The sequence below is a fragment of the Cervus canadensis genome, chromosome 24 (assembly GCF_019320065.1).
Source record: "Cervus canadensis isolate Bull #8, Minnesota chromosome 24, ASM1932006v1, whole genome shotgun sequence".
Classification (NCBI taxonomy): domain Eukaryota; kingdom Metazoa; phylum Chordata; class Mammalia; order Artiodactyla; family Cervidae; genus Cervus; species Cervus canadensis.
In genome coordinates this window covers 35,779,102-36,067,459 of record NC_057409.1, presented here as the reverse complement: position 1 = coordinate 36,067,459, position 288,358 = coordinate 35,779,102, and the positions used below count along the sequence as shown (strand labels likewise).

The window sequence follows — 288,358 nt, the reverse complement described above, 5'->3', positions numbered from 1 at the left end:
CCTCTTAATTTTCCTGGAAGCCATATTTCAGAGAGTGACAAGACCAGCTACTTCATTGCTCAAACCTGAAATGTGGTTGGTAGCATCTTACACTACTCTCTCACACCCTCATCCTATCAATCTACAAATCCTGCATTCTCCACCTCTTAATACCATTGAATCTATCTTATTTTCTTATTTTAAGTGCCTTTCAGTTCAAGATTTTGTCCTTTCCTTCTTGTATTATTGCCTTTTGTTCTCCTCTTTGACAACTTACCTACGTATCCTTCTCTTTGGTTTAGCGACTTTTTAAAAAGTGCATATCTGATCATGTTGCTTCTTTGCTTAAACTCCTTCAGCAATTCCATAGAACTTTCAGGATAAAGTGAGCTCTGCCTGAGTGCATGAAGCCCTTGCAGCTTTGAACCCTGGCCCCCTCTCTGCCTGCACACCCGCACCTCACCCTTGCATGCTGTTTGCTATGGCATGTCTGTCTTCACACAATTTCCCTCTATAAACTCCTACTTGTCCCTCAAAACTCAGCTCATGCCTCCCCCTCCAGAGAACCTTTAGACGATAGAACTCATCTGTACAATTAAGACTTCAATTTTTCTTTGTCTCTCCAATATTTTTCATTCCTTCCTTTATCATTTCCTTGGTGTCAGACTTTTCTTCCTCTTTATCAGTTATTTATTAAAATATTATTTTCCTTTTATGCTACTATTCTTTTAAAAATTATTTTATTATTTTTACTGTTTATTTCTTTATTTTTTGACTGTGCTGCATGACATGTGGGATCATAGTTCCCCAACCAGGGATCAAACACACACCCTCTGCATTGAAAGCACAGTCTTAACTACAGGGTCACCAGGGAAGCCCTTCTACTATTCTTTTTTTAATCTCTCTCTTCCTTACCTTTGTGCATAGATTAATATTTACTAAGTTTTGGTCTACTCTTTTCTATATCCTTTCTTTATTTCTATATGTATTTGCCCTATACTCTTTTGTGGAAAAGTAACTATTTTATAAAGAAATTTTAAGTCCTGCTTGATCATTGATCTTAACCTAAGGAAAATCCAGGAATAGACACATTGAACTTTTCTACCTAATTCCTTTAAATTAGTCTTCTTACTGTAATAATACTGTTCTCAGCAGTTAAAGGTTTGTCTGTATCAAAGGTTAATACAGTTTATTGGTGCATAATCTTCAAAGAGAGTCTTAAGGTCTACAAACCACAGAACCAGCATGGGGATGGGTCAGAAGTTCAGGGTGCAGTCACATGTGTGACTTATGACAAGGTAAGGTTTCTATTTGTCAGTGATAAGATGGGTAGGCGAAGAGCAGCCCCATTCATAAATTTGGTCTGGGTCAAATCCAATTCATAGATATTCAACCAACAGAAGTGTGAGTTGCAATTGTTCATGGCCTTGAACTGCTCCACATTGGATCCTGGGAAATCAATGTGGCTTTGTTCAGCACTGCCTGCCTGAGAGGACCATAAATCAGGAGCTTCCATACACACCTTTTATTGTCAAGGTAATGGCAAAGAAAAAGGATCGCAGTTATTACTCTTACACAGTTTAGCCTTTTTCCTTTCTCATTGATGTTTCTTCCAATTTTCTTTCCTTTCTTTTTATAATCTGACTGATAGGAGCATATCGCTCTTGAATTTTTTCTAGAGGACTTTGTTATTCCAAACAGTGCATGGTTCTTAGAGGGATATCTTAAATAATTTTATTTGTTGAAACACATTCTGGGTATGCTACATTTTGAACTAGTCCACCAAGTGATTATCCAAAATGGGAGTTTTTCATTTTTGATGGCTGCAAGCCATCTTCTATAATTTCTATATATCATAATTATATATCAGACTCAGAATATTATATATTCTATTCATGTGATTGGGATTTGCAACCTCATATGGTTGTGCTGTGATAGTCTAACCACCATTGATGAGGTTGTGTGTATTCATGACAAGCTGATACGTTGTGATCTGTTGTGTCTTACAAGTAATTGGTCACTAACAATTAAGACACCCAAGAATATGAAAGATTTTGTTTTACAGTTAGATTGGATTCACAGTAATTCTTTTGATGATGTTGTTACTGCCACTTTCTTTAGGGGAAGAAATAGTAGTGCTGAAGTCATTTTTCCTAGGTTTTTATGCTAAATGCTAATTATTACCCAATATCTGGTCACTTCCTTTTAACTAAAAAAACCATGATTTTTAGCTGAGCACATGCATGATTAGAATAAAGGCCATATAAAAAATTAAAGAAAAAAAGGATAAAGACCATATTTCCCAGATGTTCTTGTAGATAGGTGTAGCCATTGACTAAATTCTGGCCAATGGGATGAAAGTGGAAGTGGTATGTGCAATTTATAGGAAATGTTTTTAAAGGGAGAGAGTGTGCTCCTTTGTCATCTTTCCCTTTTTCTGTTGATTGGAGTATGGATATGATGGCTGCATCTCCAGCAATCTCTTTGGGCCATGAGATAACTCTGGGAAAAGAAGTCACTTAAGAACTGGAACTGGCTCCTTGAGTCTGTGGAGTCTTCCACCAACCCAACTTCTGGATTTAATGAATGTGAAAGAGAACCATGTTTCTAATTTGTTAAACTTCCACTACTATTTTTCTGAACCTAATTCTCATTATAATGAAATCCAAGCAAAAGAAATGTTGAGAATTGAAAGTAATGAGTCCAAGATTCCTAGAACTCAGACCAAAACTTCTGATTTCTGAACCTTTCCATGTAGATGATCCAAATTTAACTCATTAGCTGCTTGTCCAAATTTGCTCCTATTATGTTCTTCTTTATCTCTGTTAATTCTAAACTAAACCTCGAAAGCATCTTTAGTTCTTTTCCTTCTCATGCCATTAGGAGAGAATTTACTATAGTCAAGAAGATTTTTCTCCCTGAATTGGTCTTGAAAAAATCAGAATACATTCTTGACTGAGTTTCTTGATCAGTTTCTATAGAAAAGTAAATGTATTTACCAAGGTCTGCTGAGCTGTTACTAGTAATTTGTATACCTACTCCAGTTTTTTTCCTGCATCATAAGTTAATTCTACCTAACGAGGCAGAGTTGCTATTTAATATCGAATTCAGTGTTTTGAGACCCGATTGCATTTTGCCCAAGGTGTGACCATAGCTTTCTGAAATTACAAATAAGTTATGTGAAAATTCACATGCAAAACAAGCATGTGCTTAGTGGAAGCTAAAAGTCAGCTGTACACAGGATTATGAAGTAAATGAAGTTGCATTCTGCAGTGGTTGTTACTATTTGTATGTTCCCTGAAGTTTTGATATAAGAAATTTAGTGATACTGAGATGTAAAGAACATATGCATCTAAATTTCTCTAATATACTTCATATTTTTGATGCAATTCTGAAAGTAAAACTGTTTAGTACATCTCTTTGGCATCACTTATAAGTATTAAATGAAGAAAAATATTATATCTAAAGCTTGAAGTATGGAAATTTACAAAATTTTCTTTTCTAGAAAGTTATGTTTAAGGAAATGTTAGTAGTCTGGCTTAGGTCTAATCTGCATAACAATTGTAGTGGACATCTATCATTATTTATAGCTGCCGATTAGTTTCTAAACTACTTTTCTGTCCATGGAAAAGCTAATTTATCAGAAGTATGCCTCACTTTGGACTTCCCCGGTGGCTCAGACAGTAAAGCGTCTGCCTATAATGCTGGATACCTGGGTTCGATCCCTGGGTTGGGAAGATCCGCTGGAGAAGGAAATGGCAACCCAGTCTAGTACTCTTGCCTGGAAAATCCCATGGATGGAGGATCCTGGTAGGCTACAGTCCATGGGGTCGCAAAGAGTCGGACATGACTGAGCGACTTCACTCATTCACTCATGTCTTATTTTAGTTGGATTTTGAGCTCATATTCTCAGCTTTTGCATGTAGCTGAGTACCAGACATATGACCCAAGCCTTACCATCAGGTAAGCCTGAGAAAGACTTCAGTTCAGAAGTGGGCAGTATGAAGCATCCGTGGAGTTGGCACTTTTCTGATATAAGAATTGACAAAGATATTTGGCTTTAGGAAAGGGCAGTTGGTTTTGGAAAAGTTCCTTATGAAAAAGTGTCATTGGTTTTGGTGGTTGTAGTGATATTGTCAGAGACGAGTTTCAGAGAGAACGATGACAGCCGTGGTTACCTCACTGGTTCAAGTTTCTACCATGTTCCTGGAAGCACATCCTTATGTTTATTTTTTCATATGCTTATATATATTTTTTCATATGTTTATTTTTATATCCTTCAAACCAGTTCTGAGAACTACAAATTATTATTTACTATTGATATTTTATCAGTTGTTAAATTTATTCTTGTATCCTAGTTCACGCTAAGATGGTGATATATGCTTTGGTATTGATTTTGGCTAAATTTATAAGATTTAAAAATATATACATATAAAACAGATACATTTATTTATTTAACAGGTTTATTGAGTTATGACTGCTATCTGATACTGTCACTACGATCAAGATAATGAATATATCCATCACCCCCAAAGTTTCCTTATGCCCTTTTGTAACTTCTCCTTTTATGTAGCTTTTTGGATCCATGGATCTTATCATATTTTTAGGTAATTAGAAAGAAAGAGTATATCATTTGATGAGACCTCAAATGGAAAAATAGCATGCCAATTTAAAACCTCTTCTAACCTATGGTTCTTGTGAGAAGCTTGTGCCCCATTTTATTGGGTAAAATTTGGATTGAGAAAAGCATTTCTGAGAGATTGAGGGGAATAATTAAATCAAATGTAAAAATACTATTTAATAAACAATCAAGGTATTTAGTCTCTTACTTTTTATTGTAAACAAATTAAAGCCATCATGGCATCTCAATATCTGAGTGAGCTTCAGTGAAGTAAGATGAGAATTTCTTTAGGAGATGGGAGACCCAAGTTCAAGACTTCATCCCAAGTCTAAATAACTTTGAGATATTGAACAGCTCACTTTTCTTATCCAAGATTCTGATCTGTTGTCTTCAGCATGGACTAGATATTGCAGAGTTTCTTGGGCTTGAATCTGTCTATACATAATTATCTGGAGACATTTTCTTTTTTAACCTCAAACCAGCAGTCTTTATTTTAAGACAGAGTAATCTGAAGTTTTTCCACTTTAGATCCTAGAGTACAAGAAAGTTCCTGAAAAGGTGAGCTGACTAAATTCTGCATACATTTAAGGAAAGAATGCTCATGTAGACATGTATGTAAAGTGGTATTATTTCCTGCAGGGGGTATGCTTGAGAGTGGGGGCAAAGTAGGGCTGGAAAATTGTTTTTTTTTCTGATCTGTGATGTTGATCCTTTGCTGTTTATCAGAGCCAAGGGCCCCACTGTGCAAAACAAGCATGTGCTTAGTGGAAGCTAAATGTCAGCTGTACACAGGATTATGAAGTAAATGAAGTTGCATTCTGCAGTGGTTGTTACTATTTGTATGTTCCATGAAGTTTTGATATAAGAAATTTAGTGATACTCATAAGTAAACATTCCTGCCACAACAATTGTCAGAAAGTAGGCAGTCAATGAATATTACTTTCTTACCTTCATTTTTTTCTATGTCTTGCCCCACAACATGTACTATGCTATTTATCTTTCATAAATATTGTTCTCTCTTCATCCATACTTCTCAGTTAAAATCTGCCTCTGGCTCTGGTTCTTTTTTAAACTTTTGCTTTTACCCAAAATTTACCTGCTGTGTATATTTTTCCTTCTTGGACACATTAGGTAACTAGCTAATAGAACCAAAGGGCAGTTTATTTAGAGATAAGGTATTAATTTAGCACATACTTATTGACTGCTTACTATGCTAGGTAATATTCTAGTGAGGAGGATACCTTTGGGAACAGTGCAAATAACAGTTTCTGTCTCCATGGAGCTTACATTCTAAATGGTGAAAGGTACGGATATGAATCAGTAATAGATATGTCACTTTTACTGTCCCCAAATCCATTTATTTATCTTCTTATTCCATGGTAGCTGTACCCCCAATATTTCTATGGCAAACTTGTCATCTTCCTTTGACTAAAGTCTTAGTGGAACTGGCCCCCAAGCTACTCTAATCTTCTTCAGCCATTTGGGACACATGGCCATGCTGGACCAATCAAGTGCTTCATCAAATTGCATAATGAACTGAAAATTATTGGAATGAATTCAACTCAAAGATGGCACTCTTACAAAGGCCACTGATTCCTATAACCTAGAACCTCAGAGCTTAACTAATTTCCTATTAATTCTGAAGGCTTTATTCTTTGACTGCTCCTTCTGTGCAATTTTCCTTCAATATTTCTTGTTTAAGTTATTGAGTTTTGTGTTGCCTGGAACCCAGTAATCCTAACTATACTAAATTGGTTAAGTAAGAGTATCACATTTCTTTACCTTTCGTTGTTAACTTAAATTCAACTGAATCTTACCCACTGTATTGAGTGAGTGAGTGAGTGAAAGTCGCTCAGCCAGGTCCGACTCTTTGCAATCACATGGACTATACAGTCCATGGAATTCTCCAGGCCAGAATACTGGAGTGGGTAGTCTTTGCCTTCTCCAGGGGATCTTCCCAACCCAGGGATGAAACCCAGGTCTCCCGCATTGCAGGCAGATTCTTTACCAGCTGAGCCACAAGGGAAGCTCAAGAATACTGGAGTGGGTAGCCTATCCCTTCTCCAGGGTATCTTCCCAACCCAGCAATCGAACCAGGGTCTCCTGTATTATAGGCGGATTCTTTACCAACTGAGCTATGAGGGAAGCCCACCCATTGTTTTGGCAGGAAATTAATTTTTAGTAGCAAGTCCTCCTTCCTTTTAGCTTAAAAACTCAGGAGGTTCCCATTGTCTTCAGCCACTTGTATGCATGGGTCATTGTTGAAATATCCACTACCCCAGCATCTGTGCCATTCCAGGGATAAGGAAATCTTTGGTGTGGCTGGACATGCTGAGTTAGGGTTCAGCTTCTACAGACACACCATGTAAAACTTAGTATATATAAATATATATAATTTCTCTGAAACTTTGTACTCTCCAGGTAATTATTCTGCTGCAAAACCTCCCTCAGACAGTTAACTTATCTGAGAGGCTATGCAATCTTCTAAGAACAAAGGGCAAACTATCATGTTCATTCTGTCTTGTTCTCTCACCTGTCTTCTCTAAATGATCCTGGGTTTGTGTAGAGAACTAGGGAACAATTCAGTTATTTACTCACTTAACATGCATTTATTAAGTTTCTGCTCTGTTGCAGGCCCTGTATGAGGCTCTGGAATTACAAAGAAAAATTTATCACAGTTTCTGCTTGACTGTGACTCATAGTCAAGGGGAGGGAAGTTGGGTAGCACAACGTGGTGGCTAAATAATCAAATAACTATGGCAGTGATAAGTGCCGCAATAGGCATATGAAAATAAGCAAGATGGGAACAAGAAGGAAGCTCTCGAATCTGTTTGGAGATGTCCAAGGATGGTGTGTAGAAAGAGAGGATAGCTGAGCTGAGTCATAGGGAACAAATAGAAGCTTAATTAAGATACAGGTAGAGTAAGAATAGGTCTTCCTTGGTGGCTCAGCTGTGAAGAATCTGTCTGCCAATGCAGGAGACACGGGTTTGATCACTAGATCAGGAAGATCCCCTGGAGGAGGAAACGGCAACCCACTCCAGTATTCTTGCCTAGAAAATTCCACTGACTGAGGAACCAGGCAGGCTATAGTCCACAGGGTCTCAAAAGAATTAGACATGACTTAGTGATTGAGAATGCAGAGTAAGAGTAGCATACATTCCAAACAAAGTAAAAGACAGAGAAAAGTCATGCATACAAGGGAGAGAGGGAGACCTGAGAAGGTGATGGAGGAAGAGGAGGAGGAGGGAAGGGGAGATGAGAGGACAGCAGAAGTGGCCTGTGCTAGAAAACGCAGATAGTCCAAGATGATTGGTGTGGTGGGGGAGAAGAATTCACTGGGGGGACTGTGGGAAATGAGCCTGGAAAGGTAGGCAGAGGACAAAGCATAGTGGGTAAAGGATGACTTTTATAATTAAATTGTCCTATGTGAAAATTCAAGTTCTGCCCCTTTGATGCTGCCAAATCAATAAAGACACTTAACCCAACGTCCTTATCTATAAAGAAAAAAAGGTAGCTGTACCTCCTTTTTAACATTATTGCAAGGATTACATGGATTCATGAATGTAAAGTACTTAGAATGGTGCCTGCCACATAGCAGAATCCAAGAAATGTTTCTCTCCCCCCTACCCCCCACACACCCTGGAATTTATCACAAAAGCCATAAAAGCTGAAGGTTGCTGATAAAAAGTGCTTGGTGGATGCATTTGGGGAGTAGTGAAAAATTGATTGAAGAGAGAGGATGAAGCTGGCTTAAAGAGAGCCTTTGAAGCTGGGTAGAAGTCTTTGTGAGTTAAAGTCACAAGCTTAAACATTATTTAATTGAAAGCATAGTATTAAAAATGAAAACGGGAATCGATGATACAAATTGCAACAATCTTGTTAGCTAACCAATCAATACTGTCGTCTATCCCTGACGTTTCTATTAGGTAAAGACCAAAATATCTACTATTTTCAACTTTTACAGTTTTGCAGGATTAGTATAGATAGAATATTTACATTTGAAGTTTCACTTAAAATTAAGCCATGATATTTTTTTCAGTTACTTGACAGCCATTTTTTTTTTTTCAGTTACTTGACAGCCATTTTTTTTTTTCTATATTTTTTCCTATTTACTTTCTTCCCCTTAGGAAATCATTGTTAACAACTTGATGTGTTTCTCTCCCATATATTTCTTTATATTCATAAAACTGTATACAAACAGAACCACCTATACTAAATTGTCTTTGTTCATTTTCCCAAAAATAGAATAACCATGTATGTTTCTTTGTAACTTACTTCTATTATACAAAAATCCATCAAGGACACCAGCTAATCATAGGACTCCCATAATATCGAATGCTATGCACATGTTGAAAAATAATTATAGAATCTTTAGATCTATAACAGACCTTAGAGATTACCTAGCTTAGCAACTCCCAAAGATATGTCTCCCCAGTTTAATTATTTTCCTAGTGGGCAGAGATTTTTAACATAAGAGAAGTGTTGAAAGCTCTATTAGAGATTCCTCTGGCAGTGGTGAGGAATTCAAAACCATCTTTCAAGACTCAACTCTAATCTTATTTCCCTTGGGGAAGCATTCCCTAATACTCCTGACTGGGATAAGTTATCCTCTTATGTCCAAATACAGTTTCTATTTGTTATTTGTTACATTCACTGGCATGATATAAATAATTAGTTATTAATAAACTGCTTATTGTCCATCTTTTCTGCCCATTATATATTCATTACCTAATATAATGCTTGGCAGATTAAAAAAGACTCAAAAATGAATGCATGAGCAGAGGAATTTTTGCAGGGGGTTGATTATACAGATGTTGAAATTTAATGCAGCCGAGTGGAAGTGAAGGATGAGTCAGTAACAAGAAGGTTGCATCAAGGACTCAGAGACTGATATTTTCTTTGTGAGTTCATGCAGTTAAAGTTATATTCCTTAATATTTTAGGGACATATGCTAAAATTTTCAGGGCGTCCCAGGTGGCACCAGTGGTAAAGAACCCAGCTGCCAATGCAGATGATGGAAGAGGTGTGGGTTCAATCCCCTGGAGGAGGACACAGCAACCCACTCCAATATTCTTGCCTGGAGAATCCCATGGACACAGGAGCCTGGCGGACTACAGTCCATGAGATCACAAAGAGTCAGACATGGTTGAGAGACTGACCACACACACACAGTGATTAACTGAATATGAGTTAGGAAAGAAAAGAATGAATTTTTAAAAAGTGCTAGCTTTTACAGCCTGGGGTGATTGGGAAAATAGTAGTGCCAGGAGAGAAGTTAAAATGTAGAGGGCTATTTATGGGAAGAGGAGAGAGGAAATTATTTTATGTTTGGCTTTATGCATATTTAAACTTATCATGATGATGAGATGTCCAAGTTAAGGTTTCTCAAAGGAGTTAATGTGCAAGCAGGACTGGAAACATAAAGTCAGTTGTTCATGTAGCCATGAGAACAGAACACTCCACTTCCTGGGATAAAGTCTGTGCATCTCTGACTCTTGTAGTTTCCTTGTACATAGGAACCATGCCTTATCCACCTTTCAGATTCCTAAGGCTTAGCACTTAGTAGGTGCAAGAGAAGTCATTCTGACAATAAATGGAATCGAAGTTTAGCGAGAAACGAGTAGAGTGCTAAGAAAGTCCCACTTTTCCCTGGAACTGGTTCAAAATTTCATCTTCATTTTTTAAGGCTCTGCCAGCATAAACCTATTTTAGAGGCTACCTCTTTCCATAACCAGAGAGCTCAGCACTTATTTCCTTCTGTCAGGTTTATATGACTAGGGAAGGGTTGTTTTCATTTGCCCTCCCTTTGTTGTTGGGTTTATTGCATTACTTAAGTCCTAACTATTGGCATCTTGAAAAAAAACAATGAGAAACATCTAAGTCTGCATTTCCCTTTGATTCTGAAAAAAAAAAAAAAAAGAAAAGAAAACAAGAAAAACTCTGGAAAGATAGTATTCCAGAATATTTTTGCTTACTCTTCACTACTTAATCAATACATTCACCAGCAGCCAGAGGTAGAATATTTTCCTTCACAGTGAGAGTAGAAACTAGGTTAGACACCCTGATAATAAGTGACAGTGTTGTGGAGATGGATGGGGAGGGATAGACTACAGATTTTATTTGGTTTCATCTTAACGACATTTATTCTGTCTCCATTTTATTGCCCATTCATTGCTCCATGTCAGTTCAATTCTATTCTATTTCAGCTTGAGATATACACACAATATAATGCTAGGCATTTTCACTCAAAAGCATTTTCAGATCTTGTCACCAGCTAAATTCTCTTCTTATGGATTTCAAGTTTCCTGTAATGAATTTTAAGGATTTTAAGCTCCTACTTTTTAAACTTGTAGACTTTAAGCATTTTATTAAAAATGCATCACTATAATATCTGGGTAAGGATTGTCTGTCTGTCTGTGTGCTCGGTTGCCCAGTACTGTCTTGCTCTTTGCGGCCCTGTGGACTGTAGCCCACCAGGTTCCTCTGTCCAGGGATTTCCCAGGCAAAAACACTGGAGCGGGTTGTTTCCTTCTTCAAGCGATCTTCCCGACCCAGGGATCGAACCAGTCTCCTGCATCTCCTGCACTGGCAAGTGGATTCTTTACCACTAGCACCCACTGGGTTACCACTTTATAATTATTCCATGATAGTTGATAGTAAAGGCAATTTAGGACTTTCATAAAAGATGAGGTCATGAATCTAAAAGTTGTGCAAAATTATCAAACTTCTATACAGAACAGCTTGTTTATACTATTGAGTGCATACAATTTTTGATGTGTGGATTACTAAACTCTACATGAGTTTGAATCATGCTTGTGGAAAATGACAATTTGCTTTCCTAAATGCCACTGATTCTTAATAAGGTAATTTGACTCATCTTTTCTTCTGTCTTCACCTATAAAATTATTCCCTCTTCTCCACCAAATTCCCTCTCATATGTCACAATAGTAGCAAAATGATTGAGCATTGACTAGAACCCTGCTAATCATTTTACATAAGGTAGGTACTCATTATGCTGATTTTACAGAGGAAGAAATCAAGGCACATAAATGCTCGTTGATTTGCTCAAATAAATGGTGGCATTAATATTCAAATTATTCAACTCCAGAATCAGCATTTTTGACCACTATTGCCTCCCATTTCCCAGATAGTTGTCTTTGGTATACATATGAAAGACATGATGAGGGTCACAGTTACCGAAGTAAAGATTTGTTTTTTTGTTTTTTTTTTTGTGAAGGGTGTTTAATTTGATTGAGAGTAGCTATCTTTTATTGAGTGTTTTCAATACTGTAAAGCTAACTTCACAACAGTGCTGTGGGGTAGGTAATAGTGTTTTTAATTTCTCAGATGAGGAAACTGAGCTTAAGGAGTTTACATAGCTTAACCTCAAGAAGTAGTTGTGACTGGTGATGGTAAAGTCTGTAGGTAAGCCAAGTTCCAAAATTTCCCTTTAGGATCCCAAATGTGCTTAGTTGCTCAGTCTGACTCTTTGTGTCTGACTGTTTGTGATCCTTTGGACTGTAGCCCACCAGGCTCCTCTGTTCATGAGATATTTTAGGCAAGAGTACTGGAGTGGGTTTCATTCTCCAGGTATCTTCCTGACCCAGGGATTGAACCTGCGTCTCCTGCTTTGCAATTGGATTCTTTACCCACCGAACCGTCAGGGAAGCCAGCATCACACATAGAGGCTCTATTTGCTTTAACCTTGACTGCCATTCACACTCTAGTTCTGAAGCGTGTGTAGCTGACGACCACCTACTTCAGAATCAACTGCTATGCTCAGGCGCTTAGTCATGTCTAACTCTTTGCAGCCCCATGGACTGTAGCCTGCCACGCTCTTCTGCCCATGGGATTTTCCAGGCAAGGACAGTGGAGTGATTGCCATTTCCTACTCTAGGGGATCTTCCCAACTCAGGGATAGAACCTACATCTCTTGAGTCTCTTGCATTAGTAGCCAGATTCAACTGGAATGCTGGTTAAAAATGCAGCTCCCAGTTCCAACCGTAGCCATTCAAATTCAGTAGGTCCTGAGAGTGGCTCAAGACTTTGTATTTTAAACTATTATTCCTTGCCTTTTTTATGCACAGTAAGCTTGGAAAACAGCTGCCTTATTTAATATCAGGAAAATGTTCATGAGAAAGGTAATGACTTTTTAATCTTGACTCTTATACGTATTACATATGCATGTTGAAAAATAAATGGTAATATTGTACTAAAAATTCTACCATGTCACCAGTTGAATAAAACTACAAGACTTGAAAGCTCTTTAAGACCTGACTTAAAATTTCTGGTTTCTGATATAGGAAAAATGATGACAGGAAGAGGAACTTGTATGCCAGTTGAAAGATCATGGCCTTGGGGCTGAAAGCCATGGGGAATTAATTTTAGCCAGAGTGGGCAAAGACAGGGAAAAAAAAGTGTGAACTCTGCAGAACAGATAATTCTATGTTCAGTTTGAATTTTGAACAGAACCCTTCTGCCAGTCCTTAGTTCCTATGGGTTCTATTTAGCATTGTGTAATGGTCTCTCAATTGTCCAGTGATTTACCAGTTATTTTAGGATTTCTATTTCTTTGGTACACACCATCCCTGCCTGCTGAAAAAGTGAACAATAAAAGTAATCAATTGGGAACATTTTAATGAGGCAATCCAACCCGAAGCTTTGCATTCAAGTATTTATACAAATTTGAGGAGGTTATGCCTCCAGCTCTGTTTCACTTGGCCTAATGAATGAGAAAAGATTATAAAAAAAAGATTAGAGAATTTTTGGTAACTTGAGTAGCAAAAAACATCATTTAAGAGAAGTGGTTTATAGTAGAATATTCTTTGAACAGATGGTTTGTTTAAATTGTTTACAATACACTACCAAAGAGGATGTGGGAACAAGATTAAAATTTGGTCTTGATTTGAGGTAAGACTAGCCATGTTTTTGGATGACCTGAAGGTTAAGAATTAAGCACAAATAGATGATTATAAGCCTATTTTTCTGTTCCTCTGTGTGGTACTCTAGGCTGCATTCTTGTGAGGTGGAGACTCTGACTATAATTTTCCCTGTTTAATTGTTGGAAAAATCTATTTTTGTGCATTAGGTTATCAGTTTCTGGTCCCTAAGGCAGTGAAAAGAGAAGGGTTTACTGATTGGCCCACATGATGCTCTCTTCCTAGGGTACAGAGTTTTGTTAACTCTGAACACAGTTCTCTGGTAATCTTATTTAGTTAGGAGATCAAACCAGTCAATCCTAAAGGAAACCAACCCTGATTATTTGCTGGAAGGACTGTTGCTGAAGCTGAAGCTCCAATACTTTGGAAACCTGATGCAATGAGCTGACTCATTGGAAAAGACCCTCATGCTGAGAAAGATTGAAGTCAAAAGGAGAAGGGAGCTGGCAGAGGATGAGATGATTAGGCAGCATCGCCAACTCAATGGACATGAATTTGAGCAAACTCCAGGAAACAGTGAAGGACATAGGAGCCCGATGTATTACAGTTCATGGGGTTGCAGAGAGTCTCAACAACAACAATTGGTTAACACTAGATTTTTATGTCATGGTGTTTGTTTAGGGCCTTTGGGTTGGAAGCTTAAGCATGACATTTGTGTCAACTAGATCACAAAGAACTAGGAGAATTTTAAAGAATGTGTAATTAATTTTGTAGAGCTTTCTTGGTGGCTCAGACGGTAAAGAATCTGCTTGCAATGCAGGATACCTGGGTTTAATCCCTGGGTTGGGAAGATCCCCTGGAGGAGGGCATGGCAACCCATTCTGGTATTCTTGCCTGGAGAATCCCCATGGACAGAGGTGCCTGGTGGGCTACAGTCCATGGAGTCACAAAGAGTCGAACACTGCTGAGTGACTAAGCAGCAGCAGCAAACCTATCAAATATATAACACCTTGATGAACTCTAATATAAACAATAGAAATGGGCTTCCCTGGTGGCTCAGATAGTAAAGATCCAATTGCAATGCAGGAGACTTGGGTTCGATCACTGGGTCAGGAAGATACCCTGAAGGGAATGGCAACCCACTCCAGTATTCTTGCCTGGAAAATCCCATGGACAGAGGAGCCTGGCAGGCTACAGTCCATGGGGTCACAAAGAGTCAGACACAACAGAGCGACTAACACTTTCAATTAATTTTGGAAGGTTATATGACAACTCCAAACTTCAAAACAAAATAGCAAAGACTGTAACATTGCCAAGTTTAAAGAGAAAATAGTCATTAGTATAAAACCTTAAGGTCTTTTGGAAGGGGCCATGTCACTTGGAAAGTAGAAGACTAAAAATTATTTGAAGAATGGAGAGAGAACCTGAGAAAATGTTCAATGAATGGCTTTCAATGTAGCAGTCCTAAATAACTCTCTTGTTTTGAAATAGTGTTACAAGAAACTGAAGTAGATGTAGATTTTTCTTCCTTTCCAGCTTCCTGTTATTATTATTATTATTGATTGCCTTGAGTGGCATGTGGGACCTTAGTTCCTTGACCAGGATTTGAACCTGTGCTTCCTGCATTGGAAGTGTGAAATCTTAACCACTGGACCTCCAGAGAAGTCCCCTCCCTCCCATCTTTCTGTTAAAACTAGGGTGGTGACTAGAAATGGATACTTGTGCACAAGCAATAGCTAATAGTTGTGTCTTGCCTTTTAATTTGGAGTTTCTTAAATCAAGAAAGGTAGATATTTAGATTTTCTAGTAGTGGTATGTATTCTGATGCTCATAATTCTGAGTTCTATTCAAGTTCTATTCAATTCAATTAAATAGTTTATGGTTACTTTGAAGTTATTTATTTAAAACTTTGGTTTAAGAGATAGCTATTTCTAAATAAAAATATATGTTTACCTGCAAAAATCATTCCTGTACATGGTATCTTATTCCAGCTCTATGAGTTTGAAAACAGGTTTGACTCACAGTTCAATTGGGAAGAATTTTTTTAATGATACAATATTCAGCCTTGACATTCAAAAAACTAAGACCATGGCATCTGGTCCTATCACTTCATGGCAAATAGATGGGGAAACAATGGAAACAGTGACAAATTTTATTTTTTTTTTTTCGGTTCTAAAATCACTGTAGATGGTGACTGCTACCTTGAAATTAAAAGATGCTTGCTCCTTGGAAGAAAAGCTATGACCAATTTAGAAGTATATTAAAAAGCAGAGACATCACTTTGCTGACAAAAGTCTGTAATAGTCAAAGCAATGGTTTTTCTAGTAGTCATGTACAGATGTGAGAGTTGGACCATAAAGAAGGCTGAGTGCTGAAGAATTGATGTTTTCAAATTGCATTGCTGGAAAAGACTCTTTAGAGTCCCTTGGACAGCAAGGAGATCAAACCAGTCAATCCTAAAGGAAATCAACCCTGAATATTCATTGGAAGGACTGATGGCTGAAGTTGAAGCTCCAATACTTTGGCCACCCGATATGAACAGCTAACTCCTTGGAAAAGACCCTGATGCTGGAAAAGATTGAAGACAGAAGAAGGGGTGGCAGAGAATGAGATGGCTAGATAACATCACTTACTCAATGGACATGAGTTTGAAAAAACTCTGGGAGATAGTGAAGGATAGGGAAGCCTGGCGAGCTGCAGTCCATGGGTCACAAAGAATTGGACATGACTTATCGACTGAACAACAATTCAGCCTGAAGATCACACTCTTTTACCGTGATTGCCTGAGACTTCTAGGTTAAACAGGTCTTCATGAAAATGATCCTGCAAGACTTAATCTCAGTTATTATCAAGCTCAAGTGGCAACCCTATGAGAGTCAGTGACCAATGAAGTTGTGAGGGGTAGGGGAGAGCAGTACAAAGAAGGGAAGTGACTTTGGGTGAAACATTTTCTTCAGTTCAGTTCAGTTCAGTCACTCAGATTTTCTTGGAAAGTGGCATAACCACAAAGAACAAGAAATTCACATCAGCAGGCCTGTCGTCATCATCCTTGTACTCTCAAATGAATGGAATCTTATGGACTCAAAGAAGACAAGGATGAAAAGGGTTTCCAATATTCTTAAAGGGTTAAATTTAGGTCAGAGATTTAGAACCAGCAACTTCTCATAAGTAGGCTGTCTTGAGATTGCAAAAATAACAATAATGACAATGATAAATAAATTAACATGTCTATGACACTTATTTTATGTTGGATACTGTTGTAAGCATTCCATCTATGATGCATGGCTTCCCTGGTGGCTTAAATAGTAAAAAAATCTGCCTGCAACACAGAAGACCCTGGTTCAACCCCTGGGTTGGGAAGATCCCCTGGAGAGAGAATGGCCAACCACTCCAATATCTTGCCTGGAGAATCCTTTGACAGAGAAGCCTGGTGGGCTACAGACCTGTGAGGTCTCTAAGAGTCAGGCATGACTGAGTGACTAACTCTTTCACTTTTTTTTTTTCCCTATAATGCATACATGCTCATTCACTCAGTTGTGTCCAACTCTTTGTGACTCTGGACTGTAGCCCCCCAGGGTCCTCTGTCCGTGAACTTTTTCAGGCAAGAATACTGGAGTGGGTTGCCATTACTTCCTCCAGGGGGGCTTCCTGACACAGATATTGAGCCTGTGTCTCCTGCATTGGCCAGCAGACTCTTTACCACTGAGCCACCTGGGAAGCCCTTCCATCTACAAATCACTCATTTAATTCTCACTATGATCCTGTTGGGTAAGTGATGTCTTTTTTTTTAAGTTGGAGTATTGTTGATTTACAATGTTGTGTTAGTTTCAGCTGTACCACAAAGTTATTCATTTATACATATTCTTATATTAATTATTTTTTAGTTTCTCTTCTCATATAGTTTATCAGGGTATTGAGTACAGTTCCCTGTGTATAGAGTACATTCTTGCTGGTTATCTCTCTTATAGATAATAGTGGATAAGTAATGTCTTCATTCTGACTATTCTGATGAGAAACTGAGGCAGAGAGAAGGCAAGTAGGCAATTTTCTGGAGTTCACACATTTAGTAAGTGATGGAGTTAGGTACTGAACCAGTCAGCCAGACTCCTAAGTTCGTGTTCCCTGTTACAAAACTGCACAAAGAACAGGATTCCTAAGACATATCACCACCAAGTGAAGCTGTGCATGTCTAGATTCATAGGGCTGGAAGCAGTGGGAACATGCTATATATCTGGCTTTCCAAAGCAATAAAAAGTCATCTGTTTTCTGGAAAGGAATCATTTTGGGTTATTTCCTAGCTTTTCAATCCAGGGGCATCTCAATATCTATTTCTGGAAGGCACCATGGTACATGAGGGATCATGTACCAGCTGCCAGTGGCCAAGGGGGAAATCAATCAAATGATCATTAATAAACACCATGGGAACAGGTTCATTTCAGAGTTATCAAAAATGATCTTTGTTCTTCTTTCTCTTCAAAGGAAAGCCGTTGGGGGAAGAGGGAAACTAACTGCTAGAACTCTCTCTGTCCGGTCTAATCAGATAGTGAAACATTGAATCAAGCCGGTGTCCTTAACTGCCCTTTCTTAGCTATTCCTTGATTAGGAGTACTGTGAGTGAGGAAGCCACGTTGGATGTTCATGCCACATATTCTGATGAGCTAGCACTCGACCGCTCCTTCTTAAAAGGAGCATTAGGACATCCTGTGGGGAAATGAGCAATGTGTCAAGTGCAAAAAGGCTGCTTGAGAAGGGGCTGCCCGCAGTGGCACACACTTGCTGAGGTGTACAGCCAGCCCTGCAGTGACGAATGGATACGCCTTTCTCTTCATCTGTACTGGGAAAAGGATGAAGGGCACCTTTGAAGGAGGAGGGACCATGTATAATTACATTGTGTTTCTTTTGTTTAAAGCCAATGCATTCTGGAAAGAAAAACGACTGTCCGCTCTTGTAGCAATGACCAAAATCCACTAATATACATTGCTGTGGGTCAGATCTGTACACTTCTAGGATTATTCTGTGGGGACAAATTTCTTGGCATCGATTACATGCTTTTGTGAACTTGAAAGTGTCTTAGCAGAAATAGGCAGAGAGTCTCCAGGAGTTCTCAGGGTATGTGCTTTACATGGAAATACATAGTTGATAAGATACAGTATAGTTGAAACTTACAGTCATAACTCAAATGTACAGAAATGATTGTTTATCTCTCTATTGTTATTGGTCAGTCTCTCAGTCATATGCTACTCTTTGTGACCCCGTGAACTGCAGCACACTGGGCTTCCCTGTCCTTCACTGACTTCTGGAGCTTGCTCAAACTCATATCCACTGAGTCAGTGATGCCATTCAGCCATCTCATCCTCTGTTGCCACCTTCTTCTCTCTCCTGCCCTCATTCTTTCCCAGCATCAGGGTCTTTTCCAAGGAGTTGGCTCTTCGCATCAGGTGGCCAGAGTAGTGGAGCTTCGGCTTCAAAATCAGTCCTTCCAATGAATATTTAGGGTTGATTTCCTCTAGGATTGACTGTTTGGATCTCTTTGCTGTCCAAGGGACTCTCAAGAGTCTTCTCCAGCACCACAATTCAATCCCCTACTCACTCCACTGTTTGAAAACTGTTACTTTTGCCATTGTAGCTTCAGTTACTTCCTATGTATTCAGTCAAATTCTAAGGTTATCTTTCTAAGGTTAACTTTGATTGTCTCTAGACATGATCTCAGTTGCTGTGTGGCTTATAAGTAATCCTGCTATTGGGAGAGGAGTGTCTTGGACTTTGCTGGTTTCCACTGAGGTGGAGCGGGTCTTTCTAGCCCTTGGGCCTCATGTGCAGCATGTGGTGCTGAAGTAATTGGCCTGGCTGTCTTAGGACACAGGGCCTCTGAGCACTTCTGTTTTCCTTGGAGGATGCTCAAGAATTCATGGCTTTTTGTGCAAAAGATAGACTTTGGGGCACTCTAGGAGGCTTCCTCTGTCTCAGCTGTATTGCCTTCCCCAGCCGTTGTGATGGCCCTTGCGCCATGTTGCTTTGGTGCCAGGCTGAATTTCCCTAAGAACTGGTGGTGGTCCCTGGCTATGTTTTGAGAAACAAAACATTTGAATTCCTGCTGTGGGTATCTTAATTCCTCTTCAATTCTGGATTCTTAAACATAATGGGGTGGGTGGGTAGGAAGATTATGTATCCACCCATGTCAGTGTGCTATAATACGCCCAATCTCTGTAAGCCCGTCAAGGGGCTCATCTCCTTCTCTTCCCCACCAACCTCCCATTAAAGGCTTTATCCACCTTTTAGTGTTGGAAAAACCACATGTTTTATCACTATTCTAAGTTTTATATTACAAATACTATGCTGAGTCACTTAAACTCTGGTGTATGGGAACCCACAAGTTTGTTTTCTCACAATAATACCTGAAATCCTTTTTTTTCAGACTATTGTCTCAGCTACTGACTTTTTAAAATGAGTATTATTATAATTATTTTGATTGTTAATATCTTTTTCACTGTTTATTTTTCTGTTTATAAATATTAATAAAGTTGTATTCTGAGTGTAAGCATGTCCTCATACCCAAATTTATTGTCTGAGTGAGCAGGTTCTTTGTATTTTTTAACATTTATTTTTAACTGGAAGATAATTGGCTTACGTATGGTGTGGACTTCTGTCTGCCACACAGCAGTGTGAGTCAGCTGCAAATGCATATGTCTTCTCTCTCCTGAGCGTCCCTGCCCCACCTCATCCTGCCTTTCTCAGTCGTCACAGAGCCCTGGGTTGAGCTCCCTGTGTCCATACAGCGGCTTCCCATTGGCCATGTTACCCCTGGGAGGGTAGATATGTCAGTGCTACGCTCAGCTCATCCCACCCTTTCCTTCCCCTGCAGAGTCCAGTCTGTCCTGTGTGTCTGCATCTCTGTTCCTGCCCTGCAAATAGGTTCATCAGTACCATTTCTCTAGATTCCATTCATATGTGTTAATATATGAAATGTGTTTCTCTTTCTGACTTACTTCACTGTGCATTAGAGGCGCTAGGTTCATTCACCTCACTAGAACTAACTCAAATGCAGTCCTTTTCATGGCTGAGTGATTCTCATTTTATATATGTACCACAACTTCTTTCTTTTTTTTAACTTACATTTCTGTTTATTTTGAATTTTAGTACAATGCATAGTCATCACATGGTCATGACACAGAACGGTTTCATTGTTCCCCAAAGCTCCCCTGTGCTCTCCTTTTGTGATGAAAAACTCCCCTGTTCCTGAGCTGTGCGGTGCTTGGTCGACTGCTCAGTTGGGTCTGACTTTTTGCGACCCCAAGGACTGTAGCCCACCAGGCTCCTCTGTCTATGGGGATTCTCCAGGCAAGAATACTGGAGTGGGTTGCCATGCTCTCCTCCAAGGGATCTTCCCAACCCAGGGATCAAACCCAGATTTCTCGCGTTGCAGGCAGATTCTTTATTGACTAAGCCACCAGGGAAGTATTTACTCCATGAATACTGGAGTCGGTAGCCCATCCCTTCTCCTGACCCAGGAAATGAACCAGGGTCTCCTGCAATGCAGGCGGATTCTTTTTATTTTTTTTTAATTTATTTATTTTAATTGGAGGCTAATTACTTTACAATATTGTGGTGATTTTTGCCATACATTGACATGAATCAGCCATGGATGTACCTGTGTCCCCCTCATCCTGAACTGCCCTCCCACCTCCCTCCCAGCCCCATCCTTCTGGGTTGTCCCAGAACACGAGCTTTGAGTGCCCTGCTTCATGCATTGAACTTGCACTGACCATCTATTTTAAATATGGTAATATACATGTTTTAATGCTATTCTCTCAAATCATCCCACCCCCGCCTTCTCCCACAGAGTCCGAAAGCCTGTTCTTTACTCTGTCTCTTTTGCTCTCTTGCATATAGGATCATCGCTACCGTCTTTCTAAATTCCATAGAAATGCATTAATATACTGTATTGGTGTTTTTCTTTCTGACTTACTTCACTCTGTATAATAGGCTCTGATTTCATCTACCTCATTAGAACTGACTCAAATGTGGTTTTTTTCCCTTTTGTTCTCATTTATATTTATTTTCAATCAATACGTAGTCGTTTTTCACATATTTTTTTTCCATTTCAACACAGGTAGTCTCCAACTAACAAATTTACAATGTTTTGACCTGAACAAAGAGTATGAAAAATAAATGACTTCCATTTCTTTATAGAAGTCATTTTCAAATTGTCCTCTAAGGAGTTCCATGGGGGTCCTGAAGAGATTCCGTGGGAGATGGGAGGGCTCGAGACTCTTTGACTGATTTCAGCTTTACTGAGGCATAATCAACAAATAAAATTGTAAAATATTTAATGTGTGCATTGTGTTGATTTGATATTTGTATGCATCATGTGAAAAGCGTCCCACCACCTACTTGATTAACATGTCCATCACTTTGAATATTTATCTTTCTTTTCTTCTCTTTTCTTTTCTGTCAGTCTTTTTTCTTCTTTTTTTGAGAAAATTTAAATTCTACCCTTATCAAATTTAAATACACACTACTCCCTTTTTTCAAATTTATTCAGGTGACTCATGTAGGTGCCAACCCTATAGAAAGAATAAAATATTGCTCTGAGGTTGCAGATAAATAAATTGCTGTTGCTGTTCAGTCAGTCTGGTGTCTGACTCTTTGTGACCCCATGGACTGCAGCACGCAGGGTTCCCTGTCCTTCACTATCTCCTGGAGTTTGCTCAAACTCATGTCCATTGAGTCAATGATGCCATCCAAAAATAGGAATGCTAAGTAGTTAAAATGGTTTAGAATCTATTGGACTCTGCAACCAGAAGATAATGCCATAGTATGTCTTTGAACTCCAAATCTCTTCAACATGGGGCATGGTAGGAAGAGGAAGGACTATAAACATTGGGTTTGGTTTTTATTTTTGCTTTGTTTTTATTTTTTTATTTTATTTTTTAAAGATTAATTAATTTATTTTAGTTGGAGGCTAATTACTTTACAATATTGTGGTGGTTTTTGCCATACATTGACATGAATAAGCCATGGTATACATGTGTTACCCCCATCCCGAACCCCCCTCCCACCTCCCTCCCCATCCCATCCCTCAGGGTTGTCCCAGTGCACTGGCTTTGAGTGCCCTGTTTCATGCATCGAACTTGGACTGGTCATCTATATCACATATGGTAATATACATGTTTCAATGCTATTCTCTCAAATCATCCCACCCTCACCTTCTCCCACAGAGTCCAAAAATCTTTTCTTTATATCTGTGTCTCTTTTGCTGTCTCGCATATAGGGTCATCATTACCATCTTTCTAAATTCCATATATATGCGTTAATATACTGTATTGGTGTTTTTCTTTCTGACTTACTTCACTCTGTATAGTAGGCTCCAGTTTCATCCACCTCATTAGAACTGATTCAAATGCATTCTTTTTAATGGCCGAGTAATATTCCATGGTATATATGTACCACAGCTTTCTTAACCATTCATTTGCTGGTGGACACCTAGGTTGCTTCCATGTCCTGGCTATTGTAAACAGTGCTGTAATGAACATTGGGGTACACGTGTCTCTTTCAATTCTGGTTTCCTTGGTGTGTATGCCCAACAGTGGGATTGCTGGGTCACATGGCAACTCTATTTCCAATTTTTTAAAGAATCTCCACACTGTTCTCCATGTGGTTGTACTAGTTTTCATTCCCATCAACAGTGTAAGAGGGTTCCCTTTACTCTGCACCCTCTCCAGCATTTATGGTTTGTAGACTTTTTGATGGCAGCTATTCTGACTGGTGTACAACTTATTTATCCATTCATCTGCTGATGGATATCTAGGTTGCTTCCATGTCCTGCCTACTGTATTAATAAATAGTGGTGCAATGAACACTGGAGTACATGTGTCTTTTTCAGTTACGGTTTTCTCAGGGTATATGCCCAGTAGTGGGAACATAAATTGATACAGCCACTATGGAGAACAGTATGGGATATCCTTAAAAAACTAGGAATAAAACTCCCATATGGTCCAGCACTGCCACTACTGGGCGTATACCCAGCTACTGAATTTCAAAAGGCAGTTTTGAATATCAAAGTTGAGGAATGACATTGTGCTTCTCTGCTGTTTTCATCCTCTCCTGGAAGAAAAAATGCAGTCGTTTGATTCAGTGGGTAGAGTAAGAAATGTTAGAGACTACTGGGGAAGAACATGCATCAGTTACTATTTCAAAAATATTCTAGCTATGATACTTTTTTTTTTTTTAACTTCATACACTTAAAATTTTTCTCTCCTCCTTTATTTTCCTTCTCCTTTCTTTAATGACATTGAAACTTCCACATTTCTGGGTGGAGTTCTAAGCAACTGCAGCTTAACCTCTACTCCCCCAAATCCGATTGCTGCCCATCTGTAGGCTATTTAAAATGAATGCTGCCTATGTGAGAGGCACTATTATGAGTTTTCATTTTCAGATGAGAAAACAGATTTCAACAGATTATGTCCAGTTTCACTCAGCTAGGAAGTGACAAAGCTGAAATTCAAACCCAGGTCTGTAACTTCCTCTCCAAAATTTCTAAAGATGACATTATACTGCCATTTCCAATTCTAGTCAATTTAAACTTACTACACAGACATTAAGCTAAATCCATCCTGAATATACTACAAGGAATTTCCTATAAAAGGACTTTGCATGTATACAATTAAGAAATTACACATAATTTTTAAATTTGAAAGAAAATCAGCTCTTTAGTTTCTAATAATCTCAAAGTTTTTTTCTCGAAAGCTAAAATATCATTCTGATTAAACAGTACTTAGGTAACTCTTTAGATATGAGCTCCATTGACTGGCGTATGATACACCTCTGGAGCTTATCAGCATGTCAAAGTACAAGAGTCTTTAAAATTCCTGTTAAGAAGACCCAGAGGAATCGGGTGGAGAGGGAGGTGGGAGGGGGGATCGGGATGGGGAATACGTGTAACTCTATGGCTGATTCATATCAATGTATGACAAAACCCACTGAAATGTTGTGAAGTAATTAGCCTCCAACTAATAAAAAAAAAAGAAAAAGAAAAAAAAAATTCCTGTTAAAATGCATCTGGTATCATTAAGAAAGGGAGTGGGTTTTAAAATGGGTCCATATGCCTTCAAAGAACACTGGAATTACAAATACCAACTGTATGGATTTCCATCATAACACCTTTTTAGAGAATTTAATTTGCCTGAAAGAGCTCATATCCATTAAGAAGGAAATGAGAGTAAGAGAGAAAGAACATAAGAATAAATTATTGGATAGAAAACTTGAATAATTTTTAGATCACTTCTAAAAAATTATATAGCACAAGATAAATAAATGTGAATAGGAAAAAAGTTTGTGTAGTATTAATAGGTGATTTCACTGTTTCAAGTAGTAGAAATGTCAGCAGTTGAAATCTGTGATAAATTTATGTCATATTTATGAACATACCAGAAACCCACTCCCTTTCTTAATGATACCAGATGCATTTTAACAGGAATTTTTAAGACTCTTGTACTTTGACATGCTGATAAGCTCCAGAGGTGTATCATACATTATCTAAAAATGAATTATCAGGTTTGGATTTCTATTTCCTCAAGTCACCACCAAGTTCAGTTACAGCACATTGTTAAGGGGTTAATTTTCAAACCAATGAGTGGGGAGAAGGGCTACTGATAAGAGAATGAGACAAAAGCAATTATAATTGGTAAAATTCTTTCCATGTGGATATTTTTCTCTTTTGTAATTGCTGTGTGTTCCAGAAAGAACAATTCCCTAATTTAGTTTGGTTGGAGTAACAGGCATGCGCAGTGGGTGCTGTGCTTAGTCGCTGAATTGTGTCCATTTGCGACGCCATGGACTGTTGCTCGCCAGACTCCTCTGTCCATGGGGATTCTCCAGGCAAGAATACTGGAGTGGGTTGCCATGCCTTCCTGCAGGGAATCTTCCTAACCCAGGGATCAAACCCAGATCTCCCGCGTTGCAGGCGGATTCTTTACCAGCTGAGCCACCGGAGAAGCCCAAGAGTCCTGGAGTGGGTAGCCTATCCCTTCTCCAGGGGATCTTCCTGACCCAGGAATCGAAACAGGGTCTCCTGCATTGCAGGCGGATTCTTTACCAGCTGAGGTACCAGGGAAGCCCCAGCAGGCATGGGGTTTTAGTAAAGACTCTGTGTACAGGACAGCAAGTTTGTTCTAGCATGGAAATGCCTCCTCTTCCAGTGATAGGCTTGCCACATGTAAATAAAAAACATTACGCCTGCCAAAACAGCCGCCTGAAATACTGAGTACTGACATACCCCAGTGTTCTCTACACGGTGCAGCAACAATATTCGACTCTGTCTTTTTAAAAAATTTTAAAAATATCTTTATTGAATTTATTGGAATGTTGTTTTTTTTTCTGGCTGCAATGCATGTGGGACTGTTAGTTCCCTAACCAGGGATCCAACCTGCACCCCCTGCACTGGAAGGTGAGGTCTTAACCACTGGACCGGCAGCGAAATCCCAAATCACAGTTTTAATCAAATATGATACCCTGATTTCAAGGTGAATGTCTCATACCATCTATTATTTGTAGTAAGTTACAACATTTCCTTAAATGGCATGTCATTTTATGTGAAAACTCTAAGACAGCAGTGATTCTTTTTCTTTTTTTTTTTTAGCAGTGATTCTTTTAGGATAACCAGATGTGAATATCGAGCACTGTTGACAGATGATGTGCTTTCTGGCCTTGCACAGAGGCTACAGCAGTCTGTTATCCTACAAAATGCATGCCATTTCCTCTTCCACACTACTCTCCAGTACTACTAACCTTTGCAGGCTGAGAGAACAATAGTGTAGAAATGGATTGTCTTCCCATAGAATACGGGTGCTTTGATCCTCCTGGCCTAGGGGAAGGCAACATAATTTCAATCCTTTCAAAATATCCTCTTGCATGATCCATTTTTATTTGTGGAAGGATCTGAAATAACAATAGAGATTGTATACTTATATAATGAAATTATCTTCCAAATTAAGAAGGTGCTATTTTCAGATTTTGTAGCTTGTCTCAAGACACTATTCAAGTTCTAAAGGTCATTATAAATTTTACAGGAGCCTGGATTTTATATTTTAATAATAACCCTATATCCTTAATTCCTTCCATATTTATGTATATATGTACATAATTATGCCTCACTTGAAATGCTCAATTTTTGTATATTAAAAATTATATGATATAGCCCAAGGGTGAAGGTTCATTTGATCTTTGAAAAAAATTTTAAAAACATAATTTTGTAGCGTGTAAACTAATTCATTATATTAAAATGAGATGTCTTTATGCATTTAAATAAAGATATACATTTTAATTTCAATAATTTACTTCACTTTCTTCTATTTTTTAATAGAAATGATCTTGTCTCAAGGAACTATTTTTGTTTGTGTTAGTGTTCTTGAGAGAATGCTATTGATCCCTATTTAATTGCTGTTGCATGATTAAAAATCAGTCTAATGACATCTGGTGGGGATGGTAGGATGAATGTTGTGCAATTTATTAACTTTCGACATTACCCAATACATATGTTTGCCTTTTCTTATAATTTCCTGTAATATAAGAATACTGCAGATAAAGTAGAAGATAAAAAGTTATATATCATCATACTCTCACACCACCATTTTTTTTAGTCACATATATTTTTATCAACTTAGCCACACAAAGAATACATTGCTGTAGTCTCAATATGAAAAATTAAGGCATATGGATAAAGGTAAAATCCTTGACAGCACTCCTCTCTATACAAAAGCTCTTTCAGTTTCTGAGGAGAATATTACCAATCTGATGTATCTTTTCATGTCTTTTCCCAGTGTTTTACAGACAAAAATCAGAGGGTGTTGGTTTTTGCCTCTGTGTATTTTCTTAATGTTATGCAGTAGGCATTGCTCTATAAATTGCCTCTCACTCACCAGTAGGTCTCAGAAATCCTTCTGTCTAGATGTCAGCACTAATTAGTAGGGGACTCTTGAGAAGACAATGTAATTTTTGTCTCAGTTTCCCCACACATAGCATGAGAGTAAGAACGGAATCAGTGTGATGTGCTTGTTGAAGGAAGAAGAGGGTTAACACGTGTGAAGCGCTGAAATGGAGCCAATTCACGGAACAAACGCTGTGTCAGTGTTTGCTCTTACTGTTTGTGCGTAAAGATCCGCTTTAATCTTTTAACCTGATGCCAAATAGTCCACAAAATTGACATACTGTGTCATAGCTCCATCGGATATTTTGAAGTAAGGTTTGAAATTACCCATAGAAGCCTCAACTTTGCAAAGAAAATGTAGCTTATGTTTTTTAGTTTTTTTTTAATGATTAACCTGATCTATGTTACCTGCTAAAAATTAAACTTTAATCTGGTAAACGTGGTCTAGAGTCCAACACTGCAATTCAAACACTCCTTTTAGGTAACTCTGTCCCTGCTTGGTTGACCTATGAAGATGCTCAGTTTTTCCATATCCCATCGGCTCACTTGATTTCATGAGGGCATCTATCTGTTAGGCTTCTGTGATTTGGTGCTGGAGAAAGGCAGAGGGTCTGGATTGATGTAGTGTCTATGGACCCTTGTTGATATCTACAGAGGGACTGAGCTGGTCCACTCTCTGTGCTATCTATATATCATTTGGTTCATGCTTTGGTATCTCTTGATGTATGTGTGTGTGCTCAGTCGTGTACGACTTTGCAACCCTGTAAACTGTAGCCCACTAGGCCTCTCTGTCCATGGGATTTCCCAGGCAAGAATACTGGAGTGAGTTGTCATTTCTTAATCCAGGGGACTTTCCCCACCCAGGGATCGAACACACGTCTCTTGAGTCTCCTGCATTGGCAGGTGGGTTCTTTACCACTCTGTCACCTGGGAAGCCACTCTTTAAGTTACATGCGGAGAACTGTAACTGCCATAGAGTATGCACAATTTACAGTATATATTTTACTATATAATGACAAACTCTGTTACAGAGTGACTACCCTGATTTACACTCATACTATGAATGACTGAGAGGATCCTTTACCACCAGTGTCAGACCTTTTAAATAACTTATTCCACTTACATTCTCTCAACAATCCTCCACAGGAGGGATTCTATTCACATTTTATATATGGAAATCCTGAGATTCAAAAAGTAAAAGCAACCTGTTCAAGGTCACACAGACAGTTAGAGGCTAATTTGGAAACCTTTTAAAGCAAAGCATAAGACACCTACTACTTAATCCCTCCATTCCAGACATTTGTCTTTATTTGGAGTTAAGCTTTATGATATTGATTACCACTGTTTTCTCATGTCCTGGTTAATAATCTATGATAAAATGGTAAATGATGTGCAAGTCATGGACAAATGGTGCTATTTTCTTAGTTAGCTCAAACAGTTATTTACTGGTCAAGGGTAAATAGTTTCCCTCACATTTTTATGACTCACAGTCATTAGTGATATAGGAGAAGAAGGACACAGCTCAGCTGAATGAAGGGCTGGCTCTGCAAGTAGCTTTAGGACTAGAAATTTTGAGGCCTGAGGCACAGCCCCAAGACTAATCATCAGGGGTGCATGGTGCAGAAGGACACACACCTTCAATGTTTGTGTCACCTGCTATTACAAACATCTTTATTGAGACTGACAGAGCGAATTCCTCAGGTCAGAAAACAGAAGAACTCTTTCAGCTGAATCGTGATATTTAAAAACCTCTCTTCTGATCTCTTGCCTGGCCAATCAAACTGTCCTTGCAGAACAAACTGATGGATAATGAAACATAGATACTGTAGCTGAAAAGTGCTGTCCTATTTACAGCACCCGCTTCAACCCGAGGCACATCTCTGGCTGCTCCATTTCTATCTATAAGTTAAAGCAATGGCCTCAGCAAGCAGTACACTCTGTACGGCAGCTGCAACTCGTTATCGGCTTTGTCCAGAATAACAAACAGAACAAACACATTTTGCAAGGGCTTTCCCCCCCTCTTATGTAGAGAAGGAGGATTAAGCAATCAGTGAAACGCTGATTGATCAGTTGTGCTGACTTGGAGAAGTTCAAGGCCGCATTAGTACAATTAACCCCTGAAAAACAGAACAAAAAACTTTTTAGAACTTTCTTTGAACCCATATTTTTGAGCTGAGAAATTGTAACTGTCCTCAGAGGGGGAAAATTGGAAAATACTTGTGCCTCACTGAGCACAATTTACTCATCGAGATTGCTTTGCAATGTCATGATGGTTAATTATTTTTGTAAAGAGGGAATTCATGTTTTCTGACAGGTGTTGGTTGACCACAGAGTACTGGAGTTGTGTGAACTGAAGGATATTATAAAAATCAGTTTTAGCAAACCAACTCACTCCTATGCCTTAACATTGACTCCAGCCACCAAATCCTGTGGCCACATTTAGACCTGTCTTTACTAGAAATTGAACCACTTCCATAATTCAAACATCCCTCTTTCCACATGCCCCTTCCTTATTCTTTGACCCCATGAACTCAAGTATTCCCACTCTTAATAATTTTTTGAGCACCTTGTCTTATGTAACTTAGAGGCTAAGGCCTACCATTATAATCATTCCTTTCTAGATATTCTTAACTTCCCTATCCCTGTTTCTCTCTAGCTGAAATGGCAAAACTCAGATCTTTGGTGAACAATCTTCTATGTCCATCAGTCAGTTCAGTTGCTCAGTCATGTCTGACTCTGCGACCCCATGGACTGCAGCACGCCAGGCCTCCCTGTCCATCACCAACTCCCTGAGCTTGCTTGAATCATGTCCATCGAGTCGGTGATTCCATCCAAACATCTCATCCTCTGTCATCTCCTTCTCCTCTTGCCTTCAATCTTTCCCAGCATCAGGGTCTTTTCCAATGGGTTGGTTCTTGCATCAGGTGGCCAAAGTATTGGAGTTTTAGCTTCAGCATCGGTCCTTCCAATGAATATTTAGGACTGATTTCCTTTGGGATTGACTGGTTGGATCTCCTTGCAGTCCAAGGGACTCTCAAGAGTCTTTTCCAACACCACAGTTCAAAAGCATCAATACTTCAGCACTCAGCCTTCTTTATGGTCCAAATCTCACATCCATACATGACTACTGGAGAAACCATAACTTTGACTAGATGGACCTTTGTTGGCAAAGTAATCTCTCTGCCTTTTGATATGCTGTCTAGGTTGATCATAGCTTTTCTTCCAAGGAGCAAGCTTCTTTTAATTTCATGGCTACAGTCACCACCTGCAGTGATTTTGGAGCCCAAAATAACAAAGTCTGTCACTGTTTCCATCATTTCCCCATCTATTTGCCATGAAGTGATGGGACCGGATGCCATGATCTTAATTTTTTTAATGTTGAGTTTTAAGCTAGCTTTATGACTCTCCTCTTTCACTTTCATCAAGAGGCTCTTCAGTTCCCCTTCACTTTCTGCCAGAAGGGTGAATTGATCTGCATATCTGAGGTTATTGATATTTCTCCCGGCAATCTTGGTTCTAGCTTGTACTTCATCCAGCCCAGCATTTTGCATGATGTACGCTGCATGTAAGTTAAGTTAGCAGGGTGGCAATATACAGCCTTGACATACTCCTTTCCCAATTTGGAAACAGTTCATTGTTCCATGTCCAGTTCTAACTGTTGCTTCTTGACCTGCATACAGATTTCTCAGGAGGCAGGTCAAGTGGTCTGGTATTTCCATTTCTTTAAGAATTTTCCATAGTGCCTGTATTCATATATTGAACATAGCTGGAGAAAACCACATACATGAACATTCTAATGTCACTGTAAAGTCATGATCGCCAACCTCCAATGGGAATCTAATATACTGGATCTCCTGTGGTGGTTCTTTAATGAGACCATGATCTAATTCTTCACAGGAATTATTTTAGACCTTTCCATCCTCAGTTAAAAACCATGCATTCTACTTCATTGTAAACTAGAACCACAAAGTGGCCATGCTCACATCTTTATACCACCAAGTCTACCAACCTTCAGCTAGAGAAAGGATGTTTCATACATATACTCCTAGGGCCTTCCTGTTACAATGGCAGAAATGTCCCTCCTTCTATGAATCCTTCTCCATGGTCTCTAGATTTCATCTTAACTCTCCCAAAGCCTTTGGCTTTTGCTTATACTCTCATGCAGATTTATACTTCCCTTTCAGATAGAATAGTCTCATCAACTGCAAATATACCTTGATCACTTTTCATTTAAGCACACAGATGTACAGAAAACAAAGTCTTACTGGCTTCACAGTTTCATCCAGTTTCTATTATTTTACTTAACTGCTTTTCTTCCCATGCTGTCTTCACTTTGTTATGTCCCATTCACTGTATGCACTTCAATCTGGCTTCTCCCATCAACACTTCAATAAAATTAAACATGTGGTCTCAGATAAATTCTAGCCTTAGTCTGATCCATAGGAGAGTGCTCTGGAGCACAAATCACATAGCAACATTGTCCCCTTTGGAGTGAAAAGAGTTTGGTCTTTCATGATCTATGGTGGAGCAAGGCAATGCTCATCAAGCAGGGAAATTCTCTGGAAAAGGTATCAGATGTAACTGAGCAGCAGCCAGTCCTCACAGTGGCAGTGGGATGGATCTGCTGGCCTGGTAGAAAGTCTTTGGGCAGGGCGCACAGTCAGGTCTGCCACAGCTAGCTTTTTGCATGGACTCACCTCACATGTGATGCATTCTCTCTAAAGCAATTAGATTCATCCCTTTATAGCATAAATAATTTAACTTTCTTTGTGCTACAGACTGAATTTTTATGTTCTCTTGCCTCCATTCCAGCCCCCTCCCCCCACCCCCCTCCCCCCACACACAAATCCTGCCAAGTTCATGTGTTGACACTCTAATTCTCAATACCATGGTATTTGGAGATGTGACCCTTTGGGAAGTAATTATTTCATGAGGGTGGATCTCTCCTGATGGAATCAGTACCCTTATAAGAAGAGAAACAAGAGAGCTTGCTTCCTCTTTCTCTCTGCATTGTGAGAAAACTAGAAAGGGTCTCACCAGAACCTGAATGTGCTAGAAACTTGGTCTTTAAACATCTAGCCTCTGAAACTGTGAGAAATCAATGTGTGTTGATAAGCCACTCAGTTCATAGTATTTATTTTAGCAGCCTGAGCAGACTGGCCCCATATTAAAGTTCTTTAGTGACAGCCTATTGTACTATGAATGATAAATTTAGGACATCTTAACATGTCCTACAAACTACTATGCCCTCCATGAATCTCAGCCTCATCATGGAGAAGGGGATTGCAAAACTCAATGAAGCTCTGAGACATGTCATTCAGGGCCACCCAAGATGGATGGGTCATAGTGGAGAGATCTGACAAAACATGATCCACTGGAGGACGGAATGGCAAACCACTGTATATTCTTGTCACAAGAACCCCATGAACAGTATGAAAAGATAAAAAGATGATATCTAGAGACAAGCCCCCCTGGTTGGAAGGTATCCATGCTACTGGGGAAGAGCAGGGGGCAATTACTAATAACTCCAGTAAGAATGAAGTGGCTGGACCAAAGCAGAAACAAAGCTCAGTTGTGGACGTGTCTGGTGGTGAAAGTAAAGTCTAATGCTGCAAACAACAATATTGCATAGGAACCTGGAATGTTAGCTACATGAATCAAGGTAGATTGGACATGGTCAAGCAGGGGATGGCAAGAGTGAACGTTGACATCCCAGGAGTCAAGTTAACTAAAATGGACAGGAAGGGGCAATTTTAATTCAGATGGCTATTATATCTACTACGGTGGGCAAGAATCCATTAGAAGAAATGGAATAGCCCTCATGGTCAACAAAAGAGTCCAAAATTCAGCACTTGGGTGCAACCTCAAAAATGACAGAAGGATCTTGGTTCGTTTCCAAGGCAAACCATTCAACACCACAATAATCCAAATCTATGCCCCAACTGCGAATGCCAAAGAAGCTGAAGTTGATCAGTTCTATGAAGACCTACAGGACCTTCTAGGACCAACAACAAAAAAAAAGATGTCCTTTTCATCATAGGGGATTGGAATACAAAAGTAGGAAATCAAGAGGTACCTGGAGTAACAGGGAAGTTTGACCTTGTAGTACAAAATGAAGTGGGACAAAGGCTAACAGAGTTTTGCCAAGAGAACACACTAGTCAGAGTAAACACCATCTTCTAACAACACAAGAGACAACTCTATACGTGGATAACACCACATGGTCAATTCCAAAATGACATTGATTATATTCTTTTCAGCTGAAGATGGAGAAGCTCTACATTGCTGTTTCTGTTCAATCACTCTATCATGTCAGACTCTTAGAGATCCCATGAACTACAGCACATCAGGCTTCCCTGTCCTTCACTAACTCCCAGAGTTTGCTCAAACTTATGTTTATTGTGTCAGTGATGCCATCCAACCATCTCATCCTCTGTCTTCCCCTTCTCCTCCTGCCCTCAATCATTCCCAGAATCAGGGTCTTTTCCAATGAATTGGCTGTTCCCACCAGGTGGCCAAAATATAGGAGCTTCAGTTTCAGCATCAGTCCTTCTAATGAATATTTAGAGCTGATTTCCTTTCAGATTGACTGGTTTGATCTCCTTGCTGCCCAAGAGACTCTCAGGAGTCTTCTTCAATGTCACAATTCAAAAGCATCAGTTCTTCAGTGCTCAGCCTTCTTTATGGTCCATACATGACTACTGGAAAAACCATAGCTTTGACTATATGGATTTTTGTCAGCAAAGTGATGTCTCTTTTTAATATGCTGTCTAGGTTTGTCATAGCTTTTCTTCTAAGGAGCATGCATCTTTTAATTTCATGGCTGCAGTCACTGTCTCTAGTGATTTTGGAGCCCAAGAAAATTCTGTCTGTCACTGTTTCCAATTTCTCCCCATCTACTTTCCAATAGTCATGTATGGATGTGAGATTTGGACTATAAAGAAAGCTCAGTGTCAAAGAATTGATGCTTTTGAACTGTCATGTTGGAGAAGACTCTTGAGAGTCCCTTGGACTGCAAGGAGATCCAACCAGTCAATCCTAAAGGAAATCAGTCCTGACTATTCATTGGAAGGAGCAATGCTGAAGCTGAAACTCCAATACTTTGGCCACCTGATGCAAAGAACTGACTCATTGGAAATGACCCTGATGCTGGGAAAGATTGAAGTCAGGAGAAGGGGACAACAGATGATGAGATGGTTGGATGGCATCACCAACTCAATGGACATGAATTTGAGCAAGATCCAGGATTTGGTGATGGACAGGGAAGCCTGGTGTGCTGCAGTCCATGGGGTCTCAAAGAGTCAAATACAACTGAGTAACTGACCTGAACTTGCCATGAAGTGATGGAACCAGATGCCATGATCTTAGTTTTTTTGAATGTTAAGTTTTAAGCCAGCTTTTTCACGCTTCTCTTTCAGCTTCATCAAGAGGCTCTTTAGTTTCTCTTTGATTTTTACCATTAGGGTGGTGTCATCTTTAAGGTTATTGATATTTAAGGTTATTGATATTTCTCCTGCCAATCTTGATTCCCACTGGAGCTTTTCACATGATGTACTCTGCATATGGGCTTCCCTTGTGGCTCAGTGGTGAAGAATCCACCTGCAATGGCAGGAGTTGCAGGACATGCAGGTTCAGTCCCTGTGTTGGGAAGATCCCCAGGAGGAAGGCATGGCAACCAACTCCAGTCTTGTTGCCTGGAGAATCCCTTGGACAGAGGAGCCTGATGGGCTACAGTCCATAGAGTCACAAACAGTCAAACACGACTGAAGTGACTTAGCACACACTCATGCACTCTGCATATGAGTTAAATAAGCAGGGTGACAATATACAGCCTTGATGTACTCCTTCCCCAATTTTGTACCAAGCCAATGTTCCATGTCTGGTTATGGCTGTTGTTCCTTGACCTGCATACAGGTTTCTTTATTGCCTTCCAGGCTCCTCTGTCCATGGGATTCTCCAGGCAACAATTCTGGAGTGGGTTGCCATGCCCTTCTCCAACAGGTTTCTCAGGAGACAGGTAAGGTGGTCTGATATTCTCATCTGTTTAAGAATTTTCCAGTTTGTTGTGATCCACACAGTCAAAAACTTTAGCATAGCCAACGAAGCAGAAGATATTTTTCGGAATTCTCTTGCTTTCTCTATGATCCAGCAAATGTTGGCAATTTGATCTCTGGTTCCCCTTGCCTTTTCTAAATCCAGTTTGTGCCTTTTGAAGTTCTCAGTTCACTACTGCTGAAGGATGAGATGGCTGGATAGCAACACCGACTCAATGTGCATGAGGCTGAGCAAACCCCCAGAGAAAGCAAAGGACAGGGAAGCCCGGTGTACTGCACGCCATTAGGTCACAGAGTCAGACAGGACTCAGCGAGTGAACAATATCAAAACAACCAACTCCTATAGGATCTGGAGTCTGACTATATCTCTCAGATCTCTTCATGTCATACTCCTCTCTTATTCAGGATCCTTTTATCCCACCAATCCATCCCTGGAAGGTAGCATCAATTCTCAAAGCAAAGTCTTCATGCATGGTGTTCCCTCTGGCTAGAATACTTTTCCTCTTTTACTACCCATTTCATTAATATGTATCATTCCATCTCAGCTTGAATATCACTTCCTCAGACTGTCCCTAACCATCAAATCTAAATTTTGCTCCCTGCTATTATTTTCTAGCTAAATACCCTGCTTTTCTCATATAAAGTTGTAATTATACATTGTAACATAATTTGTGATTATATGTTGTGTGATTGATTACTAAACTGTCTTAATACACTGAACATCCTGATTCATTCATATTTGTTAAACATCTCCTATGAGGTATCATGAGATTGGTGCCATGTCAATTCACTTCACCATTGCCTAATAGAGTATCAGGTATGTGGTAAAATGTACTCAACTTGTTGAATGAATAGATGAATGAATGGATAATGATGACTACATTAGACATACAAAACCAGAGGATCAAGAAACACTCTCGTGGTCTCTGGCTATCCCTTAATAATTCTACTAAGGCTATTAATATAAGGTAATTTGATATTTAATCAAATTTGTGTCCTTTGCTGCTCTCTTCTGAGATCACAGCACTTGAAAGATATTCTCTCATTAAATTTTATACATTTCTTCATTTGTTGACTTGCCCAGTTTTTAGAGAAACTGCGATATCTAACTGTTCCATCAGTTCAGTTCAGTCGCTCAGTCCTATCTGACTCTTTGTGACCCCATGGACTGAAGCATGCCAGGCTTCCCTGTTCATCACCACTCCTGGAGCTTGCTTAAATTCATGTCCATTGAGTCAGTGATGCCATCCAACCATTTCATCCTCTATCATCCCCTTCTTCTCCTGCCTTTAATCTTTTCCAGCATCAGGGTCTTTTCCAATGAGTCAGTTCTTTGCATCAGGTGGCCAAAGAGTTGGAGTTTCAGCTTCAGCATCAGTCCTTCCAGTGAATAGTCAGGCTGGTTTCCTTTAGGATGGACTGGTTGGATCTCCTTGCAGTCCAAGGGACTCTCAAGAGTCTTCTCCAACACCACAGTTCAAAAGCATCAATTCTTTGACGCTCAGCTTTCTTTATAGTCCAAATGTCACATCCATACATGACTACTGGAATAACCATAGCTTTGACTAGATGGACCTTTGTTGACTAAGTAATGACTCTGCTTTTTAACATGCTTTCTAGGTTGGTCATAACTTTTCTTCCAAAGAGTAAGCTTCTTTTAATTTCATGGCTGCAGTCACCACATGCAGTGATTTTGGAGCCCCAAATAATAAAGTTTGTCACTGTTTCCATCATTTCCCTGTCTATTTGCCACGAAGTGATGGGACCAGATGCCATGATCTTAGTTTTTTTAATGTTGAGTTTTAAGCCAACTTTTTCACTCTTCTCTTTCACTTTCATCAAGAGGCTCTTTAGTTCTACTTTGCTTTCAGCCATAAGAGTGGTGTCATCTGCATACTGGAGGTTATTGATATTTCTCCTGGCAATCTTGAATCTAGCTTCTGTTTCACCCAGTCCAGCATTTCTCATGATGTGCTCTGCACATAAGTTAAATAAGTAGGGTAACAATATATAGCCTTGACATACTCCTTTCCCAATTTGGAACCAGTCTGTTGTTCCATGTCCACTTCTAACTGTTGCTTCCTGACCTGCATACAGGTTTCTCAAGAGGCAGATCAGGTGATCTGGCATTCCCATCTCTTTCAGAATTTTCCACAGTTTGTTGTGATCCACACAGTCAAAGGTTTTGGCATAGGCAATAAAGCAGAAGTAGATGTTTTTCTGGAACTCTCTTGCTTTTAGATGATCCAACGGATGTTGGCAATTTGACCTCTGGTTCCTCTGCCTTTTCTACATCTAGCTTGAACATCTGGAAGTTCACTGTTCATGTACTGTTGAAGCCTGACTTGGAGAATTTTGAGCATTACTTTGCTAGAATATGAGATGAGTGCAATTGTGCAGTAGTTTGAGCACTCCTTGACATTACCTTTCTTTGGGATTGGAATGAAAACTGACCTTTTCCAGTCCTGGGGCCACTGCTGAGTTTTCCAAATTTGCTGGCATACTGAGTGCAGCACTTTCACAGCATCATTTTTTAGAATTTGAAATAGCTCAACTGGAATTCCATCACCTCCACTAGCTTTGTTCATAGTGATGCTTCCTAAGGCCCATTTAACTTCACACTCCAGGATGTCTGGCTCTAGGTGAGTGATCACACCATCATGGTTATCTGGGTCATGAAGGTCTTTTTTGTATAGTTCTTCTGTGTATTCTTGTCACCTCTTCTTAATATCTTCTGCTTTTGTTAGGTCCATACCATTTCTGTCCTTTATTGTGCCCATCTTTGCATGAAATGTTCCCTTGGTATCTCTAATTTTCTTGAAGAGATCTCTATTTCCCATTCTATTGTTTTCCTCTATTTCTTTGCATTCATCACTGAGGAAGGCTTTCTTATCTCTCCTTGCTATTCTTTGGAACTCTGCATTCAAATGGATATATCTTTCCTTTTCTCCTTTGCCTTTAGCTTCTCTTCTTTTCTCAGCTATTTGTAAGGCTTCCTCAGACAAGAGTTTTAAAAATGCAACAATTTTGCATTTCTTTTTCTTGGGGATGGTCTTGATCACGGCCTCCTGTACAAAGTCACGGACCTCTGTCCATAGTTCTTCAGGCACCCTGTCTATCAGATCTAAACACTTGAAGCTATTTGTCACTTCCACTGTATAATCATAAGGGATTTGAGTTAGATCAAATCTGAATGGTCTAGTGGTTTTCCTTACTTTCTTTAATTTAAGTCTGAATTTGCCAATAAGTAGTTCATGATCTGAGCCACAGTCAGCTCCTGGTCTTGTTTTTGCTGACTGTATAGAGCTTCTCCATCTTTGGCTGCAAAGAATATAATCAATCAAAACTCAACATTCATTGGCCATCTGGTGATATCCATGTGTAGTCTTCTCTTGTGTTGTTGGAAGAGGGTGTTTGCTATGACCAGTGCATTCTCTTGCAAAGCTCTATTAGCCTTTGCCCTGCTTCATTCTATACTCCAAGGCCAAATTTGCCTGTTATCCCTGGTATTTCTTGACTTCCTACTTTTGCATTCCAGTCCCCTATAATGAAAAGGACATCTTTTTTGGGTGTTCACTCTAGAAGGTCTTATAGGTCTTCATAGAACTGTTCAACTTCAGCTTCTTCAGCATTACTGGTCAGGGCATAGATCTGGATTGCTGTGATATTGAATGGGTTGCCTTGGAAATGAACAGAGATCATTCTGCCATTTTTGAGATTGTATCCAATAACTGCATTTCGGACTCTTTTGTTGACTATGATGGCTACTCCATTTCTTCTAAGGGATTCTTGCCTACAATAGTAGATATAATGGTCATATGAGTTAAATTCACCCATTCCAGTCCATTTTAGTTCACTGAGTCCTAAAATGTCAATGTCCACTCTTGCCATCTCCTGTTTGACCACTTCCAATTTGTCTTGATTCGTGGACCTAACAGTCCATGTTCTTATCCAATATTGCTTTTTACAACATCAGACCTTGCTTCCATTACCAGTCCCATCCACCACTGGGTGTTTTTGCTTTGGCTTCGTCTCTTCATTCTCTGTGGAGTTAATTCTCCACTGATCTCCAGTAGCATAGTGGGCACCTACTGACCTGGGAAGTTCTTCTTTCAGTGTCCTATGTTTTTGCCTTTTCATACTGTTCATGGGGTTCTCAAGGCAAGAATACTGAAGTAGTTTGCCATTCCCTTCTCCAGTGGACCACGTGTTGTCAGAACTCTCCACCGTGACCCATCCATGTCGAGTGGCCCTACACAGCTTGTCTTAGAGTTTCATTGAATTAGACAAGGCTAACATAAGCCTCGGAGAAGGCAATGGCACCCCACTCCAGTACTCTTGCCTGGAAAATCCTATGGACAGAGGAGCCTGGTAGGCTGCAGTCCATGGGGTCGCTAAGAGTCGGACACAACTGAGCGACTTCATTTTTGCTTTTAACTTTCATGCACTGGAGAAGGAAATGGCAACCCACTCCAGTGCTCTTGCCTGGGGAATCCCAGGGACGGGGGAGCCTGGTGGGCTGCTGTCTATGGGGTCGCACAGAGTCGGACACGACTGAAGCGACTTAGCAGCAGCAGCAGCAGCAACATAAGTCTCTTATACTTCTTCAACAGAGGGCAGACAGAATGAAAACCACAATCACAGAAAACTAACCAATCTGATCACATGGACCACAGCCTTATCTAACTCAATGGAACTATGAGTCATGCAGGAATATCTAAGTGTTAGCCTAAGGATAGAACAAGATTACAACAGAGCCAGTGATAGAATTTGTCTCTACTTTTAAACTAGTTTAGTATTTTTCACACTTGTTAGGGGTTAAAGAAAATATATCGGGGATTTATCCACATCAGTAGGTTTGTAAAACTGAAAACTTCCTTCTTAAATGTAGTACTATAAATACTCCTGTGCACATAGCATATTTGATGAGATACACCTTAAGGTCAAGAACTCTTTTTTCATGGTCATTTTTCTTTCTTAATTTCCTTGTGAGAAAATGATAAGGACAACAGTTAAATAACTCAGTCACTGTGGTGAATGAATTCATGTGAAAGCTTCATTCTGGGGTTTTGAGTTGACTTGTGTAAACACACAGCTATGTTTTTCATCCTCATTTGAAGAATGGTTTATACACTTTATAAAAAATCCCAATTATGCCATTGCTAAGACTTTAACATATGAAGCAGCTTCCCAGGGGCACAGTGGCAAAGAATCCACCTGGCAATGTAGGAAACACAAGAGGTGTGGGTTCTCAGAGACACGACTGAGCACACACACAAACACACACACACACACACACACACACACACACACAAATGAAACAGAGATTAATAGGATCCAGGATGCTTTGAGTCTGGCTAGGGAAACATTTTCTGTAAGCTTCTACTCAATTTTTTTCTGTATCATTCATACATGTGCTGTTCTGTTCTTAGTTGCTCAGTTATGTCTAACTCTTTGTGACCCCATGGACTTTGTGACCCCATGGACTGTAGCCTGCCAAACTCCTCTGTCCATGGAGTTTTCCATGCAAGAACACTGGAGTGGGTTGCCATTTCCTTCTCCAGGGGATCTTCCCAACCAGGGATTGAACCCACATCTCTTGCGCTTCCTGTACTTCTGCTGGTTATGTCAAGTATGGTATGACATTTTGAAGTATAATGTACTAACTATGTCAAAGAATGGTTGTCAAATTTCATATTGATGAGACAAGTGCTCTGGCCTGGTGCACTGGGAAGACCCAGAGGAATCGGGTGGAGAGGGAGGTGGGAGGGGGGATCGGGATGGGGAATACATGTAACTCCATGGCTGATTCGTGTCGATGTATGACAAAACCCACTGAAATGCTGTGAAGTAATTAGCCTCCAACTAATAAAGAAAAAAAGAAAAAAAAAAAAAAAGAAATTCATCAAAATATAGGGGTATATCTTCTAAGGAAATATGCTAATTTGAAGAGGTTTTTTTTTTTTTAATTGAATTAAAGTATCTAGTACTTTTTTTTTTTTTCAACCTATACTAATCCTGTCAGGTGATCTGGCAAGACCTCTAATTCTATTGGTGTTAGAATATAATCTGTCTCCTGGACTTTGAAGCCATGTTTTTTCTTCAGAGGAGATAAGAAAAAGTCTCTTATCTTAGGTCTGGAAGAAACACGGAATCCAGGATCAAGGTAGTGGTGTAGTTATTTTCCCAGACATAGCACAAGATTTTCAAGCCTGAAGAAAAAGATTAATCTCCTTAAAAAAGGACTTTGCTAACTTGGGCCTGGACATGGCAATCCTGTTTCCAGCCATCCTGTATATAAGCTTTAGCAGTCAGAAGTTTGTTTGCTTTAATTTTGATGTGGCTCATCTTTTCTTAGCTGCTCATATTCAAGATTTGGAAAAGAAGGAAGAGTGGTGAGCTGAGCGATTCATTGGATTCTCATGAGGAACTCCTGAGAAATTTTATTGTTCCTGAGTTTTAAACACTTGTGACTTTAATATAAATTTTGTATGAATCTTGACTTTTTTTTCTCTGCCTTTTAGTAATTATATTTTGGTATTCCTATTGAGTGTGATAGTAGGTATACATTTATAATTTATGGGTGTTTGGGATTTTGTTTGTTTTAAAATTCACTACCTTTTTAATATGATGCCTTAAGTGTTTGTAATTCAGTATTAAACTAAACTTATTTTAAAATGTACTTTATCATAAATATCTCTGTTTTTCATGTGTTTTTCAGAAAGCATTTGGTTTCTTAAAGCCATTAATGTGGGAGTTCAGGATTTAGTTCTTTGTAGTCACACGTGGTATGGATATTTACAGTTTTCTCTAGTTAATTTGTTCACTCTCGATCACTATGCCCTTTAGCCAAAATTGGCTGGTGAGGAAGTGTTAATCTTTTTGTTCTCTTAAGAGGTTGTTGGATCTGAAGTAGCTTCTAAGGTGTAGATCAACTCATCTGGGAAATGAAAGATGATATGAGGATTTTTTACTTTGTAAAGTGCCTTTAACAGGTGATCACATTTCATCCTAGGAGTGCTGCTGGAGAGGAATATATTGATTTGGCTTTTGTTATCCTTGGGTCTTCCAGGTCTTGAGTTTCTTAGATCTTCGGTTCTTTTTGTTATTATTTATTGTTCAATTTGAGAGTAGAAAATAGATATCATGTCTCTTCTTAAGAATAAACCTGAAAGGCTTTTCAAGAGTGAGCTGTTTGGGGGGCAAGTTTGTGTTCCCAGTCTTATTTCTATTCTAGGATTCAGCATTGTCCTTGGGATGTAAACAGACTTCAATAAATATTGAAGGGAAGAGTCAGAGAATTAACTAGCACTTATGGCTTATGAGAGGTCACAGTTACTACTATTTCCAATTCATTGATATGAAACAGAGACAATAAAGAAACCACTTAGGATCGATCACACAATGTGAATGACACAGAAAAGATCTTTAAGTGGTAGGAAAGAGTATATGTTGCATTTTTAGTTTTGTACTGTAGTCAAGAAGCAACGAGGAGCTATTTAATGATTTTAAACAAGAAAGTATCAGTGTGTAAACTAAGAGTATGTAAATAGCAACTATATGGTATAACAAGATGTAGATTTTTTGGTGAAGTTTGTAAAGTAGGATTTCACATAGCTTTGAAGAATTGACAGGATGTAGACTAGTTGAAAAAATTAATCCAACAAATGTACAGTCCTAAATTTTGTCATCAGATTCTACCATCTTATGTTGGCTAAATGATTCACAATTTGTTTTGTTAATTATTCCTCATCGTTGTCTTTATCAACTGCATTTTATAATGAGACAAGTTCAATATAAAGAAGTTGTGTGGTCTTTGACACCATTGGCAGTGTGCCAAGACACTGAGAGATAGATTTACAAATTTTAAATGTACAGTCTGAAAATCTGAAAATCACATATTTCTCCTTTGACTTCTCTTTTTTCTTATTCCTTGTAGTCATTCTATCATGTCCTAAGAATTTTCTCTGATGAAATTTGCATGCAAGATGAGGAAAAGAAGAGAAAAAAGTAGTCAGAGGTGGGGAGTACTAAGATGCCTTGCGTTCTAGCTGGTGGCCATAGCTGAAGGCAGTGAATGAACATCAATAGTGTCTCTAGTGTCTGACAGGAGTCAGTCTTGGTCTTCAGTGTTAATTTTTTTTTTTTTTTTTGCATAGGACTTTGCCTTGATTCCTTATAGTATTCTTATGAAATAGCTGTATGTCCCACCTTGAGCGTTTAAGAATCATCTGGGCATTTTACTGCCCCCACATCCTTGTATTTGCCCAGAAACTGAGCTGAAGACTCTGCTTATAAACTGCAAGGATTGAAAATAACAGCTAAAAAAGTGATGGTGCTTCATAGATATATTTAGTGATTTTTGGGGTCAGTAATCATAATAAGCAACTTTTATTTAAATGTAAACAAGATTTTTTTTTTTTTTTTTATAAAAAGCACTTTCTCTTTAAAAGACTGGTTTTCACTGAAACTCATTCTAGCTTTTAAGCAGAGAGTTAGAGACAAAGACAATTTGCAAAATATGCAGCCAATTCAGGAGTTTAATTTTAAGTTTAATTTTAAACATTTTAAAATTTGTTTTCAGATTACAGTTCACTGTGATATTTCAATTGCTTTTAAGTATTACAAAGATACATATTAGGATAACTTTACAATAAAGAAATTTCTAATTTTTCTTATTCTGTACATTAAAAATGAAAGTAAATGAGAGTTATGTAGTCCTGTGGATAGCAATTCTTTTCATGTAATGTTCATAGTATGGTCATTAGATCACAGGTTCTCTGATTTGCATGTGAATGGGGAAATTAAATAACACTCCTGAAAGACCTTTGTTTGAAGGTTTTAGTAATTTTCATTAGGGGTCAAGTCTTCAAAATTTATATGAATAGAAAAATAAGGAAATAATCGTGTACTAATAAAAAGGCCTGTGTTTTTATTTAAAGACAACACACAGTCAGTTTTTCCAGAGGATGTATAATTTTACTATTAGTAAATTTGGAGAACTAGACATATTTTTGAGAGAATCTTTGGTTTATGTTGGGAGTAGCAATAATTTATAGCTAATATGTGTCCCTGAAGACTCTATCATTGTTTTGCTATTTAAAAAGTATTGATTGATTGACTTATTAGTTATTAATTAATCCAGTTAGTTAATGGTAGAAAACCAGTCATTTATGGAAAGTGACTTTATTAAGTCAGAATTTTTAATAATTTGAGGAATGTAGTCACCAATTTTAGAAAAAATATTATTCTAACTCAATAATCCTTTCTTTTCCAAAGTTATGTATTGGTGTACCATCCAGAGCAACTAATACAGTGCTGATACTTCTTTCTTTATACAACTTTCTTTCTTTCATTTGTCTTTCTTTCTACAAAATGTCTAATCATTTCTTTTGTAAGGTTTTTATTATTACACATTGACTTCAACTTCTATTCCCAGACCATTAGCTTTTAAAAACAAATTTTTGAAACTTTGAAACTGTCAACTTTTAACAATCAATACTTTGTTTTTCCAGTCCACAAAGCATTCAAGAATATTCTTTTGAAATAATCAATCCCTTAATTTGAGTTCAATTTGCAACAACATTATGTATTTCCCTCTTCGTGTCAGCTGGGGATGATCTTGAACAAGTGAAGAAGAGGTTTAAAATAAATGATATCAAATAACCAATACCAGAATAAAACAATTAACTCTTCAACACCCCAGGGAATGTCAGGAGTTAACATCCAAATAGGCATTTTTAACTGTTAGCAGTTTGTAGAATTTAAGTAACAGGATATTTTTTCCTCCTCTTATTTCTTCCCTTCTCTGTTTCCTTTTGCTTTTTCTCCTCTAGAACATTACTTTTCTCCAATATTTTTTTAACCTTGATAAAAGAAAAAAGGCACCCTGTCTTTCAGTGACTCAACTTAGACAACTCTGCTCTGTGTTATGTGGCAGCCTGGACGGGAGGAGAGTTTGGGGGAGGATGGCTGCACATAGGGCATCCATGCACGTAGGGCATCCACGCATGTAGGGCATCCACGCACGTAGGGCATCCATGCATGTAGGGCTGAGCCCCTGCTGTTCACCTGAAACTATCCCAACATTGTTAACCAGCTATATTCCAATACAAAATAAAAAGTTTAGAAAAAAAGGAGAAACTTCCAAATCTGGAAGAAGCGATAGGTGTGTGTCCATTCATGGGAATTCGTAATAACAATTTAAGAAGAGGGAACTTTACTGTTTGTGAGAGTGGTGGTCTGATCATTAGGAGGTCAGAGTACATCTTCCTGGACCAAGTTCTCTTGAAAACAAGAAGTCATGAAGGAAATCAGATTTAATGTAGCAAATGTACTATACGATGGGGTAGAGTAGAAATGTGTATTGGTGACCTGTTTTAGTTTAAAAAAAAAAGTCTTCTACGTCATTACCATGTAACTTGCCACCCCTTTAGGAGGTTGGTAGTTTCAAGACACATTGCACAACTTGCTTCTTTGTGATCCCCAAATATGTTTAATTTAAAGAGGGTCCAATATTCTCCCAGCCCATGACCTAGATTACCATTGGTAACCCCTCCTCATGGCTAGGGTTGCTCTTTAGAGCCTTGCAAAATCTTTTCTATTTACTTTGGGCAGAAGTTAAGAATTAACAAGCCCATCAGAGCTGTTCATTCTGTTTCGCACATTAAAAGATGGTTTAGTTGCAGTGATAATCATTGTGCAAAAAAGGCTGATGATGAATTAAATTAAAAATTTTTCCTTAGAAATATTTTACTCTTTAGAATGACGATTGCCTAAGGATTTAACCATTTTATTTTATGACGTTTATGCTGTAGGCAAGTTTAGGCCAAAATTTAAGGAAATGTTTAGGCTAAAATTAAGTTTGATTTATGTAATTATTAGTTTCTTTCACTAACTGTTTCATCATTTACAAAATTATTTCTATTTGAAATGTAGTAATTGTTAGGAACTTATGTTTCTACAATGATTTCTACTAAAAACTTTAGATTTGGTGTTTAACTCAAAAATTATGAGGTGACTATTCATTTAGGTATCTATTGCCTATATCTATAAAAACAGAGCAATTGGAAAAGATGATTTTAAAAATAACTTTCAGCTATATAAAACTATCTATCACAAAATTATGTTCTTTGATTGATGAGAATTTAGGCAATACTTTTAAAAAGAAATTAATTTCCTACAAAGGATCTTTTAGTTGGAAACAATCCTGCTTTCTGTTATACAGTGTTTTTAAATAGAAAGCACTCAATAAATAGTCCCTAAATTATTTTCTAAAACCAGGTTTTTTTTTTTTAAGCAATTCTAGACTTTATAAGCAATCATGAAAATTCAATGGCATTAAATTATTCAGATTCTGAAGTAACTTAAAAGAATAGGATCTAACATAGAAAAATATAAAATTTCCTTTGCTATTTCAGGTAAGTTGGGCTGAATCAGTTAGCCAACTAGAAGTATGACTCTCAGACCAATTATTTTCACTAGATAGATCACTAGAAATATTTTATAGTTTTATTTCTATATTACCTTCTTCATGTTTATATTATTTTATTTTTATTTTATTTTATCTTATTTTTTTTAAAAATTTTAAACATGATAATAAATCAGAGAAGCATGGATACTTTCTTCTCATTATTTGATTTTTACCGAACTTACATTTTATCCGTTTCCAGGTCATGTCATAGTATTTCTAGCATTGCAACCTCCACAATCATGTATTCTTCCTGTGAAATTCATCTTAACCAGCCCACTCTTTCTAAGTCATTTTGTGTTGTTGCCTCTGTTTTTCCCAGATATAGTTGACATGCTGGAAAGAGGATGAACATTGGCTAAGAGCTGAGTTCTCATCTTGGCTTTGGAACTTATTAGCTGTGTGATCATGGGCAAGCTACTTAATTCCCTGGGACCTACTCAACATCTTCATCTGTAAAACAGGGATATAATTAATTACAAGTTAGCACAGAGATTGCTTTTAAGATTAGCAAAAATGGTATTCCAAGTGCCTTGCCCAAGATATGGCACTTAGTAGGTGATCAAAAAATGGCAAATACTTCAACTATCAAGCAGTATCATATTTATCATCATTGGACTCATTAAAATTGATTTATTTAAGTACTTATTTGCACTTACTGGCATAATAGTGAGTAGTGTATATATCTCATAGATGTAAATATATGTTATTATATTGTGGTTACAAATTCCAATGTTTTAAATTCTATTGTAGGATCTTAAAAATTTAATACCCAAGAATTTCCTCTTTAAAATATTTTTTTAAAGACTTTTAGGAAGACTGAAAATTTTTGGTTAGGAATCCTACATGACCAGTTTTAAATCTAGATATCTCATGGTCAGCATTTTATTTTTTGTGTGTTACAGGTTATTCAATATTTAACTTCCTAGTGAACCTTGAATTTTCTTTCTTAAATTTGACCTTAAATTCTGCCTTCTATGTATGATTTATGATTTAATGATTTATAGCTTTAATGATTATAGCTCACCATGATTAACTTTGGGTAGCTGCTATATTTTATAACTACTATATATGCTTTTTGGCTTATTTCTATCTAATCCTCTACAATTTTGTGTTTGTAACTTGCTTTTCTTCCTCTTTTTGGACTGACTTACATTTGACCTCACTTTGTTGTACTTTCATCTGTTTGTGCTTGACTATGTCTCCAGTTTGCCAAGGTCACTGTGAATTCTGAATCAACTTTCTAAGGCATTGCCCACTATGTTCTTCTCATCCCACAAATAGAAAGCTTGTTTTGCTCACTGTGTAATTCAGTGTTTCCTCCTACATTTATATGCATTCTCCAGTAAATACATATGTACATAATAATGCCCTAGAATGTATATTCAATGCACTTGAAGTAGATTATGTCTAACATTTCTACAGAGTCTAGTAAAGTCTCTTTTAAAGGCAGAAATTAGTATGACAATATTTATTCTTTACAAACACATGCTGCTTGTTCCAACTAACTTGTTCTCTTTTTTTTTTTTCAGTCTTAAAAATGATTTCTTTTTTATTGTCCTAGAATATAATCACATGCACCTAGAATTTTAATCTGTGAAATCATTTTGACAAGGTCTCTTTTCCAGCTTCATTTTTTCTCTTCCTTTGAATCACTTCAACTTTTATGCTATCAAATGTCAGATTGATAAGCACATTCATGAAAATTGGTTCTTCACCTTCTATTCCTCAAAATGCCCATTGAATCTTAATGAATGTGTCTTAATGATTGGATTTTCAAAGACATCTGGTTATTTAAAAATCTCCTCATCTAACAGCCTAACATCTATTGTCATTATTGACAAATCTTCTCCCTGGTCAAACTTTGAGGAATCCTTCTACTAGCTTATCCTAGTTTCTATGATGAGAGAAAGTACTCCTTTTTATGTGAGTACAAACCTGCACTGCTTTTCTTCATAGAGTAGCCCTTTTTTGGTCCATATTCTCATTTGTGACAGTGTTTCTTATTATATTAGGCTAATAAAAATCAAAATTGAGTCATATGGCAGTTCTAATTCCAGTTTTTTAAGGAATCTCCACCCTCTTCTCCATAGTGGCTGTACTAGTTTGCATTCCCAGGATGGGGAACACATGTAAATCTATGGCTGATTCACGTCAATGTATGGCAAAAACCACTACAATATTGTAAAGTAATTAGCCTCCAACTAATAAAAATAAATGGAAAAAAAATCAGAATTGAACCCTAAAAATCACTTCTACCTTTTCTATTCTATTTTCCTGCATCTGTGCTCAAATGCTAAATAGAACTCTTTTTTGGAGGTGGTGGTCCTTTACCTTCTTTTACTCTGAATTGTTTGTTCTCCAGACATACCTTGCTTCTTGCTTTAAGTTTATCTCTTCAAAATAGCCTTTTGTAAAATTCTTAATTGACAGCTTTCTTTTCCTATTCCTAAATATCTTTATTTCCTCTTATGTTCATCTGACATAATTTTACCTGCTTCTGCTTAAATAAGCATCATTGATCAGGCAGGAACTCAATATCCAGGAATCCATTCATTCATTCAATCATTTTTTGAACACACCTCTTGCATGCCTGTTATATTAGAGACTTTTTGAAAGATGTGTCACTATCTTAGAGTGTTTCTGATTCACTACTTAGCAAGATACACTTCAAGAAGGCTGTTGGCAGATTTTGTGCTTTTTAAAAAGAATTGCTAATGCTATATTTTCTCTTTATTCTAAAACCTAAAGCCTTTATTATCCAGGATGAGCTGGTTTCATTTTTTCCAGCTGGTACCAGGTCTCCCTTACTTATACCAGTGGATCATCCAAAAGAAGGAATTAGTACACTTGAAATTAGTGCAAATATAGGCTGTCAACCAGTGTTGCTTTGTATTTCTTTTTAAGAGGTTTTCTTGATCATTAGTGTTAATGGATTAATGGGAGCAAAAAAGATGCAAGAAAATAAGAACAAATAGCACTAAACAAAGGCATATGGAAGTGTTTGACTTCACAAGTAATTTAAAATTCAAATGAAAACAAATATAATTTCCTGTGCTCAAATAAGCAAATAAGAAATAATACCTAAAGTTGACAAGTGTGCATTAAAAGAGACATTTACATATTGTGATTGGTATGTTTTAGGTACATTCTCTTTGAGGAGAGATTTGGCATTGTTTATAAACTATGGCAATATTGATATACATCATAGCAATAATAGAAGCAATAAAAATGAAAGATTTTGTAGCCATTTCAGTTAAGGTTTGATAAGAACATGTAATAACATTGAACATACCTTAAATATAGTATTACCCTACAAAAGCATAATGCAAGTTGATCACTGTTTTCAAAACTATGACTTGTATATAGAAATAAATGATAGAGGAAGATATGCTAAAACAAGAATAGAGGTTATGTTTGCGTGGTAGGCCATTATGTATTTTTCAGTATTATCCACATTTCTTTAAATAATAGATGAAACTAAATACCATTTAGTGATGGACACAGTAACATTTTCAATAACAGATATCCTAATGACAAATTCTTAAATTAAATCTCCTCAGGGATTTGGAAGACAGAATGTTTCTATTTCTCTTAAGAAATGATAAATAATTATGTTAAGGGTACATTACTTGCTCTCTCTCTATAAATATGTATATGTTTTAATCTCCTTATATACATATATATATACATATTTATTCATACAAATATTTAAGGTATTTTCCAATTTATGGAAGAAATAAAAAGCCTTATCAGCACTAGATTAAGAAGTAGCAGAATGTATTACATTTAGAATGGATAAACAACAAAGTCTTAATGTATAACAAAGGAAAATATATGGTGATAAGCCGTAGTGTAAAAGAATGCAAGAAAAAGAATGTATATGTGTGTATAGTTGAGTCACTTTGTAGTACAACAGAGAGATTGTCACAACACTGAAAATCAGCTATACTTTGATTAAAAAATGTAAAAAAGTAATAGAGCATCACCATCAAAATTGAGAAATATTTAGCTTAATAATTCTTAATTTTCCATATGGCATTGTACGAAACAGTAGCCTAGTACTGTAAACAGTGGTAACTATGATAAATGTACCCGCAGAAGAGAGGGAGTAAATTCATAAGCAATATTTCACTGTTTTGAGTGAGTGACTTATATGATTAGAGGACTCTGAATGACATGGGTCATCCAAAATACATTTCAAATACAGATTCCCTCAACCTTCTGTGTGTACACGTGTGCATGCCATTCCCTGCTTAGTTGTATGCAGACAGCTTATGTGAGAGGAGGACCATGTAAATGTGACCAGAGGGAAAAAATCATTCCAGTCTGAAAAATACTTTCTTTTAAAATATGTTGAAAATTCTTTCACAAAAATGTAATATTTCTACTAATATTTTTATCTCTTTCATATTGACTACTAATCAGCTCTTGTCACCCTACTCCCTTGATTGGCTGTTTAGTCACTCAGCTGTGTTTGACTCTTCGTGACCCCATGGACTGTAGCCCACCAGGCTAGAATACTGGAGTGGGATGCCGTTTCCTTCTCCAGAGGATATTTCTGACCCTGGGATTGAACCCGCGTCTCCTGTTATTCTAATGTAAACTCCCTCACTGATGTAATTTTCTTTTTCAGTTGGTTGTAGATTTCAGTTCATTTTGGTCACTTAAATCTGAATCTACCCACCATTTAATTTATTGGTCTTTCCAATTCCTAAGATGTTGGTAGAATCATAATGCATGAATTTTCAGAATATTTAACCAAACTCTCCAAATCTTCTGCCCCTTCTCCTTTCATTATGATAACCAGAAACATGGACCATATCCTACATCCAACATGTTTTACTGAAAAAAATGAAAGCCCATTACAACTCTCAGGCTTATAGTTTTAGTTAGATTCTAGAGTCAAGGAATTATATCCTAAAGTTGTTGATACCTTTTTGGAAAACCATGTTCAGTTTACCATGGTTTTTGGCCAACTGTTAGAAGTGATTATGAAGTCAGTTACTAATGTCTTTTCCTTGTTCAAACTCTGGACTCCTCAGTATCCCAACTGTCATATTTAATCAAAGTGCAGAGTATAAAGGGGAAAACATGCCAGAGTGTTCACTGCATGGGTACCTCTGGGTAATGGGACTATGACTTTCAATTTACTCTGCAACTTAAAGACTTTCATGATAAGTACATGTCATCTTTCTGATGCTTTCAAACTGTGGTGCTGGAGAAGAATCTTGAGTCCTTTGGACAGCTAGGAGATCAAACCAGTCAATCCTAAAGGAAATCAACCCTGACTATTTATTGGAAAGATTGAAGCTGAAGCTCCAATACTTTGCCCACCTAATGCAACAAGCTGACTCACTGGAAAAGACCCTGATGCCAGGGAAGATTGAGGGTAGGAGGAGAAGGGGGTGACAGAGGATGAGATGGTTGGATGACATCACTGACTCAATGGACATGAGTTGAAAAAACTCCAGGAGATAGTGAAGGACAGGGAAGCCCAGTGTGCTGCAGTCCATGGGGTCGCAAAGAGTCATACACAATTTAACAACTGAAAAACAACAATTTTTCTAATTAGGGAAAAACAAGCCTCCTTTTCTCTATGTAAACATGTGAAAGTGAAAGTCACTATACAGTCCATGGAATTCTCCAGGCCAGAATCCTGGAGTGGGTAGCCTTTCTCTTCTCCAGGGAGTCTTCCCAAACAAGGGATCGAACCCAGGTCTCCCACATTGCAGGCGGGTTCTTTACCAGCTGAGCCACAAGGGAAGCCCAAGAATACTAGAGTGGATAGCCTATCCCTTCTCCAGCAGATCTTCCCAACCCAGGAATCGAACCGGGGTCTCCTGCATTGCAGGCGGATTCTACCAACTGAGTTATGAGGAAAGCCCCTATATAAACATATATATGTATATGTAGACAGGACAAGTTCAAGGCCTATTGTACTTACTGATCTAAACTATTAAGTATTGATTCTTAGTTCTCTAAGTTGAGCGTTTTTCTTCTGCTAGTTTCACCCTCATTCATTTTCCATAATCTTTCTTTCACACAGATTTCACCTTTGTTCAAAACATTTCCATGACTACCATGAATGCTCTTTATGGATTAAGACCAACCATTGTAAAGCACACAAAGTCTTCCATGTAATGGCTCCTTTTCATTTCCCCAAACTGCACTGTGCATCTAGGCTTTAGCAGATTGTTTTCACTTTCTATTTTAATATGTCATATGATTTCATGTGTCTGTGCTGTTGTTGCTCATGCTGTCCCTCTAGCTACAGTTTTTACTCTGCATCCTTCGAGATAATATGGTTCAATGTGATCACTTATTTAAATTTTACTGGACATACACAGGGAGCTGGTCTTTTCCTTCCTTCTTCTTTCTTTCTTCCTTCCTCCCCTCCTTCTTTATTTCTCTCCCCTCCTTGTCTCCTGCTTCTTCCCACCTTCTTTCCCTCTCCTCTTCTTTCTTTCTGCATTGTATTTGGACACACTACCATAGCATTGCTTATTTTATTAATTATATACACAAGGCTGAGCCTTTTTTTTCACTTTTCTATCACCAGGTAATATGAAGTAATTTGGCTTCAGAGAATGTTTGTACATGAATATATTAAGTAAGATAGAAAAAGACTGAGTTTAAACTTTGTTCTTTAAACAAAAATCTTATCATAACCCTCTCCCAGTTCTAGCACTCATCCTACGTCAGTGAAGTTTACAATCTTTATGCCATTCTGTCATCTTTTCCATTATGAAAAGCTCTAGAAGGAAGTCTTTATTTCTTGTCCTCCTTTACAAGAATATCAAAATATAGTACTGCAGTGCTTCCTAATGTATATAAACACATGACTTAAGTGAGACCTTCCTTAAGCCAATGAGACCTTTTGGTTGCCTGATTAAATGTGGGATTGAGGGCTAAGTGAATTGATGTCAACTCAGATTGAAACACAAATATTCTCATTTTGGGAATCTTATATCAAACAGTTTAAAAGCTAAAAATAAGTCAACTTAGGAATGAGCATTCATTAAAACCAATGTTTACCACTGTCACATATACTTTTTACATATTGAAAAAGTAAGAGAGATAAAAATAGACTGCTTTTCTTTGGTTGTGTTTTAGTTAATATTAATGATTGCTTTAAAATTTGAAACAAAAAACAATGCAATAGTAAGAATGTAATACACTATTAAACTAAAAAACATGTAGAAAGGTTTATTCTATATTTGTGAATAAAAGCTTGTTCTGATCTCCTTTTTCCTATATGTGGTGTCCATTGTCTTTTCCAAGCAGAAAATGGCAAGTCTTGAGTTTCTTTGGGAGTTCAAAATGTCTTTTAAGGCAAATTAGACATTACATCTAACACAAGCAAAAATCTTTGACCCTTAGCATTATTAGGAATTTGCTACTCTTTAGGGTAAGTGATATTCCTAAGGTTGTCCACAGTGTCTAGGTCATTCTGTTCAGCTGCATAAGCAATTCCTTTGACCGATACTGGTTTTCCACAGCACTAGCACTATTTCAGCAGGAGAAGGTAGTGTTTGATGTGTTGCAATTTGTATTACATGTCCACGGAACATCTCTGGACATTACCTTGGGAGGAGGGCTTAAGAGAAGGAGGAGCTGTGGCTGAAGACATTTAATGACAGAATGAATGGAAATCCAAAGATCACTGTGCAGTCAGCCTTAACACGACTGCACATCCCCAGCTTTCTTCACATTGATGAAAAAACCTTATAACAAAATTCTCATAAAATACACGTAATTTTATTTGATTTTAGTCACAAATCGTCTTCAAAATGACAAGGATTTTGACAGCTTGCAAAGTGGTGAAGACCCTGAAGACAAGCTTTGGCTTAACCAATGTGACGGCACACCATCAATGGAAATTTGCAAGACCTGGCATCAGACTCCTTTCTGTCAAGGTAATCTTCCTATATTCATTGTTTCAAAAAAAAATTGTGTGGGTGTAGTTTAGTGTGAAGCAAAAGTGTCACTAACAAAAGAAAACCATAGTTCTGAGCTGCCTACTTATTAATATTTGCTTTGCTAGAGGACCTACAGATTTTGCAAATAATCATTATCTGCTCTGATAATTATGCTATGAAAATTAAGAGTTTTCACTCAGTGTAAAGAAGAATCACATGTCCTGTGACTATGTAAAATATAAGTGTTCTGTTTAGAAAACAATTGTCTAAAACGGCTATCAGGGCTCTGTGCCCAGACACCATTGCTCACAGTTTGGGTTCACACATGGAGGTGCATGTATGTGCATGAGCCAGAGGCCAGTAGGTCGTGTGTCCAGCCTCTACTCTCTGTGGGCTCACTGGTAAAGTATTCTGGGAAAAGATTTTGGAAGGAAAATATATACATAATTTTGATATCTACAGATCATCATGTAGACACTGCTTTTGTTTTTTGCTTTTTTGCTTTTTCCTCTTAATCCCTTTTTAAGAAGGATAAATTTATTACTTTTATTTTGAAGATTAAGATATTAAGGCAATTAGCAACTGATGAGTCTGTCTCTCCCAGTGTACATAACTGAGGAGCAGGTCCAGGAAGAGGACATTAGATGTTCTTCTCCACCCCACCATTGAGTTATGAAATTCCAATAGGAGCTTCTGTTCCTTCCTATACCTTTATGAAGACATTTATTACCAGAGAAGTCTGAAATTACTACAAGGAAACTTTGCCAATAAAAATCATCTTTAGTGAATATAAAATTTAAGTAATCAAAGAAGCTTTAAATATATTGCTTCTTAGCAGTAAGAGTTGTAAAAGGGAAGTAGGAAGAAAATCCCAAACAACCCCTACCTGTTGATGTAAAAAGAGATTGTAATATTTTGAGTGTTCTGTTTCTACTTTGCTTAGTAGGTTGACTAAAAGTCCTCCAAATATTTTCCCAGCTTCAAGTGCTTAGGTTGCTGAAATGAGTGCAGCATGACCTTAGCCCTGAATGATATCTTCAGGGCTAAGCAATGCCCACAGATTTCTGTGACCTCCACTGATAGGAGTGGGAGAGAAAGAGGAGTGAAATAAACAGAAGAAAGAGGGAGACAGAAAGAGAAAGGAGGTGTGAAGGAAAAGTTATGGTGGTGGGAGAGAGAGAAAGAAAAGAGAGAATGAGAAAGCTCAAGATCTCAGGAGAAATATAAAAACCTATCATTTTAAGGACTTCCCTGCTGGTCCAGTGGTTAAGACTCCATGCTTTCACTGCAAGGGGCATGGGTTTGATCCCTGCCTGGGAAACTAAGATCCCACATGCCATGTAGCATGGCTAAAAAGATAAAGTAAAAATTTAAAAAAGAAACTACCATTTTAAATTAAGAAACCCAGGAACAACCATTTTCTTGGATTTGGTTAATTTGTAACTAGAGAGCCAGAAGGAGATGTGTTCTAAACCACCATCAAAGATAGAGTGACAACATACAAGTTATGAGAGTGAACATTTGTGTTAGTAATGTCTCAAGGGTACTCATATCACTTCAGAGAGAATAAACAGTGATGAATAGAATTACCGACAGTTAGATGTGCCTTTTAAGACTTCAAAGTTGTGTGCCTTGGAATAGCTTTTCCTTTTTACAAAAACAGGTAGCTAGAGTTAGGTGTATCTCCATCATATGAAACAGAGACATTCAGTGACCACATAAAATGGCATAGATGTGACTGATACGAGAAACCAATTCTCTACTGTCATAATAAGTGCTCTATACAACCACAACTACAGTAAAATGGTTTAATTATGAGGATGGTCCACTGTGAAAGTAGTTTTAGCTCATGGTGGCAGATCTGTTTTAAGGGTCTGCCAAAGTTCACAGCGAAGAATGACAAATCTGTAGGAGGAATAAGCCATCATTTAGTGTAAAAGCCATTACTCACACTCAATCATTTCTGGCCAAAGTTTTGGAGGAATGCCAGGCATGAAAAATAGAAGTTCTTAAACTTCACAATAGTGAATTAAAATTCTATACAGCAGTCCAAGGGAACTTGTGCTATTATTCACTTATTTTGAAACAGTCCTCTACCTACTTTTCTTTATACCTTCACTTCTAAAACTCAATTCTCTTGGAAAGATATATTTAAGCTTAAATTCTTTTTATATGAGCATCCTATTTTAAAGACAGTTAAAATCATTAGGATATAGTTACATATGGTTAGTGAAGGGCAATGAGAACAGTCACTAAAGGTTAATAGCTTTATAGCCAGTTATAAATAGTTAAATGGATTGTGGAAGATACTCTGGGATCAGATGTATAAGCACTGCAGTGTAAATTCATTGCCTTTTCAATGTCTTTGGAGGTCACCATCCCTTTGGCAATTGACAAGGAGAGTGACTTAGGTGGCAGCAGTGATGCACTGATACTTTTATGCAGACCTTCCTCATGTATTTGTAACTAATATTTATAGAGTGTACCTTTGTTAATAGACACAGGCTTCCCTGGTGACTCAGATGGTAAAGCATTTGTCTGCAATGCAGGAGACCTGGGTTCGATCCCTGGGTTGGGAAGGGATCCCTGGAGAAGGAAATGGCAGCCCACTCCAATATTCTTGCCTGTAGAATCCCATGGACAGAAGAGCCTGGCGGGCTATAGTCTATGGGTTGCAAAGAGTTGGACATGACTGAACGACTTCCCCTTCACTTTCTTTGTTAATAGACACAGTTGTATTTCATTTATAAGGAAGAAGAAATAATTTCAGGGTGCTCTTTGTTTTAAAGACATTCGATATCAGGAGTACCAAACTACCATAATGTATAAATCTCTAGAGATAGTAATCTTAATGCTCATTATTATATTCAGTCATTTGTATCTGTGCATTGTTAGACACACTGGATAGGAACAAAAGGCCTGAATTCTAACCTTTCTCATACATTTATCAATGCTCTAAACTTAGTCAGGCCACATATTCTCTCTGAATTTAAATTTTGTCATCTTTAGTGTGGAAACAATTCTCGATTAACTCCAAGAATTATATGACCACCAAACATGATCAGTGCTAAAAATCTATAAAATATTTTAGTAAAAACTGTTCAGCAAGGTAGCAGGGTACAGGATTGATATACAGAAATAGGTTGCATTTCTTTACACTAGCAATGACATATTAGAAAGAAATGTAAACAACCCCTTTTAAAATCACATCAAAACAACAACAACAACTTAGGAACAAATCATACCAAGGAAGTGAAAGACTTATGTTGAGAACTAAAAAACATAAATAATGAAAACTGAGCCATCACTCAAAGAAATGGAAAGATATCCCCCATGCTCTTGAATTGGAAGTATTAATATTGTTAAAATGGCCATATTGCCCAAAGCAATTTGCAGATTTAATGCAATATGTATCAAAATATCCATGAGATTTTTCACGGAACTAGAACAGATAAAGTTAAGATTTATGTGGAACCATAAAAGACTCAGAATCTCCAAAGCAGTCCTGGGAAAAAAGAACAAAATAGGAAACAGGACCCTTTCAGATTTCAGACAATCCTGCAAAGCTACAGTAATCAAAACAGTGTGGCACTGGCACAAAGATAGACATATGGATCAACTGAACAGAACAGAGAGCCCAGAAATAAACCCACACACCTATGGACAACTAATATTCAACCAAGGAGGCAAGAATATACAATGAGAAAAGACAGTCTCTTCAGCAAGTGGTGTTTGAAAAGTTGGACAGCCGTATATAAATCATTAAAGCTTAGAACACATCCTCACACCAATATAAGCTCAAAATGGCTTAAAGACTTAAATAAGACAAGGCACCATAACAATTCTAGAAGAGAACACAGGCGAAACATTCTTTGACAAATTGTACCAGTTGTGCAATGTATGTATCGTACCAATCAATGTTTTCTTAGGTCAGTCTCCCAAGGCAATAGAAATAAAAGCAAAAATAAAAAAATGGAATCTAATTAATTTTATAAGCTTTTGCACAGCAAAAGAAATCATAAATAAAAAGACAACCTATGTACTGGGAGAAAATATATGCAAATGATGAAACCAAAAAGGGCTTGATTTTCAAAAAGTAAAAACTGGATACTTAGACAACATTCTATTCTATACATTTTAGTAGAAGGACCTCATAGAGACTTAGATCAGAGTTTCTTAATGTTTTTGTGGACTATAAATTATTACAGTGACATAATATCTGACAAAAATTCTCAAATACTTATGATGATTTTTTTCACCTGTGCCTTAATAGTAAACCTATCACTAGGAAGATATTGCTTATAAGGAATTAGACTCAAGGACTATGAAGCAAATAATTTTTTTCACTATGGTAAATTCAATTCCAAAAGTCAGGATGTACATCTTAATATCCTATGTATTTATTTACTTAGCAAATAAATATGAAACTTGTATCCTGGGAGTATACATGGAGAATAATAAGTGGATAGTCTCTGACTGCAGGAAACATACAAATTAAAATTCTGAGTTTGCAAGTCTTAGAAAGTCACTAAGACTAAATAGTTTTATTTTTACTTGCAAATGAATTTGGAAATCAAAGGCATTAAATTGAAAAGGTTAAGTTCCTTATGAGTAGAAAACGATTCAATAAGTACTATTTCTAACATTAATCTACTCATTTAAAAAAAATGGTGACCTGTGTTATAATTAAGCCAAGAATCTAACAATCTAAGTGTCCTTCTCTCTGATACTTCAGATACAAATAAGCCTTTGGAATCACCATTCCTTTTAAAAGGTTTTCATTTTCTAAGATTCTGATTCCAACATAGAAGTAACTATTTAGTTCAACCTTGAGGAACTATTGTTATTTGCTTAGAAATTGGCAGCTGCAAAAACTCCTACAATTAGAATCATTTAGTTATCTTGCAGTAGTTTTAAAGACATTCTTAGGAAATATAATTCATTATTATATAGGAGTCCTCTTTGTACATATTAGATGTGGTGGTGGGAATAAATTTATTATACACATTTAAGAATAATGATTGTATTAGGCTTTTACTACATATAAATACATTTTAGGGCTGAATTTCTTACATGATAATTCTCTTTTTAAAATAATAAATTGTGTTCCAATCCCAAATGAGATGTTGCAGAATTAGTTTAGATGATTTAGCAACTTTGCATATTTTTGGTGGACAATATTTTATTAGTTGAGAGGGATCCTCTCTTTTGAACATTTTTGTTTATTTACTCTACCTTTTAACCTCCCTAAGGTATGGACTCATCTGTTTGTCATCAACAGTTTCTTCATATTATGAGCTTCTTGCTAAACTACTTGGAGAAGGCAATGGTTACCCACTCCAGGACTCTTGCCTGGAAAATCCCATGGATGGAGGAGCCTGGTAGGCTGCAGTCCATGGGGTCGTGAAGAGTCAGACATGACTGAGCAACTTCACTTTCACTTTTCACTTTCATGCATTGGAGAAGGAAATGGCAACCCACTCCAGTGTTCTTGCCTGGAGAATCCCAGGGACGGCGGAGCCTGGTGGCCTGTCATCTGTGGGGTCGCACAGAGTCAGACACGACTGAAGTGACTTAGCAGCAGCAGCAGCAGCTATGCTACTACTTAATCGCTTCAGTTGTGTCTGACTCTGTGGACTGTAGTCTGCCAGGCTCCTCTATCAGTGGAATTCTCCAGGCAAGAACTGGAGTGGGTTGCCATGTCCTCCTCCAGGGCATCTTCCCAACCCAGGAATTGAACCTAGGTCTCATGCATTGCAGGCAGATTCTTTACCACTGAGCTACCAGGGAAGCCCAAACTTCTTGCCATGAAGCCCTTGAGAAAGCTATAGTTGGACAGGGCTCAGACTAAGGTAGGTGAGTGAGACGTCTAATGTCCAACATTGAAGGAAGTTCTCACTACAAGGCTGACAGAGTGGCCCCTTTGATGTTGTGCCCTCAGCATCTCACTCGCCTCCCCTGGTCCCAGCCCTGGATCAGAAGCTAAGAATACTGGGTGAGGAAATGCCAAAAGAACTGGTGATAGTCTTGGCCTCATGCAGCCCTCTCCTGCTGATGGTGCCTTGAGTTTCTATCTGACCATGCTTACCAGACTTATTGATAGTTTGAACAAGTATAGATTTTACTGCTGTGGAAATAGAGAACATTTCTCTGCTCTTACATCTTCATTAGACTTTCTTCATGTTTCCAAGTAGTACCAAAGGTTAGAGGGTGTAGTAGAGAGTTTCCAGTATCTCTTGGGCAGTGGTCATACCCTGCTTTTGGTCATACTTCAAGGCTTTTGGAATTTGCTATGCAAGACCAAATGTCCTTGATGTGACCAATATTTCCTAGGGTCTTTACACTGACCAAGAGTTCAGGAAATCTACATGGGCCAAGGTCAGGCCTAGTGTTGGACTGCTCATCCCTAGCAATCCCTAGCTTACTCTTGATTTCCTTCATCTGGTCTAAATGAGTTCAACTCATGAAAACATTTTCAAGGCTCTACAATTATTTTTCTTTTTTTTCCCCACCTTAATAAATGCTATGCGTGCATGCTAAGTCACTTCAGCTGTGTCCAACTCTTTGTGAGCCCATGAACTGTAGCCCACCAGGCTCCTCTGCCCATGGGATTCTCCAAGCAAGAACACTGGAGTGTGTTAGCATGCCCTCCTCTAGGGGGTTTACCAGGGACTGAACCCCCGCCTCCTGCAGCTCCTGCATTGCAGGTGGATTCTTTGCTCTTGTCCACCAGGGAGGCCCCAATAAATGCCATATATTGATCTAAATATCATAGGGAGGCTGTTGGCTAATGTGAGGCTCTTACAAATGAATTAATAAAGTTGCTGTATTACTGAGAGTTTTACTGAATATATTTCTTGTATGATGTAGAACTAAATATAAGATCCATAATAATTTATAATCATAAAATAAACAGCTTACAATATGGCTGATCCCTCCCAGATTCAGAATGATTTACCACTTAGCAAATGCCCATTAAGTGCTTGTTAGTAAACCTACACTTTATATATTTTTGTGGTAGAATTTTTCTGAAGGCTATATTTTATTTATAATAAGAAACATAACTAGAATAAAAATTACTTATGAATCTGACTCATTTGTTTATAAATGTCCAGAACAAAGAAATATTCAAGTAAATTTACCTTGTAATTTTACCCCCAACATTGGCTTATGTTTAACCAAAGGAAGATGACTTAATATTAACTTAGGATGTTGTAAGGCTATTAACCTAAGATGTTGTAAGGCTTAATTGATTACTGCTGTTATAGTACTTTGAAATCCTGAAGTATCAGACATTGTAACTGCAGAGAAATCTCAATAAATATTCTAGATGTAGCAAATTTTGCTTTAAATCTGAACTTTAAGTATCTGTATTTTGAAAGTACTAACTCCAAAACAGAAAAATAAGGTTTCACTTACTAATAAACGACACTTGAAGATTTTAATTTTTTACCTGATTATCTATGCAATAGTAAACTAAAATACATTCTGGCTTATGCTTCCTACCTTCCAAAGCTTGGTTCAGATATATTTTATTTCTTAAGAGGATGAGGACTAATGGCAACTAATGTCTAAGAAACCTCAGGTGAGCCAGAAATCAAATGTTTTATACAGCTTTAGGCTTTGGTGAAAATAGAAATAAACAGATGGAGCTTCTATCATTTTTTGATATGCAAATAATTTACATAGACAAATCTTTTAATGGCAATACAATTAAATTCCCAGAGTAAATAATTTTCATTTCTACAACTAGCTTAAGGGGATTATTGTATGGAATAGCTATAATGTTTTATATTCAAATCTTTTATGGAACTTATTGCTAAATTGGCTTGAGACTTTACATCCAGAACATTTTGTTGATGAATTCTCACACCCAGGGGAAGAAACAGTGCCATTATTACTATTTCATAGATGTGTAAGTGTTGTAGTTAATGTAAGGATATGTGGATGTCTGTTTCTGCACACAAAGTGAATATATATGTACGAAATCTGGCTAGAATTTTCACTGGGTTCAAACATTATATGGATCTTTTGAATTTGGCATTTTGTTAGTGTGATTCTATGAATATCTGAAGGCATATTTGTTCTTTAATGTGGCTTCGGAATGATCTAGCTTCCCTTGTTAAATTTTATTTCTTACTTGAGTCCATTTATGTATTCAATACTATATTTTGATACAAAATAAATCAGGTTTTTCTCTTCCTTTCCTACCCTTTTTTCGGTTCCATTTCGAGAACAGGATGTTTAAGTCAAAAAATCAGTGAGGATTCCTGCTTTATATGGCTGTTAGTAATTCTATAAATACAGTATTTTAGGGCAGTGCTACTTTGTTGACATATTTCTTCCATTTCAACCTAAATATTGTCATGTATTTGTAGTGAAACATGCTGCTTTTCAATTTTCAATTTATTTCTTTCTCTTGTAGTCCTGTAAACTCCACATGCACAAAAGTCGAATGTGGTACATGTTCACATAAACAATTTTTGGCTCCTTCTTGGGGCCAAAATAAGTCTTATTTTGACTTATGTGAATGAAAGGACTCAAAGAAAGCTGGCTCACAGTAAATAATTGATATTCTCAAAGTTAGTCCTGCATAATGCTGGGATATGAAATGATAAATGAGCAAGTGGATAATTTTTTAAAAACATAACACCCTGTTATTAGGCAAAGGAAAACCTAACAACAGTAATGCATGCTTGGCTGTTTCAAAATTTTTACACACTTTTATGGGTCATATTATAAATTCTGTATGAATTTGACTGTTCTTTCTTAAGACAAAACTCTCTAAGTCAGTTGAGCATAGGTACTAGGGATGTATTTTCAAAACTTTTGAAGAAAAATTTAGCTGTGTGTCTCCCATTAATTATTTTTGCATTGTTCTTGTCCTGGAAATTGCTTTGGAACATCTAACTTTTTAAACTTGATCTCAGACTGATAGTATTAGAGTGTAAAATTCTGGTCATTTATTTGTGGTCCCATAAAGCTAATTGGGGCTTCCCTGGTGGCTCAGATGGTAAAGAATCTGTGTGCAATACAGGAGACCCAGGTTCAACCGCTGGGTTAGGAAGATCTCCTGGAGAAGGGAATGGCTATCTAGTCCAGTATATTTGCCTGGAGAATTCCATGGACAGAGGAGCCTGGTGGACTATAGTCCATGGAGTCCCAGCGAGTCATACACAACTGAATGACTAACGCTGATACTAAAGCTATTCAATCATCAGGAAATGAAAATAGGCCCTTAAATATTGGTTTGCAATAAATCTTAATTTTAAGGAAAAATGAAAAATCCTAAAGAGGTGAGACTTTTAGAGAAAATGTCGTCTACCTGCAGTGTTACATTCTTTAGAAAAAATTTTCTGGGCACACCATGCATCACGCAGAATCTCACCCAAGACCAGGGATTGAAACTGCTTCCCCTGCAGTGGGAGTGCAGAGTCTTAACCACTCAGGGAGGTTCCAATATCACATTCTTGAAATGTCACATAATAGCAACATCCATGGCAGATAAGCCAACCAGTAAAGAATTTATTGGAATTTCTATTTACATGCAATCTTCCTTACAAAAATGCATTTTAGGAAAAAATCAATTAGAATTTAGCATCCTCAGATTTTACAAGTACTAGAAAGTGCAATATACAAAGATTGCCCAGTTTGTTAAAAATGCCTATTTTTAAAATAATATAAGAATAGGGCCCATATAGTTATGCAATCCAGTTTAATGTAGAGAAAGATAAAATTATGAAATAAAAGATTAAGAATGGAGCAAGTACATGTTGTTCAGTCGCTCAATCGTGTCTGACTCTTTGCAACCCCCTGGGCTGCAGCCCACGGTCCTGTCCTTCACCTTCTCACGGAGTTTGCTCAAACTCATGTTCATTGAGTCAGAGATGCCATCTAACCATCTCATCTCCTGTCATCCCCTTCTCTTCCTACCTTCAATCTTTCCCAGCATCAGGGTCTTTTCCAGACCTTCTTTACATCAGGTGGCCAAAGTATTGGAGCATCAACTTCAATATCAGTCCTTCCAATGAATATTCAGGGTTGATTTCCTTTAGGATTGACTGGTTTGATCTCCTTGCTGTCCAAGGGACTTTCAAGAGTCTTCTCCAGCACCACTGTTTGAAAGCATCAGTTCTTCAGTGCTCAGCCTTTTTTATGGTCCAACTCTTACATCCATACATGACTACTGGAAAAACCATACCTTTGACTATACGGACCTTTTTCAACAAAGTGATGTCACTGCTTCTTAATACACTGTCTAGATTTGTCACAGGTTTTCTTCCAAGGAGCAAGGGTCTTTTATTTTCAAGGCTGTGGTCACCATCTGCATTGATTTTGGAGCCCAAGAATATAAAGTCTGTCATTGTTTCCATTGTTTCCCCATCTATTTGTCATGAAGTGATGGGACGAGATGCCATGATCTTAGTTTTTTGAATGTTGAGTTTTAAGCCAACTTTTTCACTTTCCACTTCCACCTTCAACAAGAAGTTCTTTAGTTCCTCTTTGATTTCTGCCATTAGGGTGTCATTAGGTGTCATCTGCATATCTGAGGTTATTGATATTTCTCCCCACAATCTTGATTCCAGCTTGTGCTTCATCAAGCCCAGTATTTTGCATGATGGACTCTCCATAGAGGTTAAATAAGCAAGGTGACAATAAACAGCCTTGACGTATTCCTTTCCCAATTTTGAAACAGTTTGCTCCATTTCCAGTTCTAACTGCTGTTTCTTGACCTGTATACAAATTTCTCAGGAGGCAGGTCAGGTGATCTGGTATTCCCATCACTTTAAGAATTTTCCACAGTTTGTTGTGATCCACACAGTCAAAGGCTTTAGTGTAGTCAATGAAGCAGAAGTGGATGTTTTTCTTGAATTCCCTTGCTTTTTCGATAATCCAGTGGATATTGGCAATTTGATCTCTGGTTCTTCTACTTTTTCTAAATCCAGCTTGTACATCTGACATTTCTTGCTTCACGTACTGTTGAAGCCTACCTTGAAGGGTTTTCAGCATTACCTTGCTAGCACGTGAAATGAGTGCAATTGTGTGGTAGTTTGAACACTCTTTGGCATTGCCCTTCTTTGGGATTGAAATATGGAAAACTTATCAGTGTCCACAGGACTGGAGCAATTACATATACACAGAGAATTCAGCTTTAAATTTAAATATTTTGTGTGGAAATATTCAGTCTTACCAATGGTCCTCCAATAAATCTGCAGATAAAAGTAACATTTAGTATTAAGATATAGAGAGTACTAATTTCATACTTTAATCTTCAAAACCAAATGAAGTCATTAGGAAACATAATTTTGCCTACTTATTTTATAAGCTGACTCTGAAATTTACAATATAGGTATGCTTTAAATTAAATAAATCAAGCCATGAGTACAAATTAGTTTTAATGTATTTTCCTTATGATTTATATTGTTTATAAACCCTAGGCAAAGTGGGGGATGGATTATGTTTTCCACAAATAACTACATGGAGAGGGGAAAATATAATTCTGAAGAAGTAGAGTTAATTTTATGAATTGCAGATACAATTTAAACACTGACTCAGGTCAATAAACAACTATTTGTAAGATATAGAGAAATGTTCTTTGTGTGTATGTGTGTGTGTCTGTGAATCTTATTAACATAATTGCAAGGTGAACTTGTGCTTAGGGCCCTAACTAAACTAAATGTCTACTCTTGAACATTAAGCAACTTGAGGGTACCATTAGTTTTGGCTAAGGATCTTGACTGACCTATGTGTCAAATTCATTCAAACTGTGCACTAGTTATGTTATAGAGATATTTGAAGAAAGGAGACCATTCACACGTCCTGCACTGTTCTATGTGTCTCTGGTAGCTTCTGAGCTAGAACACTATAAACAGCAGCACTTCCTTTCTTGAGGCTCTCCAAAGCCTTTGGATTCTTATCCAGACTCATTTGGTTTAGCTGTCTGTCATGAGTTAGGTTCTCTGAAAGTAGACACAGAGATGTTGTTTGGAGAGTCAGATATTTACTAGAGATTAATATTAGTGGAGGGACACTTCAAAAGGTATGATTGGGCAAAGATTAAATTATGAATCTGGTTTGACAAAACCTGATGGGAAGTCTTGTCCTTCAGTGTTTCTCATGTTGGGCTCTGCCTGCTGTGGATATGGGCTACTCTAGGAAGGTCATTAAGGGGGACCTGGATTTGACTCTTGGGTTGGGAAGATCCCCTGGAGAAGGGAAAGGCTACCCACTGCAGTATTCTGGCCTAGAGAATCCCATGGACTATACAGTCCATGGGGTCGCAAAGAGTAGAACATGACTGAGTGACTTTCACTTTAGGAAGGATAAGGCAGCCCTCTGCAACTGAGGTAGATCCTGCAAGAAGGTAGACCCTGGTGACCATCCACTGACCTCATTCCTTGCAGCAGGGTAGCAGGTCCTTCCTGGAGGAGGACTGAGAGGAGCATCTCAATGTTTATCATACCAGTGGTCTTAACAGTCTTGAGAGCTTGAGAATTCAAGGGCCTGGAATCAGTGTGAAAAGTTCTTAAAATCTGCTTATTCTTTTCAGATTATAAGATGTAATTAATGACTTGACATTTCACTCTAATGACTTACAGACTTATAGATAGGTAACTCTGGGTTGATCTGGTTATGTTGTGGCTTATCCGTGGCAGTTTTGAATTAAAATTCTTATAAGTAAATTTAATTACAGCTTATGATTGAATTTCTTTTTTATTCTCATTTTATCAGATAAATAAAACTATGCAGTATTTGTCCTTCCATGACTGGCTTATTTCACTTAACATAATATCCTCAAGGGTCATTTGTATTGTCATATATGGCAGAATTTCCTTCCTTTTTAAAGGCTGAGTAATATATCATAGTTCATGTATGTGACATTTTCTTTACCCATTCATCCTGGATAGATGTTTAGGTTGTTTCTATATCTTGACTACTGTGATGAACATTGGAGTGCTGGTATCTTTTTGAGGTCCTGATTTCAATTCTTTGGATAAATATCCCGAAGTTGGATCACTGGATCAAATATTTCCAGTTTTAATTTTTTTAAGGAAACTATGTACTGTTTTCCATAGTGGCTGTACTATTTTGCATTTTCATCACTAGTGGAATTATTTTTAATTAGAACAATGATTATTTAAGTAATTTTATATTCCAGATGTGATTTGAGTTTTATTCACAAGAAATATTAAGAAAAAGATGCCAAAGGGAGAGAAACCGTAACTCTAGTATCTTACTACTACACTTAATGTCTTTGGGTTTGAAAGATTTTAAGACTAACCACTACTAGAAAAATATTGAATTAGAAAACTTGTTTTAGAAAAGAGTTCAACCAAAAATAAACCAATTAAATTTAATTCTAAAATGTGGTTATAAGTAAATATTATACCAAAAATAAAATGAAAAAAATGAATGTTTAATATTTTAAGTATGAAAAGAAATAATAGGGGAGATACACGTAAGTTAAGAGAGTGTATACTTTTACTATTTCATGTTGCAACCTTTCCTCTTTCACTGACTTAACTATTTAATAATTTAGCTGTAGTCTGCTAAATAATTAGTAGCTTTTCTGACTGAAGTAATTTTAGTGTGAATAAAGTTTAATTATGATGTAATGGTTTTATCAAAAGGAATTGCTGTACCCACTTACATCTCTATTGGTAGACTATGGAAGAAAAAATTCTGTTGAAGCAGGTGATCTGTATTCCCTTAACTAGTTTCCCAGGAAATAAATCACATAGAATTAAATATAGCTAAAAATTGCCCATTGCTTCTCACATTTGTGAGTAAAGCCTAAGAGGAATAGTTAAAATACAACTGGAGCATAGCAAAAGTGCAATTTGCAAGCCAGTTATGTCTCAGAGAAACAGAAGTAGAATTATGCAGCATCTTTGCCACCTGATAGCCATTCATGCATTCATACATTCATTCAACCAGTCAGTATTTGCTAGGTATTTACAACAAGTAGGATTCTAGCAGTGATAATTAATCATACCTCCTCCTCAACCTTTAAATTTAGGAGCACTTGAGAAACAAAACAGAGTGTCCAAAGACATAGAGATCTGAATATCAGCTTGATTAATGTTAAAGCTATTTGGAAAACAGGGCCTAGATCTGTAACCAAATGGACTTCTTAGAGCCCCCATTCCCGGAAACAAATGTATTCATTCACAGTTGCAAATTTCTCACATTGATATGCAACTGTAAATAGGTTTCTTTGAAAAAATTATTGAGAAGAGTTGAACCAGTCTTGCTCAATTCCATTTTCCGAAGTCACCAATCACACCTGTTACTCTCCCTTGTGGACCTGGGGTTAAATGATCTTTCAAAAGTCCCTGAAAGTTAACATCACTGGCCACAGTATGAATTCATAGAGGTGCAAAATGGCTTCCCCAGTTACCCACTGTGTGCCATATGCTGTGTTATGTGCCAGTGATATTGTGTTGGACATTTGAAAAGGCAGGGTCTGTCTCCTTGATGTTGTCTGGTGTTGACCATTATCTTATTGGAGAAATTAGTCGTATACTTGGATACAGGGCAATAAAATTTAAGTGCCACATTTTACTTAGCTTGTGTGTGTGCTCAGTCGCTACAGTTGTGTCCGACTCTTTGCGACTTTATGGACTGTAGCCCACCAGGCTCCTCTGTCCACGGGATTCTTTAGGCAAAAATACTGGAGTGGGTTGCCATGCCCTCCTCCAGGGGATCTTCCTAACTCAGGGACTGAACCTGAATCTCCTGCGTATCCTGCTTTGCAGGCAGATTCTTTAACTACTGAGACCTGGGAAGCCCAGTTTTTACTTAACCTTTACTTTAAAAGTGACAAGTCCTTCAAAGCCTGTTTAGTTAATATCCAAAGATGTTTAGCTTTAGTTTCTAGCAGGAGGCAGAATTTGGGTATGTGGAAGGAAGAGAGGATATGTGGCAGGAATGCGGGTAAGTGCCTGGGCATTCAGGAGTCATTATGCCCACTGGTCTTCAAAGCTTGCTTCTCTAACAGTCTCCAAAAGCTCTGCAGAGTTGGCTTTTAGTATGCAACAGTTGATCAAACCAAAACCCCAACTAAGCAAACAAACATACAAACAAAACCCCCAAATGAGTAAAATCCATATTTTAACAGGCAGGGTATGGAAGGGAAGGACAAAGCCAGATAATGGCAGGTGAAAGAGATGATCAAAACTGTTCTCTCCAGCCCAAGCCCATTTATACCCCTTCTTTCCTTACACCAGAGCACAATTTCAAACAGTTCCTAATGGGTAGGGCTGCTTAGGGCAGGAATAATAGTGCTAGGGAACAGGAAGTGATTTAGTCTATGAATTTTATTTTATTTTATTTAAACTTTTTTTTCCCTCATGCATCTGCTCTTCTCACGGCTTTTCTTCAGAAGTATGCCCTCTTTATACTTAAAATAATTCCTCTCTAGTTGGATGAAAAGTTATACTCTACTCTTAAGTGGAAATGTCTTTTCAAGCTGGTTTACAATTTAGATTAGGAGTATGTAAGCAGATTTGGGTAATAGTTATTTAGGTACTAGTAATAGATTATACCACGGAGAAGGCGATGGCACCCTACTCCAGTACTCTCGCCTGGAAAATCCCAGGAATGGGGGAGCCTGGTGGGCTGCAATCCATGCGGCCGCTGAGAGTCGGACACGACTGAGCGACTTCACTTTCCTTTTCATGCATTGGAGAAGGAAATGGTAACCCACTCCAGTATTCTTGCCTGGAGAATCTCAGGGATGGGGGAGCCTGGTGGGTTGCTGTCTATGGGGTCACAGAGTTGGACACGACTGAAGTGACTTAGCAGCAATAGATTATACATATATGTATATATGCCATGTATAATTACTTTATCTCTCAAAATCCATGATCTGAGCATTTGCCAATCACAATGTGCTTGACCTTATTGAAAGGAGATTTTCAGATAGAAGCTTAATGTTTCTGCTGCCCCTTGTTGTAAGGTTCTTATTATTATTTTTAGTGGACTATGAATATTTGGGTTGATAAATAACATTGAGTCAAGGATTGATTTACATTTGATTAACTAAAACAGTTTAAATATCTCTTAACTTCTAAGTTGAAAATGAGTACAAGTTGAACCTGAAACTTCTTTGTTATATTTCAGTATTTTATGTCAAATTGGTTGAGTCAATATGAATAAAAGATAATATTAACGACATCTAACTAGTTCTTTGACTCTGAGGCACTTAGATCTAAAATTAGATAATGAATTAAAAGTTAAATTTTTCTAATTGGCTATGATCTTGAGAGTTGAAGAATATTCTTATAATTTCATATGCACTTAAATGGTGATGAAGAATTAGACTATAATGAAAATGAGTACCCAATTAAAATTAAGCCACTAAGTGGATCCTGTCATAAGTGAAATTTAATTTACAAGAAGGTTTTACTGAGAAAAGTTATTGGAATTTTAGTAAGAGACCCAGAGGAGAAAATGTGAAAGGAAGAGCTGCAGGACATTTTAAAAGAATTGAGGCTGTTTATTCCAAATCAGAGATAAAAGTAAAATGAAGGGGAAAAAACCCCCAAAGTAGTCATCTGATAATAATGTTTATATACATATTCATATTTTGGAAAGAGAAAAGTTGTTCTTTGTGTCTAGTGAAGGCAAACTGAGCAAAATCCTTCTCAATTCCACTGAGAGGGAGTCAGATTAAACTCATCTTAGAATTTATTGTCTGCTTTATTGCCCTGTAGTGATCAACCTAGAGAGAAGCAGCAGACTCAAATTTCAAATTGAACTGGATCAATCTTCAGTTCAATTTAGTCTCTCATTTGTGTCCAACTCTTTGCGAACCCATGAACCGCAGCACGCCAGGCCTCCCTGTCCATCACCAACTCCTGGAGTCCACCCAAACCCATGTCCGTTGAGTCGGTGATGCCATCCAACCATCTCATCCTCTGTTGTCCCCTTCTCCTCCTGCCCTCAAACTTTCCTAGCAACAGGGTCTTATCAAATGAGTCAGCTCTTCGCATCAGGTGGCCAAAGTATTGGATTTTCAGCTTCAACATCAGTCCTTCCAATGAACACCCAGGACTGATCTCCTTTAGGATGGACTGGTTGGATCTCCTTGCAGTCCAAGACACTCTCAAGAGTCTTTTCCAACACCACAGTTCAAAAGCATCAATTCTTCTGCGTTCAGCTTTCTTTATAGTCAACTTTCACATCCATACATGACTACTGGAAAAACCATAGCCTTGACTAGATGGGCCTTTATTGGGAAAGTAATGTCTCTGCTTTTTAATAGGCTATCTAGGTTGGTCATAACCTTCCTTCCAAGAGTTCCTTCCAAGGATCAATCTTCCTTCCAAGGGTCAATCTTAGTCCGTGCTAATTCAACCAATTTTGATGATTAAAAAGTTAATAGATTTCAATGTTCAAAATAACTTTTGATCGCTTTGAATTTGACTTAGACCTTTCACTTGAGTTTGCTATTGCAAAAGTATGTGAGAATAATATGAGAAAGATGTTTCTGCAAAATTCATTTGTATAAGCTATTCTAAACCCAGGTAGAATACAGGATTTTCTTTCCATACTCCTATATTTTAGGATACACTGGGTAAGGATAGCATTCTCATTTTTTTCTATATTTTTAAAGTGAGAAAGGGACTGAAATAGTTTGTCATGTAATTCAAGCACTTCAGCCTATTTCTTGTGAAATTCCTATTAAATTGATGTAAATGATCCTTTTGTTTTATTTTTTTTTTTTAATTTTTTTATTAGTTGGAGGCTAATTACTTCACAACATTTCAGTGGGTTTTGTCATACATTGATATGAATCAGCGATAGATTTACACTTATTCCCCACCTTTTGTTTTAAATTACCATAATATTTAACTCTGCATAAGATGTATTTGAACACTCACATGCAGCATACTCACTCAGTATGCATATCTTGGGATAACTACCCACTAACCTTTCTCCCTCAATGCCAGTCACATCTCTTTCCCACCATAACACCTCCAAGTTGACTACACTTAAGGCGCTGTTGTGAAAAAGCGACTCAAAACAGATGTTTGTATTTTAAAATTTATATCTAGAACAAACTAAAACTGAATGTATAATCATGCTTTTCAGTATTTTTAAGATAATATTGTCTTGAGATAGTCACTTAGTGATGCTTTATTCATCCAACAAAATTTAAATGACTGTCTACACTGTACCAGGCACTGATGTTGGTCCTGGAGGCAGGCACATCAGTGAACAAAGCTAACCAAGCCCTCTGCTCACATGAAGTTCACTTTCTAGTGGGATTAGACAGATATTTTAAAGAAGACACTGGATGATATGTTAGAAGGCAACGAGTGCTGTGAAGAAAGAGTAGGCTAAGGAAATAGAGTGCTGAGGGGCATATTGCTATTTATTTCCACTCTTTTTTAGATTCTATTCCCATACAGGTCATTACAGAGCATTTAGTAGAGTTCCCCGTGCTATACAGCAAGTTCTTACTAGTTATCTATTTTATATCTAATAGTGTGTATGTGTCACTCCCAACCTCTCAGTTTATTCCTCCCCTCCTTAACACTCCTCTGTAAACACAAATTTGTCTTCTACATCTGTGACTCTATTTCTGTTTTGTAAATAGGTTTATTTGTACCACTTTTTTTTAAGATTCCACATATAAGCAATATCATATAATATTCATCTTTATCTGACTTACTTCACTCAGTATGACAATCTTTAGGTCTATCTATGTCACTGTAGATGGCATTATTTTATTCCTTTTTATGACTAATATTCCATTACATATATGTACTTCATCTTCTTTGTCCATTCCTCTATCAGTGGACATTTAGGCATATTGCAATTTTAAATAGGTCTTGCCAAGAAGATGAATGACTTTGAGTAAAGACTTGAAGGAATCTTTAAACTTCAGATTCAAAATTTGATGTTTTCTTCTTAAATTTTTAATTTTTATTACTGAAATCATTGGGCTGCAAAAAAATTAAACCAATCAATCCTAAAGGAAATTAACCTAAAGGAATAATATCCATTGGAAGGACTGATGCTGAAGCTGAAGCTTCAATATTTTGGCCACTTGATGTGAAGAGTCAACACATTGGAAAAGACCCTGATGCTGGGAAACACTGAGGGCAGGAAGAGAAGGGGGCAACAGAGGATGATGGTTGGATGGTATCATTGACACAATGGACATGAGTTTGAACAAACTCTGGGGGATAATGAAGGGCAGGGAAGCCTGGTGTGCTGCAGTCCATGGGATTGCCAAGAGTCATACATTATTTAGAGACTGAACAACAATAACTGAAATCATGAATGGGAAGGAAAGGGTGAATTATTTTATTAAAGAGAAATCTCTGAATGGAAAGGATGTATTTTCATCTTTGTATTTCCAGGTGTTTCAGAGGTATTCTTCTTGAGGTTTCCTCTATTTTACCATCCGAGCACATATCTGGCCTTTTTACTAAACTGAATGGGAGGGGGACTGAAGACATTTATCCATGTATCTTCAGAGCCGAGCATGGTACTTGGCACATGGTAGGAGCTAAATAATGTGACCTGAAAAATCTACTCTTTTATTGGCATATGCATTTTTTAATTAAACAGTTAGGGACCATGCCATGATAGAGGTCATTTATTTTATAGAACTTATATAGTCTTTGGCTACTTTTCCTGACATTCTATGAGTGTATAGACTTTTCTTCATTAAGTCTTCCTTGCACTTTTAGCATTCAAACTACAAAAGTGCTCTGGTAATATGCATTTAAATGATTATAGTCTAAATCCTAGACTATGCACATTTTTCTACTAGGTCTGAGGCAACTAAAATATCCTTCGATGGTAACAGTGATTTCTTTCAGACTTGTTGGAATGAAATAGCATTTGGGGACCTGTTAGCTAGAAAAGGGGATTCCAAATAATAGCTCTTTGTTCAGAGTATCTCCAGCGATTCATAGATAAGTCAATTGGCACCTATCATTTGAAACTCATCAGAGGCCAATGTAGTTAAGTGGAATATAAAGGGTAGTACAGGCAGTAAACAGAAGACTTGTAACAGTATAATGTGCAGTGGAAAAGAGACTGGAAGATCAATAAAAGCTGCAAAAAAGAAGAAAAAATATAATTATAGGGGCAAAAAGACATATTGAACACAATCTCAGGGACTATTTCAGGCAACAATAAATGTCTCCTCAAATATATCTTTAAAAGACAGAATGTAAAGTAGAAAATAGTCCCATGGAGAGAAGAAGAGAAATACCAAGCAGAATTGTAGGAATAAGCTAACAAGAGTCAGATTGCTTATGCTAATTTTTACCTTTTTTAAAAATAATTAGATGGTATCAGGTAGATCAGAGAATTTGAAATTCTTATAGGAGAAGAGGAGCAGTTCAGTTCAGTTGCTCAGTCATGTCCGACTCTGTGACTCCATGGACTGCAGCAGGCCAGGCTTGCCTGTCCATCACCAACTCCCAGAGCCTACTCAAACTCATGTCCATCGAGTTGGTAATGCCACCCAACCATCTCATCATCTGTCGTCCCCTTCACCTCCTGCCTTCAATCTTTCTCAGCAATAGGGTCTTTTCAAATGAGTCAGCTCTTCGCATCAGGTGGCCAAAGTATTGGAGTTTCAGCTTCAGCATCAGTCCTTCCAATGAATATTCAAGACTGATTTCCTTTAGGAAGGATTGGTTGGATCTCCTTGCAGTCCAAGGGACTCTCAAGAGTCTTCTCCAACACCACAGCTCAAAAGCATCAATTCCTTGGTGCTCAGCTTTTTTTATAGTCCAACTTTCATATTCATACATGACTACTGGAAAAACCATAGCTCTGACTAGATGGACCTTTGTTGGCAGATAAGAGGATAAAGAAAAGCAAAGGGAAAAATATAAACAGAGGTATTATGTTAGGCAGGTACGACTGAGTACAGTAGACAAATTGGCATATATGACAACTGAAATTTTCAGTTCATGTGCCAAGTTTTGCCAACTAAGTACAGTTATTTTAGGTTCTAAGAAAGTTAAATATTATTTTAAAAAATATCAGGAGGTAAATGTTTCCTGACTTACCTCCATTTTATGAAAGCATTTGGCTACACATGACTTCCTCAAGAACAGAAAATAATACTTTCAGTAGAAATTATTTTTTGACAGTATTTTTCCATGACTTGAAACGGAGGTTTTCATCTGCTGAAATACATCAGAGATACCGAGGACATTTTCCCAATAAATTTACCCCTATTGAGAACCACCACCTTAGACATTTGATTAACTTGTAGTATTCTTTGGAAATGTACTGAACATGATCACTTTTACTTCCTGAAATCATCAGCCTCTGTCCTGAATTACAAATAAAGAATGGTTGATAAATTAAAATGTAAAATAAGAAAATAATATTATTAGAAGTGACATGCAAAGATGATTTCCCAGATAGAAACAGAATTCAGACTGGGTAACTGTGTGTTAAGCCAGTGTCTGTCAGGGAAGTCTTGTTATCATGCATTAATTACATTAATTAATTACTTACATTAATTACTTATTGTGCTTTCCTCTGTACTAATTCCAAAAACTTTTTAGTTTAGTGGCTGAGAAGGTAAATCATGACTATTTAAAGGTAATGTCAAACTTGAGATCTTGAACACTGGTTCCAAGGTTGTAGATATAAGAAAACTTTGCCTCAAAGATTATTTGATAAGTTAGGTGAAGGATAACATACTTTTGGTTAACTCTGCTCATGGAGACTCATACACACACTGATACAAACACATATAAAATGTGCCAGATAGCACTTTGTCCAACTTTCTGAAAGGAACTTGTGTACTTTGTAACTAAAGGAGGCATTGTATTTCTAAAGAGAAGTTTACAACAGAAAAGTAATGAGGTTTTACCATTTTAACACTTGAAAAGCTGAGTACACTTTGTTAAACTAGAACATAGAAACAGAGGTCTAGAAATCATGTATTGTGTTCCTGTTGTATACCAAGGTTGGTGTGTGTGTGTGTGGTAAGACTGGAGGTGAGTGGTAGGATAGAAAAGGATTCAACACCATAGGATCCAGAGCTAAAAATGTGAGGAAAGGAAAGGAGAGAATTAGTGTATTTCTATCTCTGATGGCTGCATTTCACCCTTGAAGAGAGAATAGCATCGTGATCATCCTTACTTAAGTGATTTCAACTCATGGCCAAATTTGTTTCATTCATATCTCTATTCATTCTCCCAACTTCTGATTATTTGAAGAAACCTCAGATATGATATAAGTCTATCCTAAAGTATTTCAGTATATATCTTAAAAAATGAAAATTCTTAAAAATATAATCATAATGCCATTCTCTGTCTTAAAAATTATACTGAATAGAATAAAATATCAATTTAGTTTCTAATTTCCTCAATTATTGCTGAGATATTTTCCTTTATAGTTTACTTTTAATAAAATCAAAATGTTGGGGGCTTCCCTGTGGCTCAGTGGTAAAGAATCCATCTGCCAATCAGAAGACACGACTTCAATCTCTGGCCTGGGAAGATCCCACATGTTGTGGAGCAACGAAGCCCGTGGGCCACTATTGAGCCTGGTCTCTGGAGCCTGGGAGCTGCAACTTCTGAGCCTGTGTGCTGTAACTCCAAAGCCTGAGTGCCCTAGAGACTGTGCTCCACAACAAGAGAAACCCCCACAGTGAGAGGCCCAGGCACCGCAATGAAGATAGCTCCTGTGGCTAAGTTGTGTCTGAACTCTTTGAGACCCCATGGACTGCAGCCCACCAGGCTCCTCTGCCCATGGGATTCTCCAGGCAAGAATAGTGGAGTGGGTTGCCATTTTTGAACTTGCATCTCCTGCATTGGCAGGCAGAGTCTTTAATACTGAGCTACCAGGGAAGCATCCTGGATATAATTAATTCTACTAGAAAGCAAAATGTGATGTATTTTCAGATGTTCCATAGTGCTTGCTTTTGCATCAGTATTCATAGAACAATAAAGTTTTAGTTTCTTTATGATCCTAAAGCTCAGGGAAGGGGCAGCACTTGAGATAAGTTCATCAAACACAAGGGGTCTGTGGAAAACAGTTTGACAGATAACCTTGAAGATCCCTTCTAGTTCTAAGCCTCAGAATACTGAAGAGCTGTATGATACAATTCACAGTGTTATTTCTCTTAAGTTATACTTGAGCAAAGCTAGGGAATACCAAGAGGGAAAAGACAGATACAGCATTTCAGCTAAATTGAAGTATTTCTGGGTTATCAATAATTCTACAAGTGGACTGAGGATAGACAAAGTATTGATATGCTTCAGTTCCTCTTTCAAGCAAAACAAAACAGCTGCCAGTGAGAAGAGCCATACATTTGAAGAAAAGTGGTCAGTAACAGGATATCAACTTCAAATCTAGAGAGTATGGTTTTTATCAAATATACTGTGCATTTATTTAATACATTTGCATATTGTAATTTTGGATTTTTTTTTCAGCTAGTTGTGCTTTATATTTTGTATTCTACTAAGATTCACACATCTGTTTCTTTAGGCACAGACAGCACATATTGTCCTGGAAGATGGAACTAAGATGAAAGGTTACTCCTTTGGCCATCCATCCTCTGTTGCTGGTGAAGTGGTTTTTAATACTGGCCTGGCAGGGTAAGTAATGCTTCTCTTCCAAGGCTTTCTTTTTCTTTGATATAGAGGAATAGCTGGATGATATGACTCATGGTGGGAAGTTGAAATCATCGCATCATCATTATCACACTACACATTATCCTGAAGTTGCCTTGCGCTTGTACACAGCTTGAACCTTGGACACAAACTCCTCCCTGTGGCTGTAAATGAAAGAGAATATAGACACTGGTGTTCCCCTGGTAAAAAAGAACAAAGTTAATTCTAGAAACTTCGGGTACAAAGACACAAGTTATGTTGATATTACCAAGTAGCTTCTGACAGGCAAGCGATCAGCACCAATCTAGTTTAAGGTGAAAATTGAAGCAAGGAAAAGGGTGCGTAGTGCACTCTAGTGCCACTCCATTAGTGAAGTGAAGAATCAGCTTTGCACTTCTAATATGAACTACTTTAAGGAGCTAAGGGGCTTCTCAGGTGGTGTTAGTGGTAAAGAACGTGCCTGCCAATGCAGGAGACATAAGAGACGCTGGTTCAACCTCTGGGTTGGGAAGACCCCCGTGAGGAGGGCATGGCAACCCACTCCAGTATTCTTGCCTGGAGAATCCCATGGACAGAGGAACCTAGTGGGCTATATTCTATAGGGTCACAGAGAATGGGACATGACTGAAGCAACTTAGCACACACACAAAGAGCTAAGAAAGTCTTTAGCTATTTTGTAATTTTGCACTCTATTAAGAAAGGTGAAATAATAGATATATTTATTATCTTGAGGTAATCCATGGGAGACCTGGTACATAGATCTGATATTTTCAAAATTTATCAAGTGAGACTAAATTTAGTATTTAAGATCTGCTAATATACATACATCACTGAAGGTAAGAGTTGCTACAGAAATTATGCAGCTGCTTTTATCTAGCCAATAAATGTTCATCTGGCAACCAGGAGGCCGAAGTTCTGGTCTCAGTGCTAATGGTAACTGATGATGTGACATTGTGAAAATCACTCAGGCTTTCTAAGTCTTACTTTCCATATGTAAAGAGTGAGGGAATTGGATCAGCTAGTAATTTATAGCTGGGGATTTAAAAATTATATCTTAAAAAATTAGGTGGTTTCAAAAGGTTTCCATTAGAGATTCAAAAGATTAAACTTTAAAATAGCTGATGAATTCTTTAGGGAAATTCAGTTAACCTTACCTTATAAAGACAAGGAGGCATTGGGTTAACTGATATTGAAGATATTGATTGACCAAGCTTCCATTATATCATTAATGTACATTCTTCACTAAACTCTTAGTTCCCTGTTTGAAATAAAGAATATTAGATGATTTTTAAAATAGTTCCACTGGTGAGAACATTAAATTACAGAGTATGAAAACTGTTTGCAAAGTTTTGCTTCACCAGGCAATTATTTAAGCCTTTCGACAGCACTAATTACTAGCTGTGTTAATATACCTGCCAACAAACAACTGTTTAATATAGATCAGAATGATGGAGGGCACTAGAGTTTTCTTCTCTGCGATAGATTACGGGTAATAAATCTTGTCACATCACAAAAGTCAAACAGGACCTGATGGATTAATTTGCTTCCAACACTGCAGTTCTCTAAGACAAGCTGTATTTATTCATTTACTGGAGACAGCATTGTAAGCTTATGTTTAAAGGGAGCAGCCAGTTCTTTTATGGGAAGAAAGAAGAAAGGAAGTAAAATTAAATTAATTAAAGGCTTTTTTTTTTTCATGTAGAAAAAGGCATTCATTAATAAGGTTAGTCCACAGATCCTATTTTCCATTGAGAAATGCTGCTTTCCTTCATTGGTGGCTCACCCAGTAAGGTGCTTGATAAGGGAGTTATTTTGTTTTTCATCAGCAAGATACGCATTTATATTGTGTGTAAGCCTTGGTTTAAAAAATTATTAGTTCCTGACAGGTCAGAGGCATTTGAGAAATTAGCTGATGGGGGTGTGGGTATGTGTAAATATCACAGCACTTTTGTCACCTAAGAGTTTGCTGAGCTGAGAGACAATTCTGTTGACAAGGGAGTTCTGGGAGGAGTTAGTCTGCGTGGGGGTAGAAGAATTCATGTTGACTACTGCTGGAGCTGAACTTCATTGGTTTTGAGGTTGTCATTCTGTCCCCCTCAGCACCTAAATCCACTTTCAATAGTAATCTACAAGAAAGATTAGGTTTAACTCATTCTGTGCGAAGTAAAAATGTAGGAGAGTGGAAAAAAATCTCATTGCAGTGTATTTCAAAATATGGAATAGCTATAGATAGATCCTGAATAATATTTCATATTATTAAGAATAAACATTTTATATATAATTTTATTTATATATAGAACAGAAACAAGAATACATGTATTCTTATTTTTTCCCTCCTTACACTTTAAAATAAAGCCCTCTGTATTTACTCTTAATTCTATATCCTTACTTTAAAATAGTTACTTGGAATCTTTTAATTTAGAAGACAGAAATGCTTTTGATCAATTTTTGTGGCATTCATTTTATTCTATAAAAAAAATCAAACATATACTATCAATAATAACTTGATAATTATCAAACATATACCTCTCTATACCTAAAGTATTTAAAAATAAATGTTATTAATTTTTTTCATAAAAAATAAATTAATATTTTAAATAATCAATAAATTTTAACAAACATATATACCCAGACAGCCACCATTGATGTAATCAGTATGTTCTCCAGTATGCTAAAAGATAAAAAGACTTTTCAACTTTTGACAGTTAATATTTTGGCAAAACTGTCATCCATCAGTAGTAAATATCAGTTTGGACTCACTCATATCTGGTACTTGGGGAATCTTTGGGAATTAAAATACCTGCAAACATTAAATAGAGCAATATTGGGATGGGGGACACATGTGCACCCATGGCTGATTCATGTCAACATATGGCAAAAACCACTACAATGTTATGAATTAATTAGCCTCCAATTAAAATAAATAGATTAACTTAAAAGATTAATACCTTATGAAGAATTTTTCAAGGTATTAAAAATTTAAGAAACTGAGGGAATAGAAAATTAAATAAGAATATGCCACAGTACTTAACAGTCTTTTCATATCAGTAATATCATGGGATACGTTTCCATATTTTACTGTAAAATTTCCCTAAGTTTGGCAAAATCTAGAGACAAGCTTGTAAGATTTTGTTCTCATGTTCTTTAATTTTCAAGGGTCAAATAAATCAGATTATGAATGCAGAATCGGAATAAATTAGATCAAGTATACAAATCAAGAATTTGTTGGTAATTTTTTGGTATCTTTACTCAGGTACCCAGAAGCTCTTACTGACCCTGCTTACAAGGGGCAGATTCTTACCATGGCCAATCCTATTGTTGGGAATGGTGGAGTGCCTGACACTGCTGCACTGGATGAACTGGGACTCAGCAAATATTTGGAATCTGATGGAATTAAGGTAGTACCAGTGATGACTATTTAAAAAGTATAGTTGATTTATTTTAAGAACCTAGGTTGGACAAAGTTTCGGCATCTGTCCTGTAGTAAAAATAATTAAATTTATAGTCTCAATCTCATTCCTAGGTATATGAGAATAAGTTTTAGCATGGAGCTATTCTGAATTTCATTTCTCAGGGCACTTTGTATTCATTCTTAATGCTGTGGATGAAATGTGACTTCATTTGGAAAAATGTTATAAGTTCAGATAACAGCGATGCTACAAGAATTTGTATTGAATCACTTTTTAAAAGGATTTTAAGAATCAACTCTGTATCAGTTATTTATCTTTTAAATCTTACTCTGTATGGGAGATAAATAAAAGATAACTTGTATGCCAGCCTAAAAGTAAAAGTAAATACAATGAAAATTTCCTATTATAATGTAAATTTGATTACTATCATGGGGATATGAACCATATAAACTATTCAAAAATGTATACAGGGTGCTGAGAAGGGAGATCTAGTTTAGCCTCCTGATTTGGCAAACCAGGTAAGACTGTCCCCCACATGAAAACTAAGGTAGTGACTATATATCTTTAAAAAAATTTTTTTTATCATATTTTGTTCTTCAAGTCTCCAAAATTTTAAGCATTTTATTGGTAGGTAATAAAAAATCTGAGCTGACTCAAGTTACAAGAGTTGGATAGCATTTTGTGATCACTTTCAAAAACTGACAGCCTGTCTTTCTAGGTTGCAGGTTTGCTGGTGCTAAATTATAGTGATGACTACCACCACTGGCTGGCTACCAAGAGTCTAGGACAGTGGCTACGGGAAGAAAAGGTGAGAAATATCCAGCAGCCAGCATCACCTAAGGATGATTGGTGGGGTCCTGGAAAGTTGGGAAGGTGTATGTAATTGCAAAGGGCCAAACAAATGAGGCAGATCACACACTTTCGGATCCTTTTGTTTCAGAGTACTTCCTTCTGTTACTACAGGCTGAATGTCCAGAACTCGTTCTTTAAACAGAGGAACTTAATCAGTTCAGTTAGTCAGTCATGTCCAACTCTTTGCAACTCCATGGATTGCGGCACACCAGGCTTGCCTGTCCATCACCAACTCCGAAGCCTAATCAAACTCATGTCCATTGAGTCAGTGATGCCATCCAACTATCTCATCCACTGTTGTCCCCTTCTCCTCCTGCCTTCAATCTTTCCCAGCATCAGAATCTTTTCCAATGAGTCAGTTCTTTGCATCAGGTGGCCAGAGATTTGGAGTTTCAGCTTCAGCATCTGTCCTTCCAATGAATATTCAGGACTGATTTCCTTTAGGGTTGACTGTTTGGATCTCCTTGCAGTCCAAGGGACTCTCAAGAGTTTTCTCCAACACCACAGTTCAAAAGCAACAATTCTTCTGTGCTAAGCTTTCTTTACAGTCCAACTCTCGCATCCATACATGACCACTGGAAAAACCATAGCTTTGAGTAGATGGACCTTGACTAAGTAATGTCCGTTCTTTTTAATATGCTGTCTAGGTTGGTCATAAGTTTTCTTCCAAGAAGCAAGCATCTTTTAATTTCGTGGCTGCAGTCACCATCTGCAGTGATTTTGGAGCCCAAAATAATAAAGTCTCTCACTGTTTCCACTGTTTCCCCATCTATTTGCCATGAAGTGATGGGAACAGATGCCATGATCTTAGTTTTCTGAATGTTGAGTTTTAAGCCAACTTTTTCACTCTCCTCTTTCACTTTCATCAAGAGGCTCTTTAGTTCTTCTTCGCTTTCTGCCATAAGGGTGGTGTCATCTGCATATCTGAGGTTATTGATTCCAGCTTGTGCTTCATCCAGCCCAGCATTTCACATGATGTATTCTGCATATAAGTTATATAAGCAGGGTGACAATATACAGCCTTGACATACTCCTTTCCCTATTTGGAACCATTCTGTTTTTCCATGTCCAGTTCTAACGGTTGCTTCTTGACCTGCATACAGATTTCTCAGGAGGTAGGTCAGGTGGTCTGGTATTTCCATCTCTTTAAGAAGTTTTCCACAGTTTGTTGTGATCCACAATGTCAAAGGCTTTGGTGTAGTAAATAAAGCAGAAGTAGATGTTTTTCTGAAACTCTCTTGCTGTTTTGATGATCCAGCGGATGTTAGCCATTTGATCTCTGGTTGCTCTACCTTTTCTACATCCAGCTTGAACATCTGGAAGTTCACGGTTCACATACTGTTGAAGCCTGGTTTGCAGAATTTTGAGCATTACTTTGCTAGCGTGTGAGATTATATTTTCAGTTTATCCACTAGGTGGCACTCATACATGCTTAGTGAAAATGAAAGTCGCTGAGTCGTGTCCAACTCTGTGCGACCCCCATTGACTATATGGTCCATGGAATTCTCCAGGCCAGAATACTGGAGTGGTTAGCCTTTCCCTTCTCCAGGGGATCTTCCCAACCCAGGGATTGAACCCAGGTCTCCAGCATTGCAGGTGATTCTTTAGCAGCTGAACCACGAGGGAAGCTGAAGAATACTGGAGTGGGTAGCCTATCCCTTCTCCGGGAGATCTTCCTCACCCAGAAATCAAAGTGAGGTCTCCTGCATTGCAGGCGGATTCTTTACCAACTGAGCTACCAGGGAAGCCTTTCTCAATCTGCAAAGGGGTTAGAGAAAATTTTAGAATTCTCTGTAGTCTGGAACAACTTAACTACTCCTTCCCGTTTTAACCAGGATCTAGATATGTAACTTGTGCCATAGATTCTAGTACCAGCTCAGTCATTAACTAGCTGTGTGACCTTGCTCTGGTCATGCAATCATACCATACTTTCTTAATTTTAGTTTTTAATGAGTGTGAACAAACAGATTGCCATCAAGTCTTTTTGGGCTTAAAGGTTATGACTCAATGACATAATTGGATATCATCTCATTTGAAGTAATAAGTGAAAAATGTTACTAACTTTACCTTGCATGCTAAGTCGCTTCAGTCATGTCTGACTCTTTGCAACCCTATGGACTGTAGCCCACCAGGCTCCTCTCTCCATGGGATTCTGCAGGCAAGAATACTAGAGTGGGTTTCCATGTCCTCCTCCAGGGAATCTTCCCCACCCAGGGATCGAACCCACGTCTCTTATGTCTCCTGCATTGGCAGGCAGGTTCTTTACCACTAGTGCCACCTGGGAAACCCTATATCTGCCTTTCTTTGAGTATTATTTTCTAATCAAATAAGAGTATTCTCCTGGGTTGAATGTCAGACATACTTAGAATAATTAGAGTTAATGGACCTGCTATATTATACTTCATTTCTACCATTATAATAGCTGCTTTTTCTTAAGTTGCTATTGGGCCTGTAATTGGTAGAATATTAACCTGAAAAAATTCTGACACTCCGATGAGCATCTACCACATGTGTATGCTTAGATGCTCAGTTGTGTCCGATTCTTTGTGACCCTATGCACTGTAGCCCGCCAGGCTCCTCTGTCCATGGGATTCTCCAGGCAAGAATACTGGAGTGGGGTGCCATTTCTTTCTCCAGGGGGATTTTCCCAACCCAGGGATCGAACCCAGATCTCCTGCATTGCAGGCAGTTTCTTTACCATCTGAGCCACCAGGGAAGCCCAAACATCTACTAACTGGGGCTCAATGTTGCCTCTTCCTAACAAATAAAAAAAATATTGACCTTAGTTTCCTGGATATCATTACTGCTAAATGTTAATAGAGATAATAAAGCATCTTTATGATCTACCAGGTCTTTTCTAGTTTCTTTCAATCATTGTCTGAATTTACCTGTTTGTAGTTGTCATTAATGTTTCCTTCGTGTTATGTCGGCACCTGATACTATAGCTGCTTTGTGTCAGAATTAATAGTTTAAGTATAACCCATGGTTTGTTAGCTTGTTTTAAAAATGTGCCTTGAGTCTTCTTCCATAATCATTGACACATAGAGTAGAACAGGGTCTAAAATTATAGCCAGTTTACCTCCTTCTATGGACGGGTGAGGGAAGACACCTTGCTGATACATCACTCAGATAATTGGCTGAAGAAAAAAGAACTAGAATCTGTTTCCTCATTCTTAACTCTGCTTTTTCCCATTTTACCTATGGGAAATATGTTCTAAGACCCCCTGTGGATGCCTGAAACTGTGGATAGTACCAAATCCTATATATAATAATACGGCAGAAAGTGAAGAAGAACTAAAGAGCCTCTTGATGAAAGTGAAAGAGGAGAGTGAAAAACTTGGCTTAAAACTCAACATTCAGAAAACTAACTTCATGGCAAATAGATAGGGAAACAATGGAAACAGTGAGAGATTTTATTTTGGGGGGCTCCAAAATCACTGCAGATGGTGACTGCAACCATGAAATTAAAAGATGCTTGCTCCTTGGAAGAAAAGCTATGTTCAACCTAGACAGCATATTAAAAAGCAGATTCATTACTTTGCCAACAAAGGTCTGTCTACTCAAAGCTATGGTTTTTTAGTAGTCATGTATGGATGAGAGTTGGACTATAAAGAAAGCTGAGCACCGAAGAATTTATTCTTTTGACTTTGGTGTTGGCAAAGACTCTTGAGAGTCCCTTGGACTGCAAGGAGATTAAACCAGTTAACCATAAAGGAAATCAGTCCTGAATATTCATTGGAAGGACTGATGCTGAAGCTGAAACTCCAATACTTTGGCCACCTGATGCAAAGAACTGATTCATTGGAAAAGACCCTGATGCTGGGAAAGATTGAAGGTGGGAGGAGAAGGGGACAACAGAGGATGAGATGGTTGGATGGCATCACTGACTCGAGGGACATGAGTTTGATTAGGCTCTGGGAGTTGGTGGTGGACAGAGAAGCCTGGCGTGCTGCAGTCCACGGGGTCTCAAAGAGTTGGATATGACTGAGCGACTGAACTGAACAGATATATATGCTAATGCCGTATTTTTTCTTGGATATACATACCTATGACAAAGTTTGATTTATAAATTAGGCACAGTAAAGGAATATCTGAATTTCCAGCATCACTACTCTTGTGCTTTGGAGCTAGTATTAAGTTAAATAGGGCTCTTTGAACTCAGCACTGAGATATTGCGGCCATAAACCTGGTAATTCAGTTGGCTACTAAATGACTCAAGGTGGGATTCGTTGGAGAAAGCGGTGGTTCACATACACTATTCAGAATGGTACACAATTGAAACCTTATGAATTGTTTATTTATGAAATTTTCCATTTAAAAAAATATTTTTAGACTATTGGCAATAGCAGGTAACTGAAACCACAGAAAGCAGAACTGGATACGAGGGATAGATACCACGTCTATCCTTATCTAATCTAGTCAAAGAAACTAAATCAAGTGGAGGTGTTTCTGATTGACTAATAGACTAGGCAAAATTTAACAGAGGTGCTTGTTAAGGAAACTCTGGGGGGTGGTGAAGGACAGGGAAGCCTGATGTTCTGCAGTCCACAGGGTCACAAAGAGTTGGCCACACCTGAGTGGCCGGACAACTAGAACAACCTCCAGGTAAACCCACTGATTGCCTCCTATGTGCCAGAAGCATGGCTTTGCATATAATTTATGTAATTTTGCTTATGAAGTTCACTTCACAAATTCTGTCATTTTAAAATATACATGTATATATAAAATTGTCTTACGTGTTTAATATCCTGGATTAAAAGCAACAAAACTGTAGAAGAAGATTGATGTTCAAAATTTCTCATTTTTCATTCTGAGGAATGGTCTGGGTATTAAGAGTCCTGTGCCCAACAAGAACAGCAATTTACCTTGTTCTCACAACACAGTCACGCTAGATCAGAGGAAAGAAGGAGTAGGGAAATTATTTACTGCTCAAGTAGATAGATGATGTTAAGTTGGCAACTTGAAAACACTAAGCTGGACCTAATTTCCTCCAATTTTACTGTCACTACATTTTTTTTTTTCTCCACAGGTCCCTGCAATTTATGGAGTGGATACAAGAATGCTGACTAAAATAATTAGAGATAAGGTATTGTAGTCATATTTAGCCAAATCTATGTTTATATATATGTTTATGTATACACAGATATATATATATATATGTATACATATATACACATATACATATGTATATATATGCATATATATACACATACATACATATATACACACACATACATATGCATATACACACACATACATATGTATGGTTTTTCTCAGTGCCCAGGGAACCCACTGGTATGTAAAAGAACAAATCCAGCCCATTTCTGTCATTTGGGTCTCTGTCATCCTGTTTTACTTTTTCAAAGTTACTTGAGGTAACTTTCAAGACTGAATACTTGATTGGGATGTTTGTTCATGAGTGGTTTTGAGATTAATTCCCTCAGCAGTAGCTAACTGAGTGCCCACTCTATGCTCACCATCCCAAGTAAAGTCTTGGTGATTCAGCTCATGTGACAGGGCCAGTGAAACAAGTGGAGAAGGTAACTAGATGCATAAGAATGTTGCCTAAATTGAATACCTACCTGCTGAAAAATGCAAACCACGAAGTGTACAGCACTAGGGCTGTTATCTGTTTAGTCTTTTTGAAGGAGTTTGTACAATTTGTGAGTGTATTAAATGAGCCCTCTATGTGCTACCTCGATTAGTCTTTCTTAAAATTGTTCCAGTGACCAAGATGAAGGTAAGTTTGTCTATTGCTTTTCTATCTGCTTGCTGAAATATTTGACCCTTGCTCTGAGAATGTCTCATCACCGTCTGCTTCCTCCTCCTTGTAATAAGAGGTGGACACTTTTTTCTCACATGAAACCTTCATATCCCAGACCAGAAAGAAACTTTATCTCATGAACGTTAACTAAATACCTTAAATGCCATTAGAGGTTTCTCATTATATTCTATATATTTTCTTGAAAAAGAAAGGAAGATACAGTTTCAAAGTGAAAAAGTTTCTCCAAGAAAATCTGTTGTAGATTCCTTATTAGAATACATATGGACTCAGGATCTCTATTAGCAGTAAGAAAGCTTTAAAAATAAGAACATGGCCACATACTTATGACCAGAAGGAAGACAGAGAGAATGTTTGCAATCCTTCACTCTACCTCTGATTTCATTCCCTCCTCCATGATTTTCTTGAGGATAAATGTTCTAGATTATTTATGCAGATTATATATCCCAGGTGGACTTTTGCATTTTCTTAGCCCAATGATGTTGTGGGAGCAGTAAACAATGATAAGAGTGCCAGATGAGAGGGGGAATAAAATTGGGAAATTCAATTCAAGCTGTAGAATTGGCAGATTGGATACATTATAGGCAGGCTTAGTAATTTGGGAAAATATAAGACCATATTATTTTTTCATGTGATTTATTAGTTTAAGGTGAACCTTGCTTTATCAATGGAGTAGAAAATGGCAACTCACTCCAGTATTCTTGTCTGGAAAAATTCCATGATCAGAGGACACTGGTGGACTGCAGTCCCTGGAGTCTCGAAAAGTCGGACATGACTGAGCACTGCTTTTATTAGAGGTAGTTAGGTTTTCAAAATCTGGCTGAATAGATTAGCAGGACAAAATAGTAGTACTGCCTATTATATTTGATTATGAGTAATATGGGCTCATATTAAAAATGTATGTTGTAGCTTTTAGTTCTCTGAGTCTTAGGTTGAAGAGTAAGGGTGTTTTTCATTCAGCATGCTTTAAGTAAAAGGGAATAAGAACTGAAAACCAAATTTCGAAATTAGGGATCCATAAATATAGTCAAGGAATTCTGTGATTTGGACTATAAAAGTAAGTGGAGACCACCATGAAACTTAATAATCCAGTATGGAAGGGAAAGGTGGTTTTCACTGTCTTTCCCAGAGTTTGAGATGGTACTCTGGTTGTAATAATCACACTGAAATAACCATCTGGATGAGCTGCTAGCATCAACTCACTCCCAAGTTACTTCTTCTCCTAAGAAATATGTTTCAGAGGGAAATAAAGACTTTCTTCTCTACCTTCAGTGCAACAATTTCCTTGGAGACAAGCAAATCAGTAAACTATTTTGATCTCCTCCCCCTCTCAATAAAGTCTTCGTTACAAAACATAATATGCCATTTTTTTTATCTTTTCCCCTCTCAATAAAGTCTTCATTACTAAACATAATATACCATGTGTCTAAATAGGTCAAACTAGATTTACTAACAAATAAGCTAATCTCAGGATAGCAAAGAATAATATGAAAACATTTGCCATGTTCTGGCTAGCAAGGCTAATTTGTGAAAACTTTATAGAAGGTTAAGCCTTCTCTAAAGTTCAAGCCCTTATTAGCATATAAAAAAAATGAAACTTTCATCGCCATTTCTCAAAGTTTGTGACTTATACAACATTTCACATTTTTTTTTTCCGTGTGAATTTTACTGTTTAAAAATATTCCCATTCTTTTTCAATTTTCAGCAAGTTTTAGATTTCCTTTCTTTTTCTCAATCTATTATCTTGCCACATCTCCAACGAAATAGTTTTAGGTCATAAGTACACTAAATACTCTGATTTGCACTTCCTGGCAATCCAAAATCTGTTATCCTTTGACTTTGCTTACCCCAGGTGACTCTCTCAGCCCTAAAAGACGTAATTTTACTTCCGAGCATGTTTTCCAAAATGTACCATGCAAACTGCTTCATCTTTTCAAGTTGAGAAGATGAAGATCTGCTGATGGTTATGAGTAGTTATAAAGACATTGAAATATTGGAGCAGCTGTATAAGTTCCTGTGAATTTATCCTGCCAGCGCCTGCATCATCGCCCCCTGCTAACTGTCTAATTTTTTAATTTGATAGGGTACCATGCTTGGGAAGATTGAATTTGAAGGTCAGTCTGTGGATTTTGTGGATCCAAATAAGCAAAATTTGATTGCTGAGGTTTCAACCAAGGTGAGAGCTTTTCCTTCATATTTTGTGGTTTTGTTTTATTCCCTTTAGATCTTCCTATTCTGTAATACCAAAATCTACATTTAAGCAAAAATCATCTTCCACAAGCATCAGAATTGAAGGGAAAATGGTTATAAATTGATATATTGCAAAAGCAGTGCATTTAAAGTTAGCAACTTCTACTTGTAGGGAACTTGCATGGCTTGATTTAGAGTCTGTTTACTATTATTTTAATTTTTCTTATTTCTTTTTGTGGTTCCTTCACTCAAGACTTTAAAATATCAAATATAAGGGCCATTCAACTGCCAGATAGGTACAGTGACAATCAGTAGTCAGAGCTAATGGTCTGCCAGAGAGTTGAGAGCAGTTTATAGAATTCAGACACAATATTGTAATGAGGATCTGAGGTTATTTTGTGCAGGGAAAAGAATTCCTGTGCACACCGAAAATTTAGTGTATTATACCTCACTTCAAAAATTAGTGTTCCTCATGACGGCTGTACCACTCGAAAGTGAGATATGTATATTGCATATTTATAAGAAGGCATAGAATACATCCAACTATTCTACGAAATCAATACCTGTGTTGATATTGATTAAAGTTGTGAGTCTCTTGGGCTATAGTTTCTGTTCTTGGGGACCATAGAGTTTGGTGGGCTATGCAAACAAGCTATCATCATGGAGCAAATATTATAATAAATGCTGTCTTTGGAATGTGCACAAGGCATCATAAGGTCATGTGTGGGGAAACATCCAGTTAAAGAGGTAGATTAGGGGAGTCCCTGCAGAGGATTCAGGCTTGTCCTGAGACATAAAGAATAAGTCAGTAGATGGAGAACTAGGAGAGCTTTGTTTTAGGCAGAGGAAATGGCATGTGTTGAAATGCACAGAAGCGTGAAACAATACGGTGTGTTTGAAAAGTTATGCTTAATTCGGTGTGTCTGACCAACAGGTTCACAAATACAGCTGTTCACATTTGGCTAAAGTTGAGTGGAGATGGACAGGGCTAGAGCTAGAGGGTTTAGTATTATTGACTCAATGAATCAACTGAACTCCAAAATCAGCAACATGTTGGAGCAAAATAAACTGGAATAAAGAGCAAGTAACTAGAAAGTTATTGCAGTTAATTCAGACAAAAGTCATGAAAGCTCAGACTGACCAGCAATAGCAGGAAAAGAAACAGCAAGATGGTTTAGACAAATAGGAGAAAGAAATAGGGGGCTTCCCAGGTGATGCTAGTGGTAAAGAGCCTGCTTGCCAATGCAGGAGACGTAAGAGATGTGGGTTTGATTCCTAGGTCGGGAAGATTCCCTGGGAGGAGAGCATGGCAACCCACTCCAGTATTCTTGCCTAGAGAATTCCGTGGACAGAGAAGCTTGGCAGGCTACAGTCCATAGGGTCGCACAGAGTTGGACACAACTGAAGCGACTTAGCATGCACCTAAACAAATAGGAGATAGAGATTTCAACACACTTCCCTATGAGGACTTCCCTGGTGGCTCAGACTGTAAAGCATCTGCCTACAATGCTGGAGACCCGAGTTCAATTCTTGGGTTGGGAAAATCGCCTGGAGAAGGAAATGGCAACCCACTCCAGTATTCTTGCCTGAAAAATCCCATTGACGGAGGAGCCTACAGTTCATGGGGTTGCAAAGAGTTGGACATGACTGAGGGACTTCACTTCACTTCACTTCCCTATGAAGAGATGAGACACAGCGTGATAGAGTGCTATTTTAGAACTAACTTGGGGTAGCATTTCCTGAATGTGAGAAGCACTGGCCTGGAGAAAGTCACCTTAAAAAAAATTCTATGGTCAAATAAGGTTGAAAAACACTGCATAATGTATTTCTCTCTTGGAGAGTCCTAGCAAATTCATGTATTCCTGTTTCTATGAGGTCTTGCTTACTCGTGTCATTCTGTATAGAGGGTATATGGTGCATTTGTGAAGAGACCAGGTTGCAAATTTCATCTAAAACTTTTAAGAAACTTCGAAATCATCCTAAATTCAGAATGTGTTTGCTGACTCTTGAAGCTGGAACCAGTGAAGGCACCCAACCCTCTAGGCTTTCTCTCTCTCTATTTCTATTATTTCTTCTTTTATGACTTTGGGGAACCGCTTCTTGGGTAAATGCCTGTGAAAATGGATCTGACTCCAAGCAGTGCTTAAAACGTACATAATGACTATGATATGCTCTGGGATCCTTTTATGAAGTCTACCATTTAAATGCAAATGATTGCACAGTAACCTAAAGGGACCAGTGGTCTACACTAGTTTAGCAATTCCTCTGACTCAGACTGATTTTATCCATTAGCCCCACTTCCTAAACCTAATGCACAATAGCTCTACCTCATCCAAACTTCATTGCAAGTTGAGGATCAAGAGGTGTTTAAAGCATGGTATATCTATTATTACATCTGTTAGTGCTGAATCAGGCAATAATACTTGGAAATTCCATTGCTACTGGTTGTTAATGAGGCAAAACATGGAAAAAAATATTTGTTAATTATGGAAGCAACAAATTTCTTAGGGATAATTGTTATTACTGTAATCAACATTTTATACCAAACAGCAAAATACTTTGTTCTCATGAACAAGATAGAATTTGTGGCATTTGCTATGTCTTTCTTACAAACTGATTGTTAACTGCCAGCCATTCCCTAGTAGTTAGCGATCAATCTGTTGCTAAGTGCAGAGCATCCTGAGATATGTTTATGATATTGGCGTGTTGCTCATAGCTGGACCTTCCCCCTGACTCTGGTTTTTAAAACGGCAGGCTGTCAAGGTGTACGGCAAAGGAAATCCCGTGAAAGTGGTAGCTGTAGACTGTGGGATAAAAAACAATGTGATCCGCTTATTAGTAAAGGTAAGTAATTTGTTCCATCTCAAGAACGGGGGTGTGTAATACTGATCATTAGTATTAATCTGATTTTCTCTGTTTCAGAGAAAGCTTGTATACTTTCTCAGAATGTCAGATGATATAGTCTCGCTGCCTTTGGTCTGTGAGATAATACATTTATCCCTGTTAAAACTAGAGATGTAGATTGCTATTAAAAACCTTTGTGGTTAGTGGCAATCAAACTGGACAGCATATACATAGATGCTTCGGTTTCCTTGAAATAAATTTTAACTTTTTCATAAAAAAAAAACCCCAAAAATGCTCAAAGGCTACAACACACAGAAGAAAATGATGACTGTTCTTTTCACTTACTGATTGATATTCTGATACATGGCACAAGCACTGATTAATTTTATTAACAAAAATGCGCATGGACTCTTAAACAGTAGATGCTGTAGATGGCTTAGCCATATGACCCTCTTATTTTATCATTTTAAGTCATTTTGTCCATCTTCCAATTGCAAGTGTCTGCATCTTGTTGCCTGAGGGCTCTCTTGGGTTGGTTGGAGGCTGCTGGCAGGCAGGAAATGATGTAGAATTAATGATCCCTGGAGCAGCCCCAATCAATGACAGTGTCAATTCCCCAGCTCCTTTGCCACACGGGTAGGCTGTTTTTAGGTGAACATTCTATACTGGCTCTCAGAGTTCCCCAGTGAGCCGAAGCTGTATTTGTGCATTGTGGTATCTGATTGATAATGCATACTTCATTAGGGTCTTTCACCATGTTGCTTGCTATTAGTATTTCTTGGAAACTTCTCCAAAGAAACTTCTTTCTCTCAAATTCTTGTCTTGCTAAATGCTTCTAGCAAAACAATCAAAGCCATCTTCCATCCACTTTTGTATAGAAAAGTTCTAATTTTTCTATTAGAATACAGATATGAAAAAACCCAGGAAAGAAGGCAGATTAAAATTTGGTAAGATAAAAAAATGAGGAATTGAAAAAGGTGAGAGGTGGACCAAAATAAATATTGGAGGAAATGGGTTCATCTTCTGTTTTGCCACTCCCTTTCCTGGAGTAAGTGAAGATAACCTGCATTCTTGTGTGCCCAGTCATGAAGCCTTTAGGTTTGCAACCTCCTGAAGTGAGAGGAAGTATGGGAAAGTGCATTATCTATTTTTTCAGAATCAAAACTTAAATGCTATTTTTTCCACATTTTATTGTAGGGTCCCTTTATACCCCACAAAATATGTCACCCTAAAGAATTTATGCTTAGCATTATTTATTTGGATCATGTACTCTGTTTCCCTTCCCTTTAGGGAATAATTAGCGAAGAGAAGGATAAGCACTTTGGCAAAGAAAAATATTATTAAATTGACCATTCTTTTTTAAAAAGTTTTTTCTTTTTCTTTTTTTGATGTGGGCCATTTTTAAATCTTTATTGAATTTGTTACAAAATCGCTCCTGTGGTTTATGTTCTGTTTTTTTGGCCATGAGGATCTTAGCTCCCCAACCAAGGACTGAGCCCATACTCCCTGCATTGGCGGGTGAAGTCTTAACCATTGGACCACCAGGGAAGTCCCCAATTGACCATTCTTGTGTTTCTTCTCCAGCGAGGGGCAGAAGTGCATGTAGTGCCTTGGAATCATGATTTCACCAAGATGGAGTATGATGGGCTTTTAATTGCTGGAGGGCCTGGCAACCCAGCTCTTGCACAACCACTAATTCAGAATGTCAAAAAGGTATAGTGAACCTGGAGAGTGTGTCTGTGTGTGAACTGGAGGGAGTCTGTTCTGTAATGTACTTTATTTATACAAAAATATTTTTAGTACTTCTGTTTGTGACTTTTGAGGTAATGTCAGCACAGATAGTGTATAGGGGGAACTAGCCAGGAGAGAGTTCTACAGGAGAAAGAGCAAAGACCGTCAGGCAGCGTAGCTGGGATTGTGTCCGTGAGTGTTGAGAACTGGAGTTCGATTTCCAAATGTGTTGTCTGAACAACTGTAAAATGGTAACTTGTGTCACTCACCATGACCTTGGGACCTATAAGACTTTCGCGTTTCTAGAGAAATATTAAACTAGATTTAATTTAGTCTGGATGTTGAGTACATTCTATTGAATTTTATTGCTTGCAAATTGTCAATCCTGTCCTTATTCATAATCTAACTTTTTATTCAATTACTATTTTCTTTACCTTGCAAATTAAGGGGGGAAAAGATGCATTATTTTACTTCTTCAGAGGTTGTATTTTTTTTTTGGACCTGATCTTTTGGATTAATAACCTTTTTTTCTTAATTTAGATCTTAGAGAGTGATCGCAAGGAACCATTATTTGGAATCAGTACAGGAAATTTAATAACAGGATTGGCTGCTGGTGCCGAAGTCTACAAGATGTCCATGGCCAACAGGTAAGGGAATTATATTTCTGTTTACATGTCAGACTGGCTCTGAAATACTGTTAGTAACTAAACCAAAAAGGCTTAGAGAACTTACATTCCATTTTCTTCAGAATAAATAGATAACCACACTATTACATGGTTCACAGTTGTCTGACTACCTGATACCATTTTTATCACATTTTGGAAAGGCAGTCTTCTCTAACGATAACTTGGTCACAATTTAAAGTTATTTTCCTTTCCTTGACATAAATTGAAGCTATAATACTCAATCAAATGCTATTCCAAGGGAAATTTTTCGGATTTTAAGCTTGATTTCAGAGCACTGACAATATTATGAAACTAGTATAACTCAAGAACCCAGAAATCTTCAGATCCTATTGGTTTTACTTCCTTACCCTAAATGATGTTAATTTGTTCAACATGGAACTTTCTCTCCCAGTCCACCCTCCACATGAATTATAATTCAAAATGATTCAGGACTGAGGAGTAACCTCTTTATTATCCCCCGAGTACTCTCCTATAGCTTAAAATTACTGTAGCACCCTTGAAAGAAATTGCTTATATTTGTCTGTCTTTAAGCTAGTAAGCATATCTTAACTTTTTGTTATGAGTGCAATTCCCTTTTTATAAAACCGATCATATAAGTTTAATAGACCTGATATTTAGCACACAACAAAGCTTCCTGAATTGATTTTTAAAAAAATTTGCTAAAATTATTGGGATTAACAATCTGTGATTTTTCTCATGGAGTAATTTTTCACTGAGCAACTGAAACTTTTGAATTTTAATAGGCTTTACTTGCTCTCTATTTTACATCTAGAGCATTTATGTTATTTTCTTTGCTTTTCCTTTTCTATATTCTTTTTCACCTCTTCTATCCAGAGGGCAGAATCAACCTGTTTTGAATATCACAAACAGACAGGCTTTCATTACTGCTCAGAATCACGGCTATGCCCTGGACAGCACCCTTCCTGCTGGCTGGAAACCACTTTTTGTGAACGTTAATGATCAAACAAATGAGGTAAGTGAGTGAAGAGAAATTCAGGAGTTTTAGTACTCTGTTTTGAAAATACCTTTCCCTTATTTATGTGGGCTTTTCTAGGGTATGTATGTGGAATAATTCTTGTTATAGATTATTTTCCATAGCCCTCTGCTTTTAAAAAAAGTCATTTCTGTCTTATTCCCTTGCCAGTTGACTCATTAAAGATCCACAATTTGAGTGGTTAATCAATGACTGTCTCACACATTCATTGCTAATGGGTGATTGGTGGAAGGAGATCTGTTTGGGACCAGTCTAGGCAGGTCTTTGCGTCTCAGCACTGAAGTAGCCTTTGAGAAACCTTTGGAGAAGTAATTTAGGAGTTGGAGAAAAGAAGAGGATTTGAGTTGATTCTGATCAGAGCCTAGAGGGGCCTGAAATGTTATAGAACAAGCTAGTTTTTTTTTTTTTTTTTAAATAGGGGAACCACATCAGTTGAGTCTTTATTGGTTTATTTCTATTAGTACTGTTTATTTTTTGAACGTTCTCAAACTTTCAACCTAGTTTTGAAAATTTGAACATCATTGTCCGCTGATTCATACCTATTCCTGGTTGACATTCACTGTTACTGTATGAATTTCTTCCAATTTCTTATTCCTTTAGGGGATTATGCATGAGAGCAAACCCTTCTTTGGTGTGCAGTTCCACCCAGAAGTCGGCCCAGGGCCAACAGACACTGAGGTATGTCAGAAAGATGAGGTCTATTACATAGTAACATTTTTTACAAACAGAAATATATGAAAAATTGAGAAACCAAAATAATTACCTAGGTGGTCTCGCTACAGAACATTCTTAAAAAGAGTGCTCTGATAATGCCTGTGTTGTTTGAAAAATTTCCCCATGATTATCATGGAGGAAACTTCAGTCTTTTTAAAAATTTGAAGTCGAAAAGCCCTTAAGAAACTAATGCAATGTGATTTTTATTTAAATGATTATCATTTTAATATATTTAGTTCTGAAATTTACAATTGTTGCACTATGCAAATGAATTCCCTCTTGCTCTCTGGTTCTCATAACTGAAATGAAATTTTAATCCCCCATCTGTGAGTTCACAAAAATCCCTATGGCAACTGGTTGTGTAGCCATAAAGGGAAAATAAACAGCAACAGGAGCAAGAAGAAGAGCAGGGTTGTGGGGAGTGGGGAAGGTACGCTTTCACACACATATGAGTCAGATCGCTTAAGCAAAGAACCATAAGGAATGCCTAGAGGAGTTTTGTTTTTAATTTAATATTTTTACTTTTTTGTGTGAGTTTTTGGTTCAGTGTTCAAGAACATCTTTCCAAAAAGGGCTTGTGGAGATATTCAGAAAAGTCTGGGAAGTCTGAAGTGACTCTTCCTCTTATACATGCTAGGGCCTGCAGTAGTGATATTGGCAATACTTCCTTGTCAGCAGATGCTCCCAGAAAAGACAGCTGGGCAAAATGAAGAGGAGAATAGGAATTTTCCCTTTGTAGACTCTACTTCCTCATCCCTGAATTGCCCTTTTCAGATATTTATATTTTGTTCTTATTTTAATATTATTAGGAAAGAATGGTTCTTAATAGCCAAAGTCAGTACAATATTACCTACACTCAAAAATAAAATTTAGTTGCATACATATACATCTATTGCCTACTGTGTGCTAAATACTTTTTTAACTTAAAATTTAAATTATTTGCCTATATTAGTACTTCAGATTAGGAACACTGAAATTAAGATATGTGATATCTGGTCTCACTTAGTTCTTTTTTTCTGCCAAATAGTTGCAAAATGAATATATTTGTTGAAATTTGTCATGTCTAATGCAACAGTGGAAATAAATTCATTGTAAAGCTTATGAATCTTAGAAATATTTGTATATGTAACACAATCTTTAGAGATATTTTTAGACCTGATAGACAATTTAAAAATCCAGTTATTTCTCACTGTAGGGTGCATAAGTAATATAGCTTCCTTTTTTCTTTTTTTTTGCATAGCTAGAGTTTTATTTAGAAGAAGAAAATGCTTCATAATTAAGGGGCTGAAAATGACATTCTCAGAAGGCATTATCTGAAATGTTCATTGTCCGCTGAAAATGTTCTTTTAATAGGATTTAACATGAGCAGTTAGAAGTGTTTATTTGATCTAATTCTTATAGCAGTAAATATTTAGTTTTGCTAGCTTTGGCAACCCCCACCCCCAAACAAATATTGCATAAGAATACTTACCCTAAGAAGTTATTTGTTGCTTATCTAAAGTTCAAGTTGAACTGGACATATTATATTTTAAGTGACAATTTTGTGAGTTTTGAAACTTCTAACTAGTTGGCTCTATTTTTTCTAGTACCTGTTTGATTCCTTTTTCTCACTGATAAAGAAGGAGAAAGGAACCACCATTACATCGGTGCTACCGAAGCCAGGCCTAGTAGCATCTCGAGTTGAGGTCAGTATATGTGGGCTTCTTTTTGGTGTACGTATTTTGGATTTTCTCTATTGTGCGATGCCTTTATTAAGTGAATGAAGTAATCTGTTTTGATGTCTATGAAAGACGATTGGTAATATTGCAATCACCCATCACTTTAGCAGCTAACTATTTGGTCTGTTCTACATGAGTCGTTGGATGTTCACTGGAATCTTCATGTTGTGATTTAAAAATCATGTCTTTTAAAATTCATCTCTTCTAGAACATTTTTAATAAAAATAATTTAATAAAGAGTAAGATTTAATTTAATTTCAAATTTGATAGATTGTCCATTACTCAATAAACCAGAGCCCAATGCATGTTTGAGATACAGTTCAGACTATAGTCATTATAGATGGTCACATTTTTTTAACTAGAAGATCTATTATTTAACATCATGAGTGGAATAATATTGTTTTACCTCTAAAGAGCAGATAGATAAGGATTAATATAGCCTAAGACTTGAATCCTTATTTGTTTGAATATGTATGTTAATATGAAAAGGTTTCACTCATTTCTTTCAAAGTTAGGGCACACACAATTCATTATTACATAAAATGTAGAAGGCTATAGGTGTATTTTTAAGTACATATACACATATATATGTGTACATATGTACATACATGTACATATATGCATATATATTTATTATATATGTGTATATATATACACACATGTATACACATATATGTAAAATCCTCTTATCATGAATAAAAATACTTGATTTATATGCTTACATAAAATGATAAGTTGAATTAGATAGTTTGTTTTAAAGATTTCTATGACAGCCTCTTTTACTGAGATGGAAAGATTGGAGGTAATCCAGCCACTCAATGTGGAACCAAACTGTGGGTGCTCCATAGCTAACGAAGCCATCCACCATATAGTGTTTTTCTCATAATATCAACTCATACTTTTCAGATGCCTTCCTTTTTTAAATGGTGAGGTAAAGGGGAACTTGGGATTCTACATTGCATTACACATAGTAGGCACTCCATTAATACAAACTGTTTCCTAAGTCCTTGTCTCTTAGTGACCTAGAACATCTTCCTCTAAATGGCTTGGCAGTTGTGGTTAAAAAAAAGCAGTATTATTACTTACTTGAAGTCATATGTATAACTTGTATGAATTCCAGTATGTAGCTAAAACATGATCTTTTTATTATTGTATTTTCTGTAAATATTTCTGGATTGAACCACAAAGTAAAGGCAAAATGTAAATATAAAGGTGTCCCTGTTTCCCCTTGCCTTCTGGGTTTTCTCTTCATTTGTTAGGAAAGGTTCACAGGCTTGTTTCCGTTTATGCCCATTATTTGTCCAGCAGAAACCCATGGAATAATAATACATTTAGCCAATTAAAATTTAAGGCGATTATCTAAAAATTATATACAAATTATATTTACTATAAACACATATAGATATACATTTCCGTATATATGTAGTTATTTTTAGATATTTATATATGTTTAAATAAAATGTAGACCTCTTCCAAAAATTTTTTGCTTAAGTGAAAAAAGCTTCATGATCTTTGGAAATTTCTTTTCGAGATGTTTACATTGTTGATCTTTTTACTCATGTGTTGTATATTTCAAAACATTGTACTTTAAATCCCCACATAAAGCCAGATAATATAGTTTATATTTACCATACTTAAAAATGACTTATTTCCCCATATTAGTAATAAAAGTGATGTCATTTTTTTATTGCTTACAGGTTTCCAAAGTTCTTATCCTAGGATCAGGAGGTCTGTCCATTGGTCAGGCAGGTGAATTTGATTACTCAGGATCGCAAGCTGTAAAAGCCATGAAGGTGAGAGACCATGATCTTTCCTGGAATTAATATACTCCCTTTAATGAGTCTAATTAGTATTTTATGATTTAGATTTATGACACTACCTCTTCTCAAAGTCATTATAATTAATTTCCTTCACTATTCCTTACACATCTTATATAAAAGGAAGTTTGATCACAGACAAGATTTTTAACTTTCTCAACTGTGCACACCTGCAAATTAAGAAGATTGGATTGATCTACAAATTTATCTAAGATATCCCTATTTAAACTAAAAACATATAAGTCTACACTATAGATATTACTTGTTAAGGCAGTGAGCTTTTAAAGCATATTTGTCTTTTGTGTGAAAGAGAATTTGGGCATACCTGGTGCTGTAAAGTACTTTGAATGTTCTAAGGGATGCTTCAGGCTTCTCTTCGGTTGAAACGGGGAAGATCCAACCAGAGGAGCAAAGGCAACAATGCCTTTTGTCCAAGCTTTAGAAGTTATTGTGGGCTACCTAATTTCACCATCTGTGACTTGGACTGGAGACTACCAGGATGGTATAACTGGATTTTCGAGTGGAATAGAGGGTTTGCTAACTAAGTTGCGAAGAATATCCTCCCTGTTTCTTCAGTCTCTGGAAATCTCCCCCATCTTTATCATAGTAAAATAAACCTGTAGAAAACTCACTGTACATGTATGCTACTTCTGTTGAAGAACTAACTTGGCTTCTCCTTGGTGTCCTTATTTCCAGAATAGTCCACATGTTAGTGTTAATCAGGCCATCCAAAGGCAATGTGCGCTCTCTGAGACCTTGCCCCAGTCTTTGTGGTATCAAGCCACTCTTACAAAGAGACTTGGCTAGGAGAGAGCTACATAGGGAAGGCAGCAAGAGGCCCACCAACATGAAAGATGGCCAAATTTTTCCTTTTTCTCTTTATTTTATTCAGTATTCTATATACAGAGATTTTTCTCCCGACAGATGTCTGTTGAAAATAGACACAGCCCCCTGCCCCAAATACTTTATTTACTCTTCTTTCCATTTGTTTTTATTTTTAATACTCTTCTCCATACACCCATGTGTGTTCACCCACATGCACACATGCTTTTTGTGTACACTTTCAACGTGTGCCTTATTTCACAGTTCAGTTCAGTCCAGTTGCTCAGTCCTGTCCCACTCTTTGTGACTCCATGGACTGCAGCATGCCAGGCTTCCCTGTCCTTCACTATCTTCCAGAGTTTGCTCAAATTCATGTCCACTGAGTTGGTAATGTTATCCAACCATCTCATCCTCTATTTCACTGTATTGAGGTTAAACTTATCTTTAGATAAATAATTAGTGGGTGTCCAATGGTTAAGATTGGTTAGAACACAATTTAAATGTGTTCAGAGTTTAGAACACATTTAACTAGCCTGCAATTTTTTTATCCTATCTGGTAGTTTTATTAAGAACTAATATTTTCATAGGTTGTGTTAATATTTTTTATATGCATTGCATCCAAAAGGTGAAGTTATACATTTTAGATGAAGAATAGGAATTATTAGATATAGTACCATGATTAATTAAGAGGTTAATAGGGATGAATTTATGAACTAAATATTTAAAAACTTAGATTATGCATATATTATAGCTGGAACTATATTAGAAAAAATGATGTAAATTTATTAAGATGGTTTGAAATTATTTCTAAGTTTTAAAATGAATAGAAGCTCATTACATGTATTTATGGGACCTTTTCCTATGTAATTTGATTTATAAAAATAGCTATATTCATTGTACGGCACATTCAGGAAAATACTTAACAAATATACTTTTCTGTTGTTACTTTTCTAGAGCAGTGAGACCTTCTATAACTTCTGTTAATGATGTGTTCTTCATTTGGACTCAATTATTTAAATTCTAACTTATATTTTAAATGCATATGCTTATCTATATGTATCCATTTAATATTTTATTAATAATACTCTTTTTAAAAAACAATTCCTTACATTCTTAGAGAGGACTCATATTGAGGAAAGGACATAGGACTTGAATCCTAAGACTTGGATTACAGTCCTAATTTTGTTTTTTATCACCTATGTGATCTTTGGCAAGTCACTTAATCTTGTTGAATCTCAATTTCTTCATCTGTAAGGTGAAAATTTCTTTCACATTTTTGCTATAAAAATCATGTAAATTAAGTAAAAAGAACATCACAACTTTTAAGGCACTATTTAAATTTAAGGTAGCATGAAATATATCTCATTTTTCATCCAGGCCCTCTCCCTAAGTATATGTAGGGCCTTCAAGGATGATTTCTATACTTTCACTTGAATATTTTGTTGACTTTTTAGAAGAGTTCAAAATTGACATGCTGATGGGTAAAAAATAGAACCATCTGGCCATATTTCATAATAATTATTTTACTAACTGTCACCCTTATCCTGGTTTATAAAGTTATTATCCTTAGTACCCTACATGAAGAATTATTTTAGGGGTCTCTCCAGATGTCAGAAATGAGATAGGGCTGTGAATATCTTCACACACCCAAATACACACAAATTTTTCTTTTTTCTTTTTTTTTTTTTTGCCATATGGTCATTTCCTTTTTATATAATATGTATAAACAGTTGTATAATGCTCTTTGTCAAAGCACTACAGCAAGCATGAAAATCTAAAGAAAATGGAAACCAGCAGAAGGCTCTCAGTGCTTCCAGCTAATGGGAATACATTATCTTGCATTTAAAGCACATGCTCAATGTTATTTTTCAAGAAACGTTAGAAAAGGAAGCAGTTTTGATGTTGTCTTTTTTCCCATTTTATATTTTATTCATTCAGAAAAATTCAGAATATTTTATTCTTTTAGGGCTGAATTGAGCTCTGAATTGAGCTGCAAATTTGCGTAGTATTTGCGGACCTCTGGTCAAATACTATAGAAAACATCTCCAGCTTTGCTTGATACATGTAGTGACAAGGAATTTAGAGTGATTGTCATTAGGTAGCAGCTCTTTTTGGATAGTTTTATTTGCAAGCAATTTTCTTTCTTCCTCTCACCAAATGTTTGTCATCTTTTAACACCATTCACAGTGGTCCTGTTACTGATCTCTGCAGCCCATGGAATAACCTAAAATTTTGTTACCCAATAATACTCTTCATTTGAATTATGACTATTCTCTTTAGATCACATGTTAAGATTCTAGATCCTTTTGTTTCTTTCAGGAAGAAAATGTCAAAACTGTCCTGATGAACCCAAATATTGCATCGGTGCAAACCAATGAAGTGGGCTTAAAGCAAGCAGATACTGTCTACTTTCTTCCCATCACCCCTCAGTTCGTCACAGAGGTCATCAAAGCGGAACGGCCAGATGGGTTAATTCTAGGCATGGGTGGCCAGACAGCTCTGAATTGTGGTGAGTTCTTTTATTTGCAGAGTTTTGGGTTATCTACTTATATATAACAATTTGTTTAAATTTATTTAACAGTTGTGCTCTGTGTGTTCATAAAAGCTTTCCTCTGTGTGAGGAAGCTTAGCAAACAGCCACCTGATAATGTCACATGATGAATATTACCAGTTTATTTCCCAGAACAGCTGGGGGACAAAAGGGAAACCTTTTGCTTTAATGCTTTGTGGTAGTTAAGTAGGTTTTTTGAGTCCCCTCCTCTGTCCCATGCTACTGCTTCTCTCTGCTTCCAGTGAAACTCCAGGAACTATTATGAATGAAAAATGAGAATTAACATTGATTAAGTGCTCTGTGCTCTTATGTGTCACATATATTTTCACGGTCACATAGATGAGTCTCTCTATCATCCCTTCACACAACTGCTGAGTCCAAGCTCTGTCCCATTTGAAATGTTTTAAATCTTTAGAAATAGATCATTATTGAGAATCCTATTGCTAGTTCCAGGAAGCAGTTGGCGATGTAATGTGTACATCAACTGTAAAAAGCAGCCAAAATTAGACATCAAATTAGTGGGAACACAAACAATGTTGATAACTTTTAGCCCAGATAGATACCCACATCAGTGGGATTAGTTAAATAAGAGAAGTTCATTATAGGAATAGACTTTACTTAGAAGGAAAGGAAATATGCTAAAATCTTAAGCCTTACAGTAATCCTATGATTTTTATTAATTAGAATAATGATTTTTATTCTGAGAATAAAAGTGAACATACATGTAATAGTAGCACCAACAAAGTACATGTGTGTGTTAAGTAGCTTCTGTCATGTCCGACTCTTTGCAACCCTATGGACAGTAGTCCTCCAGGCTCCTCTGTCCATGGGATTTTGTGGGCAAGAATACTGGGGTGGGTTGCCAAACCCTCCTCAAAGGGATCTTCCCAACCCAGGGATCGAACCCACATCTCTTAAACCTCCTGCATTGGCAGGTAGGTCCCTTACCAGTAGTGCCACTGAAAAGCCCAGTACCAACAAAAACTTTTTGGAAAAAAAATTCTGAAGATATTTTAGCACCAACAAAATATTTTGCTAAGATGTCTTCAGAATTTTTCTTTCAAAGCTTTTCTCTACCCTAAGTGTAATTCTTTCGTGGCCAGTGGGGGCTTTTTGTAGTTAAGATTTAAAAAAAAAAAAGTTGCATTCAGATATCTGTTATAGAAAACATAAGATATTTAAAAAAACAGATTTATTTTGCTTATTTATTATTGTTATTTATCAGTTTATTTATTTTGTTCTTCTGTAGGAGTGGAATTATTCAGGAGAGGTGTGCTCAAGGAATATGGCGTGAAAGTCCTGGGAACTTCAGTTGAATCCATTATGGCCACAGAAGATAGACAGCTGTTCTCAGACAAACTGAATGAGATTAATGAAAAGATTGCTCCAAGCTTTGCAGTGGAATCGGTAAGAAATCTTTATTCTAGAGAAGCAGGACCGTTATGTGTCTTGCATTTAGAGAGAATGATTTGTCATGCCGATAAATAATAAAGTGTTGTATTTGCATATATTTTCTTCCAGAAATGTGTTAGTACTTCAGAGACACTGTGTATTAATTGCAACATTCAATACTGAAACATTAGGGAGAGATATTAATATTTTATTTTATGAAAAGGGAAGCATACACCCACAGGTGATGTGGTTTATCATTGGCTGAAGTGCCCTGAGTACCAGATCTCCTGAATCAAGAAAAGAACCATATCAACTTGCAACACCAAAGTAATTTTTACCTTCTTCCTGGGATCAGTCACACACTTTGTGAGAATGTCCTGCAAATGGGAAATTATTGATTTTACATTTTTTGTTAGAATGTAATAAACGTTTTACAATAAAATCATCTACAAAAAAGGCATTGGATCTAATCAGTAATATTTATAATTGAGAAACCTGTGGCTTAGTTGTTTAAAGAGGAGAGTTTGTTTTGCATTTCTCTTAATCATGTTCCATTGTGTCCTATACCTATTGATAGGCTTCTACCAGGTGCCAGGAAAGGTCAGACTTTCTGTACATCTGCTTTTGTCTGTGACTTTATTCCTGATTACAGGCATACAGTCAGTGAAATGTGGGTAGTGGAAGCAGTTTCTGATGCAACTTCCCCATTGTAGAAACAGGCAAATCTGGGATAAGGCAGGTACTGCTGGGACAACTAAAAATGGGCTATTGTGTTTTCAGACAAGAGTGTTATCAAGTACATAGCATGTTGCAAAGCTGTCAATCAGGAATAGTCCCAGGATAGCTCTGCTGAACATTTGGAAAGCTCCTGCCATACATTTAGTCTTTCATTGCCCGATTTAATTATGTCCTTGCTTCCTTAGGATGAGAAACAGGCATATGGGAAAGGTGTAATTACACTCCCATTGGTAGAGTAATAATATTCCATGACAGAAAAATATAGCCACCATATGTTGTATTCTGTAAGTTAAAAAAAAAAATTCCAAGCTTTTGGGACTACTCTCTGACTGAACTTGAAAAATGAAAACTCTCGTTCTACATAGCATTCCAGTTAGGTTCTGTAGTAGCAAACCTTGTTTTGTTAGGAGATGAAGACTTTTAAACTGAATTTAAAATTTCAATATGGTCCTCATTCTCTAATTAATGACAATTATTTTGCCTTTGGTCATTGTTTTATTTTTTATATTGCAATATAAAATTTACCCCAAAGAGATTAGAAAAGAGCCTTCACTATACATTAAAAAATCCTAAAATTTAACTTAAAATCCTTAAAATAATACTTTTCAGAAGGTGATGAGGGAATAATCGAACATAGTCTTTTTCTGCAAATAAACTGATGCACTTGAATCACCAGACTCTCTTGGTTGGTCTTTTCTGCTAGTGTGGTCAGCATTTGTAGCCTTGAGCCTGTGTTCTTGTTGACAGATTGAGGATGCGCTGAAGGCAGCAGACAACATTGGCTACCCGGTGATGATCCGTTCTGCCTACGCCCTGGGCGGGTTAGGCTCAGGCATCTGTCCTGATAGGGAGACCTTAATGGACCTCAGCACAAAGGTATGTGTTTTTGCAGACCAAATTCTTACCCACCAAGAAAATTCCCTGATATACTCTTTCAATTAAAGAAAGTTACATAGATTAAAAAAAAATGACCTTTTCTCTGTTTATAAATCACTGCCACATCTCTAAATTGTTGTTCAAGAGATGACACTTTTGAAATGGAAGTACAGTGCAGTTATTTACACTGGACACAGAATTAACCCAAGATCCATCTTCACTGTACTGTCTGCTGATCTCGATAGGCAGCCAATCCAATTCCATCTCACTCTGCTTCAAAATCTGCTCCAAAACATGCATGATGTTAAACTTATTTTAGTGGTTAAAAAAAACACCAAGAATATAATATTCCTTTTTGCTGTTATGTTTTGAAACAATTTGACATGGATGGTGTCCAGTAAGGAAAACGTAACATACCAAGCAGCTTAGCTTTACCTCACATTTAGGTGTCTAAAATAAATACAGTATAAACTTCACAGTATCATGAATGAGTGGTTTCTCTGCCAACCGCCACACACACATATAAGCAAAAGTGAGATCTGAGTGCTTACAATTTACTTTTCAGCAAAATCACTCTAACGTATTTCTGTATACTTCTTTTCTTAAATATTAAAGGGAAAAATCTTGAGAAAATTCAGATATGCTCCAAAAAATAGATATTAACACAGAAACCATGCTCCATGAAAGCAGTGACTTTTGCTCACACTTAATGAATGTGTTTGTGCCCATGAGGCTCATATAACTTTCCATGGGGCAGTTATGGATACAAAGCTGACAGAATTACTGTGATGGCTATTTTGGGGGGTGTTGAGTAAATATCAAGCAGAGTTTATACCTTTATCATTAATTTTTGGGGTGAAACCAAAAAAATGAGGTCCTTGAGTTGTTGTAAGATTTTGAGAATAGATAAATAAGGTTAAATGTACTTAAATAACTGCAGGGCTTCCTTGGTGGTTCAGTGATAAAGAATCCACCTGCCAAACAGGAGACATGGGTTTGATCTTTGGGTTGGGAAGACCCTCTGGAGAAGGAAATGGAAACCCATTCCAGTATTCTTACCTGGGAAATGCTATGGACAGAGGACCCTGGCAGGCTATAGTCCATGGGGTTGCAAAACAGTCGGACTTAGACTTAGTAAATAAACAACAACAAAATAACTGCAATGGCAAATTTACATGTCCAAAACTTGGACTGAATTTTTCTAAAGTTGCCAAAACAAACCCCCACAAAGGGAAACATATCTAATATAAATATTTCTTGTTTCCATTCTGGACTTCTGAATCATGCATTTAAAGAAAAGATGCTTATGGAGGTATACAATTTTTTCCTCTAGCACATTAGATGTTCCTAATGTTTTTAATATTAACAACCTCGTTATTGCTGCCAATCGTGACAATGCATATTTATTCTCAATTAAAAATATTTTTTACAGTATAAAAGCACTGTGAATACTCAGTCATCCAAAATATTTACAATGAAGATTAACTTTGGAATGGGATACTTTAAAATTATTTATACAGCTAGCTTTTCCCGTGAGAAAAACTATATGTATTGTTATATTCTAAGCAAAAGAATCTGCCTGCTGTGCAGGAGATCTGGGCTCGATCCCTGAATTGGGAAAATCTCCTGGAGAAGGGAATGGCAACCCATCCCTTTATTCTTGCCTAGAGATCCCATGGACAGAGAAGCCTGGTAGGCTATAGTCCGTGGGGTCGCAAAGAGTCGGACCCGATTGAGCGACTAACACTTTCACTTTCAAGCTACTCCTTACTCTTTGGAGATTATATTTAACATCATTAGAAACTGCATTAACCTGATGTAGGTCCCTAAATTAATCTTTGTATAAATCTGAGACTGGAAAGAAAAAGAAGCTGAGGCAACATGGAAGCTGATCTTAATTGTCCTTGTGTCCATTCTATTCCATTAGAATGCAGAAGGCTTCCCCCGTTCATCTCCTTTGTTTCTGAGATTTCTTCTATTAGCAGGTAATCCAAATGATAAATTAATCATTATTAAGTTGTTCACACTGTCTACAGAGTTTCTTAACCACTTTGAAAACCTCATCATGGGTAGCTGTGAGGACAAAAGTGTTACATTTTCAAGTGCACATGCTGGAGCCTGTAGTGTTGACTGAGGTTAAAAAAATACTGTTGAGGCACATCACAGAATAACTTACATTGAGTTATTATTTCATTACGGTACCTGCTAATAATTTGAAAAAATTCAGACGACTTTGTCCAGTTGCTTTTATTACCATCACAAATCAAATCTATTATGAGACAAAGGGACATTTCTTCCTTGGATTTTTCAGCAACTAAATGTCCTAAGGTTAGAGACCGCCTCTTTCAGATTTTGGGTTCAGCATTCTTCTCACCAATGGGTACAGAGTAAATAAGGAATGATAATTATACTAATTCATATCTGTTTAATCAGGCATGCATGATATATGACTCAATATTTAAGCACTTAGGCAGTGATTACCCATAATAAAAGCTGCATATGATTCTTCTAATTCCCAAGTTTCATATGCCATCTTGGCTAACTGTTTACAACCATCATCATCTCCTTTCTTCTCCTCATCAACATCAACTGACTTTTATTGTGTATGTTCTTTACAAAGCATCCTCAGCTATTTTAGAGAAAGACAGAGTCTTTAGACTTATTTTTCCATATTTATTTGCACTTATCACATTTTCTGGTTTCACAGAAGCCTAGCTACTGAAATAATTTCATTTTCCTTTGCCTGATTGCTCAATTATTTTCTCTTTTGCCTAAATTAGTTTGATTTAATGTCATATCAGCACTTTGAATGGCAAGCCTCAATAATATAAATCAAGCATATTCACTGCAGGATGCTATTCCTAGTACCTCACTGATTTTCTGACACATGGTGCCTTCTGGAGCATAGAAAAGGATAGAGACTAGGCTTGAGACTTCAGTGGGACCAGGGTTTAGGCTGGGGCGCTTTGCCAAATACATCAAAGCTAGTCCCTTTCTCACTCTTTGATTTCTTTTTTCACCAATTTCCAGGCTTTTGCTATGACCAACCAGATTCTGGTGGAGAAGTCAGTGACAGGTTGGAAAGAAATAGAATATGAAGTGGTCCGAGATGCTAATGACAATTGTGTCACTGTCTGTAACATGGAAAATGTTGATGCCATGGGTGTTCATACAGGTAGGCAAGGAATCTTCAAGCACTATGATAATGCCTTCAACTCATGTCTCTGATGGCTCAAAGCACTTGCTATTAAGTTGTTTTTCTTTAAATTACTATTCTTAGTGGGCACAATAGTGATAAAATTTTACATATATATCCCATTTCACAGTATTGAAAACACTCCCATATTTAATTTCATCTTCAGAAAAACTCTCTGAAGTAGGGGATGTATTATTATCTTGATTTCACTTGAGGAAGGGGTCAAATATAAGCAATATAGTGAAGGTATTGTAAGACTTGATGTTGAGAAGTAGGGCATGAGATTAAGAAGGCTTAAGGCAGACCGAGTTTTAGTCACCAAGTGAATAGGAAAATAGCTACAGTAAATAGGAATAGATGAAATAAATAGGTTTCTCAGGAAGTGAAGCTAGTTAGACAAGAAGGCAAAGATGATAACTTAGGATTTAGAAATGCTAAATTTGAAGGGTGAGTGGAAATCTCTAAAAGAGGTTTGAGAATATGCAGTTGTAATTCAAGAAAAAGGATAGAAGTAAAGAAGTTAATGCAAGGTTATTGGAAGTCTTGGTATAAAGGAAATAGTGAAAACTGGAAGCATAGACTAAGTATTTGAGACCACAGGTGTAGAAAGAAAACTAGGGTCAATGATCAAACCCTGGGAAATGGATTTATTGGGCAGAAGAAAAATAAAGGATTAGTGTTGAAGAAAAAGGAGTGATAGTTACCAAGTAAGCCAATGTAGGCACAAATTTTGTAAAAGAGCTTTGATTTTTGACTGTAGCAAATACTATGAAAGGTCAAGGATGAGGATTTAATGTTGCTTTTGGATGTTTAAGAGAACAGTTTGAATGCAGGGTTGGTTATGTGAGCTATGTGGAAAGGAATTATATGGCTAGAGTGATGAGTAGACTAGTAAACTTTTAAGAGGTTTTGTCATTAAGGAATGAGAGAGATGTTTCTTGTAACGATCTGGCAGTTGGGAGAGGGGCTTCTTGAGCTTGTAGTGACTAGAGCTTGTCTGTGGGCAGAAAGGATGGTGAGGAATAACGGATTGAAGATACAGGGAGCTGTGATGGGAGAGAAGTAAGAAAATGGGAAGGGATGTGATACAGAAAATTGACGGATGAGCCAGTCTAGGTGAAGAGGAATTGATATTTTACGGAAGGAAGAACTTGAGAGATGATTTATGATACAGAGAAGAGAAACTGAAGAAGTTAATGTCAATCAAGTAAGTAGATGACTAAGCCTTGATTGCTGGATGCGTTTGGGAAAGCTTAGAGTGATTTCTGTAAACGTGTCCGAGTAATGGGCTTTCCTGATAGCTCAGTTGGTAAAGAATCTGCCTGCAATGCAGGAGACCCCGGTTTGATTCCTGGGTTGGGAATGTCCACTGAAGAAGGAATAAGGCTACCCACTACAGTATTCTTGGGCTTCCCCTGTGGCTCAGCTGGTAAAGAATCTGCCTGCAATGTGGGAAACCTAGGTTCTATCCCTGGGTTGGGAAGATCCCCTGGAGAAGAGAAAGGCTACTCACTCCCATATTCTGACCTGGAGAATTCCATGGACTGTATAGTCTATTGTCTGAGTAATATAGGTGAAACAGTTGGAGGGAACATGCCTTGTATGTATTTCCTTAAGATAATTCTATTCCCAGCAAACCCTTAGCCTAGTCTATGTCTTGGGTCATGCAAATGGATTGTTAAGTCACTAAAGTTGATTGTTTAGATATGCTACCAAATAACAAGTGTTTCTTGGATGTACAGGTGATTCCGTGGTTGTGGCCCCTGCCCAGACGCTCTCCAATGCAGAGTTTCAGTTGTTGAGACGTGTTTCAATCAATGTCGTTCGCCACTTGGGCATCGTGGGTGAATGCAACATCCAATTTGCCCTTCATCCTACCTCAATGGAATACTGCATCATTGAAGTGAATGCCAGATTGTCCCGAAGCTCTGCCTTGGCCTCAAAGGCTACCGGGTGAGACCAGAACGATTGACCATAGGTCTGCAGATTCTTTACAGACTGATTTGGAATAGTGACAGCTAGTGAAAGACTGTGCTGCATTTGCAAATTATAGTCCCCATTTCTGTAGGCTGGCTCCCAGTCACGTCCTCTATGAACGTGGTTATTAATGAGCTTGCTGCCAGATTGAGGCAAACGGTTTTGTGAGCTGGCTTTGTTTGCTGGCTAATCATAAACTAATCAAAATCTGGGTGGTCAAAACCGGCTGCGAAAAATCTGCTTCTTAATTGCACTTTGCAGATGTTGTTAAAAAGTGCAAATTAATCCTTAATTTTAGTCCTCAACTAGCTTTTTCAGGTGTATAGCAAGCGGTAGACAAAAAATATAGTTCTCTTGACTCAAGGATGTAATACGCATTATTTTATTTCAGCAAAACTTCACAAGACCAAACAACACGGGGTTTGTCTATAAGTAAATCTCACAACTAAAGGAATTTATATCTGTTTAACAACTGCTGGCAAGCACAACTGGGAGGAAAATTATTTAATGCCTTTTGTATCTATTGCTATATTTAACATCTGGTATTTAAATTCCATGCCATTTAAATGAAAATATATTTACCTCTAAAGATATTTTGGGGGCTTCCTTGGTGGTGGCTCAGATGGTATATAATCTGCCTGCAATGCAGGAGACCCCGATTCAGTCCCTGGGCTGGGAAGATCCTCTAGAGAAGGGCATGGCAACCTTTTCCAGTATTCTAGCCTGGAGAATCCTATGGACAGAGGAGCCTGGTGGGCTTTATAGTCTATGGGGTCACAGAGTCAGATATGACTGAGCAACTGAGCACACACAAAGTTATTTTTATGTAACTACACAGTGCTTCATGGAGTGTTAAAGAGTGTTGACCTAAACAAGAGTCAGGGAACCTGAATTATCCTTTTCATTCTTCCACTGACTGTGGGACTTTGGATACATCAATATTGTCTCTGTCATTTTCCTCTCTTGTTAGATTGGGAAGTTGTACTAAAGGACTCATATATAATTCTATAGTTCTATGGATTGATTTTTCAAATACAATTACCCAAACTGACATTCCAGAAGAGTATAATCAAGTTTCCAGAAAATTAGTTGTGTAAAGAACCCAAAGTTCAAAGATAATTTGGAGACAATGCAAGGACCCAAACTTTCAAGGACTGCATTTTATGATCATCACATACTCCATTGTTATTGTTGTTGATTAGTCGCTAAGTCATGTCCAACTCTTTGTGACCCCATGAACCTCTGTCTATGGAATTTTCCAGGCAAGAAAACTGGAATAGGTTGCCATTTCCTTCTCCAGGGGATCTTCTTGACCCAGGGATCAAACCCACATCTCCTGCATTGGCAGGCGGATTCTTCACCACTGAGCTAGCTGGGAAGCCCACATATGCCGTAGTACCAGCTAACTCCACTGTCTTCTCATGTATATATTTTTATAAAAGAATATTTTGTAGATTCTTAGTGAAGGTTACACACAAGTGAGTACTTTATTTATCAAGGAAACTATTGATTTTGGACTGAAGAGTTGAAGGTTGGCAGTTGTAACACTGCATGTCAGGCATAGAGAGTGAACTCTTTTGTGATTCAAGCCTCTGTACTTTGTTATGACTCACTATGTTTTATAAGGAGCTATTAAATTTTCATACAGAACCAACAATCAGGTATGCTTTATACCCTGATGTGAAATAATACAAAAATTTCTAAGAAGCCAATTTATATTTTGTGCTGTTGTTGATGCTTATTGCTGAAAGAAAAAATTGTCTCCTCCTTTATAGTTACCCATTGGCATTCATTGCTGCAAAGATTGCCCTGGGAATTCCACTTCCAGAAATCAAGAACGTTGTATCAGGGAAGACATCAGCCTGCTTTGAACCTAGCCTGGATTACATGGTTACTAAGATTCCCCGCTGGGATCTTGATCGTTTTCATGGAACTTCTAGCCGAATTGGTAGTTCTATGAAAAGTGTAGGAGAGGTGAGTCCCTAGTTAATTCCTCTAGTTCACTCTTCTCAGTTATTTTGTCAAACCGCTAATGTCATTGAAAGTCTTAATGTTTCCTTGGTTACTGGGTTCTTGACTGGAAGATACTTCAGTTCAGTTCAACTCAGTTGCTTAGTATTGTCCGACTCTTTGTGAGCCCATGGACTGCAGCACACAAGGCTTCCCTGTCCATCACCAACTCCCGGAGCTTGCTCAAACTCATGTCCATCAAGTCGGTGATGCCATGCAACCATCTCATCCTCTGTTGCTCCCTTCTCTTCCTGCCCTTAGTCTTTCCCAGAATCAGAGTCTTTTCTAATGAGTCAGTTCTTTGCATCAGGTGGCCAAAGTATTGGAGCTTCAGCTTCAGCATCAGTCTTTCCAATGAATATTCAGTGTTGATTTCCTTTAGGATTAACTGGTTTGATCTCTTTGTTATCCAAGGGACTCTCAAGAGTCTTTACCAGCCTCATAGTTCAAAAACATCAATTCTTTGGCATTCAGCTTTATTTATGGTCCAACTCTCACATCCATACATGGCTACTGGAAAACCATAGTTTTGACTATAAGGACCTTTGTTGGCAAAGTAATGTCTTTGCTTTTTAATATGCTGTCTAGATTGGTCATAGCTTTTCTTCCAAGCAGCAATTGTCTTAATTTCCTGGCTGCAGTCACCATCTGCAGTGATTTTGGAGCCCAAGAAAATAAAGTCTCTCACTGTTTCCATTGTTTCTCTGTCTATTTGCCATGAAGTGATGGGACTGGATGCCATGATCATTTCAACTCACATTAGTAAACATTTCCTGAGTTTGTCCCTTGGACTGCAAAGAGATCAAACCAATCAATTATAAAGGAAACCAGCCCTGAATATTCATTGGAAGGACAGATGATGAAGCTGAAGCTCCAATACTTTGGGCACCTATGTGAAGAACTGACTCATTGGAAAAGACCTTGATGTTGGGAAAGATTGAAGGCAGGGGGAGAAGGGGAAGTCAGAGGATGAGATGGTTGGATGGCATCACTGACTTTATGGACATGAGTTTGAGCAAGCTCCAGGAGTTGATGATGGACAGGGAAGCCTGGTGTGCTGCAGTCATGGGGTCACAAACAGTTGAACACAACTGAGCTACTGAACTGAACTACTACATAAAAACACTGAAATGATAGAAATAGTGAGTGAGATGTAGATAATGGTGACACATCATCTCCAGCTTGTAAATTCTGAATATGTTAACAGACCTAAGAATAATATGAATCAAACTGTGGTAAAAGTTAGAACACAGTATTTATAGGCAGGTGTTATGCAAATGCATTGGATAGGGTCAGGGAAAGCCTCAATAGTTATTCCATTGAAAAATGGTGCACTCTTCACTTAATGGATATGAATTTTAATGATGTAAAGTATTGAAAAGCACAAATTTTGAACAAACACTGTTATATATTCTTTTATTATTATATTTGCTTCTCTTTTATCAAATGTTCTCCATATACTGTCATGCACTCAAAAATAATAAAAATTCATGATGAGTTACTTATAGAACTAGTTGGTGATACTAAAAATTTTATAAAGTACTCTGAAAATATTTTCTTAATTTGGTAATACTATAAAATACCTTATTTATGCTACTCTTTCCTATTCTTAGGCTAGCAAATCTATGAATACATTGTCTAACTCTTCAAATACCACTATGCTTCACAAATTGCATATCTGAATTGGACTAACATTTTCTTTATCCTTTTCTTGAGACTCTTCCTTTATTTCTAATTAGATTTGGAGCAGTGTGAAAAGGTTATCTGTTTGACTTTAGTGATCTTTGAATATGTAGCTTGTCACACAACTGACATGAAGATTTACTAAATTGACACTAATGAGAATTCCGGTCTATTTGAGGCCTCATGGAAGTTTACTGACAGCAGCGTTATGCCTGTTATTATTTTAAATTGTAGACCAAAAATGCATAGCAATCTATTATTCCATGGAAAGAATCAAAGACAGTGTTTATCTGCTGAAAATAACTGGGTAGACTTTAAGGTTAATTTAAGTTTAGTTCTCACTTGTAGCTTGTCCAAACTAAGTCAGCATGTGGTTTTCCTAATTGATTAGTGTACAATCAGCTACAAAGATTGTGGGAAGACATGTTGAATTTGTCATGGGGAATTTAGTCTCCATCTATATTCAGAATCTGAATCGGTCAGTATTTGTTATGATTCTCAAGGTTGTATTAATATTAATGCTTAGCTGTAAAGAAAGCCAACCTGTCTCAGATACTGACTGATTCCCATCTAGAAATAGTTCTGTTTTTGTGATAATATATGTCTTTTCTCTTCATTTACTTTTTATCTAAAGGACATCTGCATGAAAGCAAGATCCTTTTAAGGAAGGGTCTTAATGTTCTGGCCACAGATTCTTTTTTTTGATGCTATGGTTCAGAGCAAGTACAGATGATTTCTTCATCAGTCTCATCAAATCAAGCTAAATTCTCTAAGTGGTAAAAGAATGACCTAATGATGTTAAAGACTCATTACATCAAAACCGTGGTAAAAAGGCAAGGATGACCTATGGCTGATTCATGTTGATGTATGGCAGAAACCAATACAACACTGTAAAGCAATTATCCTCTAATTAAAAATAAATAATTTTTAAAAAGGCAAGGAAGAAAAATAAATTTTAGTAGCATCCTTCCTTTATATATCTTGTTCCTAAGTCTTTTCTGAAAAATATTTAGTTTCTAGCTTTGTTACAAATTTAAAATATTTAAGCTATTTTAAAAAATATGAGTCTTAAACCTGTGTTACAGGTCATGGCTATTGGTCGCACCTTTGAGGAGAGTTTTCAGAAGGCATTACGGATGTGCCATCCTTCTATAGATGGTTTCACTTCCCGTCTCCCAATGAACAAAGAGTGGCCGTCCAACATCGATCTCAGAAGAGAGCTGGCTGAACCATCTAGCATCCGCATCTATGCCATTGCCAAGGTAGTGTGTGACAAGGGGCCCTGAGCTACCTTTTATTTTCTTTTCATAATATAGTCAGTCTGGACTTAAACGTAAAACTGAATCACAAAGTGGTCTTGAATTTAGGGATTTTTGGAAAGTTTTTAATTCTTTTTAATAGTATTAAACTGGAAATTTACTTTTATGGACTTCATCAGATCATTCCATAATTAATGAAAATTTTTATTTCACTTTAAGCCTGGACTTAAGGAGAACATTGCATTATTTTTTAAAGATTTTTTTTAATGTGGATTATTTCTAAGTCTTTATGAATGTGTTACAATATTTCTTCTGTTTCATGTTTTCGGTTTTTTTTTTTTTTTGGCCACGAGGAATGTGGGATCCTAGTCCCCTGATCAGGGATCTAACCTGTACCCCCTGCATTGGAAAGTGAACTCTTAACCACTGGGCTGCCAGGGAGGTTCCAACATTGCAGTTTTAAAGGATAGATCACATAGATGAAACGTTCTTCCCTTTTAGTACAGATGTTATCAATACTCTTAAATATTTGATAAGATTGACTTTTGATTTCCCATCACTCTCATTACTTGCTCATTGAAAAACAGGTAAAATTACATTTTAAAAAGAAAGATGCATAAAATGGTATCATTTAGTATGTGCTACCTAAGACTCCAGAATAAACTTTATTTATTTGGTGGTTCTTCTGTGTTTAAACAACAAACTCTAAAGAACTACCATGATTATAGGCTTTTCTATGTAATTATTTTATTGTTCTTAGAGAACAAAAAAGCCCCACATTTCTCACTTCCACTCACTAGTTCCCATTAATGTAAATTAAATGCCATCTTAATCTCCTTTCATGTTTACTATGCTTAGAGTTTTGAGGTTTCAGTTCATTTGATTTTACAAAAGGTGATTTTGGCAGCTGAGATCTGTCTGGTCAGAAATCCCTGAATTGCTTTTTGACATTTAAGGAAGCTTAGGTATTAATCCTCCAACAGTATCAAACCACACTGAAGCTGCAAAGCCCCACTGACCATTTTATGTGTGTTTATGTACATGTGGAATGAGTTGATGAGAATGTGAAATTTGTCATGGGAATCTGTCTCTGTAACTGTCTTTGTGAATGTGTGTGTGCTAAGTCACTTCAGTCATGTCTGACTCTTTGTGACCCAATGGGCTGTAGACCACCAGGCTCCTCTGTCCATGGGATTCTCCAGGCAAGAATACTGGGGTAGGTTGCCATGCCCTCCTCCAGGGAATCTTCCTGGGAATCTTCGAACCCATGTCTCTTGTTTCTCCTGCATTGACAGGTGGGTTCTTCACCCCACTAGTGCCACCTGGGAACCCCTAACTTGTTTTTGCGGTGACAGAAAAATGCAGTTAGTGATTTCAAACTCTGTAACTTTTATGCTCATATATAGAGAGAGGGGAGGGTTGTTTCCTTCATTACATTTAATGTATATCTGCCTCACCTTTGTGGTTTCTAAATGCAGAATATTTCATTTCCATTGAAATTCTGAAGTAGTCTGAGAGATACTAGTATTTTTTGATTGACATTTTTCAGTGTTGAATCTCAAAGTAATAGGGGGTCAACGTTTTTCCATGATGGTAGGAATGATACTAGTGATGAGAAGTTGTTTTAGAAAGCCATTTCTTTATTGTTCTTATTTCAGACTTCTGTTTAAAAAGCAGCTTGTCACATTTATACATGTATGTATATGTGCATGTGTATGTATGTGTACGTATAATTTTTGTTTCCAGACAAAGAGCAGTAAATAAATCCCCCCTCCTTGAGTCTAGTCGTCATCCTGCTGCCATTTTGAGGTGGATGAAAAAGGGGAGTATTTCCAAGTTCCTAGTGAGGCTGTAAAACTCAAGAAAATCTCTCATTCTTTTCTAACAGACTTATAAAGGATGAGAATTCAGGAAAAATGCGTAGAGATTCTTTCTTGTACAGAGTATGAGCATGAAGTGCAGAGTCTGAGGTATAAATTATTGCCTGCCAGAGTGCCGGGAGAAGGAACTGATTTCTGTTTGTTAGAGGTCATCATTACTGTTCATTTCCACAGCAACCAGGAACTTGGTGATTTTGACAAAGAGTGTTAGGAGTGTGGAGGGCTGAAGGGGAAACAGAATGAGGGGAGTGAGTAAATCTTCACTCGCTTTCATGATTCTTAGAAAGGGCAACTTGCTCTGAGGTCTGATTTTTGCAGCAGTCTTATTTCAGGATGATTGGATCATCACCTCTTTTGATTTGGGGAGCATACAGGGCATTATTTTAGATTTGGCGAACATTAGAGTAACCTCAAGTGTGTTTGGGGTCATTATGAACTTCATTACAGCCCCTGCAACAGCAAAGCTGCAGTGCTTGAAAGACAGGCACGATCTGTTTGAAACTGTGGACGTGATTCTAGGTGTCCTTTCTCACAGTAAAATGACTACAGATTCTAGGTCGTCCATCAGCCGCAGGATAATTACTGTGTGCAACTGTATGACAATGTCCTTTGGTCTGTCAAAAGTGTCACTACCTTAAGGTTCTACCCCCTCACAGTGTTGATGGCCAAGTAGCTAATTGTCCCTTTAATCACTTGGCAAATAAGGCAGAATTAAGTCTTTGGGAACCTGGCTGTAGTTAGAGGGAGAATTAAACAAACAAACAAAAAACAGAAATAGGTTTATGAAACAAACATGTCTTTGAGTATTCACATTAGAGGTCATTTTATTTTAATCTATAGAATTATTAGTTATATTGTCTCTCAACATGTATGATCATGGTTTCTCTGATACTAGAAATGAGTAAAATTTATTAACAAATTAAGCTCTCTGAGTTGAGATATAACAGCAGTTATTAGTTACATATATTTCTTAATGGGATTTAAAAATATAGTGTGCCATTCTAAAATATGTGTCTTGAAGTATTATGTGATTATCATTTTTCATTGAGTATGAATGTGTATCTAAACATTGTAAGGAATGTGTAGACATCTTTTGAAAGTGAAGGTTTTGGCTTTGAGAGTTAATCTCTTCTTTCAGCTATCTTTTGTACTCAGCTTAATGACCCATAGTTGTAATTTTACTTTTGAGAAATTGCTAAAGTAAGCTTGAGTAAAAAGCTGAGCTGCCTATCAGAAGTTATTACTACATTGTTTTGGAATATATTAGGATATTGTAAAATGCCTATCTTAGCGCAAAGTCATAGTAACTGATTCAAAATAATTTTTTTTTTTTTGTTTGAAGTGTCTCTGTGAGGAAATGTTTGAGAGAAATAACACCAAGCCAGATATGATTCATAAATTCTCAATGACTGGTTTGTGTGACTATGGAATGAAGTGATAAAAATTTGTTAAATATGCAAAAGGGTAATTACCCAAAATACAAGTTAAATGATCTTTATATTGATTCTACATTTTCTTACCAGTTTGGCACAACTGTAGTTTCAAGAGATTCTCCTTAATGCCAAAAAGATGTAGCAGATTTAGAACATAATTGGTAACACAGTCATATAAAAAGCAAGGAAGCAGAGCCTGTTAGGGGGATTTTTCTGAGCATACACTGCTCTGATTAACTCAGGGCACCTCCTCTGTATGCCATTTGTAGATACAGTTGGCAGTATCTGTAGGTTTATTGGAAGAAATGTCAATAATATGATATCAGTTTCATTCTCAGCCTGTAGCCTCAGGCTCTCTGAGTAACATGGAGGGGAATGCCTGCCATGTTTTCAACCAAATAAGACATTTACGAGATGTTTGCCAAAGAAAGCATCTCTTCTCCTTTTGGCAGGCCTTGGAAGACAACATGTCACTTGACGAGATTATGAAGCTCACATCCATTGACAAATGGTTTCTGTATAAGATGCGTGACATTTTAAACATGGAAAAGACACTGAAAGGACTCAACAGGTAAGGCCCTAGTGCTCTGATTCACTCCAGGTATCTTCTCTGCAATTTTGTCTTCCTTTTCCCCTTACATGTTTGGCCAAAATTCTGCTTCAGTAAAATAAATAGTGCCAATGTTGGAAAGATATAGCCATAGTCAGAAGAAATGGCAGTTTTTAGATGTTTACCTTTTGAAAGGCATCTATTAATAATTTTATTTCTTTTCTACCATTTCTCTTGCCATGAAACATAGTGATGTTTTTATTAGGTCTTTTGAATTTATGAAAATCTATGTACATTTATGAACTGTTGTGCTATATAATTACCAAATATGACCTTCGTGTGTCCTAAGTTGCTTCAGTCATGTCCGATTCTTTGCCACCCTATGGACTAGCCCGCCAGGCTCCTCTGTTCATGGGATTCTCCAGGCAAGAATACTGGTGTGGGTTGCCATGCCCTCCTCCAGGGGATCTTCCAGATCCAGGGATCAAACCCGCATCTCTTAAGTCTCCTGCATTGGCAGGTGGGTTCTTTTACCACTAACGCTGCCTGGGAAACCCTTCAAACATGACCTAGATTTAAATTTTATTAATCAATAATGAAACTATTTCTGCTTTCTATACTTTTCCCAAATGCTGAAATCTATTTTTCTCTTTTAATATCAACCTACTCATTTCTGTGTCTTGAGTGAGCAAGCATATTCCTCTTGCATTCTACTGATATTTTTAATCTTAGGACATCCAGTTCATCAAACAAATAAGCCACACTCAAATTTTTGTTAATAGACTTTTACCTCTCAGTAATTTGCATTTTTATCTCCTTCATGACCAATTATTTGAAAATTTTTATTTCATGTTCAGAATATTCTGCTAGTGTCAATGCTTTAAAATCTACATTTTTCTATTTCTTGAGAATGTTTGTTGAGGCTACCCAGACATATGAGTCACAATAGATTTTAAACTTGGATCTGTGATAATAGGAGCATGTATTACCAATTTAAGAAAGACAGTATAATTCTCTTTAGCTTGTCTCCTTTAAGAAGGCTTTGAAATACACTATTATTGGAAAAATAAATCTCACCTACTACTAGGCGTATGTTTAGAGAAGGAAGATTTTTGTTTGCAGAAATTATTCTCACATGATTTTAGGCAACGTAAAAGAGTTAATCGCTTAAAATGTTGAAGACAGAGGAAGCTCTCAAAGCCTGGTTTTTTCAACTATTTAGAAACTGCAACATATAATTGGGTTACTGGGTTTACCTCAAAATACACAATCTGGGCAATAAGAAAATTTGCCCCCCCCCCTTTTTTTCTGAGCAATATGAGGTTCTTTTTCATCTATTCAACAATTACCCACAACAAATGCTTAGTTTTGAAAATGGGGGATTCCAATCTGTCAAAAATGAAACTAGTGATAGTTGCTTATAAGTCATCCTTTGTAGTGATCACATAAAATGAACAGTAGATTGAAGTTAAGAATTGAGCCTGTACATTCGTCTTAGTATTTTGCTGACTTGAGGTTTGCTTTCTTGTTTACGATGCCAGCAGAACTTCTGTGTTGAATTATAGTCTGTTCCACTGTTTTCAGTTTCAGACAACTGATTTCAAATGCCTATGAAACCATTCCAATTAAACCACATGAGGGTGCTAGAAACTTACAGTATGCCAATTGCAGCAGTGGAAGGGACCTGGGGTGAAAAACAGCAGATGTTATTGTGATTTAAATTTCCGCTTGATATACATTATGATTTTTGGACAAATTCAGTGTTTTAATTGAATAGTTTTTGTTACAACCAGAAGGCAGGTTGAAATTCTAACTAAGCAGAAATAAGTGTATATTGATAGTGAAAAAGCTGCTTGGAGGCTTATTAGAACCACTCACTGTTGTAGATCACCTACAACATTGTTCTGATTTCAACATCCTGTTGTAATTTTTGCTGTTAATTTGACATTTTAAAATAAAGTCTCCATTTTCTTGTATAAATATAATTGTAAATAGAGATTTTTCTATTGTTCATAATGATCTACAGTAAAATTTTTTATGTAAAACTTAATAATTTAAAAGAATCTAAAACATAGTACTTAACAATTATCTCTTGTTTCAAGACCTCAACAGAGGATCCATGGTGTTGGTAAACTTAAAACCTGAACTTATTATTATGTGATGGACACTTCATTGTTTATTTTTTAAAGTATCTTAGATGGACACATAGCAGTTCAATAATGACTGTTTTTTAGAGAAGTTGGATAAATAAAATAAGAATACACGGCTACTGAAGCTACCTGTTTCAATCATTCTGTGGTACATTGAGATTTGAAGTTGGAAGGATATTGTAGCTGATGGAGGGTGAGTGTAGGACTTGGAGCTTTTTTTTTTTTAACTTTTTTCCCCCTATTTTGATTACCTTCATGATTACCCTGGATTATGACATCTTCTAGTTTTTGTTTTTTTTTTTTTAGCCTCTAAATATCCAGGGAAGCTTGGTCATCGAGGCAGATACTACTCCAATAGTGATAGTTCTCTAGTAACGGTTGGTATTATGTGTCTCAATTACATATTGCCAGTTTGGAGGAAAGTCAAGGTCAGCTGGTTCATTTTTATCTGTGGTTTATTTTGTTTCAAAATCTCAACTGCTTCCATGTTGGAAAGGCTGATGTTAGATGTAGGCCCAAGAAGTAGCTATTTATTTGGTCTGATTTGGGCCAACTCCCAAATTCTCTTATCTGATCATATCCCTGGTACCTGTGTGCCCAGGTCCCCCAGCAACTTTCTTCTAAGTTCCTGGGAAAATAGGTAATGGGAATATTTTTTTTTCATTTATTTTTATTAGTTGGAGGCTAATTACTTTACAATATTGTAGTGGTTTTGCCATACATTGACATGAATCAGCCATGGATTTACATGTGTTCCCCATCCCGATCCCCCCTCCCACCTCACTCCCCATCCCATCCCTCTGGGTCATCCCAGTGCGCCAGCCCTGAGCACTTGTCTCATGCATCCAACCTGGACTGGCGATCTGTTTCACACTTGATAATATACATGTTTCAGTGCTGTTCTCTCAGATCATCCCACCCTCGCCTTCTCCCATAGAGTCCAAAAGTCTCTTCTATACATTTGTGTCTCCTTTTCTGTCTTGCATATAGGGTTATCGTTACCATCTTTCTAAATTCCGTATATATGCGTTAGTATGCTGTATTGGTGTTTATCTTTCTGGCATATATACTCAATAGAATATTACTCAGCCATTAAAAAGAATACATTTGAATCAGTTCTCATGAGATGGATGAAACTGGAGCCCATTATACAGAGTGAGGTAATGGGAATCTTAATTAGGAGAAAAGGAGAAACTTGAAGAGAGGATAAAGTGTAGGGTTATAGGCATTTGTTAAATTTCAGCTGGTTCCTGACTTGTGTATTGGAAGGAATATATTCTATAGAACCAGTCAGATGGGTGCAGTCTTACCCACTGTGGAATCACGGGCATGTCACTTCCCTCAATTCTCCAACCTCTTCCTGCTAATGTCTGTTTTATAGTTTTGTTTTGGAGCTTAAATAATATAAACACAAAGGATCCCTTGCACAAGATGAGTGTCCAGGAAAGTTTTCTCTATGCCCCCTGAAAATGAAAATGTTGCTTGTTATACTGAAGAGTATTTTGTGATTTTAGACATATGCTCATTTTCAGAGTCGTAATTTGCATTTCTCTATATATTTTATAATATAATTTCTTAATTTTCTTTATGAGGCATTGTCACTTATTTTAATACCAGATGTATTTTTATAAGGAAGCAATGATAGCTAGTGATACAAATGCCATTCTTATCAAAAGATCAATAATACTCCATTATACTAATGAACAAATATTCCCAATCATGCTAAAATTTTTCTAAATGCAATAAACACATTCACTAGCAGAAGATGGGGCTAGCACTTAGATTGACGGCAGTCTATTACTTGTATTTACATATAGTCACCTGAAATGAAGCTCAGAATTTTAATTCCAAATGGATATACCCATGTATTAGGTATATATGTGGATGTCCACAGATTAGAGGAAAACAAAGCAAAACAAAAAACAGTGATTTCAACAAGGTTAGCACTATGGAAATAACTGATATGTTTTATGTGCCTATGACAAAGTAGAAATGACAGTTTTCTTATTTTCTTAAAGGGTGGAGGTTAACATGTATCATGCTGAGAACAAAGCATGAAATCCTAGTCTTATTCAAGGTGATGAGCCGAGTTAGGAGTTAGAATAATGAACTCAGTATCCCAGGTCTGAGTACTTGCTTTCATCAGAACTCAGTCTGCTGTCTTCAGTGTATGAGCATAGCAGTGGCAACCCTCTGGAAACTTCCAGAGCAAATAGCCATTCTTTCCAACTTTGGTGTTAATCATTATTCAGACAGCTTCAGCAAAAAAAAAAAAAAAAAAAGAAGAAGAAAAATTCTCTTCTATACTTCAGTTCACTGACTTTCTCTTTTTAAATTGTTTATTGTTGCCCAAGGGTGTGCTGGGAAAGTTGACTGTCTTAGGCATTCCCCAAATTTATAAGCCAGTGTAGTGGCATGAATCGACATAGGATGATAATGACATATTTCAGAGTGGATTTCTTTAGGTTTTGAAGAGTTTTTGTTAATGTGATGAGTTATGTCATGAAGGATTCCAATGCATATTACACTTATGTACTGGGATATATATGTTTGATCTATTAACTTCACATTACCGGATCACTTTGCAAGAAGTTTCAGAAAAACTAAGCCCGTCAGAATTTTCTGTGTAATTGCAGCATTTACAAAACCTTTCTTCAAAGACCTTCACTACCAAGCTATACAGGCTTTAGTACATCTGTTTTTCTCAAACTCACTCATCTTACCAACACTGACTCTTTCACATATAATGTGAAAGTGAAAGTCACTCAGTCCTGTCCAACTCTGCAACCACATGGACTATGCAGTTCATGGAATTCTCCAGGCCAGAATACTGGAGTGGGTAGCCGTTCCCTTCTACAGGGTATCTTCGCAACCCAGGGATTGAACCCAGGTCTCCCACATTCCAGGCGGATTATAGCATTTTCACTAGAAGAAAAATACGTTTATTTTGATCTATTAAAGATTACAAAAATCTCACCTGAAATTCTCTCCTCCATTGGTTCATAGACAGATTCAGTTTTAGTTATGCAAATAAAACTGGATTGGAGGACAGAAGTACCAGTACTGTAAGTCAAACAGATAAATACGTCAAAAGTCTTTATCATTAGATTCTCTTGATATAGCTGGTTCTCTAAAGTAACAAAATAATGAATTTAGGACTCTATTAATATAGAAACTTGAATTTTGATTCAAACCCATTCCAAGTGTAAGATAGTGGGTTGGCCAAAAATTTCCTATGGTTTTAAGTAAAAATTAAAAACAGTTTTCATTTTCACCAAGAACCTTATTGAACAACATATTCACTTAACAAACAAACTTTGACCAACCCAATAATATGTGTGTAAGTTTGTGTATATACATTGACACATTTATGTATACATTAGGGGTTTAATATCAAATATTCTAGGCTCTGGTGTTCAATTCTGTCATTTATTAGCATGGGATATCAAGAGCCTCAGCTTAATATTTATAAAATTGGGATGATTACTGACCTTCTTATGTTGTGGTAAGGATTAAATGTAATTAGAACAGTACCTGATATATAGTCAGTGAATTTAGTGATTAATATTAGGTTGGAAACACACACACATATATATATTTAGGTTTGTGAACATGTAGAAAGGTAGATTATATAACATCTGAAGGAAACCAGACTACATGTAGGAGATACTTCCAATATAGTAACAGTATTTGATAAAGGGATGATAATCCCATATCATAGATCTAGCATCATCATAGAACTAATACATTTGATAAATGTTTCAACAATATTAATAATTAATAGATAAGCACAGGTACAAAACATCACTTTCACTATAAATAAGGAAGAAGGTTAACTATAGCAAAGCTTCTTTGTGAGCAAGAACTATTTCAAGACACTATACTCCAAACCTTTTTATTTATAATTCCAGGTTGAACTAACAATTTTAGATTGAAAGATAATCATGGTTGTCTCTCATGATTAAAATCCCAGTGTGAACAAACAAGAAAAAAATGTGAATGTGCTAATTACCAGCTTTGAACATCTGCTTATAATTCTTTTTAATTTTTTTATTTCCTTATTTTAATTTTGGTTCTTTTGGTATTTCTGACATGTCTAGCTCAAGAAATTTTATTATACCCTTCTCAATTGTATAATTTTTCTCTTTTACTGGCTAAAACTAGATTGAATTAAGTTTTGAGTCCTTCTTTCAGTTATTAGCTTAAAGAAGGCAGCTAGCCACCACTTTTGCTGTACCTTGTTAAGTCGCCAAATGGAAAGTTTCCACTATTTTTGATGACTGTTCTTTTGCATTTCATTCAAATTGGGCAGTTTTCCCAGTATGGTCCATTTTGCTGTTTTTTTTTCCTCCTCACAATGCTGCTATTTATGTTAGTAACATAATGCTTGACTGTTTAAAAGGACTGTTTTCATCCATATTAGATGTTCAAAAGTAGAGGGCATGACCATTGTGATACAGTTTGTACCATATATGAGGCTAAGATTTGGATTTATTTCTAAAATAATTATTTTTTAATGTTTATTGGAATATAGTTGATTTACTTTATTAATTGTTGATACAAGCTTAATTTATTATGAATTAATGTGCAGATTGTTTAGATTTTGTCCACTATTTTTGTCCACGATTCATGTGTTTGTTCATGTGTTGGTTAATTGTTAATTCTGATAATATGAATATCTCTTCCCTCTTTACTGCCCACTTATTGCTGCACTCAATGTAGTAAAAAAGAGGAAAGTGTGTTTTTGAAGGACACTAATTTTCATCTGAGCATCTCAGTGTTCAGTGTGATAAACTACATCCATTGATGGGTGCTGAAAAGTCATAGGTGTGCCTGTAGCTTAGGAAAACAATCTAGGGCAAGCCTGGTGAGTTCCACTTGGGCATTCAAGTGCTAAATTGAGCTCAGTAAAGTTGGCCATTTCCCTGCAGGCACAAACTTCTGGCAGATGTAATAATTCAAGTATCACCTTAGCTGGAACACTCCCTTTGAATGTCCTCTTCTACATGTGTTAGTTTCTATTGACTTTTTATGTAACTTGCTCAGGAGGCATGGCAAAACCAGACAAGAACATTTTGTGCTTGTATTTAATTGAAGTTTTTGAGGGAGAAGTGTTACCTAAAAGTTATTAAAACTTAGGCACAACTACTATGTACAAAATAGGTAACTAATGAGGACCTATTGTTTAGCTCAGGGAATTCTACTCAGTGATCTGTGGTGACCTAAATAGGGAGGAAATCTAAAAAAGAGTGGATACATGTGTATGTATAACTGAATCACTTTGCTATGCAGCAAGAAACGAAAACAACATTGCAAAGCAACTATACTCTAATAAAATTTTTTAAAAAAACTTAAACATAAGACAGAGAAGGGTCAGTACTTTCTAAAGATAATTTTTACTTTCTGGTATAAAAAATAGCTATAGGCAAATATATTTAAAGTGTATTAAATATAGAAATGATTTAGAGAAGGAAATATATAGTTCATTATGTATAACATATAACACATGTTATATTTTTATGATCCTCTATTATGATTTATGGGGCTTCCCTGGTGGCTCAGTGGTAAAGAATCCACTGTCAATGCAGGAGATGCAGGTTTGATCTTTGCGTTGGGAAGATCCCCTGGAGAAGGAAATGGCAATCCACTCCAGTATTCTTGCCTGGGAAATCCCATGGACTCAGAGACCTGGCAGGCTACAGTCCATAGGGGCCACAAAGAATCACACATAACTTAGCATGCATGCACTATTAGTTTGCTTGTGATATCATTTATTGTTTTCTCCACTACAGTTTGTGGAAATTCATATATACATATGAATATATGTGAATACATATACATATATGAATACATATATAGTACATATATGAATACACATACATATATGTATATGTGTGTATATATGTACACGCATACATGCATATATGTATATACACACTAGGTATGTGGCTCTGTATTATTTTGAATGTAGAATGAGAATAGAGATGGTTGCTCACTTTGATCTGATTTGCAGAAAATAGTTTGTGTCTTCTGACTTCATTATCAACTCATACAATATATCTAAGTCTCAGTTTCACTCTAGTTTTAAAAATATATATTGTTTTATTTCACTATTAACAATGCTTCTAAGATGAATATATATTATGAATAAACTAATTGACTCCAAAGCAAAATAATTTTACTAGTTACTATATATTACTAGCCAATGATTTTAATCTTCAACACCCTAAACCATTTATCTAACAAAGAATACTAAATATTGGACCTTATATAAAAAGGTTATTTTTTTCTCTGTAAAATAGGAACACTACTATGGGAATTTCCATACCTGTGAACTAATGCAAAAAATACTTTTCCTTTTAAATTTGTTTTTATGTTCCATGTGTTCAGTTCAGTTCAGTTCAGTCACTCAATCATGCCCGACTCTTTGTGACCCCATGGAGTGCAGCACGCCAGGCCTCCCTGTCCATCACCAACACCCAGAGTTTACTCAAACTCATGTCCATTGAGTCAGTGACGCCATCAAACCATCTCATCCCCTGTCGTCCCCTTCTCCTCCAGCCTTCAATCTTTCCCAGCATCAGGGTCTTTTCAAATGAGTCAGTTCTTCGCATCAAGTGGCCAAAGTGTTGGCCATGTGTTAAGATAGGATATTTTATGCAATGTCACAGATTTGATAGACCTCTATTAATTTCAATTAGTAATGTATTGTATCAGTTATATCTTGAATAAAATTTTACATCAAACATTTAATGTCCTGAGAAACCTCATTGAATTTATTAAACAATGTTTTCACTGTTTTGACAAATAATTATGCATTTTGAAAGCATGTGAGAGAACTTGAATCTTACATGGGCAAGATTCATGTTTCATTTAAAATATTTTCTTAGTGATGTCCACATCACTCATAAAATAAATATTATTTATTTTCTGCATATGTTTGATAGTTCCAAAACCCTTAAGTTAATTTAAAATAACATATACTCATACTTTGTATGTATATATTTATGTATCTACTAATAGTTAGGATTTAACAGATTTTCCCCATGTCTATATCTGTGATCTGAGCATGATAGGATGCTTGATGACATTTCTCTTTATTGGGAGATGTTATTAGACCAAATGATATTGTTAGTTTCCTTCAGTGGGTTTGTAACCTATTTTTGAAAATTTCTGTAATCTTCAAATTTGGATTTGAAGATTTGTACATATTTAGGTATACATAAGACAGGATGCTTTTAATGGACCAACAAGAGGCAGAAATGCAAAGCCAGGAAAGTATGTGCATGTGTGCTAAGTCATTTCAGTCATGTTCAATTCTTTGTGACCCCATGGACTGTAGCCCACTAGGATCCTCTGTCCATGAGATTCTCTGGGCAAAAATATTAGAGTGGGTTGCCATGCCCTTCTCCATAGGGAAGTAGAATGCAGGTTAAAAACCAAAGCTCTAAGACCTTTGTGTACGTTTTCCCAGTCACAGTTTAAGAGTTCATATGTATGCATCCCTATCCCATAATAAATAAACAAAATTATGACTCACAATATTTAAGTAAATTCTTCAAGATTTCAGGGGAAGTGCATATTGAATCCAGGATTTGAGTTCAGGACTTTTGGAATCCAAGGACAGTATCTTTTCTTCAATATATACCTATGTCATAGGAACCAAAAGAAAAGAGGATTATGAATAAAGAGTATAGGAAAAGATGCTTTTAACAGTATGGCGTGGTTTAGGGAGAGCAGAAAGGGAGAGAATTGAGCAAGTCTACCAATATTGATGATGGGGAGGTAGGAGTAGGAGCTAGAGTATAAAGACCAAACGTGCAATGAGAAAGAGGAAGTAGGTAAATGGATAAATTCTACTTTGGAAGTGACAAATCGTGTTTGCTCTTATTTTGTTATATTTCTGTTGTATTTTGTAAAAATGAGAATCTTACTACGAGGAAATTAAGGCTGTGAAGAGAAAGTAAGGTGAATATTATCTACTTTTTTGCTCAATAAATATGATAGTTGGAGACATACAGTTTCACTCATTGTTCTGTAATTACAACTTGCCTTCTATTCAGTTCAGTTCAGTTCAGTTCAGTCTCTCAGTCGTGTCCAACTCTTTGAGACCCCATGAACCACAGCACACCAGGCCTCCCTGTCCATCAGCAACTCCGGGAGTCCACCCAAACTCATGTCCATTGAGTCGGTGATGCCATCCAACCAGCTCATCCTCTGTTGTCTCCTTCTTTTCCTGCCCTCAATCTTTCCCAGCATCAGGGTCTTTTCAAATGAGTCAGCTCTTCGCATCAGGTGGCCAAAGTATTGGAGTTTCAGCTTCAGCATCAGTCCTTCCAATGAACACCCAGGACTGATCTCCTTTAGGATAGACTGGTTGGATCTCCTTGCAGTCCAAGACACTCTCAAGAGTCTTTTCCAACACCACAGTTCAAAAGCATCAAGTCTTCAGTGCTTAGCTTTCTTTATAGTCCAACTCTCACATCCATACATGACCACTGGAAAAACCATAGCTTTGACTAAATGGACCTTTGTTGACAACATAATGACTCTGCTTTTCAATATGCTGTCTAGGTTGGTCACAACTTTCCTTCCAAGGAGTAAGCGTCTTTTAATTTCATGGCTGCAATCACCATCTGCAGTGATTTTGGAGCCCCCTGAAACAAAGTCAGCCACTCTTTCCTGCTATTAACATCCTCCAATTAAACTGTAAATTCCATTATGGTAAATTTCAAAGGCCATAGGTCTTACTTTACTTTTATTAGGACATTTTTCTTAAGAGCTTTTGCTGATTTGTGTGATTGAAGGATGGAGTTCACCATTCTAAATTATTGTGTCAATTCTATAATAGATAACAATGGCTTCTAAGTCTTTATTTTCTATATATTTTCTTTGGAAATGATCTTGCATAGAGTAAAAACTCAATGATGTTTGTATGATAATATTCCCATTTAATAAATGAAAATATATTCTTGGCAGAAAGTAAAAATCAGAATTTCTCAATCATGCCACAGAAGGGAAATTGGAGTAGAAGAAAACGTATTATAATTCCTGATTGCCCAAGGGACTCACAAAATTATTAATTGGGAATTGTGTAGTGCAAAATATAAGCTCTGTGTTGAAAGACGCTAGAAAGCAGCATCTCTAGGTTTTCATTATTTAAGTGACTATGTATTTACTAGGAGGGTCTTCCCAGGTGGTGCTAGTGGTAAAGAACCCACTTGCTAATGCAAGAGATTTTAAGAGACATGGGTTTAATCCTTTAATCTTTGGTTGGAAAGATCCCCTGGAAGAGGTCATGGCATCCCACTCCAGTATTCATGCCTGGAGAATCTCATTGACAGAGAAGCCTAGTGGTCTACAGTTCATAGGGTCACAAAGAGTCAGACACGACTGAAGTGACTTAGCATATACACATGCACACACGTATTTACTAGGAAGGCTCTGAATAAACTGTTTTCTAATAAAAGGGGATTTATCTGATTATTTTTTATTGTCAAAAAGAGATTATATACACTGCGAGCATTGTAATACTTAACATAGGCATTATAAACTCTATTGGGAATAAGCTACAATTAAGAAAGCTTTGATTTTAAAAATTATCTAAGTTTTCAAAATTGCAAATTTTTAGAAAAGTTTTTATAAGGAATATTCATAAATATGTAGAGTGGTAGTGAGACTATGATTTAATTAACCAGCAAACACAACTAAGGCAAAAGTACATAGCTATAACATTTATAATACAGGGACTTATATTTCTCTTGTGACAAAGTTCTTGTGACATTTCTTCTTTGATACAGTTGTAAAATAATTACTATTCTATTTTTTTAGATGGTGAAACTGAGTCACACAGAGGTGTGTGTCCTGCTTTATGTCACACCAGTCAGAGGGAAGCAATAAATCTAGCCCAGGGCTTCTGCCTTCAGTTCTAGTCACTAACCCTTTTCAAAAGCTTCTTTGTAGAGATATGACTTTTAAATCAGACAGCTGGAGATCAGTTCCTCCTTAGCTGTCAAGTTGCCAGCTGCATGTTTTCCTGCCTGAATTGTTGACCTCACTTAGAGCAGAAGCCTTGTAAGAGATGTGCCCTTCTCTAGAACTCTTGTGAGGAAAACATGGGGGCCTGGCAGGGAGGAAGCCTTGGTGAGTCACCTTAAAAAGTGTAAACAGTATTTTCAAGGGTCTGGAGAGCTAGCACAAGAATTTTCTTTTTAAATTTTGCTGTATTTATAAGACAGACATCTCTCTCTGTGTGTGTATGCACACATACATACAAATATGTATAGTTTTTTCTTTAAATAAAATGTAAATACCTTATCTCCTGTGTTAATGAAGGTGTGAGTTTAAAACTCCTGAAGTATACCAAGGAAATTAAACTTAGTCAAAATAGTCTGCCTGAGCAATAATTACAGATGCTAGATAATCACTCACTGGCTCCCAGGATTTTTCACCTGCTCATTCATTCCTGAAATGCCTTAAGGGGTGTACGACCGCCGCAAGTACGCTGGGAGCTGAAGTGGGTGATGCCTACCTCGAGGAGTGAGGCAGTGGCCTTGACTTGACAGGAGAGTAAATGCCTGAGGGAACATTATCTCCAGGAGATCCTTTATGCTTTGCAGGGGGTACGAAGTATAGTGGGCCTTACCCCCTCAAGATCTGGATACAGGAATGCTACAGAAAAAGGGAGGAGACTTAGACAGCCCAAGGTGCTGAGGCCATGTTTAGGAGACTTGCCAATCTTGTTCTGCTAAACGCCTCTTGCTTCCTCTCTACCTCCTCTTCCTCTTTCTCCTCTCTTGTGCCCACTTCTTCCCCTTTTCCTTCTCTTCTGGCCTTGGCATTTATGAAGCACTTATTGCCTAATTGGCACTGTGCTAAAACACTTGACATGTTTATCATTTCGTCTGATTAATGAGATTTTTATCTTAGTGCAGTTAGTTGGAGCCTAACTCTAGATTCAGCCAGTAATATTGGCTTATCTCAGGCTGAAGTAGGCAATTAGGCACTATTTGCCTATGTAAATATAGTGATGGTAATGTAAAGACCATCACATAGTTATGTTGATATTACACACACTGCCTCATACTGCACCTACAATCTACCTTTAGCTGATGGTCTGGTTTAACTGACCATCCTTTGATCTAGCTAGCTTGAAGTGGGGGCTACTGAGTTAGTTCTTGAGTCTACAGTCATAAGTGCAAAATAGATGAAAATTTTTGCTATCTGGATGTTATATGTTTTCTGAAAAACTCTCAGTGACAAAGATTTTCCATGTGGGTCGTAATCCTCAAATTAACATAGATCTAGTGTGACATGTTACCAGGACTTTAATCTGAGAATTTTTCCACATCCTCCTAAAAATGGCTTCAGAGTTTTCCCCTTTCTAGAAAAGGTTTACATTTTCTTATTCAAGAACTGGGTAATATTGGTCAAAAGTTATTTCTACATACAGTACACTTAGCAAGGAAAAAAAATCTAAGCAGTAGTTATCAGTAAATCAGTTCAGTTCAGTCGCTCAGTTGTGTCCGACTGTTTGCGACCCCATGAACCACAGCATGCCAGGCCTCCCTGTCCATCACCAACTCTGGGAGTTTACCCAAACCCATGTCCATTGAGTTGGTGATGCCATCCAACCATCTCATCCTCTGTTATCCCCTTCTCCTCCTGCCCCCAATCCCTCCCAGCATCAGCATCTTTAACAATGAGTCAGCTCTTCGCATCAGGTGGCCAAAGTATTGGAGTTTCAGCTTCAGCATCAGTCCTTCCAATGAACACCCAGGACTGATCTCCTTTAGGATGGACTGGTTGGATATCCTTGCAGTCCAAGGGACTCTCAAGAGTCTTCTCCAACACCACAGTTCAAAAGCATCAATTCTTCAGTGCTTAGCTTTCTTTATAGTCCAACTCTCACATTCATACATGACCACTGGAAAAACCATAGCCTTGACTAGACAGACCTTTGTTGACAAAGTAATGTCTCTGCTTTTCAATATGCTGTTTAGGTTGATCATAACTTTCCTTCCAAGGAGTAAGTGTCATTTAATTTCATGGCTGCAATCATCATCTGCAGTGATTTTGGAGCCCAGAAAAATAAAGTCAGCCACTGTTTCAACTGTTTCCCCATCCATTTGCCATGAAGTGATGGGACTGGATGCCATGATCTTAGTTTTCTGAATGTTGAGCTTTAAGCCAGCTTTTTCACTCTCCTCTTTCACTTTCATCAAGAGGCTCTTTAGTTCTTCTTCACTTTCTGCCATAAGGGTGGTGTCATCTGTATATCTGAGGTTATTAATATTTCTCCCTGCAATCTTGATTCCAGCTTGTGCTTCATCCAGCCCAGTGTTTCTCATGATGTACTCTGCATATAAGTTAAATAAGCAGGGTGACAATATACAGTATATAGGCTTCATGTAATTCTGGGCTTCCCTGATGGCTCAGACGGTAAAGAAACTGCCTGCAGTGCAGGAGACCTGGGTTCAATCTTGGGTCAGGAAGATCCCCTGAAGGAGGAAATGGCAACCCACTTCAGTATTCCTGACTGAGAAAACCCATGGTCAGAGGAGCTTGGTAGGCTACAGTTCATGGGGTCACGAAGAGTCAGACAGGACTGCATGACTAACACACAAGATTCTAAGCAGCAGTTTCTAGAAGTCAAAGAAAGTCACATATTGAAAATTATAATACATTTGTTGCTTGGACAACATATGTGACATTTGGAAAATTCCTCTGTGAAAACATGACTTGTTTTTTTTAAGTTTTTCTTTTTTGGTATGGATCATTTTTAAAGTCTTTGTTGAATTTGTTACATTATTGCTTCTATTGTTTATGTTCTGGTTTTTTGACTGCAAGTCATGTGGGTGGGATCTTAACTCCCCAACCAGGGATCAAACCCTCATCCCCTGCATTGGAAGTCGAAGTCTTAACCACTGTACCTCCAGGGAAGTCTCATACTTTAAACATAGATGATGGATAAATTTTAAAATATAGGTCTTCCAAATAAACTTGTTTGTGAAATAACAAATTTTAAAATATCAAAGAATGCTCATTCAGTGTCAGTTTTCTACTGGAGCCTTATACAATATTTCTTTTTATCTGTTAAGTTCTGGATGTATAACAAATCTATGTTCATATAAAAATCTAGGATTTTGCTTACTGAATACTCTCTTAATTTTTTTAAAAAAAGAATACACTGAATTCATTTAAAATTATGAATAAATTTGCTAAGCAGAAATCACAGAAGCAGTATCCCATAGTATAAACTCCACCTTTTAGCTCAGTCTGATCAGGTGAAAGCTATTTTCTTAATAAAAATATGCTCTTTTGAGTGTAGCAGAACACTTTTTTATATACTAGTAAACATGGTGGCTCTGTGGTAAAGAATCTGCTTGCAATGCAGGAGATGCATGTTTGATCCCTGAGTTAGGAAGATACCCTGGAGGAGGAAATGGCAACCCACTCCAGTATTCGTGCCTGGCAAATCCCATGGACAGTCCATGGAGTCGGGCTACAGTCCATGGAGTCGCAAAAGAGTCAGACACTACTGAGTGACTGAGTATGTACATTCATAGGATACAATTATGATATTATAATTGATAGTATATAAATATACCAGATTAAAAGTTAAATAACAATACTTCTGGATTATTGGGATCACTAAAGATTGGTTAAAAATGAACATAGGATTCAGGAGTTTAAAAATATCCTACTTAAAAATACCTACAATGTCAATTTCTCATAGTATTTTTTTGTGTGTTTTGATTTGTTGTTTGTAATACCCTTTAAAGTGAAGTATAATTTTAAGTATGTCATCAGTACTTGCAATTTTATAGCATTATTATGATAGTGCTGAGTGAACCCAGATCCTAATAAATACTTTTCATAATCACTTGGTTTCATATGAACATGGGATCTAATTGTCCTGTACATGAGAGAGAAAAGATTGAGGTTTTCTTTAAATCCTCTGAGGACCTCATTGCTACACAGAAATGAAGCATGGTGCTCTCAAAAATTAAGAGAAAATGGTGCTACTTACCCAATTTCCTGGGTTTTATAACTTTCTTTCCTAAATGCTACTGCTGCTTTTGAAAAATGTCTTTCTCATTTCTCTCAAGGAAAGAGGTAACAACCTGTCTCCTTGAAAGAAAAGATGAGAAGACAAATAACTTCTCCACTTGATTGCATTATTGAGATTGCGGCATGGGCTTGAACCCGTGAAATGCCAAAAATAATCAATGAAGCCCTGCAGAACTCAGAAGAGAGGCTGATGAGGGGTCTTGGAACAGAGAACATACATCTTACTCAGTTCTCTTCCCTTATGAAATTTGCTGTCATTACTGAACATCAAGCCTAGCTTTTCTTAGCTTCTGCCTTTGGGAGGATTTTTTAAGAGAAGATAATACAATTGCAAGCCCATCCCATAATTGTAGGCCAGGTGGAGCACTCATTTTCACATTAGGGCCTTGTGCAATCTGGAGGGAAATTTGTTTAGTATTACTTAGGAGCTGGTGGATCAGATAAAAGCCAGTCAAGTGCAAGAGAGGACTGTGTGAAGTACGTGGGTTCCCCTGGTAATTGCAATGCTGCAGGCGTAACTCAGGTCGGGTAATAGATTTCCCCAGCTCCTCTGTGCCAGGTGAAATTTCCTCATTAAGGGGAATTTATTCCATTTCCTTTTATCATTTATTATTGAAGACTAAGTGTGAGTGGAGGAAACCTCAGAGATGACAGGCTAGAATTTTAAACAACAAGATACCGGAAGTAGAAGAGAAAGAGGAGGGAGGCTTGTTTTGTTTATAAAAGGAAAGAAGACAGGAGAGAACGATTCTCCCTGTAGAAGCTGAGCTATCCTGTCTCTCTGTTAAAAGATGATGGCAGAGTGTATAAAAGTATGATCGTCTTATTTTTAAGACTTTTTTCCCCCTCTAAAATTTCAGACTGTCATTTTGTGCTGCTCGGGAGAGAAAAACTGAAGGTTATGAAAAGGCCAGCCTCAGAGCTGTTTGGTGTTTCTTTGTTTTATTGTTTAGATTCTATTAAGCGATATTGAAAGAATAACCTTTAAAGAGTTTGCCCTTGAACTCTGAAAGCAAGGAAAGCTGTTAGGAGAAAGAAAAGCTGTATATGTAGTGTATTTTAGAGGATACTATTCTGAAATATGGATTTAATGTGTTCATATTCATAAGAGTAAAGATAAACACAGACATACTAGTACACACAAGTACATATCAAATAAGAGAAGAGTAATTTATTTATTGTACAGATTTTAAAACTGTGCTTTAGTGTAATATGCTCCATTTTGCTGAGCACATTTCTCACTTGGTATAATGCTTTTTCAATTCACAACATAACATAAATGAAACACTTCCTATTGAGGATTCAAAAAACAGTTTTGAATAAATTCAAATTTTGTCTTTCTTTTAGTAATTATTCTGTTTTTAAGTTTGTTCCAAATTGAGATTTTCCTTTGAAAAAAATAGAAATATGATAGCCCTGTCCCCAAAATAATTTTTACCTAGCTTGATTTTAAAAAGCAAATCTCACTCTGATGCAAGTTCTTTATAGCAGACAAAACGGGGGCAGCCCAATATAGGTTGATAAAGATGAGGAGCATATATCTAAATCTCCACATTGTTAAATGAGCTTTATGTTCACTTAAGATTATTCATCTTGTATCTGATTCTGAAGAGATTTAACCTTATCTAACTCACTGGCCCGAAGCTAATGAATCATGTTTTCAAAGTGTCTCTTCTTTTATTTTATAATAATGGAACTCAAAATAAAATTTTGTATCAGAACAAGTAGGGAATAAAGTGAATTTTCTATTGTGTGTAATGACATGCCAGCCAATCTTATGTGATGCAGAAGAAGTGGAGAGAGTGAATGAGGGAAATTTGGAGAGCAGCCACCCATGCCGTCCTCTGGGTTAGGGACACCTCACAGAGTAAGGACTGCGGTCGATATGGGAAGAAGTCTAACCTGTCTGTATCTTTGTGACTACCATGTTGGGTCAGAATCCTCATCTCTTTTTTCAGTGAGGAGGATTGCAATGTACTTTGCACTATTGCATGAATATGTCTAAAGAGTCGAAATTATTAACCAGTGAGGCCATGATTTCATTCATGGCCTATAGAAGACATATCACTTTGAACTCCATAGGACTGTATCTACTCCAAATTTTCACTCAAGTTGAAATAGATGAACATGAATGTATTCATATGTCATTCCAAATTAGTACACCCTGATTTTTAAGATATGTAAAAATATCATGCTATTGATCTAGTTATTTGAATACTGAGCGAAAGTTAAAGCAATTTTTGGCTCACCAAGAAAATATTCTGAAAATCAGCTTGTGAGCTTAAAACATGCACTCTGCAGGTCTAGCTTGAAGCATCTGTTTTAAAACTCTCACCACGTATGATCTGAGGGGGTACCTATGGAGAGATAGTTTTCACCCCTATTCTGAAACTCTGTCATTCATTATTCATTAGTTTGTGTTACTGTTGCTTTTCTTAGCATCCCCCTTAAATAATGAAAACTCTCTGTGGTGGGGATGCTATGGGAGCTGTAATGATTGAGTTAGTTTTAGCTATTTTTTGCCACAAAGCTGAACACAAAATTAATTCAGTTTACTTTTGTAAGCAGAGGGCCAATTTTATCAATCACCCTTTTCTTATCTTTTTTTAAATTTGTTTGTTGGTAAAAGTTCAATTTTATTTGGTGGGTGCGGGAGGAATACTGTATATTTGCTGGAGATGTCTTTATGTGTTCTCTTGGACTCTTTGGTGGGAAAGAATAAGAGGAACCATGGCATATTTCAGTAATAGAAAAGACTGCATAGCTGAATGTGGACAAAACAAATGCAAATTTCTGCATCCCTAATAGAAATTTGAGGAATCTAAATGGTTTCTTTTTTTGTTTGTTTAATACCATTATTTATAATTTTTATTTAAATTATTATCACAGTCTTTGAAGAATTGACTGATCCTCTGTATTATAAGAAAAATAAATCATTTGAAGCAAAAAAGTAAAAAAACTCACCAATAGAGCTAAAGATAAATATGTTACTTCTGCTTATTTTTGGACTTGAAGAACTTTCATTTCTGCTAGTCCATAGTAATAATTATAGGTGTGATGGTTCTTTTCAAGGCTTGTTTCTTAGTGTGTCTGGACCATTGTTGTTCAAGGTTAGAATGTAGTCATTTTAGTTAAAGTGATTGTTTATATAGTAACATAATATAGGTTTTGCCTCAGGTAGTTTTTTGCAATAATGAAGAAATGTTTAATTGAAGATTTATTTAATTTTTGCTTGTTTTTCCTTTTATTGCCATCCCACAATGATGGGAAACTGTTCTGGCAGGTAGCTAGAAAAATGTATGGGTAAGAATTTACTCAGTGTTATATGTACAGTGTTTCTCCACCCAACTCAAGCTTCATACCAGTGTTTGTAATAAGATTGCAGATCACAGAGAAAATGTGTAGCCTTTCCTCACACAGGTAAACATGATTTGAAACTGTTCAGGAAAATCATGATTAAAAAAGAACATCATCCAAAGTTTTAATTTAGGAAAATTATTTGTCAAGAATTTCCATTTTGAGCCTGAATGCACATTTGCACACAAACAAATGAGCAATTGGTGTAGGAACATAGTCTTGGCAAGGAGAGTGGAAATATACATTTCTAAAATAAGTAGAAACAACAACAAAAAATCCTTTCTCTGCTTTTGTCTGGAACTTTTTCTTGGTAAAACTAAAAGCAAATGCCATCAATTTGAGTGTTTCAAGGGCCCTCAGAAGCTCATCAGTCACCTTCACCTGTTGGGTAAAACCTTTCCAGACTTCCCCAGTGGAAAACTGAAAGTCAAAGTCACTTGGTCGTGTCCGACTCTTTGTGACCCCATGGATTATACAGTCTATGGAATTCTCCAGACCAAAATAGTGGAGTGGGTAGCTTTTCCCTTCTCCAGGGGATCTTCCCAACCCAGGGATTGAACCCAGGTCTCTCACATTGCAGGCGGATTCTTTACCAGCTGAGCCACAAGGGAAGCTTGAGAATACTAGAGTGGGTAGCCTATCCCTTCTCCAGTGGATCTTCCTGGTCCAGGAATCAAACTAGGGTCTCCTGCATTGCAGGCGGATTCTTTACCAACTGGTGCTATCAGGGAAGCCCTTCCCAGTGGAAGTTGGGAGCATTTCCTCTGAACCACATCATCCTCTTGTGTGCATTTATCTCATAGCACCTCTCACTGTGCTATCAGAGAAATAGTGATTCATTTGCCTCCTGATATACTCTCAGCTCCATAAATATAGAGATTTGATGTTTTAATCTCTTTATCATTAAAATACATAGGACAGAGCTCTGATACACAGGGCACTTGTTCACCAAGTGTTAAAGAAATAATGAAGGAATGACAGTTAGTGTTGCTCCACCTTCACCATCCACAATTCCCTACTAACTCGGATTTCCAACAACAAATCCTCTGTAAGTTCCTATATGCCCTGCCATGCCCATTGCTTCCTCACGTTATTGCAGACACAGTGCCCTTGCCTTGTCAACCCTTTTTTTTCTGTATAAACCTGAATTTACTTGATGGCTCTGTATTCATCCGCTCTGGTGGCTCAGAGGTTAGAGTGTCTGCCCCCAATGTGGGAGAACCGGGTTCAATCCCTGGGTGGGAAAGATCCCCAGGAGAAGGAAATGGCAACCCACTCCAGTATTCTTGCCTGGAGAATCCCATGGACGGAGGAGCCTGGTAGGCTACAGACCACGGGGTCGCGAAGAGTCAGACACGACTGAGCCACTTCACTTCACTTCATTCATCCCTCCACTTCCATAGTATTTCTCAAGTACAACTACTCACATGGTTATTTCTCTTCTCTGACCTCACATTGCATTACATAGCTTATTTCTCCATAAAATGTTTGGAATCACTCTCTATTACTGCATCGTCTCAAATACTGTTTTGTATCTTCTTGAGCATCTGGCAGAATTTTCTGTGATGATAAAATATCCTGTAATCTACACTGTCCAACATAGTAGCCATTTGCCTGTGTGGCTGTTGAGCACTTGAAATGTGAGTAATGAAAGTGTGGCTCTTAATAATTAAAAAAATTTAAGCCAATTAATGTCTAAATTTAAATAGTCGTGTGTGGCTAGTGGCTGCCATCTTGGATGGCATAGTTCTAGGTAGCACGGTGCTTGGCACATAGTAAATGACTAATAATACTTAATAGGCAGATTGTGTTTAGAAATTTGACAGGAAAATGTGTTGTTCTGGGGAGAATGCTTATCAGATACTTGGGAAGTTTAAGAAATCAAAATGAAATAGGGAAAAAGAAAATAAATTCACTAGGAGAAATAATAGATTTGAGAGATAGAAGAGAGAATAGGTCCCATTGAGAAAGCGAATTGACTAGGAACTGCTGAAGCTTCAGAAATCCAAACTAACACTGATACACAAAAGCTAGAGAAATAGTTATTAAATGTACCAGCTTGATTCTTTCTTCTGTGAACTCAGAATATGAATTAATTAAATTAAGAAGATTGAAGGATAGAATGAACAAAATGCAGTAGATTCAATTCAACCACCTTCTATTAGCAAAATTTCGATGAAAATGTTTTATTACATCTTCTGACAAAAACTTTTATATTTTAATTTCATTGTATTGAATATCAAGCTGCTATAACTGAATTTTATTGTATCGACTACTGTTTGAAACAGCTTGGTTGCAGATATTTGGTTAGAGATACTTTTTGTAGTATTTAATTCTTCTGTACCTCAACCCTTTGAGAATTACTTTGTGTTCATTTTGAATTCTAGTTACAAGCATATTTCAATAGCTTCTCTCTCCTGTAAGGTAAAAAACTCTAGAATTAGAGTTTCCTTCATTCATGTAATAAATATTTATTGAATGCTAGCTGTGAGCCAGATAGTGAGCTAGGCTTTGGGAATAATCTGGTAAGTGAGCCAAATATATTCTTTGCCCTCCTGGAACTTGAATCTAGCAGGAAAAATGTCTGGATACTGAAGAAAAACTAAGAAATATTAAAAATATCAGGAGATAATGACGTGCTAAAGAATATGGTTCCAACTATGCCCCTGGCTCCAATAAGAGTCAGTTAAAAGTCCAGAAAGATCCATGTGGGTTAAGGGCAGACTAAGAAGGCTTCGAGGATGAGCCTTGGCTTTAGCTGACCTATGGGGCATGGCTGGGATTTGGAGAGACGACAGGTAGGTGATGGGAATGTCAAAGGCATTACAGGTGAGAGACATAAGGTGAATGGTGTCTACACTGTGGAAATGAGCATGGGAAAGTGAAGAGACAAATCTGGTTTGAGTGGAAAATAGCATTTAAATCACAGAACTATCTTCTCAACATGGAGAGATATGTGACACTAGTCAATAGAGATAGTTTATGAAGAGGACACCCAGCCTGCTGCCCTGTTGGAATGCCTAGGTGGAGAAATTCTCAAAGCCCATAAAGACCTGGAGCACAGGTCAGACACTGGAGAAGGGGCTGTGAATTTGGGGATTATCAACTAGTTATGTAGGATAACTGGTCATTATGAGCCAATGGCAGGGGCTAAATTTAGGAAGGGAGAGAAAGTAGCCAGATGTAAGCGGGCAACAGAGGACAGAGCCATAGAGAATAAACAGTGAATTGTTGTTGTAATAAAGTAGGGTGAGAAGCAACTTATTGGCAGAAACATATATTTTTAAAGAATGAAGCATCAAAAGGGTCACATGCTGACAGACTGTGAAGATGAAAATTAAGAAAGGGCTCCTGGGTTTAGAAGGTCCTGACTATTTTTGAAAGAACAACTTCATTAGGATAGTAGGTGCAGAAGCTACTTTTCAGGAAATAAGAAGAGAAGAGGATATATAGGGTGTGGGAGTGGGAAACCACATATCTGAGAAAGCTGGTGCTGCTAGTAGTAGACTTCATAGGGGCTAGACTACTTAGTGGGTTATTTGTGTATTTTTAAGTCAGCAGACCTACTTGGAAAGTTGGAAAATAAGGAGACTGGTGATTTCAAAATTGACTAGTTCACTGCTTCTTACTGTGTCTGGTCTAAACTTGAATTCTCTTTTTCATTAAATCCTAGTGAGTCCATTACAGAAGAAACCCTGAAAAAGGCAAAGGAAATTGGGTTCTCAGACAAGCAGATTTCAAAATGCCTTGGGCTGACTGAGGCCCAGACAAGAGAGCTGAGGTTAAAGAAAAACATTCATCCTTGGGTTAAACAGGTAAAGGAATAAAGGAATTTTTCTTTCTTCCTAGGATTCCATGGGCAAAATATGGGCACCAATAACAGAGCCATTTTTAATAGAAAGAGATAGAATTCAAAAGTGAATTTACTTGTTCAACTGATGCCCATGACATCACTTATTTTATTCAGCACAGGATTGATTTATGATTTAAAGGGAAAAGGATGTAGGGGCACTGGGATGTAGAAGGAAGAGTGAGAACGTGATTTTCTTGGCCTGAATGAAAAAAAAATTAAAATGACCTCTCCTCTACTTTTTGACCCATGTGCAAATATATCAGTAGTAAGAGAAATCTTTAGTGTAATAGAAGGACTTGAAATGCCCTAGTGTAGTGGCTGACTCTCTTGAAAAAAATAGTTATCTCTTTTGGCACTGACTTTTTACAAGGTAATACTTTATTTTAAGTGCCCTATCATTATGGTTCATTTAGTATTCATTGTGATAGGGCTGGGCATAATGAGCTCATCTAGTATTCATGGCAATCACACTAGAACTTTCATAGGTGTACCATTGTGATTCTTTTTGGCCTTTAGGAGAAGAGATGCTTTAGCTTAAAGTACCACCAGCTGGTTTTTGTCCTTTAAAATCATTGGCTTTTCCCTGTGTGCTCAGGGGGCACGCACATAACCTTAGGTCTGGGACTTGATGCCAAATATTTTCTACTCAGCAATTATTATCTTTCTTCCTTCTCACTTGCCTTACATTAGTTTGCCCTGTTGGCCCCGAAATCTTGCTCACTAAGCTGAGCTCCCGGCCCTTGAGAGCTGAATTGATTTACTTTCCCCAAATATGTTCAATGAGATCTAGTCCCCTTCCCAACTTGTCTATGCTTTGTGGTATTTAAGTCATCCCATTGCACAGTGCCATAGGTAACTTCAGTCCTATGCATTAATCTGCAAGCCAAAGACATCCATATATATAGATCATTTTGTTCTGATTTTAGATTTTACTTGTAATTGCTTAAGACAGATGGTTGGGTAAGCTTTCCTGGTAACCAGTTGACGAAATGAGCATTTTCTTGTGTTCCTGAGAGCTAATACATAGTAATCTGATACTCTGAAATGTGTATTGTCGTTCATTGCCCAAGAGATAGCTAAATCATATCACTGTCTTTTTCTCTGCTCTCACTTCTATAATTAGAAAGCAATTGGATGGTACATACATTTTTCTTGTCTTTCTATTAGATAGAAATGGGCATTAAAGGGATATGAATGCAGAACCAAAAAAAAAAAATCCACAAACCTTCTTGAAAAAAATTGTATTAAAGGGGAATAAAAATCCATATGTATGTATATATTTATTTTATGTATGTATTTATTTCTCTTTCAGATTGATACACTGGCTGCAGAATACCCATCAGTAACAAACTACCTCTATGTTACCTACAATGGTCAGGTAGGAACTAAAGTTCTGTAATGCAGAAAGCTCTACATTTAGTAGATGGTCTATTTACTAGTATATTTAGTAAATAAAAATGACGTCATTTGAATTGAATGTGATGATGTACTTCTGTACTCAGTCTTTTAAGAACTGCCTTAAGATGATGGAATAAAACAAGTGAAGAGGTAAAGATAATGGTTACATGATTGACACAACATTATAAATTAATAAAAAAGGCTGGTGACATAAACACAAAATTATACTCTATTCTCATGGCTAATTGAAAACACTGAATAATTTTTTTACAAATAAGTAGGGTTTATATACCATTTTATACTTATGGATTCCCAAAGACTAATAGAAGATGCATATCAACAAGAGAAAGAATGAGAAAGACACATTCAAAGGCATAACACAGTTTAATTAGAGGGAAGAATAACACAATAATTTCCACATCTTCCTTTTTCTCCCCCTTAGGAGCATGATATCAATTTTGATGATCATGGAATGATGGTGCTGGGCTGTGGTCCATATCACATTGGTAAAGTGATAATTTATATTTACATAGAAATTTTAAGTTTATATAGTACTTTTCACATATGTTAATTCCATTATTCTAAGAACTATGTAAAGTAAAAGCTGTCAAAATAAAAATTTTACGAATTAGGAAACAGAGGTTCAGAGTCATGTATCCCAATGTATACAGCTAGTAAATGAAAGAAGTAGGTCTCAAATGTAGGTCTCAACCACAAATTCCATCTCCTTTCCTTTTACCTTGTTATCCCTTTTTCATTTTTATCCTCATGAGCTAAACTTAGCCTCTTACTGGGGTTGGGGAGTGAATTACACTTTAACTTTTTCTCTTTCTGCATAATTTTTCACAAAGATCTGTATTTGTTCAATAACTTTATACATAAAAGAGTAATAATGTTTGTAGATCCAATGTCTGGCCTAACATATGACATGGGTTGACATCAGATGCAAAGAGCTCATCTCATTGGGACCCAGGAAGAGTATCACATAGTTTAATTAAAACATTCTCACCAGAATTTGTTATATTTCTCCCAGTCACTTAGAATTAGATATTTAATAATGAATCAAAATCTATTACAGTTACAAAGTATATATTTAAATAGATGTTTCTTGGCAAGTATATCTAACATCTAGCCTCTGCAAGGTGTTCTAATATGGAAATGATGAAACATATGGTTTAAATGTATGTGGTCTTGTTTTGTTACTTTAAACACAGAGTTCATTACAGTTTTTACAATTAAATGTTTCAGGATATGGTAGTTTGCCAATTTTTGGCCAAACCTTAAAGTAGGCCAACATTGTTTATACCTTTGCCACTTTCTCTTATGCTTAAATAGCCTGGACACCTTCCCCAGGACCTATCCTCTTCTCTAATCCTTTCTTCTTTCCTTTTCAAATTTCACTTAATTTATGCAACCATTCTACATTACTTTAGGGCCTAAGAAAGATTAGCTGAGCTAATAATCAAGTGTGTACTTAATTGATAGTGAGATTTAACATGCTACTATATTTGGACAACTTATTATGCTGACAAGCATTTTTAGGAGACAAAGTCCTAATGCAAAGGATTAGTACAAATCCCTGAACTTCAGTTCTATGGCATCCCAGTAGAGGTGATATTTTGAGGCATTTAGGCCATTATTATACATCAAATCACTTCCTAGAAGGTCACTCACTCTGCATGGGGTGGCCTTGCCAAGCTTAAAAGGATATGCTTGGAAAAGGCCAGGACTTTCCAATCAATCAAGACATGTCAGAGCTGCAAGACGCCTCAGGGATCATTGGGTTTGGCTCTCAGACAGCAGGGTAAGTGGAAGGACTTAAACAAGAACTCAAGTGTTCTGATCACAAACTTTATTATGTGTGCTGAGGTCAATATGTTCACTTCGAGTTTCTTTTCAGTAAATGAGGTTTATAAAAATTATTATTATAGTTCTCCTTCATTAACTTTAAGGTTCTGAATGTTCCAAATATGGAGATTACCTCTTGCAGAACTTAGTATACAAAGCAAGCCAACCCATCATTGTGGTTTAACGAGTCCCTGTTTTTCCTGCTAATAATATAGTGTGCATAATATCAATAGATGTGACATTTACATTTTGGAAAAAAAAATTGAATTGAAAGGGCATTAGCTCTCTTAGCCTTGACTGACTGGCAATGTATTTCTGCTTCTCTTTGTGTTATAACTTCAGGCTTCTCTTCCCCCGTCTCCCCAATTTCATTGTCTCTGTAGGTAGCAGCGTGGAATTTGATTGGTGTGCTGTCTCCAGTATCCGCACATTGCGTCAGCTTGGCAAGAAGACAGTGGTGGTGAATTGTAACCCTGAGACCGTGAGCACAGACTTTGATGAGTGTGACAAACTGTACTTTGAAGAGTTGTCTTTGGAGAGAATCCTAGACATCTACCATCAGGAGGTAAAAAAGAAAAAAAAAAAACAGAAAGAAAAAAAAAGAATAAAAATATATACAGTGCATACTTTATATATGTATATCCATGTATGTAGATTTATGTTGCAATTTACCTTCAGAGAAAGAGCTTCTGGTGTTTCCATTGTCTAATTTTGTAATGAAATTCTGAAAAATAATCACCCCAGCCTTAGATTCTTGAGGCCATGGCACAGAGTAATTCTTTTTCATATAAAATGCACCTTTTCTTTCTCAGCATTCCATCTATACTGAAAATTCTTCTTGTTAACATGTGCCAGACACATATTAATTAGCACAAGACAGCCCCAATAAATATTTTGTAAAGCCATTTAATTGATCATGTAGACCCACAATAAGAAGCCTCTCTTTAGTTCACGTGCTGTTATGGTTAAATGATGACCACTTCTCAGAGGAGACAAGTCAGTCATTCACAAAAGACTGGTTAATTCTTTGTGCTACAGATGAAGCCATTAGTCTTCAATGGAACAATCAGTGAGTTCATTCTAAATGATTTTGGTACCATTATAGCCTTCTCTTAAGTAGCTCTTCTACCTCCACTCCAATATTACAGAGTGTATCTTCACTGTGGATTTATATGATCCTAGGTTAACAAGTTATTTTACAATTTAAAAAATGCCTATTTGAAAATTTTAGTCATGACTTTTGATGCTATTATAATTAATTAATTATAATTAATTTCCTACTGTAGAGAATCATCCCTATGTACAAAATATGGTCACTTAAGGAAAAAAATTAACTTGGAGCCATAAGACTTAAATTTTTGACTTGAAAATTTGTGGATTTGTGCCAGTTATTTAAATTCTCTGTGCTTCATCTTTGTTGTTGTTGATGAATCATATGAGTGTTAAAACATGGTTAAAAATCTAGGTACTGTGATAGTAACCTAGATTTGTGGCTGAGATCACATTGTCGAGTATAAAGTATAGTGCTAGAACAATGTGATGATTTTATTATTGTGAAAAGAAATAGACAAATCTAGGATTAATATATCATCACAGTTTTCTATTTAGGCCTGGCCTACTAATCTTTTAATATAATGAAACTAAACTATTAGGTCGGCTTCCCAGGTGGCTACATGCTGAAGAATTTGGCTGCCAGTGCAGGAGATGAAGGTTTGAGCCCTGGGTCAGGAAGATCTCCTAGAGGAGGAAATAGCAACCTACTAGAGTATTCGTGTCTAAAAAATCCCATGGACAGAGGAGCCTGGCAGACTACAGTCCATGGGGTTGCAAAGAGTTGGACAGAACTGAACACAGTACACAAACCATTAGGTAGAATATACACAATATTCAGTTCTTTCACTGACCAGATTTTTCTCATAATTTCTTTATTCATTTGAGATACACCGGTGGGGATCAAAGCAAGTACATATTCTACAATATTTCTTGAGTACCTTTTAAAAATCAGGTTCAGCATGATCAGTTCAGTTTAGTTGCTCAGTCATATTTGATTCTTTGCGACCCCGTGGACTGCAGCATGCCAGGCCTCCCTGTCCATCACCAACTCCTGGAGTTTACTCAAAACTCATGTCCATTGAGTCAGTGATGCCATCCAACCATCTCATCATCTGTCGTCCCCTTCTCCTCCTGCCTTCAATCTTTCCCAGCATCAGGGTCTTTTCTAATAACTCAGTTCTTCTCATCAGGTGGCCAAAGTATTGCAGTTTCAGCTTCAGCATCAGTCCTTCCAATGAATATTCAGGACTGATTTCCTTTAGGATGGACTGGTTGGATCTCCTTGTAGTCCAAGGGACTTTCAAGAGTCTTCTCCAACACCACAATTCAAAAGCATCAATTCCTCAGTGCTCAGCTTTCTTTATAGTCCAACTCTCACATCTATACATGACTACTGGAAAAAACAGCTTTGACTAGACAGACCTTTGTTGGAAAAGTAATGTCTCTGCTTTTTAATATGCTGTCTAAGTTGATCATAACTTTTCTTCCAAGGAGCAAGCACCTTTTAATTTCAGGCTGCAGTCACCATCTGCAGTGATTTTGGAGCCCAAAAGAATAATGTCTATCACTGTTTCCCCATCTATTTGCCATGAAATGATGGGACCGGATGCCATGATCTTTGTTTTCTGAATGTTGAGTTTTAAACCAACTTTTTCACTCTCCTCTTTCACTTTCATCAAGAGGCTCTTTAGTTCTTCTTTGATTTCTGCCATAAGGGAGAAATATTCAGGGAGGATGGAGAGCTGTAAAACCAGGCCCTTACCTGCGAGACATTGAAATAAAACGGATTAATGACATAATACCTGAAAAGTTACATAATTATTAAAAATATTAACAAGCATTACAAGCAATAGTGGCAGGCATTTAACATGTAGTTAATGATTTCTGTATGAAGTGGTTTAAGGAAAGAAGAAAAACTTCTATAGTTGCCTTCATACATATGAATGCTAATGAAGTCCTTTTATAACTGAATTCAGTATGATAGAAATAAATAAATTGGCCCTTATTTGAAGCTAAAATTGTTTTTGTTTTAGTGCCACTACATATACTGAGGTAATTTTAAACGTTGTGTTGAAGAGCATAAGAACAGTATACCATTGATATATTCTTTATGCTACCCTACAAGAAAAGTGATTTTGATATATCACATGCACATATCAGGCACATATATATGTATGCTTGTGTATATCGTTACTTGTATAAGTTTGTTATGTATCTCCTCACAGCAGGCTTTACAGGCATCGTCTCTCATAACAGGTGTGCATCAACCTTCGGGAGGCTGCCCTTGTTCGACCTTGGATGCCCCTAGTGATCAGGAAGGCACTGAAGCATTCAGTAGTAAATTTGAAGAAAATTGGAAGCACGTCTAATCTTATTTAAAAGCACACATTTGAGTCACTTAGAAGGGCAATAGGCTTTCCCAAGGATACATAGCTACATGGGATGATAGAAAATATGATAGGTCCCTTGGTCCAGGTCACTTGGTCGAGTTCAGGACCAAACTTGTTTCCATGCCATCAGAGGAGCACCTCGAAAGAAAACCTTAAGGGGAAGTCAGAAAAGTGATGTGCCCTGTGAGAAAAGCAGGCTGCTTTGGAGGAACGTCTGGATCAGAAGTTGAGTGAGAGAGGGTGCTAGAAATGCTGAAATCTACTTCCCACTTCTTCTTCTTCTTTTTTTAAATAGAAAAATTTGTAGTGATATATCCCTTTAGCTGTAGTCATTTTTTTATACTTGTAAAGAGCAACCCTTTAAACTGAAGTCATTAATTCTTTATGATTGTGTTCATGGATTCTGCTCGCTGAGAAGAGCTTTGTATTTTTATTTTTTATGTTTTGGTGTGTGAGTGTGGAGAAGAGCCAAGAAATTGAGAAGTGGGTGTCTGCCATCTATAAAGCTTCCCAGGTGGTGCTAGTGGTAAAGAACCTGCCTGCCAATGCAGAAGACTAAGAGACACGGGTTCAATCCCTGGGTCAGAAGATCCCCTGGAGAAAGGCAGGCCAACCCAGTCAAGTATTCTTGCTTAGAGAATCCCCATGGACAAAGGATCCTGGGGGGCTACAAAGACTAGGGCACTGCTGACGCGACTTAGCATGCCATCGACATGGCTTTGATGGATGATATTTTTTGCCTGGTTCAGTTTTGTTTAGGACACTCCTTAACAAGGAAAGAGATGTTCTCAGATTATATTGAGGTATATGAATTGAAAATGATTACTTTGTTTATAGAAGTGCTAACACTGGTCTTCTTTTTTATTAGTGTGCTCAGTCACACAGTCTTGTCCAACTCTTTGAAACCCCATGGACTGTAGCCTGCCAGGCTCCTCCATCCATGAAATTTTTTAGGCAAGAATACTGAAGTGGGTTGCAGTTTCCTATTCCAAGGGATCTTCCCAACTCAGGGATCAAACCCATGTTTCTTGCATCTCCTGCATTGGCAGATGGATTCTTTACCATTGTACCATCTAGGAAGCCCCTCTTTTATTAGACCTATTGTTAGATCTGTCTCCCTGGGATGGGTTATGCAATAATCTTTATAGACTATGACGATGAGGGAGACTCTTACAGATCCTTTCTAACTTCACATTTCCCTTTCTTTCTTTGGAGACTCATGGTTTGAAAAGTTATAAGCAAAGCACATTAATTTTCTTTTACTTCCAAACCCTATTTAGGACCCATGTCTTAATTCTTTTAGTATTTGCTCATTAAAAAGCAGGTTGAGTTTAAAAATACAGGCAACAATAACAACAAAAAAATACAGGCAGCATATTTGACACCTTATGATGTCCTGTCTAATTTGAGTCCTGATTATGTATTTTTTTCTTCTCTTTATTTTATTTTGTTTTATTTATCCAGTATAAGTTTACTGGATCATACCCTATAAAGATGTACTCTGATTAATTATTTAATACTCCTATTTTTTAACACCTAATGCCGTATGTATTGGAGAAGGACATGGCAACCCACTCCAGTATTCTTACCTGGAGAAGCCTGTGGACAGAGGAGCCTGGTGGGTTAGAGTCAGCAAATGGGTCACAGGGTTGCAGAGTCAGACATGACTGAGCAGCTAAGCACATCATCTGTATACGTAGACAGTGGTACCTCTGTACTACAGCTTGGGTTAAGTGAATGAAAGAGTGACAGACATGAATTAGTGACAGGCAAAGCACCTCAGGGAATGGATCACTCTAAACTAGAATTGGGTTTTATTCCTAGCATTCGGTTTCATTGCAATTAAATATTGTCTTAAGATTCTGTCTGAAATGTTACAAATGTTTTACTAAAATGTGAATTATTGAAATATAATGCATGTGCAACCTCACTGATGGATGTATAAATAGTGAAGATGTAAATTAGAGAAAATACATGAAATTACAAAAATCAGGGCTATTTTTTTTGAAGTAAATGATATTTCTGTTAGTAAGACAAACTTTCTTATATTGCATTCTGTCTATATTAAAACATTTAATTTATCTGTAAAATAAGGACTGACTTATTTATATAATTGATTATATAATCACTTGATTATATAATCACTTATAATAAGTGATTAATGTATAAAAGAAACTGAAATGACCTGAAATACATCTGAAGTATTTTCTGTTAATTCCTCACCACTGAAAATAAATTTGTGGTGGGATTTCAGCTTAAAGATTATTGCAGAAATATTTTTGTAAGGTGATACCTTAGCTTCATGATATCAGGTTTAAAAACTAGGAAACTGAGCTACAAACAAGTTTAGGTAATATCAGTAGAACTTTGGGAGCCTAGTGGAATTATTTTAGGCCTAGCATATTTAGAAATCTGTGAAACAAATCTGCATTTTAGAATATTTTGTTTCAGTAAATTACTTGAAATTAAGTGTAAGTGATTGTATATGATATTAATTCATCTGTGTAGGATACCAGATTCTCTTCTCTTAGTCTCTACAAGCTCTGTACTTAGAGTTGGGACCAATCTAAGATAAAATTCTTCCACAAAATTCTCATCTATTAACTTCATCCCTCAAATATGTTCTCTTTTACTGAATTCCCTTTGCTGTGCGGGCAAAATCTTCACTCAACCATCACACCGTTACTCTAAAACATTCCAATGGGCATGATTTGTCTTCCAAGTAATGGTCTTTATTTTTGGAGGTCAATGATGAGATTAGGATATTGGAGTGAAAGTGTTTCTATCTACCACTTCTCAAAAAGAATGTTTTAGAAATGTCTCTTCTACCCTTTAACATTCACCACCTTTGAAACAAGCCAGAAAAACAGGATTGATTTCAAATTCAGACTTGGCATATTAGGTAAGCATAACTGCTTTACAATATGCAGAATCATATTCAAGTAATTCTGTGTTTGCTAGATAAGAAATATCAGCAAGCCACTTGACCTTCACCAAGCCTGTTTATTTAGCTGTAAAATAGGGATAAGTAATAACTGCCTCAGAGTGAAAACCATGAAGGTCAAAATGTAGTTTAGGTGTATAGTAATGTACTAAATGGGCTTCCCAGGTGTCCCTAGTGGTAAAGAACCCACTTGTCAATGCAGGAGACATAAAAGATGTAGGTTCAATCCCTGGATTGGGAAGATCCCCTAGAGGAGGGCATGGCAACCCTCTCTAGTATTCTTGCCTGAAGAATCCCATGGACAGAGGAGCCCGATGAGCTACAGTCCTTAGGGTCACAGAGTCAGACATGACTGAAGTGACTCAGCATGCACACACACAAAGTATTTAAATGGTAGTAGTTTATAGTATGGGGCTTCCCAGGTAGCTCGGTGGTAAAGAATTTGCCTGCCAAGCAGGAGACACAGTTTGGTCCTTGGATCTGGAAGTTCCCTTGGAGAAGGAAATGGAAACCCACTCCAGTATTCTTGCCTGGGAAATCCCGTGGACAGATGAGCCTGGTGGGCTACAGTCCATGGGGTTGCAAACAGTTGGACACTAAACAGGAGAAGCAGTTTATATTATTGTTTCTAACATTGTTAATTTATTGAAAAATTGAAATCAATTCCATAGAGTTATTTTGGAAACTACTGATGTATTTATTACACACAGCTTTTTTATTCATCTTTAAATGCCTATTTTAGTCCAATTGACTCTAATATTTGCTCATAGCTGGTTACTTCTCTCTTAATTTTAGAATTTATTTTTGAAGAATTTCACATGAGACTTTTTGTATATATTTAATATTTAATTGAAGAATTAGTTTCTAGGTCTCTAAAATATTAATGCCACTAATAAACTAAAATAATAAGCAAATAAAAATACGATAGTTAAGAGAATAATTTTTATTGAAAGTTTTGCAAAAAATAAATAGTGAACATAAAAATGATGATAAAAGCAGCTTAAGTGTACTCATAAGTATGCAGAAATGTGGACCGTTATTTTCCATAATGTTTACAATGCATTTAAGTACTCAGTTGCAGGGTGTTTGCTTAGGCAGTATATAATTTCTCTTATCAGAGAGAAATTAGTTTCGCTACTTTCAATAATATTACAGAATAATTTCAGTGACAAAAAAAAAACATTTGTGTGCATGTTAAGTCCCCTCAGTCATGTCCAACTCTTTGTGACCCTATGGACTGAAGCCTGCCAGGTTCTTCTGTCCATGGGATTCTCAAGGCAAGAATACTGGAGTGGGTTGCCATTTCCTCCTCCAGGGGATCTTCCCCACCTAGGGATTGAGACTGTGCCTCTTATGTCTCCTGCATTGGCAGGTGGATTCTTTAACACTAGTGCCATCTATTACTTCAGTAATATTCATTTGTAGGTTGTTAAGACAAAGACAAGTTATGCCATGATCAATGGCCTATCTGATACTGTAATATTTTCTAATATAAATAATAATGTCTTATTTATACACTTACAAGGTATAACACCTTTAATGTTTATTATCCTATTTGATTTACATACATAGAAATCTTATGAAATAGGCAGGTATTATTATCCTAATTTTATAGACAAGGAGATGGAACCCCAGGGAGAGTTTCACAGAGGGAACCAGGAAGGGGAGGGACTTCTAAGTCCAAATCCAATTCCCCACCATCCCTCACTGACTCCCCCATCATCTCCATAACACTAGTCTTGAGAAATTTGAGATTTGGTGGGCTTAAAAAAAAACAGTGTTTTGACTATGCATAGGAGATTAATGTTAATGATTCAAGGACTGCTTATAAGGCAAATAGTACAGAAATAGGAAGTAAAATCAGTTATGGGTACTGTAGACAGGCACCAAGGCAGCAGTAAAGGGGAGAGGATGTCAAAGTGAGAATTGGGATTCATACTGCATTTCAGGGCTGGTTAGTTTAGATAAGGGGAAGGAGAAGGAAGGAAGGGAACAAGGCCGGGAGAGGTTAAGCGGTGAGGGAGCTTGCTGGTGGGGATGCATGTAGGTGGTGACAGTGGGTAGGTGGTCTTCCTGGCGCTGAGAGGAGTGACTGTAGAATAGACTGGAAAGTCTTAATGGCCCCGGTGGTAAAGAGTTAGCACTTTATCCTGTAGGCAACGGAAACATTTGTAGAACTCTGAATATAGGAGTAACTTGGTGAGGAGTCTTATGAACAATTAATCTGAATGTGTGGCTTCCCATTTGGCACTAGTGGTAAAAGAACATGCCTGCCAATGCAGGAGACATAAGAGACGTGGGTTCGATCCCTGGGTTGGGAAAATCCCCTGGAGAAGGAAATGGCAACCCACTCTAGTATTCTTGCCTGGAGAATCCCATGGACAGAGGAGCCTGTCCATGGCGGGCTACAGTCCATGGGGTCACAAAGAATTGGACATGACTGAAGCAACTTAGCATGCATGCACAATCTGAATGTGAAGTGCTGGAGTGGAGAGGAACAGCAGAGATGAATGTTAAAAGGAGAGATCTGTATCCATTCAGGAAATTACAACAGTAGTTCAAGAATTAATTGAATATAATATAAAGTACAGGATGGAAATATTCATTGACTTGATTTTCTAATTGCCACACATGCAAAAGTCATATATTGACATGCAATTGTATGGAAGTCATACTTGGCAATCATATACAGGAATCTTTCATGCTAATCACAGGTCGTTTTCCGGGAGTCTTAACAAAGATTTTTGGATGGTGTGTGCCTGGGGACTTCTCTGGTGGTTCAGACAGTAAAGACTCTGCCTGCAATGCAGAACATGCAAGTTTGACCCCTGGGTTGGGAAGATCCCCTGGAGAAGGGAATGGCTACCCACTCCAGTACTCTTGCCTGGAGAATTCTATGGACAGGATCCTGGCAGGCTCCTGTCTATGGGGTTGCAAGGAGGTGGACACGACTGAGTGACTAGTGTGCCTATGCGTGTGTGTGTGTACCTGGAAAGTCAGGACGAAATCCGTTTATCTCTCTGTGGCATAACTTAATATTCTCCATTGATGGGAATAATGAAAATATCACGATCGTGTTCCGCATTTTTGGTAAGGAAATGGAGGCAGTAGTATTAGCACAGTTGTTCATCATCCAGTAGCTGATACTGAGGGCATATTTTTCAGGCATGTGGTGGCTGCATCATATCAGTTGGGGGCCAGATTCCAAACAACCTGGCGGTCCCCCTGTACAAGAATGGCGTCAAGATCATGGGCACGAGCCCTCTGCAGATTGACAGGGCTGAGGATCGCTCCATCTTCTCAGCTGTTTTGGATGAGCTGAAGGTGGCTCAGGCACCGTGGAAAGCTGTCAACACTTTGGTAAGAAGAGAACCACATGTCTGTTTTTAACATTTCCCTTTGAAAAGTCATGACCTGAATGCTAGCTCCTGTAGATGTTAACTGCAGAGCAGATAGAATACACTATACTGAGTGAATTTGCTTTTTAAAGTCACTGTATTTCCATGATTGCAGTTAAATGCGGGTTATAAATTGATAGGAGTAGTCTCATTAAGATTCCGACAATGAAAAGAAGTTCACACTATTTTTGAACTAGATTTGATATTTAGAATTAGAAACTAGAAATTTTATGTATTTCTATGTCCAATTTACATTTTAATGGTGTCTTTTGAGAGGAAGAATAAAAGGAGTTGAGTTACCACTTGTTCTAATGATACCATTCTGCATTTTTATTGACTATTTTACACTATTCATGCATTTTTGTTGTTGTTTCTGTTAATTAGAATGAGGCAGTGGAATTTGCGAAGTCTGTGGGCTACCCCTGCTTGTTGCGACCTTCCTATGTCTTGAGGTAATATATTGTGTTCTAAAGCAATTATTTAAAAATAGGAGATACCAAACTGCATTCTGTGTGCTAGGAGCACTAGGCTTTGAAGTGTAGTAATTTGAAAATCCATTGATAATCCCCACTCCAACATGGCTAGGGTGAAGAGCTGGGCACTGTTCCTCAGCGTAGTGCTTTTCCTTATGGGACTGACAACCGTGTCTCCAGTCCTACATCTTAGAAGCTAGGCTTCCGCCCTCTTCTTGCCAAGAAAAGTGAGGATACCTTTACATTAGAGAAGAGGACAATTTAAAAAACCGAAGAGCAAAAACAAAACAAGCTTGGGGTGTCTCTCACCAGCGTCTGTTTTCTGAACCTCAGAAATGAAAGTTAATCTTTGACTCTTGTCATCTCCTTCCAATAGTGCTGGTGGTTTGAATATTGTGGGGTTCTTTTTGAGATCAGAATTTTTAATAAGGGAATTATAACATTGGAAGACATGGACAGTGTCTTTTATAATAAACTTGGAAACTAAGCTTTACCATCAAAGGAGAAGCTGTCACTTGTTACTTATTTTCTTCAGATGTTACCAAATGTGAGGAACAATTTCAGTGAACAGGGGATAATAAGAGAAGCATAATTTGCTGTGCACAATTTGAAAGTGTAAATGGAATTGGAGATGGGATCCTTTAAAATAATGAAAAATTTCAAATGAGGTGGAAAACTTTCCTTTTTATTTAAATGACATTTTGTGTAAACCACATTCTGATAATACTACTTCTCTGAGGTATTAATGTAAGTTAATTTCAACAACACAGACATTTAAGGAGGATTGCAGAAAGCAACTCTGACTTCTGTGCTTCTTCTCATCATTTCAGTCCATATCTTTTAGTTTCTTAGGCTGTGAATTATCAACATCATTATTACCTTAGCCTTCTTGCCTTAAATAGATGAAGAAATTGAAAGCACTTTATGCATAAAATTTGCAGTATAGTAGAAAAGGTAAGGCAAATGCTGCTTTTTTAAAGGGAAGTAGAAAGTGGCATTTTTCTTCCTTATGGCTTCCCTTCCTCCTAGTCTTCCTTCTTTCCTCCCCTCCTATCCCATTCTGCAAATGCCAGCTTTCTGAATAAATTGATTTCAGATAGTATTCTTTCTCAAGAATTTGAAAGGACACGGTTGAATACATTTCAGTCAGATACTGTACATTACATTAGCAAGTGTTACTAAAAAAAATTGATTCTTTTGTAACCCAGCTAAGATAGTGGAATGACCTGCTTTGACAGCATATTTGTGGATTAAAACCTGCTGCAGGTAGGGAACTCTGAAGATACAAGTTTAGAAAACTATGTCCTGGCAGGGATCTTGTTACAGTTTTCAGTGTTACCTGGAACCAGAATTAGGAGTTAAAACAATAAAGAGAAAGGGTGAACCTTGAGAATGTGTCATCTCTAAGACCTACCATTGTTCTCTTTGGATATTGTCACAGTTCTCACCCGCTTCCCCCGTCCCCAACCTGAGGGACTTTTTACTTTGGTTGATTGTCCTGTTGATTATATAAAGTTTCAATGTAGAAAGAGACACCTTCTTAGTTAGCGTAAATTGGAACTAGAGTTTGCCTGAAACTACTCTGAGAAGCAATCGTGTCTAGCATATTTTACTTCTGAAGTGGTGAAAGAAACTGACTCCTTTGTTTTTGTTTTTTCACCCTTCTCACTCAGCGGGTCTGCCATGAATGTGGTGTTCTCCGAGGATGAGATGAAAAAATTCCTAGAGGAGGCCACTAGAGTCTCTCAGGTAGCGTCCTGTTTCCTCTTGGTGACTTTTACCTCTTCTGTTAATTGCTACTTGTTTTATATGCTGTTTTCCTTTGTACAGGATGTTTTTCCTTTTTTTGCTTCTACCCATTATTCTCCTAAATACAGAAATGAGAAAACGCAAATGCATTTAATTGTATTTGGATCCTTGGGGTTAATGGAAGAAGGGGAAGACCAGTGAATATTTTATCATAATAGAGTTTTATACAATTTTAGTCTCCAGGAGCAAGGCTGAATAAGCATGAACCTTGTCTGTTCATGAGTTAGATGCTGGTCAATTACCCATGGGATTTCCAGCCTTATGGGCAGCTCAACCATGGTCATCATGAACAAGTGAAGACTTCCCTGATTTTTAATTCTCATACCTGGGGAGATGTTCTTTGCCTTAGTCAACCCTGCAACTTTAACAGTAAATCCCCTCACTCACCTATTGATTTTTCTTGTTCTGGTACATTCCATTTGTAAGTTAATGAAAATGTTTATAATTTTCTGGCCACTCAACCACCTTCCTCCACTGCCCCCAGCTTTTACTTTCTCCTTCGGCGTTACCTCAGTGTGATCCATTTAAGATTTACCCAGTGGGGTTATTGATCTGCAGACCTCATACTGTAGAGGATAAAAGTAACGTTTTCTTTTTAAAAGCTTTCAAAAGCTAGTTGGGGCTAAAAGAAAAAAAGGAGAGAGAGAGAAAGCACAACTCATAGAGAAGAGTTTGATGTTAGGCAAGTGGAGTTTGGAGGGAGCCAAGAAGTGAAATCAGAGGCACTTCAAAGAGGAACAAAGAGTGTGGATAGTCCCACGCACATGAAGCAGGGCTTCCTCTCTGTGTGGTAGCTGCTCCCCATAGAAATTTGTTCAGTGTAAAGAGTGGATAACGATAAAGAGTGAGGAGAGACAAAGAGTTAAAAAAAAAAAAAAAAAAGCAACCAAGTGGATTTTGAATTCACTTTTGTGTGAAAGTTAGATAGCTAAGGAGGGACTCTCTCCAACGGGCCAGGTTTCATTAATGTGTTCTGAAGTCAGACATGGTCCTCTTTATTGCACTCCCTGAGAGGGATCCTGCACCTCGCATGGTTTGAGAAAGCAGCAGCTACACGCAGCTGGTCTCATGTGAGTGATGAGGCAGGTTTTCTCTGTCTGGGATATTGGATTTCATAGGCCCTCTATTTGGTAGAATATTTTTAAAATATTTTTTTTTCTGCTACATATGGATAGAATCCTAACAGGCCCAAAGTTGCATATAGAGATGTCCTAATGGAGTACTAGGTTGAAGTCTTCCATTAAACTACAGCAGGACCTGGGATTCTCGATTCAGTGAACTTAGAATAATACTAGCACTCATTATGACCTGCTATGTAGGGCTTTCCTGGTGGCTCAGATGGTAAAGAATCTGCCTGCAATGCAGGAGACCCAGGTTCGATGAGCTATCTTGTATCCATTCATATTTAGCACCTGCTATATAAAGGCAGTATTCTCAGAATCAGGAATTACATTCATGAAAAGAGAGTCTCTGTACTCACGGATGACTCTGTTTATTAGGAACATAAGACATCAAATAATTATAATTAAATATGATGAGCAAAAATACATGATGTTGAGGGAAAGTATAAAAGAATTGGGGGCCAGTCCCTGAAGAAGGACTTTTGATTTGGTTCAGAATTGTTGATTCAGAAATAAAAGGTTTGCATCATGGGTATGAAGGAAGAAAGAACAGCGAGTATAAAGGCCTGAAGCTGAGAAAGGGCATGAAGTTTCTAGAAACTGATAAAGCACTCACTTTGGCTAGGATGCCAAACATGGTAGGAAGTGTTAATTATAATGGTGATAGAGTAGAAAGTGAAGGAGCATATAGAGAGAAACTTGTTGGTCATTGAGTTTAGATTTTAGTCATATTTTCTGAATACTGAATCACTGTGCTATACACCTGAAACTAATGCAACAGTGTGAATCAATTATGCTTCCACTTTTAAAAAGGAGCAATTGAAAGTTTAAGAAAAATTTCTCTTCTGCAGTACAGAGAGTGAAATAAATCTGGGACAAGACTGAATTCATGGAAAGAGGTTAGGAGGCTATTGTGAAGCTCAGGGTAGAGATGACAGTGCCTTGGATCAGAATGCTGATAGTAGGGCTTCCCTGGTGGCTCAGTGGTAAAGAATCCACCTGCCAGGGAAGGAGACACAGGTTCAGTCCCTGATCCGGGGAGATCCCATATGCTATGAAGCAGCTAAGTCCATGCATCACAACTATTGGTCCTGTGCTCCGGATCTGGGAGTTGTAACTACTGAGCCTTCTTGCTGCAACTGTTGAAACCCTCACACCCTAGAGCCCTTGTTCTGCCACAAGAGAAGTCACCGCAGTGAGAAGCCCATGCACCGCAACTGGAGAGTAACCCCCACTTGCTGCAACTAGAGAAAAGCCCTTGCAGCAATGAAGACCTGGCACACCCCAAAATAAATAAATAAATGCAAGTATATATATATAAAAGAATAATGAGAGTAAATGGGCTTCCCTAGCAGTCCAGTGGTTAAGACTCTGTACTTCCAAGACAAGGGGTGCAGGTATGATCCTTGGTTGGGGAACTAAGATCCCACATGCCATGTGTTGGGGCAAGAAAAGAAAAAAAAGATCAGTGATAGTACAGATGGGCATGTGTTCTAGAAATATTGAGGATGTGCATTCAGGATGTGAACGGATGGAGATGGAGGATGAAGAGAGGATAAAGGATGATTCCTGAGTTTCCGCCTTAGACAACTGGATGGACAGAGGCACCGTTTATTGAAACAAGGAACATTTAAGGAGAGATTTTAGAGGGGAAAATCATATTTAATTTTTGACCTTTTGAATATGTGGTGCCTGTGAAGAGTTCAGATAGAGATGTTTTGAAAGGAGAGGGTTATATAGACTTGAAATTGAGGGTCAAGCTAAAGAGAGAGAGATAAATATAGATTTGGAAGTCAATAGCATATTATTGTAACTGAAGCTTTAAGATTGGAAGCAGTCACTGGGGAGAGTATAGAGGAAAAGTAACAGTTAAGATAAGAGATGAAAAGAATACTGGCATTTGAGGGCTGAGTAGGGAAGAAAGAACCATGGAGTCTGAGAAAGAAACATGAAAATGTGATCATGGATACCTAAGGAAGAAAGTGCTTTAAGACAGCCAACTGCTGTCGAAATTTATTAAGAAATCTTCTCCCTCAACATAGTAAGCAGAGAAGGCAATGGCAACCCACTCCAGTACTCTTGCCTGGAAAATCCCATGGACTGAGGAGCCTGGTAGGCTGCAATCCATGGGGTCGCTAAGAGTCAGACACGACTGAACGGCTTCACTTTCATTTTTCACTTTCATGCATTGGAGAAGGAAGCGGCAACCCGCTCCAGTGTTCTTGCCTGGAGAATCCCAGGGATGGAGGAGCCTGGTGGGCTGCCATCTATGGGGTCGCACAGAGTCAGACACGACTGAAGCGACTTAGCAGCAGCAGCTGCTAAGCAACATAGTAAGGGCTATTTATAAATGTGTTTAATTGGTCAAGATGGAGAATGATGTTGTTGCCCTTCTCAGATCCTTTCCCTGTGGGAGCACCCATCCCCTAGCTGCTGTGATGGCTGCTGATACCTCCCGGCTACGTTTCTCAGGATAACTTGTCATTGTTTAGTTACTAAGTCGTGTCTGATTCTTAGTGACCCCATGGACTGTAGCCCACCGGGCTCCTCTGTCCTTGAAATTTCCCAGGCAAGAATACTGGAGTGGGTTGCCATTTCCTGCTCCAGGAGCTCTTCCCGACCCAGGGATCAAACTCACCTCTTCTGCACTGGCAGGTAGCTTCTTAACCACTGTGCCACTCAGGATAACTATTCTCAGTCAAATGGGAGCTTCTGGCAACAGGAAGCAAGACCCCTCACCTCACCACCACCCTCAAGCCCTGGACAGTGACTGCCCTTTGCTTCAAGTTAGGACTTACTCTGTGCTGTAACTCAGAACTCCCTGTGGGGTAAAGCTGAATCCAGTCCCCACTGACCCCACAAACTACCTAGTTTTTTTCCCTGTGTCCCATCCTGCTTTTCTCAATCCTTTAATAAATCATTTGAACAAGAACCCCTGTCTTAGACTTGGCTAGAGAAACTAAGGCAACTATTGAACTTTATCTCTTCTTTTTTGCAGTTATATTGTTATCATTATATATTTTGTGGAAAATTCCCACAAAGGTCCCAATACAGCTCTACCAGGCCTGCGAACACTAAATATTCAATATTTTAAAAAGAAGGAACAGAGATTAAAAAGTTTGTGTGTGTGTGTGGCTAATCAACAGTTTAATGCCTAATAGGCTTTTGAAGAAAAGGGAGTGGGGAAAGTTTCTTCATTTAACAATAAATTTAACAAGGGAACAGCTTATTTATGGCATAAGATATGGGTTATTTTGAATTTTTCACTAAATTACATTCTATTTAAAGTGTTCTGCTAAAGGAGATAAGATATATTAAATTCAACACACCTGCAAAAGATGATGAACTCCATGATAGTGGGCAAAAGGGGTTTGTGTTCAGAACAAAGAGAGATGTTTAGAGAAGGCTTCAGGGAGGAGGTGGTATTGGAGCCAGGCCTTGAAGGATGGGTTGAAATTTGAAAGATGAAGTGAGGAGAGAAGCTGGTGTACACTTCGGGAGCAGAGGCATGGAGATAGGTGAAGGCAGGTTTTAACAGGAAAACAGCAAGTGTGCAGTGTGCTAGGGTCTCGCGCAAGGAGGGGAAGAGATGTTTAAACTCCGGAGGTCTTCATTCGACCACTTCATTTAGTTTGGAAAAAGCACGTAGTGATTGGGCTGTGGAGGGCATTGCAGTACTGCTGTGGAGAAACTGAGTGTGGGAAGAAGTTCAAGAATATTAAGGAGTCTGAAACAGCTGAGAAAGGAAGACCGTTTTAAGATTAATAGAGAAGAATGTTTGATTTTGCAGTTGCAAACGTCATATTGTAGAAGTGATTCCAATTTCAGGTAAATAATTCCATCTTTGGTCTAACGAAACTGAAACAAAATACTGCTCTCCTAAGTGCATTCTCAATTCTCATGTAGAGAAGTGATTGAGGAAATTGTTGTGATTGGAAAAGATGTGTAGGAAGAGAAAAAATACCTGAACCCAAAACTGATATAAATAAAACAGAGAGGTATTTATAGTGCTGGAGACAAGAAAAGGAACCCCATTCTGCCCTCTCATTTGCTTCCTTTTTTTCTCTAACTCACCTAGAATCTACATTTGAAATTTCAAAACTCATGTTCAATTCACTGAGGACTCAAAATTGGAGGAAGATTTCCTCTTCCTCACTGTAAGCAGAGAGTGACCTAGTTCTTACCAAACAAATTAGCTAATGAGTTTGGGCTGTGTGTTGAGCAGTTTTTTCCAAGTATTGACTTAAGGTACATGATTTACTTGACACTTTACATAAAATTTCAGCTAAAGGTTCTACCCCTCTGTTTTCCTTGATGACAGGAACACCCAGTAGTGCTGACAAAATTTATTGAGGGGGCCCGGGAAGTGGAAATGGATGCTGTTGGCAAAGACGGACGAGTAAGTGTTTTATCACCCCCCACTTCCCCCATCCCTGCCTTCCCATCAATTTTTTTCCTTGGGAATTTAGAAACACAGCGCAGATTAAAGCTCACGATTTCTACAAAATAGGTCTCTAATAATAATGGAGAAGCTGCTCAGTCCAAAAAGTGTTCAAATTCACTGACAATTCAGTTGTGTCATAGGTATCATTTCTTCTGCTTTTCATGTCGCTAGAATTTCTCTTTGATGATATTCAAAATTAATTACCATCCTGTACTCATTCTTTTTGAATAGACTTTCTCTCTAATTTTCCTTTGTCTGTGGGTTTGCTTTTATGTTTCAGTGGATATCATAAAAAAAATCTGATACCTTCCTTTCTGAAGTTCCTAACTGAATCCCTACTTCTTCGTCTCTCTTGATTTTCCACCCTCCCGCTTTTTACTGGGTTAAAAAAGAAAAAACTAAACAGAGCTGATGGATAAAGATAATAATATAAAATTGACTTACCATAACACATCTGGTATTACTAATACAATCAATGTCTCTGACTTCAGGGAGAAATGAAAGTATGTAGAATGCTTTTCTTTAGTTTTAAGTTGTACTAGTAAGGCATTTATTACTTATCTTGAAACAGAGAAACTTATATTTTAGAGTCCATGTCATTCTATTTGCTTTAAGGAAATAAAATGGATTTTATCTTGGACTTAATCTTCTACTTTACACTCTACTGAAAATGATGAAGTTTTTTTCTGTTTGTTTTTGTCTTCCAGATTAACAGTTCAAGGTAGTGTTGTTAAAAAAATATATTTATAGTAATGATGACCTCTTATATAATCTACAGATTAAGCACCCTTTTGTTGCTTAGTCATTAAGTCATGTTTGACTCTTTGTGACTCCATGGACTACAGCACTCCAGCCTTTATGTCCTTCACCATCTCCTTCAGTTCAGTTCAGTCGCTCAGTCGTGTCCAGCTGTTTGCGACCCCATGAACCCCAGCACACCAGGCCTCCCTGTCCATCACCAACTCCCGGAGTCTACCTAAACCCATGTTCTTTGAGTCAATGATGCCATCCAACCATCTCATCCTCTGCCGTCCCCTTCTCCTCCTGCCCTCAATCTTTCCCAGCATCAAGGTCTTTTCAAATGAGTCAGCCCTTTGCATCAGGTGGCCAAAGTATTGGAGTTTCAGCTTCAGCATCAGTCCTTCCAATGAACACCCAGGACTGATCTCCTTTAGGATGGACTGATTGGATCTCCTTACAGTCCGAGGGACTCTCAAGAGTATTCTCCAACACCACAGTTCAAAAGCATCAATTATATGGTGCTCTGCTTTCTTTATAGTCCAACTCTCACATCTATACATGACTGTAGGAAAAACCATAGCCTTGACTAGTGGACCTTTGCTGACAAAGTAATGTCTCTGCTTTTTAATATGCTGTCTAGGTTGGTCATAACTTTCCTTCCAAGGAGTAAGTGTCTTTTAATTTCATGGCTGCAGTCACCAGCTGCAGTGATTTTGGAGCCCAGAAAAATAAAGTCAGCCACTGTTTCCAGTTTCCCCATCTATTTACCATGAAGTGATGGGACCGGATGTCATGATCTTAGTTTTCTGAATGTTGAGCCTTAAGCCAACTTTTTCACTCTCCTCTTTTGCTTTCATCAAGAGGCTCTTTAGTTTTTCTTCACTTTCTGCCATGAGGGTGGTGTCATCTGCATATCTGAGGTTATTGATATTTCTCCCGGCAATATTGATTCCAGCTTGTGCTTCCTCCAGCCCAGCATTTCTCATGATGTACTCTGCATATAAGTTAAATAAGCAGGGTGACAATATACAGCCTTGACGTACTCATTTTCCTATTTGGAATCAGCCTGTTGTTCCATGTCCAGTTCTAACTGTTGTTTCCTGACCTGCATACAGGATTCTCAAGAGGCAGGTCAGGTGATCTGGTATTCCCATCTCTTTAAGAATTTTCCACAGTTTATTATGATCCACACAGTCAAGGCTTTGGCATAGTCAATAAAGCAGAAATAGATGTTTTTCTGGAACTCTCTTGCTTTTTTGATGATCCAGCGGATGTTGGGAATTTGATCTCTGGTTCCTCTGCCTTTTTGAAAACCAGCTTGAACATCTGGAAGTTCTTGGTTCATGTATTTCTGAAGCCTGGCTTGGAGAATTTTGAGCATTGCTTTACTAGCGTGTGAGATGAGTGCAATTGTGCGGTAGTTTGAGCTTTCTTTGGCATTGCCTTTCTTTGGGATTGGAATGAAAACTGACCTTTTCCAGTCCTGGGGCCACTGCTGAGTTTTCCAAATTTGCAGGCATACTGAGTGCAGCACTTTCACAGCATCATCTTTCAGGATTTGAAATAGCTCAGGTGAAATTCCATCACTTCCACTAGCTTTGTTCATAGTGATGCTTCCTAAGGCCCATTTGACTTCACATTCCAAGATGTCTGGCTCTAGGTGAGTGATCATACCATCATGATTATCTGGATCATGAAGATCTTTTTTGTACAGTTCTTCTTTGTATTCTTGCCACCTCTTCTTAATATCTTCTGCTTCTGTTAGGTCCATACCATTTCTGTCCCTTATTGAGCCCTTCTGTGCATGAAATATTTGCTAAATCCATGTCCATTGAGTCGGTGATGCTATCTACCACCTCATACTCTGCTGCCCTCCTCTCCCATTGCCTTCAGTCTTTCCCAGCATCAGGGTGTTTTCCAATGAGTCAGTTCTTCACATCACGTGGCCAAATTATTAGAACTTCAGCATCAGTCCTTACAATGAATATTCAGTGTTGTTTTCCTTTAGGATTTATTGGCTTGGTCTCCTTGCAGTCCAAGGAACTCTCAAGAGTCTTCTCCAGCACCACAGTTCGATAGCATCAATTTTTCAGCACTCAACCTTCTTTATGGTCCAACTCTCACATCCATACATGATTACTGGAAAAAACAAACAAACATAGCTTTGACTATATGGACCTTTGCTGGCAAAGTGATGTCTTTGCTTTATAATATGCTGTCTCAGTTTGTCTTAGTTTTCCTTCCAATCCCTGGAAAGTTGTCATTTGTTTTCTGTTTAACTTTTCTGGTTATACAAAGCATAAAAAGATGCAATATGGTGTGTATATATATATAGTTTTTGCTTTTATTTCTTGGACTTCTAATATATTCCTTTTCTAAGGTATGCCTCCCTAGAATTTTCATCCCTGACCTCCTGACCCCCAGAGTTATGGAGCATATGTATAGTCTTTTCCTCTTTTCAACATTTTACATATTTGAGACTGAGGTGTAAAATAAGAGGAATGTGACCATACCAATGTGGAAGTGGAGAATGTAAGACTGGCCTACATACATTTGTGTTTTTTCAAATATTGTGCTGGTGAAGTAATGCTGGTCTATTGGCCTTATTTAGTTCCAGTTTGCTAGGATATGCTCTTTCCCTAAGCTTCTCTTAGATCCCAACATTGCTTATCATTCTGGATTCCTTCTTTTGAAAGTATTTCAGGTTATTCACATAATTTTTAAAAAGTCACACTCAGAAATGGACTTAGTACTCCAGACATGTTACAATGTTTTCAGAGCTCAATGGGACATAGTTGCTGTTCAGTGTCTCATTTGTGTCTGACTCTGACTCTGACCTTCTGTACTGCAGCATGCCAGGGTTCCCTATCCTTCACTATCTCCTGGAGTTTGGTCAAACTTACGCCCATTTAGTCAGTGACACTATCCAACCATATCATCCTCTGTTGTCCCCTTCTCCTCCTGCCCTCAGTGTTTCCTGGCATCAGGGTCTTTTTCAGTGAGTCAGGTCTGCGCATCAGGTGGCCCAAGTATTGGAGCTTCAGCTTCAGCATCAGTCCTTCCAATGAATATTCAGGACTGATTTCCTTTAGGACTGACTGGTTTGGTCAGTGGGACATTGCCTGCCCATTTCTAGGCAGTATAAAAATTTTGAGTGCTTACTCTACACTAAATATCATTCCAAACTCTGCACTTGTGTTCTCTATTATCCTTACAAACATTCTATGAGGCAGATACCATTTTCATTCCTGTCTTATCGGCAACCAGGGCTAAACATCTAAAGTACCTTGCCCAGGTCCCAGAACTCATAAGTGACAGCAGGAATGAAAGTGAAAGTGAAAAGTTGCTCAGTTGTATCTGACTCTTTGTGACCCCATGGACTATACAGTCCATGGAATTCTCCAGGCCAGAATACTGGAGTGGGTAGCCTTTCCCTTCTTCAGGGGATCTTCCCAACCCAAGGATCGAACCTAGGTCTCCTGCATTGCAGGTGGATTCTTTACCAGCTGAGCCACAAAGGAAGCCCAAGAACACTGGAGTGGGTAGCCTATCCCTTCTTCAGTGGATCTTCTTGACCCAGGAATTGAACCAGGGTCTCCTGCATTGCAGGCAGATTCTTCACCAACTGAGCTATCAGGGAAGCAACAACAGGAGTACTGGCACTCAGATGTCACTTTGCTTTAAGTCATCTGTGAATCTGACAAACAAATTTTCACTGTAATTTATTTAAGTCTTTTACAGTTACCCAATTATTCTCCCCTACTCTCAGCTTTATCATTTTCTGAAGATACACATACTGTTAACATTTAGGTTATAGTGACTGAGGCCATAAACTTTGCAATCTGACAGATAAGGGTTCAAAATCCTGTCTTGGTCATATAGACACTTGTACTTGCATTATTTGTTCTTATATTGCCTTGATTTTCTTACCTTTAAAAGAGGACAAGAATATTTTCCTCTTGTTTTCCTTCTATCTTTGGGAAGATCCCCTGGAGGAGGAAATGTCAACCCACTCCAGTATTCTTGCCTGAAAAATCCCATGGACAGAGGGCCTGGCAAGCTATAGTCCATGGGGTTACAAAGAGTCACACATGACTGAGTGACCAAACACGCACTCCCTCCTGTCTCAAATTTCCATTTAAAGATCTCTTGTAGGTGGCAAATTGGCTCATTTGGTTATGGTGTGGAGGTGATAAGAATCCCTCGATCTTCAGATCTTACATTTTCTTTCAGATCTGCCTAAGTTATGACATGTACCTAAGCTTGAATTCTCCTCTCCTGTCTTTTCCAGTGTTTAAAACTTAACCTGGAAGGAAAGGACAAAGATGTCTCCAGTGCCCCCAGAATGCTTTAGTTTCCTATCTATTCTTAAAAGTCATTACAAGTTGGCTTGAAAGTTTAGTGTGAAAGTTTCAATTGCCCAGTCATGTCTGACTCTTTGAGATCCTGTGGACGGTAGCCCAACAAGTCTCCTCTGTCTACGGGGTTCTCTAGGCAAGAATACTGGAGTGGGTTGCTGTATCCTCCTACAGGGGATTTTCCCAACCCAGGGATTGAACCCATGTCTCTTGTGTCTCCTACATTAGCAGTTGGGTTCTTTACCAGTAGTGCCATGAGTTGGCTTAGTTGCCTTCTTTTCCTAGCATTTATATCGATTCTAATCAATGAAATAGGGAGGTAAGCTCTCAGACACTCTCAGCTGCCCCACAGGGTGATCTGTCACTGAACAGAGAGGCTTGGTGAGGCTGCATGTGTGGTTCCTTCTGCCCCCTCTTTGGAGACTTAGCAAAGAAACTGCTCAGTGCTGGAGGTATCTGTTAGAATTAAGGGGTTACGCCAGGCAGCAGCTTCACTGAAGAAGAGCTGACAACTCTTTCTCAAATCTTCTTTTGGCCAGGTCATCTCCCATGCCATTTCTGAACACGTGGAGGATGCAGGCGTCCACTCGGGGGATGCTACTCTGATGCTGCCCACACAAACCATCAGCCAAGGAGCCATTGAAAAGGTCATCATTTATAAATAAAGGTGGAAGAGGGGAAAAGATTAAGAGCAGTTTTTTAAGCTAAGTAGTAGGATAGGACATACCCCAGGTAAAATTTAATTATGAAGGGGACTTCTTCCTCTGAGTTTGCTGTGTATTTTAAAGATAACAGCTTCCTTTCCTGCCCTTTAGAACTCTGGATTGTATTCTAGTGCAACAGTCCTCTAATTGTGCTCACAGTTACCACCTGGGGGACTTGTTAAAACATAGATTGTGGGACTCCATCCCCAGTTTTGATTCTGTAGTTCTGAGTCCCAGAATTTACATTTTTATCGAGTTCCCTTGTGATGCTATTCCTGCTGGTCTGGGGACTACATTTGAACAACTACTGCTGCAGATGATTCTAATATTTGAGCCACTTACAGGTGAGAAGCACCTAAAGTAATATTTCTCAGTTAGAAGTAGATATGCAACAGTCACGTGAGAACCTTCTGGAACCAATGTTTTCACTGTCTACCCTTACTCTCACTCAAAAAGTACTTTAAGATATGTCTCTTCCAGTGCCTCTCTTGAAACTGCTACTTTAATGACCTTTCCAGGAATGATGATTCTGCCTCAGTATTCAATATGCATTGCTAGGTTTCATCTTAGAGACTGCCATCATAAATAAGTTGGGGATGTTCCTTTAGTCTTCAGGTATGTAAGGTGAGGATTAGCTTTTTAAATGAGACTTCCCAATAATCCTGCCATCAGAATCTCGGCAGCTTGTCTGGCTAGTTGCACATTGGGCTGGTTTCCAAAGGTCTTGCCTTGTTCTAGAATGTAAAGGTAGCAGGTTGCTTTGCAATAGCAGCAGCATGAAGGACCAATATCCTGGGATTTCAAATGTGCTTTAATTTTTCATATCAGAATAAATGATCTCAAAACTCCGATATTTTGAAGTGTGTCATGGACCCTGCTTCCTTTTGCAACTGATTGAGTTGCTGAACCGCAAAGGCATGTAAATCAGTGAGTGAGGAGCTGCTGATTCCAGCAGCCAGTGCCCTCTCTTCGCATGTGATCCTTCTAGCTCTGGTTGGATACAGGAATTCCTGTAGATGACACATGCCTCCCTGCAAGGGAATGTGCTTCCTTCTGACCGTAATATCCACCCTTGCAGAGTCCAGGGCAAAAGAAAAGCACATAAAAGAAATCTCTCTGGTCTCTTTGCAGTACCATGTAATTTCAGGGCCTGTACTTCTCAGCAGGTAGGTCATTAGATTGATACAGAGTTTGGACTGCAGCTTTTGGTGCTGAAGCAACCAGACTGAAAAGATTCCATTTAGCCCTCAGAATGAAACCAGAATATATGATGGTAGGTAGATAGGGGCATTTGGCAGAAAGATAACCCTGTACCATTATTTGCTCTTTTCCCTGCTGTCCTGTTGTGAATATTTAGAACATTTAGTGTAATTATTATTTTGTTAATAGAAACCTAAGAATGGCTTCTATTATTACTCCATTATTACTTCATTATTATTATTACTCCATTATTAGTGGAGATGTAGTTCTTTGTAAAGAGAAATCTAAATTTAAGATGTTGTACCTTTTTTGCTTGTTTTTAAACTGAGGAATGTTCTTTAGTACGGTATCATTGTCCTTTTGATCTAGGTGAAGGATGCTACCCGAAAGATCGCAAAGGCTTTTGCCATCTCTGGCCCATTCAACGTCCAGTTTCTTGTCAAAGGAAATGACGTCTTGGTAAGAAATGCCAAGCTGTTTGAGGGGACCCCACCGCTGTGTTAGGACCTGTTGGTTTATGTCGCTCTGTGAACACAGCCACAGCGCAGCCGAGACCCTGGCAGCTGAGTGTGTCTTAGTGTGGGGCGTTGCACAGCATATGATACCTGCGTTGTTTGAAAGCGCTGGTCCTGGAGGCACTGATGTGCCAGTGACAGCCTTGTAAACACCCTGATCCACTGTAAAGAAGGTCATTGTCTGCCACCTACAGTACAGAGTAGATGGACGCAGTGACCATCATAATCTGCTCGGATTACTGTGGAATAGTCATAATTACATGCACTGGGGTTTTGCTTTATTCATTTCCTGGAAAAGAAAGCTCTTTTGGATACCATTTACCAATAAATAAACACAAAAAAAATAAAAAAGAAAGAAAGAAATTAAAAAAAAATTAGGGTGTTTAGGTTAGTCTTAATGAATTTAATCTATTTAATGTAACTAATCAGTAACCAATATGGCTCCTCACTTACTATGCAAAGTTCTAAGGTGGCAACAAAGATGTATAGAACCCAGTTTTTGCTCTCAAAGATTCATAATTTAGTGAGAACTGGGAAGAAGATGAATTTATAGATAACTATAAGTTAGAATATAATAGCTGCTGGCAGGAATGTACAAATAAAGTGATATTGGAGGCATAGAATAGGGAGAGCCTGTGTGTGTGCGCGCAGTGAGGGTGGGGGTCTGTGCCTGCACGTGTGTGTGAGCATGTAATTGAGTGTCATATGCCTGCTTTGGGTAGATAATAAAATATTTCAAGGAAGATTTTGTAATTTGGGCTGGGTCTTAAGGAATGAATGACAAGTAAAGGAAGATAGAGAGGACAGTACACATACAACATCTATGGGAAAGTTCAGTGTGTTTTAGGAGATAGTGACCAGTTCAGTTTATCAAGATTATTTTTCCAGGGAAATCATGGGAAGTAAACTTGGAAAGAAACTGAGACCAGGAAAGTGGTACAAGATAACATAGAGGGCTATACTGAAGCAAGAGGATAGAAGGCTGTCAAGGACTAGACTTCACTCTCAGGGCCAGTAGAAATCCACTGAAGACTTTCCAGTAGGGATGTGGCACAATTTGAACTCTGCATAAAAACAAATCTGTCAAAAGCTTGTGGGGCTTCCCAGGTTGCGCTAGTGATAAAGAATTCACCTGTCAATGCAGGAGCTGCAGGAGATGCAGGTTTGATTCCTGGGACTGGGAAGATCCCCTGGAGGAGGAAATGGCAACCCACTACACTATTCTTGCTGGAATAATGCCACAGACAGAGAAGTCTGGTGGGCTACAGTCCACGGTGTCACAAAGAATCAGACACGATCGAACAACTAAGTACACAAGCACGCATGTCAAGGGAGTGCGGGGATGGAATGGCAGAAAGGGGTGGGGAAGAGTCGGAGTTCAAGGATACTGACTGAAGGAAAGGAAAAGTGAAGTCGCTCAGGCATGTCCGATTCTTTGCAACCCCATGGACTGTAGCCCACCAGGCTCCTCTGTCCATTGGATTTTTCAGGCAAGAATACTGGAGTGGGTTGCCACTTCCTTCTCCAGGGGATCTTCCTAACCCAGGGATCGAACCTGGGTCTCCCACATTGCAGGCAGATGCTTTACTATCTGAGCCACCGTGGAACCAAAAAGGAAACCAGTTAGCAAAAGGATTGAAAGGAAACCAGTTAGCAAAAGTCTACTAGTGGCACACAGACGTAGAGAACAGATTTATGGACGTGGAGCCGGGGGTGAGGAAGGAGAGGATGAAATGTATGATGAGAGTAACATGGAAACTTGTATTACCATATGTAAAATAGATAGTCAATGGGAATTCGTTGTATAACACAGGGAACTCAAACTGGGGTTCTATAGCAACCTAGAGGGGTGGGGTGGGGTGGGAGGTGAGCGGGAGGTTCAGGAGAGAGGGCACATATGTATACCTATGGCTGATTCATGTTGATGTTTGGAAGAAACCAACACAATTCTGTGAAGTAATTATCCTTAAATTAAAAAATTATTCAATTAAAAAATAAGTCTAAACAGATCGCCAGTCCAGGTTGGATGTATGAGACAAGTGCTCAGGGCTGGTGCACTGGGATGATCCAGAGGGATGGGATGCGGAGGGAGGTGGGAGGGGGGTTCAAGATGGGGAACACATGTAAATTCATGGCTGATTCATGTCAATGTATGGCAAAAACCACTACAATATTGTAAAATAATTAGCCTCCAACTAATAAAAATAAATGAAAAAAAAAATAAGTCTAACAGGGGGAGACAAGGAAAAGGCTGGCAAAGCAAGAGCTGGGCCCAAGTTGCAGGGAGAGATGAATATTGTCATTGTCTCTCACCATCCTTTCTCTTCTTTTGAATTTTGTTATCTCTCCAGGTGATTGAGTGTAATCTGAGAGCTTCTCGATCCTTCCCCTTTGTTTCCAAGACACTTGGAATAGACTTCATTGATGTGGCCACCAAGGTGATGATTGGTGAGAACATTGACGAGAAGCCCCTTCCAACACTGGAGCATCCCATAATTCCCGCCGATTATGTTGCAATAAAGGTATATTTTCAAAAATCTTAGCCATTTTTTAAGTTCCAAAGGAATTAAAGGAATAATTTTTCATTAAAAAATAATCTTAGGACTTCCCTGGTGGTCCAGTGATTAAGAATCTGCCCTCCAATGCAGGGGATGTGGGTTTGATCCCTGGTTCCAGAACCAGGGACCCACATGCCATGGGGCAAAAAAGACCCAGCATAGCCAAAAATAATAATTTTAAAAATAATCTTGATACTTTATGAACCTTCTAACTAAAGTGCTAGACTAGGGATTTATAATGTTTGCTTTGAATAATGCAATGCAGTTTCTCTATAGGCAACTTTATGTGTACTCTTGTGCATTTCAAAACTTAAAAAAAATTTTTTAGAATTACATAACTTTGAAACCAACTAGCTGAGTGACATAAACTACATTTATGAAGGTGATGCTTAATGTTGCCAGGTTAGTTGGTAAATAGAAATTCTGGATATAACTTTTAGGATAAGGCTTGAATTATGCCAAGGCTTTCAGGAATACATGAGTCTTGTAAAAAAGTGTTACCTTGTGGTGTTACTTAAATTTTTACTGCCTTGACCGCCTTTGCTTAGCTCCTATTTCTTTAGTGGTATAATTTTGTTGTAGTGGTACTGTGAGGGTAATGAAATTGATGGCACCTTTAAGAAGAATGACCAGGAAAATGTAAGGTTTGTTCACTAAATACAGGCCTGCCTTGGAGATATTGTCGGTTTGGTTCCAGACCACCACATTAATTCCACACTAATTTTTTGGCCTCTCAGTGCATATAAAAGTTATATTCACAGTATATTGTAGTTTGTTAAATGTGCAATAGCATTATATCTAGAGAAACAATGCACATACCTTAATTAAAAACTTCTTTATTGCTCAAAAATACTAATTATCATCTGGGGCTTCAGTGAGTCATAATCTTTTTTCCAATAGTAATAACAATAAAATAGTAATAAAAAGTTTGAAATACTGTGAGAACTACCAAAACGTGACACACAGACACAGTGATTAAATGCTGTTAGAAAAAATGGTGCCAAGAGACTTGGTTGATGTAGGGTTGCCATAATATACAAACCTTCAATTTTTAAAAAATTCAGTATCTGCGAAGCACAATAAAACAAAGCATCATAAGACAAGAAATGCCCGTATATATTTGTATGTTTCAAATAACTTTATAATAAATCCACTGTGCTCCTCTAGCTGCCTCAGTATGCCCATGAACAGAGTATTTATAATTATGACCTTTAACTACCTCACTGGACTGTATGAGGATTAGTGAGATATTAAGTAAATACATCTGAATTTTTTAGATAAAGTGCACAATGGAATTAATTTATATTGTAGAATATATTTATGTGACATTTACATATTCTGGATGCCTTCAAAGTTTTCTGTTCTTATATATGCTACTGACCTCAACCATAATTGTGTTATAATTGAGACTCTGACTTTTGACTTTTACAGTGGAAGTTTTAAGTTGAAGGTATAAATCAAAAAATATTTATTACTCTTATTTAAGTTAATAATTTAGGATTCCCTGGATTTTACAGTACACTGAGGTAGAATGTCACTTCTTATTTTAGGGTAGCATTTTATTCCTGGATGCTATGACACAACATAAATTGTTAAATTTTCAGTGGGACTATATATACATAGGATTTTATTGTTTGAGACCAGTAAGTAGAAGGACCCCCAAAGTATTTTTCCACTGGAGATTCTGTATATGAATTTCAAACTCATGTTTCTTTATTCTTAGACACAGGAATACACACACAAGTATATACATACATGTTTATGAAACAATTTCCAACTAGTAACAATACTGATGGACAGATGTGAATTTTTCAAAATGCACTGTCTTCTGGTTTACTTCTTTCCTAGTTATCCTTGTACATGAATCTTGATTTTTTTGTCAAATTACTTCTTCATAGTCAATCTTAATATTGTCCTAGTGAGGTGGGTAGATATCAATGGTTGAAGTAGAGAGAGGCTGGAAGGCAGGAATATAATGTAATAATGACTAAGATGACCCAGTGAAATAACTCCAAGCTAGAATTCCCATAATGACTTAGAGGCATGCCCGGATCAAAGAAGGAATAGTTTAGGTTGGACAAATAGATATATGAAAGAAACAAAAATTTGAGTCTTAGTGAATTGCATTGATAAAATAAATGGAAAGAAAGCACTCCTATCTATGTTCTAATTCATATGAAAGTTCCAGGCAAAAGTATTCCAAGCAGAATATTTTTCAAAGCTTTTTAAGAGGTGTCAACAACAGCTTAATGTCTCAAAAGTCAGCTTGCAGACAGACATTTCTGGCAAGGTGGCTTGTTGTAAGTCCAAATGATCAGAACAAGAAGAAGGTTTCAAAAGACTACCAAGGAAAAAGTGTGTTTGAACTCTGTGTCTGGGGAGACCAATGCCCTGTAGACTTTGTTTGAAATCACTCCAGTAAGAATATGTGTAGGCCAGATTAGAAACATTGGCTTAGACTGGTCACTGGGGCCCTATTTACAGAAATAATTTGTGATTATTTAACCCAATTTTGGGCCAAAAGCTTAAGAAATTCTTGGAACACAGGTTTAAAGCTATTTTTCAAGTCAGATGCTTGGACCAAAGACTTTTTTTTAACGTGTCTACCATAACCTAAATGAATCCTATGAGAGATGATTCACTAAATATATTTATCCTCCTTTATTCTTGTTATACCCTTCTTTCACATATTTTCCTACCCGTTATTTTGATAGGCTCCAATGTTTTCCTGGCCCCGGTTGAGAGATGCTGACCCCATTCTGCGATGTGAGATGGCTTCTACTGGAGAGGTAACTAGTTAATGATCCGTGAACACTTTCATTAAATCTACTTTGAAGTCTATGGTTTTATGATCAGAATATAGTAAAGTAAGTTAGTAAGTAGTAAGTGGGACACTTCTTTTGTGATCAGAATAACTCTGAAATGGCCTGGGAATTTTGAACTAAGAAAAAATCCTTGAATTTTGTAGCCCAGAGTCTAAATTCTCACTTATATTTCAATAGTTGACTATACTGCATGTGTGTTTCATTCATTTTTACATTACAAATTGAGAGCATCTTTCAAATATTTCTTTAGATGTCTAGGTAAATACCTTCCAGGTCTTTTTATTTTAAGGTTCTCAGTTCTCTCTGTAAAACACCTCTCATCCCCTCTAATTTGCCTTGCTATTGTGAAATTAGATCATTGAGCTTTTAATAGCAATATGTAGAATGAACGTACAACAGTAGAAAGATAATGGGGCCATAATACGGTGGGATCTGCAGGTATACGCAAAGTCCCAGAACCACTGTTTTTCAAAGCAACTGTAGCTGCCTGGGGATTATCTAAAAACTATAATGAGACTGACCACTGGATGTCCCTCTTCACTTGTGTTGGAGCCTTTGTCAGCTGGAGGTTTCTTTAAGAACGTGAAATGTGTTTCTTGTAGAAAGCTGTCAGATTCCAGAGAGTTCCCTACATGTCAGTGTCAGGACATTGTATGAATCACCTAGCCCTTGACAGACTTACTATACACAACCTTCAGATTCTCATCACTGCACACCAGAGTGGCAACATCAGACCGGGAGGCATCATTGTTTCCTCTCGGTGTTGAGGAGAACCTGAGAGGGGAAAAGACTTAATTGCAACAAATATGTGATGTTTTATATGGTTGCCTGGTTACAAGAAAATTCTGTGATGAGAAGCCAAGTGAGACAGGAGGGGAGGCAGTGAGGAATAAATGGCTATCTTGTTTGTATTTGGACTGATGATTGCCTTCTCTTAGCATCTTTGCTGCTTCTGTTAATTTAATAGACGGGAAAACCTAACTCGAAGACAAGGGATGTAACGTTGAATTTCTCTGGCGTTTAAGGAGATCCTCTGATGTTCATCTTGATCCCATGGTCACTCAGTAGCAGGGCTGTTTTCAGCTAGCCTAGGATTCAGATCAGGGTGAGATCTGCTTTCCTTCATGCTGTTTTCTCTGGTATGGCAAATCTGTTTTCAGCACCTGTGTCCATTCTGCCTCCAGACATACATTATTGGAGTTGTTGACATACGAACATATGAGAGAATTAGAATTTCAGCCCTCCCCTTCCTCGTATCTGTTTTAGAAGTACAGAGAGATAATTCCTCTTCCATTATTAGAGTCATATTTCCAAATGTCACTTAGTGTGATGTTACAATTTCTGTTTTATTACTGAAATCAGAATAATAATTCTAGGTCAGTGAAATCTCAGTTATGCTCCAGAGACATTTTCAATGTTAAAATGGCTTGTTGTGGGATTAAATAAAACTTTAGCTTTCTTAATGATGAGGTGGGGATGATGGTCTTAATCTTTGTGCTCAGTTGTGTCTGTCTCTCTGTGACCCATGGACTGTAGCCCACCAGGCTTTCTGTCCATGGGATTTTATAGGTAAGAATACTGGAGTGGTTTTCCATTCCCTTCTCCAGGGAATCTTCCCAACTCAGGGGTTGAATCCACTTTTCTTGCATCTCCTGAATTGGCAGGCATGTTCTTTACCGTTAGTATCTCCTTAATTACTTTCTGTGCTTTTTGTAGAAAACTGCTGAAACCTTGTTGTATATGCACTTATGATGAAATTGCCTAGGTTCTTTCAGCAGGGTTTGGGTCCCATTAACTTAGGTTGACGTTCCTTAAGTTGATTAGCCAGTACTTGAACACAGAAAATGTTCACTGTGGTGTAAAAAGCATCAGGTCCTGGTGGTCCACTGAAAATCATACTTATGAGAACTTTCCTTTGACAGTAAAGGAGTCATTTGCTTAAAGAATGAATTTAGCCATCAGTGTTATTTACTCTAATGGTGATTCTGTACCTGTGTCAAATAATAATGTACCTGCAAGGCTTACTTCCATCATGCTCAGATTAACCCCTTATTCTATAGTTAGGGTAGCTAATCAACTTGTAGTTATATTGTAGTGCTATTACTCTACAGGAAGGCTCTGTATATCCCAACACTATATATTAATTTGGATTTTTTTCTCTTTTTTTACTTTGGTCTGTAGTATTGAGAACTGATAGCAAGGTATATTGCCTTATTTTATGAAGGTAATAATAATGAACAAGTTCCTTTGAGATTTTCACAGATTTACTGAATTTCTCAGGCTTTCCTATATGTATGAAATAACTCCTAACCAATTGATTAGCAGTTATGCATTTGTGCTACTGACCCATGAATTCATGCATTATTGCATAGTATACATGACATATACTATTATTTAAACATTAAGTTGTATTAACATTTGGCAGCTCACCATATTATGGGCCAGAAGCTGTAATTTGTTTCCAAATATCTCACAGTAGAATCCAGTTATGTTGCTCCATGGAGTGTTGTTGGATGGAGAAAGAATTGCTTATTCATTCATTATGTTTAATTAAAAACATAAGATACATCTGCCCTAGCCAGACTTTTAATCCCTAGATTCAGATTGCATGGTCTTTGGGCAACTCAATAAAATCTAGCATAGGAATCTATGACTTCATTTGTGGGGTTTTTTTTGGTAGGGTTGGGTAACTGTCATTTGCTTCCTTTTACTTTATTTTTTTCATTTCTTCTAAACAGGTGGCTTGCTTTGGTGAAGGTATTCATACAGCTTTCCTAAAGGCAATGCTTTCCACAGGATTTAAGATACCCCAGAAAGGCATCCTGATCGGAATTCAGGTAGGTGGTGTGGGGTTGTGTGCATGACAGTGGACACGTGCTGGGAGCTGGTAGGGGAAGTGACCTTAATGGTACTAGAGAAGAGGGGAAATATTTTAAAATTCCACTAAAAAGCCAGGATATTTGAGAAATAATGGACACTTTTTTCTCTGTATGTTCCTTGAATTTTTGCCTTTTTCTGTTGTAGCAGCCAATACAAATAAGTAAGTAAACAAAAAAAAAAAAAAAAGAAAGAAAGAAAGCTCTAGTGAAGGATATTTATTCTGAATGGGATTTAGGGTACCTTTAAAAGGACTCTGTCCTTTCCCTTGGTTACATATTTTCTACTTGGCTTGCTTTTAGTACTATCTTCTCAGCCTTTTCATATAAATTTTTCGTATAAACTTTTCATAAAGTTGGTCTCACGGTTTCTTTCTGTGTCTGTGTCTAGCATTTTCTCTTAACTTTCCCCTTTGCCAGCTCATTCATGGCTATCCTCTCTCCCATTTAAAACTATTGTCTTTAAATCTTTATCCTCAGCCATCCTCTATTTCTAGCAGTTTGCTGAATACCTCCATCTGGATGTCTCAAAACCAACATATCCCAAACTGAAGTGAATATTACCCCCTCCAAATCTCTGTTCCTGCCTTCATTACATTCATTCATTCACATTTCATTTTCTACTAAATATCAAAGATTCAGAGTTGAAGAAGACATGGGCATTATTTGAGAAATGTTCTTAACATAATTTAAAGTTCTCCATGACTGAAAGTTCTTAAAGAGCAGTAGCCTAATGGGCTTAAGAAAGTCAGCCCATCCCATAGTGTACTGTTGAGGTTCTTTTTTTTTTTTTTTTAATTTATTTTTTAATTATTTATTTTTTTTTATTATTAGTTGGAGGCTAATTACTTCACAACATTTCAGTGGGTTTTGTCATACATTGATATGAATCAGCCATAGATTTTACACGTATTCCCCATCCCGATCCCCCCTCCCACCTCCCTCTCCACCCAATTCCTCTGGGTCTTCCCAGTGCACCAGGCCCGAGCACTTGTCTCATGCATCCCACCTGGGCTGGTGATCTGTTTCACCATAGATAGTATACATGCTGTTCTTTTGAAACATCCCACCCTCACCTTCTCCCACAGAGTTCAAAAGTCTGTTCTGTATTTCTGTGTCTCTTTTTCTGTTTTGCATATAGGGTTATCATTACCATCTTTCTAAATTCCATATATATGTGTTAGTATGCTGTAATGTTCTTTATCTTTCTGGCTTACTTCACTCTGTATAAGGGGCTCCAGTTTCATCCATCTCATTAGGACTGATTAAAATGAATTCTTTTTAACGGCTGAGTAATATTCCATGGTGTATATGTACCACAGCTTCCTTATCCATTCATCTTCTGATGGGCATCTAGGTTGCTGCCATGTCCTGGCTATTATAAACAGTGCTGCGATGAACATTGGGGTGCACGTGTCTCTTTCAGATCTGGTTTCCTCAGTGTGTATGCCCAGAAGTGGGATTGCTGGGTCATATGGCAGTTCTATTTCCAGTTTTTTAAGAAATCTCCACACTGTTTTCCATAGCGGCTGTACTAGTTTGCATTCCCACCAACAGTGTAAGAGGGTTCCCTTTTCTCCACACCCTCTCCAGCATTTATTGCTTGTAGACTCTCTGACATAAATCATAGCAAGATCCTCTATGACCCACCTCCCAGAATATTGGAAATAAAAGCAAAACTAAACAAATGGGACCTAATGAAACTTAAAAGCTTTTGCACAACAAAGGAAACTGTAAGTAAGGTGAAAAGACAGCCCTCAGATTGGGAGAAAATAATAGCAAATGAAGAAACAGACAAAGGATTAATCTCAAAAATATACAAGCAACTCCTGCAGCTCAATTCCAGAAAAATAAATGACCCAATCAAAAAATGGGCCAAAGAACTAAACAGACATTTCTCCAAAGAAGACATACAGATGGCTAACAAACACATGAAAAGATGCTCAACATCACTCATTATTAGAGAAATGCAAATCAAAACCACAATGAGGTACCATTACTGTGGAGGTTCTTGAAATATTATTACTTAGTAAACCTTCTAAGTCAAATCAGGGTGTAGTAATTGTAAGTGAATATCTTCATACGATGAAAAGGACATCATTGGTTTATTATTGCAAGTCAAATGTAAATCTTAGGGCAAAATGAGAGCCAGGAAACTCTTATTACTCTTTGGAATAATTATTGCAAGAATATACAAACTATTCGTTTATAAATTTTCTAAAAAATACTAGATGTTTCTCAACTGATCATTCACTTTTATTGGAGGTTAGCAGTCCCTGGGCCTATAAAAACAATAGATGGTCTTATCTATCACCCATGCCATATGTTCAATCAGGTCGAACCCTGCACGGTTCTGTACACATCAATAAAATTATATTTAGAATAATACCAGGTATTTTCAAGTAGTGGGTTATTACTAAGATGCTGTTGCACTAGGGTGCCTTAGTATCAGCAAATCAGATTCTGGACTGGATGGGTGGCTTTGGAGAAGTTTCTGCAAAGAGTAACTTGGGATTCTGCTTCATGAAGGTGCCAGAAGGGCGATGGAGAACCATTAGAACAGAGGCTAACAAGATGACTCGCAATTGTGAAGTTTAATGGCAGTTTAGAGACACCTCACACCATGTGAGAGACTCATCACGCTATAATGGGTATTAAGTATTATTAAGTCACAAGTATGAGAGTATTTGTCCAGCTTCCAGTTATGGCTTAAAGTTTAATGTGAGACCTGGGGGCATTCAGAGGAGACCATGCCCTTAGTCCCCATCCTCACAACTAATCATAATAGTGCTAACATTTTAAAATACCACTTTAAGAAGGCAGTGATGTATAAAATTGTGCCTTGTTTGGTTCCAGTGCTGCAGGGAAATGTAAAGCGAAAATTAATTTGATCCCTATGAAGTAGTAGTATGATTTTGGCAACAGTGAACAGAATTTTTGCTTTGTAGGGGAAGAAAGAAGTTCATAGGGAAGAAAGAAGGCTTCTAAAAGCAATGTTCTACCTTTCAGCTTATTCTTTTTTAAAGAAATCAGTGTTCTAGCAGCTACATGAATTTTTGCAAACAACTTTCTTCCTGTGCATGCGCGCATAACATCAGGAATTTAAATATATATGTATTTTAATTACAGAGCTTAAAAGTATATTCAAGGAAATATTTAATAAACTGACATTTAATAAAATACTTGCAGCTGTGGTAAAATTAATCAAGATTCTAAGTCTCTAGAGATAAGTAAGAACCATTTTCTAACCTACTTTACATGGCAAGCAAAGAAAAGCTGCCGTCACCAATAGTCAATGTATAATCTCTTCATTACTATATGGAAGATTTTAATTTGTAGTTTTTTTTTTTTAAATGTATAGTCATAAATTTGACTGAACAGTACGATAGAATGTGCTAATCAGAGTTAATAGGTAAAACTCACTGGGCATCTTAGTTAGAATGGGATAAACCTAAACTTTATAGCAACTGTGAATAAAGTAATTAAAATCTACATTTCAGGATACACTGTGCTTAAAAAATCAGCTTACTTAACATGATTTCACTTAGCCAGAAGAATTCATATAAACTCATTCAAAAGACCTTCTTTTCTCTTCATCACCCCATCCTGAGGCAGCTGCTGCTATGAGTAAAGGATTTAATTGAAGATAACTTAACTCTAAATTTTCACAACAGGTTGCAAGAGAAAACTAGGGGGAAAAGAGAACTATGGAGGAAAGGCAAAAGTGACTCTGATACAGGAAATATTTTTTCTTATTGTTGGTTGTTTAACACATATTTTAAGTAGCAGTTTATCACTAGCAAGTATCAACCACTTTTCAATATTTAATAGATTGTGTGTGTGTATGTGCATGTGAGTGTATATACCCACTTGTTGGTTATATTTATTTTCCTAATTTTTCTTTCTCTTCTCTTTCTTATCCTACTGTTTTATGCACATAGACTGTTTCTGTCCAGTCACTATTAATCCTATGGTCAAATTACCTGGGAAATTTGAAATATTTTGATAACATCAATCTTGCATACCTAGGATTTAGGGGGAAAAATCAAGATTTAAGTTTTATCAAAGGATTCTTGTCAACTTAACTATTACAGGCACTGTGTGTCTCCCGAGAGCCTTTTTAAGCACAGATCCTGATATAAGAAAGGCATGACATAGGTTTATGTGGCAAAAAAATCATCTTTGATTTTCCTGCAATATTTCCAGCTTCTTTTCATCCCATCAGGATTTATTTTTAGTTTCCATGAGTGGGCAATCCGCCTTGTCTTGAAGTTTTCTGGAACACTCTTCAACAATACATGATTTACTCTAGAGCAGATCAAGAGCCCTTGCTATTTTCCCCCTCTGATTGGGCTATTCAGTGATGCTCGTAGAGAGCCCCCATCCTGACATCTGTGCTTCAGCGTGGCTCAGAAACACAAAGCAAGCATTTTATTTGAAAAAGACAACTCCAAGTGACATGAATAACCTTTTATCTTCTATACAGAATCATTATGAACAACCATAGAGTTGTCAATCCTGACATCCCTGTAGAGTCCACAGACATCATACCATCTTAACTTGACTTTCAGTTCTGTAGCCAGAATTTGGATTAATGTGAAATGATAATTGGAGGAGATATATATATATATATATATATATATATATATATATATATATTTTTTTTTTCACTTTTAATGGACTTTCTTTCTTACAAATGTTTTCCAGGAAATAAATCAGCTTGTACTTTTCACCTTTAGTAACAAATGGTTTCTTACCCAGGTATTTTCATTCAGCTATTAAATCTGGGGCTACTCAGATGCAAGCTGACAGCTGTAATTTCTTTTTGTAGAGAGGCTATTTTATGTGTCACAAGTGTTCAATACATGTTTGATAGAAGTTTATAATGTGACTATGAACGCCAACACCCCAGACCAGAAGGCAGAGTAGTTCCCTGGCTGGAAACTGCCAATACTGTCATGTCGAATATTTATCTTTTCCACTTGGGGGACAGCACTGAAACAGCTCCATAATGAGGTTCTGACTGGTGTCTGCAGGTCTTAGAGGACTTGCTGACTTATTTTACTTTAAAATGGCAAAGAAAAAAAATTATAGTCTAGTACTCCTCCCTCAATCTTACTATAGTGTCTTTGGCCAAGGTTAATGCATCTTCACCTTCAATTATAGAATGAATGAAGGGTAGTCCTCTTATCCCCTCTTCCTTCCTATTCCTAAACGTAAATGTGCATCGGAATCACTGGAGGGTTTGTTAAACTGTGGATCCCTGGGACCCACTCGCAGAGTTCCTGATTCTATAGATCTAGGGGTCAGGCCCAAGTTTTCATCATTTAAGCAAATTCTCAGGTGATGCTGATTCTCTGGAGGCCACATCTTGAGAACTATTATACCTGTGAAATGGTATTTTAGAAAATCTATGCAATGTTATGTTATCACATGGCCATATATTATTCGTGACTTTTTGTTAGGGGGGAATGTAAGAGATTGAGAATAGTCCATGACTAATGTATCAACAGGTCAACAAGTGTTTGTTGGTTACCTTTATGGTGAGCTTCTAGTGTGCTTTGAGGCTTCCTTGTTCTGTTGTGTGTTTAGCAGAGGTTCACAAGGTAATGTTCCATTTTAGGTGTGCTTGATGAAATTCAGAGGTTTACTTAGAATATTTCACATGTATTTGCTATATTTCAAGAAGTCTAAAACACAAAGAAAACCTAAAATGCCATTTAATTCAGTCCCTTGCTTTCTAAACAGAATCAAATGAGTAAAAGATTGTCCTAATCTTCTGCCTAATCTATTCTTAAAGAGACTGCCACAAAACTCATTAAATTACCTTAATGTCTTGAGTTACTGTCTGATTTTATACTTATTTAGTTTTATATCTAGCCACAAACTTCTTGCATCTAAACTCATTTCTTCCTGTTGGATCCTAAATGGGAATGAAAAGCTACTGCCTTGGGCATGGTTACAATTTGTGTTCTAGAAGGTTGTCATGAATAACCCCTGAGCCTGCTGTAGCTGAGATTCATCCTGTTGCATTTATCTTTTCTATTTGCCAATAGTTTTGTCTCATAAAACTGCAGTTCTGGGATTGAGAGGGCCAGATTCTGAAAGAATTTTATATTTGAACATAGTCTTGGGGTCTCTACCTAGGATTTAGATCTTTTCTCAAAAAGCCTCTACAAGTAAGCATTAGGAAGTTTTGTGAGCTGAACATTATCAAAATTGTGCAAGGATCTGGATGTTTTATCACAATTCTTAGTTTCTCTGAAACTGAAATAAGATCATATCCATGACTTTTCTCAACCATTACTAATATAATTTCTAATAGATTATAAAATATTTTCTAAAGTAACCAAATTATATCATTTGTTTACAAACTTTTGTAAACAGTTCAAAAAAGGTGAAAAATTTCTCATTTGAGGCAGAATGGATATGTTTTTAACTTTGTACAATTTTGCATATTCTGTTTAGCCAGATTACTCAGATATTCATGTTAATGGGGTCAAGGTCAGAAGCTGACGATTGGGTAGGCTACTGAGCTTGTTTTATTCCATCCTGATCACTCTATTGCAAATATGTGCTTTTGGCCACAGGAAGGAAGTGTGTTCAGAATTAAGGAACCTTGATGGTGACAGACAGTCCAGGAAAGGCAGGATGCAGAAATTGAATGGGTCCAGCTGGGGTTTTCAGAAGAGCACACAATTCTGAGAAAATATCTTAACAGCGAGATTGAATGTTAAGGAGCCTGGTGGGAAGGAAAACATATGTGAGGATGATACTGGTTTGTGTTCTAAGTGTCACAGCCAGTGGAGGAACCCAGGCTTCAGAGCTAGAGTGCAGGGACAGGAATATAGCCTCTGTGAGGCTGAAAAAACAGTTATTTTAATAATAACAAGATTTAATGATAACTATTACTGAGCCAGAAATTGTGCTAAATTGGTGGCTTCCCAGGTGGCTCAATGGTAAATAATCCATCCGCCAATGGAGGAAATGCGGGTTCGATCGATCCGTGAGTTGGGAAGATCCTCTTGGAGGAGGAAATGGCAATTTGCTCCAGTATTCTTGCCTGGAGCATCCCATGGACAGAGAGGCCTGGAGGGCTACATTCCATGGGTTTGCAAAGAATTGGACACAACTGAGCGATCAAGCAGGATCACTGTACTGACACTTACGGAGGACTTCACTCATTGAATACTCACAGGGACCCTATGACATTTTGTTGTTGTTCAGTTGCTCAGTTGTGTCTGACTCTTTGTAATCCCATGAACTGCAGTATGCTGGGCTTCCCTGTCCTTCACTATCTCCAAGAGTTTACTTAGACTCATGTCCATTGAGTTGATGATGCCATCCAACCATCTCATCCTCTGTACCATTATTCTTATTTAACAGTTGAGGAAAGTGTATCACAGAGAGGTTAAGTAAGTTGGTCAAGGTCACACAATTTATTGTGGACCATCAAGAAGCAGATACACTAATATCGGAGTCACTGTTTTATAAATGAGGAAATGGAGGCTCAAAGACGTTGACTTTTCATACAAATGCACTGTGTGGTGAAGACAGAGTGAAATGCAGCTTAGTGACTCTGGAGTCCATTCTTTCACTCTTTGCTTTAGAGTAAATGCCCAACTGAGTTCCAAATGATTGACTTGTAGAGAACTTTGCATGAATTGCTAGGTCAAGGCCTAGGAATTGAAGTGCAGTCTAAACTTAGAATTCAGCAATTAGAACAGGTTGAAAGCCAGAACATCCAAAAAGGTGATGTGGCATTGAGCACCTAATAGAGATGACTTTAAATTCTCTCTAACCAGGAAAACAATCCATCCAGAAGTAAATCCAGAGGTAAATCTGACTCTATACTCAGACACTCAATAGATTAAATGAGTGAAGGAATTTTAGGTGTAAAAAGTAAGACAGTAGAAAGCAAGACAATGTGGATGGAATTTCATCTATATGAGAAAATAAGTAAGAGTTTATAATCGCTCTAGGAGGATGAAACTTGTCATCTTTGAATATAAAGCACCAGGCAACACATGACATTTCCTTTTATGACATGACATAATGCTGTATTGCATGACTATATTAATAACATGTATCTAGAAAGTGAATTTTGTTAAATTCCTTTAATTTCAGCAATCATTCCGTCCACAATTCCTTGGTGTGGCTGAACAATTACACAATGAAGGCTTCAAGGTATGTGATATTATTTTTCTTAATTGTTTTCTGTCAGCAATCTATCCACAAAAAAAGAATATTGAAGAATATTGGGGAATAAAATCATGCAAGATATGACCTCTCCATATGAAAACTATGACTAACTTGATAGTTTCAAAGCTTCAATGAAATAAACTAATTAGAAAGACTAGTTTTAAGTTTTAGCACAATTACCACAAACTTACTAAATTTGCTGCTAAAAACCTAGAGGTTTCCTAACACAGAACCGGGATAAAGTTTCAATGCATTTCCATATATTTTCCCTTTTTCCTTTTCCTGTTTCCATATGAAGTCATAGTTTCCAACAGTTACAGGCAAAACTTCTTTGCCATGAATATCTGCACATAAAGCCTGGTTCTGTAAAACAGAATGAGTCCCAAGGCTCAGGGTGGGCCTGTGGTCATGAGGCTTTATTGGTCTGATAACTGAATTTTCAGTCACCAATAACTCTTTTTCTCTCCTACAAAAGCAGTTACAGTTGAGGTTATTAATTTTTTTGTATTGCAAATATTTTAAAAATATTTAAAATGCCTATAACTCTAGATTCTCTTAATCTCTATTTCTGACATCATTTTGCATCTCATATTCACCATTTTTTCCTGCTCTATGTTTTAAATGACTCATGTGTCCTAATGGGTCCCTTTGATCCATGAAAGCTTTTCCTTGATACAGTAACTGACTTTTTAAAAAATTTTAAATGCAGCTCTTTGCCACGGAAGCCACATCAGATTGGCTCAATGCCAACAATGTACCTGCTACCCCAGTGGCATGGCCATCTCAAGAAGGACAGAATCCCAGCCTCTCGCCCATCAGAAAGTAAGAACTGGGCAGGTTATTCTGAGATAACAAAATAGATGGAGAATTAGCTTTGGGAGCTAGTATGATATAAATATGATGTTTGCCAGGTGGCTCAGTGGCAAAGAATCCACCTGTCAGTGCAAGAGGCCGTAGAGACACGGGTTCTATCCCTGGGTGAGGAAGATCCCTTGGAAGAGGAGACGGCAACCCAATCCAGTATTCTTGCCTGGAAAATCCCATGGACAGAGGAGCCTGGCGGGCTATAGTCCGTGGGGTCACAGAGTCGGATGCGACTGAGCAACTGAGTATGCACACACACATGACATAAATATATCACCTTACCCTATTGGAAGTCTTCTAAAAGTCTTTTTAGTTAACCAATTTAAAATGAGGAAATGTGTGCATGATAGTAAAGCTCCTTTCTCATGAACTTTGCTGTTATTGTGAAACACATAATGCCATATATGTACATGGTGATATGTAGCATCTTTCAAAATATTTCCAAGTAAATGTGCATTCCTTTGACGGACAGCAACCAAGATCTCAGTGATGAGAGTCATGGGCCCAAAGAAAGTAATGCAGCGCTTTGTGTTTTATGTCAACTTGCATTGTGAATATATGTGTATATCAAGTGTAAGATTAGCCGGCTGCATTTCACTGAAGTTGTGCATCAATGAAACAGTCAATTTATTGAGAACTTGCTACTTGAAGGGCACCATGGGGAGAGATATGATAATGTCACCTATTAGATTACCTGATTTGCCATTCTTTGATTAGGTTGGTTGTTATGCTTTAGGCTATTTTTTCATTAGGTTTTGTAAGACATTTATTTCAGCACACTACCTGAGCCTTCAGGAACACTGATACATTAACACATACAGAACTATGTGGTGTAGGTACATAGGAGATAATTCTCAGTTGCTCCAGGATGTTACAGCCTACTGAATGGCTAAGTCTTAACTAACAAACAGTATATGATATACTATCTGTTAGGGCTCTTAAGAAAGTAACCTACAGATCATTATCAAATTAATAAAAGAAGACAAATTATTCCAGTGATGCTAGAAGCCTTTCTTTATTGTCGTGGTTTAGTCGATCAGTTGCATACGACTCTTTGTGACCCCATGGACTGTAGCCCGCCAGGCTCCTCTGTCCATGGGATTTTCCAGGCAAGACTACTGGAGTGGGTTGCTATTTCCTTCTCCAGGGGATCTTCCCGACTCAGGGATCAAACCTGCATGTCTTGTGTCTCCTGCATTGGCAGGTGGTTCTTTACTACTGAGCTACTAGGGAAGTCCAGAGGCCCTTCTTAGGGCTTTGTAAAACAAGAATTAGTACTGCTTCCTGCTTTTGACATTTAAATATCTCCTAATGTTTATCACAGCCCAGCAACAGAATGTGAAGTGGTTTAATTCAAAATCAGGCAACCTGTATTTCATAACATCAGCTGAGACACTAGGAAGCAGTCAGTGAAGTAAAGTTGATCTGAAGTGGGTGTGAGGGGTGGGGAGTGGAATGGCCTTCAATGCTGAAGAACCACCTCCTTGTAAAATAAGTCTCTCAAATTACCAATTCTTGCTATCAGTAGCATTTTAAAGATAAAATGTATATTTCCATTTGATTAGTTAGACATTCAACAGCATTCTCTCAAGAACAGAATAAAAATATTATAGCCCCTGAATGTGTATAGTTTGAACATCTACTTAGGAATAAAGGAGGACAGGTGTCAGTCAACTCAGTATGCCATTGACTTGAATGGTTTTGAGAGTAATTTACATTAGTAGTTTGAAAACTAATTATAAAATATACATTGTCACCTGCAAGCTTGTATTTATTTTGTTTATTTCTCCAGATTGATTAGAGATGGCAGCATTGACCTGGTGATTAACCTCCCCAATAACAACACTAAATTTGTCCACGATAATTATGTGATTCGGAGGACAGCTGTTGACAGTGGAATTGCTCTCCTCACTAATTTCCAGGTATGTTCTCTTCTTCAAACATAGTCCACACGAGGGTTTTTATTTCTGTGCCTCTCTTAAGAGTACGCATCTCTTTTCTCTCTTTCTTGTAACTTTCAGAAAGCAGAAGAATTTCTGAATAGAATCTAAATTAATGGTCTATTATGGTAGGTCATGGCCTGAGACAGTTGGTGATCAAGGAGTTGAGATAACCAGAAGCCATGGGTAACCGTGGTTCTCTCATTACACATATAGATATCCTCTAAATAAAAAGTGTGGTGTGGCATGTAATAAAGATATGCAATTTTATTCCATTGTGTCTAAATGAAAGGCACCGCATAAAAGCAACAGGTTAATGGTAACTGAAAATACAGATATAGTGCAAGCACTTATCCAGTCCATAGGAAATGATTACCAAAGGCATCTTCTCTTCTACTTGAACATGACCCAGCAAATTTATCACATGGAGAACTGTTTGTCAAGACCCTATAAATTTCTGGTCATTTCCCGCCCACCCCCACCCGAGTCAGTTTTAATTTCTGTGAATGGTGGGAAATAAGCTTATTCATGTTGAGGTCTGAGATATAGGAGAAAGTCCCCATTAAATAAAAATATTTGTGTCTTTCATCCCATGCCCCTTTGAAAATCAGGAACAGACTGTGACTTTTTGCTCCTGCTTCATTGAATATTCACTTTCATTTCATGTGTGTTGCTAAGATTTCTACCCTCATATTTTCAGGTGACCAAACTTTTTGCTGAAGCTGTGAAGAAAGCTCGCAATGTGGACTCCAAGAGTCTCTTCCACTACAGGCAGTACAGTGCTGGGAAAGAACTGTAGAGAAATAGAGACACCCTGTCTCCATTCTTAAATCAACCTAAGCCACTTTTTATCTAAAGGAACTGATTTGCAGCTTTCTTTCCTAGAAAAAAATATTGATATCAAACTTTATTTCAGTGTACTTAGGTATGCCTTAATAGTCTTTTCTTTCACAATTAAATTGTTGTCAGTCACCTTTTAAAAAATTTTACTTAGCGAGTCCTCCCTAAGTAACTGTTCTTCACGAGAGCCTTCACTTATTAATACCTTATTTTTGGTGGGCCAAGTTTATCTATGTGTTTCTTTGCAGGTAACATTGTATAGTGATGATTAATGATGATCAAGGTAGAAAAAATTGCTGCCCTGTCTTCTGAACTCTTTCTATATATCCTTTACAGACACTATTGTCATTTTTAAACAGCATCTGCCATACTCAGGACACTTTTATATAACAAGGCAGAATACTCTAAAAATGGTTCAAATGAAATATGGATTTAATTTATGAACTCCTCCATCATGATGCTTGTGTATTGTTTCTTTTCAATAATCATTCTCTCTGGCTTATACAGGAATATAATCATCCCCTCCCACAGAGCTGAAATTGAGAGTGTAACAGAGGTCTTTAAAGTATGGATTTCTTAAAACGATACTGGTTTGCAATTTTGTGTTTTGTAGTATGTCAGCAGATGGTGGATACCACTGAGGTTTTATTCTTGTTTCTCTTTGGATTTTTAACCTGAGCCAAGTGAAATCTTCAGATTTATGCCATCTCTGCCATCCCCCTCCCTTCTGCCCACTTTGGAATAACTTGGAAGTTATGTTCATTCCCTTCAGAGTACAGATTCTGTTCATCTACTGAGTCCCCTGATGCAATGTTAAGTTTTACACATTTTAAGCACAAAGTCCTTATTCCTTCTCCATACAAGAAAAGTCCTCTCTACAGGGCAGCCTTTGTCACTTTTAAACTTTTTGTGTTATTACAAGTGCTCTAATTGTGAACTTTTAAATAAAATAGCATTGAGAGATAAAACAATGGTATTCTTGTGTTTATTTATTCATTTATCTTTACAATGATCCACAAAATCTGTTCATTTCTCTGATGCAACAGGGCTTGGTGCCAGGATTATATCTTTTTTATTCTTTTTTCCACACAAAGTCCTATAGGGTATGAGCAAATTAATATTAAAAATAATGAAGCTTAAGCTGTTAATTTCTGTTTTCTTCCTCCTCCCATCCCTTGCTTATAAATCTCATTAAAAATTCATTCTCTTGTTAAGTGGTTATATTCTATCTTTGATCTGCATCCTTTCTTCTTTTAGTATTTATGTGGCTGCATTGGGTCTTAGTTGCAACATGCAGAATCTTCGTCGTGTCATGTGGGATCTTTCGTTGCAGTGCACAGATTCTCTAGCTATGGCACGTGGGCTCCAAGTTGTGGGAGCTTCAGTAGTTGTGGTGCATTGGCTTAGATGCTTCATAGCATATGGGATCTTAGTTTCCCTTCCAGGGATCAAATCCATGTCCCCTGCATTGGCAGGCAGATTCTTAACCATTGGACCAGCACGACGTGCCCAGATTCTTTCAAATATATAGCTGAAATCACATGCTGACCAAAGATTTCCACACATATATAATAAATTAAGCTTAAAAAAATGTCTTGTGTAACACAGAGAAAAGTATTTGAAGGCAGTCAGAGGTTGATCCATATTGCCTAATAGACAGTATCAAGGGCCGTGGTGACAGCATAGCTAGCCTAGAAATACCACCTAAGATGTGGCTTTGTGAAGTGTCTAAGATAATGAGGACAACATGACTTTTATCCCTTCCCTTGATGTAGATCTGCACAAAGTCTTTGAGAATTGATTTTATCTTATTTCCCTCTTTTTATGGCCTCAGTTGAGACCTTCATTACTTCTTCCTCACAAGATCATGACAATGCACTCCCTGATCATCCATTCATTTGCCTGAAAATATTTAATGAGTTTCTGAAAGTTTTAGTGTATAATATACTATGATCCCTCCTATACTGACTAGTCTAGTACTTTTCTGATGCTGTATTACTTTGCACCATTGCATCATGAGCACCAGCATAATAAGTAACTATTGGTAACATTATGGAGTACCTGCTATTCCTCAGGTAGTTCTAAGTCCTTTATATGAGTTAACCCATTTAATCCTCAAAATATCCCTATGAGTAGGTGATGTCATCTCCACATTACAAATAAAGAAACTCAAGTACCAGAAGTCAGGTAACATGCCCAGAGTCACAAAAAAATGCAGTTTCATTTTTTTTTAATATCTTGTATTTTGATGAAGACAGATATGTAAAAGAATTCATTTCTTGTGGTGAAGAAAATACTTCCCTGCAGAGATTGGGGAAATACTTTTCCGGGGAGATGGCCTGTCTCGTACCATGCGTTGTCATTCTCCAGGTAGACAAGAGGATAAGCACGCTAATTTGAAGAAATTACAAACAGTTTGGTATAACTGGAGCTCAGGCTATGTTTGAAGAGAAAGGACTAAGGGCAGAGGTTGAGACTGAATTTTTGGTTGTATGTGTTTGAATCACACAGAAATTTCAAACTTTTTATTTGGAAAGAGTTTTGGACTTAAAAAATTGCAAACATAAAATTTGTTTGCATTTTACCCAGATTTAACTATTGGTAATATTTTATCCCATTTGATTTATTATTGCTTACTCCATCTATCCTCTATCAATCAATCTATTAATATCTATCACCTATCTATCTAAATACACATACGTATATGCACACTCAGAGGAAGAGAACAATTACACTTTAGCCAAAAGTAAGCACACTGTTAGTGACCAATTTAAAAATGTTAACTCATAATTTGAAACAAAAAGAAATGCTTGCTGAAAGTACCAAAAGTTCAAAGCAATTGAAAGTGAAAGTCACTCAGTCGTGTCTGACTCTTTGTGACCCCATGGACTATACAGTCCATGGAATTCTCCAGGCCAGAATACTAGAGTGGGCAGCCTTTCCCTTCTCAAGGGGATCTTCGCAACCCAGGGATCGAACCCAGGTCTCCCACATTGCAGGTGGATCCTTTACCAGCTGAGGCACAAGGGAAGCCCAAGAATACTGGAGTGGGTAGCCTATCCCTTCTCCAGGGGATCTTCCCGACCCAGGAGTCAAACCGGGATCTCCTGCATTGCAGGCAGATTCTTTACCAACTGAGCTATCAGGGAAGCAATAGTTAAGGTTTATACTGTGGAAATTTAATAAAGGCTCTCAATTTTTATATTAATTTGAACAGGCTATTTCTAAAATATGATAAAATGGTAGAGTAATAATAATTAATCAAGCAGTATTGTTTCTAAATAATCCCTATATTTTTGTTCCTTAAATTAAGGGTTTTGGGAAAACAGATGACATACACTCTCTGCAAGGTGCTGAAATGAAATTATATTAATTTTTGTTTGTGTTACCTTTGTGTTTTCCAATATTCCAACCTTTAAAAAAACTAAACACAAATACTGTATTCAGTAGTTTGGTTGGAGGAAGGAAATGGAAGCAAATGAAAGCAGATTTGTGTTCAGATTTGGCAAGTCTTTGTCCTTTTGGAATATTTGTATTTTTTTATATAAGCAGGTTAACATTTTAAAATGTCTGAATCTGTTATATATCACAACTGCAGACAACATGGGGGCTATGTCTGTAGAGGGGAATAGAAATTGAAGTAGCTTTTTCCACATTGAGAATTTAATAGCAGGGAAGGAGGACCAGCTCTAGTGGGTGGGGTGAAAAGAGAGCTCAGCCAGCTTGTGAAATGAAGAAGAGGACTAAAGAATGATCCAGTTAAAGATGGAGGATTTTATGGCTTTGGAAAGGTAAGTAGAATATTTTAACTGTATTTAAACTTTCTTCTTAAACAGCATTCCTACTGGAAACTTTTAAAAACAGCTACTACATTCATGTATCTCAACAGCTGCAGGTACTTGAACCTCAGCTTCCATAGTGTCCACGGCCTCTTGAACAATGAAAGTGGAAATTATCAGAGAAACAAACCAAGGCTGAATGCAGTTAAGTGCTCTGTAATTACACACCAATATTACCATTTGGCTGCTGGTGCGTCCCCCCTGCAGGCACAGGTGCCAGGAATACTCACACACACCCAATCAAATCCACAAAGACCTTTCATTACACATCATTCTAGACACCCTTAGCTAGAAAGAGACTGGCTTAACTTTCTTTCCCTTCTTTCTCTGTTTCCTTTTCCTTTGTTCTTATATATAAAAATTCTATTTTCCCTATTGAATATTACTGTGCTATTTTATGAGATGCTGTTGCAATTGGTGAGTGTGAAGGGAATATGGCAGGAGGAAGAATCTCTATCCTCCTGAGTGGCTCCCTAGGTTCTGTGAAAAATTGGTAATAATTGTCCCTACTTCTCTTGTGCATAATGTAGGGTGCAAGGGTTCCAGGAAGAGAGTTTAAGTACCTACAGCTGTTGAGATCATGCAGTAATGAAAAAAAAAAACCTCAGCAAATCAAAATTTGCACCATTTGTGAGAGCCCCTTGTTTCTTAAAGATCATTTTTCGAGTCTTTACAACTTTCATTTTATAAAGGGCTTGTGTTCACAAAGAAAACTATTGATTGTTGACCAAAACAAAAAACAGGCTTTTCTGATGATAGCAGTAAATGTTCACTTTCTCTCTCCTGAAACTACCAGCCTAGCTAATTATTTCTGTAAGGTGTTTCCTAGAAGAAACACACAAACCCCAGAGAAGTGCTTTTGTTCATCAAAGGGAGCAACACAGCAGTCTCACACGCACAAAAAAAGTCAAAGATGCTGTGTTCCCAAATGACAATTTCCCACACAAATCTTAGTGCTGTTGGCAGCTGCAATGAAGACCGACAAGATATGAGTGCATAGAAAGGAGAAAGAATCTGAAAGTTCAAAGCAAGTTATTGAAAAAGAGAAGTAATTTAAAAATGTATGTATTTTATTAATAAAAATACATTCTAATATCCAGTGTCCAGATAATTGTATTTTTCTTTCCGAAATTTAAGCACATTCAGAAATCTCTTTCATAGTCTCTCTTCTACCTGCCTACACGAGGTCCTGAAGGATGAAATATAACAGGGCATTGAGGTCATTAGTATAACAGAAATATTCCGCTAAGGGTTTCCCATAACTCTTTACAAATTTATAGAATTCTGCAAAGGAAATTTGTATGAAATAATTTAATTAGACTGTAACATTTATTTTAATCTCTCCATTCAAGAGGATTTACATATGGATCCTTTTTAAAGAATGTTTTCCAATTAAACTAAGAACATAATGTCATATTATTTGTCAGGTTTGATACACTTTTCTTCCCACTCATAATTAAAATATATAGGGAGCTGCAGGGGGAAAATGGTCTCATTGCAGTTAAGATGTGAATGAGGAGGAGTTTTCAGAGATTTTCAAAACCATGAGGCACAAGTATTTGATGCAAATTATGTTCATACTTTATTCATTATATCACAATAAGACAAAGCAATGGGGGGCCTCCAGAGCAAAAAATATTACCTTGTGCTAAATCTATCATTACCTGCCTTGATGTACTCTGTGAAGTCCTATTCTTTTTAGAAGTAACTCACTCATTCTAGAGTCTGATTCTGTTGAAATCTATGGATCTGTGGGGCCATAGGGACTTATAAGGGCTGCCCCGGTGGCTCAGCAGTAAAGAATCCACCTGTAATTCAGGAGCCACAGGAGACCTGGGTTTAATCCTTGGGTCAGGAAGATCCCCTGGATGAGGGCATGGCAACCCACTCCAGTATTCTTGCCTGGAGAATCCCATGGACAGAGGAGCTTGGCGGGCTACAGTCCATAGTGCGAAGTTGAACACAACTGTGGTGACTTAGCTCACAAGCACTCAGGGACTTCTAAATGTAAACAGATGGTACTTTGTAGACTGATTTGTCAGAGAATGGTCCTTGGCTTACCCTGTTTAGGTGTTGCCATGCTAATCTCTCTGGAAAGGTGAGTTCAAACAGATAGTTTTAGAAATACATGAAACACATGGTTCTTTGGTTACTATATTTGTACTAATATCATTATGACAGGGTTGCTTTTAATCAATGATGATTTCCTTTGATCTATTGGGGCTACTCCACTATAAATCATTTCAGATCATCTCAGCACCTATTTTCTCCAACCTGAAAGCTAAAGCTGAGAGCCAGTTGTGAGTCTCTGATCCTTATGTAGGTCTATGGAAGGTAGGGACATACTTGTTCTATTGGCTATTACATTTCTGGAACCTAACAGGTGTTCAGAACTATAGCTACCACAAAGTTTTGACTCCAAAAAATGATTGTGGTGCAAAGTGCTTTGTCAGAATAATTGTTTTCCTGTCCTCCTTTTGAGTTATAAGTTCCTATCTCCTCCCTTGGCTTAAGGGAGGCCCCGTTTACATTGGGCCTCCAGTCTTAACTTCACTGTTCATATATTCAGGGGGCTGAAGAGTTTGTAAAGGAAACCCTGAGAACACTAATTTTCCAAAATCTTCAATCAAATTTCCCCTAAAGATTATCATAGATCCAAAGACTCCTCTTCAATCTTAGTTATTTCAGTAATCTTATCAATACTTGTGTATATCTCTGTGACCATGGTGCCTGACTTTTTGTGATCCCATGGACTGTAGCATGCCAGGCTTCCCTGTCCTTCACTGTCTCCTAGAATTTGCTCAGATCCACGTCAACTGAGTCAGTGATGCTATCTAACCATCTTATGTGTTTAACAACCTCCAAAAGTTATATTTAATCTGTATCTTCACTTATTCCTTCTCCATTATAGTTTGTTCATGACCACTCACTTACCATTTTTCCTCCTTTTAACTGCTTGTTTGAGAATATTTCATATAGAATACTCATGCAAATCTATTTTCTGGTAGAAAATAGACAATTTTGGAGTATGTAGTTTCTTATATATAGAAAATCTATATCACCTTTCTTTAGTGCTTTGTGTATTAAATTCATTAATTAAATTCACAAACATTTATTGAGTATTTATAAATAAAATAGAGTAGATTTGGACTAATGAAGCTTATAGTTTAGAGGTGGATGAAAAGAATTTAAAGATAACTACTATAGTGGGACTTGATTAATGCTGCCATAAGGGAAATTCAGGGTCTGTGTGAACACTTGCTTGGGCGGATCCTGGCAGGCTTCCATAAGGAACATCTAAACTGGAACCCGGGGGGATAAGTAAGAATTTTCCAGGTGAAGAAGTATGGTGTGTTCTACAGTGTGCATGCACAGTGAAAATAACGTGTGAAGACCCTGAAACAAGGAAGTATATTGAGTTTGAGGAATTGAAGGCAGCTGAATGTGACTGGAGCACTGTGCATGCAGGGTTGATGGTAAGGCTGAGAAATAGCTCAGACTAAGACCTAAGTGCCCTGGAAGCCATGTTAGAGAATTTGGACACTTTGCTAAGGATAGCAGGAAGCTTCTGAAGCTTTTTTTAAGTTAGAAGGTGACATAATTGCTTCAGTATTTTAGAGAAAGTCACTTTGACTGAGACTGGATTGAATGAACCAGGATTGGAGGCAGAGAGTAGTTAAGAGGCAAATACAGTGATCTGATCTAGGACACACACCCACACACACAAAGAATCACTTGGACTCAAATAGGAAAGAGAAAGCAAGAAGAATGATATATTAATAGTTGGGAGAAAGAATTGTCACAATGTGTTTGGATGACTGAGAGAGGTTACTCAGATTGAGAGCTGCCTGTTTGCCTGAGCAACAGGTAAGAGGCCATATGATATTTTTGGCATTAATGAACCCAGGAGTTAGTGCTGAGTGTTGGTTGAAGATAGTAAGTTCTGTTTTAGGCATGAGGTTTTCAGATGTCTGTGAAAAGCAGAATGGAAATTGTGTATTTCAGTTTTAGTTCAGTCGCTCAGTTGTGTCTGACTCTTTGCGACTCCATGAACCGCAGCACTCCAGGCCCCCCTGTCCATCACCAACTCCTGGAGTTTACCCAAACTCATGCCCATTGAGTCGGTGACGCCATCCAACCATCTCATTCTCTGTTGTCCCCTTCTCCTCCTGCCCTCAATCTTTCCCAGCATCAAGGTCTTTTCCAAGGAGTCAGTTCTTCGCATCAGATGGCCAAAGTATTGGTGATTCAGCTTCAACATCAGTCCTTCCAATGAACACCCAGGACTGATCTCCTTTAGGATGGACTGGTTGGATCTCCTTGCAGTCCAAGGGGCTCTCAAGAGTCTTCTCCAACACCACAGTTCAAAAGCATCAATTCTTCAGTGCTCAGCTTTCTTCACAGTCCAACTCTCACATCCATACATGACTACTGGAAAAAACGTAGCCTTGACTAGATGGACCTTTCCTGGCAAAGTAATGTCTCTGCTTTTTAATATGCTATCTAGGTTGGTCATAACTTTCCTTCCAAGGAGTAAGTGTCTTTTAATTTCATGGCTGCGATCACCATCTGTGGTGATTTTGGAGCCCCCCAAAATAAAGTCTGTCACTGTTTCCACTGTTTTCCCATCTATTTGCCATGAAGTGATGGGACCAGATGCCATGATCTTAGTTTTCTGAATGTTGAGCTTTAAGCCAACTTTTTCACTCTCCTCTTTCACTTTCATCAGGAAGCTCTTTAGTTCTTCTTCACTTTCCGCCATAAGCGTGGTGTCATCTGCATGTCTGAGGTTATTGATATTTCTCCTGGCAATCTTGATTCCAGCTTGTGCTTCATCCAGCCCAGCGTTTCTCATGATGTACTCTGCATATAAGCTAAATAAGCAGGGTGACAATATACAGCCTTGACGTACTCCTTTTCCTATTTGGAACCAGTCTGTTGTTCCATGTCCAGTTCTAACTGTTGCTTCCTGACCTGCATACAGGTTTCTCAAGAAGCAGGTCAGGTGTATAAGCGGTGGTTAAAAGCCAGACTTTGGAGTCTTCTTGGGTTTAAACCCAGGCTCTGACACTCAGTAGTTGTGTGATCCTGAGCAGATTATTTCAGCTTTTCATACTTCAGTTTCCTTGATAAAATGGGGATAGTAATGCCTGTACATAGGCTTGTTGCAGTGAGAGCTGTGATGATAAGACTGAGAAAGTGTAAGTTAAGCACTTCACATGGTGCTGAGTACAGCGTAAGTGCTGCGGTAAGTTTCAGTCATTATTATGATTGCTGTTGCTGTTATTTTTATGGAACATCTGAATAGAGAAGTCTAGTGGGCAGCTGGATGTTTATTTTTAAAAATTGGTTATTAGTAAGCACCCACCTTATTCAATATCTATTATATTCTTAGGGGAAAAGAGTCCTAAAGAGGAAATTCTAATAGTTATTCCTGACCTTATTGCATTATAAAAGTGAAACTCACATAATGTTAAAATGCTTAGAGATCTCTGAATAAAAAAGTATCCTAGGGAGAATTATTATTTTTCTTGGCTGATAAGAAAATGTATTTCAGTATCATAGTACGCTTCTTTACCACTAGCACCAAATGGGAAGCCCTAATAAATTTTAAAATTTGCTAATCAGATTAATTCAATTTAAAGTAGTTTTGATGTCCGTTAGAAATAATGCAATCATATTGAACAAAACTATGAAATTAAAAAGAGTAGTTTTGTTGCATAATTTGGATTTCTGGAATGACCTCAGTGACAGTTTGATAGGTAGTTTCTTTGCATGCTAGGGTTGGACATTATACTTATTCACACCATGGCACACTGTTTCCCTGGGAAGTATGGTTACTTTGATTTGAAGGTTTTGATTATGATAGAAGTGGCCCTGAATGAACCCAAATGGAATTTAGATTTTTATGAGAAGGAGTTTCGACAAGTTGTAGTAGTTGTAGTCAGACAAGTGTTTGTTGGCATGTGTTGGCATGAGTTGAGTGTCAAGTTCACTATTGCTTTAGGCTGAAGGATATTAGTAATGATGTTTTAATAAAGGGAAAATATTTTGAGCACTTACTCTGTATCCTGTGCTAATGTTTAAATTATGTGACGCAGGTGGCACTGGTGGTAAAGAACCTACCAGCCAATGTAGGACACAAGAGACACAGGTTTGATCCCTGGGTTAGGAAGATCCCCTGCAGAAGGGCATGGCAACCCACTCCAGTATTCTTGCCTAGAGAATCCCATGGACAGAGCAGCCTGGCAGTTCACCGGGTCCAGAGGGTCGAAAAGAGTCAGACATGACTGAGTGACTTAGCGTACACACATGACCTAATTTTAATATTCACCACATCCTTAATTTACAAATATGACGACAGGTAAAGAGACTGCCTGAGGTCAAACAGAGGTGAAAGGAGGAGGCAGAAGGAAGCAGCATGTTTGGGAAAGAGATGGAGCTGCAGGGGAAAGAATCAATGAAAATAAGGGATAGATCAAAGAAGTTGACAGGGGAGGGCAGAAGGGGAGGACATGCAGATGAAAGAAGAATTGGATGTTGTCTGAATACTTATTTAGTTGCATGACCTGATTTTTATGTCCAGGTGAAGATGTCAATGAAAATATGAATTATGGTCAGAAGCTATGGGAGCTGAAGCTCTTTCAATTGGCCAAGGGGATAAAGAATTCTCCCAGGAAAGCAGCCAGCTTGTATGGACTCATTTCTTTTTAAAAAAATATTTATTTATTTATTTGGCTGTTTTAGGTCTTGTGTTAGCACATGAGGTCCAGAGCACACAGGCTCGGTAGTTGTGCCTATGGGCTTAGTTGCCCCTTGACATGTGGGATCTTAGTTCCACAACCAGGGATTGAACCCACATTCAAAAGTGGATCCTTAACCACTGGACCCTCAAGGAAGTCCCTGGACTCATTTCTGAATACTCTGGGGATGTACTGAGTGGCCAGCAATAGAGTAGAGTCAGAGATCCATGTTTATTGTGTTGAATCCCAAAATGGATGTGAAATCTGCTTATAAATATGAACTGACTTCTTTAGAGTGACTTTGAAGTTATGTGATGGTAGAATGTCATATTTGATTCCTTTGTGGCAGAGCCAGCTATCATTTCTTTGGTGGTTATTTATCCATTGCTGCATAACAAATTACTCCAAAACTCAGTGGCTTTAAGCAATGTTTTATTGCATCTCATAGTTTTGTAGGTTAGATATTTGGACTGGACTTGGCTGTATGATTCATCTGATTTTGTGGCACTGCTTGAGGTCACTTTGTGTACTCAGCTTGTAGTTGGGTTGGTTTTGAAGGTCCAAGCTGGCTTCACTCAATAGATAGAATGAATGGAAGCTCGGACTCAGTGGAGACTGCTGACCAGAGCACCTATATTTGGCATCTGCAACATGTGATTTCAGGGAAGCTGAAGTTCTCACAAGGTAGTTAGGTTCCCCCAGAGTAAGCAAATGAAAAACCTAAGTGGAAGCTCTTGTCTTATGACTCATCCTTGGAATTTGCAGAATATCACTTTCTTCTCCCCATTGAAATTGGTCAAATACACCAATAAGGCAAGCTCAGATTCAAGGAGAGAGAGAAATTAAACCCCACCTCTCAGTGGGAGAAGTAGTAAAGAATTTATATTTGTATTTAATTATCACATACCCCTAACTCCAATCAGATAACTTGCAAATAATTTCAGTTGATTCATGGGCCTGAAGACGTCTGTGCATCATCACCGTTATGGCTGCAAACACCATTCACAATGCAAATCTCATCAGCAGTGTGTGAACAGTGTTTTCTTATTTGAAGACAAATCCAACTATCCCACAGTATAAACCAATTCTGTTGAAAGTTAGGTGATACTTTAAAGTCAACTGAGGTCAAGATCTGTAATAATAGCAATTCTGACTGACTCAAAGTAAAACAGAGAATCCTTGCCAGAAATATATATTTGGATGAGGCTTAAAAAGAGACAGGCAGGGAGTTCTAAAGGAGCTATGTAGCTACAACTAGGAGTGACTTGTCATCTGGCAATAAGTATTACTTTGGACATGATCTACCAAAAAGGCACCTACGTATAGTCTACACACATATGGGATTTTATGGTATTGATCACACTGGTTTGTGACAGTAAGCATGTTACAGGCTTTAGAGAAATGAGTGAACATGTATATGTGCATACTTTTCTATCCTATAGCCAAGTGAGGGAATAGGAGTATCCTGAGTAAAATCTGGATTTCCTGGGTTTAGAGTATGTCTTCACCATTGACTTGCTGTGTAATTTTGAGAAAGCTGCTTAAACTCCTTGTGTTTCCATTCCTAGGCCACAGGACTGGAAAAGGTCAGTTTTCATTCCAATCCCAAAGAAAGGTAATGCCATATAATGCTCAAAATACCACATAATTTCACTCATCTCACACACTAGTAAAGTAATGCTCAAAATTCTCCAAGCCAGGCTTCAATAGTATGCGAAACATGAACTTGCAGATGTTCAAGCTGGATGCAGAAAAGGCAGAGGATCAAATTGCCAACATCCCTTGGATCATTGAAAAAGCAAGAGAGTTCCAGAAAAACATCTACTTCTGCTTTATTGACTATGCCAAAGCCTTTGACTGTGTGGACCACAACAAACACCGGAAAATTCTTTAAGAGATGGGAATACCAAACTATGTTACCTGCCTCCTGAGAAACCTCTGTGCAGGTAAAGAAGCAACAGTTAAAACTGGACATGGAGCAAAAGACTGGTTCCAAATTGGGAAAGGAGTACATCAAGGCTGTATATCGTCACCCTGCTTATTTAACTTATATGCAGAGTACATCATGAGAAATGCCAGGCTGGATGAAGCACAAACTGGAATCAAAATTGCCAGGAGAAATAGCAATAACCTCAGATATGGAGATGACACCACCCGTACTGCAGAAAGTGAAGAAGAACTAAAGAGCCTCTTGATAAAAGTGAAAGAGGAGAGTGAAGAAGTTGGCTTGAGGCTCAACATTCAGAAAACTAAGATTTTGGCATCCGTTCTCATCACTTCATGGCAAATATATGGGAAAACAGTGAAAACAGTGGCAGATTTTATTTTGGGGGGCTCCAAAATCACTGCAGATGGTGACTGCGACCATGAAATTAAAAGATGCTTACTCCTTGGAAGGAAGACCAACCTAGACAGCATATTAAAAAACATTACTTTGCCAACAAAGGTCTGTCTAGTCAAGGCTATGGTTTTTCCAGTAGTCTTGTATGGATGTGAGGGTTGGACTATAAACAGTGCTGAGAGCCAAAGAATTGATGTTTTGAACTGTGGTGTTGGATAAGACTCTTTAGAGTCCCTTGGACTGCAAGGAGATCCAACCAGTCCATCCTGAAGGAAATCAGTCCTGAATATTCATTGGAAGGACTGATGCTGAAGCTGAAACTCCATTATTTTGGCCACCTGATGCGAAGAACTGACTCCTTGGAAAAGACCCTGATGCTGGGAAAAATTGAAAGCAGGAAGAGAAGGGGATGACAGAGGATGAGATGATTGGATGGCATCACTGACTCAATGGATATGAGTTTGAGTACACTCTGGGAGTTGGTGATGGACAGGGAAGCCTGGCATATTGCAGTCCATGGGGTTGCAGAATCAGACACGACTGAACAACTGAACTGAACTGAACTGAAGGAGGGGGCAGTAATAGTATCTGGTTTATAGAATATTTTAGTTCAGGTAAATAAGATAATCCATGGAAAAGAAAAAAAAAGATAATCCATGGAGACTGCTACAGAAAAATATCTGGTACATAGCAAAAAAATTAATGCATCAGTTCTTAAATTACTTTTTTAAGAATGAACTGCAGATTTCTGGGGTCAGTTTAACCTTTTGTTGGATATAAGGGTCATTAAGTCCATAATGTCCTTGTTAAGGGATTATCTCACTGACAACAGTTAACTCAAAACAGGATCTGACCATATCAGAGTGAATTTTGAAGTGCTTTGCCATGTCTGTGCTCTCAAGCACAGAGGTACCTAAAAATCAATGCAAAGACAGATGCCCAGCTGTTTAGAGATGAGAGGGAAATACTTCTCCTAATAGATAATAAACAGAGAAAGTCTCTAAGGTGCAGAGAATGACAATTATATAAAGACACACCCAGGAATTTAGTTCCTGGCTTCCAAAATGTAGGAAAGTTGAAATTAATGGATGTATTTAATCTACCACTAAAAGCAATGCTATACCAAAGCTACTTAACTAAAAATAAAATGGTATTTAAAAAATTAACTGTTGGAAAAATAGCCTCAACAAATTTAGCTCACTAGCTACAAATGAGAAAAAGCTTGTTAACAATAATTGGTGGGTTCTCAGTTTTTAAGAATACATAATTAAATTTTATTATCTTATAAGTGATTTGGATTATGTCCGTAATAGACTGATGCTCATTCTCCACTTTAAGGGAGGAGATGGCAGTTTCAGAGAATCTAGTCATTTACTGCAACCCTCAAACATTTTGTTTCCTGCCAAGGCAAATCTGCTACAAAGCCCCAGTGCCTCTTAGGATTTACTGAAAAGTGACAGGTGTTGATTTGCTGGTATCTTTCTCAACAGATCCGAATGAGCTAAACAAAATGACTTTTCTACACATTTAGGCAGAAAAATAAATGGGGACACCAGCTAATGAGGGAATGTAGAGTTAGCCGGACTCAAAGCATTCCAAGCTGTTGGCAGCTGGAATCAAAAGAGGAATCCTGCAGACAGTTTCTCATGTTTATTGCTGAATGTGAAATTAGATGCTTCATCGTCCACACAGGTGCAAGAACATATAGTTAATAATTACAGCAAAACATATTTATTGACAACCCCAAGCATGCAAAATCCCACACTCAGCAAATGGCTTTCAAAGTTCATCCAAAAAGCACTTTAGAATCAATACAAAAGCATTGCAGTGTTGACGAATCTGTGTCTCGTAAAATTCTGCATTCTGAAAGCATGGCATACACTGTCTCTTAATATTTATACAGTTGAACATCATCAATGCTTGCTTTATTCTTGTAGGAAGCCTATTAGGCAAAAAAATTCCCTAATTTCCTGTTATTTTGATTGGTATGATTATAGACTATTAGAAAGATTGAACTGATTTTTCTCTTTTTCTAGAAAATTTAAAACAATTTTATCCTTTCATTGAGCCTTGGGACATGTTAAACCATTTGTTCATTTACTAATTTAGTAGAGGTCTGTTGAATATCTATTATGTGGCAGGTACTATTCTAAGTGCTGTGGAGAACATATGTAGATACCTAAGGACTTAAAATTTTATGGAATCTATGTTACAAAGCAACTAGAACATACTGTAAGAGAGTATTTGGCCAAATACTGAACTGTAACCAATAGACATGATTGTAATCAATGGACAAGAGCCACCTTCATTCTGAGAAAATTTACACCGGAGGAAATCCTGAGCTAGGCTGCCTACAGACACCAAATGACATGCATATTTTATGTAGCTTTCTTTTTTTTCAACTTGTCTCATTCCAAACAGAATTTGAAACAACTTATGGAAATGCACACAGATCAACATTAAAATAAAATAAGAGATGGATAAAATGATATTATGCAATGACTGGAGTTGAGCTCAGGACTCCCAATATGCACCATAAATTTCTGTCTGGCTTTTGGAGATGGGTCTCAGGTTTGATCCTGGGTTTCTTGGCAGCAAGGATTAGAAACAAGATAGGGTACAAGAGATATGTGATCCCAGGTCTGAGTATACAAGTTGCTAGCTGCTCTTGTATATAAATATGTAAAATAAATAACTCACGAATCCTTTAAAGGAATACTGTGGAATACGGTAGATTAAATTCTCAAATTTTTAAATGAGAGATTTTATGGCTGCTTGTCCCTCAATGTAGGTGACTACTCTAAAAATTTAGATTTATTTATTTATTCAATTAGAAAATACCTAAAATGTTGAGCATTTGTTACATGGTGAACTCTGTTCTAGACACTGGAAATAGATAAGGTCTCAGAAATGAGGTACTGTTTGGAAAATAGGCAGTAAAACAGCCAAAACCAAAACCAAATTTGTTTCAAATAGTGTTAAGAGTAATGAAAATGATACAACAGGATTATGTGATGGAGAATAACTAGGAGGATGAATATATGTGTGTGTCTGTGTGTTAATCGCTCAGTCGTGTCTGACTCTTTGCTACCCTATGGCCTGTAGCCTGTCAGGCCCTCTGTCCTTGGGATTCTCCAGGCAAGAATATTGGAGTGGGTTGTCATTACCTTCTCCAGAGGACCTTCCTGACCCAGGGATCTAAGCCTGGTCTTCTGCATTGCAGGCAGAGTCTTTACTAGAGTTACCAGAGAAGTCATTTTCTTGAGGCACATTTTTAATGATAAGGAAATAGACATGACAAGATTAGGAAAAAAGTTATTAGAGAAAAGTAATTTCAAGATTCCAGAGAAAGAAACAGTTTTGTTGAGTGGTACAGATTACAAGGAAACTGGTATGACTGGACCATAGTGAATGAAATTGAGATGGAATTAGGATCTGTAGTAATCTGTGGTAAAACATGTGGATTTTATTCTAAGGGCAGTGAAAAACAGGTTGAAGGATTTGGAATGTTTAGAAAAATGGGTAATCGAAATCCTCTTTGAATTTTATTTCCTGTCTATTTAAAAAATTGAACATCAGATGATTTGAAAATATCTTCTCCAATAAGCCTTGGAAATCAGAAATCCCTTTGAGAGCTATTTCTCACTTCTACTTGTTATCTGAATTTGGGGAGAGTATTTCACAAGCCATATGATCCCAAGGCATTTTTTAGTGTCAGGTCTAGTTCAACAAATGAATGAAGGGACATTTGTGTTCCCCAGATTCTATGCCAGATAACTATATTCCATGGTTATAAATATTTGATTCTGAAAAAAAACAGCCAAAGAAGGTGTTCCCAATTGTTCATGGTAGCCAGAAAAATGTCAAAAAGGCAAGAACAGAATGCCTAATGTTAACCCAACACAATTTCTGGTATATCTCCAACATAAACTGTGATGAGAAAAACATACATCTAGGTCACTAATTGAATTGACCTATGATATAAAGTTGTTAACTATAAGCCAGTTAAGATTTGGAAGACTGCCAAAGGTTTTAAAGCTTTCAAGTAGGTATTATTAAGCCATACTTTCTGTTAGTAATAAGGTGACAGAATTAGTTATCCACTGAGGCTACTCTTAGTTGATGACAATAAAACACTTGATCAATATATACAGACATCCCCTCTTTCAGACTTTTGGTCTTTTCTTGGGGTAGGGAGAAGACAGCTGTTTCACCAGTCAAGTCAGCCAGTGTAGACAGTCTGCTTTCTATAACCTGGGCCCTTGGGCCTTCTTGATAGAGCGGGCTGTGTTGAAAATAAGAGTGAGATAATTATTCTCAGGGCTTCCCAAGTGGCTCAGTGATAAAGAATCCACCTGCCTATGCAGAAGACTTGGCTTAGATCCCTGGATCTGGAAGATCCCCTGGAGAAGGAAATGGTGACCCACTCTAGTAATCTTGCCTGGGAAATCCCATGGACAGAGGAGCCTGGCGGGCTACAGTCCATGGAGTAACAAAGAGTTGGGCATGATTTAGTGACTAAACAACATAACAAAGATTACTCTCAAGCTGTTGAAAGCCTCACCAAGCCAACTGAGAGAAGGATGAGGCTGGGCAACAAGAAATCATTAGATTATATCTTAAGAGCAATGGGAAAATATTATATTAAAATGCCACGACTAATACACTTTTAAGATAGGTAGTTTGTACACATGGTACATACGGTAAAAAAAGTATGTCATCCTGCCACAACTGTCCCCCAGGATAGTCATTTCTTGTCCAGAGCAGTATAGACAAAGACGACAATGACTCTGTAGGAGAAAGCAGAAAGTAACTACTTTACACTATTATACATTTAATTGAGATATGATTTAATACAATATTTGTCCTTCCTTGTTCTATTTCAACTTTTATAATCTCCCAGCTAATTGTTTGATGTTAGCTTTTGTATATAAAATTTATCATATCTTCTTCTAAAAGTCTGCTTTAGTCACTTTGAGTTTGAACTATAACATATATACAGAGAAGTGCACCAATCACAAATATACAGATTGACAAATTTTCACATACGCACTTAATCATCACCCAAACCAAGAGACAGACATAACCAGCTCCCCAGATGCCACTTCTACCCTCTACTTCCTCACAAGGGTAACCATTACCTTGCTACCAACACCATAGATTCATTGTACCTGCTTTGGACTTTACAGAACAGAATTGTATATGTATTCTTTGGTATCTGACTTCTTTGGCTAAAAATATGGTAATAATACTCACCCACTTTGTTTTGTATAGCTGTAGATTGTTCATTCTCATTGTTAAATCATAGTCTGTAGTGTGAATATACTATTTCTTATTTATCCATTCTAACTCTTAATGGGGACTTGAGTTGTTATTAAACAGGTGGGGTTTTTTTAAATTGAATTTATTTATTTATGATTAAGGATAATTGCTCCACAGTATGGTGTTGGTTTCTAACAAACATCCACATGAATCAGCCACAGGTATACCTATGTCCCCTCCCTCCTGGGCCTCCCTCCCACCTCCCTCCCATCCCACCTCTCCAGGTTTGAGTTCCCTGAGTCATGCAGCAAATTCCCACTGACTATCTATTTTACAAATGGTAAAGTATGTTTACATGTTACTCTCTCCACACCCTCTCCGTCACCTCTGCCCCCATGTCCATAAATCTGTTCTCGATGCCTGTGTCTCCACTACTGCCTTGCAAAAAGATTCGTTAGTACTGTCTTTCTAGATTCCATATATATATGTTAGTATATGATATTTGTTTTTCCCTTTCTGACTTACTTCACCCAGTATAATAGGCTCTAGGTTCATCTACCTCATTAAATAGCTGTTTTAATTGGCTGTTCTGAATAATACTGCTATGAACACCCTCTTCTCTTTTGGTGGATAGGAGCTTAGTTACATTGGGTATTTACCTGAAAGGAGAACTGTTGAGTCAAAGAGTGTGCATACATTTTCAGCTCCAGCAGATACTGCCAAGCAATTTTTCAAAGTTGCTGAAACTATTACACTCCTGCCAAAGATAAATGTTTTATTGGCTACATACTCTCATCAAAATTTCTGTTTTTCCTTTTTTTTTTTTTTTTGTAATTAAGCTTGCTTGGTGGACCTGTGGTGATGCTGTAATATGGTTTAAATTTGCTTTTCCTTGATGATAAATGAAAGTGAATGGCTCTTCATGCTTGGTCATTAGGACACCCTTAATTGTAAATGCTTGTTTAAATCTTTTATCTATTCTCTTTTGGGTTATCTCCCTTTTCTTACCAATTTATAGAAGTGCTTTGTATATTCTAGATTTGAGCCCTTTGTTGATTATTGTTGTATGTGTGTGACTGTGTATGTTAAATATTTCTTCTATTCCATGATTTGCTTTTTTCAGATTTTTATGATATATTTTGACAATTCTTAAGCTTAAATTATTAAATTTAATAATATTTTACATTTTGGTTGGATATTTTGTACACCATTTCAGATTTTTTCCTAACTAAATATCATGATGTGTTTGCCTATATCTTAAGTTTAGGAACTTAGTACTTCTCTTTTACGTTTACATTTACAATCCATCTAGAACTTATTTTTACAGAATATGAAGTATTAATAGTTGTTAGGATTAATTGCTTTCCTAATCTTATTCTTTTAAAAGTTATCTCCATTATACTGCTTGTTTTTTTATTTAATGAGGTCATCTTAAATTTATAAGCTAATTTATGAAGCTTTGACATCTAAGACAAGGGATTGTTTTTATATTTATCCTAGGCTTCCTTGGGTATTTCCTAATCCTTGAAGTAACACTTTAAGATTTTTCTACGTTAAGATCTTTTACTTTTCCTTAGAGTATTCCTAGTTGCATTACTTTTTTTCCATGGTTAGCAATATAAAGAACATGTTCTCTTCTATTATAACATCTAATAGACTTTTATTTGTATATATTGAGGCTGTTATTTTCATACATTGATTTTGCATCCAGTCACCATAACTGAAGTCTTTTATTATCTATAGCTATTTACAGTTGCTTGAGTTTTTTAAGCAAAGAATTTTTTCCTCTTTCTGTTCACCTTCACTTTTTTCACTCCTCTTTCTTCTAGCTATTTCTCAAAAAGAATTCTAAGTAATAATCATGATAGCTGATGTTTTGCTGTGTTTCTGATCTTAAGGTGGGGGGGGGTTGTTTCTTGACATTTTCCACTAAGCATAATCATGTTAAGAAAAATATCAGTTTCTTCTTACTGTATTTAGAATTTTTATATCCATATTGGTAAATGAAATTAGACTGTACTGTTCCCTTCTGTTTTATCTTAGTCTGGTTGGATATCTCTGATATATTAAGTCTTTAAAAATTAAAGACATGATATCAATCCAATGTGAAGCTTCCAGGACTGGCATTTTTTTTGTGGAGGAGTGGTTGACTTAAGAACATCATTTAACCTAAAATAATTTTTCTACCTAGGTTTTTAATCTCTTTGGGGTTTTGTTGGAACTTTATATTTTTCAAGAAAAGTTATTCATTTAATTTAGGCCTTAGAATAAATTTATTTAGATTTAAGCAAGATATCTCCATGTTTAAAATTTTCATATGATTGGATCCCCATTACTATGCTTCTCTTGTGTATTTGTGCCTTACTCCATCCTTTATTCCTTAATTATGTTAATTAATAGTTAATGTATTCTATCACTTTTTCCTCCTTCTTTTACAATTAATCTATCCAGATTTATTTATAATTCTAAATGTTCCTTTTTCCCGGTCACTGATTTCTACTATTCCCTTGACTTATTCCTCCAGTTTTCTCATGTTATTTTACTATATTTTGTTTGTAACATCATTTGATGATTGATCTACTGATTTATTTTCATTCTTCTCTACAATTAATGTGTCGTCTCCAAGGCTAAGAATACTACTCTAAGTCACCATTTTATACGAATTTTCTATAGAATCTTATAGCTGTTGTTTTTCCTTTGGATATTTCCTAACTAATCTGCAGTTTGAGTCCTGGTTTTTAAATCACATACTTCTCTAATAAAAAGCCCTACATTTCCAAGTATTTGGATTTTAACTGCCTTTGTGTTTTGTTATTAATATCTTGGGGCTACCCTGGTGGCTCAGTGGTAAAAAAGAATCCTCCTGCAATACAGGAGCTGAGGGTTTGATCCCTAGGTTGGGAAGATCCCCTGGAGAAAGAAATGGCAACCTAGTCCAGGATTCTTGCCTGAGAAATTCTGTGGACAGAGGAGCCTGGTGGGCTATAGCCCACAGTGTTACAAAGAGTCAGATATGATTTAGTGACTAAACGACAGCAATTAGACTCAATGCATCTTGAAAAAAAATCATATTGTTTGCTATATTTGCACTTTTTAATTTTTAATGGAAGGTTTTTTTTTTTTTTGTTTTGTTTTGTTTTTTTGCCTTTACATATGGTGGTATAATTGAATTTCCAAGAGTATATAGAAAGTATGTATAGTGTTTGATATTTATTTATTTTGTCCACTTGATATATCATGGAGAGATAGGCAAATTTATTTTTGTGTATTTTTCTTATAGATTTTATGCTTTGAATTTTAATGATTTGTTTAGCACAAAATGTTCAAGGTAGGATGATCTTTATTGCATATAGTATATTGCATTTTGTGTATGGCATATTCCATTGACATAGTGTAATACCATTAAAAATGTCCTACCTTGTTTTATCACTAATACCTTTGTCTCTATATTCAGCTTGGTTAGCTACTATGTTTATGGCCAAATTTTGATTTTCTTATTTACTGATTTTAAATTTACACGTGATAGGTAAGTCTTTGTTCATAATGCTGTTTTCAGTCTTCAAAGTCACATTTATTTAAAGGCACAAGCATTTATTTCACATAGTCAACATTTAGCTTGATTTTTATGTGTCCATTCCCCTTTTGTTGTTGCTGTTTTGGGCTTTTTGAGAAGTCAACCCTTTTTTTTTCAGAATACTTTTACAATTACAGAAAAATAGCAAAGGCAGTACAGGAAGTTGACATATAATCCATGCTCAGTTTCCCCTAATATAATCATTTTACATTACTATGGTATATTTCATTAATGAATCAATAGTGACATATTATCAAGTAAAGTCAATACTTTAGTCACAGTTCCTTAGTTTTTACTAAGGACTATGATTATGTTTCATCTCACTCTACTCTTTCAGTATATTTGTTTCTGAGATTTATAGTTCTTTGAGCTCTTTTATTAATTTACTTAGTTACTTTGAACATGGCAATAAGCTTGGCCTACATTTTTATCTGCTTTGTGGCATTTTTTTCTGGTTACTGCTTCTTGCCTGCCTTTTGCTTTTTCTGTTTTTTCCTTCTTAAAGTATTTTAAAATGATTTTATCAAAGGAAACAGAGATGGCTGGTCACTGCAAACTAGAAGAAAACCCTGGAAAATCTGTAGTCACAGAATCCAAGGGAGAAAGTATTTTAAAAAGGAGAGAGGCCAATTATGGGAAATGCTTTTATGAAGTCCTACAAAATGAAGAGTTGAAACTTTCTTTGAGTCACAAAGTTTATTTGCTTTAATGAAATATGCCTTCATTGGTGCTATCACAGAAGCCATATGGAATGGCTTGAAGAGTTAATAGAAAGTAGAGAGAGTAAAGGCAGAGAAATCTTTACAAGAGTTAAGGGGAGAAAAGGGAAGAACAGGTTAGGAGAACATAGGATCCAAGGATGGTTCATCTTTCTTATGTTTTAAGGGGATGATTAAAGTAAGTTTAAATATAAAAAGGGCTTTTCAGGTGGCACAGTGGTGAAAGAATCTGCCTGCCAGTGCAAGAGGTGTGAGACATGCAGGTTTTATCCCAGAGTCGGGAAGGTCCCCTGGAGCTGTAAATGGCAACCCACTCTGGTATTCTGGCTTGGAAAACTCCATGGACAGAGGAGCCTGGTAGGCTACAGTCTGTGCGGTTGCAAAGAGTCAGACACACCTGAAAGACTGAATGCATGCACACACAGACAAAAAGACACACAGACAGACAGACACACAGACAGACAGACACACAAACATATTGCCTATCTCCTGAGAAACCTGTATGCAGATCGAGAAACAACAGTTAGAACTGGACGTGTAACAACTGGCTGGTTCAAAATTGGGAAAGGACTACACTAAGGCTGTATATTATTACCCTGATTATTTAACTTATATGCAGAATTGATCATGTGAAATGCTGGGCTGAATGAAGCACAGGCTGGAAATCAAGATTGCAAGGAGAAACATCAACAATCTCAGATATGCAGATGATACCACCTTAATGGCAGAAAGCAAAGACTAAGTGAAGAGCCTCTTGATGAGGGTGAAAGAGGAGAGTGGAAAACCTAGCTTACAACTCAGTGTTCAGAAAACTAAGATCATGGCGTCTGGTCTCATCACTTCATGACAAATACATGGGGAAAAAGTAGAAGCAGTAAAAGATTTTATTTTCTTGGGCTCCAAAATCACTTGGGCGGTGACTGCAGTCATGAAATTAAAAGACAGTGGCTTTTTGGAAAGAAAACTAAGACATACCTAGATAGCATATTAAAAAGAAGAGATAACACTTTTCTGAAAAAGGTCTGTCTAGTCAAAGCTATGGTTTTTCCAGTAGTAATGTATGGATGTGAGAGTTGGACCATAAAGTAGGCTGAGCAGTGAAGAACTGATGCTTTTGAGTGGTGCTGCAGAAGACTCTTGAGCATCCCTTGGACAGCAAGGAGATCAAACCAGTCAATCCTAAAGGAAATCAACCCTGAATATTTATTGTAATGACTGATGATGAAGATGAAGCTCAGACTTTGGCCACCTGATGTGATGATCTGACTCATTGAAAAAGACCCTGATACTGGGAAAGATTGAAGGAGAAAGGAGAAGAGGGTGGCAGAGGATGAAATGACTAAATAGCATCACCAGCTCAATGGACATGAATCTGAGCAAATTCCAGGAGATAGTGAAGGACAGGGAAGCCTGCTGTGCTTCAGTCCTTGGGGGTTTCAAAGAGTCTGATGTGAATTAGTGACCAAACAATAAGAATAAGGCCTAAAAGAGAGATAGCAGAGAGGCCAGGGAAGATAGCCTCTAGTTGAGGAGTTATGGACGGTGACAGGTAAGCCCGTTTTAAAGAGGCAGGATATTTCCTACAATTTTAAAGTAGAAAAAGAGGTGAATCTGGGAGCCTATATGAGCAGGTCTATGTATTTGGTGATGAGAATTGTGCTTCTAATTTAGTTGCAAAATCAGAGAGAGGATCTTGCATGGAAATTCCAGAGGATAGCGAAGGATCGAAAATTAAGGGAAAGCAGAAATGTTGAAATAAGAGTAGGAAAGCAAGGCAGGCAGTCCTAAGGGCCTCAGTGAGTTGGGAAACCATAAATGTGCCCCACTGTGTTACTTCACTTCAAGAATTTGGAGCTATCTAAAATACTAACACAACATTGTAAATCAACTATACTCCAATAAATTTGTTTTTAAATGCTCAACAAACAATAACAGCAAAACAAAGATTAAAGATATGACCCTGGCAACACAAGCCTGGCTGAAAGAGTTTCTGTGTTGTCTCTCTCCAATGTACTTTAATACCAGACCACAGAGAAGCAGGTTGAAAGCAAACTCCCTTTGTTGCTTAATTGAGGAAAGTCTTATGGTAGGTTTGCACTGTAAGGTAATTCTACTATCTTAAATAAAATCTCCCTGTGGAGCGGTGATTGGTAAGGCCAACAGGTGGCTTTTGAAGTCAGAAGTTAAAATCTGCCTACCCTTGATTATTCCATCATTTGCCTTAATCATTCATTTTGAGTTCAATTTGGAGTGCTTTTTACATACTAACATTGTGTGCCTACCTGTGTGATAGTCGTTATAGATAAAGAAACAGAAAACAAGGAATTCATGATGTTCTGACTTTAAAGAGATTGTTTTCGTAATATTCACATTAAAACTTATGTTGTTGTTTTTCAGTTGCTAAGTCATGTCCAATTCTTTGTGACTCCATGGACTGAAGTATGCCAGGCTTCCCTGTCCTTCACCATCTCCCATGGTGAAGGGAGATCTCCCCATCTTCACCATGAGAGTTTGCTCAAACTCATGTACATTGAGTCTGTGATGCTATCCAACCATCTCATCCTCAGTCACCCTCTTCTTCTCCTGACTTCAGTCCTTCCCAGCACCAGGATCTTTACCAATGAGTCGGCCCTTCTCATCAGGTGGCCAAAATATTAGAGCTTCAGCATCAGTCCTTCCAATGAATATTCAAGGCTGATTTCCTTTAGGATTGACTAGTTTGATATCTTTGCTGTCCAAGGGATTCTCAAGAGTCCTTCTCCAGCACCACAATTTGAAAGCATCAGTTTTTCGGCACTCAGTCCTTATGGTCCAAACCTCACATCCATACATGATTACTGAAAAAAAATTGCTTTGATTATATGTATCTTTTTCAGCAAAATGATATCTTTGCTTTTCAATATGCTGTCTAGGCTTGTCATAGCTTTCTTTCCAAGAAGCAAGTACCTTTTAATTTCTTAATGGCTGCAGTCACCATTTACAGTGATTTTGGAGCCCACGAAAATAAAATCTGTCACTGCTTCCACTTTTTCCCCATGAAGTGATGGGACCAAATACCATGATCTTAGTTTTTTGGATGTTGAGTTTTAAGACAGCTTTTTCACTCTCCTCTTTCACCCTCATCAAGAGACTGTTTAGTTCCTCTTGGCTTTCGGCCATTAGGGTGGTAACATCTGCATATCTGAGGTTGATATTACTCTCAGCAATCTTGCTTCCAGCTGTGATTCACCCATCCCGACATTTCAAGTGATGTACTCTGCATATAAGTTAAATAAGCAGGATAACAATATACAGCCTTGATGAACTCCTTTCCCAATTTTGAACCTGTCAGTTGTTCCATGTCTATTTCTTGATCTGCCTACAGAGTTCTCAGAAGGCAGGTAAGGTGGTCTGGTATTCCCATCTCTTTAAGAATTTTCTAGTTTGTTGTGATCTACACAATCAAAACTTTTACTGTATGTTAACTCTTCAAATATTAAATTTACATTTATAAATCCATATTTATACTAAAACCAAGTTACTTCTAGAGCAATATGTTTTAATATATACTGTTTCTCTAACACATTTGATTGAGAAATTTCTGACTTTGCTGGTAAAACATCTCCTTAAAAAGAGCAACAAACTTCTTTTATAGAGCATAGTTAAAGAGGATATTACATAAATAATTTTTTTTTTTGCTTCCATCATGTCCAACTCTTTGTAACTCTATGGACTGTAGTACACCAGGCTCCTATGTTCTTTTGGGATTCTCTGGGCAAGAATACTGGAGTAGATTGCCATTCCCTTCTCCAGGGTATCTTTCTGACCCAGAGACTGAACCCAGGTCTCCTGTACTGCAGGCAGATTCTTCATGGTTTGAACCACCAGGGAAGCCCTAAAAGTTAAAATTTTATAAAATTTTATTTTTTCTTACCTGTATAAGAATTTGAAATACTTAATTTCCCCCTATTTCTCACACAATGCTGAGGCATGTCACAAAGGTTAAAAATATTTAAATAATGTTCTCATGAGGTGTTGGATTGCAAGTCACACTTGAGTGTATTGTGAACAGAAAGTGGAGGCAGAGAAGAGAGCAGACAGTACTTCAACAGAGAAGAAAGTTAGCTCCTTTATTGAATCTTAAGTACTGGTGTGCATGAAAAATTTTACTGTGTCCATCTAAGCCCAAAATATAGAAAATGAAATGAAACCTTCATTTTTAGATGCTTCAGGTCACCTATTCAAAATTACTAAGAAAGAGATGCTACAAATCTTTTTATGCAAGAATTGTTTTTGTAAAAAGCATGTGTGGGTAGCTTTCATTTAAGACTAAAATATTTTGACAAATCAAAACATCAACTAGAACCACTGTGACTAACTTTAAATGAATACATTGAAATATAAAATGGCAATAATCACATATTTCAGCTGTCAAAGTCCCTGGCAGAGTGGATTAGTGGAAAAAAATGTCATAAAGGAACAGAAAAAAAATCTGAAAGGGAAAAAAAAGATGGTTATAAATGCTACAAATTTCCTCTGTAGATTCAAATGTTTTCATTAACAAGTCAAGAAAGGGTAATTTAAATCTCTATAAAGAAGATTTGGAAAGTCAAAATAAATGTAAAAACACCATGCAAGTGACAGTTAAATGAATAGAGAGAAATCCTTAATAATTTTTAACTAAGTTCTTTTAATCTCATTGAATTTGAGTGTGATTCTAACTTGGAGACATTAGGAAATCTAAGATCAGATTTGTTTTTCCTATTGATATTCAGCTGAAAGCATAAGTCATATATTATTTAAATAAAGAATAATAAATCCATTTGAAAGGACTAGATCAAACTCATAGAGATATGTATTATTCTCCCAGAACTTTACAGACTCCAAAGGCAAGCAGAAGACCCCAGAGGTCATGCAGTTCATTTTCCTGTTCTAAGAGCACTCCAGAAGACAACTTTGCTTCTTCTTATTAATTTTGCAGTTGCTATACTGCTCATCCAAATTCCATTGAATTTTATTTCAATGATTTATTCTCTATTATCTTCAACATCTTATGCACCCAACAATTAGCAACCATGTAGTATATGTCAGATACTGTAAAAATTCCTTAAGTAACATAGTCAAAGAAGAGGACCACTTCCCTTGGGAAACAGATAGCTAAGTGGAATGAACTGGGTGTTCTGGAGGTATGAGCAGGGAGTGTAAACAGGATAGAGGGGCCTTAGATATGTTTGAACTTAGTCTTGAAGATCCAGTATAAATTAGTTAGGCAAAAGAGTGGAAGCAGAACATCTCTGGAACTAAAAAGATAAGAGGTTGACAAGAATGTGATGGATTCCAGAAGTTTCATAGGGAGTGGGTAAATGTAGAGGGTAGTAGAAGGTGAGGCTAGAATAACACTTTCCAAATATCTTTTGAAGAATATTAGTCCTACTAGAAGCAATGAAAACAACTATTTTGGACTTAGTTGATTTGGAGAAACAAATAATTTTATCCTTCTTCTGGAGATTTAAAAATATATGATTAGATTATCATTTTAAGAAACCCTATAGTATTAACTCATAGTCAACAAAAGAGTCTGAAATGCAGTACTTAGGTACAATCTCAAAAATGATAGAATGATCTCTGTTCGTTTCCAAGGCAAGCCATTCAATATCACAGTAATCCAAGTCTATCACTAATGCCAAAGAAGCTGAAGTTGAATGGTTCTATGGTGACCTACAAGACCTTCTAGAAGTAACACCAAAAAAAAAAAAAAAAAAAAAAAAAAAAAGTTCTTTTTATCATAGGGGACTGGAGTGCAAAAGTAGGAAGTCAAGAGATACCTGGAGTAACAGGCAACTTTTGCCTTGGGTTACAAAATGAAGCAGGGCAAAGGCTAATAGAGTTTTGCCAAGAGAATGCACTGGTCATAGCAAACACCCTCTTCCAACAACACAAGAGAAGACTCTACACATGGACATCACCAGGTGGCCAACACTGAAATCAGATTGATTATATTCTTTGCAGTCATAGATGGAGAAGCTCTATACAGTCAGCAAAAACAAGACCGGGAGCTGACTGTGGCTCAGATCATGAATTCCTTACTGCAAAACTCAGACTTATGTTGAAGAAAGTAGGGAAAACCACGAGACCATTCAGTTATGGCCTAAATCAAATCCCTTATGATTATACAGTGGAAGTGACAAAGAGATTCAAGGGATTAGATCTAATTGACAGAGTGCCTGAATAACTATGGAGAGAGGTTCATGACATTGTGCAGGAGGCAGTGATCAAGATCATCCCCAAGAAAAAGAAATGTAAAAAGGCAAAATGGTTGTCTGAAGAGGCCTTACAAATAGTTGAGAAAAGAAGAGAAGCTAAAGGCAGTGGAGAAAAAGAAAGATATACCCATTTGAATGCAGAGTTTTAAAGAATAGCAAGGAGAGATAAGAAAGCCTTCTTAAGTGATCATTGCAAGGAAATAGAGGAAAGCAATGAAGCAATTTCTTTTCTGAAGAAAGCATTTTCTTCAAGAAATTAGAGATACCAAGGGAACATTTCATGCAAAGATGGGCACAGTAAAGGACAGAAATGGTATGGACCTAATAGAAGCAGAAGATATTAAGAAGAGGTGACAAGAATACACAGAAGAACTGTACAAAAAATGTCCTAATGACCCAGATAATCACTATGATGTGATGACTCACCTAGAGCCAGATAACCTGGAGTCTGAAGTCAAGTGGGCCTTAGGAAGCATTACTACAATAAAGCTAGTGGAGATGATGTAATTCCAGCTGAGCTATTTCAAGTCCTAAAAGGTGATACTGTTAAAGTGCTGCACTCAATATGTCAGCAAATTTGGAAAACTCAGCAGTGGCCACAGGACTGGAAAAAGTCAGTTTTCATTCCAGTTCCAAAGAAAGGCAATGCTAAAGAATGCTCAAACTACCGCACAATTACACTCATCTCACATGCTAGCAAAGTAATGCTCAAAATTCTCTAAGCATGGGTTCAATAGTACATGAACCAAGAACTTCGAGATGTTCAAGTTGGATTTAGAAAAGACAGAGGAACCAGAGAGCAAATTGTCAACATCCATTGGATCATAGTAAAAGCAAGAGAGTTCCAGAAAAACATTTACTTCTGCTTTGTTGACTATGCCAAAGCTTTTGACTGTGTGGATCACAACAAACTGTGGAAAATTCTTCAAGAGATTGGAATACCAGACCACCTTACCTATCTCCTGAGAATTCTGCATGCAGGTCAAGAAGCAACAGTTAGAACTGGACATGGAACAACAGACTGGTTTCAAATAGAAAAAGGAATACATAAAGGCTGTATATTGTCACCCTGCTTATTTAACTTATATGCAGAGTACATCATGCAAAATGCCAGGCTGGATGAAGTACAAGCTGGAATCAAGATTTCCGGGAGAAACATCAATAACCTCAGATATGCAGATGACATCATCCTTATGGCAGAAAGTGAAGAGGAACTGAAGAGCCTCTTGATGAAAGTGAAAGAGGAGAGTGAAAAAACTGGCTTAAAACTCAACGTTCAAAAAACTAAGATCACGGCATCCGGTCCCATCACTTCATGGCAAATAGATGGGGAATCAATGGAAACAGTGACAAGATTTTCTTTTCTTGGGATCCAAAATCACTGCAGATGGTGACTGAAGCCATAAAATTAAAATACTTGCTCCTTGGGAGAAAAGCTATGACCAATCTAGACAGCATATTAAAAAGCAGATAAATTACTTTGCTGACAAATGTCTGTCCAGTCAAAGTTATGGTTTTTTCAGTGGTCATGTATGGATGTGAGAGTTGGACTATAAAGAAAGTTGAGAGCTGAAGAATTGATGCTTTGGAATTGCGGTGTTGGAAAAGACTCTTGAGAGTCCCTTGGATGGTAAGGAGATCAAACCACTCAATCCTGAAGGAAATCACCTGAATATTCATTGGAAGGACTGATGCTCAAGCTGAAACTCCAACACTTTGGCCATCTGGTGTGAAGAACTGACTCATTGGAAAAGCCCCTGATGCTGGGAAAGATTGAGGGCAGGAGGAGAAGGGGACAGCAGAGGATGAGATGGTTTGACGTCATCAAAACTTGATGAACATGCATTTGAGCAAGCTGCAGAAGGTGGTGATGGACAGGGAGTTCTGATGTGCTGCAGTCCATGGGGTCGTGACATTCGGACACGTCTGAGTGACTGAACTGAACTGATATTATTAAACTTTATTTAATACCAAACCTATTTTACCAAAGAACTTCCTGTTTTAATACAACGCTTTCAATACACAGAAATGCTACTCCATGGTGCTCACTTTGAGAAACATGAACCTAGTATAGAAGAAAAGGTCAGGATTCATTTGCAACCCAAAAAAAGAAAGTTAGACTTCATTTTGGGAACATGTGGGCAGGCAGCTGAATGGAGTTTTGACATTAACTCAACACATTTGTCAATGTCTTTAATTATCATTATTTTTCTGAAATTAGTACTTTTATTTAGAATCATATTTCTTTAATATAAAATACTTCCTTTAGCATGATTCTGCTAGTCATAAACTTGTTAACATTTTCTTTTTAATAATTAAAAAATTTTCTTTTTGACTAATGAAAAGCTGTGCAGAATTAATGTATAAAACTAGATGAATTTGGAGATAAGTATTCACCCATAAAACTACCACCATAATCTATGCCCTAAATGTATCTGGCACATCCAGAAGTTTCCTCCTACCTCATAATTATTTGTGTGTGTGTAAGTGGTCTTAAAGCAGGGAACAGATATGATGAAGCATTCATTTTAGAACTCTCTCTGGAAGTTTGGATGCCGCCAGCTTTGGAAGCTACATTGGAAAAGGATGAAAAGGGGTAGAGAGACTAATTAGAATCTGATGTGGCCTTTAAGAACAGCAATGCAGGTGAGAACAAAAGCAGTGGCAATGGAATGGAGAGGAGAGGATGAACAAGGGGAATGTTGCTGAAGCAGGTAAAATCTGATGGGAAATACCAATAACAATATCATGTTTTGGAGGCTGTAGGAAAGTTTGGTTGGGAGGGCAGGCATGGGAGGAAGCAGCAGAGGCAGAAAGCTTGGAGCAGTATTGGAATAAAAATCTGGAAAAGGAAGAAAAAGCAGAGGAGCTTTTTTAAAAAATTGATTTTATCATATTTATTTGGCTGCATTGAAATTTGAAAGTGTTAGTCACTCAGTGAGTCCAACCGTTTGCAACCCTATGGGCCATAACCCTGCCAGGCTCCTCTGTTCATGGAATTCTCCAGACAAGAATACTGGAGTGGGTAACCATTCCCTTCTCCAGGGGATCTTTCCAACCCAGGGACTGAACCCAGGCCTCTACATTCCAGGTAGATTCTTTACCATCTGAGCCACCAGGGAAGCCCAATTGGCTGGGTTGAGTCTTGTAAATCTTAGTTGTGGCATGTGGGATCTAATTTCATGACCAGGAATTGAACCCAGCCCCCCTGCAATGGGATCTTGGAGTCTTAGCCTCTAAACCACCAGGGAAACCCCCAGAGGATTCACTTACATTAAGAAGAGTGGCTCTGAAAGGCAAGAGTGAGAGTAACAAACATCTGGAGCTTTAGTTTCTATCCTTACTTGATGGAGACACCATGGAGATATTATCCAAGTGTATACAACACTTCCCTGATGGTTCAGATGGTAAAGAATCTACCTGCAATGCAGGAGACATGAGTTCAATCCCTGGGTCAGGAAGATCTCCCGGAGAAGGGAATGGCAACCCACTCCAGTAATCTTGCCTGGAGAATTCCATGGACAGAGGAGCCTGGTCAACTATAGCTACATGGTTACAGTCCATGGGGTCTCAAAGAGTTGGACATGACTGAGTCACTTTTACTTTCATACAACAGTTCACATCTATGGTCTAGTCAGGCTTTGCCCACTGATCCTTTCTTGCAAAATATACTATGTTTCGGCTCCTCATCTAGTTGTATGCTTACCTACGCACATGCCTAGCTTCCTTGATACCTTCTTTCTGAATTGGCTGCCTACAAGTAGGTCACATACTATAGAAAGTTTCCTCAAAGACCGGCTGGAGCTTCAAGGAATCTTGTTTGGCTCTGTTATCTCTTTGCTGAGCTGTTTTCTTTAGCACTCCCTGTTCATAATCCAGTTCTTTATTCTCTCACTGACCCCTTGAGAATCCAATAATTCTCAGGCTCATTTCAATTCAGGATGAGAGACGGCAATTTTACTTTCCCTTTTGACCACCCTCTGAAATTATGATTTCATGCTATAGTCATACCCTTGCTGGCATCTAGGTATAGTCTGTTTGGCTGAATGCTCTGGTAGGATGACCAAACTGTCCTTATTTGCCCATGACTGAGGAGTTTCTGGGATGCAGATCTTTCTTTGCTAAAGCCAGGAAAATCCTGGACCAATGAGGACAGTTGGTCATGCTAAGTCACTCTAGTCACCAATCTCTCCCAGCATAGTAGCCGCCACATGGTGTTATTGTTGTTATTCAGTTGCTAAATTGTGTTTAGACAGTGTGTTAAAAAACAGAGACATCACTTTGCTGACAAAGGTCCATATAGTTAAAGCTATGGTATTTTCAGTAGTCATGTATGAATGTGAGAGTTGGACTATAAAGAAAGCTGAACACTGAATAACTGATGCTTTTGAACTGTGGTGTTGGAGAAGACTCTTGAGAGTCCCTTGGACAGTAAGGAGATCCAACCAGTCCATCCTAAAGGAAATCAGTCCTGAATATTCATTGGAAGGACTGATGCTAGAGCTGAATCTCTAATACTTTGGCCACCTGATGGGAAGAACTGACTCATTGGAAAAGACCCTGATGCTGGGAAAGAAGGAGGGCAGGAGGAGAAGAGGGTGACAGAGGATGAGATGGTGGATAGCATCAGTGGAGATGAGTTTGAGCAAACTCTGGGAGATAGCGAAGGACAGGGAAGCCTAGCGTGTGACCCATGAGGTCACAAAGAGTTGGACACTACTGAGGGACTGAACAACAACAGGTTGTGTCTGATTCCTCTTTCTTCCTCTGTCTCCTGGAGTTTGCTCAAATTCATGTCCATTGAGTCTATAATGTTATCTAGTCATCTCATCCTCTGTCGTCCCCTTTTCCTTTTGTCTTCAATCTTTCCCAGCATCAGGGTCTTTTCCAGTGAGTCAGCTATTCATGTCAGGTCCAAAGGTTTATGGATCTTAAGTATTTCAAGTAAATCTTAGTTTAATTAATTGAACATAGATTTAGGACTCCCTGGTGGCTCAGATGGTAAAGCATCTGCCTACAAGGCGGAAGACCCGGGTTTGACCCCTGGGTTGGGACAATCCCCTGGAGAAGGAAATGGCAACCCATTCCAGTACCCTTACCTGCAAAATCCCATGGACAGAGGAGCCTGGTAGTGTACAGTCCAGGGGATTGCAAAGAGTCAGACACGACTGAGCGACTTCACTTTCACTTCATTTTGTTTATAGATTTACCAGATGTTTGTATGCACTATATCATTTTACTTTGATGGTAAATAATTCTTTATTTATTTTACATATTAGTAACTTAAAACTCAGGAGGTTATCATCTGCCCAAGGCAGGCAGATTTAGTAGGTGGCAGTTATGTTTCAAACCCAGATCTGTGTGATTTTAAACTTGTGTTATTTCCAGAATGCAGCAGTGCCTGTATAACAGCCCAACATCCACATGTTTAAGCTTTTGCATTAGTGCTGAGCTTTGGGAGCTTTCAGAAACAGCCTCCCAGGGAACCAGAAATGTTAATGGAGTGCAGCACTTTGTAAACTCTCAGTAATAGCTACTACCTTTTTCTCTCCAGGGCCCTTTTCCCCAGGGCAGCTTGTTATCTAGAAGAAACATGAATTTGTGAAAAAGAGAAAATTCTGAACTATCAGCGTGAGTTAGAAGGCAGACATTTGTAGTTACCTTTATCTTTGTGCACATATCATAAAACGTATTGCTTTAATAACCCTAAGCCTTCATGTACTCTTTGACTAATAGCTTTTATAACTGAAGTTAAGATGCTAGAAGGATAAAAGGAAATATTTCTTCTCTGTGTTTACTTGTAGGTATCTTCACAATGGAATTTGTGCCTTATGTATTTTCTATTGACCATCTCATGACAATAGCTGGCATATGATAGCTTCTATTTTGGAACACAATGACTCTCCAATCACTCTAATTTCTCTCTGTGGTTTAGATTTATAATGCACTGTCGAATGTTCTTAACAGAATATTATTGTCAGATTAGTTACTCTTATGGCAGCTATTATTTTAGTATAAAAAACAAATGTAGCTCATGGTTGTAAATTGTATTGTGATTAATGAATGTGTCATTCTTGCACAGCAGTAACATATTTGCTCTTGTTTAATCAAATTTAAAGGGAAATGGAAGAAGGAATTATGATATGACACCTACTAGAGATGAAGCTGATAATGGTGCTCCAGGTCACTGCTTCTCTCTCCTGGATATAAGCAGTTTCCTTGATATAAATTATTGGTGTAGCCAGCAATTAGAGTGGATTGAAATGTACACAGGGTCACATATCCATCATTAATTAAATAATCTAGTGTGAAAAGTTTCCTTTTTGAAAAAAGAGCAATGGAAATTAAAACAACTGAGCCATGAATGTGCACTCAATGGCTTGCCTAATCTATATATTTCAAAACTCTTCCAAATTGTCACCGGTTTTCTTGCCTGGTGTGTGAAGTGTAGGTGTTGCTGGCCAAACTCTTGGCCTTCTCTGCCTACCAAAACCGAATTTAAAAAATACAGAGACAGAGTTTGGGGGAAATTAAAAGGTGGCTTTAATTCTCAGCTGGAGGAGAGGGGAACACAGGCTCATCCCTCAAGAACTGTGCCCCGCTCCGTGAGGAGTCTAGGGCCTTATATAAGGAAGGGCTCAGTCAGAAGTCGGTGATGAGGAACAAAGGTGATAGGATCTTGATTTCTTCCTCTTGGATTGTTTCAGACAGTCATGAAATGGTGTCAGTAACCAAGTAATTGAGTCTGGCAGTTTGGTGGCTCTGAGGCCTACTTTCTCATACAAGGGGAATGGTGTTGTAAGGGTAAAACTAGATAGGGGATGTATTTAGCATAGAGTCAAAGGGGAAAAAAATGTGAATTATAGCTCCTGCAGAGTTACGGGGCAGAAAAGCAAACTTAGTCACCGACATTTAGAGTTAGGAGCAATTAAAGTAAAACACTAGGAATGTTCAGGCCTACTCACTCTTCTCTTTATCTTCTTTGTTTTCACTGCAACATAGGCAACCCTGCAATTTGTAGATTAGTTGGTTTGGTAGATTACATTTTTCCAAAATGTATGTCTGTACCATAGTTGTTAGAATATTCAGTTATGCATATGAAAGCCTAGTATGGAAAGTAATACTTGAATATCAGAATGCTTTAAGCAATATTTTCAGCAATAATCTGAAGGTGAATATTTTTTAATGCCAAGTCAAAACAAAAATACCTTTGCCACTAGAAATAAGGCTGTTTTGTAGTTTTCATTTTTGAAGAAAGTGAAAATATTCTTATTTATACCACCAAGTACGAGAAGTTTTGGGCGACCAATGTGAACACTATGAGCAATAAACCTGGTGTGTAATAATCTGAGGACCAATATGGTGGTCATTGCTTTAAAGAGATTCAAACCACTCATTGGCATACTTATTACATCCCATTTTCTCTCTTTTTCCTTTATGTAAAAAAAATATATATATATATTATTTTGTTCTGTTGCATCTCAAGGCAGCCCACCCCCAAATATGCCACAATGGCATATTGATTATTTTGAATTAAAGTTACTTAAAAAACAGTCAACACAAGAGGGACACTCTGACCCTTCCTTCCCCCTCCCTGAAAACAGGAAATAAATCTCTCATATGAAAGATATGTTCCCTGCATCTGGAAGCACAAGGACACCCTTAATGCCAGAGATAGGGAATTTAGGCCCAGAAGCCTGTATAAACAAATATTATTACCTCTTTAATTTACCACCCAAGCCCCAGTTCTGTTTGGATTCTTTGCTAATTCAGCACCCCAAACCCTAAATTTCTTTGTCCTGTCAATTGCTTATACATTAAATTTTTTTTTTTTTTTTTTTGTCAAAAAGTATAAAAGCTGCCTTGCTTTGGGCACTTCTTAGGTTTCATTTCTTTGAGACCTCCACATGCCTGAATTAAAATCTGGTTCTTTTTCTCCTATTAACCTGTTTTTTGTCAATTTCATGGTTAGTCTGGCTGCAAGAACACAATATGGGTAGAAGGGAAATTTCCCCCTCCCTAGCAGTTCCCAGTTGTCCATCTAATATTTAAGTGACTTAGTAACAAAAGCAATGGCAACCCACTCCAGTACTATTGCCTGGAAAATCCCACGGATGGAGGAGCCTGGTAGGCTGCAGTCCATGGGGTCGCAAAGAGTCGGACACGACTGACCGCCTTCACTTTCACTTTTTACTTTCATGTATTGGAGAAGGAAATGGCAACCCACTCCAGTGTTCCTGCCTGGAGAATGCCAGGGACGGCGGAGCCTATGGGGTTGCACAGAGTCGGACACGACTGAAGCGACTTAGCAGCAGCAGCAGCAGTAACAAAAGAGATTTTATCTAGTGTATTTCTCATAAAGTCCAGCATAATAACTCACATCTTTTTGTCACTTGTAAATTTGTATTGATTGCTTGACCTATAATTTTGGAATAACTATTAAGAGCATGGAAAGATTGCTATTGAGACAAGCAAAATAAATTGATGCAACATATCTCAAAGTTAAGGGATTAATCAATTATACTTTAAATTTGATAGAAGGAATAATATCCCACTAATTACCAGAATTTAATGATCCATCATTGCCATCAATTTATTGCTGCTGCCACGAGCTAGGAGAGGGTCTGATTGCTGAATTGGATGTGGTTGGCTAGATACAGGCTTCTTACTGATGCCCAACACGGTTCAGCATTTTGCCATACCTGACAAGCACTATTTCTATTTAAAAGTCTAGTTTAAGTTGTTTTCAAAATATTATGATCATTTAAGGAAACTCAGTGCCTTAGGATAATTTCTACAATTTAGTTTTTTTGATGGGGCCTTTGATGGGTTGTTTTCAAAATGTAAACAGATATAAATCAATTAAGTGACATCTGGCACCAAATGACAAATGACTGCTGGGAGGGAGGAATTAAAAATCTCATGGAAAGAAATGACCAATGACTGCACTGCTCCCTTTGAAAATGGACTTTCTGAATGACCACAATCATGTGAAAGGTATATAAGGAAATGTGCAGAAGTTTATCTTTTCTGCTGAGTGCACAGAAGAAATATAGAAGTTCTACCCTCAAGTAGAAAAGGTAAACCAATGTTTTCCTTAATTAATGTGGTCACTGATTTACAGTCTGTGGCTGTGACAGAGAAGTTAAGAGACCCTTGGACACTCAAATACTGGGGATGGCTGAGAATAAACTTCTGGTGAGGTTTTTAAGCACAAACTGAAATGTGTGTTAAAAGAGAAATGTCTGAGGTCTTCCCCACCCCCAACCCCGTTAAAGTAATTACTAAGAAATACATCCTAGGTTTTTATTTCTGAAAGAAATCTTTCTCTAAAAGAATTATGTTTCATTGACTAATATTCCTTATATTTATTTGCTTTAATAAAGGGTTATGTTTCAGTATCATAAGATATATTCCAATCTCTTTTCTTAAATATAAATAGCTTTTTTAAAAAGCACAGATGTGGTGTGGTGACAAAAAACTATGGCTTAATATCATTGTGGGGTAAATAAGACTAAATTTAAAAGCTGACTCTCCTAAACTCAAAGCACTGCACCGAAGCACGTTGTATACCTGAGTACATAACTAATAATGAATTAGGCCAATCACTGATGTGGGAATGGAAGGAAAACTATGGATTTTATTTACTAAGCCTCAGGTCTTTAGAGGCAAACCTCACATCACAAAGCAATACCGAACCTTTCAATTCCTGGCCATGTGTTCATCTACAGCAACACATACTTTACTATTGGAAAAAAGAGCCTGCAAAGTAGTTTAAAAATGGCCCCTCTCTCCACCACATAACTATAGGAATACTCTAAAAATTTTTGGAAAAAGCACAAAATTTTAGGTAAAATCCTAATAGTGTATGTATGTTAGTTCATCAAGGAAGGTAACTGGTTGCATTGCTAGTTTTGAAAAAACTGCAGTGTTGAAATATAAATTACCTACCATACAATTCACCCATTTAAAATGTACAGTTCAGTATGGCAAAAATCACTACAATATTGTAAAGTAATTAGCCTCCAACTAATAAAAATAAATGAAAAAAAAAATAAAACAATAATAATAAAAAAATAAAATGTACAGTTCAATTGCACTTAGTAAATTCACAGTTGTGCAACCATCACCACAATCAACATGAGAAAATGTTAATAACCTCAAAAACAAATTTCATAACTTTTAGCAGCCCTTTTCCATTTCTTACCAACAGCCTTAGCTTTAGGCAACCACTAACCCTCTCTCTCTATGGACAAATTGTGTTCTACGTTGAGTAGCTTATTTCACTAGCATAATGTTTTCAAGCTTTATTCATATTATAGCAGGTATCAGTATTTCATCATTCTTATTGCCAAATAATATTCCCATTATATGGATATATGGGCCACATTTCATTTGTAAAGTTACCAGTGATGGATATTTGGGGTTTTTATACCTTTTTTGGTTATTATGAATAATGCTATGTTCATTTGTGTGTGTTTTTCTGTGGAGATATATTCTGTTAGGGCCTCCCAGTTGGCACAGTGGTAGAGAATCTGCCTGCAATGCAGGAGACGTGGGTTCTATCCCTGGGTCAGGAAGATCCTCTGGAAAAGGAAATGGCAACCTGCTCTAGTATTCTTGCCTGGGAAATTCCATGGACAGAGGAACCTGGAAGGCTACAGTCCATGGAGTTGCAAAGAGTCAGACATGACTTAGTGAATAAACAACAATAACATGTTCAATTAGGCTGCACCCCAAAGCCCTGAAAGCCTGATAGTTTTCCAGTCTTAAGACTGAACAAAGACCTTGATGACAGCAGCAGAGAAATCAACAATTTATTGGACAGGGGAGTTTACATGTCTGAACCAAAGGTTCTGGAGTAACACCCCACCATGGGTGGCAGAAGTCAGGAAGAACACGGCAGCAATTTTCTCTACTTGGGGGTGAAGGCTACCATTTATAAGTGGAGTTGATGTCAAGGTGGCTCATCAGTTATCACGGAAACCAGCAGTTGGGGCAGGGGACAGCTTGTGTGCAGTTACTAATTAAGGTCCATAATTAAGGGGGTTGGATAGTCCTATGAGTGAAACAGAGTTGGTCAAACAAGGGATATACAGAGAGCCAGACATCAGCCATCTTGAATGGCCTACCCATACTTGTGGCAACAAGAAATGTTGTTCACAACCAGTCTATCCTAGAGGAAATCAGTCCTGAATATTCATTGGAAAGACTGATGCTGAAGCTGAAACTCTGATACTTTGGCGACCTGATGTGGAGAACTGACTCATTTGAAAAAATCCTGATGCTGGGAATGATTGAAGGCAGGAGGAGAAGGGGACGACAGAGGATGAGATGGTTGGATGGCATCACCGACTCAATGGACACGAGTTTGAGTAAACTCTGGGAATTGGTGATGGACAGGGAAGCCTGCCCTCCTCCAGGGGATCTTCCCAAACCAAGGATTGAAAAGTTTCTTCTGTGTCTCCTGCATTGGCAGGCGGATTCCCCAAGCCACCTGGGAAGCCCAGATCACATGGCAGCTGCCTGTTGAATCTTTTGAAGAACCATCAGACTGTTTTCCAAAGTGACTGCACCATTTTTATTCCCATAAGTCTTCTATGTGGGTTCTATCTCTGGATACTGATTTGTCCCTCCAGGACTTGCTGTGGTTGTTGATGTTTGTTTATACTTTCAGTTGCTTGGCTGGACATTTCAGTGAAATCTGTTTCCTCACAGGATGCAGCGTCAGAGAATGTAGCTTTCCGCAGTACACACAGGTACCCTGGGATGACAGTGGCTTTAGCTGATCTCTCTGTTTCCCTGATCTGTTATACTGTCTGCCTCTGATGGTACCACACCCACTGCCAGCCTCCTCTAATTGCTGGTTGTTTGTTCTATTGTTTTTGACAATGTCCTGGGGCATAAACCACTCCACAGCCCAATTCAATTGAAGTCCATTCTCTGCAGGGTGGTCTTTGAAGCTTGCCTTTGAGGTTTGTTCTGACCTCAGAAGGGATCCTCTTAGCTATCTCTTTCCCTGGTGCTCTTTGTTAAACTTCTCCTGAGTCTAAGGTTTAGCTGGTTGCTTTTATGGAGCTATGGGCCTCCTTTTAATTGCTTACTACCAAACCTCTGTTTCACCTCTCCAGTGCTGAGGCCAAGGGCTATAACCCACTTCTCAAGAGATGATATTCCTTTCTCATAAGTGGGCCACTGGGTGGGGCATTAGCTTCTGGCCTTGGCTTGCCTCTTCACATGTAGAAACTTTGCCCTATCTATAAGACAGTAGAGATGAGCGAATCAGGAACCAGTATTTTTTAATCTGATGCACGGAGAAGTCGGCTTCCACTACTTAAGTGAGAGCTGGGTGGAAGAAGGGATCATCGGACCACTCAGTGACACTTGCCTGGAATATGGCTTCTGTAGCACAGAGCTGGAGCATGAAATGCTCTGGCAACCTGCCCTGCCAGGGGAGATGGTGTGACCCCAGGGGAAGAGATCCCTGGGTTCTTGGTTGAACCTGCCTGAGGTGGAGTTATGGTCACAGTCATGGTGAGCTGGGGGAGGAAAGTAGAGGGTCAAAATCACACAGACTCTGTGTTCTTACCAAGGCTGCATAGATTTTAAGTGTTTCTCCATTTGCTTATGTCCTTAGGGCAATATCCAGAGACTTAATTTTTTTTTATTTCACTAATATTCACCAGTTATGGTTATTTGACCAGTGATAGGGTAAACAGAGCTCCTATTGTGCCATTTCAGAAATGTCTGTACCTGTGCTTTCCATATAAATCCCAATTTGGTTAAGACAAAATGAAATTTCTAACAACCACAAAAGAACAAGGGGGGATCACCTACAAAGAACCCCAAATCAGTTTTAAGTCAAAATTTTTGCAACAGAAAACTAGTTGTAAGAAGATAATGAAATATTACCCAAGTATTAAAGGAAAATGGGGGTGGGGGGGGAACCAAGCTAATCATCTCCTAGTGTCTGTAGGGAAGGAGCACAGGCTCAGCTTTGCTAGAAATGTTTCCTCTGGGACCTCACAATCTGCTCTCTCAGTACCAGCCAAGCTGCATGTTCATCAGAGCTTTGGCCGGGGGAAGTCCTGCTTCTCAGCCCTCTGAGGTTGCTGTCAGTTTCTCTCCTTGCACTTGTGAAACTGAGGTCCCTGTTTTGTTGCTTGCTGTTGGCTGTTCTCAGCTCCCAGAGGCCCCCCACTTCAATACAATGTGAGCTTCTTCATGGGCCATCTCACAATATGACAGCCTTACTTTTAGGCCAACAGGAGAATTTCTCTCTCCAATCTTCTAAGCCAGAGTCTTATGTAATATTCATGGGAGTGACATTGCAGCACATTTGCTATACAAACCAGCTTAATCAAAGGCTTGACATCTTATCATTTTTGCCATAATCTATCATTTAGAAGCTCTAGCAGGTTCCATCCCCACTCCAAGGGAGGTAATTATATAAGGGCATGCCTCATGGGGGTCACCTTAGGGTGTGTCCACTAAATTTCTATACTAGGAACATTTTGAAAGAATACTTAACACTTGCCAGTCTACAAGGTTTTATTTAATTTTAGGAGAGTTAGCGGTGAGTTACTAGTTGAACAGTCAGTTCACGGAGAAGAACAGGATGAACATCTTCCTTCCAAGCCTCCCTGATGCAGAATCTTTCTCCAGGCAGTGCCCCGACCTTCCTGTATTTGCTCTGGAGGCTCTGATGAGAATCACAACATCAGATTACAACATCCATTATTTATTTTCCATTTCTCCTTCACACTCTGTGGCTTCAGCCTCTGAGGAGTAGGGTTCATCCTTGCAAACTGTTAGTTCCAAACTCAGTGTTGAAAGTAGGAACTTTGGGAGAGGAAAGGTGTGAAGAAGCAGGACTGGGTTAGCCAGGGGGAGGATTTTTAGGAGACAAATGTGTGCATGAGATAAGAACAAGAACAGCAAGGGGACAAAAGGAAGGACTTTGTAATCTTGCTTTACAGTTCAGCAGCAAATCAAAAGAAAAGAATAAAATCAGCTCAGCTCTTGACTCACACAGCTTCCAAAATCTTCAGTTAATCAGTTAATGAATTTTTTTTTTTTAAGTCTAGAAGGTGTGAGGAGCATTCAAGGCTAAGATATTAGTCAAGATGAACACAGTGAATTTCATTCCACAGTCAGCAGTGACTCCAACTAAAAACTAAGGTAACCAGTGACTTATCAGTGAGACACAGAAGGGCCATTTCTCTATACAGAGTTTTTTTTGTTGGTTTGTTTTTAATTGCTCTGTCCTTCCTCATAGTTCTAGTACTTGGTGGACTGCAGGTATATGCTAGAGCAGAGGCTGTGGCTGGCTTTGATTGCCAGAGGCTGATTAATGATAGTCTTCCTAAGTAAGCAGAAGTTACCAATAAAATTGACTCTAACGGGTGCTTGGGGTGTCATTATTACACAGCTGCAGACAATAAGCCAAGAGAGAAACAGATGATGTACATCTTGAAATCAAGATAAGAGGTGGTGCTTAGAGCTATAGTTTAGTAGAAATTGCAGTGTATTTATAGTATTTATTGTATTTGTGGTGCATCAGTTTAACTGGCAAGAGTACAATATTGAGAGCCATGGATTTGATGCTCAAACACACATTGGGCATAGTGTGTAGAATCTTCTATGCCAGTCACTGATGTGGGAGCGCCTTATAAATCAAAATCTGCACATATCTTTCATCTACTTAATCTCTATACTGAATTTTTAATTTAAAGTATTATTATTATTTGATTTTAGGATGAATTCCCAGAACCATACATAATCTGTAAGACGTCCCATTATTTTTTCTTTAGTCTCTTTTCAGCTCTTGCTTTCGGTGCTCCAGCCTTCCTGGATATTGTTTTCCTTCAATGTAGCTTGGGTGTTTTCATACATGCTGCTCCCTCCGTTACCAATACTTTATTGCCCTACCCTTTATTGACCCTACTCACAGTTCATCTCTCAGGTTAAATGGCCCTTCCCTGAGGAGGCCTTTCCACATGCTCTCAGTAAAACTAATCTCCATGATATATGCTCTTAGAACTCCTTATGTCTCCCATGGTCCACTTGTGATGCTGCTCAGAATGTATTCATTCTCTGGCTTTCCTGCTAGACTGAAAGCTCCCGGAGGACAAGCTGGTTCTGTGTCCTCAGCTGCTCATAATGCTGGGCCCCCAGCAGGCTGCTCTGTATCTACTGCTCTGGTCAAGTGATGAAGAACAGGATTTGGGGCCAGAAACGACCAGCCAACAGCTGAATGCAGAGTGCCATCCTGGGCAGGCTATTTAATCTCTCTAAACTTATTTTCCTTCCCTGTGAAAAAGACTGTCTTCCTTGCATGGTTTTCTGAGAATTAAATTAAATGAAATCATGCGTATCAATCTGTAGGAACAGCATAAAAACTATGGTTGATGAAGCACAGATAACTTGGTTGTGGCTTTTCCATGGTATGCATCTCATTATCTTCTTTTGTTATTTTTTGATGAAAAATGTACATATCTCAGAGTGATGAGAAACATACTTCATAAGACACATAACTAATTTTTTTTAATAATGTGGCTTGTGTCTGAGTTTCTTTTTTTCTCTAGGCTCTTTTTCTCTAGGCCATCACCCTTTATGTTGGGTAATTGCAGGTCATAAGATCTACAGCTATTTCCTCCGATGGTCATGTATGGATATCCCTGCCATGTCTCTTTAAACCTTGGTCTCTTGTGTTATCCTTGTGTCTTAGAAAGTTTCCTTGCCTGTTGCTTTATTTTCTTTCAAGAGATTCATAGTGTTAGGAATAACAGTAAAAGACAAAAGAGAAGGTTCAACAACCATAAAAATTAGCTTATAATGAAGAGTGTCTAGAATGTTGCAGGAGCTAAAACATGCAAGAGTAAAACAGGATCACCTCATGGATTCAGTGAGACACTTTTTTTGTCTGGCCTACCTTTTTTATCCGGGTAATCTTCCTTTTAATAACAGTAAGAGCCAAGGTAATGGACTAAACACTTGCCATGTGTTAACCTTTGCTATAATACTTTGGGATAAGGACTCTTAATATTTTCATTTTAGGAACAAGGTACAGGTGGTAAAATGACTTGCTTAAGGTAAATTATGTCACTTATGGTATGATGGAGCTGGCACCCTTTACTACTCAGCCTGGCATTTCTTGTCTCATAATCAGGAAGTACATTTCTCAGGTTTTAGAGTGAATCATAGCCACCTGGAAGCACTGGAAAACACACAAACAAAAAGAACATTTCCCTGAACCTAATATAAGAAACTCTGATATGGTAGCCTGGGTTAGGGCTTAGAAATTTATATTTCTAATGAGTTACGTGTAGGAGTTCCACAGGAAAGTTTGAGAAGCATGGATCTATATAACCTTAAAGAAAGCATTTAATCCTTGGAGTCTTCTATAAGGTAAGACTGAAATTCCAAAGTGGTTTTCTAAGTGCAAAAATCATTTTTATATGCTGAAACATTTTTATCTTGATGTAACCAAAATCAATATTAATTAACCAGAGTAATACTACATTCAAAAGAAGAGGTTCCAAGTAAATAACTATCATAAGCATATATGTTGGTGGGATAAGATTGTACTCAAATTCTAGGAATTGACACTCCTACTGTATAGTGGTCTGGGTTCCTCAGACAAACGTGACCATCATCGATGGTCGTTCTATGTGGCTTTCTTTAGTTCCTCTTCTGGGTTGCCAGCAAGAAAGCATTTGCAAAAAACAAAAGTAAAAGCCCCTACAAAATATCAACAAATAAAAACTGATAAAATGTATTTGATCAATTCAGGTAAAAGAAATCCAGGGCCTATAATATAAGCCTGTGACCTTATTATAATAATTCCCTCTGCTTCACTCTGAGAAATTAGGATGGGCCTGAAATGACTTGCTTATAGTTGATTGTGCCTTCCCCCAATACCCTGTTTCCTCTTTAACCTCTTTTGTGTATTTCTCACTAAAAATTACATCTCCAGTCAGACAGAAATATAGCACCTGTCCTGATTTCAAGCTTTCCTTTGCCAAGTTTCTCTAGGTGAATCCATGATCAGATTCTCCTGAGGCCAATCAAACAGAGTAATCAGCCTGCCCAGACTGACCCAATTAAGTTTAATTAGTTGTTTTTTTAGCTTTAAATTTCCTAGCTAGGTGGATTTTATGATTTTTATTAAACAACGAAGAAGAGCTGAATCTTTGGAATTAGTTGGCCTCTCAGGCACTTTCTGCTGGTAATAAAACTCCAGGAAATCTTAGGTCTCCATAAGGAAGTCAAATGATACTAAAAAACAATTTGACTCTGCTTCTCCCTGGCTCTAAATGGAAAGTGTTCCTGTCTCCATGTGAACAAACATTAATCTTATCTACGGTTCCTTGCCAAGATCGTGTTACACCGGTGGACTTTACGTGGCCGTCGAAGTCTCACCACTCCCCAGATGGCATCTTTTTCAACTTTTTTACTAGTTGAAAATCAGCTGGATGAGTTTGAACATAGGCAGTAAAGGGGGTTTCAAGGAAGTAGTGAAGGATTTAGAATGAAAGCAAAATTAAAGTAAGCCTAGAGGCAAGTTAGATGGAGAATAGGCCTCCTAAGACAGATGTGCCTTGGAGAAAATAAATGAAAATAATTGTTAATAAAGGAGGAAATTTAGGATTTTGAAGGGGCTGTGAGCTAATATTAAGCTGTTCTGGGGTTAGTAATTTTATACAGTTATTACCCATATCAGGTGTCAGAAATGCATTTTACTTTGATTTTCTCAGATGAATTCTTACAATATTGTGAGGTAATTATTATTCACTTTGAAATACCACCTCACAGGTGGCTCAGTGTTAAAGAATACACCTGCCAAAGCAGGAGATGTGGGTTTGATTCCTGAGTCAGGAAGATTCCCTGGAGGAGGAAGTGATAACCCACTCCAGTATTCTGGTCTGGGAAATCCCATGGACAGAGGAACTTGGCAGGCTACCGTCCTTGGGGGTCACAAAAAATTTCAGCATGGTTTAGTGACTAAACAAGAACAAAGTTGTTGATCATATACGTGTAAGTACTCATGTGAAACTGAAAAGTGTTAGTCGCTCAGGTGTGTCTGACTCTTTGTGACTCCATGGACTGTAGCCCACCAGGCTCCTCTGTGCATGGATTTCTACAGGCAAGAATATTGGAGTGGGTAGCCATTTCCTTCTCCAGGGGATCTTCCTGACCCAGGGATAGAGCCCCGGTCTCCCGCACTGCAGGCAGATTCTTTACCATCTGAGCCACCAGGAAAGCCCTAAATATCCATCAAAGGACACTTGTGGTTCTCCCTTCCTCTCACACTCCTACGCCCTTCCCATCTTCTCTCTTCTCAGCCTTCCACTCAGTTTCCCTAGCCCTCGTTCCCTTGTTGTTCCCTCACTTTTTCTTTCTCCCCCACGTCCTTTCCTTTTTTCCTTGTCTCTCTCCCCCTTACCCCTTTCTTCCTTGTCCTCCTTTTCTCTATTCCTTGCTGTCTCCCTTTCTCATCCTTTAACCCAGCATTTATCAAACTTTTCTGTTCATTGGAATCACTTGGGGAGAGTGTTAAAGCACTATTGCTGGCCTCTACCCCCAGAGTATCTAGTTCAGTAGGTTTGCATTGGGACCTGAGAACATGTATTTTCAGCAATTTCCAGGGGCTGCTGCTGCTTCTGGTTCAGGGACCATACATTAAGAGCCACTGCTTTAACTGACACGATGACCTGGTCTTCGCTTCCAAGTTAAATCAACAAAACTTCAGATCCATCTTAGGATTTGTTTATGAAATTGCCAGTACTGTCCTAGGTGATCTCTGCTATCATTCTAGGTAATGAAAATTGGTGTTACAATTACTTAAAAATGAATATTTGATAGCTTTTCTGATGTAGTACTATAATATTAATACTATCCATCAGAATCACTTTCCAAATGGAAAGAACTGAAGCTCTCAAATTGGGGTAATCCCTGAGCTGTATGTAATGTTGCCTCAGTGAATTGTTGAGGCAAGAAAATTAGAAGGATTGCAACATTTTTCACCCAATTTAAAAAACTTCTAATTTTATGTCCAAGGTAATTGCTTTTTGAGTCTGTTTTTCTTGGCTTCTGCTGTCTTGTGCACTATTAAACTATTGCCCCCTGATACATATTAAATATGATTTAGTTACTCTATCTTTGGGAAGAGATGCTAAAACTTAGAAGGGCCACTTTCCTAGCTGCTAGGCAAGAACTAGTTGTCAGGGGGCAGGACTACAGTGGAGACAGAATAAGGGTTAAGGCTGGGGTTGGGGGATGCGCAGAATGGTGACAGAATGATGTTGCTGGAAACGTTTTCTAGCCCTAAACTTGACAATGAAGCGCTCAGTAGCATTTGGTTACTTCTTCCTCCTAGAAACATTCTTACATATTCCTTTCTGATATCTTTGAATCTCACTGGCAGGTCTTTCCTCTCTTTCCTCTGCTGAATCCTCATCTTATAAAGGCCCCTGAATGTTGAAACATCTTAGAGTTTTCAGATCCCTTCTGGTTATAATCTGTTCTCTGAGTCATCTTACACGGCCTCCTATCTTGAGATAATGTATAAGTGCTACTGCATTCTAAATTTATCTTCAATCCTGATTAATCCTCTTAGCCCAGACTTCTATATGGATGCTTAATTTTCATCTCTATCATTCTTTGATCATAAATAATGTCCTTATTTGCTTCTAGAAACTGTTTCTGTTCCAATCTTTTTCATCCTGACACATCACATTTCTATTTCCTCAGCTGCTCAGGCCAAAACTGTTGGTACCATTCTAGTTTCCTCTCTTGTCCATTTCTAACCCATTGATAAAATCCTGTTAGCTCCATCTTTGAAATATTTCTTACCACTTTCACCCTTTTGCAAGCACATTGTTCACCCCTTGGATTCCAGAAATATTCTCTTAAGTGATTTCTCTTTCTCATCTCACACCCCTCTATGATCTTCAGAGCATCCAGAGTAAGCTTATAAAATAGAAAATTTATGATGTCACTCTTCTGCTTAAAATGTTCCAGTAATTCCACTCTCCAGGGTGGACCCTCTGTTAAACCTTTTACAATGACCGTAAGGACTTTATTTCTTGGCTCTCTCATTTGACTTTACTTTGCCACCAACTCAGAACTGTGGCTCCCAGCACACACCATGCTACTGTTAATCTCTGTGTCCTCTACAGTGGGTTCCTCTGACTGGAATATTTTCTCCCTATTTGCCTGACTCCTACCAACTCTTACAATTAGAGTGTCTCTCTTCTCTTAGATTTTCCCAGATATTATTTCTCATTCCTTCTTCCTTCCCTTGCATGCTTGGTTAGAGAAATGCTTTCCTTCCTTCCCCAAAGCACTATGCATGTTTTTACTCATTTAATACAAGAACAATCAATTGTCTGTTTCTAAGTCCATGTACTCTTCTAGGTTGTGAGTTTCTTAAGAGGTGGCATAGACAGTAAAAAGATTCGCTTGCAATGTGGGAGACATGGGTTTGATCCCTGGGTTGGGAAGATCCCCTGGAGGAAGGCATGGCAACCCACTCCAGTATTCTTGCCTGGGGAGTACCCATGGATGGATGTGCCTGGAAGACTACAGTCCATGGAGTCACAAAGAGTCCGACACAGCTGAGCGACTAGGCACAGAATAGCACAAGTGCTGAGTATTAGTCATCGTATGTTTCCAGAGTCAAACTAGGTGCCCAGTGCATAGTAACAAATGCTCAGTGTATGTTTAGAGAAGAAATTAATGAAAGATGAGGCTGAATATTAGTTTGGGAAGGAAACTTGGGCAGATTTCCCAATCATAGTACCAAAGGAGAGAAGGATAACAGTGGATAGAACAGGTTTTATTACACACTATTATTAGGGTGGTCTAAAAAGTTAAAGGAGATTTCACGTGATGGATTCTCTTTTTTCCCCCATTGAAACTTAGGTAGTAAAAACATCTACAAAAACCAAGAGGACTGGAAGTGTGTATGACACCTGAAACAATTAGTCTTCCGGAATGGCCATTTTATAAAAAGTGACTTGTTAAGTCAGATTTCTTAAAGGGTTAAGTAACAGAAGCGCAACTCAAGGACCTTAATTCTACCAACCCCTCCCTCACCACCAAATGAGTACTGTAAGGAACTGGTAAATCTATGGGCACAGTTGGTATCATAAAGTCACATAATGTCAAATATTTTTCTGTCTCTTTTACTCCTTTTTCTATCTTTGTTTTCCTCTGTGTTCCTTCCACATTCTCTTTTACTGTGGAAACTCTCTCCATATGGTAGGAGATATTAAGAGGTTGCAGCCATTTCTATACGTACATCATTCAGACTAACAGCCCAAAGGAAAGACACTTATATTGACTAAGTTTCTGTGAAGCCCCTAGATTGATCCAACTTAGAGTTTGTGCTTGTTGCTAAGCCAGTCACAACTGTGGCAATCAGTTCTGTTCAGTTGCTCAGTTGTGTCTGACTCTTTGCAACCCCATGGACTGCAGCTTGCCAGGCTTCCCTGTCCACCACCAACTCCTGGAGCTGACTCAAACTCATGTCCATTGAGTCAGTGATGCCATCCAACCATCTCATCCTCTGTCGTCCCCTTCTCCTCCTGCCTTCAATCATTCCCAACATCAGGGTCTTTTCTAGTGAGTCAGTTCTTCTCATCAAGTGGTCAAAGTATTGGAGCTTCAGCATCAGTCCTTCCAATGAATATTCAGGACTGATTTCCTTTAGGATAGACTGGTTGGATCTCCTTGCAGTCCAAGGGACTCTCAAGAGTCTTCTCCAACACCACAGTTCAAAAGCATCAATTCTTTGGTGCTCAGCTTTCTTTATAATCCAACTCTCACACACATACATGACTACAGGAAAAACCATAGCCTTGACTACATGGTCCTTTGTTGGCAAAGTAATGTCTCTGCTTTTTAATATGCTGTCTAGGTTGATCAAAGCTTTTCTTCCAAGGAGCAAGTGTCTTTTAATTTCATGGCTGCAGTCACCATCTACAGTGATTTTGGAGCTCAAAAAAAAAAATAAATAAATAAATAAAGTCTCTCACTGTTTCCATTGTTTACCCATCTATTTGCCATGAAGTGATTGGACTAGATGCTGTGATCTTAGTTTTCGAAATGTTAAGTTTTAAGGCAACTTTTTCACTCTCCTCTTTTACTTTCATTAAGAGGCTCTTTAGTTCTTCTTTACTTTCTGCCATAAATGGTGGTATCATCTGCTTATCTGAGGTTATTGATATTTCTCCTGGCAATCTTGATTCCAGCTTGTGCTTCATCAAGCCTGGCATTTCTCATGATATACTCCACATATAAGTTACATAGTCAGGGTGACAATATGCAGCCTTGATGTGCCCTTTTCCCAATTTGGAACCAGTCTGTTGTTCCATGTCCAGTTCTAACCATTGCTTCTTGACTTGCATACAGATTTCTCAGGAGGTGGGTCAGGTGGTCTGGTATTCCCATCTCTTGAAGAATTTCCCACAGCTTGTTGTGATCCACACAGCCAAAGGCTTTGGCATAGTCAATAAAGCAGAAGTAGATGTTTTTCTGGAACTCTCTTGCTTTTTCAATGATCCAATGAATGTTAGCAATTTGATCTATGGTTCCTTTGTCTTTTTAAAGTCCAATTTGAACATCTGGAAGTTCACAGTTCATGTACTGTTGAAGCCTGGCTTGGAGAATTTTAAGCACTGTGGCAATAGGGAACACTATAAAGGGCCAGTCTGAATCATGTGGTCACGTACAATGGTGGGGTGGTTGTTATATGCCTAATATCTCTGTTACTTATAGACAGTCCTAACAACAACACTGATGTAAACAAGATAGAAATACCTTAAGATTTCTGCTTCTTGGAATTTTTAGAGGCTCAGGTTTATTCTCTCATGATGCTTCCCCCACCATGTGGAAATATGAAACATTTATTTTAGGTATCAGACAAGGACAAAGCTAAGTAATCCAATTTTATTGCAGCATTATAAAAACCAACTCCTCATGCAGTGTAAGATTTAACTGCATGTGCACAAGGGGACATGTGATATGAAATGTATTAAGATGGCTGCTGCCCTGCCAAGGACTTCCAGTCCCTCCCCAGGTCCTACTGAAATACTGGTGGTCCCAAGAGTTACAGAAGCAAATCATTTAAGATAATAATAACAAAGCAAATAAAAAGACAAATCAAAATGTCTCAGTAACTGTATGTCCAAATCAAACTTTATCTATTTAAATGTTATATTTGCCTCCCACTAACAAATCTTTATTTCACTCAAACTTGGAACAGTAAATCTTCCACTCTGGTGTGTTTTCCTTGCCTAATTAATTCAAAGGAAAAAATCAAAATGATTTGTAAAGAAAATGTAGGTGTTAATACACCTTTTTAATTTTAAATATTTTTAAGTTTTAAAAATTGCTTAAAGTTTTTAATTTCTAGTAGGAAAACATTATCTGAATGAACACCCTAATGGCAAACCACTGTAAAATGTTTTCAGCTGCATTTGGGGGAAAGGGGTAGGGATTATCTTCAAAGCACCCCAGTTTTCTTCATGAGAAGGTCAGAGATACACTGGTTTGTATTATTGCAACATCCATTAGGTGATCTAAGTTGCTTTTCCTCCAGCAGGGGCTTTATGTCAGAAGGGCATTATGCTTGACCTCCAAATTTGGCTGACAATTTACTGATGAGATTCATAAACTTTGGGTTGCTCTGATATTTTGACATATTTGCCAGGTTCTGGGCTACATCCTGGAAGGCCACCATAACTTCTGAATCCTGCATGGCTACAAGGACCTCTGGATCACTAACAATATCATTGAGCCCACCCATTCCTGGCATTCCAGGCGTTCCCCCTCCCATTCCAGGCATGCCCCCAGGAAAGCCACCTGGTAAAGAGCCAAACTGAGATCCTGATTTTCTTCTAGCTTCTTCCTCCCTCTGGGCTCTCTCATGTTCTTCCCAAGCCTTCTTAACCCTTTCTATTCTTTCTTTGATCTCTCGCTCTTCACGTTTTTGCTCATACTTTCTCCATCATTCAGCAATTTTCTGGACCCTTGGTTGAACTTCCTTCAGCATTGCACTAGCATCTTCATCATAATCCAGCTTATAGGCAAGGGCAAGGTCATGGGCAGCTTCTTCCCAGTAGCCCAGAAGTCTGTGTGCTTTCCCTCCCCACTTGTATATGGCTGAGCTGAATCAGGGTTTATTTCTGATTACTGTCACAGCCTCGGATGGCAGCATTTGGCTTCTGTAATTTGATGAAGACACTGGCTCTCTTGGCATCCATGAACATGTCAATGGCTTTCTCTGGTTCACCATCATTTAGGGCATCAGTGACAGCCACTTTTTTTTTATCATTTGCCTGATCCATCATCTCCTCAGTTATCTCTACATTTTCGTCTCCCATTTCTTGAGGGGCATCAGTGTCTGGTTCAATCACACCTGCATTGTCAATTTCTAGATCACTTTCCTCACTTGATGGTTCCTCTGTCTTTATGTTTTCCTCCGGCTTCTTACCATCTGTTTTTCCTTCCTTGGTATTTTCTTCCAATTTAGATTTAGAAGCAGCAGGTGCTATTTTACCCACCATGCTCTCCCCCCATACCCTCAGCAAGCACATTTCCTTGGTGTGCAGAATGCTCTGGTCCTGCTTACACACTTTCACGAATGCTCGAAGCTCGCTTATTTTGTGGGGGGCCATAGTCTAGAAGCGGTGGGGGGCGGCAGGTGAGGGAAAGTCTTCAGTCCACCTCCAGACCTAGGTGCTACTTCAGCATGACCATGTAAAGGGGCTCTCATGATGCTATTGAACTGTGGTGTTGGAGAAGACTCTTAAGAGTCCCTTGGACTGCAAGGAGACCCAACCAATCAATCCTAAAGGAAATCAGTCCTGAATATTCATTGGAAGGACTGATGCTGAAGCTCCAATATTTTGGGCACCAGATGTGAAGAGCTGACTCACTGGAAAAAACCCTGATGCTGGGAAAGATTGAAGGAGGGAGGAGAAGGGGACAACAGAGGATGAGATGGCTGGATGGCATCACCGACTCAATGGACATGAATTTGAGCAAGCTCTGGGAGATGGTGAAGGACAGAGAGGCCTGGCGTGCTGCAGTCCACGGGGTCACAAAGAGTCGGACACGACTGACTGACTGAAAGACAACATGAAAAGGCTTCATTCTCAAAATTACCTCGTAGTCCAACGTTGATGTTCCAGCTTCGACCTTCAAATTCATACTCCATCCAGCAGGAAAGAAGTGTCACAGAAAAAGAGATAAAGAGAAATTGCTAAATTCTTTCAAGAGGGTTTGAGAAAGTGCCCCATGAAGCTTTTTCTCATCTGCCAAAATGTAGATACATGACATTTAGAAAGAAGACTGAGAATCATAGTCTATTCCAGTTGACTGTTGCTTTGCTGTATTTCTATGGAGGTAAAGGAAAACATTATCTTTGAAGACAATTAACAGTTCCTGCTACTGTATCATACAACATTGCTGGTTCTACCACCTCCTGGGAAGATAACAGCTACCTGCTAAATGCAGGTAAAGGTCTAAAGAAAGTTAGAAAACAGAACAAAACAGAAAAAGAGACACAGATGTACAGAACAGACTTTTGAACTCTGTGGGAGAAGGTGAGGGTGGGATGTTTCGAAAGAACAGCATGTATACTATCTATGGTGAAACAGATCACCAGCCCAGGTGGGATGCATGAGACAAGTGCTCGGGCCTGGTGCATTGGGAAGACCCAGAGGAATCGGGTGTGGGGGGAGGTGGGAGGGGGGATCCGGATGGGGAATACATGTAACTCCATCGCTGATTCATGTCAATGTATGACAAAACCCACTGAAATGTTGTAAAGTAATTAGCCTCCAACTAATAAAGAAAAAAAGAAAAAAAAAAAAAAAAGAAAGTTAGAAAAGTTTCCTCAATGATTTCTGTCATACTACTGGCCTCTCATTTTATAATTTCATAGTGAATCGCATCATTTTTCTATTATAAAGTCTATGCACTTATCACCTAACTCACAGTGGTCTATATAGGAAAAGTTTGTAAATGAGACTTGTGTCCACTAATGGTTACAAATTCAAGATAAAAGAGTTGTGTAAGATTGTCTCATTTCTTGAGCTGGTAACTACTTTTTCCTAGAAAGAACCCTAATGTTAGGTTCTAGGGCAATCGTTAACTTCTTCACATATAAAGATACATGAATCTTTCTTTGAATGATTAATAGGTACTTTTATCTTCAACAAAGATTGAAAACAAATTTGATATTTCTTAAACAAGCTGAATGGTAAAATGAATATTGCTCCTATTGACTAAAACCTGGTTTAGACTTTAGTGGTTGTAGTGGATACTTGTCATTTTAGAACGACCCAATGTTCATTCATTTAGTCATAGAATCCAAAGTTTGGGGGAAAGGAATTATTTGTCTTCTCATGGTAAACAGTTTAGCATAATTGACTCAAGGTGTCTTAACCCTTCTAACCATGGGACTAAGCTAGATTCGTGGGACTTTTCTCCCTGGAATTTGAGTGACATAAAGAAAGAAAACACTTGGGGTTCATTCTTTTGAGACACTGCAGAGAACTACCTGCTCCCTAAACCACTGATTATCTCTAGTTCCTGCCAATTTCTAAGTGTGATTTTTTTCTAGCTTTTTATTTGATTTTTGAAATCTTCTGATACAATTTCAACTGTTTCCACATTTTTCTTATTGTAGCCAGTGTATTTTCTGTTGTTGTTGCTTGTACCCAAACAACGATATGTACACAGTGATGGAAATGACTGGGTTACATAGCTATGTTTGACCTCTTTACCCAACTCTAGAGAAGAAACTTCATGCCAAATTTATAAATCTAGCCTGAGGGGGGGAAAGCTCATCTTAGCCTCTTCTACTGTAATCTTCTCCTACTGCTAACTATAAAATTCTCTAGATGTTAAAGAGGGCAAGAGTATGTCACTCCAAGTTCATTATGGTTATCTGTAGGTAAAATATTATCTCTTTTGTTAGTCTCCATAAACTGATTTTGTTTGGAGTTTCACTACCAGTTTTATCTCAGTTTTTTTTTTTTTTTCTTTTGGTATTAATCATGATATGGAGAGAATAGTATTTGTTAGCATGATAGAAGTATGATGAGAACTGTTTAATGAGCCTCCATTTCCTTAGGCTCAAATAATTCAGTACATGAAGCAAGATGATCAGTTTACTCCACACAACCTAATTAAATTTAATTACTCTTACTTTTAATTTTTCTCATTCATGTATATTTTAAATACTGATTTTCTATTGGATACGTCTCTATTGCACAAATTATTGAAGAGTGGAAAAAAGGTAAACTAAGTCATCGAATGGTCATTATGACATAAGAAATATTTGGTCTTTGATTTTCTGAGCTGCAATATATTATGCTTATTTATTTATATAAACTGAGTCACTTTGCCGTACACCTGAAATTAACACAACATTGTAACTCAATTATACTTCAATGAACAAACAAAAATCAAGTAATTTTGACATGAGAACTATGGAAGCTCAGAACTGCAGAAAGTTTGGAAGAGGGTCAATAAAATTGTGATCTTTATTCTTATGGAAATTTACAGTCTCATTAAAGAGTGTTGCAGGGCATTGACCATACTCTCATTTTACTTGAAATAAAAGATAGTTTTAGTCAACTTCAGCCAGATATTTTTGCCTGGCCTTTCACCTTCCCCCCTTTCTGACCCAATTTTCTTTGTTGTTTTGGTTTTTTGTTTAGTTTTACCCTGATTGAAGTTGTTGCCTTGGAAATCTATTCATTTTACCCTTTCTCCAAGCCTCAGGTAGTAGACACGCTCTCCTTGGAAATCTTAGAAAGATCTGTGGACTTCAAGATGCATGTTGGCATCAAGAGAATATATGATAATATTTTAAAACATAACTCAAAGGAATAAGTTTATTTAGACTGTATCTCCCAATATATTATGCATGATCATTCATAATAACCTTTTCATGGTATCTTCTAATCATTTTAATAGCACCCTTTCCATGATAAGCAATGAGGTCATTGGTATAAAAGATAAGAGAAGTTAAAAAGCAAGTCAACAATTGAAAATTTGTCCTCATTTTAGAGCTATTTGTCTTGGGGTCTTTCCCAGGCATCTTATCCTCCCTTGATAAACCCATCAAATACTTAGGCATACGAGCCAGCCAGGACTTGGCAGTCTGATATTAATTAAGGTATCCCTGCCAAGGTGCTGCTCAGATGCATACTGTCCTTCTCAATTTCCAGAAGCAACTGACAGCCACCCACCCCGTGGGGAGTACTTTGAGCTTGCCACAGTTTAATCTTGTTTATGTTGGTTTCAAGTTCTCCCAGTTTTAGTTTTTGTGCTTTTGAATCTCTCAGCTGCCATAACTGCTCTTATTGTTTCCAATTTAGTCAGACATTTTTCTTCTTAAGTTTTCAGGCCTTCACTAAAAGTCAAAGATAAGAAATATGGTAGCGCACAAGGGAAAACACCTACAGAATCTGCTTGAAGATTTAGAACTCATCCTCCCAGCTGGCACTAGAAGCTATTAAAAGGAAAGCTGTTCACTTCACATAACTTTTTCCAGTGAACCCATGATGGCCATTAGTAACTTCACTTTCTTTTCTATGTACTCATCATCCATTTGTCTAATAACTTATTCTAAATTCTGGCCAGGGAGCAATGCTAAAGTAAACCATTGGAATGTACAGCATTTAATATTCTCTTCTTTCTGAAAAGCAAGGTATTTAACAGTGTTTGATATTATAATACCTCTTTTAAAAGTTTCCACAATTTGAAGAGTCAAAAAATGATGAATCTCATCTGTAAGTTCTTTCTGGCTCCTGGATTTTATTTTTCTAAAAAGAAGCTAATTATCTTCTTATCCATGTTATGTTTAATTTCAGTTATCACTTAATATACCTACTTTTTCCATTTTGAATTTTTTTTATTTTTAGAAGATTAAAAACACAATAAAATTTTAATACTTTTACTTTCTCTCTCATATGTGTTCTATACTATTTTCATAAGCAGTTTTAAAACCCAGGAAGTTTTTCAGTGCTAAGGGTTATTATCCACTTATCATACAGAAAAATCTTACATGAATGTTTCACAATGGCAACATTCACAAGGAAATGGCAACCCACAATGTTGATTTTAGGGTAATTTATTTTAGATTCGCTTTTGGAGTAATTTAGGTCACTATACACCAGTGAAATGTAAAGGGAGCAGAATATGCAAAATATTTACTCCTTACTTACTAAATTATTTAATCTTTTATTTAAGCTATTATATTTTTAATATAAACCAGTGAAATTTGAGGGACAGTTGCTTACCTCTGTGTCACTACAATTCTGTCTTTTAATTTCTCTTCTGATGCCATGTCTGGTATCTGCTTATAAACTTGTAAAGTAGTTTTCTCTTCCCTTCAAATTTCAATTTAAATACATTTCGATTAGTTGGCAGATATCCTACCTAACAATTCTCCCCAGTTTTCTTTGAGAGTTTACCTGACCCTTGCTAAAATTCTTTATTCTGATGTAAAATTGATAAGAATTGTAGGATTTTTCATATTAAAAATAAATACCAGGATGTTGGATTCTCAGTTTTACTTTTCTCGAGTAAACACACACACACACAGACACACACACACTCCATGAAACAAGCCCTCTTCCTGGGTTAGCTAACTAAATGGATAGTCACGACTTTTTCCTTTTTAGTACCCTTCTGTCTACTACTGGCCTTATGCTGCTGCTGCTGCTGCCGCAAAGTCGCTTCAGTCGTGTCCGACTCTGTGCGACCCCGTAGACGGCAGCCCACCAGGCGCCTCCGTCTCTGGGACTCTCCAGGCAAGAACACTGGAGTGGGTTGCCATTTCCTTCTCCACTGGCCTTATGGGTAGGGTATTATAAGTAGTTATTAATCCTTTAAGAACCGCTTGAGAATTTGCTGGAAGCTATCAGATTCTCAGAGCAATGAACGTAGATTCACTGATGTACTCTGTGTGTGGTGGGGGGCATGGGAGGTAGTGAAATTTGATTTTTGACTTCTAAATAGTGTTTGTGGAAACCAGATGAAGTACTTTTGCATTAAAGACCAATCCTAGTTGCTTCTGGAGGTATTTTTCACTCTTCTGAGATGAACACACAGCCTGCGTGCTGGGTAAGCGTTAACATAGTCTTTGCTCTGTCTGGGCAGAACAACAGCCTTTACTATTAGTTGTGGTTGTTAGGACCAATAATAGTGGTTAACAACAACTGGCGTGAATATAGTCATCTTTCTTTTCCTCAAAAATACTTCACCTATGGGTATGAAACAGATTCTTGCCTGTTGAGGCCTAAGCAATCCATCTATATATTCAATAGAGAGTATGTTCCTGTGTCTTTTTAATTAACATTTCTGCCAAATGTTGTGTGTGTGTGCTCAGTCGTGTCTGACTTTTTGCAGTCCCATGGACTGTATACTGCCAGGCTCCTCTGTCCGCCAGGCTCCTCTGTCCATGGAATTTTCCTAGGCAAGAATACTGGAGTGAGTTGCTATTTCCTACCCCAGGGAATCTTCCCAATCTAGGGAATCGAACCCACATCTCTTGCATCACCTGCATTGGCAGGCAGATCCTTTAACTATTAATCTTTGATAAACAAAGATCCAGACTTTCTTATATTCTTCATTCTATTTTATGAGGGTTCATTTTTTTTTTTTCTGTTTCTACTTCTGAAATTCCTCCCACTCATGCTTCCCTTATCTTTCCCTGAATATTTACTTTGTGCACTTGGAGATCTGTTCATCTGCTCCAATAAACTAGAGTAGAGAGAAGGTGTTCTCAAGATGCCATCTTACCTCCTCTAACAAGATCAGCAGACACGTGAGGACAGACGCTTCTGTGTGTGTCCAGTGGGCCTGCAGACAGTTCCTCCTGGTAGGTCTGTGGAAGAGTTTCCATTGCTCTTATTTGCAGTCACAGTACTTTGTGACCTTCTCTGGGAAAATCCTTCATAAGTATCTCAACAAACTGCCTACTTGCCCGGCCTTTTGACATCTGGACCACTTGACCCTGTGTTGATTTACTCCCCTTCCTGTTAGTTTGTGTTGATTCATTAATCATTTGCAACCGGCACTCGCAAGAACTAGATGTCCCTTCCTTCCCTTCAGCAAACCCAAAGAGGCCCTTGACTTCTTTTGTATTCGTGTCAAACTGGACGTCGAATGATTTATTTTGGTTTGGGAAAAGATAAGCTTTGTTTCTTAGCTTTGAGCATGATAAAGAAACACTTCCCAACCTGGTTAACGAGAGTGATGGTTCTCTCACTGAGCCTGAAACTTTATTCTGGAAGTACTCATTTAAAGGGAAGGGATGAAACCCAGTTCCTCCTAACCTCTCTTATCAGATGTAGTGGGTAAGACAAGAGGCTTTGAAAACAACTGCTGTTTTTTTTTTTTTTTTCCTTTTTTTTGTAAGCCCTTTGATCCCTCTCATGGATCTCTAAGACATCAGTTAGACAAAGAATAGTCAAATCTAAAATTTACTCGTTTTCCTTAGCCCTGATATTAAATGCTGATTTTTGTGCCCCAGAAAGTGAGGACAGATGCTTGTGTGTCTATCAGTGGGTTTGCAGACTGTTCTGCAAATCCACTGGACACAGGAAGGTGACAGTAAAAAAAATCTCATAAATATGAATCAACAGGAGTATGACATTTGAAACTGGAATATTTTTTAATATTTGGAAAAGAATAGTCTTCTTAATATTTATCTCCCTTTATTGATTATCTTTCTAAAGGTGACTTTGGCCAAAGAGAATATGGAATTTGAGATAGTGATGAGATTTCCACTTAGAAGTGCTTCTCACTTTACAACTGCTCTTTGGATTATTTCACTTTATTTCTGGGCTTCAGAGATCCACAGCTTTTGATGTATGTATGCCAGATATGAAAAACAAATTTGCTGAGAAAGAAATTACAATTGATTATAATAATGTTTGCAGGCTCAGTATGTAGTTTTCCTTATTGATTTCAGTACCTGTAAAATTAATTTATTCTGAATTATTATTGCAATTATTAATAATTGTCAGCATAATCATAAGACCTTTCACTCCAAAAATCCAAGCTTTTTATCCTTTCCCCTATTAATTAAATACATGAACATTTAAATAATTAGTGTAAGTTCAGAGGATCACAAACAAAAGGAGCAACAAGCAAAATTAGGGTTACCTTTTGTTAAAAAAATCATTGTCTGAAAACTCTTCAAACTGATAACATCTAGAAAATTATTTGAATGTGTGTTTTTTGGAAATGGTTAAGTTTTTAGTCTTTGGATTGCATTAATAACATTAAAAAGTGTAGAAGACAAGATACAGCTTTTATGAAATTTTCATTATTATAGGAATGAATGCTGAATTGTAAATTTCCAATGAACTTGGATAAATGAGAACCTTTTTTTTTCTGCCTCCTCCTTTTTAATGAAATCCTTTTTATTTCTTTTTCTTTGTGTTTTGAGAATCTGGGAAGAACTGGAATCAAACTACTGAATATCCTAACAAGAATCCAATCCAGACTCAGAAACTATTACAGATCTTCTAATGAGGCAACCTGCTGGGAAGCAGCCCCATTTCTTAGTCTTAGCAAACCTTTCTTGTCTTGAAATGTGCATGTGTCCTAGCTGAATTGCTGAACTTAATGTGGGTGATATCACACATGAATGTTTTGATGAAGTTTTTTTTATCAGGCAATCATCCAGTTAATAGGTCCATAAAAAAATCTTCTATATGCCCAATGCTGTGGGCAAATAAGGATCCTGATTTCCTTATCTACCCTTCTGAAATCCCAAATCTCAGAAAACTAAAAGTTTTGTTTTAAGTCATTTGGCTGAAAAATCTGCTTCAACTGAGCTGAGGTAACATATTGTTTTTTAAAACTTTGCTCAATTTAAATAATTATACATTTCACCACAGAATATTAATGTGTTTGACTAAGGGGTACTGCCTCACACCCCACTGGAGGTGTCATACATGAGGGCTTTACTGTGTATTACCTTTCTAAGGTCTGAATAACTCTGAATTCTGAGATTTGGCCTAAAATTTTAGTTCAGGGACCATGAGCCTGTACTACGACCATTATAAATCATTTGGAAAGTGTTTGATAATCAGTTTTCAGTACTTTTTAAAAAAAAATCATATATTGACTTCATATTATCCTAGAATACTTGTTTAGGAGAAAAAGTTTCTAAGAGTAAAATATATTTTAAAAAATATCTTCCTTTTGACTATATGTGTGGCTCCCACTGAGTTTTTATATACATGTATTGCATCATTCTTAACGTGTATAAACAAATATGTGTATCCCAAGACACTTTTCAGTCCAAAGATTAGCATACTATTCATATCTTCTGTATAAACACTGATCCACTATCTACTTCTGTAGATTAGAGTTCTCTTTTATTTGTTTTTTGCTTCTTTTAAGCAGCCTGATGTTTTTGACATTCATCCATATTGTTGCAAATATAACAACTTATTTTCAAATTACATTTTATATATATAGACACTTGAAAGTTCTAGTGATTAGTACTACTTTTACTCATTAATTTTTTACTTTATTGTTTTAATTGGGGAATTCAGTTCATCTAGTTCATTTTTTCTGTTTTAATGGATGAGTTTCTGTTTGTAAATTTTCACCTGAGACCTGCTTTCAGTGTTCCCCTGAGGTTATGATGATGCATATAAGTTCTCAAAAATGATGATAAATCTTATCTTTTTAGTTTGTATTGTCTTTCAAGCAAGAGTTGTTTGATATGTTCTTTTAAATTTCTGTATAGAACGGCTCTTAATAGAAATTAGTGTTACTAATTTCTAGTTTTATTTTGTTTTGTAATATTTCTAGTTTATAGAAGTCAGTAGTGTTTTCTTTATGACAATATTTGGGATTATAATAAAATATATGTAATTTTATGACTATTTCCTGTATTAAAGAATTTTTCTCTGCTAAGGTATAAAGTTTAAGTATACATACACACACACATAGTCTACATTATTATGTTGTCTAAGTTTTCTATATCCAGGCTTATTTTTGTGCACTTTGTTCTTGTATTGAAAATAATATGTTCAAACCTTGCTAGTGTGTGTCTCCTTCTGTCTTCAATAGTTTCTAGTTTTTAAACAGTTGTAGTTATGCTATTTGATGTACAGTCACAAATTTTTCAACTTTATTGTGAATTGTGACTTTAGATGATAACATTTAAAATTTTGTTTTGAGTTGAACTTTGATATGAAGATTTTAACCTATTTGAAAAAAATTATATTTTTGCATTTAAGAAGGTTATACATTTTCCCTAGCAATTGCCTTTATAATAATATATTTTATGCCCTGTTTCTCTGTTTTTTAATTTAACCTTTTAATGTTTTTTTGGTCAGTTTTTAAAAATATATTTTGGCATCTAGTTGTTGCCTATACAACAAATCATATTTTGGATGTAAAAACTCTGGAAATCAGATTCTTCTCCCTTTTCACAAAGTTTGTTTATGTTTCTTGCTGTGGGCTACATATGTTTACTTGTTTAGTGGTTTTTCTCAACTATTTTTGTAAAGTGTGTATTTTTTGTCACATGTGAGCTCTAAAGTCTGTTTTTCTGTCATTTTAGCTTGTGTTACAGGTAGTGTTTTCAAAGATTTCCTTGAGGTCCAGGAGGGGAAAAAAGAAGGAAAAAAAAAAGAAAGAAAGAAAGAAGGAAAACTCCCAGTTTTTGCAAACTGCCTTTCCTTCAGTGCTTGGTGAGATCATTCATGACTGTGACTTAACCTTAACTTCCTGCTCACCCTGAGCATCGATGATAGCTAAAGGTGAAAGCTTCGAGTATTCTCAAGTCTTTTCTGAGTGCGTATCTTCCCCTGCACACATACATGGTTTTCTAAATTTCTCAATAAACACATGTGTGCTTTTGAATGCTCTCATTTCTGAAAGGAAGTCTTTCCTTAGAACTCTCTCCCCAATTTTTCCTCCCAGGCTTTCCACTTGTCTATCTTTGGCCTCAATTATTTATTTCCCTTATAATGTTTCTAAGAATGCCTTCTGCACACTAGCTTTTCTTCCCTAAGTTTATTTTGATTTAAGCAAAACAAAAATAAATGCCTTGGGCTAATTCTTCCGGTAGCTTAGAACATACAAACACAGTTCTCTGAAAATGAGATCTGCTCTGTTTTTTCCAGAAGCGAGGAACAAGACCCTCCACTGAGAACATGGACTGATTTTAAGAAAGACCTAGAGGTGAAAGTAAGTGGGGCAAGAGTGGGTAAAAACGCTGCAATCTTTTCTTACAATTGTTAAGTTGTATTTTTCTTGAGTAACGGTTTGCTGGGTTCCTGAAAATCTTTGACTTTTTACAGAGTTCTTGCAAAGTTAATTATTATAGTTACACTTAATTTTTTTTTAAATTATTCTTTTTTATTGAAGTATAGTTGGCTCAGAATATTACATTAGTTTTAAGTGTAAAACAAAGAGTCAAACACAACATAGTGACTGAATAACAACAACAACGTAAGAGAAACAAAGGGAGACACTGTTGTAGGAAAGAGATGCAGGATGGAGTAGGTGAATTGGTCATCCTTGGACCACACATGGCTACTAGGCCTGAGTTTGACCAATACACTGTTAATTTTTTTCCTTTTGATCCACCATTTAAAGCATACATGAAATGTCACATTAAAGTTGAGATTTGGGCTTCTTCTGAAAATGTATAAGGTCTAGAACATGGAAGCTCTCTTCCTAGATGGTGAATTAAACTGAAGCAGAATATCAGCTACCTCTTTTGGATGGGGTGGGCATTCTTCAGTTTGACACAATCACTACCCAAGATATCTAGTTCAGATACATTGCCTATATTTGACCTTAAGACATTTTAAGTGACACTTCAAGTGGAGAAAGGAGTAAATCTGTTATCACCTGGTCAAATTTTAATCAAAACATTAGCTCTTGGCTAGAGTAAGTTCTGGCCTTCCTAGCACAATGTATCAATTCCAGAAATATTTTCAACTCTTTACAAAGCTTCACAGGAGCTCCGGAATTGCTTCATTAGTATGTATCAGCAACTTACTACAAAATTGTGAAAAAAATGCTTGCATTTATCAATACAGACTTACATTTAAACCAAGATAAAAAACTAGAGCCAATTTTTCTGAAGGAAGAAGCATTCAATATCAAATTTGGAAACACTTTCTCAATGGGAATGACATGTATTGGTATTCTGGTTTATTGGTTCTGGTGTTCTGGTGACATGTCTGAAGTTTCTAATGATTTTGTTCTCAATATTTATATGCCATTAAATTGCAGACTAAACTACCTGACTATATAGATTCCTGTTGCAATTGTGTGAGATTGTAAAAACAGTCAATTATTTAATAAGAATTTAAGACATGACTTAAATAATATCAACTGATTTAGTTAAAATTATTTGAGATCAAGTAGACAAAATAATACAGTGAACAAACTATAACTTTTCAAATACTTTGAAACAACACTTAGGTGTAGCTTCAATCCAGTCTTACTCAAGTGATCAATACATCAATTTAGAAGACTATATCTCCCTCTGCCTCACAATATAATTTGTAATTATTAGCAATGTTAAAGAAGAGGAAGTAGAGAAAGTATGATACATACACTTAATTTTTAAAATAATTTTGTGCATGGATGTGCCTTTGGACCTACATACTTTGACATTTTTACTGTCACTCTGTTTTTTTTTTTTCTTTTTGTCATTGCTCTGATGTACTATGCTCTTCAGTTTTGTTTTGATTTTTTCTTCTTCTGTGGGAATATATTTTCTCTCAAACCCCTTTCCTCTTTTTTGGACCATTTTTCCATGTCACTAACTCCCTAAAGGAAGATCAGTTCTGGGTGTTCATTGGAAGGACTGATGCTAGAGCTGAAACTCCAATACTTTGGCCACCTCATGTGAAGAGCTGACTCATTGGAAAAGACCCTGATGCTGGGAGGGATTGGAGGCAGGAGGAGAAGGAGACGACAGAGGATGAGATGGCTGGATGGCATCACCAACTCGATGGGCATGAGTTTGAGTAAACTCCGGGAGTTGGTGATGGACAGGGAGGCCTGGTGTGCTGCAATTCATGGGGTTGCAAAGAGTTGGACACGACTGAGTGAGTGAACTGAACTGAACTGAACTGAACTCCCTAAAAAGATTGTGGCAGGAGCCCAAGAAATAGTTCTGATGGGAATTGGCATTTGTTTTTCCATTTTTAGGTAATCAGTTTACTATGTCCTGTTTTCTAGTTTTGCTGAAAACATAGAATTTGTGTGTTTTTATTTGTTCTTATTGTTGATCTGTATAATTTTGATGGGATACATGAAGAGATATGGATTTATGCAGCCACCATTCTCTCAGCTACCTGGAAGTCCTTTTACTATATATTTTATTGAAAATGATTATGAAGGTGATGGCATCATTTTTATTCAAACTGACTTATCATTGATTGCTATTATGTTAATAGATATGAGTATATCTTAGGTGTCAAATTTTGTATTATATTTAGTATTGAAAGTGTGAGGATAGCGTTGCATGATCAGTATTCTAAGAAGTTTGCATTCTAGTGAAGAGATAAATAGTAATTTTCATATAACGTGATAATTACTCTTATCACTCTCTATATTGTAGTTAAAGGGGTAATGTATGTGTATGTCTCATCCTCATATTCTTAAGAGATATCTTTCATGGCAAATGGGAAATTCAAGAGCTCTTCTATATGATTTAACAGTACAATGATTCGTATCTTATGCAATTATTGGGTGACACCTGCAGTCAGTTTTGGGTACCAATCAGAAAACATAAAGCACCATGGAAAGGATGGTTTGCACCCATATCTCTGAATCTCCAGATTTTCATATTTTGATTAATTTGTATACATATGGTGAGTATTTGTACACATCTACATAAGGGTTTATGATGGGTTAGTCTTCTATGGGTAAACAGTAAATGATAAAAAAGACCAAATCAACACTTTTCAGGTACCTGGTATAAATCAGTGGAGAAGAACACATACACAAGTTATTTGAAACAAAGCAGGATCTATGTTAAGTGCTGTAATATGAAGGTTAGGTTTTGGGATGTCATCTGGAGTTTTAGAAGTAGGGAGGCATTTTCAGAAGCCTTAGGAAATGTTAATTCCTTTGCATATTAACACTTTGATTTAAAAACATCAACAGTCATACCAAACTCTCTATGTGAGTAGACTTTTCATGTCCAAAGTAAAACAGTAAATACCAGGGCAGGCTACCAGTACTGGACAATAAGGCAGACTTCACTAGCCAAGCTTCTGAATGTTTTTGAGCTAGGAAGCTGACAGGACTTCTGACTGGGTTGTATCCTATAATTGTTATACTTGTAAATTAATTAATTGATGTTATCTTTGCCTTTATAAAAGGGAGGCGGGTATGTAATAGAAGCCTAGAAGCTATAACTTATGTGTATGTCAACTCAAGATTTATTTCTAGATAAAAAATAGCTGGTTTGGCAGTAAGAATTTTAACTGTTGAATCTGCTATGATTCTGGATTTAATTAGTTGTTTATTGCTTATTTAAAACAGATTGATGATGTTGATTTGAAACAGTTTGTGATCATAACAGAATTGCTTATACAGACTTTTTCCTGGTATTTTTCTTCGGAGAATATGTTCTGCCTGTCAGAGCACTGTGTGTTTGCCTAATTGAAATAAGCCCACCCCAATCCTAGTGCATGTGTAAGTTAATATTGCTCAATTAGTTTGCATAATTTTATAACAGGAATAAGATTTATATTCTGAATTAGTTTTGTGATTCATAGCTCACAATATATCTGAGCATCTGAGATGTGTAGCACTCTGTTTCAGTTAAGGAACATAGTATGATATGAACTTTATTTTATGCTTTATTTTAAGCATTTTAAGTCTCATTTGAATAAATTGGTTGGTTGGCCAAGAACTTCTTTAGAGTTTTCCTGTAAGATGTTATAGAAAGTCTTAATCTCAAAAATATACAAGCAACTCCTGAAGCTCAATTCCAGAAAAATGAATTACCCAATCAAAAAATGGGTAGAACTAAACAGACATTTCTCCAAAGAAGACATACAGATGGCAAACAAACACATGAAAAACTAAACTCCTGAAGCTCAATTCCAGAAAAATGAATTACCCAATCAAAAAATGGGTAGAACTAAACAGACATTTCTCCAAAGAAGACATACAGATGGCAAACAAACACATGAAAAAATGCTCAACATCACTCATTATCAGAGAAATGCAAATCAAAACCACAATGAGGTACCATTACACACCAGTCAGGATGGCTGCTATCCAAAAGTCTACAAGCAATAAATGCTGGAGAGGGTGTGGAGAAAAGGGAACCCTCTTACACTGTTGGTGGGAATGCAAACTAGTACAGCCACTATGGAGAACAGTGTGGAGATTTCTCAAAAAACTGGAAATAGAACTGCCATATGACCCAGCAATCCCACTTCTGGGCATACACACTGAGGAAACCAGATCTGAAACAGACACGTGCACCCCAATGTTCATCGCAGCACTGTTTATAATAGCCAGGACATGGAAGCAACCTAGATGCCCATCAGCAGATGAATGGATAAGGAAGCTGTGGTACATATACACCATGGAATATTACTCAGCCATTAAAAAGAATTCATTTGAATCAGTTCTAATGAGATGGATGAAACTGGAGCCCATTATACAGAGTGAAGTAAGCCAGAAAGATAAAGAACATTACAGCATACTAACACATATATATGGAATTTAGAAAGATGGTAATGATAACCCTATATGCAAAACAGAAAAAGAGACACAGATGTACAGAACAGACTTTTGGACTCTGTGGGAGAAGGCGAGGGTGGGATGTTTCGAGAGAACAGCATCGAAATATGTATATTATCAAGGGTGAAACAGATCACCAGCCCAGGTGGGATGCATGAGACAAGTGCTCGGGCCTGGTGCACTGGGAAGACCCAGAGGAATTGGGTGGAGAGGGAGGTGGGAGGGGGGATCGGGATGGGGAATACATGTAACTCCATGGCTGATTCATGTCAATGTATGACAAAACCCACTGAAATGTTGTGAAGTAATTAGCCTCCAGCTAATAAAAATAAATGGAGAAAAAAAAAAAGCTGTTATAGAAAAACCCAAATTAACTTTTTGGCCAACCCAATACAGGTTAGTGGTCAAGATCTGACGATGGGTCATTTGCAGGTTCCCATTTTGCCATCCCACCTAGTTTTGAATGCTGAAAAGTTCATTACTGACATTTAAAAATAATATGAAATTTGGATTTCTGACTTTCTAGCAAATTTAAGGTGCTGGCAATGCTGGGGTTAAGTTCCCACATGGCAAATCTCAACTGCAATACAGAGATTTTATTCCTGTCCACATGGACAGTATTTCCAATTTAACACTCTCTACTTTCTGGGTTTTTTTATACTTACCCACTTCACTGCCTAGTCACTGTAGGCATTTGGGATTAAATAAAAGCATTTTTTAAAGTCACATTTCAAATACTACCAAAGTTGCTAAACTTAAGCCTTTCTTTATTTTATGGAACATATAATCAAGGAATTTTCAAATATAGAACATGTTCCAACAAATACGTAAGTAATAGTGATAACATGAAATATCCAGGTCAGATACGGATTTTAAGAAATCATTTGGATTTTTTAGCAAGAACCTAGGAGTGGCCATATGGGTTCATATCTGGAAAATACTAGAAAGCAATGAAGAAATGAGGCCCCCAAAAAGGTGTAATTAAAATCTATTAACTGTTCTGAAAATTACTCTTTACCATATGAAATTCTTAATTTTATTACATAAACATTTAGTATGGAAAGCTATCACATTCATTTCTTTTTATCTTGAATTTAAATATATGTCATCTCCATATTATGGTGCATTGTGGTTTACCTCTGTATCTTAAAGTAAAGTGAAATCGCTCAGTCATGTCCGACTCCTTGTGACCCCATGGACTGTAGCCTACCAGGATTCTCAGTCCATGGGATTTTCCAGGCAAGAATACTGGAGTGGGTTGCCATTTCCTTCTCCAGGGGATCTTTCCGACCCAGGGATCAAACCCGGGTCTCCTGCATTGTAGGCAGACGCTTTACCATCTGAGCTACCAGGGAAGCCCTACCTCTGTATCTTACATACTGGCAATTGTGTTTTGCTGTCTGGTTCCTCTGTCTTATCTAAATCCAGCTTGAACACTTAGAAGTCCTCATTTCACATACTGTTGAAGCCTGGCTTATAGAATTTTGAGCATTACTTTGCTAGCATGTGAAATGAGTGCAATTGTGTGGTAGTCTGAACATTCTTTGGCATTGCCCTTCTTTGGGATTGGAATGAAAACTGACCTTTTCCAGTCCTGTGGCCAATGCTGAGTTTTCTAAATTTGCTGGCATATTGAGTGTAGCACTTTCACAGCATCATCTTTTAGGATTTGAAATAGCTCAGCTGGAATTCCATCACCTCCACTAGCTTTGTTTGTATTGATGCTTCCTGAGGCCCACTAGACTTTGTACTCCAAGATGTCTAGCTCTAGGTGAGTGATCACACCGCTGTGGTTATTTGGGTCATTAAGATCTTTTTTGTACATTTCTTAGTTTTGTAGTCAGTAAAATATTGATTACATATCTATTTAATCTTTACTTGGTAGAGATCAAGATATCACCAGTAACTTAATGTGGCCCAATTATTCTTCATTGTCATTGTTGTTATAAAAGATTTTAATGATATGATATCTTGATGGAATTCTGGTGAAGAAAAAGTATTGCCTACATCTTAGTTTCACAGAGATAAAGACAGGTGGGTTTTTCTCAAAACAATTGTTAAGTGGAGCAAGGAAAGATTTATGTATTTAAACTTTTTAGCAAGAAATGTTTATATTCTTCAAAATATCTGTAGGTCAAAAGCAAGAACAGCAAGTGGAGAGAAAAACTATAAGAAACTGATCATTTTTTAAAATTGTGATTTCCCACCCCTATTTTCCTTTACTATATTTAGCAAAACCAAAAAGGTAAACCAAGACTTATTTTTCACATCACACATCCACATCATAGATCTACATTAAACATTAGCCCTAAAATTCTTCTGTGGTTGTCATGCAATTTTTATCTCTCCTTCTGTCTCCAACTGTTCACCAAATCAGGTTTTTTTTAGCACCTTGGAAGACTATGACTGTATTAGTTTCTGTTTACTAGACTATTATCAATAATACTGGGCTTCCCTGGTGGCTCAGTGGTAGAGAATCCACCTGCCAATGCAGGAGATGTGGATTTGATCCCTGGTCCAGGAAGATCCCCTGGAGAACGAAATTGCAACTCATTCTAGTATTCTTCCCTGGGAAATCCCATGGACCAAGGAACCTGGCGGGCTATACTCCATGGGGTTTCAAAGAGTCAGACATGACTTAGCAACTAAACAATAGCAACAACAAATGATAGTTTAATATACTTTAGACAGTATTTTGGATTCTTCCTGGACATTTTTTTCAATGAATACTTATTGAACACCTCTTACATCAGGTATTCTGCTTGGAGATTGAGTTAAGTGATTATGAATCTAGATTTGTTTCTAGATCACGTTTAAATCCCACAAAAACTTCATAATAACAGAATGAAAAATTTGAAGTAACTCAAGTTTTATTTTATTTTTTTAACAGTTACTGTGTTTTCACAGTTTATTTCAAATGCACTGCTTAGATGGAGAAATACATGGTATCATATGAGTTGAAAATAAGCCCTGCGCCCAATACAAACTCGAACACTAATGGCTCATTACAAATATATCAGAAGTTATTCAAATTAACATCTCTGTAAATATGGTGTTTATTAAAGGTGTTTACTGCTACAAAACAGCTAATTTGAAGCTCATTACTGAACTTAATTTTGTCATAACAAGGAGGGGTGTGAAAAATGATCTGCTTCAGGTGTCAATTCTGGATATAGCACTATTATATTAATCACCTAGTTGGTATTCATCAAATACTATTTAATATTGTAATAGATTTTAAGGACCCCAAGGACAGAAAGGAGGCTTATTATGTTATCCTTTTGGTGGTTGAGGACATAAGGAAGACCTTGTAAGCAGCTGTATTTGTTGAGTGCATGTATGAGACTGATGGAGGGCATGTTTGTTGAAAGCACTAGTATTTAATGAATCCCAGTGATATCCTAGGTGCTTCATATGTTCAAGATAAAACAAATCACTGATTGGTTTACACACTTAGTCATAAACCACTGAGATAGGTAGGTTTGGCTATCAGCCTATACTATGTAGCCACTTCTGGATATGCTTACTTGCCCTCCTTGAAGGAGGGGAAAGTGACCATGCTTCTATCAGATGATTTTATGCCTTGTTTGTCCTGAGATATAGTCAGAATCCAAGCAGAGAATATAGAATTCCCTTTCTCTAAAGAATTAATACAGTCTTAAGAAAAATGGAGACCTGAAGCAGGTTTTGTTAAGCTTGGATACCTAGAATCTTGGCAAATGGGGAATTCTGCATGAGTCTTATGGCTTTTACAAAGCCAATAGCAAGCAATGTTTAGAGGAGCAAAACTTAGAAGCCTGTTAGAGATATCTGCAGACAAAAATGTGAATCAGATAAATTGCAGAGTAGAAGAGAGGTTGAGGGAGAGCAAGCGAGAACATCTCAGTTCCTATGATAGCTGGACATACTTATGCTGTGTGTATGCTGTGCCTAGTCGATCAGTCGTGTCTGACTCTGCGAACCCACGGACTGTAGCCCACGAGGTCCTCTGTCCGTGGGGATTCTCTAGGCAAGAATGCTGGAGTGGGTTGCCATGACCTCCTCCAAGGGATCTTCTCAACCCAGGGATCGAACCCAGGTCTCCCACACTGCAGGTGGATTCTTTACTGCCTGAGCCACCAGGTGCATACTTGGGGTCTAGTTGTCTTCCAAATCCTTATAATACATTATGTTTTACTCAATTCATTGTGATTGGGTTTCTAATCCTTGGGCAGATCATGTCCTTGCCTTTCCCTTGAGTTGTTTTGTGCAGATTTTATCTTTTAAAGAAGAATATAAGTTTGAGGACAGTTAGAGCTTGCTTTAGTCTCTCTGTGAGATCTCCAGTACTGTGAAGTTGATGTCGTTCAGTTGTTAAGTATTGTCTGACTTTGCAACCCCATGGACTGCAGCATACCAGCCTTCCCTGTCCTTCACTGTCTCCCAGAGTTTGCTCAGGTTCATGTCCATTGAGTTGCTGATGCTATCTAACTACCTCATACTCTGCTGCCTTCTTCTCCTCTTTTACCTTCAGTCTTTCTCAGAATTAGGATCTTTTCCACTGAGTCAGCTCTTTGCATTAGGTGGACCAAGTATTTGAATAAGCTTCTAACTCTGAAGTTAGAAGACCCTGGAAAAAGACTTTTAAGATAAATACTAAAATACATGTTTAAACTCTTTTCTTATGACTACAATCATTTCTTCATAGTGACTGTACCATAGTTCTTATAGAGTAAATATTCTCTTTGAAACTCTACACAGACAACCTTGCACATAATTTCAGAGGTTTTACAGACTTTAGGAAACCTGATAATGAACCCCAGTAGCCCAGGTTGGAAGTCTCAATTTTTCAATAATTATATTTCTGTAAATATATTGATATCAGCATATCAATAATTTATTATGGGAATTTCTGTTATTGGAATCCTATAATGATTTATTTTCTGGATTAAAGAAACTCTTCCAAAACACAAAAATGTTTTAAAATTTCTCCTTGTATATTTCTGAATTTTTTGTATGCAACTTATTTAATACCAATATTATAGAATTCTAAGCATGTATCAGATTTAAATTGCTTGTATTTACTTGGCTATGAGGCTACCTCACCATGTGACTAGTCCAGGGAATGTAGTTATATCAATTTTTCATATGAGAAAAATTCCACTTACAGAGGAGAGTTTTTAAATTTAATATTAAATAATTAAAATCCATCCTCACATAGACATCTCAAATTAAGATTGTTTACATGCTTTTTTAATTAGGTGCAATTAAGACGCTCTCTCAAAGCATTTAAGCCCAGAGGGAGCTTTGGTTGTGTTGATAGAATGACTCTTAACATACAAGAAGTTGGCTTGGTATTTGTGGAGGAGTTTCTTAATCAAAGATGTGATGGGTACACTTTTGTTTTTACCACATGAGAAAACAGATGCTGAGAATTTTTATTAGAGAAGGATGGATGAAAAGTTCTGCTTGACAGTTAAGGACAGTGAGAAGGTTTCTTTGCTCTCTCGTCTTTCCAAACTCTTTTCTCATTTTAATAATCATAGTGATACCTAAGCCAGATCATGTCATTCCTTTGTTCAAAACACTTCAATGCCACTGGCCTCCTGACAGTAAACCCAGAGCATCTCCCATGTAGGTCAGGCTCTAGTGCCCTGCGTGGTCAGCCTCCTGACCCCCAGTCAAAATTTCATCTCTATGGTTCTTTCTTCATCTCTATCTTCTAATCCTCTTGCTCTGGTTCATTTGGCTCTAAACACATTTGCTGTCTCTGCCTGGAATGTTCCCTGGATATTCACATGGCTTATTACTTCACTTCATTTCTTTTCAGTATTTGCTCACATACTCCTTGCCAGTTGGTCTTCCCCACATTATCTTCCTTATCCTTTCCAGTCCCTTCTCCTCCTTGATTCTGCTTTCCATACCCCACTTCCCTGCTTATTTTTTTGCTCTGGCACTGGTGACCATCTGACATACTACATATTTTGTCTGGTCAGCTTCTTTCATCTTTTTCTGCTGAAATATAAATTCCAAAAAGGCATGGGTTTGACTGTTTGACTTTTTTTTTTTAAATCTGTCTGAACAACCTATAAGATTATCCAAAGCAGGGACTCTGTAAGGATTTGTTGGGTGATTTATGGATGAATAAATGAATGAAAAAGGTATAATGGGATTTTCTGATTAAATTACACATTTTGGTTTGTTAAATTTTATTTCCTAAATGATTATTGTACTTCTTGAGTACTAGATCTTGTCTGTGCCTAAAAACCACAAGAGAAACTCACTTTTAGCACAAACGCTGGCCAATTCACTGCTTTATTTGGTTGTGGCTGAAATTCCTCTGGCTAAAGTAGAAACTTCATGAAATTTGTAACAATAGTTGCTATAAACATTGTTTATGTATAAAGAAGAAGATAATTCAGTATGACCCCACTGTTCACAACTGAGTGAATAAACTTCCTAGAGAAATCAATACATGTGAAGAAGTGATTAAGAATCTTAAAATAAAATGTATAGTTTGTGAATGACCTTGGTAAAGAAGATAGGCTTACTTTTTTTCTTTTTTTTTGATCTGATTATTGTTTTGTTGCTAAGTCCTGTTCAACTCTTTTGGACCTCATGGACCATAGTCCACCAGGTTCCTCTGTCCATGGGATTTCCCTGGCAAGAATACTGGAGTGGGTTGTCATTTCCTCCTCTAGGTGTTCTTCCGACTCAGGGATTGAACCCATGTCTCCTGCATTGGCAGGCAGATTCTTTACCACTGAGTTACCTGGGAAGCTGATCTAATCATTAAAAGCACAAACTGAAAATGCATGAGCTGGAAAGTGAAAGTAAACTAAAAGATTGATTTCATGTTTAACAAAATTTTCAAGAGACTTAGATAAGGAAGGGCTGCAATATGCTTTGATTTCTGGGTGCTGGTTTTTCAGTGGAGAGAGGAGAGGCTCTGCTTTGTTGTTAGGAATTTTCTGCTATCGGAGCAGTGCAGGGCTTCCTAGGTGTTGCTAGTGATAGCTTATGGTGAACGGTGTCGGATTTGTGATCTCCATAGGAAAGAATTTCTCCTCCTTGAGGGCCCCGGACCCCTTTCTCCTCCTCAAGGCCCCCAGACTCCTTATCAACTTACCTAAGAATTAATCCTCTCACTAGTGGTAAAGAACCTGCCTGCCAATGCAGGAAACACAGGAGATACAAAAGAAGCAAGTTCAATCCTTGGGTTAGGAAGATCCCCTGGAGGAGGAAATGGCAATCCACTATAGTATTCTTGCCTGAAAAATTCCATGGACAGAGGAGCCTGGCAGGCTATTGTTCATGGGGTCATGAAGAGTCAGACTCATCTGTGCACATACATGGAGCGATGTATAAAGCAAATGATGATCAAGTTTTCAGAAACAGTCCTCTTTGGTACACAGATTCCCTTTGTCTGGTCTTCCTTATCAACAGAATGCGTAAGTGATGGGAGAGCCCAAAGGCATCAAAGCTCTAACTTTGAACCATAGCATGTTGTATATAAAACACATTTATCTCTTTCTTAGTGTATTTGCAGGGATTCCTTGGGTTGTAGTGATTCTGTTGCTAGATCCAGAAACATAGAATATGAGGTCTGGCAGGAACACTGGAGGTTGACTGTGTGCCAGTGTGAAATAAAAGCCACTCCTGCAGCAGGAACGGTCGGTGGGCTGTCTTTCCTGTACCAGTGGGTCTGTCAGATCCCAGTCATTCTGCAGTTTTGCTGAGGGACTCAACTTGAAGTAAAATGGATGTCTCAAGAGTGGCAACTTCAACTAATTTTGTTAGGGAAAAAAAAAAAGGCAGGGAATTTAATAGTACATGGGCAATCCTGGCAACCTCAGGGTAAGTCAAATGACCTTGTGGAATTTAATGTAAAATCCAGTGAGAAGAGAGATTTGCTTAGTCTGATTGGTGCTATTGTGATTTATTTAATTTCCATGTTCAGTTTTACACTCCAGGGATTTGTGAAGCTGTATCACAGCCATAATCTGTTGGTGATTATTCATATAAATGAGTTTATAGATCCTGCAAGGACAAGCTTTATATTTGTTTTCTGTGAGCAAATATTATCAAAATTACTGGCATATGAAAGACTCTAGATCAGTGGTTAAACTGGTGAGACATTGAATTAAATTCTTTTTCCATTTTGTAAAATACAAATGACAGATTATTAGGTCATTTAAATAAAGTAAGTGTGCTGATTTGTCAACACATTTCTCTGCTCAGAATACTTAACAGTAAATACATCATGTTTTAAATTTTAAGTGAATGTAGAAGAGAAATAGCTCTTTTCACAAAAAAGAATCCACCTCACCCCTAGCGTGGAATATTCAGCCTCTTTGAATCTGTTTTCCAAAGTAGCATTTCCTTTGAATACTTAGCTTTGAAGTTTAGCCATTCCTCCAAACTTACACCACACCGGCTGCCCTTTTGGCATTGCAGGTTATCCTTATTTATTGTTAAATAAATCAACTGATATTCATTGGTATTTATTTTGGAACTTTGTTGTTGTTCAGTTCCTCAGTCATGTCCAGCTCTTTGTGACCCCATGGACTGCAGCATGTCAGGCTTCCCTGGCCTTCACCGTCTCTCAGAGCTTGCTCAAACTCACCTCCACTGAGTCGGTGATGCTGTCCAATCATCTCATCCTCCATCATCCCCTTCACCTTTTGCCTTCAATCTTTCCCAGCATCAGGGTCTTTTCCAATGAGTTGGCTCTTCACATCAGGTGGCCAAGGTATTGGAGCTTCAGCTTCAGCATCAGTCCTTCCAATGAACAGTGAGGGTTGATTTCTTTTAGGATTGACTGGTTTGATCTTGCAGTCCAAGGGACTCTCAAGAGTCTTCTCGAAAACCACAGTTTGAAAGCATCAATTCACAGTTGTCAATATGAGAAGCAGCTAAATAGAGAACTGGTACCTGAAATTTAAAACATCTGTCCTTGAAGCTTTATTTTTGAGGCTGATATTTGGAGTTAGTTCTTTCTTTTTCGAAATCAATATATATGGTATAATTCTTCTGATTGGAAGTTCACATGAGTCTCTTGTGTTACCTGAGTTTCATCTTTTCTGGAGGGTGCTGGATTTTGTTTTTGAGGACCCTCCTCTGAGGACTTACAGAATTTTGAGAATGCTTTATATCCTGTATTTTCAGCCACATAATATACTCTAAAATTATGTTTGATCATTTTTGTGTAATATAATAATAACCCAACAGAAATTTAGCTTTTTATATAGCTTAGTTAAAAAAAAATCACTATGAGCAAAGAATTCTGATAGCATCTCAACAGATTTGTTTATAAAAGATGCAGAATTACAAAATACACAAAATCTTAGATGCCATTTTTGTCATTGTAAAAATATATTTTTTTCATATAAGCAAACAATGGAAGATTTAGTATTTACTACTCTTATCAGTATTATTTTACTCAGAATTTACTATATATCTGAGCCTTATATAATTGGACATATATATTCAGAGTGCTTGAAGGTTATAGTTCTATAAAATATTTATTGTCAAAATTTTTTCCTTAACATTTTTTATTAGGGAATCCATAAATACTCAGTATTTCTAGGTGCTCAGATGAGTTTAGACCATGAGGATAACTCACGTGCCATTATCTGAGGGGTATTCTAAGAGAGAAGGTTTATCATGCTTTGTCCCAGAGATACAGTTCATGAATAGTAATTACATGGACCATTTTGCTGGGATGAAGGATGAACACCAGCTTCAGGAATGATTCTCTTTCCTGAATGAATCACCAGGTAGAGTTTTTATTAGGTGGTTGATGTTCTAAGTAAATGGTTCATAAGTTACCTTAAATTATTCCAGGAAAAGATCTGTTTGAATCAAACTATAGTAATCAAATACTGTGTAACAGATGCAACCCATTTGAAAATGAAATTTGTTGGCAGTTTTGCCAGATCTCTCCTTTATAAACTGAAGAAAGGACTCAGAAAATAAGCTATTAGGGATGTTTTCTCAAATGTTAAAAATAAACTTTGTCCAGGAATCACAGAGTTTTAGCCCATCTGAATGACACCAGTAGAATGTTCAATCAGAAACCAAGAATGGGGATGCTGTTGATTGATTATTGTAAGAATCTTCAAATAACCCTTAGGAATTCTTTTATGAAACAATGTGCACTAACACTGTGTAGTGATTTAACCTGCAGATGACCCCCTCATATAATAAACTATATATGACTTCCAGCCATTTCCTAAAATTTCTGTTTTCTTCAACACTCTTAAACATTTACTGTTGTTGTTCAGTTGCTAAGTCATGTCCAGTTCTTTGCGACCCCATGGACTGCAGCACACCAGGCTTTCCTGTCCTCCACTATCTCCCGGAACTTGCTCAAACTCATGTCCATTGAGTTGGTGATGTTATCCAAGTATCTTGTCCTCTGAGTTTGCTCAGATTCATGTCCATGAATAAGTCCATGAGTAAGCATTTATTACTCTGTATTAGGCTGTGACAGAAACTGCAGGAGAGCAGAATATGCCACCTCAAGATACGCTGCATTGATGTATGCATTATTTTCATTTGTAGGCACCAGAAAACCAGAGAATCTCCCCCTACTTTTGCTCTGAACCCCTCTTGCCTGCCTAGAAATGGCTCCATGCAAAGGAACTTAGTTGTCATCAAGCCCTTCCCCAAGAGCATCACCAACCATTGAAGATGAACTGTTGTCACAGGAGAGGAGAATAGATGCTAACACCATATTCAGACAGACTTTGTTACAAGCTATGATTTCTCCCATCTGTTCTTCTAAGGGTCCACTGAGCTTTCCTAAGATTCATTTACTCTTCTCTAAAAGGCCTTCAATCTCCTATTAAGTCTATTTCCTCTTCCCTAGTGAGATGCGATTTAAGCCTGAGTTCTTAAGCCACCTCATTGACTTACTTTTTTCCCTCTGGGTATCTCCCAGGTGCTCACAAAGTATGAAAAAAAAAAAAAGTTAGTCACTCAGGTATCTGACTTTCTGACTCCATGGATTCTCTCCATGGAGTTCTCCAGGCAAAAATACTGGAGTGGGTACCCATTCCCTTCTCCAGGGGTTCTTCCTGACTCAGGGAATGAACTGGGGTCTCTGTCACTGAAGACAGATTCTTTACCATCTGAGCCACCAGGGAATCCCCAATGTGTGGTAATATAATTCTGTGTGTCTCTTGATTAATCTGTATTTTATTACAAGAACTCAGAAGGGTTCAGTTCAGTTCAGTTGCTCATCATGTCCAACTCTTTGCGACTCCATGGACTGCAGCACACCAGGCCTCCCTGTCGATCACCAACACCCAGAGTTTACTCAAACTCATGTCCACTGAGTCAGTGATGCCATCCAACCATCTCATCTTCTGTCATCCCCTTCTCCTCCTGCCCTCAATTTTTCCCAGCATCAGGGTCTTTTCAAATGAGTCAGATCTTTCCATCAAGTGGCCAAAGTATTGGAGTTTCAGCTTCAACATCAGTCCTTCCAATGAACACCCAGGACTGATCTCCTTTAGGATGGACTGGTTGGATCTCCTTGCAGTCCAAGGGACTCTCAAGAGTCTTCTCCAACACCACACTTCAAAAGCATCAATCCTTTGGCGCTCAGTTTTCTTTATAGTCCAACTCTCACATCCATACATGACTACTGGAAAATCCGTGGCCTTGACTAGACAGACCTTTGTTGGCAAAGTAATGTCTCTGCTTTTCAATACGCTGTCTAGGTTGGTCATAACTTTCCTTCCAAGGAGTAAGCGTCTTTTAATTTCATGGCTGCAATCACCATCTGCAGTGATTCTGGAGCCCCCCAAAATAAAGTCTGCCACTGTTTTCAGTTTCCCCATCTATTTGCCATGAAGTGATGGGACCGGATGCCAGGATCTTAGTTTTCTGAATGTTGAGCTTTAAGCCAACTTTTTCACTCTCTTCTTTCACTTTCATCAAGAGGCTCTTTAGTTCTTCTTCACTTTCTGCCATAAGGGTGGTATCATCTGCATATCTGAGGGTATTGATATTTCTCCCAGCAATCTTGATTGCAACTTGTGCTTCCTCCAGCCCAGCATTTCTCATGATGTACTCTGCATAGAAGTTAAATAAGGTGACAATATGCAGCCTTGACATACTGCTTTCCCGATTTGGAACCAGTGTGTTGTTCCACGTCCAGTTCTAACTGTTGCTTCCTGACTTGCATACAGATTTCTCAGGAGGCAGGTCAGGTGGTCTGGTATTCCCATCTCTTGCAGAATTTTCCACAGTTTGTTGTGATCCACACAGTCAAAGGCTTTGGCATAGTCAATAAAGCAGAAATAGATGTTTTTCTGGAACTCTCTTGCTTTTTTGATGATCCAGCAGATGTTGGCAATTTGATCTCTGGTTCCTCTGCCTTTTCTAAAACCAGCTTGAACAGCTGGAAGTTCATGGTTTGCGTATTGTTGAAGCCTGGCTTGGAGAATTTTGAGCATTACTTTACTAACATGGGAGATGAATGCACTGTGCAGTATTTGTAGCATTCTTTGGCATTGCCTTTCTTAGGGATTGGGATGAAAACTTACCTTTTCCAGTCCTGTGGCCACTGTTGAGTTTTCCAGATTTGCTGGCATATTGAGTGCAGCATTTTCACAGCATCATCTTTAGGATTTGAAATAGCTCAACTGGAATTCCATCACCTCCACTCGCTTTTATTTAGTGATGCTTCCTAAGGCCCACTTGACTTCACATTCCAGGATGTCTGGCTCTAGGGGAGTGATCACACCATTGTGATTATCTGGGTCATGAGGATCTTTTTTGTACAGTTTTTCTTTGTATTCTTGCTACCGCTTCTTAAATTCTTCTGCTACCGTTAAGTCCATACCATTTCTGTCCTTTATTGAGCCCATCTTTGCATGAAATGTTCCCTTGCTATCTCTAATTTTCTTGAAGAGATCTCTAGTTTTCCCCATTCTATTGTTTTCCTCTATCTCTTTGGACTGATCAGTGAGGAAGGCTTTCTTATCTCTCTCTGTTATTGTTTGGAACTCTGCATTCAAATGGGAATATCTTGCCTTTTCTACTTTGCTTTTGGCTTCTCTTCTTTTCACAGTTATTTGGAAGGCCTACTCAGACCGTGCTTTTTTGCATTTGTTTCTCTTGGGGATGGTCTTGCTCCTGTTTTCTATAGAATGTCATGAACCTCTTTCCATAGTTCATCAGGCACTCTGTCTTTCAGTTCTAGTCCCTTAAATCTATTTCTCACTTCCACTGTATAATCATAAGGAATTTGGTTTAGGTCATACCTGAATGGTCTAGTGGTTTTCCCTACTTTCTTCAATTTAAGTCTGCATTTGGCAATAAGGAGTTCATGATCTGAGCCACAGTAGGCTCCCGGTCTTGTTTTTGCTGACTGTATAGAGCTTCTATATTCTTTGGCTGCAAAGAATATAACCAGTCTGATTTTGGTGTTGACCATCTGGTGATGTCCATGTGAAGGGTCTTCTCTTGTGTTGTTGGAAGAGATTGTTTGCTATGACCAGTGTGTCCTCTTGGCAAAATTTTATTAGCCTGCTTCATTCTGTACTTCAAGGCCAAATTTGCCTGTTACTCCAGGTATTTCTTGACTTCCTACTTTTGCATTCCATTCCCCTGTAATGAAAAGGACATCTTTTTGGGGAGTTAGTTCTAAAAGGTCTTGTAGGTCTTCATAGAGCTGTTCAACTTTAGCTTCTTCAACATTACTGGTCGGGGCGTAGGCTTGGATTCCTCTGAGATTGAATGGTTTGCCTTGAAAATGAACAGAGATCATTTGTTGTTTTTGAGATGGCATCCAAGTACTGCATATCGGACTCTTTTGTTGACTGTGATGACTACTCCATTTCTTCTAAGGGAGTCTTGCCCACAGTAGTAGATATAATGATTGTCTGAGTTAAATTCACCCATTCCAGTCCATTTTAGTTCGCTGATTCCTAAAGTGTCGACGTTCACTCTTGCCATCTCCTGTTTGACCACTTCCAATTTGCCTTGATTCATGGACCTAACATTCTAGGTTCTTATGCGGTATTACTCTTTAAAGCCTCAGGACTTGCTTCCATCACTAGTCACATCCACAGCTGGGTGTCCTGGTGTACGAGGTTCTCTTTGTGCCCTCCAAGAGTCTATTTCCCAGTCCTGTGTAAGTTCTGGCAGCTCTGTGGTGGGGTTAATGGTGACCTCCTCCAAGACGGCTATGCCATACCCAAGTCTGCTGCACCCAGAGCCCCATGCCTATGGCAGTCCACTGCTGACCCCTCTCTCCACAGGAGACACTCACAGTTCTGTCTCAGTATCTGTGGGGTCCCTGGGTCATGGTGTGCACAAGGTTTATTTGAGTCCTCTTAGCATCTCTGGCAGGAATGGGGTTTGATTGTAAACGTGAATTCACCCCTTCTACCATCTTGCTGGGGCTTCTCCTTTGCCCTTGGACATGGGGTATCTCCTCATAGCCATCCCAGTGCCTACCATCTTACTGGGGTTTCTCTGACTTTGGATGTAGGTTATCTCCTCATGGCCAGACCAGCGAAGCTCAACCACCACTCCTGACCTTGGATATGGGGTACCTCCTCTTAGCCGCTCCAGCGCCACACAGCTGCCCACTCAGAAGGGTAGAGGCAAAATATTTTTTCCTCTCCTACAGAACTGAGATTAAAGACTGAGTCAGGAAAACCCATGAATATTATACAATGTACTGTGATCCAAGCTATAGTAAAGAGAAACTTCTGGGAGACATTTGATCCCTACCACATTTGTTGGGAAAGGGTGGAATCAGGGAAGGCTTCTTATGAAAGTGCTTCTGAAAGTACTTTGCAAATACTTTGGAAGGATTGTATTCATTTGCCTTGTGATTTAAATAAAGGAAGTTTAAGGGCACAGGGTTATCAGAGACATGGGTGTATCAGGAAAATTGGAAATAATTTTGATGTGATTTATTGTGAATGGAAAAAATGCAGTCAAAATTGAAAAGAAAGAACCCTCAAAGAGGACAAACTGGATTAAAAGGAAAGGAAACATGAATAGTTTGAAGATAAATGCAGTGACAATTTACATTGCTACTCTATAGGGTAGGAAAATGAAACTCGCTGGGGCCTTTCATCATTAAGCTGGAAAGTGAGATGAGTAATTGCCAGAATAAGTATGGTTCATCTTCTGCAAGTAAGGACAGGGTGAAATGGTGATTTGAAAAGAACATCCTAAAATAGTAGGTGATGGGACAGAAGGAAGGGATCATCTGTCTCTAATCGGTAGAGTGATTTGTCTTGCCTCAAGTGCCCAAAATGATAAGAAAATGCATGCTATGTTAAGTGCAATCAATCTGAGACGTTGTCAAAAATTAAACCTGCTTTTAAAAATGAGTAAATGGCCTTTGCTTCTTACTAATGAATTGATATTAATCACACCATAGTGTGTTAAAACTTCCCAGCTTATTTTTTTAGAAATAAAGTATTTTTTAAATGTGCATCTTAAGCATATTTAAAAGACATTACATCTGGGATTGTTTCGTACTGCAATGAAAAGAGCTGGCAGCTGGATCCTTCTAGCAGATATTCAGCTGCCTTTTCTTCTCTGTAAGTGTAGAACCAAAGATAGGGATTACTTTTATAAATATGTAATTATGATTTTTTTCAGATTCTGATTAATAATTCATCCCTAACTCCTATAACATTATGTTCTGAATGTTAAACAACTGGATGAGTCAAAATTTGATATTTAAGGAGATTAAGGAGAATATTGTGCATATATTTTAGTTTTCATAGCTGCCTTGTAGAATACTAGGAGAGTATAATTTGAAATAAATTTGCCTCTCATACTGAAGCCACATATCCATGAGTTTCACTCAAGAAAAGTCATTGTTATCTATGGCTTTAATACTCATAGGAACCATATGACATGGTCCTGATCCAAAACAAGGATGCTTATTTGAACCAGAAAGCAGAGCTAGGCAGAGTGTGTTCTACCCTCTCCTCTTTTATTAACATGGAATCTGAAGTCTACTTTAAATTTATATGGCATAACAGAGTGATTAAAAGAGAATTCCTTAATTCAAATCAGAGTCTTGAAAGTTGGAAAAAATTTGGGTAAAAATGTACAGGATCTCTCCTTGTCTCTACTGTAAATAGAAAAAGTAAATATCCTTCCCTCACAGGGTTACTATAAAAGTTAAATGAAATATTATCTCTAAAGCATTAAGTATAGTGTCTGGTGTGTAATATGAATGAACCTATTGAACCTTAGTTATTTTAGTTATTATTCAAGAAGGGATACAATGGAATAAAGTGTGTGTGTGTGTGTTTTGTTAAAGGAAAATTATTCTGACACTTGTTCATGGTAAGAAAGAGTTATTCAAATTACTATAATAAGGGCATTGCAGTGGGAGAGATTGGGCTCAACTCCAAATACAGTAAATATAGCTGGGGATTGATAGCCAATGTGCAATGTGGGGTTCAGTGGATACAATTACTATGTGGAGACATCACGGGTAGGGAGATTCTTGCTAAATTGTCCTAATAGGATTCTTGTTAAAGACAGGCCAAGGATTCAGACATCAAAGATGGGAGAGGAAGAAACTGATGAGGTATCAACAATGAAGGCTTCTTTCTGAACTGACTTCTTAGGATTCTTTGCGAAGATTGGGCTGATGGGCAGGCCAAAGACAGTAGGCGTGGGGGAGTAAAGGGCTAGTCAAAAAGAGGTCTCAGAAGAGTCTGTGAAGTTTGGTCAAGAAGTCTTTGTTTGTGTGTGTGTGAATGTGTGTGTACAGTGGTGGTAAAGACCAGGGCAAAGGAAAATGTGGATCCTTTTGTCCAAAATGATTTGAAGATAGCAAAAAAAATGGCATTAAACCAAAACTGGGCCCCACTAAGCCTATAACCTGAGTGACTCTAAAGGTTATGATCCATAGAGCTGAACCAAGGAGGGAGCAGTAGACAGCATGAAGACCCATTTTAAATAAAAAGCCAGAGAAATACAGTTATTTGGATAAAGTTATAGAAATAGATGTTACCTAAAGTTTCCTTGGTTGTGTTCCTGAATCAATTAACTGCCTTAAATGATTACTGGGGAAAAACTAAAAGAAATCAACGTAGGGGAGACCCAAGTACATAATGAAGGCTTTAATCATTTTATGTGGATTCAGCATTTTAAGAAATGTTTCTCTGTATTAGGGCCCAGTTTTCAGTAAAAATCTGTGTTTTGAGACTTCAAATTTTTAGAGTATCTAAGAAAATTTTGAAAAATATCACTTACTTGTTTTATGTTTTACTTTAATCTTGTTATGGCTTTCCCCTGGTGCATGAAGAATAGAATTCAAACTTCTTACTAGTGTTTACAAGGTTGTACTAGTTAGGCTTGGGCTTACTAGGTGATTCACTGGTAAAGAATTCATCTGGCAGTGCAGGAGACAGGAGACCTGGATTTGATCCCTGGATTAGGAAGGTCCCCTGGAGATGGAAATGGCAACCCACTCCAGTATTCTTGCTTGGAAAATCCCATGGACAGAGGAGCCTCAAGGGCTATAGTCCAGGAGATCATAGAGTCAGACATAACTGAGAGAAACTGAGTGTGCACATATACACACACACACACACACACACTGTACTTAGGATAGTGTCAGCTCTATAAGACAAAACCCCTCTGTGGTTAACGCAGTTAATCTGTTCAGGTGATCATAAGTTTTCAAAGAGAATAAAACTAAAAAAAAAAAAGTCATTTCTGTTTCTTACTAAATTTACCAACCCTGATTCAAAGAACAGGTGAGCCTCTTCCAAAAATTTACTTGTTTCAGCATATCAAAGCTATGGTTTTGTTGTTGCTGTTTTTCAGTTGCTAAGTCATGTCCAACTCTTTGTGACCCCCATGGACTACAGCAAGCAAGGCTTCCCTGTCCTTCACTATCTCCCGTAGTTTGCTCAAACTTATGTCCCTTGAGTCAGTGATGCCATCTAACCATCTCATCCTGCATGGACCCCTTCTCCTCCTACCTTCAATCTTCCCCAGCTTCAGGGGCTTTTCCACTGAGTTGGCTTTTCACATTAGGTAACCAAAATATTGGAGCTTCAGCTTTAGCATCAGTCCTTTCAATGAACATTTGACTGTATGAACCTTTGTTGGCAAAGTAATGTTTCTGCTTTTTAGTATGTTATCTAGGCTTGTCATAGCTTTTCTTCCAAGGAGCAAGTGTCTTTTAATTTTATGGCTGAAGTCACCATCTTCAGTGATTTTTGGAGCCCAAGAAAATAAACTCTGCCACTGTTTTCATTTTTCCCCATCTACTTCCCATGAAGTGATGGGACCAGATGCCATGATCTTAGCTTTTTCAGTGTTGAACATTGAGTCAGCTTTTCACTCTCGTCTTTCACCTTCATCAAAAGGCTCTTTAGTTCCTCTTTGCCTTCTGTCATTAGATAGAGTAGTATCATCTGCATATCTGAGGTTGTTCATATTTCTCCTGGCAATCTTGATTCCAACTTGTAATTCATCCAACCTGGTATTTCACATGATATACTCTGCATATAAGTTAAATAAGTAGGGTGACAATATACAACCTTGAAGTACTTCTTTCCCAATTTGGAACCAGTTCATTGTTCCATGTCTGCTTCTAATTGTTGTTGCTTCTTGACCAGAATACAGATTTCTCAGGAGGCAGGTAAGGCGGTCTGGTATTTCCATCTTTTTAAGAATTTTCCAGTTTGTTGTGATCCACAGAGTCAAAGGCTTTAGCATAGTCAATGAAGCAGAAGTGAATATTTTTCTGAATTCTTTTGCTTTTTCTATGATGCAATGGATGTTGGCAATTTGATCTCTGGTTCCTCTCTTTTCTAAGTCCAGCTTGTACATCTGGAAGTTCTCGGTTCACATACTGCTGAAGTCTAGCTTACTGATAAAGTGAAAGTCGCTCAGTCGTGTCCGACTCTTTGCGACCCCATGGACTATACAGTCCATGGAATTCTCCAGGCCACTGATATGTCTTCAGCAAATCTAGCTTATGGCTACTTACTTAATTTAGCATTCTTGCTCTCTGCTTCACCTAGCCCATTCCTTGGCTTAGTGCATCAGTACAATAGAGAATAGGGTTTATTTGCTCACCTAACTTCAGGTATACCGGGTCATAGCAGAACTAGTTAAAGCAGTTCCAGATGGCAAATCTTTATACTACCTTGTTCAGAAAAAGAGTACGAACTTCTTCAGGTAGTTATCTCAGGTCATCAAGAAATATGCTTCCCTACAAACATCTCCTCACCTTTGTTGAGGTATGCAGATCATGTTCCCATTTCTGAACCAATCACTGTGGCTAGAGGCATGCAGTTACCCTCAATAAATCAAGCCTTTCCCTTGATTTCCCACCCCAGAAGCATCTTCTGAAACACAGGAGCTACTTGGAGGTGAAGCAGATGCTCAACAAGTTGCCAGGATAGTTGGGAGTAGGGAAAAAAAAGGAGTCAAAAGTGATTTCTAGTTGTATTTACAGGAGCAAGTGGAAGATGCTATCAGTGAAGAGCAGATCAAGGAACAAATCAAATAATTAAATAGCTGGCATATTCAGAACTTCTCTATGTAACTGTGTGGAAATTGAAATACCAGTTATGACACAGGTAGTTATTTGTGGGTTCATCACTGAAGCAGGGTCTTAAGTTTCACGAAATAAAATGTTCATTTCTGCCACCTTCTCAAGTCTGTGAATTATTGTGATAAGGGAATGGAAGTGGATGGTACAGAGATGGAATGGGTTTTTAAGGAAATGGAAGGAGCAAGAAGAATACCTACCCCACCTCCAAAGACAGTAATGTGAAGAGTAGGAAAGAAAAGCCACTGCCATTTACAGGCAATGTCTTCAAGCAGAGCTAGGTTTCAGTTAGAGCAGCTAATGGGAGATTCAGAGAAAAATCTGTGAATATAAGATATTTGCATATGAAGAGCCATGAGTTTCATAGGCCTCTAGTGATGCCTTGTTTTTATTCCAGGCCAACTCTAGTCTATTGGGCCTCTCAGTACATATGAGCCCAGTGTATGCTTTCCCCGCCAAACATGCACTCACGGATCCTTCACTGTTTCTCTGCATACTTATCTGCAATATGCATGGTGCAAGAGACTGCACACAGGTACCTGCTCAGCTCTAGCTCATTTATGGAGAGAATGCCATGCCATGGTGGATTCAGGGCTTACCAAAGCTGAGGCTTCCCTAAGACAATTTTCCCATAGTCTGTGTGCAGAGCAGTGGGGCTCTCGTTTCTATATTCTTGGATATCTCCTGAATTATGAAACTCCAATATGTTGGCCACCTGATGTGAAGAACTGACTCATTTGAAAAGACCCTGAGGCTGGGAAAGATTGAAGGTGTGAGGAGAAGGGGATGACAGAGGATGAGATGGTTGGATGGCATCACCCACTTGATGGACATGAGATCGAGTAAACTCTGGGAGTTGGTGATGGACAGGGAAGCCTGGCGTGCTGCAGTCTATGGGGTCACAAAGAGTCGGACACAACTGAGTGACTGAACTGAACTGGATATCTCCAAGGGGAAGATATACTATATCTAATCTACCCCTCCAGCTTTTCCTCCTCCATCAGCCCCTCTCTTCATGTCTTGACCTTAAGGAAGACAGTGAAAACTGTTACATCTCACCTCTTAATCTGTCAGTTCTTTTCTGCTCCAGGCTTCACCATCCCTTCCCCCAAAACACATACAGCGCCTGACTCCAAAGGAAGATTTTTTCCCATAGTTTCTATTCCTTTGAAGTAGATCATTTTCTATAATACATGTTACTTCTTCCCTCTTTTAGGCCAAAAGTCTTATCCCATCCCTAATGGTACAAAGGGATGGGAACAAGAAGGGTAAATACAGAAGGGAAAATCTGGATGAAAACAAAGATAAAATAACCTGGAGGATTTTCAAAATATCATCCCTATCACATACCTTTCTAGAAAGTACATCCACATATAAAGCAAAGTATACTCATTTTCATAAAAGTTGATCTAAAAGTAGCCCTGTAAGACAATGTTTTGTTGCTGTATTTCTGCATTCACCTAAAAGTATATCAAATATATAAAATTTTTCACCCAAATGGGGCAATTCTCCCTGCCTATCATCCCCGTAGTTAGAATTACTTAGATTTTATGATATCCATTTATTGTCTCCCTCTCTTTGTTTTTCATCATCTGTGGATAAATATTTCTTACTGTTACAGTGATTTCCTGGCATTTTATCTGCATAAAAGGGATGAATAGCATATACAAAAATAGGGTAAGAAAACACACGTGCTTGGGAGTCCAGTGATGTTTTAATTCTTTGCTGCTGACTTTCTGGTTAATTGGGAGACAGTCAATTTGTTTGTTGAAGAAACAGCCACTCAGTGTTTACACAGAAACGTGCGAGCTCTCTCAGCCACTTACTTCCCAGAATTATTGTTTCCCTTGTCAGTAAATGGAAAAGGTTAATCCAGATAATCTCTAGGGTCCACTTTGGCTCTTTGGTCTATGAGCTGAATGTTTACTTTTTTTCTCTAAATGTTTATAAACCATGAGTTCGTAAAATTAATTTATTGCTGACCTAAAAGCCATAGACTTCATTATATATAAATATGCAAACAAGTATGCTTTGGTGTCTGTTTCTTCTCCCCTCCTTTTTAATTTTGTGGGAAGGATTTTCATAACTCCCTTCTCTCCTCTTCTATGGATACCTTACCTCCAGCAAACACTCAGCACATATTTGTTAATTACACCCCATTTATCTCCTTCTGTGCGTCTCTGAGATAAAGAGAAACAACAAAACTAAGGTTTTATTCCTGTCATTGCCTGCTGAAGGGTCTACTGAGGGAAGTTGGAGGCAGCTGCCCTTTCTGAGTCAGGCCAGGAGCCTTTGAATGCTGCCCTCAAGCTACACACCTACCAACAGTTCATTCAAGATTCATTTACCTGCAAGCCTGGAACATACTGATATTTAAAGGTTAATAGACTGATGTGACTTATGAAAACTAGGCTTGCCCCTCACAAAGTGTGGCAGAAGGAGATCACTGAGCGGAACGTACTGATATTAGATGGGGGGTTGGGGTGGTGGTGGTGTCTCCAAACCAGGTTCTCAGAGCAGGTGGTACCCAGAGACAAGAAAGACTGACAAGTTTGGAATTTGCCACAGGACATTCCTGACGGTCTCAGGTGACCGGAGAGCATCTTGCAGTTTGCCATGGGTCTTTCTTTAATGATATGTAAATGACAGTAACACTTCTATTCCCTCAAGTTTCCCATGAGTTCACATTAAGAACTCCCACTGGGGACAGTTAGATATTGTGGGAAATAGACTAGGCAGGCAGCTGCCTTCCCTTCTGGAAGTCTCAGAAGACTTTGTTCCAGTAACAACTGATCATTTTAAAAAGTTGGGAGTCAGGATTCCCTGGGAATAGGTAGGTTTCCGGAGAGAGTGAGAGCATTTTCAGAGCTCTGGGCTGAAAGCTGCTCGCTGCTCTTGCCAGAAGCCCTGAGCCTCCTTGATGCTGATTATCTAGTGACAGTTTCACAAGCTGTCAGTGACTATCATGCCTGAGTGGTCCTGCTGAAGGTTAATGGGGTTTAATTGCTCTTTGTGGGGGGAAGTTGTGGGGATGCTTGAGGGTGAAGAGTGGTTGAAGAGGTATTGGGTGGATGGGGAGGAATCAACTTATATATTCATTTACAGCGTGGGATGGTTCTGTTTAAAATAACCTTAAACATTTTAAGTGTCCCCTAAAACATTTTAAACTAAAAATTGTACCAGGTTTTGATTCTTTTTTGCTTTGTATTTGGTAAATTTTTGAGGATTTCTTGCTGCTAAGAGCTGGGGAAGATGCCTGCATCAGCCGTGCTTCCATGATTTAGCCAAGAAACAAGGCTGAGTGGTCCAGCATGTACTTCTTCATGCACCCTACTGCACCATTTTTGGCATCTCAATCTATTTTAGCACCCAAGTGGAATGAGTGTGACAGACAGTCCCATTGGTGTCCCTAGGGAATTTCTATCTCTGTCAGGAGAACAGATAATGCCCACTAAAGCACAAAGTGAATTTAGCATGTGACATTGTCAGCAATCTCTATGTGATCCTGTGTTAGAGAAAAATAGAGTGAAGCAAGGGGTATGTTTGTAGAAGTCATTCACTGTTGCATCCCTTGTGTGAGTGTGTGCTTCCCGTATGACTTATAACTGCAATATCAGTCTCCATGTTGGGTAAATGGAGACAAAGAGATTTTTCCTAAACTGTGTGTGTTAACAGTGCTTAAAATGGGACAAAGACACATTAGCTTTTTCTCTTTGTTCTCCTTCTCTGCTTTTCTGACTGACAATACAGGCTCTGGCAAGTCCAATTTGTTTATTCATTTTTCATTCTTAACTGTGTAGTTGAAACCTTAAATATTGTGGGAAATGAGCCATACTTTCTGAGCACCAGTCCCTTTAGGACTGAGCTCTATTCTGAGGTATAGGGGGATGTGAAATCTAGATGGAAACCCTGGGCTGTATTTTTTAAATGGCTAAAAATATCCCTGAGCACATACCATGGAAATTGCCTAAATGTTGTTAAAAACTAGATAATAGGCCCAAAATGGAGTTCCTTAAACTAAACCCCATATCATCAAACCAAGATTTACAGCTCTTCCAGAAATGGAATTTTAAACTGGTTGATCATTGTGGTTTTGATTTGCATTTCTCTGATAATGAGTGATGTTGAGCATCTTTTCATGTGTTTGTTAGCCATCTGTATGTCTTCTTTGGAGAAATGTCTGTTTAGTTCTTTGGCCCACTTTTTGATTGGGTCATTATCAGAGAAATGCAAATCAAAACCACAATGAGGTACCATTACACGCCAGTCAGGATGGCTGCTATCCAAAAGTCTACAAGCAATAAATGCTGGAGAAGGTATGGAGAAAAGGAAACCCTCTTACACTGTTGGTGGGAATGAAAACTAGTACAGCTGCTATGGAAAACAGTGTGCAGATTTCTTAAAAAACTGGAAATAGAACTGTCATATGACCCAGCAATCCCACTTCTGGGCACACACACTGAGGAAACCAGATCTGAAAGAGACACATGCACCCCAATGTTCATCGCAGCACTGTTTATAATAGCCAGGACATGTAGCCAGGACATGGAAGCAACCTAGATGCCCATCAGCAGACGAATGGATAAGGAAGCTGTGGTACATATACACCATGGAATATTACTCAGCCATTAAAAAGAATTCATTTGAATCAATTCTAATGAGATGGATGAAACTGGAGCCCATTATACAGAGTGAAGTAAGCCAGAAAGATAAAGACCAATACAGTATACTAACGCATATATATGGAATTTAGAAAGATGGTAACGATAACCCTGTATGCAAAACTGAAAAAGAGACACATATGTACAGAACAGACTTTTGGACTCTATGGGAGAAGGCGAGGGTGGGATGTTTTTGAGAGAACAGCATCGAAATATGTATATTATCAAGGGTGAAACAGATCACTAGCCCAGGTTGGATGCATGAGACAAGTGCTCGGGCCTGGTGCACTGGGAAGACCCAGAGGGATGGGGTGGGGAGGGAGGTGGGAGGGGGGGATTGGGATGGGAAATACATGTAAATCCATGGCTGATTCATGTCAATGTATGGCAAAAACCACTACAATATTGTAAAGTAATTAGCCTCCAACTAATAAAAATAAATGGGAAAAAAAAAGAAAAATAAAATAAACTGGTTCATCATGAATTGCCTGATTAGCACCAGTTAGGTAATCTGCTTGATATACCCCTGTAATCCCCAAAGGGAAATAACTTTGCAATAATCAGTCCACGTTTTTGCCTAGTATTACTTCCTTTTATTCTACTTTCTTCTGCCTATTAAACTCTTTTGGAACTCCTTTTTATCTGGTAGATTGAATGTGTCCCAATGTGTATCATTTTTTGCTCAAATAAACTCTTAAAATTATAATCTATCCCAGGCTATACGTTAACAGTATAAACCAAAATCACTATTTGGTTTAAAATTTAGAAATACCAGTTTAGCAAATATAAGAAACACATTTACTATTTATTTCATGTCTGAAAACAATTGCACATATTCTTTAGAAAACTGCCTTTATAAAATATATCCTGATGCTAAAAAAGAAACTTGGTACTTATCTAATAGTCTGTTTACCACACATTCTCTGAATTTTTATTTTAACTGCAACAAGTATCATTATAGTTTTTGAACTAGTTTTAGCATAATAATTTTGTTATTTGTCAAAAACCTTTATAAATAAGATGTCTTGAAGAGAAGCAATGACTATAATATGAGTAATTAAGCTTCTACTTTAAGACATAAAATACTACATGTGGCAACTCTGAGCATTCCCCCATGACTCCATGCCGTACATCTGCCAGACAATGTCAAGATTAAGTTGGAATGTGCCGTTCTGGGATATAACAAGAATATTGTCTAGAGACTGCTTCCAGAACACTATAAACATTTCTTTAAACTTAGAGTAGAATTTTATGAGGAAAGTGAAATCATATCTGAGAGATGACTTTAGGACTAACTGACTATAATGTTCCTGTTCTGCCTTATAAATTGTAATTTTCATATTCATCCCCTTCATCATTTTTGCTATGAGGGTCATGGATTTGGAATCAATGAATTTGGAAGTCAACCTCCTACTTTGAATATATTTTCAAAGGAGTTGCTGCAGTGTGAGTGACATGAAAGCCATATATATTATATCTCTTGATGCAAATCCATTTTAAAATGTCCTGGATGAGCAAGATTCAGATTTTTTTAAAGGTGGATCCCAAGGGCCTTTGTCTGATTCAGTTCTAGCCATTTGTTAAACTCTTTTGATTCCTGTAAGAAAGATGTATGTGTATATGTGTATATGTACATATAACCATATACTTGTGATAAATTCTGTCTTATAATTCTAGAAAAAGCTCATCTTCCTATGATAATTTCTTTTTATTTTGTAACCTTTAAAACTTGAATATATTTCTACATGCAATCACATATAATGTATAATAAGTGTCTCTGATCTCACTGTAAGAACTACAAGTTCTTCCTAATAATGTATCCTAATATGTTAGTCACTCAGTTGTGTCCGATTCTTTCCAACCCTATGGCCTTTAGCTCTCCAGGCTCCTCTGTCCATGGAATTCTCCAGCAAGAATACTGGAGTGGGTAGCCATTCCCTTCTCCAGGGGCTCTTTCCAACCCAGGGATTGAACCTGTGTGCCCTATATTGCAAGCAGATTATTTACCATTTGAGCCATCAGGGAAGCCCCACAAGTTCCTCCAACTCATCTCACTTCAACAATTCTTCAAGTTTCAGGTGAAATGTCACTTCCCCAGCAAGACATTCTCTCACCTCTCAATGGAAATCAATTC

The 288,358-nt window shown here is 37.7% G+C and overlaps 1 protein-coding gene and 1 pseudogene across 1 annotated transcript; one reads left to right on the top strand and one right to left on the bottom strand.

Moving 5' to 3' along the window:
- Positions 1-54,583: 54,583 nt before the first annotated feature.
- On the top strand, positions 54,584-194,470 carry CPS1 (carbamoyl-phosphate synthase 1). The gene is made up of 38 exons (XM_043445685.1): positions 54,584-54,848; positions 78,339-78,448; positions 81,717-81,861; positions 82,592-82,681; positions 87,755-87,811; positions 90,591-90,683; positions 93,452-93,541; positions 95,126-95,254; positions 95,813-95,919; positions 96,793-96,931; positions 97,553-97,630; positions 99,253-99,351; positions 101,082-101,177; positions 104,343-104,532; positions 105,824-105,981; positions 107,452-107,580; positions 110,611-110,755; positions 112,519-112,729; positions 114,529-114,727; positions 117,532-117,708; positions 121,471-121,589; positions 144,822-144,963; positions 146,314-146,379; positions 146,842-146,905; positions 148,631-148,812; positions 157,800-157,994; positions 158,417-158,484; positions 160,179-160,254; positions 165,757-165,834; positions 171,518-171,625; positions 173,252-173,341; positions 175,749-175,919; positions 178,670-178,744; positions 181,519-181,617; positions 189,784-189,843; positions 190,568-190,680; positions 192,515-192,644; positions 193,363-194,470. Exons 1-38 carry the CDS (start codon positions 54,723-54,725, stop codon positions 193,459-193,461), a joined length of 4,503 nt encoding a protein of 1,500 aa, XP_043301620.1. The 5' UTR covers positions 54,584-54,722; the 3' UTR covers positions 193,462-194,470.
- Positions 194,471-234,722: 40,252 nt separating this feature from the next.
- On the bottom strand, positions 234,723-246,908 carry LOC122426644 (annotated as a pseudogene).
- Between the last annotated feature and the right edge of the window lie 41,450 nt (positions 246,909-288,358).

Excerpts from the sequence above, each read along its gene's own strand:
- CPS1 (XM_043445685.1), top strand. The coding sequence starts at position 54,723 with ATGACAAGGATTTTGACAGCTTGCAAAGTGGTGAAGACCCTGAAGACA. Across the intron at positions 97,631-99,252 it reads CAGGGCCAACAGACACTGAG|TACCTGTTTGATTCCTTTTT; the intron begins GTATGTCAGAAA and ends TATTTTTTCTAG. Across the intron at positions 105,982-107,451 it reads CAAGCTTTGCAGTGGAATCG|ATTGAGGATGCGCTGAAGGC; the intron begins GTAAGAAATCTT and ends TCTTGTTGACAG.